The 246,782-nt window shown below is 40.4% G+C and overlaps 6 protein-coding genes and 1 long non-coding RNA gene across 11 annotated transcripts; 4 read left to right on the top strand and 3 right to left on the bottom strand.

Moving 5' to 3' along the window:
* The first annotated feature begins 34,613 nt into the window (after positions 1-34,613).
* On the top strand, positions 34,614-40,981 carry pi15a (peptidase inhibitor 15a). Its single transcript, XM_051410362.1, has 6 exons — positions 34,614-34,790; positions 34,945-35,257; positions 36,270-36,388; positions 37,796-37,928; positions 38,020-38,135; positions 39,274-40,981. The coding sequence occupies exons 2-6, from the start codon at positions 34,994-34,996 to the stop codon at positions 39,407-39,409; spliced, it is 768 nt and encodes a 255-aa protein (XP_051266322.1). The 5' UTR covers positions 34,614-34,790; positions 34,945-34,993; the 3' UTR covers positions 39,410-40,981.
* Positions 40,982-51,691: 10,710 nt separating this feature from the next.
* On the top strand, positions 51,692-67,506 carry crispld1a (cysteine-rich secretory protein LCCL domain containing 1a). Its single transcript, XM_051410342.1, has 15 exons — positions 51,692-51,974; positions 52,516-52,879; positions 59,521-59,639; positions 61,077-61,209; positions 61,295-61,410; positions 61,615-61,715; positions 61,806-61,997; positions 62,688-62,748; positions 62,828-62,894; positions 63,074-63,204; positions 63,306-63,349; positions 63,453-63,525; positions 63,617-63,692; positions 63,817-63,950; positions 66,445-67,506. Exons 2-15 carry the CDS (start codon positions 52,619-52,621, stop codon positions 66,494-66,496), a joined length of 1,560 nt encoding a protein of 519 aa, XP_051266302.1. The 5' UTR covers positions 51,692-51,974; positions 52,516-52,618; the 3' UTR covers positions 66,497-67,506.
* A 1,314-nt stretch (positions 67,507-68,820) lies between these two features.
* Positions 68,821-78,973, bottom strand: LOC127369238 (uncharacterized). The gene is made up of 2 exons (XR_007886040.1): positions 78,882-78,973; positions 68,821-69,192 (listed from the first exon to the last, which is right to left on the bottom strand). It is a non-coding gene; the product is annotated as an uncharacterized LOC127369238 (long non-coding RNA).
* On the top strand, positions 78,962-123,385 carry dok6 (docking protein 6). The gene is made up of 8 exons (XM_051410355.1): positions 78,962-79,267; positions 103,022-103,129; positions 106,783-106,897; positions 110,451-110,570; positions 112,276-112,465; positions 112,848-112,986; positions 114,080-114,185; positions 120,579-123,385. Exons 1-8 carry the CDS (start codon positions 79,202-79,204, stop codon positions 120,731-120,733), a joined length of 999 nt encoding a protein of 332 aa, XP_051266315.1. The 5' UTR covers positions 78,962-79,201; the 3' UTR covers positions 120,734-123,385.
* A 785-nt stretch (positions 123,386-124,170) lies between these two features.
* Positions 124,171-130,082, bottom strand: cd226 (CD226 molecule). Of its 4 annotated transcripts, none has more exons than XM_051410350.1 (6): positions 129,930-130,081; positions 128,846-129,169; positions 128,312-128,692; positions 127,835-127,937; positions 126,146-126,200; positions 124,171-125,429 (listed from the first exon to the last, which is right to left on the bottom strand). In XM_051410350.1, the coding sequence occupies exons 1-6, from the start codon at positions 129,991-129,993 to the stop codon at positions 125,301-125,303; spliced, it is 1,056 nt and encodes a 351-aa protein (XP_051266310.1). In that variant the 5' UTR covers positions 129,994-130,081; the 3' UTR covers positions 124,171-125,300. The 4 variants fall into 4 exon arrangements, with proteins under 4 accessions (XP_051266310.1, XP_051266311.1, XP_051266312.1 ...); XM_051410351.1 differs by having other exon boundaries at positions 124,171-124,456; positions 129,930-130,080; XM_051410352.1 differs by lacking the exon at positions 124,171-125,429 and adding an exon at positions 127,698-127,743 and having other exon boundaries at positions 129,930-130,082.
* An 824-nt stretch (positions 130,083-130,906) lies between these two features.
* Positions 130,907-164,467, bottom strand: rttn (rotatin). Its single transcript, XM_051410299.1, has 49 exons — positions 164,276-164,467; positions 163,726-163,913; positions 163,196-163,385; positions 162,894-162,992; positions 162,712-162,802; positions 162,419-162,533; positions 160,707-160,857; positions 160,118-160,283; positions 159,282-159,469; positions 158,975-159,090; positions 157,894-158,061; positions 157,545-157,757; positions 157,239-157,351; positions 157,022-157,148; positions 156,559-156,684; positions 156,127-156,243; positions 155,426-155,565; positions 154,629-154,800; positions 154,443-154,542; positions 153,682-153,767; positions 152,933-153,050; positions 151,912-152,008; positions 151,744-151,809; positions 151,460-151,651; positions 150,300-150,542; positions 149,447-149,603; positions 148,163-148,329; positions 147,240-147,459; positions 146,088-146,216; positions 145,877-145,987; positions 145,205-145,363; positions 144,784-144,861; positions 143,980-144,172; positions 143,783-143,880; positions 143,599-143,686; positions 143,030-143,231; positions 142,522-142,612; positions 142,003-142,153; positions 141,619-141,756; positions 140,589-140,791; positions 140,303-140,408; positions 139,924-140,021; positions 139,588-139,665; positions 138,937-139,063; positions 135,980-136,173; positions 132,938-133,211; positions 131,566-131,669; positions 131,210-131,279; positions 130,907-131,072 (listed from the first exon to the last, which is right to left on the bottom strand). Exons 1-49 carry the CDS (start codon positions 164,304-164,306, stop codon positions 130,993-130,995), a joined length of 6,729 nt encoding a protein of 2,242 aa, XP_051266259.1. The 5' UTR covers positions 164,307-164,467; the 3' UTR covers positions 130,907-130,992.
* A 5,492-nt stretch (positions 164,468-169,959) lies between these two features.
* Positions 169,960-177,252, top strand: LOC127369216 (suppressor of cytokine signaling 6). 2 transcript variants are annotated; one of them, XM_051410336.1, is made up of 3 exons: positions 169,960-170,451; positions 170,915-170,984; positions 172,056-177,252. In XM_051410336.1, exon 3 carries the CDS (start codon positions 172,182-172,184, stop codon positions 173,790-173,792), a length of 1,611 nt encoding a protein of 536 aa, XP_051266296.1. In that variant the 5' UTR covers positions 169,960-170,451; positions 170,915-170,984; positions 172,056-172,181; the 3' UTR covers positions 173,793-177,252. The 2 variants fall into 2 exon arrangements, with proteins under 2 accessions (XP_051266296.1, XP_051266297.1); XM_051410337.1 differs by lacking the exon at positions 170,915-170,984.
* Positions 177,253-246,782: the final 69,530 nt, after the last annotated feature.

Raw genomic sequence — 246,782 nt, 5'->3', positions numbered from 1 at the left:
GGTCAGCTGTTTATATGAGCTGCTGACAGGTTTGTTAAATTAGCTAAGACATTTAAAGGACACGTTTCTAATGTTTATAATAAATGCTCACTTCTTCGGCTTTGCTAATATGTGAGTCACAGACCTTTCGCAGTTTGACTAAAACCCTAACTGTGAGACAATTTGGAGAGACATGGCAGTTTCCTGATGAACCGTCAATCAAATTAATTTACCTGCCAAAAGAAGGTTTATGAATTTTAGAACTGTGACATCCCCAAATTGCAATGTGCAGAACTAAGATCAGTTTGGGAATTGGAAAACACCTCTGTCAAGTAGTAGCAGTAGCAACTTATCTTAAGGTTGGAGGGCGTTTACTGTCATCACCCACAACCTGAAGGGCATCACAGTGTTTAGGCCCATCTACAGCTTGTTGAGGGTCCGTTTGAGGGTATTAGGAGAGAGTCTTCTGCTTGTGTTTTTTTTAGATGAAAACATCCAAGACTGGATTAGGGAGGAGTTCTCAACAGCCAAACTCCCATAAAAAGGGCTGAGATAGATGAAACGTAAAAATGGAGATCTATACACTTTCACACACTCGACTATGGTCAAAGGCATCCCTAGTGTTGAATTGGAATGAACACAAACAAAGTGAGTGAGGTTGTTGCTTGAAGAATTAAAAAAGGGAGTTTGAGATTCTCAACTCTGTATACTTTTCCAACTCTACACACTATGACTAAAACCTTATGACTGGCTGCATAAGGTGAAGGGCAGGGGTTGCGTTGGCAGCTTTCAGGTACATGCACAGAAGATTCATCAGATCCCCGAAATTTGCCCATTTATACCTACATACAGTTTGCCCAGCCAGGCCTAAGTACGGTCAAAGGCTTTGCGGTGAACGCTACTGCGAATTATGAGAAACCAACCAGTGTTCTTGATGATGTGGCATTGGAGTTAAGTCACATCTGTACCAAAGCTCCTGTTGTACTGGAACACGTAGTCCAACTGGTGGATTATTTGTATTCCCATTTAGAGCGCCTTTAAACCCCCCTGGTGTACATTAGAGATGGTGACTGGCGTCAGGTCAGACCACTAAGGGAGAGTTGTATGCAGTCTCTTTTCTGCCCTTCAAATAAACAAAATCAACTGCGTCTCAAGGCATCACAGACTCCCTCTATTTCTTTCTCTCTTTCTCTCCCTTTAATTCCCTTTTACTCTGAACACAGTTCTTCTCTTTTGCTTTTCCAAGTAGGCAGCGTCTACGTCAGAAGGGATGGGTGGGGTAGTGCAGGTGTCTGTTTTGGGAAAGGGAGAGTTGCATGGAAACCCCCAGCAGACATGCATGCCCACAGACAGACAAACAGAGAGCTGAGAGGGAGAAGAAGAGGCTTGTGGTAGAGTGTGGTATGGATGGCTGGGAGTGATGGATGGAAATATGCATGGTGATACAAGCGAAAAGGGAGGAGTCAAGGTCAAACATTAAATGATTTAGATGAAAACTGTACTGCAAGGTGGTGAATTACCTTCAACAATAGCTTTTACAACCGTAAAGTAAAATAAAAGCATGTGTCTTTCTCGATATAAATTAGTATGTGACCCTTGTACATGAGTTAAACTATATAAAAAGATCAAGATAGCTAATTTTCCATAATAACCATTCTTTCAGAGTAGGAATTTCTTACTGGATTGAAACTCACTGCTTTAAGTGAGCAAGGCAGGTGAACGGTGGGGTGATTGATGTGTGAGCTGTGTTGGATGTCCACAGACAGGCAGGCTGGGTAAACAGAAACCCACGCAGCAGTAGCTGACAGCTATGCCTGCTTGATGTGGCTCTTGCCCCGGCGACTGAGTGAGTAGGATCATGGAAACTTCCATAGATACTTCTAGCCATCAGAAGCTGTGTGAGCTGCAAGGGAAGCCATAGATTTTGGGGAAGATGGGATACTGCTGGGGATGTCCTGGGCAGAAGGGAAACTATACTTATAAACCAGAGGGACAATGAAGCAATCAGAAAAGAGGAACAATGCTGTAGTCATGCATAATCTAATATTCTCCATCACATCTGCAAAACCAATAGCAGACAATTCTTCTTGCCCTCTGACTGGTCAAAATAAATGGAAAAGATGTTGGAGAAGATAAAGAGCGTCATTTGTTCCTGTGTCTACAGTGGCATTACGTAATGACACTGTAGACACAGGAATGGCACGACAAGACCGACTACCTCAGTGAATGGTGCAGCAGCTGTTTTGCTCTTTGTGCAATGTCAACAGCAGTTTTATACCAATGTCCAATGAGCAATTTGTTGCATCAGTCCCCAATCCTACTCTGTTATATCTCAATCTGTTAGTTTTCCCCTCATGGTTACTTTGGACCCACTACTCAGAATCAATGAGGGAACATGTCCAAAGCTGTTGGCACCATCAAAGGTGTTCTGAGAAAACCACCGGGTCTTTCCAGAAAGCAGCCGTCACCGCCTTTCAGAGCGTCTGCAATATACTGTTTGCTGAGTCGACAAGAGGTAGGATCTCATGATGTTGACACTACTGTTAAAATGACCCCCCGCCGGCTTGCCCTTCACAGCTTTATGATGAGATCCTGTGCCACCATTCATCCCCACATGTGCTCCTCAAATATTTAAACTCGGCCTACATAAACACCGCTGCACAGGAGAGATGATACCCAACGCTGTTTGGAGTGAACCTGCTCCATTATAAATCTCTGTTCAATTGGCCAGATGCGGCCAAGTCAAACATACCGTCAGCTTTTTATTGTGTTAATGAATTGTCTGTGTATGATAGGTTTGCCATTACCATGCAAATTAGCCACAGTGATCTCAGTGGGGATCTACTTTTTCAACTTTGTCAGCTCTTGTGCCTGTGTAGAAAGTGTAGAGATTTGACAGGTGATGTTCACAAATGTTGCTTCATTGAGGAGATACTGTTAAATTGAAGGAAAACCGAGTCACGTTTGATCAAATAAATGTTAAAAGTGAATTAATAAAAAATAAAACATTGAAAAAGAAGACTACAAATAAGGAGGTGTGTGTATATGTGTGTGCATTCTTGCATGCATTCATCAGCTTGACACAGATTAATGTCGCTGTTGCTCTTTTGTATCATCGGTCTTGTCCCAGAGGTCAGTGAAGGTTGCTCCACCTGCTGTGACTGTCATAGTGAACAAACCCTGCGAGGGGGCTTGGACACAGCTGAGGCCATACAAACGGATATCCTAATGTAAATACTGAGCTCACCTCTGGCTTTGAGAACACTTCCTCTCCCAGGACCCCCTAAGGCAATAAGGCCTGAGCTTTAAACATGTTAAACGTAACACCTGTCATCTGCCAAAACAGGGGGATGCTCTGAAAAATAACTAGGAAAAATGAATTGATCATGAATTTGAACTCTGCTTGGATGTTGATCGGCATATAAGAAGATACATGTACCTTTGGGTCCACCTGCCATTGCAGTGCAGTATATTTGATCAATTAAGATCCAGATGTGTGATCATTGTTAAACAAGTTATGTAATCAATTTAATCAGCTACTCATTACTTGTTACTATTACTATTACTTGGCAAATGGCAAAAGTAATTACCTACATTACTTGTTACTGGCATTGTGCAGCTTGGCTGCATTAAAGCTTCCACAGAACATTCAAGGGCGACCACTGATGAATATCTGGCACCATATCTTATTTTGATAATATGATTCAGGATTAATAACATTGTCTTGCTGGTATCAATTGAAAGCCTTCTGTGAAAACATACCATTTTGAGTTGGTGTTACAGTGCTGATCTGCCTAGCTTTTAAAGCATGTAAAGTCTGAATTTTAATCACAGCCCAATAAAATCAATCGTTAATGCTAACTTTTAAAAAACTAACTTTTTGCCATATTTTCTGAAACTTTCACTAGATTCTGACAGTAGTGGATGAAACAGAGAAAAAATAGAAAAAACAGGTTCTTCTGGCTCCTCGTAGTGCTCCTAATGGCATTTGCAAGAATCCACAGTTGAGTCTCAATTCCAGGTCGTCAAATACTGATGCTTTGGGACCTGGGACTGTGACTCAACAATCAACTATCTTTCTTTGCTCTGATTGGTTGTTTTCTTTCAGACATGGTGGATTCTTGCAAATGCCATTAGGAGCACTAGGACGAGCCAGAAGCATATGTGTTTTTCAGATGATCTGTCTCATGTACTACTGACAGGAAATAGGGAACATTTCAGTAAATATGAAAAAAGTAATTTTTATTAATGTTACCTACTGTAGTACCTCACTGGGGTACCTGATTGCTGCAACTCAGGGAAAAGGAAGTTGGCCGCCACTGCAGAGACCTGGGTTCAATCAATCCCCAGATGCAGCTGGTGAGAAGCCGGTAAGGGATCATTTTTGGTTGAGGTTGTAGAGAGGTAGCGTTGTGCCTCCAGGCATGCTATGTTGGTTTGCAAAGCATGTTGCTATCAGGTAAAAAGAAGCTACAGGCGTCTCCAGTGTGTTGAAGGATACACAAAAGGATTTACACTTTCCCCACACTGACTATGAGTTACCGGCAAAAGCCCCTAAAAATATCTGCATCTTCCTGAGTTTCTCATATATTTAGGTGCAATTTATAGGTCCACTTTGTCCAATCCAGTTAGTGTAGCTATTTTGTGCTTGGCTTGCAACTAGGAACATTGTGAAGTAGCATTTCAAAGCGTATCGAACCGGAAGAGCAGAAGGAAGAGAGAATTAATGATTCTGTAGTGGCTAAACGGAGATATCAAATATAAAGTGAGACATAAACTGTCTAGCTTGTCGTTCTGTTTGGCACAGGCTAAGTGGTAACATTATTTTCCCAGGTATTTTCTTTGATTGTCAGCAAACAGAGGAAACATAAGCAACATGGTCCAACTTCCTATGAGATATCCAGGACAATGAACTCTCAGTGAATGGTCATTGCAAGCATGCAATGACACATGCGAAATACCATGAGAGAGATCATCTAAATGGAGCAATGGATGATTTGTAGGCATATTCAAAACTCTAAATCTTACACACTATCAGTATGAATTTCTATACGCCCAGTTATGAGCATATCATAACATTGTCAATAGCAAAATAGCATTGTTTGAAAAACATCAGACATCTGCAATAATCAATGTAAATGAAGTTGTTGCTGACAGTTCATTTTTGATGAAACCACACAATGTTTTGATTTTCATTTCTTAGAAAGAGGCTGTGTTGCAATTTACTGAAGGAAAAACATGAATCTGGAATAGTGTAATTGTAAGTGGTGTACTTTGTTTCAATCCATTGTGGCCAATCTGATACACTATTGCTGAATATGCAAGATGGACACAAACATAGTACAATGACTGATTAATATGGTTTGGTTCTGCAAAGGAGAAATTCTCTTCAGTCAGTGAGCTAAGGCCCATCATAACATCAGCTAACTTTTTTATTAATGCCAGTCCGCATGCTGCCTAATGTTTCATAGTTTACTGGTGTGTCAATCTATGTTAGAATTAACTTTATTCTTGAAACATATCAATAAAAACATTGTACAAATGTAGTAATTCGAGATCAAGGCTGTAAAGGAAACTCATGTCAGGAATTAAATTGATCAAAATCGGTTGAGTCATACTGTTAGCGCTCAACCAAACAGATCTGTCCTCTGTGACCTTTTAAAGGCAATGACTGAACACAACAATACAATCTGTCTATTAGTTGCAAAAATGTTTTCCTGAGGGGATTTGTGTATATTTGAAAGCAAATATACTTTGAGGAGGGTAGTGCATTGCAGGTATGATGACATCTAATCCTTCCTGTGTTGTTGCCTGTGCTTATACTTTAAAAAATGTAGATTTTTGTTCAGTTTGCAACCATTGAACTGGTGGTGGTACAGTTCTTTAAATATCCACATACATTGGGTACGGAAAGTATTCAGACCCCTTTAAATTTTTCACTCTTCTCATTAATGTACACTCAGCACCCCATCTTGACAGAAAAAAACAGAAATGTAGAAATTTTTGCAAATTTATTAAAAAAGAAAAACTGAAATATCACATGGTCATAAGTATTCAGACCCTTTGCTGTGACACTCATATTTAACTCACATGCTGTCCATTTCTTCTGATCCTCCTTGAGATGGTTCTGCTCCTTCATTGGAGTCTAGCTGTGTTTAATTAAACTGATTGGACTTGTTTAGGAAAGGCACACACCTGTCTATATAAGACCATACAGCTCACAGTGCATGTCAGAGCAAATGAGAATCATGAGGTCGAAGGAACTGCCCAAGGAGCTCAGAGACAGAATTGTGGCAAGGCACAGATCTGGCCAAGGTTACAAAAGAATTTCTGCAGCACTCAAGGTTCCTAAGAGCACAGTGGCCTCCATAATCCTTAAATGGAAGAAGTTTTGGACGACCAGAACTCTTCCTAGACCTGGCCGTCCAGCCAAACTGAGCAATCGTGGGAGAAGATCCTTGGTGAGAGAGGTAAAGAAGAACCCAAAGATCACTGTGGCTGAGCTCCAGAGATGCAGTAGGGAGATGGGAGAAAGTTCCACAAAGTCAACTATCACTGCAGCCCTCCACCAGTCGGGGCTTTATGGCAGAGTGGCCCGACGGAAGCGTGCATAGAGTTTGCCAAAAAACACATGAAGGACTCCCAGACTATGAGAAATAAGATTCTCTGGTCTGATGAGACCAAGATTGAACTTTTTGGTGTTAATTCTAAGCGGTATGTGTGGAGAAAACCAGGCACTGCTCATCACCTGCCCAATACAATCCCAACAGTGAAACATGGTGGTGGCAGCATCATGCTATGGGGATGTTTTTCAGCTGCAGGGACAGGACGACTGGTTGCAATTGAAGGAAAGATGAATGCGACCAAGTACAGAGATATCCTGGAAGAAAACCTCTTCCAGAGTGCTCCAGACTGGGCCGAAGGTTCACCTTCCAACAAGACAATAACCCTAAGCACACAGCTAAAATAACAAAGGAGTGGCTTCAGAACCTCTGTGACCATTCTTGACTGGCCCAGCCAGAGCCCTGACCTAAACCCAATTGAGCATCTCTGGAGAGATCTGAAAATGGCTGTCCACCAACGTTCACCATCCAACCTGACAGAGCTGGAGAGGATCTGCAAGGAAGAATGGCAGAGGATCCCCAAATCAAGGTGTGAAAAACTTGTTGCATCATTCCTAAGAAGACTCATGGCTGTACTAGCTCAAAAGGGTGCTTCTACTCAATACTGAGCAAAGGGTCTGAATACTTATGACCATGTGATATTTCAGTTTTTCTTTTTTAATAAATTTGCAGAAATTTCTACATTTCTGTTTTTTTTCTGTCAAGATGGGGTGCTGAGTGTACATTAATGAGAAATAAAATTAACTTTTTTGATTTTAGCAAATGGCTGCAATGAAACAAAGAGTGAAAAATTTAAAGGGGTCTGAATACTTTCCGTACCCACTGTATCTTCAAAGAGACATCTAATTTACAGAGATGGGTCTAAGCTGGAATACTCTCATCGGTGTGTCACAAATTCCACGTCTCTGTTACAAACCAACATGCTATTTTCAAGATGGCGGCCAGAAAAGAAGCTGAATACATTTCAATCCCAACTTCAGGCTTGCAGCGTGATTTTTAAAGACCGTTAACACTGAATGGACACTCTGATGCTGCAGTTGGGAGTAAAATATGTTTTTTTTTCCTTTTGAAACACGATAACTGGAATAACTTTAATGCTACAATAACTGAACTTGTTACTGATAATCAGGGCCTGCTACCTGGTGTTCCCTCCACAGATCTTTTGCCTCCAAAGTGCAAAATAAGGTGAAGTACCTGTACTACCAGCAAACTGCAGAGGTCACTGGGGACAAACCAAGTCAGAGGAGCATGCTCTGACCCTAAGCCTTAAAAAACAAAAAGAACACTTGAAATTAAATTAACTGTACATGCATGAACCTGTTTTTTTTCACAGGATATCAGCCATAACATCTAAAAACTTAACAAAGACATGAAAACATGCTGACTGTGTGGATTATCTCTGAGAATTGGGCAGGATAACAGGTGAAACTATATATGGTATTCTAAGCAGGCACTGGAAAGCAGATTTTGTATTGGCAGGATTTCTGTGGCCTCCGTGCCAAGCACAATACTCGACATAATGAGAAACACTTGTTTCAAAATGAACAATCCACCAAGCCTCACAACATTCAAAAGCAACCAAGGGAGCTCATATTTTACTGTATATCATTAACATTGATTATGTTTGGTGGCCTTGGTTCACAGCCATAGAAACTTTCCCATACAAGATCACCCATAAAGATTAAAGGTCTGTCTGCTTTATGGGTGTCTGAGAGGTGTAGATCATGACTGAAGAACATGAGGTGTGCAGAGGACAGTTAAACAACTCACATTAAAATCTGCCTCCTGGGAAACCTGCCTTTCTCTTAACTGCTGTCTTATTGTGGACACTTTGTCTTTTGGACCCTTCTGTAGGCCAGCAGACAAGCCCAAAATGACATACTATTGTGGAAAGAAGAAATGAATTAAGTTTCTGTGTGACCGAATGTCGTCCAAGAACAAATGGAACATAAATCAATCGAAATATCAAAATCATAACTGTATCTCTTTGAGCATAATGGCCTCTGCATGTATGTTGGTGGCAAAAGGATGGCATAAGCACAGTCACTCTGTCAATGGGTTTGTGTGATGCCAAAGGTCAATGTTACGCTTACCATCCCTGAAACAGTTCTCTAATTACAACAATGAGCTTTTAAAGTTAATGCATCTGTGGAAAAGAGATGAGGAAAATTGCATGGTAATATCCCTTCGACCAGAAACAAAGAGATCCATACACAGCCCCTCTGTGTTTGTTTATATGATGCCAATTTCAATTCTGTTGACTTGAAAAAAAAGAAGATAGAAATGCTGTCTCAACTGAAAATAAAATGGCCTTTTAAAGTTTCTCGTTTGGCTGTGTATCTCAGCAGTATTTCACTGTTACAAAGAGAGGCATTAAATGGCAGAGGGTTTTATTGACACGGCTGTATCCATGGAGGATTAGAGAGGTCTGTTTTCTCTGAGTAGCCTGAACCCATTAACACCAGCCAAGAGGAGAGAGACATTTTTTCCACTGCTTGGAGTTCTCAATTGTGAGGCTATGGCCAAGGATATTAAGTGCTAACTATGAGCCTGTGAGGGCAAGGGAAGTGATAGTAATGATTTTGCACTTAAATTCTTCCTGTAAGGTGCTTTCAGGGAGACTTTACTTTTGTTTGACATTTTATAACTTCCTTGGATCGATGGACAAGACATGAATGCTACAAGTCTTTTTATTGGTTAATTGTAAGTGAGAACTCAAATAACACTGTCAGGTTAATCTAACTGGGTTTTGGGATCCATGTGCAGGAACCTGTGGTATACTGGCCACACTCTAGGGGAGAGAGTGTATAAGCCAAACTAAATTTTTTCTGGACTGAAGCCTGCTGTTTCTGATTTCAACCAAAGAAGCTGATGTGTATTTATTTATGGTTGCTAATAGATCACTCGAGATTAGAACCACTACTGTGGCCTCAAGAGAGCATGCATCTTTGAGCTGTCAAGTTAACATCATCAGGTTCTCATTCGAAATGAAAAGGTGACGTGCTGACAAACATCACACTTGCCTCTCATTTTGCACATCCCTGGCTCCAAAAGGCAGTGAGTGCTAACTGAGAATTTTGAACTTTGGTAAGTCAGTGAAGTCCACACAGAAAGCTTATTTTCTCCAACCAAGCTATTGGTTTACACCAAAGGATAGCAGAGGCTTGAAGAGATGGTGTGATGATGGTACAGCTTCCAGCAAGGAGCAACTGCTACTGTGTAGAACTTGATCTAGACTGAATCACACTGCTGCTGCACTGCCCTCCACTGGTTGAAACATGTCAGCATGTTGCACTTTGGCCTGAGCACAGTTAGTGATGTCACAGGCTTGCAGCAAGTGTTATCCATCAGTTTTCAAAGACAAGGCATATGCTGTGATGGCTGAACTTTCAACTGCATGCCACAGTCATCATCAGCAAATAGAACTGGCTCTCACGTGATAAAAACTGGTCGTTATTTGGTATGGCAGGGATCGTAACCCCAGCCTTGGTTCAAAGGTGGTCTTTGGTGTGCTGTGTCCAGGGTTCTTGCTGTTTCATACAGGATTATGATCCCCCCCTTAGGAACAGACACTTGTAGTCATGTCACCGATGCTCTATACGTAGGTCATGTGGTGACAGTTCAACGAGATTATTTTGTTACACATACTGAGGGCAAGAAAAAATGAAATTTTCAAACTAAGTTTTGATCTTTGATCATTTTACTTAATTTACTAGTTCTGTATATTATGACCTATATTTCTATAACCCATCTTGCTTGATGAGTCCACACTGTCAGTGGTGGGCTCAGGCTGTTTGAGGGTCAGAGGCAAAAATAAATAAATAAATAAAAAGGGCACCAAAACACAGAAAGTTGTGATGCATTGATGATCAAACATGTTAGGAGGCACATTACCACCTTTTGTCCACTGGAAGAACACCCTGGAGGGTACTTAATAAAATTTTCTCTGCTGGAAGGTCACCCTAAAGATGGTACTTAAGCGTGTTTTGTCCACTGAAAGGGCACCCTGGAGGGCACACAGAAGGTACTGCTTTTGAAGCACAACTTAACATCTGCCTAAAATCGCTTGCTGACCTCCAGTGGTTTAACTTCTTGCCTTGCAACAGTATGTCAGGTAGGTGAGCAGCAGGGATAGGACCCAAATGCAGAAAATCCAGGCAGACAGGAACAGTTTAGTAATTTATTGAAAAAGTTAAGATGCAAAAGCTTACAGGCATGGGTTGCAAGTCCGAACAGAATGAAGTGAGAATCCACAGATGAAAAAGAAGGGGGAAACGCAGATAGGCGGGCAGGTGTGTACAGATTAAGGTTCAGGTAAAAGTTTCCCGGTTTGAGGGTAAAGGGTTCAGGTTGCAGGGTTGCAGTAGCTGGAAAGCAAAAGCATGAAGCAACATTGACGATCTGGCAGTTGACTGGAGAAAAGGGGCTTGATTATGTACTGAAATGGTGAATGGGGAATAAGACACAGGTGACCGGGAGGATGTGGGTATCAGGTGACCACAAAGTGCTTTTAATTTCCCATTCATATTTGACATTGTGAAACATAACACTCACAACACTAAACTCTTTATAGATCTTCCACTTTTTATAGCTCTCGTTTGTATTCCTCCAGAGAAAGTGAGCTGGGCTTTGTCTCCTTTCCACTCTTATCTGCCAGAGGGAAGCATGGGATCCTGATGGGGAGGGTGGTGGCAAGGCTGTGTAAGAGGCACAAACAGGATTGTGTCACATGATTTGTAAATTGAGAGGATTTTTTTATTTACGATGGATATGAACTGCAGCCCTGGAAAGAAATGAAGTTGCAGTGTTTCCAGTTGAATCTGACTGTTTAGCTTAGTGCCTCAGAATGAACAAAAAGAAGATTAAAAAGTTGAAATGGCAGCTTAATGTCTCACAGAAATCAGAGTTCTGTGAAACGGATTTGCCACGTGTTCTTCTGTTTTATTACCATGGTATTCAAGGTGAGAAAGAGAAGGCCACATCAGGGGCTTTATGCTTTTGGAGGTTTGGTGTGAGGGCTCCATTTCTGGATGGCAGTACTGTACTAACAAACATTTACACTCATATGGAATTGCACTCAAACCAATAAACTGTAAATGCTGTGTTTCAGTCGTCTGAGTCAGACCTCTCAGAAAATGATACACCGCTGACATCTAAGTCATGTCTCCACACTGCAGTATTATTCTGTGTGCATTTGGCAAGATCAACTAAAACCTAAACACTGATGGAAACTGAAACTCACTATGAGATGATATTATGTATGAAAACGAATGCTCTGGGATTTATGTGGTTCATAACCAGAACACAACTGTTAAAAGTAAAAGGAAAAGATGAAACTAATATTGTCCTTCAACAACACACATTTGAGCATACATAATGCTGAAATGTTTGTGTTTAAGTAGGAAAAGGAGCTCATTCTTTAGAAGTAATAGGATTAAGGTTAGATGGGACAAAAACACACTTTTTGTTGTTCTTCTCATCAATCAGTCCTCTCTCTACACTCACCTTGGGACAGAGAAGAAGGAGAAAAGGCAAAGAAATAGCGTTAAATATTAGCGTGAATAAGATATCGAAGCAGTGAAATATACAGTAATGTCCTTCCCTTTACCAAACTCAGAGGCCATCTCATTTGGTGATTTAAAAGGGAGTGGGCGATGCCTTGGGATATGTAAAAATGATGGTATTCTAGAAATTATAGGGTTTAGCACAATTAAACAGAATAATTTAAGTGATATATTTGTACACATATGAATCATAGTTGAACACATTGCTACACTTACACCTACCTAATTATAAAAAGCCAGTGGTACTAAATGAAGAGCCATTTGGGATCCGAAAGAGCCGACTCTTATTGCTGAGCTGAGCCAGATGATCTGGCTCACTAAAAAGAGCTGGAATTCCCATTACTATTTCAGACTTACTATTCATTTCATTTTCTCTCTCTATTTTTTGAAAATATTTTGGCTCAATATATATGAGGGGCCAAGAAGAGATGACTACTGTTCTGACTGGCAGCATCGGAAGAATGGGCAGACTGGGAGGTGCAAAGAAATAGGAACTGTCCACCATAATGCCACTCTCACCCACACCTCATGCTCTAGCTTTTAAGTTCAGCCATGTGGAGAGATCCAGTGTCTGACCACTGCCTGTTCCAGCTCTGCCCTCCCGTGTCCATCCCAGGCCAATCCTGACTAGACTCAGCCCAACATAGACTGTGACCGCTGTCCCCCAGCCAGCCATCACAGGCCTCGTGTCCTGCAGCTCACCTAGACTGTAGCGACAGGCTAACCAGCAGCAGGATCTGTGCCCATGGCAGTGGGCCATGGTACAGGCAAAAGCAAAATAAATCCAACTGAACGATTATGGAACCTAAATCCTCCACATACAGTATACAAAAGGAAACACCTACACAGTTGGACAACATTTCTGTCTTGGAGGGTCAATCTGCATCTTATTGAGAAAAGTAAAACTGGACATCCGAAGGGTAACATGAGGTAAAGGAGGGATTGCATATCAGGCAATTCAATTTGTCTTTGGCTTTATTTGGCCTAAAATGTGGGTAACCATTATTTTGATTTTGGGCTGGATGATGTATTGTGCTGGATAATTTTATTTCCATTCCTCTCAAGCATACTGGCTTACTCAATGGATTATTTCTGTACAAATACAACCATGTCCTCAGCAACAACCCTCTTCCTTTCTCTCGAAGAAGAGTTCCAAGAGCCTGCCAAATTATAAGTATTATATGTTTCAAAGAAAACTTTGTAACACATGACTGAACTGTTGCCAAAAAGGCTGTATAAGACCAAATCCAAATATTTTCCCGAACAATAAATGTCTTGATGTGAATACTTTCACTTTTGGATTGCATTGCCTCCAAGTGTCATAAATATGCAATAAACTGGATTGAACTGTAAACAAAACCATGATGAAAATTATTTTGGTTTATAGACTGAAACGAATTCTTTAAACAAGAAATTATTCTGACAATGAGGTGAGATGATGTCAACGAACCTCTCCAAATAATGAGTCATAAGACAAAGTGTTTGCAACAAATGAATGGGATTGTGATTTAGAAACAGTCACTATGGCCTTTATATGTATGTACTGCATATGTATGTATATATATATATATGTTCTTTATAGAGTTTTAATATATATTTTTTGAAAATGTATTTACTGGTAAAGGGTTAAACTGAGAATTATTTTAACCCCTTCAAATGTTTAATTTCACATTTCATCCCTTATCAATTGTGATCTAAAGATTTTAAGGTAAAGTGTTTGTAGCAAGCAAGCCTTCCATCATCTCCAGTGACCATTAATTGTTAACAGTGCAAACAAAAACACACAATTTCACAGTCATGCAGTACTGAGAACAAGTTTCCACTAATAAATGACCCCTTTTTCTCAGTGTACAACATGAAATCTAACTTATGAAATATATTAATTTTGCCAACAACAATGACAGAACAAACAGTCAGACTCTGTGGTAAAACTGGGAGGACTCCAGTCACTAGCTAACATGGCGAGTGACTTAGCCAAGAACTCTACACAAGAAACAAAACACACATCTGTCACAAATACTGAACAACAATGACATAAAAAGATTTAAAAATTACCTATATGTGTTTTTATAGGTTTGTTGTGCTATTGTGCAAGATAATTAGCTTAACAGGGGAAATAGTGAAGGGGAAGTGATTCAGAAGACCAGCACACAGCAAAGGAAGGGAGAGGAGAGCATAGTGGATACACCAATATAAGCATGTGCCACACACACACACACACACACACACACACACACACACACACACACACACACTCACCTATCCATCCGCCATGTGATTCATTTTTTACTCTCCTGCTTGAGGGAGTTCTGCTAACAATCCCCACAGGCCCATTTAACAATCTCTCTTTCTCCCTGTACACGATATGCACTGGTGTGTGTGTGTGTGTGTGTGTGTGTGAACTCCTCTGTGAACTGCATGTATTTTACTACACCAGCCTTTGTGCCAGGCTGCGTCATCTCTCTAATGGCTCTCTGCAACAACACTGGCAGAGTTACGTCAGTTACATCCATAGGGAATTGCAGAGATTTGGGAAAAGAACAACTCATGGGTTCAATAAAAGCTCACGAACCAGACGTTGTGAAGCAGTTGTTGTAGTGAACATTCAAGAACATTTAATGTATCAGTTTTCAAAATATTATTCTTACGGAAAAATTACAAAAACTAAATGATGGTCAGGACTGAGTGCAGCATTCCTCTTGTTGACCAATGAAATATGCGATGTGGCACACAAAGTGACAGTGAGCTGAGGTGAGCACAGTTTCTCCACCCGTGACGTCCATCCTGTTTAGCTTCTCTGAGCCATTTCCCAGAAGCAGATGCAGAAACATAGGAACAGCCAACACATCTAGCATTGAGCAGAAAGGATACAAATCTTCATGCACTAATATTCTTCACGTCAACTAACCCAAACATGCGTAAGCCATCTTTTATCGCCATTCAGAGGTACTTGCAAATATTCTATGCTTCAAATGTCTCATTATATGTCCAACCATGTGAGCCTGGGATGAGACGGAAAGCAGAGAAGAAGGGAATGTTGTTTGGGGGTCTTAATAGTATGTTCTTTGAGCATGTTTTACGTCACTACCACCCACTGCTTTTCCTCCACATATGGTTGAGTTCCAGGAATGTGTTTCCTTAGCCTGTTCTTGATGACATGGGTCACCTCACTGACACTGCACATGCTGGGCAGAGATGGACCGACAAGTCAGGCTTAGAGCACTTGAAGGATGAATACTGTTTTCAGTGCTGTTGGACGATAACCTTGAATTTCTGAAAAGTCACGTTTTCTGATTCATGACTATGAACTTTTGCTTTGGTTTTAGTGTTAGAAATGGTAACAGTTTCAGTAAGAGAAGGTCTAGAGGACATTACTGATAAAAAACAACACCTTACATACTGTATTTGAGCTAATGCATTATATTTATTTGCTGCCTAAACCAGAGTTATTTTTTTTGTGTCAAGGTGAAAGAGCCATTTAAAGGAATAGTTTAACATTTTGGGAAATATGCTTGAGAACTTTTTTGTACGGCTGTTCATATTTACAAATGTTGTGTGTAAGTAAATATTGCTTTAATCCAGAAAAAAAATTCAAGTGTAAAACTAAAGGTCTTAAAGTCTACATCACATTGAGGCCAGGCAACAAGCAGAGTCCCTGGTCAGGGAAATTGTTCAGCACATAACCGCGCACAAAAATACAACTAGTCATTTTTACACATGGTTTATTGTACAAATATATTTATGGATATAGATATAACACATTGATTAGTGAGCTTATAGTGCTGATAGGTGGATTTTGTTATTCAGACAGAGCCAGAGGGTAGCTGTTTCCCTGTGTCCAGTCTTTATGTTTAAGCTCACTGTCTCCTGGCTCCAGCTTCATAATTTAACATCCAAAGGGAGAGGGACATCAATGGTAAACTGAGTGCACTTAGAGCCCCTTTGTTGTTTTCTGACCACAAAGAGCTTTACACTACATGGCACATTTATCCAGATTCATATTGATGGCAGAGGCTGCCATGCAAAGGTGCCCCTGCTCATCAAAAGCAGAAATGAAGCGCATTCACCCACTGATGGCACAGCATCAGAAGCTCTGTGGGTTTAGTATCAAACCACCAACCTTCTGATTAGTGGACGACCCGCCCTCCTGAGCCACAGCCAGTCATCGATCTTATCTAATTCTCTGTAAAAAAGTATTCCTTTAAATTCTGTATTCAAGATGAAAAAATTAAACACAGCCAAACTGGAATTTCATTCATTTTTTTTTATCTAAGAGCAGTAGCAGTATGGTGGTTCCTGGGTTGGAGCACATTCACCATTTCAGGTTTTTTCCATGACAATTAAATCAATGCCAGTGATGGAAGAGGACCAGCCCAGATCGCAGAAGGCATGCTTTTGTTGGCTACACATTTAATGTTTCTTCACTCCATATGATGAATATGTTACATTCTGTAAAAATTACCGAAAGTCCCAGAATGAAGGACACTTGCACAATAAAACTCACAAATTTCAGAAGGCTGGAAATCCCCAAATTAGTGTACTTTTAACCAAATCCAAACACACCATTAGACAGCATCTGACTCTTTCCCATACTACTGCATTATCTCTGAGCCTGGAAGAATATTGAATAGAGAGCATATGTTAAGAAAGTAAAGAAAGCTTTATTAAATTATACATTTCACACCCGGTTGTGCTTGGTGTAAAGGCTGCCTGTGTGTCCAGCTGGAGGGGATTTCAGGCAAATCTGGAGCTCAAAGTCTTCCAGTTAAAACAGCCTGTGGCAGCTCATGGATTCCCACTTAGATGCCACTTGGATGCCGTTGAATGCTAAATTGAGATATTTATGTACAGTTGGCCTGTGTTTACGTTGTGGTGTCTGAACTTTCCAGATTTTGCACCACATTTGTAGGATCAACTAATATGAGGAGTAAGTGTTCAAAAAATAGCTTCTTGCTGGTAGCAAATAGACAATTTGGAAAATGTGTTTACAGTGATATATATCTGTATCGTCTAGCTAATTGCAGAAACTAGGGCCTACTGTGAGCAATAAAATAATTAAGCAGTGGTTTATGGTGGTTTTAAGTAATCTAAACTTCAAAACTAAGATCAGTATATCAAAGATTTGGGCTGGTGTTCAATTAATTAATTTCCATTTTTAGCAACGCTAGTAATCTGGCTATAAGGATGGATGATGTAGCTCAGTTGGTTGATTGGTCGATCCACCAACAGGCTGAAATATATCGACAACTACTGAATGGATAAACTTTGACATTTGTGGTCCTCAGAGGATGAATCCTAATTACTTTGCTGATCCCTTGACCTTATCTCTGGCTCCACCATAACATTTATGTTCTTTCAAAACATCTCAGCAACAATAGGATGGATTGCCATTAAATTTGGTAAATATATTCATGGTGTCCAGAGGATGAGTCATAATGACTTCAGTGATACCCTGACTCTCATCTAGTGCCGCCAGCAGGTCAAACTTTTTACTTATGTTGTGAAATATCTGAACGTCAAGATGGATTGGCACACAATTTGATAGACATTTATGGTTTCCAGTCCATATCCGAATGATGTTGTTTCCCTGGACTCTACCACTAGCAGATTGATATTCGTGGTATTTGAGTGAGATGTCTCAAAAACACTGGATGGATTGCCATGAAATTTAGTTCAGACATTCATAATAATGATGAGATTCACATTGGCAGCAAAACAAGATGATCTTTGCCTCTATTTATGTGCTTTGATTTTGGGAAAGCCTAATCACTTTCAAGTCAAGATCAGAACATCCATACCATTCTTTATATAGTAAATATGAAGCAACAGCCAGTAGCTGATTAGTTTAGCATCAAAACTGGGGTAAACAGCTAATCTGGATCTGCCCAGAGATGACAGAAATCCGCCTACCAACACGTCCAAAACTGATACATGAACCAAACTGTAAAAATGACATGCAGTTTTACAGGCTAAGCTAAGTTAAGTGGTTGCTGGCTGTAGCTGTGTATGTAGAGACATGAGATTCATAATGACGCTTTTCAACTCTTAACTCAAATATATACCCTAATCTAGCTGACTCAGCCCGCACAGAAGCGAAAGGTAATCCAGCTGGAGTCTGATTCATGGAAAGGTTGGTGACTCAGAGTCTTACCATGCATTAAGTAAAGCCATTGAAAAAGAAAAAAGATATTTTACCAACTGATCTCATTGACAAATTTTAAGAGTAGGTAATATTACATAATTTGTTGAGCATATGCGTCCTCACAGTAGTTGACACCATCTGGATCTGTGTCCAAAAAAGAAAAGGCCAAACAAGAGAGCAAGGGAAAGGGACTGCTCCAGATTGAATGATTAGTGTTTTGACTGTTCTTTGATTTTTATAGTGACTACAGTTTTTTTTGGATATGGTTCTTCCTCCCAAAGGTCACCAGGGTTGGGACCACCTCTTTCTCCAAGCAACCGCAATCATGGCAGCTGAAGTGTATCCTGACATGTGAGTGGAGTGCGTTTGAGAGCGCACCTGTTTTTCTTATTGATGGGCTTGTTTATACCATTAGCGTATCCACACTTGTTGGACTAGATTTTGAGGAAAGTTCACAGACTGTGTTATTGGCTTGGGGGAAATGTAACTGGGTGAGAAGTCATTTGATAGTGTGGACTCACTAGCCGTCCTCAAACACACACTGCCTTGCACATTGATTGGAATGACTTTCACAGAAGCTATAAAGCTTTGAGAGAGGAAAAGAAAAATCATCTTTCTTACATAAAACACCTGGTACTCTTTTAGGTAATGGATTTGATTGTCTGCAAGTCTGCATCAATCAAACAGGTCACAATGAAATAAGGAATTGCCTCTTAAATAGAAACTGTTAAAGGCGAATTGGAGCATCACACTAAATAATCTGAATCCATACTCTTTGGTCACTGGTTTTACTGGGATGGGCCAACCCTGGAATGTGATGTGATGAAATTGTGGTGATGAAGCTCTAACAGCAACGCCTTTCCTACCAGACTCCCTCCATCTGGAATCACTCTGCTACTGTGTGTCTGGGGACTGAGCTCTGTGGGTCAGAGGGCAGGGAAAGGTTTGTCATTACAACAGTGCTGAGAAATACCTTGGAAGGACACTGCTACTCTGCTGAACCATGGTCCATCCAACAATAACAATAGACATAGGAAGAGGTGTAATGCTAGTTGATGGGAATGGCAGTCAGTGTGAACAGTGTACTAGAATAAAAACATGACCTTCCTTAAGATAATTTTTGAACAGTGAAAGAATTATTGTGAAGGAGACAAAAACAGGTAGTCTCAAAGAGGAATAGCGTGCTTACTTTTACTCACCAAAACATAATGTGTTTGTCCTTGAGGTTGAATGCATTTCCTTCCTCGTAAAACATCTGCATAGCTCATTCTTAAATATCCTAAATCCTACATTGTACATCCATGTTTTCTTGCTAACAGTCTTCTGTCTTTAGTGGCACATTGCAGGATATCGTGGCATGTTAGTTCACCTGTAGTGGTGGAATAGTGTGAAACCATTGGCAGGAATGTGTATCATGTCACCTGCATGCCTTTGCATCCTTTAGGTTGTAAGATTTATGCAGAGTGGTTTATTTTTAGCTTTTTACCCTTTGCATTTTTTAAATTAAGTCACTTTTTTTCTTTTTTTTCTTAGTTTAGTTTAAGGAATTGTTTGACATTTTGGAAAGTCATTTAGGAAGTGGCTGGCTGGCTGAACATGATGCAATGAAAATGGTGAGAGAAACTTTGGATATAATGAACAGGCAGCAAGTAAGGGATCTATTCCTACTATTGCTATGTGGAGGAATAAAATGCTCAATCATGTAATTTTGTCTACCTTTTAAGTCAAGTAAAGCCATGTTTATTTGCAGCCCAACATTACATGCAAAGTGGACTTTATAGGCCTACAAAAGTGACAGTTCGCAACCCAGCACAAGCTATCTAAGAAAACAATTTAGCATGTGACGAAAGCATGCACTGTAAAGCTGTGTTAACTGAAACTGACTGAACGCATACGGTAAAAAAGGGAAGAAATCTTCAGAGAGGAAATTCAAAAACAGATCCTGTAAAGTCCAATAAAATACATCCAAGGGACAGTCAATTCTTCACAATGTATCAAGTCCAAGGTGCCAGGTAGGGGGAAGGGTCAGTGCACTGGGAAGATTGGAGTCAGGGGGGGCAGGGAAACTTGAATCAACTCTTCCAGACACATAGAGAGGAGCAGCACAAGGTCCTCTAACCTGAGGAGCAGGAGCCAGCAGGGCACATAGCAGACAGCGGTAGACCAGCAGACCGCACCTCAGGCCAAGGCTGAACTTCACTACCTTGATACACACTTTATGACAGCTGGTATCCTGCAGTGATTTCTGGTGTGTACCAGGTAGAGATAAGGCATAGATAAACTCAAAATTAAAGATAATACAAAACCCAGCTTCTCGAATGGTAGCTGGGAGTTTATTCCAAAGAAAAAGCGCACTGTTCAGGGTTCATTATGTATAGCAGAGTAAGATCATGTAATATTTTTATATTCAGGCTCACTTTGACAATGTAAATTAGTTGTAGTTGGTGTGTGTTTGTATGGGTTGCAGGGTGGGGCAAGGGCAGTCACAGCATTAGACTCCTTGATGAGCTGTGAGGACAGTTGTGGATATTTTGGCTGGAAGGAAAGGAAATCACTGTTTCACATCTGTCAATGAAATCACCATAAGTTTTTTTCTTCTTTTTTGTCATTTTTGGACAAATATCAGCTTATAAAATGTCAGACAGGGTTTGATTTAGTGCAGTGAAAAATGAGCATGGCTTTGAATTCTCTGCCTTTTCATATTTTATTGAATCCTACCACTGTGAATTTGCTTTCATCGAACTGACAGCTGTAGGTTTTTCAATACATTCACAATGCTGTTCCAAGGACTACAAATTATTTGGTTTCCTTCGCCAGCAATCCCAGAGAGCGAAGTATCTGCAGTTTACGTTTGCTCTATTTTCATTCCTCTTGCGGCCTCAATTTCAGTCTTATATTCTGAGATGATGCTCATCTTGTTAAAGGCAATAAAAGCAGACAATAAGACGAGAAAAGACCTTGCACTAATTGTAACCATGTGCAACTCGTGGGAACATTGACCACTTGTGCAGCAGCAGTGTTTCTTGATGAGTCTCTATAGCACTTTGATATTCAGCAGGAAACAGGGACAGGAAATGTGCATTGGCTTGGGGATGCTGGGATACATCTTATGCACTCACTGTCGAACAAACCAGAGCAGAAATCCAGCAGCTGGTCGGATTTGTTTTGGCCCAGGGCTGACCAATCCAGGGCCTAGCAAGACCCAGACAAATTTCCTGGTTGATAACAAGCAATTTCTGTCACAACAAGCAGCACAGCTTTGGGAAGATAGACTGTGAACGCTATTTAAACGTTTCAGAAAGGTGTGTGAAGGAAAAGTCCACACTTAATCACTAACAGTTATGAAACGTAAAGAAATGTATGTGACTATTTCCAGAAACCAGCCTTCATAAAGTTTTTTGGGCATAAGCTTCTATGTTCTAATCAATTTCATAATAACATGGATCAATTAGTCATTTGATCGCGTCGTGCCTAACAGTGCCCCTTCTAAAATCACTGTAAACCACAACCACTTGGGTCTTATTACTTAAATAACCAGTTTTAAATGATAATTAATTATGTTTAATTTTACATCAGTCTGTGCGTTTCACAGAAATGAAAATTAAATGTCATACCTATACCAAACATCTACATGTCTACAGCTATAATGTTTCAATGTGACAGTGAGATAGTGAAACTGAATTCTGGGAAAAGTAGGTTGCCGATAACTATTGAAGAGAAGACACGTTAAAGGGAAGTAGGTAGAACATAAATGCGAAATTACACCACTTGTTCATAAAATAACACCTGGAATAAATGGGGCATCACGTATTGAGGACATATAAAAGTTTAAGACAAACAGAGTCTGAAACTTTCCTTTAACAATGATAACACACACATACACACACAAACTTGAACACACTTGCCAAGCACATCAAAGACAAAAGCTGATACGTTAAGCATTATTGAATACACTGCTTGGGTCAGGTACAGGGCTAAATTCTAGGAGCAGTTTTCAGTTATATAACAATGATGAGAAAAATAAAGATGACCTTTGGATGATGCTCATAGTAATCTGGCTTAGTTTTGCTCTCATCTGATATGATGAACTTTGGATGTTCAGTACTACTGCAAAGAAACATGTGAATATCTGCCGCCAGTCTAATAAATAGGTCAAAAACTGGGAAGGCTTGATAGGAAGTGAAGTAATAGTGTATTGGTTTCTAGAAACTAAAAGATCTTTTGCATACACCGCAGACTGTATGCCAGTGGAAGGGTCAATCATTAGATAAACTATACATGTGCAGGCACAGGACAAGTTAAGATTGGCCTTGTGTTTACCGTAAGAACCAAGGGCAGTAGAAAGTAACGAATGGGAACGCCTCCAAGCGGCAGAGAAGAGTCAAAACACTTGCTGATGCAAAGCAGGTTAAACCACCACAACAATCCACAACAGCCAGACACACACTCCCATATTTACGCCACATGGGTCAAAGGTTTATGGAAACAAAGAGAAAGTTTACTATGTGGAAAGATTCAACAGGATAGACTTACAAAACATTCTTCATATGATGTAAGGTTTTGAATGAAAGTTTGACAGAGCTCATTAATACAAGAAATTTTAACCCGGGTTCAAGATGATGTTGATTATATTCTACTCTAGTTCATATTCATGTAAACAGCAGAAGCGGGAAGAGGGAAAGAACCTATCTACACAAACATGACAAATGACAGGGTGATTGATGTTTTATGAGGCAGGGAAAATACAGTACACTATGAACTCCCATCACTCTCGACTTTCAACATTCTCAGCTCTCTCGTTAATGGAGTAGCTTATTCCTCTGTGCCAGAGCTCCACTGTTGGCCAAAAAAGATTAAGAATACAGTGAGGCACACCTTTTCACTGAATGGCTCTGCCATTACAAGGCCACTGTAATCTATTTAATTAATTTCGGATAGACCTTAAATGTATGTAAGGCATTAAATACACAAGAGTGCACCAAATGTGTATTAATCCACAGCAGAAAATAGTCCCAAATGCACTATTTTCTCCCATTTGAGTAATGTTTTCTGAAAACAAACCAGCTGTTTTAGGAAATTACGTACATGTATCCTTGTTGGAAATTAAATGGATACAATTTGTCATCAGTAGGGACCAGTATTTTTTGGGCTGCCGCCACAGAAAGGAAAGTTGGAGGGAATTGATGGACAGCAGCACTGTTAACTTTAGTCTTTTCCGGGGATTTGTTGAAGTAAAACATAAAATATTGCCTGCTCTCTCCTAAAAAACAGCAATAAAAAACGTGGCTAAAATATTCGAATGGTCATAAGGTGTCAGTATGATTTATTTTTGTCACACAGTGCATTTGTACAAGTCACAGAAGAATGTTTTGATGTTAATTTTCTTTGGGTGTGAGAATGGATAAAGAGTCAAAACAGCCATGATTGCTGACGATAGCCTTAAGGGCTGTGAGGCTGCACAGCGGTGCTTTGAGCTAAATGCAAATGTGAGCATGTTAACATGCTCAAAACGACAATGCTAACAAGCTATTGTCTTGTGATGTTTACCGTGTTCAGTCTCTTATTTACGAGTCTTAACCTGGTAAAGCTATAAGGCTAATGGGAATGTTATTAGTTTTGTAGAGATTTGGTTCAAAGTATTAAAATAAAGATTTTGACTTGATGATGTCTCTAGATGTAAAGGATCAACAAAGAAGATGAATGTGTGTGAGAGGTGTGCATCCCTCCCATCTAAGATAATCCAAACCGTATCTAGATACGATTCAGGAACGATGCATTTCAATGTGGAACAATTTGGTTCACTTCGATGCGATACGATTCAATGCAATACGATGCAATAGGATACAGTTCAACATTTGTTTATATGCAGAAGCATATGCAAAGATATATTTTCCATTCTAAAGTAAGCCAATTTTATAAAAGTGACATTGCTTACCTTCAAATACATATAAATTATAAAATATATATAAATATAATCATTTCTTTATAGCTAGGAAAAAAATGAAAGACAAATGTATCATTTCAGAATTACATGTCATTGTGTTTATTGCTTTTCCATTAGACACAGACAAAAAAGACTTTCTGCCTTGATTACCTGGTCCGTGTATGTTTTGGTCATTGGATTTTCTTTCAGAAACGGATATTAAAAAACAGAAAACGAGTGCTTATTTGATTTTCGTTTTAAAATACAAAAATTAAAATTGAAATACAAGGCGTTTTTCTTTTTCATGGTCAGAAAGGGATGAGCGAACTTAAAAAATTATTCGATTTTCATTTTCTATTTCATATAACAAAAAATAAAATCACTAGAAAACAGAAACAGAAAAAAGGCCTGTTTTTTCATATTCTGAGACCGGATGTTGTCATTTACAGGACGGTGCTGTGTAGAAGAAACAGTAGGCTAGTAGACTGCGGTCAATCCAGCCGTGAGTCCGATCTCCGTGGTCAAATCAGCCGCACCTAAATGTCCAGTGTACAAGTATTCTCAGCATTATGGTAAATGCGGAGAAACAGCGTATATAGGTTTTCAAAATAAAGGTATTTAGAACAGTAAGCTATAATTAAAATATGTTACATTAAAGTGTTTTATGCGCCCCTGATGAATAAAAAAACACTTTATATCAAGTATCTTTACTGCACCAGTGTGGAGAAATGCCAAAATAAAAGTCTCATATTTATGCCTCCAGAGATTGCATATTTGACCATATTTGAGGTACTGTAAAAACATATTGCTCAGTGATTCCTGGCTACTGATGGTGTATTTGACTTTTACACATATGAGACTACAAACATACTTAATATCAAGCATTTTTACTGTACCAATTTGGAGAAATTGAAGAATAAAAGTCCCATATTTATACTTCCAGATTCCATATTTTCTTATATTTGAGCTACTGTAAAAAAAAACTGTATGTGGAACCACCTGCAACAGCTGTCACACTGAATAATATAAAAAATAATATGTGAGGAAGAGACAGTAGGTACAATGGTGTTTTGAAGTTAAAACTAATTCTTTTTCCCTTTTACCTACAAATGGACACAGCAGAGCAGCAAAATAAGAAGAATGTGGACTGGCATTGCATTTTGTGTGAAAAGTAAACAAATTAGAATTGTGTAGGATTTTGTGTTTAGTGTTTATATTATCAAGATGTTATTAAACATTAGTGTGAAATTTTGTCATGATTACTGCAGCATTATTGAAGTATAATGAAAATGCTTCACCCATAGCCTGGAAATATTGAGCAATATGTTTTTACAGTAGCTCAAAAATATAAGAAAATATGGAATCTGGAAGTATAAATATGGGACTTTTATTCTTCAATTTCTCCAAATTGGTACAGTAAAAATGCTTGATATTAAGTATGTTTGTAGTCTCATATGTGTAAAAGTCAAATACACCATCAGTAGCCAGGAATCACTGAGCAATATGTTTTTACAGTACCTCAAATATGGTCAAATATGCAATCTCTGGAGGCATAAATATGAGACTTTTATTTTGGCATTTCTCCACACTGGTGCAGTAAAGATACTTGATATAAAGTGTTTTTTTATTCATCAGGGGCGCATAAAACACTTTAATGTAACATATTTTAATTATAGCTTACTGTTCTAAATACCTTTATTTTGAAAACCGGAAGTAAATACGCTGTTTCTCCGCATTTACCATAATGCTGAGAATACTTGTACACTCTAAATTTAAGTGCGGCTGATTTGACCACGGAGATCGGACTCACGGCTGGATTGACCGCAGTCTACTAGCCTACTGTTTCTTCTACACAGCACCGTCCTGTAAATGACAACATCCGGTCTCAGAATATGAAACAACAGGCCTTTTTTCTGTTTCTGTTTTCTAGTGATTTTATTTTTTGTTATATGAAATAGAAAATGAAAATCGAATAATTTTTTAATTTCGCTCATCCCTTTCTGACAATGAAAAAGAAAAACGCCTTGTATTTCAATTTTAATTTTTGTATTTTAAAACGAAAATCAAATAAGCACTCGTTTTCTGTTTTTTAATACCCGTTTCTGAAAGGAAAATCCAATGACCAAAACATACACGGACCTTACCTTAGACCTCACCGAGTTGTAGCCAAGTTGTGGCTGGAAAGTGTTCAATATCCGTGTCGATTTGTCAAAGAGTCGTTCCCAATTGGTGTGTTGGTCCAGTCCAGTTATAATAAACTGCCAGTTTACGGAAAGGCTAAACGTGAGATGATGTGACGCTTTACCTTATGCATTTATTGCTCATTACTGCCCAATTTAAACCAAAGCATGCCCATACAGCCATAATCACAGCCAAAGTTATGCCATTTTATGGCTATTGTTATAATGACAGTTATAACCTGTACCGAGTAGCAATCAACAAGAGAGCTGTAACTTTATAGCTATACAGCTATAACTAGTTCCACAAGTTATTCATCTAGCTGCAATGATACAGATTTGTCAGCCTTTCTCTATGGATCAGAGGTAATGCAGAAGAATTTAAGGAAACAAATCCTTTCCAGGGCTCCATAGCAATCACTTATATTGGCTTTGGCTTTACATTATGTCTTTTTAACATTAAATATAATAGATGGATTGGAAAATATGTGAATGGACATTATTTTTTTTCATGATGTCATAAAGATAAAATTGTAAAACTGTAGTCAGATTTTTCTGAAAACATCTCATAGGTACCACAGGATAAATGAAGCCATGTTTCTCTGTCATGGTACAATCAAACTGTAGGGACCATGACCTCTCAGTATTTGCTCCATAAAACTTGGTTTGTTTGCATTGAACCAGAAGAACCTAGCCATAAATTCTTACGAGGGATGCCACCTGCCGCAGTGGGTTCAAGTCTCACAAAGGGGGTGCAGTGCAAAACATTGTTCGGACCAAAACAGTCTGAGAGAGAGGAAGACTCTGTGAATATGCTGTCTTAAGCCACCCCTAAACCCTTAAATGGTTATTTTCAAAAACTTAGACCGATCAAATAAATGTTTGTGACAACCATGTCTCCAGCCTTGACCCCAAGCAACCACTGGGTTCTGGCCCAGTATTTGGGAAATATTTAATAAACGCATGAGACACTTTCACTAGTCCCATCAACTGCAGTTCGAGAAACTTGGGAAAACCTAGAGACTGCACAAAGCCAACTGCTAGGATGATGAAAACAAGGGGCCAAAAGGGGACTCCCAGAAACCCATAGAGACTTTGCTTCAACTTAAAATCCATCACTTCCATGGAACACAGAGCACATGAAAGCTCTGGCTTTTCTGATAAGCTAGATTCAACAAAAACACTGATGTCATCATAAATACGGCCTGGGCAAGAGCCTGTCAGTGACAGATTGCTGATTATTCATTCAACGTCATTGACCCAAACACAAGTGAGATAAATACTCAATAAGCCTGTGATTCGGAACATCGTAAGTTTCTTTTATGGTATCATTTTACTCACAAATCAAATGTGAGAAGCTGAGAGACTGTCTTAATTCCAGTGTTATTGCTGTTCTAGTACACACAGCCTTATGAACTCTCCTTGGACTTTAAAGGCTTGATTCCCAGATTTCGGTCATCCTCAAGGCCAAAATCAAAAGAGCTAACAACTATGGAAGAATGGTGGAATGGTTATTCCTGTTTCAGGTCTAGTTGTTTGTGGCCTTACAAAAGATTAGGACACAAACTCACCCCCAACAATACTGTATATTGGAAAGAAATATTTATTTCCATCACTCTGCACAATATTTTCAAACATATTTAGCTGGAAAATGTCCCAGCCGAATTTGGCATGTCCGATCAACTTACAACATACCTAACACAATAAAGTCCAGGCTTCTGTAACATCTTGTTAAATATACTATACCAAATCCATAGTGCAGAAATCCACCTTTAAACCTAACTACTGTAAGATGAAGGTTTCTGTAACAATGGTGTCTAATTAGATCATGAAAGGAGCAACCATGAGTGTAACAATGGTATCACTTGTGTTATTGTACTTTGTTGCATGGTTTTCTGGCAGGTAGCTACTTGAACGGGCTCTAATAGGATCAAGGAAGGAAATCTGACATAAAAAATAATCCAACATAACAATTTGCATATTCTTTAACGATGAATGGTACAGTTCACCAGATGTCACCGCTGCACTCTGGACGCAAATTCTGCAAGCTGCAGCCCTCGCCTGTGCTTTCCAGCCACACAAAAGCTCTTACCAGGTGCCAAGTAAGCAAGGATCAAGTCTTAAACCACCCACGTAGGGCTCGGGACTGAAGCTTTTCTTTCACTTTGTGATCACGACCACTTCTCCGGGAGTAGTGGTGAAAACTTGAGTTGTAATCATAAATGCTGGGCAACATTTTGATCATAGGACAAACTCGTATTATCCGTCATCAATTAGAAGCATTAGAATTACAAAGGGCAGGGTCAATCTCAGAATAGTCCTGTGCATGTACTGTTTCTGTCAGGGACAGAAGTCCCAAAGGCCCTGCCCTGCCCAAGAGAGTCCTAGCCACAGGACCTGTTTGCCAGGGCCTAGATCATTGCTCATCTGCTGTCTAGACTGCCTCCAGGGCTACCCAGCCACAGCCTGATCCAGCCGGCCGGCCAGCCAGCATACATCTGACCATCTCTTTTGCTCCCAACTGGCTGATGCAGGTCAAAAGAAATCCACCTTTATCAGAAGAATAAGCAGCCAATCTGCCTTCAGTGGACAGATTCCACTAGTTTGCGAGAGTGCTAAATATAAGCCTGCTAGAGCAGACTGCAGCAGAAAGAATGCTGCTTACATTTTGGGAACGGCACTCAGGAGACTGTTAGCTTAGCTTAGCATAAAGTCTGGGAGCAGGGGGAAAGAACTTACTAGGCTCTGTTTTTGTACAGATAAAACAAAGGAGATACAAAGTGTTAATTGGCGAGCTGTTTTAGATTTTTTACCTTTGAGCAGAGCCAAGTTAGCGGTTTCCTCCCTCTTCTAGTTTTGTTAATGTTTAGCTAAACTAACCATCTCTCTGGCTCTAGCTTCATATCGAGCGTACAGATGTGCAGTATAAATCTTCTCTACTAACTCTCTGCAAGAAAGTGGATAAGCGTATTTGCCAAAATGTCAAACCATTCCTTTAAGAATTCAAACGTAATCTTAATCTGTAGAGGCTGGAACAGAGGCAAAACTGTGCTCTCTGTTTTGGAGATTTTGCCTCTTTCAACAGTATGTGCAGTCAGATAATGATGCATAATCTCCTGGCATAGAATTAAAAGCATATCACAGCTTTTCAGAAAGCTCTGTATAGGTTGTTTTGGCTCTGGCAGCTCACTCCTGAGTCCCAGGTGATATTTTTTGTTACCTGCTGTCACGAAGATACATCATAAAACGTCTCAGCTCTAACTTTAGGTCGTGCTGGATTTTTCATGTTTGCCTGTCTTTCTCTCAGCTGACATCTGAACCTCTTGAGAAATGTCTGTGTGTGACCACAGCCCCGTCTCTGTCCAGTCTTACAAGGTCCAAGCATCAAAGATGGTTGTAAATGTCTTATAGATGGGTGAGAATATCTGGGAGCAAAGGAATGTAACATGTCAAAAATAGATACACAAGCTGAGCGACTTATTTCTGTAGAAAAGGCCCCTCCTCTATAATCCCTCAGGTTTTTCCCACACTCTAAACAGTGTTTCGGGAAAGCGGGTGTTTAATTGTGTATGTTCTGCTGACTTAATGTTTGTCAAGATTGTTTGAAGCACTTTACAGGCCATTGCACAAAGCTAATGGTGCAGCAACTTGCAAGTTTTTCTATTTTCTCTAATGTCTCCTTTTGTCATCTTCTTCTAGGAATTATCCACTTCATCTGGAGGGGAAATCGTTCTTCGAATTACGCTGAATCTGAACCTCAGTGGCTCTCACTGTCATTTGCCTTTTACCCTTTATGTTGCCTTAATGGTTTTTATAGTTTCCTTCCTGTGACCGAGGTTGAGGACAAAGTCACCTTAGATTCCACTGAGCAGCCCAAACAACAGCCACACTTGTCTCTAGACAACAACAGGGGAAAAACATCCAGTCTGGAAGAGATTCTCTATGGTGTTTGTGAAGGTCGCAATTTGGTAAATACGGGGCCATGTGCCTTTGGGTTATATTGGGTGATCTTTCAACAATAAGTACTGTAGTTACAGTACCAGCTGGCAGTCAGCTGGTCAGTCTCTTACCAGTTGGATTCTATTAAAATGTTACTTTATCAGTGATGTTATATTAGCACCTTGTGTATGTACAGTCTAAACACAGCAGGAATTTAATTTTGAATAGAATTGAAGCTCAGCAAGGACCCTCTTTGATCAGAGGACTCGGATATTTATTGACTTAATTACTGTGCTTGTTACTTTTTGGACAAGGGAGGAGTAATAATCCACTCCTGAACTTCTGACGGGGACACAGGGTTGAAGTTTTCTCACCCGCAGGTTTTCTCTTTGTCAACAGGCCTTCGCCCTGTTGTAAGTTATCAGACTGTGTGAAACATACAGTATTTGCTATGTAACTGCATATTCCACTGATACAATGTTTAGCAGCTGTGTGTGGAAGAAAGCAGCCTGGACAGCTTGAAGTTAGAGACTGGGCTTCTTACCAATGTAAACCACTCTTGAAATGTCACTATTTCTTTTTGCCCCCCTGCCAACAAAAACCAACTCATGACATCACAACTTCCCAACCCCAAAGCTGCCCCAATACATTTGCCTTTCAAAAAGCCAAGATATAGCCTAAAAGTTATTGTTGTAGTAATAAGTGCTCTCTTTTATCCAACTTCTTATATTTGCATTACTTGGCATGGCTGATTTAGGGAAATCGGTCAGTTTGGGAAACACGATTTGCTTTCTTGCTGAGAGCTGGATGAAAAGATTGATATTGGAAACGGGGGAAGGAGCTAGCCTATCTCTGTCCAATGGTAAACCACCTCCTACCAGCTGACTAATTAATACATTACACGTCATTTGTTTACTCTCTACAAAAAGCAAAGTGTAAAAACAATATTTTTGGGGGTTATGTGCCAGACTTTTTCCCAGAATCTTGACTTTGAGGTTGCCAGGGAATTAGAAGATATTCCAGGTCGGCTGCTGGCAGTAGCTTCATCTTTACCATACCAGCTCTCATATCTGTACACAAAATATTGAGCTAGAGCTAGAGTTATATATCATTTGTTTAATCGCCATAAAACCAAAGTGAAAAACTTTATGTTGTGGTTTTACTGGGGTTGTCACCGTGAGAATGCTGGATGCCAAATTACTCCAGATTACCATTACCACAACTTGTCATTTTTACACTTTTGTACAGTTTGAATAAATGTTTTTCTTCCCTTTGGACAGAGCTAAGCTTGCTGTTTCACCCTGCTTACAGTCCTACAAAGCTAACCGTCTCCTGGCTTTAGTTTAATACCGACCTGAGAGTGGCATCAATCTTCTCAGCAAGAACGCAAATAAGTGTTTCCCAGATTATTAAACTATTCTTTTACATCAAATTTATAAAGACACAGAAGCAAATCTCATCCTAATACAAACAATCACAACATCCCTGTGAACAACACAATATCTCATCTTACAAACTGCTTCTAAAAGATTTGGTCTTTTGCTCTTTTTCATCCATTCACATGCTGCCGATCTCTTACTGACTTTCCCATGCATGGTGGATTCTGCCAGCGCAGTAACAATAGCCTTGGGTGGAGTGCACAGCTGAGCTGGAGTCTACAGCATGTGCTTTGATTGCTGGAATGGCGAACAGAGTGAGGAGCCATCCTTAGGAGCTTTTGTTACTTATTGAATTGTCCAGGTCAGTACGCTATGCTCCAGACCTGGGTCAAAACTGTCTAATAACACTTATTTGCCTCAAGCTGGATGTGGATTCTCTGTTTTGGATATTTATTGCACAAGGTTCATGATGCTCCATAGCAGTCAAAACTATGCAAATTCTGTTTACTAAAAATCTTTCTTCGCTTTAGTATTGAATTCTTCTGCCTTGATTGGATGCATCTAGAAACATAACCAATGCAACACTTGTTGAGTCTGTCTATGGTCTGTAGGCTATTCCTCTTACTTGCTTTCCCCTCTTGCTCACCACTGCACCTCATTCTCTCTGCTGTACTGGCATCAACACTGGGCTCCGAGAGGCCTCCGGAGAGGGGGAAAGCATGGGGGAAACTTGGAACAATATATTGTAGGTAAATAAATGCTCTGTCTGAATAAGAATGCCTTTCCAAAACAGACCCAAGGCCCCTCAGAGCAGCCTGTGCCCCCAAAAATGCCCTAATTACTCCTCTGATAATATGATAATAATGCTTCGACCTCTTTCGAAGTCACTGGGTTCACTGCACAAACAAGGACCAGCACTCTGAGACTGAGGGAATATCATCTGGGGCCTTGAGGAGACTGCACGTGAAGAAACTTTGTGTGTGTTTGTGTGTGGGGGAGAGAGAGGGAGGGAGGGAGAGAGACATACAGTGGAAGTACAGTATTCTACTCAACCCTGGTTCCAGATTTTCCACGATGAAACTAAACTTTTGACTCCATTGTTTAGTTTTGGATCAGAAGCCTCAAATCAAATCAAAGATCAAATAAACATGAAGATAGTGTGAAATGCTGGGAAGCAGGTGTATGTTAAGCTAATCTGATGATATGGCCGATAATATGGCTATAAACCAAAGGATAGGATCTCAGCACTGTGTCGATCAGAACCTTTGGCTGGCGGGCTGTGCTGGCTGGAGAGTGGCCTGATTATTGATACCAGATGAGAGGACGAGTCAAAATACTCAGCAGATGTGACGGTGCATAGTCATAACAGAAAAATAGGAAACAAAATCACATCATAAACCAACTTAGATTGAATGGGTTAAATTAATATAGAGATTGTTGTGGAAATGGCTGGAAAATATTTTGCATAAAATTCATGTTTTTTCTAAAATGTACGCCCAGTAGTAGCTCTGTTTGACTCTTTTACTACACTATTCAGAGTTCACTCAAAGGTAGCTGATGGTCTATTTGTGTTTAAAATTAAGGCTGAAGTGCTATGCTTCCTCATTGTGCACCAGCCTTCCCTCTCTGGCTCCCTTCTATGGTGTCAGCTGTGTTATTTAAAGGTAAAAGCAAATAAAGCTAACTTCACATCTCCAATTCTCTTGCGTGCGGACCTTTAAATATTTGAAGATTTTGCTGTTAAATTCAACAGGGAAAAATTAATTTCTGCTTAGTGTCCTGGCGTTACGCAGGGCACTGGATCAGGTCTAGGAAGTAAAAGTATTCAACTAATCTGTCATGATTTATCCTCTAACTCTGACAACTTTCCATCCCAGTGGAACCTTCGTTATCCCGAGGAAGAGCAGCAGTGGGGAGTAGGAGCCGAAATGTATGGATGGAGTGAAACGGAGGAGAAAATGCTGCACACCACTCTTGAGTGATATATCCCCTTCCAGCCATTCCAGCACCTGAAAAGTCCATCCCTTCCAAGACGATTTTTGGGAAAGCACCAGTTGTCTGCAACAAGAGCGGAGGAGAGTAAGAGTGAGAGAAAGGAAAAAGGGGGAGGAAAATTGTTCCTGCGTCACGTTTCTTTAATTTGTCCACCAGCTGCCAATGAAAATGATGACCTGCAGTAGTTTTTTTTTTTTTTTTTTTTTTTTCTCCTGGCTCTGCATCTGCCCTAGCAAACCACACAGCTGGAGCCACACACTGAACAAGTGTAATCTTTATAGTATAATGAATACGACAAAGAAGACTGATAGGACACATGGACCCAGCTCACACTGATTTGACTCATAAAACTGCTGGCTTCCTCCCACCCATGAGTTTATGTGGATGTCCTAACCAGAGACAAGTGGAGCATCTGAAGTGCAGATTTGTATCACCTGCATATGGAGCTGATGTGACAACTTGATGGATAAGAGTGATTAATTAATTTAATTAAGACAATATTGTGACATTGAGGGTCCATATTTAAAAAAATAAAATGTCAAATATGAACATAAATCACATCCATATTAGATCCAACACACACCACACAAACAACATAGATGATAAACACTTGTATCATAATTGTTTTTTGCTTTTGAGAATCCAGAATATAAGTAATTAATAGTCATTTAATATGCTCCATCCTCCTTGGTGTACTTTATCAATCAAATTGTCCTTTCACATCCTGCAGCTGTGCAAACCTAAAGCAGATGTCATGATGAAATTGGGGAAGATTTGACGGGAAAGGGTTAGGAGAAACCAAACATATTGTCTCCAAATCAAATCATGCAGTGTTTCAGGTGACAAGGAGGGGCTGTGCGTCTACCTCCGAGGCAGGCGCACTTCCTGCATCGTCTACAGCAATATATAAACCCGCAAAGACGGACTTCTCCCGAAGCACTCACAAAGTTTGCAAAGCGCTAAAAACTCCTCTACTTGCAGACCTCCCTCTCTGTAACCCATTACTGAGGCTTTAGAGGTGATACAGCCCTTGGCAACGCAGGCACAGCGTACCGCTGCGCAAGAAAAGGTAGGACCAAAGATTGTGTAAAGGAATGTCCCCCGGTGCTGTATTGTAAAGCACCGGGGTTTGAAGCTTGGTTTACGCATATCTGAATTGTAATACACCCAATGTGTGCGCACCACTGCAACACTTTAAGTTTGTCTTCTTGCTTTCTTTTCAGGTCAGTACAACGCGCGGGATATTCTGTCTGCAGTTTCCTCAAACCAAACATGAAACCTCAGTTATTTGCCATAGACCTAATACTTTTGTGCCTATCTTGCGGAGCAAGTGCATTGGCAACGAGTATTCCTGCCGTGTCCACGTCCAATTTCACCAATCTTGGCGCAGCGCACAACTATGGAACAGACACCACAACCATTTCTAAAGTCAGGAGGAAGCGTTATATTACTCAGAACGACATGCTTGCCATTCTTGATTACCATAACAAAGTAAGAGGGAAGGTGTTTCCCCCAGCATCCAACATGGAATACATGGTAAGTGAAAGCTTTCATTCATACTTAATTTGTCTTTATCAAGGTGTACGTATTTCCACTCAATGCATGATATTCCTGGATCCATATACTCCATACCTACCTATAGTGATTTTTTATGATCATGTATATGTTCTCCTAGTGACCTAACTGCATGCATAAAGTAAAATAATTGATGTCTTAAGAAGTGAAGGAGAATAATGATCTGATTTCAAAAGATGTAGTTTTTTTAAGGAAGTAATGTGACAAATGTCTTTACATTTCTTGGCACCTTCAGCTGTTGAGCAGATTGCACTGCAGTAGACCACCAAAGTAGTCACTTCCAGAGGAAGAGGGGTCATGTATGGTACCAGTAGCCTGCTGGCAGTGTCATATGGACAGAGCAGTAGTGGTCACTTGTAGACCTGTTAGAAGTGATGGCGAACTGTTGTAAAGGTTGCAAGTCCAAACATTTAAAAATAAGACTTCTGTTCAAATCTATTATCATGGAGTAAAGCAGTGTAATTATAATTTAAGTGTTTTGAAAGGCTGTTCCAAGATCAGCAACTGAGCTGACGTATTTCCATTTAAAATTGGCGGCATCTCCGTTCTCTGTAGTTATACTGGTAATAAGATGCAATGAAGGTGTCTCCTCCCTCGACAAATCTATTACAGAATGAAGTAATCGGAGGAAGTCTCTCCTCATTCCTTCAGTCACAGTCCATTCCAAATGAAACCATACACGTGTGGCTGTTGACAAGTTTGGATATCTGGTATTCTTCAGGCTATCCAACCCCCTCTCTGCTCAGTGCAAGAGTTACACGAGACACTGGGCAACTAACTTTCTCCGCTTATGTAACTGATTTGATGGATGACTTTTGCGACTTGCCATGGTAACACCTGTAACAGTGCTAAGAGCTCAGAAAGCACCAACCCTTATCTCACATCTCGCTGCAGAAAGGAAAGTCTGGTGTTGATATTTTCCCTCAGTTATGTAATGTGTTTCTATGCTCCCACCATGTTTCTGTGTGTCTAGGTGTGGGACGACTCTCTGGCCAAGACGGCCGAGGACTGGGCTCATGCCTGCCTGTGGGAGCACGGGCCACCTAACCTCCTCAGGTTCCTGGGTCAAAACCTCTCCGTCAGGACAGGACGGTGAGTGACCTTTGACTCCCCTCCCCCTCCCCAACATCTGCTGCTCCTCTCAGGGATGACTCTCTTGTGGCAGTCATGGCCGTTGCCTTACAGCCCCCTTCGTCTTTCTCCTAAAGGTTTTTGCACTGTGACCCGGTGACTGCTTGAGGAATGCTCCTGTGACCCTCCAAATAAACAAAAGTTGTGTTTTCAGCCATGACCCATGAGGACAAAGGCGCATCCCTTTAGTGGGTCTTGACTTTCCATTTGGAAACACAGGGCACCTTCACGTGTTTCTACACTTTTAGGTTTTATTGAGGAACAACATGACACTCAAGGGAATACAGCTCATTCTGACTATTCCTTGAGACTCACTGAGAGAGTACTATAGTGAGGTTATTTTCAGGAAAAAAAACCCATAGTAGTAAGACCATTGTGCTGACTTGCAGAAAATAATGCTAAAAAAAAAACCCTTTAGATTTCTTTAATAAGAAATAGTTTATCCAATTTCCAATTTAGCTTACTAACCTTTCAGTTAATTGGAGTTCACTCGCTGGAGTTCAGATCAAGTATTATTCTGTGAAATACTCATATGCCAAAGAAAATGAATAATGTGCACAGATGGCTGTAGTTATTCAAAGGGCCTGTGCCATGACACAACCAAATGATCTAATAATCCCTGAATTAGACAGGTGCAGAAAACATCATGTACATGTTTTGTTCCTACTTATTCACATTCAGGGTCATGGAGCCATTGGGCTCTGTCAGACCAAATGTTTGGATATCTTACAAATAAACCTGGCCATTGTGGAAGCAATCATGAGAATTCAATCTTTGCTAATTATTAAAATTGTTGCTATCTGGCTGCAAAAAATGCTTTGGCCCATCTTCAAAGTGCCTGTGTCGATTTCCTGAATTGTGGCCAGTTTGTCAATCGTGAACGTGGTTTTGAGTCTGTGTGTATTGTATTTCAGAACCTCAGGTCTTTTCATTGTTATTGTGGTTAGAGTAACCACCCCCGAAACACCACAAATGACTTTTCTAATTAAATTCACATAGAATATAAAAAAAGTTGGTGGCAGTGCACTGGAGGAAACCGGAGCACCTGCAGGGAACATACACAAACAAAGAAATAACTGAAAACTGCAAATGCTACACACATAGTGACAGGGCTGAGGTTTAATCCCAGGAGCTTCTTGCTGGGAACCGACAGAGCTAACCACTAAGCCTATATTCTGCCCCATAGATGCTATTGTTAGGTGATTGTGCTTTTTTCAAATCACAGATCCAAGTCATTGTCTTAAAAGTTTCTGTGCTTCCTAAACCCTGAATACACCTGCAGCCAAACTGCACAAGTGCCTCTTCATTGCTCATCATCAGTTGTGATACGTACTGTGTTTACTGAGCATGTCTGTCTTCTGTTCACAGCTATCGATCCATTCTTCAGTTGGTAAAGCCATGGTACGATGAGGTCAAAGATTACTCGTTTCCATACCCACGCGACTGCAACCCTCGATGCCCTCTCAGATGTTATGGACCCATGTGCACCCATTATACACAGGTACACAAATCAGTCAATCAGTACTGATTTTAACACTGTTGAAATGGTTTAACAATGGCATCAATTGGCTGCTGATGTGTCTTTTTTGCAGATGGTGTGGGCAACATCCAGCAAAGTAGGCTGTGCTGTTCACACGTGCCATAATATGAACGTATGGGGTTCAGTGTGGAAGCGGGCAACGTATTTAGTTTGCAACTACTCACCTAAGTAAGTATAATTGGTCCATTTCCTTTAGACCATCTTGTATAGTGTTAATTACATACTAGTAAGGAAGCCTGTTAATTCTAGCGAACCCATTAACCTGATGACGACAGGGTGACGACAGGCTTAATCCTGACACAGACCGCTCTGTGTGCTGAGTTGTGAAATGCCACCCATGTTGCTGGGAGATTCAGATAACCTCGATACAAGGCTGTGAACCGGTACTGCATTACCAAAGCCCCGGAGACCCACGAAACAGAAAGAAAAAAAATCTAAAACAAACAAATTCCAAGAATCAAAGCCAGTTTGGACTTGTGACTGACTTGTGACCTTGGTTCTTTAATCCCACTGGTTTGAGACATATGTAAGAGTAACATGCTCAGGACGTTGATGACCTATTTTAGAATGCTCATTGAAAACGTGGCCTCCATTTTTAAAGCCACAAGACTTTCTAGACATCCAGACACCTTATAGTACAACGCATCTCTGGTAGACATGTTTGAATTCTCATTTGCTCACAACGTACAGATTGCTAAGTAAGTCACATTCTGCTCTGGACAATACATATAACATTATGACATTGTTTTAATCTTATCTCAAGGTCTATTTGTTAGATGTTCTGGAGCTTTTGATCATATCACATGGTATTCATCAGCACATCTAATAGCGTCAGTGAATTTTTCTTCAGCAATGTAAAATGAAATAGTGATATGATTGAGAACTCCAGAACAGCTACTTAGACATTAGGATAATATCGTTTTGTCAGCAGCGGTTTCCAATGTCAAGAATGAACTTTTAACCTCAATATTTTCTTCTTTGAAATTGACAATAAACTGTTTCGCCAATATTCCTTCTGCACAAGTATCTTGATTAATCTATTTTCAGTCAGTAGGTTTTTCTATCGCCCTATTCTATCGTTTGAGTTGTTATTTAGATCTTTGGAAGAAAGACAAGAGGATTAGGGGCACATTATATGCCCAATTTGTTGTTTATGTTATGTAATAGATATCTGACCACATTAAACCCAATACCTGATTATTAGCTAATCTTTTACTCCTGCAATTTAGGATTTTTTAGACAGTAAAGATATATTGGATAAAGTTTAAGTACCTTGATTGACTCTGTACATGTTTCTGTCTTGTAGAGGTAACTGGATCGGAGAGGCTCCTTACAAAGTAGGCGTACCCTGCTCCGCCTGCCCTCCCAGCTATGGGGGCTCCTGCAGCAACAACATGTGCTTCCCCGCTCTCAAGACAAACTACCTGCACTGGTTCAAATAAACACAGGTTTCCTCTCGACATAAGCTGACATCCTACAGTACCACAGAGACATTATTTTAATCCCGTAAGGATTTGCACAACACTTGTGGACCACACTATTTTGTATATATGGGCTTATTTAAAGACTCAAACATACATTTGAAGGCAGCAGACAATTTAGCATTGATTACTTGTAAATAAACTGTAAATTAATTTCATTTGTACCAGACTTGCTATTGAAATATAATTTATGTGTAGAGTGGGTCCTTAAACACAGTATATACTGAATGTGGTGCCGCATACACTTGAGTTTTCACTACATTTGTTTACCATTAACAAAGGGGTAATTATGGACATAACAAGATCGTAGCTGCTCATACCTGCTCACATTGGTGCTATAGGCATCACACCTTCATGTTGTGTGCTCTGCCTTCACAGGAATGTTGTGATATAAAGATCAAAGCTTTTGACCTCAGAGGGTAAAACCTACACTGGCAGTGTCAGCTTGGTAACTTCCGTACAACAAACTACATTCTCAAGTCTATTGCAATTTTTATATGTGTCCTGCAACACATTTGTTGACAAAAGTGCACTTACTGTAAAGTGAAATTACATGACAAAAGCAACATACATCAGTCAGATTGGAAGGTCTTCATTCGAGGGTCTGATGACGCCTCTGTTGTCAAAAGCCTCTGTTGTTTGTTTCAACATTTACACAGTGCATTTGCAGTTTTAATCTGCACTGATTAGGTTGTGTTTCATTACAGATGTTTCATTTCAGGCATTTCACAGGTTTCATTCATATTTCATGTAATATTTATGCTAAAGAGAGCACGTACAATAAATCTGACCCACATATGTGTTTATAATCATATTTGTTTATTATATACCAATATATTGCTATATTGGACAAATCAATTGTTTGTATTTTGTTATGATCACTGATCTAGTTTGTTTTTTTTTGAGTTAGGCACTCAAGTGCACCTTAATTGTTTGCAAATTTCCGAAATACCAGGAAATTATAATTTTTTTTACATGTAGATAATCATAATACCTTGACTATCATAAAACAAGTATACTGTAAGTTATTCATTTTTATATGGGAAAAAATATTTAATGATAGTAATTTTTTTTATTGTTTTGTAAAAGGATTGTAAATATATCTAAACGATGAAAAAGTAGCGAATATGGTTCATTTGCATGTCAACTTTTATAATGTTGAGGAAGATTAACTATAATGTAAATTAACTTGGTACATTTCTATGAACAAAGCACTATTTGCAAGTGGATACATCAACACTTTTAGCGTGGCAAATGTATCAGAAATTATTTTCAAATCAGGACAGTTTCTCAGTATTACACCGAGAGGGACATATCATCAGCATAATGGAGACAAAAACAAAACAAGAAGAAAAAATGGGGCGAAAAAAGTTGCCATTGATACAAACTTTACTGGGAAATAATGCATTACATAATAGGAAAAAATGTTCCGCACTGACTGTATTTAAATCCACATTAACAACAAGCTATTTATGCAATAAACTGCGCTTTTCCTATTGTGTTTTGTATTTGTAATAAAATGGTTTATTTTGATTGTGTCCTTTTTTTATTTTGTACAATTCAACATGTCCTACCTCAGGCCAAATCATTATCATTGTTCATTGTCTGTGCTGTTGTGGTAGATGAATGTTTTAGGTGGGGGAGTTAATGTATACAGATTGGTTAGGGGGCTGTGTTTTATGGTAGGAAACGACCGGTCAGCAGTTGGTCACACACAGTCACAGGGTCAGTCACAGGACCACTGTGAAAGACCTAAACTGCCCATGTGTAAATTAGATTAGGAATGTAGCTAGGACAACAGCTGTATCCTGTTTAATGATGTGTTGGGTATATAAGGCAGAGCATTCTAGAAGTCTAGAGGGAATGTCTATGCTGTGGTCTTCCCTCCATGCTGCATGAGTAAAGGAATTTGATTCATCACACTGGGTTTGTAATTCTTCAGTGAACTAGCACCTCTCCAGATTATGGAAGAATTTCCCTGACACTGTGTTGTCTGAGCTCTTCTTCGAGTCTGATATTGATTAGATTCTCTGCCCAAAGCATCAATCTGGCTCTTTGATTCTCAGTTTTCACTTTCAATTAAAACAGTGCCATTTGCAAAGTCCAACATCCTGCGTATCAAAGGCTGAGAGGGAGAAGAGAAAACATGCTGGGGCTACATCTGAATCCTAATAAGAGAAGGTTGACTTTGGCCCTGTCTGTCCATGTCTACACAAATGAACAGACAACTGATAGGGTTTCAGGGGACCCTCTTGTTTGAGTTTGTCCAGTGAAACCGTTGACCTTACTGAGAGGGAGAGACAGGGAGCAGACTGGAATGCTAGAAGCAGAAAGAGAGAGAATGTGTGTCACCACCAGACATACAGGCTAAATCTAAAGAGTTGGCAAGGAAAAAGAGACAATCTGAAGAAAATGACATTCTCTTGCTCTACAGTTGTAAGATTTTGTGTAGTTGATGATGGAGAAAGAAGGAGAGAGTGGGTAAGAGATAGGGACAAACATAGAGGGGGAGCCATGAATGTTCTAATGTGTTGGGCAGATGCTTCACTTTTTGCTTTTTTTCTCCTGCTGGGATTGCAGACTACTTTTCTAGACTAGCATGCATCAAAGGTATATGAAGAGGATCGACAGGCTATCAAACAAATAAGACTATAACATGTTTTCTAGATAAGTTAAACATATGCGGTAGTCAAGTGTAAACTGGGCTGAAGAAAGAATCTGTCCAGGCTGAAACGTTTCATGCACTTTGGCAGGTAGAAACATAATGCCTTACATTTTTAGGCTAAACTAGTGTGAGATTTTCAAACCACTTCCTGTACTTTATTAAGAAGCTTCATCAACTCAGCCAGCCTTAACAGACCAGCACACTCCCTGGAACCAACCAGCAGAGCGTTTTCGAGGAACACATTAGTATGCATGGGAAAAATCCTTCTGTCTGAGCAGATGCTGGACATGGAGCCAAACAGATGATTGGTGGATGTTTAAAAGGTACATCAGCGGAATGAGGAGCACGATGCTATGATGAGTTAGACAACCTGCTGCTGACATTTATCTGGCTTATCAATCAGTGGCAGAGGCTGAGCAAAGGTTATGGCTTGGGTTAGGATGGAAGCAGGCTTTGATGGTTCAGGGATGAAGACAAAAAGGCACTGAGTGTAAATAAAACTATAATTCCAGTATTCTATTATTAGTTTGCTCACCTTCCACACATACACTACTCATATTCTTGTATAGCTTTACTATCATTCTTATGGAGGCTTCTTTGGAACATCATTCAAACTTTCAAATGTTCAGAGTGCACTTATTTTTAAAAATATTATTAAATGATTCATCATTTTGGGAACATTTTTTCAGCATTTTCACATTCAAATGAATTGACGGGGCATTCAAACCTTAATCATTGCCTGACACTTCAACTGCTTTCACCCATAGCAAATAACACTTAAACTTATTCTTATTCTTCAACTGACACTTTGACTATTTTCAGATTTTAAACCTAAATTCTACCTACCCAAACTCACTCAACTGCTGCTGTTATACACAACTTACTTTAACTACTTTCACTGCAGACTTGAGATGTCTTTAACACTTCCACTTCAAGTGGCTTTAAGTTTTACTTAAATTTTAAGTATACCACTTACACATAAGCTGACATTTAAACTGCTTTCATTTTTCACTCTTCAACTGACATCTCAACTTCAAATACTTACACAAAGACTGACTTCAAACCCTTTCTGGTCTGGACAACAAAAAAAGCTCCTGTAACTTCCTCAACACAATTTACTTTAAAAGCTTTCAGTGCGTGCCATTTAGCTAACACTTCAACTGACATTGTCGTTCAGTTTATACACTTGAACTGGCACTAATTTCTTTCAGGACTTCCACTTTAAACTGAATTTATCGCTTACATATCAACTGACGTTTCACTTCCTTCACACTGAATCTTCAACTTCTTTCAGCACTTTCAGTGTAGGTTTGTTTTATTCATTATTCATTGGTCATCAATTTCAATTGGTCTGATGGTATTCTTTTATTTCATGAATTCCTCGCCCAACCAAGCAAGAAGGCTACAATATTTGATGAGCTCAGTTGAAGAGGAGGCAAAGAGAAGGAACAGGGTTTTTTAGTCTCCAGTTGCTACAGCAATAAATCCTGTTCAACAGGCTTATGCTATCAGCCAGTGCCAACATCTACTGAGGCCATGATGACGCATCTGTAAGCTCATCCGATGGTGCACCACTTTTCCTAATAACACACGTGAATTACTGACCTGTCAGATAAACTGTTATTGCTAAAACAGTTTTGTCTCCCTCAAGTGTGAAGGTGGTGAAACATTTATTTGGAAAGAAGATGGAGACTTCACAGGGACCACAGCAGGGTGATAGATTATTTCTGTAATATGAAGAGCGCGAGGTTTGGGGAGTCAGTTTCCAAAATTTGCAAGCAGCCATCCAACTACCATAATGGGGAGAAGTATGAGAAAGACTTTGAGTGAGTACAATACTGAAAAGGGGAGGATAAATCTTGTAGGGTTGCTGATGTTTGTTGTGCAGCTGCAGAAAATCTCCTCTCCTTCCTTTATCGTCTCTGTACTCTACAACCTCTTTGCCCTCCCTGACTTCAAGCGCTGAATGGTGGAAAACTTGGCCTCTCTGTGCCTCGAGGGGGATATTGGGAGAGGATTTTTTATAATCTATTGTATTTTTTCTTTTTATTCTGTCCCTGTTGGAAGCACAACAACTATGTTTATTTTGCTCCCCTTGCAGCTCAACCATCGGAAATGCAGCCTGTGCCCGGTCCAAACCTCGCTCTGTCCTCAAACCTCAAACCTCCCTAAAATCCACCACTGCCAGGGCAGCGAGGACACCTCAATGGTGCTTGAGTTAATGCCCAATGTGGAAAATGATACTGTAAATTTGCTTCAGGACAATATCATTATTCAACTCGTCATCCAAGCATACAGTTTAGTTGAAAGTGACTGTGGGTAGGTCTGGCCAGACAGAGGGTCCCGGTGCCCAGTTTTCACTCCCTGTGCTTGTCTAGTGAGGAGAAATTAAATGAGACAGTCAACAGAGTTCGCTCATTGCCAAACATCTCTATTCCACAGGAACTGGGATGTATGGTTGCAAATGGCTTTAATAGATAGATCATTGTCAATACTGTACACAGCTCACAATATTACGCTGACAAAGCAATCTCAAATCAAGGTCCACTTTCTAGCTGCCTTTCTCTGGAGCTTTTTACCATATTACACACTCTTCATTAGCAGAGTTTGCTCAGTTGTCACAAAACTATAGATATTAAAAGATCTCATTATTCTTTGAAGACTTAAAGTTGACACTGATTTTTGATCTTGGAAACCACAGATGACAATACAATCCCAACTCAAGGTCCACTTACTTGCTTGTTCCAGAGCTTTCGACCATTTTGACACAGTATTGCATGTTCTAAAACTGTTTTCAAATTTCAAAGTCATTGGATGTTAGAACATTCACAGTTCAATGACAGGGGCAAATTCCATCGGTTGATGAAGACTAAGTAATACTGTCGAAAGCTTCAGAACCAGCCAGGAAGTAGAATAAACTCCAGCTATACAAAGAATATAACTTTTAAACTAATGCAGTCTTGCTGTATTCGCATCTCTGCATCTCTGACATGTGCATAGGTCAGGCGGGAGTATGTTGACATATGTGTTTCCCAGAGACTGATGTCAGCTAGTTGAAGCATGTTTTGGGATCTCCTCAAATGTTGACATGTACATGTTAAAACCCTTTTGCTACCATAAATCTCTCGGGGTAGCAGATTTAACTGCAGGGCACAGTTTTGCACTCCTTGAGTTGGGTGCCCTTACTTCAAACAAGGAGTAAAAAATAAAGCGGTTTAGGTACACAAATCATTTGTGGTGTCTCAGGTGTCTATTTTGGTCTATAATACTATTTATTTAGGATGGTGACGCCATAACATGTGGGAGAATGTTTCATTTCTCCCAGGCTTTTCATGGTTGAATTTACACATACTCCCTACGCTAGCAACACAAGCAAGCAGTGCTGACGTTTCACGTAATCAGCCACAATGAAATAAGACACCTTTTCAGTTTGAGCTGAATGGCTTATGTTATGGTCACTTTTCTCGTCTAGTGACTTTTCCTTGGCAAAGTAAGCTCCTCACATGGTCTAGTAAAATATAAATAAAGCATATCTGGCATACCTCAGCATAGATTTTCCACTTTATGACGAAGGACATAAGCTGGTCTTATGTCATAAAACTGTATAGTCTATATTTGCCTCATATGTGACATTTAAAAGTAATCACATGTTGTGGACCCAACATGTCAGACCCAGGTGCTGTTATCCTCCGCCACAGTGGCTATTAGAATAAATCTACAGTATCTCCAGCCCTGAGACAGACTAGACTTGACCCTTCTGGTTCAGTCTGAGAACATAAACTGAGGCAAAGGTGGCCCGTGTTCTATGTTTGCCCTCCGTATCCTACTGTAGTCTTTGTCTTGGACGGGGCCACGGTAGCCTCCTTGCAGGGCCTAGCAGGGACTTCAGACGAGCGACATCCTGCAGCTGCAAGATGTGGGCCAAAATCAATGTCCTCTCAGAAGCAGAGCGCTGGGAAAGCGCTGCATAATCAGATGGGCTTCCCTTCTTTGCTCTAAACTCTCTTTTATACCTGTAGTGAAAAAGCTCACAGAGGCTTTGATGCTTACACTGGCTGATACAGAACATTGACCTCTATGCACTAATGATGTGTTTTAACCGTCCTTCTAATGGGATATTCTGTACAAACACAAGCATTTCACAAAGTCTCATTTTTTTATTACCCCAACTCATAAAAACAACTCTAGCAGTTCATTTTCATATCTCAATCAAAGTGAAAAAAACATCCTACTATATGTGGCGAACCAATCCACATATCAAATCCAAGGAAATGCATGATTATTGCATTCTTTCAAGAAGATGATATTAGATGACATTAAACTAAACTGTGTTTGGCTTTATTGTGAAATTTCTTGGTTTCAACTGGTTTGCACCACAATCAGCAGTTCATGAAACATTCAGCACAGAGAGGCAAAACACACTTTGAGACAGTGTAATAGGAGTTTCTGGTAGAATTACTGGATGCACCATCAAATTTGACATAAAGCTAAGGGAATTCAGGCACCCACAATTCCCTAGCTCTCTATTTCTCTTCATGATCAGGTTACCAAAATTTCAGTCTTTTTGCTTGCTCAAGATCTTACTGTAATACTCTAGAAGATGGATGAGTGCCTCAGTCTTGCAACAAATTGCAAAGATTTGCCTTTGTGGTACAAAAGTGGGAAGTTGAAATATTTTGGTTTGACATCATGAACTTTTTTTTGGGTTTTCTTTTGTTTTCTTTTCCAACCTGATCCTTGAAGAGATGCACGTTGTCTGAAAGTCAAACACTGACACCTGGTGGTTAACTGCTGTATGTAACATGCTTTTTTTAAAGACTTTTATCCACTATGCAATGATAAACTACTGATATTTCATAGATCACAAATTAAAGATTAATGAATGCTGTCTGTATATTGTTAGTTCATGTTACATATGTATGTATATCACTAAGTATTTAATATAAAAGACTATAATATTTAAGACTTATGCCTCATGTTTCAGCATATGGGTGACCATATGGAAGATGTTGTGGAGGTTTTCTTCAAGTTGTGACAGACAACACTGTGGAAAACAGAACTATACATGCTAAAACAATTTGTGGGAGACAATGGGTTGAAAGAAAAACACATAAAGTAATTCCACCTTACCAACTAAAAGAGTAAAATGCTCAGTAATTATAATCCAGTAATATAATCTAACACTTACGAATATTATAAAGGACCAGCATGTAGGAATTAGTGGCACCTTGTGGTGAAGGTTACAGATTGCATTCATTTGTATATAGCGCAGCTAATCGTGTAGGAGAAACTACGGTGGCTGCAAAACTTTCTAGAGTTTGGTATGTCCGTTCTGGGCTACTGTAGAAACATGGCAGTTCAAAATGACTGCCTCTGTAGATAAAAACAGCTCATTCTAAGGTAATGAAAAGAAAACAATTATTATTTTCAGTAGATTATACACTAATGAAAACATACCTATGAATATTATATTCCACTTCTGCCAATAGATCCTGCTAAATGTTTCACACTGGCCAATTATGAACGTATAACTTGTAATGTGGTATTTTTTACATTGTGGTATTTGTACTTTTACTCAAATAAAGGATCATAATACTTCTTTGTGTGGTTTGAACATAAACACAATGTGCTTTTCATGGAAATGGAAAGTGAAAGGGTGGGTGTAATAACTGCTTTCAGGCCTTCATTTGTAATCACAGAAGCTTACAAGTTACCAATATTGTGCTGTTTTCAAAGATGCATTGGCATCCCTTCACCACAAGGGGGTAGAGGCAGACAGTCAAGTCAAACTGACCTGAAGTAGATATCTGAGGCAGCCTTCTGCTGAACACTGCTGATAATGTCACAAAAGCAATGATGTAGAACGTCTGCCAAATGACCTTGATGCTCTTTACTCCCATTCTCACCCCGACGCCGGTTCCAACGCTCTGACCTCAATTCAGCTCAACCAGAACCATTAGGGAGCAATGTGCCAGATAACATGGGCCAACAAAAAGCGTTCTTCGAGAGTGTTTGTGTGGTTTTCTGTTGTGTCCAGAGGCTACTGTTGTGTGGATGCGGGGTCTGGCACGACTGACGCATTCTGCTAGGTTCATGGGATTTCTCGCAAGACCACATGCTGAATGGAGGAGGTACCGAAAGGAGCATCTGGACCCGTGGCTTAACAATGCCTGTGTGGGTGAGATAGAAAAAGCAAAGGGGAGAAACAACAAGAAGAGAGAGCGAGAGAGAGAGAGAGAGAGAGAGAGAGAGAGAGAGAGAGAGAAGGAGAGAAAGACAAGCAGAGAAATGGAAAGTGAATGTGTGCATGAGAGGAGAGAGGGAAAGTGTGTGTGCACATGTCAGACAGAAACACACATGTAGAGAGGAGGTCAGATAGGAAAGAAGGGAGGAATGTGAAATATTAAGACAGACAGCACAGAAGGAACCAGTAGAAAACAATAGATGCAATAAAAAAGAAGGGATGATAGAGCTGCTAACAGAAGAAGCCCAGGCATGAAATCATTTATATTGCTCCACCGCAGGCGCAAATAGTGTATATTTACTGGCAGGCATTGTACTAAACATTAATCAGAGAATGTCTCGTCTGTTATAGATGGCTTGACCTAAATTACCACATTGTAAATCATAAAAATCCCTGAGCAGTTGGTAAATATTTCCTTCATCCACACAATTTCATTTTCATAGTCGGGGTCAGAGACATGCTCTTACAGTCAGTCTTTGTGTATCTCAGCCATAACCTTAATGTAATGTAAGTCATTTCATATACCAAGCCCATAAAACTTATTTTGAGTGTTTAAAATGATTGCATGTTTTATGTATTCACTCATACATAAATGTTATGAAGGCACCAACACAACAAACACACACACACACACATGCACCCTCTCACTCCTTCGCTGCCTCACCTCTCACTCTCTTACTGTCAAACAGAGACACATGTGCACTCTCTTCCTCCCTGTCAAACACACACACACACACACACACACACACACACACACACACACACACACACACACACACACACACACACACACACACTCACCCAAATCTGAATGTAGAGCAACATTAATTCTATAGCAGATGAATGAGTGTTTTTGGCGGTGCTTCCCTCTTGGGAGTTGTGGGCAAAGCAACAGCGTTGCTATTTCAGCTGCGGTGTAAGAGGGAGGGGAGGGGGTGGGGGCTGCCGGGCCTGACCGCAGAGAGAGGGCCACTGCTGGAGCTGTGGCCGAGGCCCCTGCTACTGACCCAGGGAGCAGACAGTAAACCCTGGGTTTATGGAAGTTCAGAATGCGGTGGGTCCCCAATGTGAGAGCTCTTGTATCACATGTACATATACAAAAGTAGGTTAGACAGCAGAGGTACCCTGGAAGAGATGGTTTTATACACATCTATGGTCTTCTGATCATCTTAACTTGTACTTGTACTTAAGTACAATTCTGAAGTACTTTACTTGAGTTACGTTACTTTATACTTCCACTTTACTACATGTCAGCGGCTCATATTTGACTTTTTTCCCCTCATTTATCTATTTAACAGTCACTAAAATACAACTTTTTTTTTTTTTTTAAACATAATAGTTTAAAGCCCAAACTGGTCTAATGATCTAATATTTTATTTTTAAAAGTAAACATCAGAGAAATTTCCATGTTTCAGAGTCTAGCTTTTCCTTCTTCCATACCCCATTAATCATCTCAGGACCCCTCACATTGATCTTGTTAAACAGCAGTGGGGCCCCAACTTCTAAATTGGGAACCACTGTAAACTAACTGTAACTAACTCAACCAGCTACATCAGTTAAAGGCTATTTATGTATTGATGAATTATATTATTAACAGTTTAGTATTAGTATTAGTATTAACAACCTGCCTATAATATCAGTCACACACATTGATCTGTGGAATGAGTATGTCAACTTTTGATACTTTAAGTATGTTTTTTTATATTTTTGTTTACTTTATGGGATTTTGAAGGCATATCACTTATATATGGAGCATTTTTACATTGTGGAATCCAAGCCCTAACGTACAGTGACCATGTTTAATCTGAAACCTGACACAGAGTATGAATCTTACAAAGCTCAAATACATCCATAACTAAGCATCAAGACTGCCCATCCAGTCCCTGAATCTGATGGGTAAGGGCTAAGGGCATAAAAAAAACATGAAAACATTAGGGAGTCATGGAAACAAGGGGATTTACGGACAAAGACAGAGAAAATCACTGCCAGCACATGGTCAGCTTGGCCAGCGTTGGGTTTATTATGTTTGTCAGGTAAAACACAAGAAGATTGTGTCTCCCCCTGTGGAAAGTAAGTCTGTACAGGGGGCAAACACACAGAGACCTGGTGATTAGCTACTGTTTCCACATGTGCCACAGCTACCAGTGAAAATGACCAGATGACAAAAGACAAAACCTGCCTGTTTCCATTATGGAATTTGCACTGTGTTGCGGCGCGAGGGGAAACGGTGACGACAAGTTCAGGGTTTGGAATTAACAGAGAGTTGGTTTGTGTTTTAATCCCCCCAAGGAGTCACCTGTGAACAGTTAGACTCGGGAGAATGGGGCCACTTTTGCTGCCAGGCCCCACAGAGGAGGCAGATCTGGTTTAAATTAATGTATTTTTGACCAAAGCCAGTTACCAGGTAAGAGGGCAACAGTCAGCCATCAACCTTTAAGTCTATATTCTGAGGATGCAGCTATGGAATGTAACTAAGTACGTTTGCTCAAGTACTGTCCTAAAGAGGAAATTGAGGTGTTTGTAATTCACTTTAACTCTTTATTTGGACTAAATCTCAGAGGGAAATCTTGTGCTATTTAGTTTACTACAGACAAAATAATCAGATCAATCTATAATGACACTGATCAGTCCAATACAAAATAGTTCAAAATGAGCTACAATAATATCCTGCTTTTACATTAATACATGAGTAATAATCTATATAATATATAGCCTAATAGTGTCACAGTCACTTTTAATACTTTAAGTACATTTTCCTGATTATACTTGCACACTTTTTACTTTTTTGTTGCAATTTTCAATCACGGATTTTTACTTTTCAGTGTGGTATTAGCACTTTTACTTAAGTAAAGGATGTGAATACTTCCTCAACCATTGTGAGTATGAACCATTACCAAAGGAATAACCTAAATTATATATAAGATGCAAATATCATTGGAAAAGTCTTATAATACTTGAGATAAACGAAAATCTGGAGTGTCTTTTGGAAGACTGTAGAGGCATATTAAATATCTAGTACCATAACCAATATGTGCAATAATATCATAACGTAGCACAGCAAACAATAAAAGTCTCTGCAGGAATATTTTAACATAGAGTTGTCTGGTTTTGCTGTGGAATAGAGACTTTCTGTGACTTTTAAAAACTTGCTGAGCATAACATGGGAGAAAGAAAAGCTCCTGCTTACATTATAGGCTACTGTATACACGCACGACCCCGGACGCGCACAGAGGTCTTGGCATGAACCGAGGGGGCCGTTTCCAACCTTTTTGGGGAGGCGGGGACAGGGGCGGCTCTCTCTAAGCGCAGCCAAGTTGAGGATAAAATGTGGATAAGTGATGCTTTAGCGGCTTTGGCGCAAGAATCCCGCAAGAAGAAAGAGCCACTCTCCTTTTTTCCAACCTGATGAGATCGGAGTGAAGCCGCCGCATCTTCACGTCTTTGATTTATGTCATATGGCAGCCAGCGACAGCCATCACCGCTCCACCTGAGCTCTGCAACTTTACTCTGAAGGCGGATTTTCTTCCTTCTTCTTCTTCTTGCTGCTCAAGTTTTTCCTCACAGCCAGATCTGTCAGGGAGCGCAAGGAGGCAGGGCTGCGTTCCAATTCATTAAAGGTAAATTATTTCCAAAAAGTCGACATTAAATCACAACACTCCATTTCTATTTCAACATGCATTACTCTTCACATTTTTCCATTAGGTATTGGCACGTTTAATCAGCCTCTGTCAGCATTGTAGCATGCATACCAAAGAGTTCAACTCAAAGTATATGTATACGTGCAGAATCGTGAATGCATTAGTTAACATTATGCATCATTCTGTGCACTTAACTACATTTATTGCAGCCGCACTGCTTATGTGATTTGGAATGCAGTGTATATTTTGAACAGTTCCCAATCTGTCTTTCCCTTTTTTTTTTATTAGGAAAAAAGTTGTAAAATAATCTACACTTTCACTAGTCATCCCCAGTCTGCCTGCTTACCCCCAGTGAACCCCATTAGGTTACCATGCAGCAGACAGAAGTGTCTGGGAGCCAGTGCACTGTCCTCACCAAGTTCAATATTGACTCAAGTTATTCAGCAAATTTGATACAGAGCACCAGTTCCAGTCCTTCCAATAATCCTGTTTTGCTCTCTGCTCTCGGCTCCTCTGCCAGCTCTCATTGTAGACAGAGAAGAGTGTCTTTCTGTACTGGCCCGGACCTCATTTCAACCCCTAAACGCCTTGCCTGAGTTTGTGAGGGTCTCCACTTTACCAGGATGAGGCATGTATCTCCGCACTGGCTGAGGGATGTGTCCCTGCTCCTACTGCTCCAGACCGCAACCTCCATGGTGATGCTTTCAAACTCCACAGGCTGGGAGCGGATCCTGGACAAGTATCTGGATGAGAAGGGGGATTGGTGGGAGGCCAAGCAGAGGGGGAAGAGGGCCATTACAGACAGTGACGCTCAGCTCATCCTGGACCTTCACAACAAGCTCAGAGGCCAGGTTTATCCTCCCGCTTCCAACATGGAGTACATGGTAGGTGGACTGAGGATTCCCATGAAGAAGTGCCTTTACACTTCACACAGTTTATATTTGTTAAAACGGTTTGACCCCATTCTGAACTCCCTAAGAGTCTTGTACACTTGCGGACCATATAGCTTAGTCAACTGACCCAGTCACCAGACCAGCTGGCATTTGTCCCACTTGGCTCATGCACGAGCAGCATGCCAGCATCTAAGCACCTTCACACCCCTCCCACCTCCACACAAACACACAAGTCTGTACCCATGTGACTTTGATTGTTTTGCCAGAAGAGAAGAATTCCACCAACTTGCCAATGATCACATTACTACTGCGTTTTTTTTTTACTTGCGCTAAGAGATTTGTTTGACTTTATCCCTTGGCCATCACATGTGTGTACAGTGCCAGATCACTTTTCACAGTGCAATTAGAATCAGAGCACGGCACCAGGGCTTGTTTTACCAGCTGTCTACCCCCCACTGAACACACACATACACACACACACACACACACACACACACCACACCTTCTGAAAGCCTTGCGCTCCACAGATCTGGAACTTTTCCAAGCACACTACATATGTAGGCACTGCTTGACCGCCACAGAGCATTGCCACCAACAGCACTTAGGAAGGTTAAAAATCAATACAGTGTGCAGGAGGTAATGAGGTTTTATCATCCTTTCATCTCCACTTAAAGAGCTACAGAACAAAAGGCAGTATTATTCTGTGGTAAAGGCAAATAAACAGTTCCTGCTGGGGGCAATTGCTGGACTGTGTAATTGTATAATTGAGAGGTTGGACTTGAGGACCCCTTGTGTGTGTGTACATGTACGTGTGTGAAAGCACCACTCTGCCTGGCAGGCTTCTGGTTGAGGCACACTCTAGTGGAGAAATGCTGAGCCAGCAGCGCACAGCTCCTTTCTACTGTCTCCTGTTACAGTTGGCTGGTTTTTTTAGCTTCAGGGGCACCCAGGGGTGAAATATGGAGAGGCATGCAACAAGAGGATGTGAGGTGAGAGGAAGAGTGCAAAAGCTAGCAAGGAATAAAAATAAAAAAAAAATAGAGGTGCAAGCTGTGATAAAGGAGATTTGCACACAGAAAGGAGAGCCAATGAGAGGCACATGGAAAGACAGAAAAAAGCAGAAGAGGTGTCAAAATAATTGAAAAGAAAATAAGACTGAGGCAAGAGGAAATGAGAAAAGAGAGATGGACACATTTGGAAAGGGCACAAAGTAAAAAGACAATGACTTGTAAGGATATGCACTGACATTTTATTGCAGTTCCGTAGATCTCAATGTCTTCCAGTCAAGAAACTGATCAGGTCACATGTAAAAGTGGATTTTCAGTGATTTTTCTGTGCTTTATTTTGAAAAGGGCTCCATATTTCTCAGATTTTCCTGCTGTCTGTGTTGAACTGCTGTCACCTTTCAGAAACCTCACAGCTTCACTGTACTGGAAAACTTCATAGACATGCTCCCCTGCTCTCTCTACACATTCATGCATGCAGATGCACACACACACAGACTCAGGCAGATATCCATGCGCCCATACATAGCCATTTGCCCATCAGCTCTGTTATTGTCTGCCATTGTATTAAACCACAACCCGGCTGACCCTCTGTGGCAATCATCACAGAAACTCGCCGATAACATCAATTCAAATCCCTCTCTTTCCTCCCCCTTCATCTGTTTCCTTTTCTTGCCCTCTCTCTCTTTGCCTACCTCTCTCTTATCCCTGTGGCTCCGTTCCCATTCTGTCATTATCTGACACAGAGGCCCAAAAAATTCCCCGGATAAGCATTCACACTCCATAGCGATCCACAAAGCTTCAATGCACCTTCAGTAGGGCGACAGCAGTTCTGCCTCTCACTCAAATGTTGACCCACAGGTATAAACAGAGGAGTGTCAGTATTTGAAGCGCTGCAAGACAAACAGATGGCATCATGGTAGAAAGGGCCCCACCTGCCTTGATGTTTAACTTGGCTTTGCTGGGCTGCACTCAGGTCTGAGGTGGTGGTGATGTTAGTGGTTTAAGATAAAGCCGTATTGACAAACGTCTGTTCGGGACGCGTCAGAGTTGTGCTGCAGGCGTCAGCCATTTTAAGTCATTGTCGAAATATGTGGCCCTGCCAGTAAGACAATAATTAAGGTCTAGACTAATACATTTGCCTTGAATTTTTCAACTTTACCCAAGATATTTAATCATGATATTGTAGATAAGCATGTGGGACAGTATTTAGACAGCTTCAATGTTACCATAAACTGATTTAGATGAAAACAATAGCCAAATACATGAAATTAAGTCAATTCAATTAAAGTCAGACTCCAGTGCCTCTCCTGTAGATTACCTCAGAGTTCACAGGACACTGTCTTGGGGTTTTCCTCCAGGTCTGGTTAGCTGGTCATGTCCAGCAAACCTTTAAAGGGAAAGAAAGTTCACTAGCTTCTCTACAAGTAAAGAGCAGCAGATGAATACCATAGTATGAAAAAAAAAAGGTGACTCTCCCAAATCACTTACTGTAGCTAAGAGTGTTCCAATCAAGGTCACGCTCCAGTGAAGCCAGGAACATTATCCCAAAATAGCAGAGATGTCACCGTAATGTCACAAAGCTGGAGACTTTCTGGGCCTCACCTGCACAGGCTGTATCCTGTCCGCGAATATCACAAATACAAGAGGCAACAAGGCGTACCCTTGTGGGAGTCCACAACCTGCTTGATGTAAAGCCAAGAATGCATACATAACTCTTCGCAATAGCACCTTCACGAATACTTCAGGAAACATGGTTATAAAACTTTGTACGACACAAAACATATGTAGATCGAATTAGCAAATTCCAATGATCCCACAAAAGCTTAATGAGGACGATTCCCTCAACCTGAGGCTTAACGCTATTTTCTTCTTTACTTGTCTTTCTCTACCGGAAAACACCTTCTGATTCCAGAAGTCAAGGTGTGCCAAGGACATACCCTTGTTTGCCATATATAAAATTAGTCCTGTCCAGATGGAAATGTCTTTTAGATTTAGAAGTTCCTTAAAGTTTGTCTTCCATTACTGACTCACCAACTTTCTCTAAAACCTCTGTAGGGACACTCGAAAGTCATCCTTTGTAGCAAGCTCTCTCATACCTGCGTTTTCACTGCTGTGATTACTGTACTGCAGCTGCAGCCCTTTGGTCTGTTGATGATTCTGTGCTGACTCTGGAGTTGCCTGTGCCAACAAGGCTCAGAAAAGGCCTTCTTCTTCTGCTACTTATTGCCAGTGTCCAGACTGCTTTAGTGCAGCTGTGCTCTGGAGGAGGTTATATTTTGGTAGCTGATATTTACTGGTTGTATATTATTGATAATAGAAATGTGACAGTTGTTATTACAGACCCTCCAGGAAGTTGCACTGTTGCGACTGCAACAATTAACACAAATTCAACCAATCCCCGCAAATTCTGCTTGAACAATCATTGTAGTTGCCCACGAGTTTCACCAACAATAGCAGTCCCCCAAATAAAACATTGAGCCACACGTCACCAAACTACTAGTGATTAATTATTTTTGCAATTTTTGCTTTTTCCCATTATTTCCTTTCAAAACTATGCCTAAAAACATTGCAACACGCATCGCAATCTTTTTGAAAAGCTGCTGTGAAATCAGACATTTTAGGCCGCAACAATCCCTCCCCTAAAGAAACCTGCAGAATACTGGACTATACTGTTATTATATCCAAGATATAAAACCCAATATTAGACCAAATCAAAATATCAGTCTGACCACTTGTGTGGCTCACTTATGATGCCCATTAAGTGAGACAGCTTCCTGTTCACGTCAAGCCTAATTGGCTATGCTGTTCTATGTTCCTGTTATAACATGATAATGGTAGATAATGGTATTCACTGGTTGACAAAATCCAGACAATGGTCAGCCCCAGGACCTCTGATGTGAGTTGATATGAGCTGGAATGCACTGCATGAAACACTCTATACTTTATATTGCTATGGGAAATTAAAGTAGTTGTTTGGGCAGACAATTTGACATACACACACATTTTTTTTCACTATTGATCACTCTTCCTACCTACCTGCTGCTCTCATACCATCTTATCGCCTCTTCTCCTCTATTGTCTGACAGGTTTTTTATTTAACTTCTCTACTTTTTTCTCCAACTTCACTTTCTCCAATACCCATATCTTCTAGGTTTTTTTTTTGTATTTCTCTGCATGCACCATTGATTATGAACAGGAAAGCCAAACTTGCAAAGGAAGTACCCTCTGGAATGCAACCAGATGACCAAGGAAGAGAGAGAGCGAAAAAAAAAAAAACCCGGCCGCAAATGAAGTGTTAAATGAAATACACAATGCCGTGTGCACAGCGGTGAAAGACTTTAGCAGGGGAGGTGTTTTTCTTTACGGGCCCCAGCAGAAGTGCGGCCAGGGTGGGTGGTGGGTGAGAGGCGGGGGTCTTGGTAACGAGCCCTCCCCTGCTGGGCTAACTGTGCAAACAACGGCATCTTGACAAGCCGGCTGCACTCTGTACCAGATTCAACAGCTGAAAAATATGTGTCTCTTCGACAATTTCTGAGCCTGCTTTCTCTGCAGCACTTTCTCTGCAAGTTTGGGGATGATGGAACGAGGTCCTCAGCTGGAAGTTGCTGCTTATATATATTAATATATAGGACTTGCTTGAAGAGCATCGCAAATCATGTCTTTGTGATAGAAACCATGAAGAGTTTTGGTCATTTTAGGCTTGGAAGCTACAGTAGTTGTGGCCACAGCTAAACGTTTTGTGACCCATAACCATTCATTAATGGTCAAAAACATTATGTTGACCCCGCTCGAGTACAGAACATCCTATGTGCTGTGGCTTGCAAATCGTTTGGCAGTTACCACAGCTCAATGCAATGTGTTTCAGTCTGCTTATCAGTGTACACATTGATTATTTTTTCGTGCAAGGAGGTCACTTGTCAAGAAAAATCGAAGGGGAAAATGACGTTGATGGAAAACAAGTTTGAGCCGCTTCTTTCTGGACCTTTCCACTGCTGAGAATGACCAGGCTAAAATCTCCTCAGTGTTTCTGTTTGTAGCCTATTATACTGGCAAAAGGGGATAACCAGGCATTACAAAACAGATATGACAATACTGACATTTATTTGCAGCTCACTGCCAACAGAGGTAATTTGTGAGCAGAGATAGAGTTTCAGGTAAACAAATTCTCATTCCTGTTTTAGCCCTAGCTCTGTCAGTCATCAATTGGCCCTTTTGTGCAAGACAGACCACAGGCAACTACAGATGAGGTTGCTATAACACTGCTACGCTTTCCCTCTTTGCAGGTGTAGAGATGAATGAAACACATACTCCACACCTCCAACCATTTATTTGTTCTATATGCCAGTTATGTAACATTTCTACAAGGCTTTGTGTCAAAATCTGACATAACACGTGTGCAATCACATAAGAGCTAGCCAATATTACCATACATTGCGGTGTTGATTTAAACAAATACGTCCTCTCAACAGCCGCTAGGACTTCCCAGAAAGAGCTGAAGAAAACTGCTTAGAGTTAATTTGCAGCGCTGCCAGACATCCTGTTGTTAGGTAGGTGTGTGTTTCGAGAGTAATGCAGAGAGCAGCAGTGGTTTCTGGTGGGACTGAAAGTGGGTGACGGACGATTGCGGAGGAAGGTGGTGGAAGTGGGGGGGGAGTTATTTTAGTGTCTGTTATTGGATGAGATTTCAGTGAGCGTAAGCTATGACTTCCAGGGCCCAACGTGTGAAATGTGAAAACTTCTGACACCTCTGCTGTTATATTAATGCATGTGCACACACACAAACAGACACACATGTATGCACGCACACACACACACACACACACACACACACACACACGTAAACTAATTGACTTTCTCGAAGAAACCTGTTACTTTAGATATCCCACGCTGAAGGTGAAAGTGAAGGTGTGCAATTAAAGGAACATACAGTGTCCTTCAGAGGAATTACAGCTGGTGTTATTCTAACTTTTTTTATGGTAGAATCTAGGTCAGCAGAGAGGAAGGACACTCTTTGCATTCCCAGAAAACCCCAGAATGGGAATATGATCCCTTAGTATCCAACCAGAGCCAAACTTAACTGAGGGCAATTCAGAGAGAGGTAAAGTGAAACAAAAGCTTTCACCCAGACATCTCACTAGAGACATATGGAAGGTATTACTTAAGGAAAAACAGCTTTTGCATTTTTTGAATAACACCCAATCTTACGGGAAAACCCATCTAGGGAAAGTCAGCTGAGCAACAGTAAGAAAGTCTAAATGATCTTTATACAGCAGCAGCAACACGCCAACATAGTCCTGCATTTAGTGTAGAGATTAATGCACTTACACAGTCATATCAGCTCCTAGTCCTTATGACTTATCATAACATATGATAACTAATCCTCATTCCGTGTGGGTTTGAATACCACCTCACATCACATCATTGACAGCTGAACAAACCCTGTAACGCAGTGAATATCTCCAGTAAGTCACTAGCTGTTCTATGACCTGACATTGCTACATATTACGGCTCATTAGTAGCAATATAAGCGGCTTTGTGTTGCACTGGATTGGTTTATTTCCACTTCTTATAACATATAATCCAGAAAATTACTTCATGCTGGTTTCCATCTCATCTCCTGTGCAGGCTTGGGACACAGAGTTGGAGCGTACGGCAGAGGAGTGGGCAGAAACCTGTCTGTGGGAGCACGGCCCTGCAGGTTTACTGCCACAAATTGGACAGAACCTGGGAGCACACTGGGGAAGGTAAACAATAAATGAGTACACACAGTTTCTGCATACATAGGCTTATTTAATTAAAGGTTTAGGGTAAAAACAGAGCTGCTGAAAACATTTAAGATCTCAGCATCTGACAGGATGATTGCGGCCTTTTCTTTAATGCAGTTGGAGGAAAGAAAAAGTACATTTACTCAAGTACTGTACTTAAAATTGCACTGTAAAAGTTTTCTATGTACAATTTTGAGGTACTTGTACTTATACTTTATACATCTACTCCACCACATTTAGCACCATGAGTATTGTACTTTGTATTTCATTACATGTATTTGACAGTTAGTTATTTTTCAGATTCAGATTTTACATTAAAAAAACTGAAGTTAGAATTGTCTTAAAGATTAAACCCCTTTTAAAAAACAGTGTCTGGTTGGGGTCTCACATGTCCGATTTGTGAGTTGTTCTCCTCTGAAGTTGTTCAGCAGAATTGGGTTTTTCTTCTTTCCTGTCCCTGTAATCATCTCTTTATCTTATTATTTTAGTGAACTTTAGTTTAGCACAACTGCTAGCTGTACTGCTTCCCTCATAAGACCAATTTAGCACCGTAAAATGCAACACATTTTGAAGTAGCATTTCAATAAGTCCCAACACTAACATGTTCAAACAGAGGACATGTATACATGAATTTGCTACATTGGTGCAGACATACCTCGGGCATACTTCTCTCTCTGCTTTACCTAACACCACGAGCCAACAAACCTGCAAACTACTGGATGTATGGCAAGTGAAATCACACACAATACAGATAGCACACATGTTAATTTGCTTTTTCATTTATTCACTCAGTCCCCCATGGAGCGCCTGAAAACCGCACTGCTTTACATAAGAGACTCTTGTTCCACATCTAATCAGATCACTCCACAGTCAAGATGTCCGTTTGATTCTAATCAGATTAACTAGGGACACCTGGTGCCAAATCAGTGTCAAACCTTGGTTTACTGCAGTTTAGTCAGAGAGCACAAATGTTTGATTAATAGCAGTCTTAACAGATGTGTTTATGTTGCTGGGGTTACCAATGGGTGCTAGCTACAGATGGTAACTTGTTTGTTGTATAGCTGAGTGTCATTTTTTATCTTTGGATTCCTATTTATATTTTTCAGCATTCAACAAATGATTACTTGGTTTCTAGTCTTACGATAATCATGTTAGTGTACAGCGCCGTAAGCAGAGGTAAAGAATAGAGCTGCTTTGTATTGCAAGAATAAAAGGACAATTAGTTAAATATCTTCTAACACTTAAAGGTCACCTACTATATGGGTATTGTGTGTGCATATGGGTTCTTGAAAAAGGACTTATAGTAAGAAGAGAACAGCCTTGATGCATAATACCAACTCCTACACAGACAGAGACACAAGGTAATAGAAATGTTATTTGGATGGTCATCACTGATATGCTTACTCATCTCCACAGGTATCGTCCACCCACGTTCCACGTGCAGGCCTGGTATGATGAAGTGAAAGACTACTCCTTCCCTTACCCTCAGGAGTGTAACCCCTATTGCCCCTTCAGATGCTCCGGCCCAGTTTGTACTCATTATACGCAGGTAGCTAGATCTGGATCACACCATTTTGGATGACTTAAGACTTAATATTCAGTTTTTCACAGTCTGTCTTGTGATCCTTTTGCAGCTGGTTTGGGCCACCAGCAGCCGGATAGGCTGTGCCATCAACATGTGTTACAACATGAATGTGTGGGGACAGATTTGGGCCAAAGCTGTCTATCTTGTCTGCAACTATTCACCAAAGTAAGCACATTTGTTGTGATGTTCTTTCACAGCTGCATAGCTGATATACAGGCTATTGAGCTCTTGTGTCATTTTAATGTAACAGTGTCATTTGCTGCTGATTTTGAAAGTTTAGTTGAAGTTCAGAATGATCAAACACATCCATTTTGCTTAAGTAGTACATGTTACGTTTAGTAAGCCTTGCTTGTTATGTGACTTGAACAGGGGAAACTGGTGGGGCCATGCGCCTTACAAACATGGGACTCCGTGCTCTGCCTGTCCTCCCAGCTATGGAGGAGGTTGCAAGGACAACCTCTGCTATAAAGGTAAGTGTGGGGGAAATAGAGAAAGCCAGAGTAAGAAAGCCTGAGGAAAAATGTGCTTACTATGTCCTGTTTTTGTGAATTTACTTGAAGATGACAGCTCCTACCCTCCACAAGAGGAAACGGAAGAAAACAACTTCATCGAGCCGGAGGCCCCCCGTACTCCGCAAAAGCCCCGGTCTCGGGCCCCTAAGCCTGAGCCTCCCAGTTTCCCCACCCCAGCCCCCACCAAGCCCCCCACGGTGGACCTGCAGAAGAATGAAGTGGTGAACACACATCAGATGTGTAAGCTGCCATTTAACTGTTTATTCTGGATCTAGTTTCAACTTAAAATGGGAGGTGTAGGATCTGGTTTTGGGTTGGGAGGTGCAAGTGGCAAGCAGTATAGAACTTTGTTTTTAAAAAATTGGGTCAAAACCAGATCATTTGTGAATAGCTGCCTGCTTAGTGTTGAGCAAGCAATAATGGATAACAAGCGCAAAACATAGGCCTTGACCGGAAATGTTTTTCTTTCAATTTATCTAAAATTGCCTTGATGTTCTGTAGCCTTTATCTGTCATCTCCCTGATTAACCCTGACAGTTTCTGAAGTGTACTTAATATTGCAAGTCACTCTTTAGAGCAGGGAGGGGAGGTCTATTTTAGCACGATCCCCAGAGTGTATGTTTGCTTTTGGCCGGCTGAGAGGGGTTGAGGGGTGAGAGGGGCTCACTGTGGTTTTTAAATGGCTTCCTCTCTGCAGTGCAAGGGGCCTGCGCTTGTAAGCTGAGACACTTCCTTCAGTATTGCTGACCACCCTGAACCTTGTTGCAGGAATTCTTCTCTTTGGTCCTTGAAGCATCACAACAATAGTCTTCACTTGGTTTCACTCAACTCAGGCTTTTAGAAACTGGTCGTCTGCATCAGAGCAGCCAGTTCATGCATGTTGGTTCCTGCACGAGCACTGAAAGGCCTTTTTATGTTTTATGTTTTTCAGCTCAGCTTGTGACCTGTGATACTAAGCTTCGAGATCAGTGTAAAGGAACACCATGTAATAGGTACAGTTAGGATAACATATAATAAAAACAACACGAAATGGGCTGTACATTTTCACATTATTCCTGTATTAATTTACAGATATGAGTGCCCAGCTGGGTGCATAGATGCTACTGGAAAAGTAGTTGGGACAGTATACTATGAAATGGTAAGTACACAAGTTGATATACAAGTCTTCAGGCTGAATAATCCAAAGTATGTAGTTTGGCTGGGTGGGTTTATTCTTACATTGCTCAATTAAGTGTCCTTGAGTAAGATATCAAAGTGCTACCTGCTTACAACGCCTTCAAAGTAAATAAAGTTGTAAATAAAATGATCTTTTTGCAGCAATCCAGTGTGTGCAGAGCTGGTTTACATGCTGGTGTCATAGATAATGATGGAGGATGGATGGATGTAACAAGACAAGGCAGAAAGGACTTTTTCATCAAATCCAACAAGAACGGAGTCCAGTCTGTAGGGTGAGACAATATATTAGAAGCAATATCACAATGAGTTGATTCTGATATTTGATAACAAAATATACATGTCTCATGTGAATATTGTGCTTTTTCCTCGACAGAAAATATCAAAGTGCTAATTCATTCACAGTTTCCAGAGTAGCAGGTTAGTCTGACACTAATTATTGACATGTCACATTTTGTATTAAATTACTCATTATAAGCTGTGCTGCAACAGTGTTTGTTGACACTGCAATTATTTCTCGCAGTCAAAGCCATCACATGTGAAACCACAGTTGCACTGCTCTGTCCATACCAAAAGCCTGCAAAACATTGCCCAAGGTATGAACCTGGCTTCATGTCAGTCTTTTTCTTAAGTTAGGTAATGTAAGTTCAAATCCTTAACCATGTTCAACTGCTCTGCTTTTTTTAGGTTATATTGCCCGAAACACTGTTTAGAAGAGAATCCTCACATATCCAGAGTAATTGGTACCAGAATATACTCTGATGTAAGTCCCTCTTTTGTGTTCAAACCTGACTCACCACCAGGGTCATCAGTGTTTTTCATGTCTTTAGAGGCTGAAATGAATCAACATTTATTACATTACCTTTTTCTCTTGCATGCCTCTGTAGAAGTCCAGTATATGCCGAGCAGCGGTCCACGCTGGAGTAATCAAGAATGATGTGGGTGGTTACATTGATGTGATGCCGGTGGACAAGCGGAAACACTACATTGCTTCATACCAAAATGGCATTTTCTCAGAGAGGTATGGCGTGCCCTAATCTTCAAATAACCAGGCTGACCTAAGTGGCTAGTATGTGTGTGCAAATTACTAAATGTGATTTTCATGGATAATTGTACATTTACAGTAAAACCAATCACCCCTATTGCAGCACTGAAGATAGTGGACCCTTATATTGGTTGAAACAACAGTTATTATACCAACAAAATTGCAATAAAATAGAACAAAAAGGTTAAGGTGTCTAGTGTACTGTTATGGAATAAATTGCTTAGGTAGATTACTGGTCCTAGTCAGGATCCTGTCTGACAATTTAGTTGGAAAGTGAAGGGGTAAATTTGTTGTGGCTCAGAGAGGAGGAACGAGAAATCAATGACTGCTCTCCCATGTGGTGGAGCTAATCTTTTCAAGATTCAGGAAGTTTGTTACATCTCTCATGCAGTGCACATGGGAGGGTGATTAGTATGTGTCTAATTTAAAATAATGAATTGCTTGGCAATTAGTGTGGAGAAGATGAGCGCATCTTAATGTAGTTCTGGGAGGAGTTTGTTTTTTGGTTGTAAGTCAAAAAGGGCAATCAGTGGACAACGGCCTAAAGTTTAATGTAGTGGCTCAGGTAAAGGAAATAACAAACAAGAACTTAGAGCAGAGAAAAGCCGAAGCATATGCGTCGAGGAAGAGGGATCCTGCTGGAACCTGACAAATAGGGATCAATATAAGGTTAGATTTTAGACAGTTTTAGCTTAGTCCAACCAATATGGTGTCTAACCTTAAGCTGGATAAGTTCTTTTTGTGTAAACATGCATTTAAATTACTCTCCTTTACTACTGTCTCACCAAACTGGAGAATGCATAGAAGTGATACTCAGGTGATGCAGAATAGAGGCACCCTTTTTGCATGGGAAGTCTGAACATTGTCTAATTAGGTTTAGGTGGAAGATTAGTAAATTGTAATAAAAGTTATTCTCTCACTCAAAAGGTATTCTGTCACTATCATTCTACATCTCACAAGCTCTGTTCAGGTTTATATTATTCAAAAAGATTGTTACCTTAAACTTGTTAAGAACAAATGATTAGGTTACGCTTTAACAGAAGGCATTGCTTATAACATAAAAAGACCTCTAAATTGTCAGGTACAGAGTGTTTAATTGTAGAGTGAGACTTAGTCAACCATAGTGGAAAACAGGCATCTTCTGCATCTGACCACGATAAAAAATATAAAATATGTAACCAACTTCACATAATAGGAAAAAATAGAGCACTGTATTATTGGCATAGAGATATGTTTCTGCTTACGTCATCCTGCCTTCTTTCCATTTCTACTTCGAAGAGGAGGGGTGAAGGTAGACAACCCTGTTCGGTGCCACCCACTAACGCGGTGTAGGAAATGAGAGACATCATTGGTTTGTACGGTGGCTATTGGAATGTTAAGAAGCTTAAGCCAGGCAATTAAATACCCAATTCAAATTTATACAGCGTAAAAGCTACCTCTCTAGGAGGTCATATAGCCCCTCTGCATCAAGAAGACTGAGAAGGTATGACTTTTTGAATTAGGAGACGTAATAATAATGTTTAATGCCTCTTTCTGATGATAATAATATAATAACCCTTCGTTCTGCGTGAATTGTTTCTGGCAGGATGGTATTAAACTTATGAGTCAAGATTTTAGTGACGACTCTGACATTATTGGGGCAAAGACTAGAGGGCCTATTTTTCTCACTGTCAGGATGATGTTTGCCAGCATCTTCCTACATAATGAGTCCTCTGTGACTGAAAGAGAACATTTAACTGTTGATAAAGAAAGGGGCTTGTCATCGCTTAGGTAAGACTCTGTTTATTCTAATAAAGTGAGAGTGTGTGTTGAATCCATGTTGCACTGCTTTACAACAGCATTAAGGTTACAGGTCCAAGCCAGCCTCTGCGTAAAGCTGAAGTGACCCACATACTGTATAGCCTGTTCTAGTTTTTTAGAAATATTAAACTGCACCAACATTGGATTGTTCTGTTGTTTGTAACATGACCGGGGAAGAGGACAAACACACACACACACACACACACACACACACACACACACACACACACACAGTCTTATTTATTCTATGCCTTTCCCTCTCTCGTTCTGTCCTCTCCCTCTCTTGCCTTGTCTCTCTTCACCACATTTATCTTTGTCACAATGTTGAGATGCTTGACGTCTGTTAGTATCTGCCCATCATTTATCTGTCTCCTTTAACTTCACAACATGTCTGTCTTTGTTGGATTAACACATGAAGTCCCATGTGTTTGTGTAAAAATGGGTGGTTTATCTGTTTTCTCAGGGAGCTTTAAGCTCTATCTGTTTGTGTCCTATCTGTCATCAGAGTGTCAGACAACACACTGACGTGGACATTTCTCCGTAAGACCTGAAGTCTATCTGTTTGTGTTTGTATGTCATCCATGTCTCTCTGCAAAAGGCTGGGACAAGTTCTATCTGACTCATGCCGCACATAGACTGACTCTCCCTCTTGTTTCTTTCTCCCCTGCAGCCTTCAAAACCCTCCTGGAGGGAAGGCGTTCCGGGTGTTCGCTGTGATTTGAGTGACCCATAGGGGCGGCTTCACCAAACAGAAAGCGCACTTGGGCTGTTGAATAGGCGGTAATCAAGCCCTGTTGTCAAATTCAATGACTGAAATGTTTCTGGCTTTGCTACACTTCAGGGGTTAGAGGTCATCTCCATGACAGCGTAAAACCCAGCAACAAAAACGTAACACATACACAATGAGCAACTGTCTGTCTCACTCGCATGGAGGTTTCATTTTGTCATCTTTAGCGGGACATTTTCTGTACTGTAAATATCTCTGAATATTTTGTTGTACATATTTGTTAATAGTATTACACTTGTTTTGTCTTCGTGCCATTGCCTTGCCTTTCTAACAAATAGCTGTGTATGAATACTGATAATAGAAATTCCATGATATAACATTATAATGGCACTTAAGGATGAATATCATTTTTATTGTATTATGTCTGGCACATTTTAGTGGTGCTCTGGAGAGGTTTCTTTTCATATTTTGTACTTTTGTAATGAGTGGGGAACAAATTGTTAAGCATTTATTTTTATATGATTATGCTTTATATCAATATGATTTATAAAGGATGCTGCTATATATTTTTTGTATTGTTATTGTAATTGCCAGTGTGATGGGTTTTGTTTGTTTGGTTATTTTTCCAGATAATATGGTTTAGTTAAAACTCCCTGCAGGTCGGGAAGTACACTCATTCTTTCAACAAAACCTATGTTCCCGACTTTATCATGCATCACATTTTACTGGATGTCGCGACCCCAAAGATGTTTTCAGGTCATATTAATTTCCCTTTATGGACATTGATAAACAATACTATACAACAGTTTTATTTCATACAGTGATTTTAAATCAACAGATATAATTGTTCATATTTTTTCCAGCTCTCAGCTTTCTTTCAAGCTGCAATCAGTATAATGAGCAATTCATTTTATTTTTTTCATTGTTTCTCTATGCGTTATATGTATTTTCCTACCTCAAGTTGTTAGGAAAAGTCCCTTTTGCAATAAAATATTACAAACACCACAGCTGTCTCTCGCTCAAAGTCAATGTGATATTTCTCAGATGCTTTTGCAAAGGCATTTTTACATGTCATCTGTATACACTACTATATGCTACTAATTTGACTACTATACACTGTAACTGCGTATAACTGAATATATTATTATTGTGTTTTATTATCATATTCAATATCTAATTCTTCAGAATTCAAAATGCTTTTAAAATTAAAACATTAATAGTGCTACAGTACAGTAAATGCACTGTGAACACACTTGGAGCCATTGCTCCAAATTTGCTTAGAAATTGACAAGTCTCCTGATGTTAGTATTGGATTTCCTGCTGTAAATCTGTGGTGGCTGTGGTGATAGGGTGGTGCTGTATTCCTATTCTTGAAGATTTCTGTAAGTAGCTCAGACCCATGTTGGCTTGTGCTGATTTATCCCAGCTCCCAACACCACGCTGCCTCAGATTCATTTCACCTCAAGCATAGTCAGAGATAAATCTGGGATGAGTATATTGAAGTTGCAGACTTTGACAGGAAATGTTCCCTGAATAGTCTACAAATGAAAAAGCTGTACATAACATATCCTAAAATGATCAAATATTATCTCTCTCAAACTGGGAAACCATGTTCACAGATGGCTGTCAGTGGTCCTTGAACAGTTCATCTGATATGGGTCATAATACCCGCATATTAAAGCTGACAATTTGCTGTAAAACCTCATTGGCAATGAGTCATTTCACATTTGCTCTAACCCAGTGGATAAGCATGCAGAGCCAAAACAGCAAAGATCAAAGTACCTCAGGGAGTCACTGAAGTGGTAGGTTTTGTGGGTTGGATGAAGACTGAACCCAATCCCCCAGACTTCCAGATCCATTGCTCTACTTGAGGAAGAAGCCTACACTATTGATTTGAAAGTCTCTCAGGATGTGGTGCCCCCCTCCCAAATAAGCATACCGGTTATTCATTCAAACCTTGGAGAGCGGAAGCATTTGATTTTAACTGTCCCAGCTTTCCTCCTAGAGTTCGTCACCAGGGAGCAGAGTCGTCACTCCTCATTTGCTTCTGAGCAGCAATGGGGCGAAATGACCAATCCGTAATGGGTTCCAGCGTATCTATGTCCGACAGTGTTATGATGTCTGGAGGGCTGCAATAGGTTGTGACTTCAGCTGCCAGTCTTTGTTATTCCCCAGACAAGCGCTACTAAATCTTACATGATGGGTTGAATATACAACTACTGGTCCGGCGACACCAATGTGACACATTATGCTATGTTGTCAAATGAATTTTCAATGGGTTTTACAGGTGTACGTGTGTGGGAAAAGAAAACACATATCTATCCGCAATAGAAGATTTAATTGCACGTGTGGGAGACTACATGCTACATGCACACTGACCCTCACAACATGTGGAAAACAACTTATTGGTCATAAACCGTAAAGAAAAGGTAGATAACTGTGTGTGTGTGTGTGTGTGTGTCTGTGTCTGCAGGAGGCCGACAACATCTATTACCTCATTCAGACCAAACAGCTCCCCGAAAACACACACAAATGCGTACATGTGCATATGCATGCTAACACATTAATGCACACACTCATTCGTGCTCTGACACATCATGTTAGATTAAACCCAATCACTTGTGATTGGCTGAGCTCTGCCGGAGAAGGAGCCGCAGAGTGATTGATAGGCCGTCCATGTGCAACCAGGTCCTGTGAGAGAAAAGAAAGGCATACATCAGACAGGTGTCAAAATTCACAGCGGGGTGTGGTGATGGGTGGCGTTCAGGGGCTCTGAAGAATGAAAGGAAAGAGGACGAGGAGGATAGTGAAAGGGAGAAAGTGGGGGACAGAGGAAAAAGGCAGAGAGATAACCTGAAGGCGAGAAAAAAAACAGCATGAAGTTTTGATTCTCTGACAACTTCAAGTATATGACATTGGGATACCATCTGCAGAATTTCTCATCTTTTCCTAACTTTTAGTCTATAAACACAAGTTTTCCAAGAGCACTTTTATAACATAGTTGGACGACTTCAAATAATTAAGGAAGAGGTGCACACATCAGTTGATGGTGATAGATTGTTGTGTGCCTTCATATGCGACCCACCAGACAGACAAGGGTGCATTAGGAGCAAACTGACAGAGCGGCAGCCATAGGCCCATTAGGACCAAGGAGACTGAGGGCCGTGAAGACAGATGGGATGAAAGACAAGCTTGCAGCTAGCAGGGTCTGCATGGTGCCACCAGTGTTTTCAGACTGTCGTTTAAAATAAGGAAGGCCATTAATAACCTCCTCACTGTGCTCTGCTCAGCTGCAGTCTGGCGCTTCTTGCAGAGCTAAATGTGGCGCTGCATGGCAGCAGACTGGCAGACTGTGTCAAAGAGACTATATACACCTGAGGAGAGGGAAAGAGAGAGAAGCAGACAGTTTGTATGTGCTTCTGCATTTTTTTGTGCTGTGTGTGTGTGTGTGTGTGTGTGTGTGTGTGTGTGTGTGCATGCACTGTATATATGGGTTTAATTGTATTTTTTCACTTGCTCACCTGTTTGTTTATGTGCTATGTCTGTGCCGCCTATCCTACTATGGTTGGATGGGAATCAGATAACAGTGATGCAGTCAGGGGAGCCGTCAGCACCGAGGTGAAAAGTTATGGTTGCCAGTGGTAATGACTGTGTTCCTTCTTGTCAAACCTTTACTTTGGCAGATGAACAAAACATAAAATTTGACAGGGAGTGGGTTTTTTTCCCCTCATGATCCAAAAATATTACATGTACACTGTGAATGTGTTTTTGCAAAGATGGAGTGGGTACTTTGGTGGAGAAAAAATAAGCTTTTCCTGAGTGGCAAGGTGACTCATATAATTATTGAGTTATTTTAGGCCTCTGTGCTTTTAAAACAACCCTCTGACAAATCTTGGACATTTGATTTATAATAACCATTCATTACTAACTGGCTCTCCTGTGACCAACCCACTCAACTACTTGACTGAAATTGAAAATCTTATAGCATGCAAAGCAAATTAATGCTCAAGTCCACTCAGTTGGTGAATTCTAGTGGAATTCAAGATATTTAAATTGACGCTTAACGTATACCAATCGGGGGCCAAGAATAGATGCCTGTATAGTTCTTCCTCAAAAGGCGAATCATCCCACCATGAAACAATTAAACCTCAGTGAAAAGGATTGCCTTCAAAGGGTGGTCCAGTATTTGTATCCAGACCTCTCAAAATACAAAGAAATATGGTAAAAAGGTTCCCTTATTGGACTGTTCTATTGAGGTGTGAGGAGTGTGACCTAATACTGTCAAAGAAATGGTTACCTTCACGTGAATGCTTATGGTATGCTGGCATAATCTGTAATGTGAACCTTAGTGGTGCACATTGGAGAGTGCTGAAGTTAAAGCAGCTACACAACGTCAACAACTCAGACTCGGCCAATGTGTTGTACCAGGTTGACTGTAGAAGGCTTTAACAGATCAAATACTCTCTCTTTTTCCTGTCCAACACAAATAAATGAGGCTTTCCAAGAGAAAAGGTTCCTTTGTTTGAGAGAAAATTAAGAAACTTGAGTTTTTGGTCTTGTGAGATTTCTACTCAGATGAGTACAAAACCCAATTAAGAACATCTGGCAAAGCTACTCCTTACACGTTATGCCGAACACAATAATGTGCATAATCTATATATTTACATCGTAACTGTTGAGCGGTCTCTCGCTGTCTCCCTTCCTCTTGTGCACAGACATCTCTGTATGCACAAAATGATGAAAGCACATTCATCTTCCTTCTGTCATGACAGACAGGACTATAGCCTTATTTTAAAATGCTTTTATTACCAAGGAAAATAACTGCACATCAGATGATTTATCGTCAACAATTTGCACACATAAAACACTGACACTGACGTTTGTTCTTGTGTACATGGGTGTCAGAGAGGCAGTTTCATGCTCTGCATGCAGATGTGGGCCACATGTAAAACGCCTTTCCTAAAACAAGCACTGGAATAGGGGAGGTTGTGCTTATGGTACCTCTCCAGGAGGGTGCTGGCTGCCTCCCAGACTGCCCTTCTCTTAGAGCTACCCCTTCAGAATAAATAATGACAAGTCCACATCATCTGGACACTTACAGAAACCAATTCAAATCTGTAAGTCTTATTGCCTGGACCAAATTTTAAGCCCACCGGCTATCTCTGGGCACCCGATCAATGTTTCATAGCAGGCTTACTTACTTACTGTGCTGTCTAAATGGGCAGAGGTTGCCTGTTTATCCTCCAGATGTTGGTCAGTTGATATTGCATTAATGATAACAATAATAACAAAACTATAGCTAAGGAATATGGCATCAATCTTTATACACAAAGCCAGGGATAACAGAGGAAATGGATTGAGTTTCAAAGAACCCTGCCTATCCAAGGCGCAATCAGACAACCTGCATGTAAAGCAAACACTTGTTTGCAAAGGAAAGGAAAATAAATGTCGAGAAAGAGCTGGAACAGAGTATAAGATGGCTGGCAAGACAACAAGGAACAGGCTGAAAAGCTACATACAGCACAGTCGAGTGTCGGGGCCAAACAATAAGGCCATGCATGGCAGATGGGCGCACACACTCCTTTGCAGTCAGTCATAATACAAGAAAAAGGAAGTAGAGTCTTGGGCCAAGGCCTAGAGGGCCCAGGGGTAATGGAAGAAGAGCACAGCATGAAAAATGAAAAATGAAAAAAAAAAAAAAAAAACTCATGAAAAACTACAGTTCATAGTAAACTACATCAAAAGGAATCCCAGAATAAGTTTGTTTTCAAGTTTTTGTACGAGTCAGCAAAAATTATTCCTTTTGTAGCAGCCTGCAGCACATGGTACAGTAGACAGACTTATGAGCAGTGGGCGATATACCAAACACAATTTTATGACAGAAGTGTACTAGTGTATTTATATTGGGATTATGGTCAGGGAGCACAGAGTGCAAAATATAAAGAGCTGCAACGAATCAGGCGCCGGCGATGGGCCGCAAAATCATGGAGAAGGCCGTCCCTGGACTCTGACGTCATCACTGACCTTTCGTGTATTTACAGAGAGGTTTGATTTCCACTCTTTTTCCATGCTCACACATAAGCCGTTGTGAAGCGGGCCCTGGAAGTAAAAGAGTAGCTTTGTCCAGACCTGGACGACTAGCACTGGAGTCATGTGCTTCTGCCAATCCCGAAGAAGGGCCCACAAGCCACAGCCATTGAGAAAAGCACAAGCATCACCTGTTTTATATTAAATCTGTCAGATTAAATAAGGAAAGCCAATAAGCTGCAGCTTTCGAGGTGCAGTTTTAGCCAGATTTGACCCTTTGCTATTCTGATCATACTTGTTAAAACTGTTTTCAAACTGAGTTGAGGGACAAGACAGAGACCCTTTGCAAATAAATCCATGCATCTGCACCTGCCCATTTGTCGTATTAACTGGTATGCACAGTGATAAAGATGTCTTTTCCTGTATTTCAAGGAACAAACCAAAAAGCATATTGGTTTCTAGTTCATTTTAAGTCCACACAAGTTGCATTAACCCAACTTGTGTAGACTTAAAATGAACATGACAAATCACACACGACTGTCTGATCTTTGTTTTTGTGCAGCAAGGATGAAGCTCCTGTTACACAACCTATATGTTGCTCATTCACCACCTTGAACAAGTATAGAGATCTAATTACCATAGACTAGAAACATGAAGACATTTAAACATCCCTTTCAAAGTACTCCTCCTATCGCTGCAGACAATATTGCCCTCTACAGGGCATACACATTAGTCACGCTTGTCTGTCTCCACTCTTTTTTTTCTGTGGCTGGGATGAGTTAAAGAGACACAGCGCCACATGTGTTGATGAATGTATAATTACACAGTATTCAGAGCCCCTACCAGCTTCATGTCTCTGCAGTCGACCCTGACTTTTGACCTCATTGTGGAGGGTGCAAGAGAAAGAGAAATAAATCCAAAATAGTATTTAAAAGAGGTGACAAAGACTAAGGACATCTACGACAAACATGGTGCCAGTCTTATAACTTCAAATTAATGTGTTGATGAAAAAAATAATGTTTTAATAATGTGAAATTGAATGAATTAAGGGATGAATTAATCCCAGGAGCATGGGATCTAATTTATCAAATGCCTCTGAGTATTAAAGAGAATTAAAATGAATGAGATGGTCACATGAAGGACCTGGTCAGTGATCCAAGACCAGCCACTCCTTCACTTAGAAAGCTGACGAATTTAGCCTCTGCTCTCCAAATTAGCTGCGTGGCATGAAAAAGAAATGAAGACAAAAAAACAGGCGTCTCATCACTCTTGTGGGAGTGGAGGGAGACACCTATTTTATTCCTCTATCTTCCACGAGGAGATGAATGTGATGAACTGTGGATTCAGCCTCCCCCAGTCGTGTTCTATGAGAAATGCCAGCAGCAGCAGAAAGCTTCGTCTCCAGAGATCCAGCTCAGGGTTCAGCCTCACTGTGACACAAGATGGACCCCAATTTTGGACACAAAGACTGGGTCAGACCAGCAGGAGGTATAGCCTTTCCTTGAGCATGATCCATTCCTTTTCTGTTCATTGTGACCAAAATCTTGCTTGTCTTCTTCCTATTTTTTGTATTTTCCCCTCTGCTTCACCCTCATCTGTGTGCAATGTCTTTCCTCCAACCGCCCCCACTCACTCACTTTCCTCACTGTTCATCCTCCCCCATTAGCATAATGATCATTAGTGTACCTACATAGTTAACTTCTAAAGTTCTCTTTCTGACTCATGCGCCCATTTACAATTGTAAATCTTCTCCGAATGCAAATACACACATTATCTCACTTTAGATGGCCAGAATTTAAAGCGGACCATCATGAAAGGTGTATCTGCTGGATTGCCTGAAAAATGAATTTGCACGAGCAGACACACTGCAGCAAATTAAATCTTATCCTCAGCTCTTCTGATAACATTTTTTGGTTAATTCAGTTATGCGAGTAGCCCTTGTAATAGGCTTATACACTCTTCTCATACACTCATCTGTGATTGAAGTAAAGGACCCTCTCGAATCTCACGACTCACCTTCTAGAGAAGGACAGAGAGGCCCTCCAACCACTTCTACTTCTAACTGTTATGGAGTAAATCACAAACATGTCAAGGCCTGATCCTCTGGGACTGCACATAACCTTAGCTGTCCTATATTGTGTGACTAACCAATGTCCTCCTTGGACCCACTGAGCTCAGAACAGCCCACATCTCTTATTCTGAGAAATGGGCTTTTTTTCTCTCTCTCTCTTTCCACACTAGCCTTTTTTTCCTCCAGGCATTGACATTTAATCAAACCCAAATCCCATTGTGCCTATTAACATATCAGGCTGATACGGGTTGCTGTAAAAAGCTTGAGTACAGGAACCCAGAGCAGAACATTACCATAACTCTGCCTGTGTGATCTCTTATTTTCTCTCCTCCGCCCCCACATGTAAAAATGCTTACCTGGCAAACAACTAAGCATGGAGAGGCATTTCTGTCTCTCGCTCAAACCCCCTACCCCCCTTCCACTCATTCACCCCTGCTTATCTTTTAAGAAGGTGTTAATTATTTAGCCGTTTGTGCTTGTAAATGTTTGGCAAATAGCACCGAGACAAACTAAGCACCTAATGCAAAGGCAGTTTTAATATTTCACCCGACCGTCAAAACCACCTAAAGTTTGCTTTCCGCCTTGTCTATGGCTAAATAAACAATTCAGAGGCACTTAAAAAAAAAAAAAGCGCCTTAATGGATGGCATGGTTTCCCTGTGAGCGGCTCAGTCTTCCCAGTATTAATCATCATAGACGTGATGGGACTTGAATAAGTGATGCGGTGATGATTATGAGGTCAATACTTGATAAATTGCCATTTTGGACATTGTTGTTTTCTACAGCTCAGCCGATATTGGCTGTTTTGCTTGTGACCTTGATGAAGGTCTCTCTGCTCTTGAGTGACTCTCAACATGTCTGACCCTGTTGGCAGCCATTCATGTATGTCAGGGCCATATGCTGGATTGTGTGGCGGGCCTGCACGCTGCACAGGCTGAGCCTCTCTACCTGCGAACAACTGAGGCCAAACTGGTTGTCGGTCTTGTATCACGGCAGGCAATTACTTCCCCAAAACTAGGACAGTTCTCGGTAATAACAGACACCAGAGCACAATATTTAGTGCAATGAAAAGACATTGTTGCTGTCAGCATTGTTTTCTTAGAGAGAGGATGATGAGGCAGTGGGAATGGAACAGGGCCATGTCGAACAAAGAGGATTATAAAGACAAAACAACTTTGACAAGTCTGAAATTTGAGGACACTTCCAGGGAGACATGAAGACTATCAAAGTCAAGCTGTTTGTTGGAGGGGTGGCAGCTTGCTGTTTTGTGTGCCCTTGTGGATGTGATCAACGGGAAAGAAAATCCAGACATTGAGTTTTACCTCTGGACTCAAAAGCTGACACTTGACAGAAAAGCACTTCTCAAAGTGGCAGCCATCTATACGCACAGAACAAAGCCACCCCCCCCCCCTCTTTTTCAGCAGAAGACATTTTCTTTCAGTGCAACACAACAAATAAATAAATTAGTGTGAGCGATAGGATAATTGTACAGAACTAGAAAATCCTGGCTGCGCTGGTATATTTGTGTCCTCATTTATAAATCTGTTTTCTGATACTGCCACATTAATCTATGGTTCCTTCTTATTGTTAGATGGAAGAATAAAGGAGTCTATGAAGTATTCTGGAAGTGAAAGACTCTGATCTTCACTTAATCATATAGTTGTTTATATAACTCTGTTACATAAGCCATCCCTCTTCCCTACATTTTAATCAACATAAGTAATGGCAGCCCCTCATATCAATATACCTGAGCCATCTGCTCCCTAATACCAAGGATTTCACTCTCTGCGATTGCACAACGCCTCTCACTACATCCCGATCAGGATTATAGCTTTGGCAGGGATCAAAATTTGCTTCTGTGCTTTTATTTTGAGAGCTTTTTGATTGCCAATCTGCAGCATTGTATGTAGGCTATACAGGCTGCAGGCGGTGGTTGTATGCTTTGTATAGTCTGGTTTGCTTACAGTTTATTTGATCCTTTAACAGGGCACTGGACTATCTGGTTTTATTATTCACCGAATCAAACAACATCAATTCAAGGCCGCCTAATAATGACAAAACATGGTGCTCACACACTGGCAAACTCAAATTGTATTTCCTTATTAGCGGGCTGTCTGGTGAAAAATATGGAAATGATATTCATATTCAGACAGGTAATAACCAAAAGGCATGGTACAAAGTGTGTTGCAAATTAGTCTGAACACTAAGCTCTGTTGTACATTTGCATAGTTTCTTTGAACGTATTGTTGGGAGAAAAAGGGAAAAAGGGAGTAGGCCAGAATTTGAAAGGTTTCAAAAGTTAGATCAGAATTACTTATTACTGAAAGTAGTCTTATTAAACAAACTGAGTGTTATAAATGATCAAGGGGAGAACCTTGATCTTGACCTTGAGCACTTGCTTATACATGATTTTAGTGATCTAAAAGATGAATGATCCCAAGTGCCTAGAATCATTTGTCGCTTGATTAATCTATTAATTCAGTGCTTTTCAAACTGAGGGCCAGGGACTGACAGAGGTCCTTCAGTGGGTTGTATGGGGGCCCCATCATAAGGAGGATTTAAAACTTTTGGAAGTTGGAAGAACAAGGGAAGAAGTAAGGTTAGTCGTTTTGATAGATTGTAATTTATAGTAATCCTAGTTGGATCATTGATATTATATATTGACTATGAAGACTTCATTTTCTTCAAACCTAAAATAAAAAATTACACAGAGGGAATTCTTCAAGACAAAATCGTCTCAAATTTGGGGTCCGTGGTCTGATAAGTATCTATGTGGGGGTCCTTAACATGACAACATGGGAACTCCTGTATTAATTGACTAATTGTTTCAGCTCAAGAAATATGAACATACGACTATTAGAAGAATATTACAATAACACTCTCACTGTGGCTTCATGTAAGATAAAAAAATACAATGTGGTCGTGTCAGTAATTCTCTCCTAATAAACTAACCTCTTTTAGGACTGTAACATTATTCTCTGCTATTTAAAACTAATGGCTAAGCAAGTTCTTCAGTGGCTGATAACCATGGATTTCTCCAACTAATTTGCCTAAACCCCTAAATTTATATAATTTCTGTATTAAGTTGGTATTATGGTCACACAGATGAATGCATTCAGTTAAATTAAGCATTTAAAGTCAGCCAAACCTTTCCTGAACAGTAACCGCTGCAGCCACTATATAGCCTAGTGGCCATTATGGGATAATGCTAAATGCTAACGTCACAACAGCACAGGTGGAGACGAGTCATAAAATCAGCAAACTTAAACATGTAAAACCAGAAACTGTGAAGCATCCAGTGGTGAAATGTAACTAAGTTCATCCATGACTTAAGTAACCTATACATTTAAGGAACTTTTACTGGAGTATTTACATTTTATGCAACTATTATCTCAGAGGCAAATATTGTCTGACAGCTTCAGTAGCTACTTTCTGATTAAAATTGTTTTATTCCTGTCCAGTGAAAACCACGTATCTCCAAATTGTGTGATTTTTGAATCACTTCTGATAAACTGAAGGATATATATCTTTATGGGTTGAAAAATGTCAAATAATTAAAACATTTTTCATACAGGTTTTGAGGGATGCGTGGTTCTCAAAGCACAACGATGCTACAAATGATGATCTTATTCCTGGCGATGAAAGTACCCCAACTTTAAACTAAAGTCAGCCTGTGACCTTATATACCATAAAACAGGAACCAATCCTCTGCATTATGAGTAGCCAACTTAAGTAGGCTATGTTAACGGTTATGCTACAAATATTTACTTGAAGTATTTCACAGTGTGGTATTGCTACTTTTATTTAAGTAAAGTATCAAAATACTTCTTCCCACCACTGACAACATCTGTCTAAACTTGCTCGGTCATACCAGACCAAGTATAAGGCTAAAAAAAACCCAAAAGGGTATTCATTCAGCAGGGACATATTTTTGCTTATGAACCCAACTTTTCACCTATAAGAGGAATCATTTGTTATTTATTCATGAAAAGGTTAAACAGTTTTTAAATTGGTAACTGTTATATGTCGACAAATCCACTAGGAAACCGTAATTAGAGTTATCCACTAATTCTCGAGGGGGGGTAATGAGTCGTTTTCACCTCAGCTACACCGCTGACAATTTAAAAAAAATAACAATAGCAAAAAGTATCCAGGTTAGAGGAGTATTTATGTTTTAAATGGTGGCTTGATATTAGAAAAGAAAAAAAAAATCCAGGTATTCCTTTATGAAAGAAAGATACCCCCTCCCACCCTCCGCCGCAGTTATCCCCCACCCCCCTCACCGTTTCGGGGATGGTGTGGTCCAGGAAGCGCGCCTCTTCTCTTCTCTCCTCCTCTCCGGCTCCAGTGAATCAGCTGACGAATGGTCTCTCCCTCCTCTCCCTCCTCTCCTCTCCTCTCCTCTCCCGGATGGATCGCGCCGCTGAAGCCGGGCAGCCTGAGCGCTGACACAGGAGCAGGTTGCCCACCGCCCGCTCTCCTGCCGCTGGATGTCACACCGACCGACCCTCGAGAAAAGATTCCGCCACCCCCTCCCAAAAAAAAGAGGTTACTTTATTGAATTTTCCCTCCTCGGGCAGGAAGCTACCCGCTTCCCCTCACCATGGCTTCCAACTTCAACGACATAGTCAAACAGGGATACGTGAGGATACGGAGTAAGAAACTGGGGGTGAGTACTGTTGCACTTGCTGTCTAGCGCGGTGGAGGAGACGGGGGGAGGAGGAGGAGGAGGAGGAGGTGGTGGTGGTGGTGTAGGAGGATGAGGAGGAGGAGGAGGAGGAGGAGGAAGAGGAGTTCCAGTTGTTTCAGGGGGCGGCTGGATTAAGAAAGAGGCTTTAATTGCTCCATAGGCAGCCGTCCTGCTGCGAGCTCTTCAAGAGGAAAAACAGATTAGAGCAGCACGAACAGCGGCCAAGTTTCTCTCAGTGCATTGTGCAAAACTACTTACTGCACATGCTGAGATGTCGGGAAAGTCTAGATGATTGACAGCTGGTGTCTAGTGGATGTAGTTGTGGATCACATCCGCCTTTGTTTTTTTTTTTTTTAGTTTCATTGAGAAAGTTAGGCTACATCTGATATCTGACTTTGTTAGGCTGCAAAAACTCTAGACAGATGAGACACTTTTGGAACCAGAACTGTGATATAAGAGGAAAAAAAGGAAAGGGTAAATCGCCCATTAAGACATAAAAATGCTATAGTAAAAAGCTAATAATATCACCTTTCAATAACCACACCATAATTTAAGTCTAATAAGGTCAGGACACCACAGGCTGTAAATGTCCTTATCATAGCGCGTGGTGCAAATTAACTCCATGTTTTATGGATTCTAGGATGGACAACATAATAGGAATACTGGGAATAATGTTTATCACTATACAAATTGTCATCAACTTATTAGTGCTGTAACTCTCTTTCAAGTCATGATGAATTATCCCCACTGAAGTCTCATTGAAATCCAGCTGATTCGGTGCAATGGCAGCTCTTCACTGCCTTGATAATGGATTTCCATTGAGATACAGCAAAGGGGGGAAAAATGGCTTGACTGCTTAAATGGAAATAAATGATATATATTCAATTATGAGCGCCTTATTGTCTGAGTCATAAAGCCATCTGCTTTTGTTCATACTTCCAGCCCATTACGCTAACAGAGCGGGCACACTCCCTCTCCTCTGATGAAGTGTGATGATGGAGGCTAATGATGTCTGCCTCCTCACATCATCACCTGGCTTCATCAACAGTATTTCGACAGTTGTTTGCCGCCATTGAGGCCATCTTTGATCACACTTTAAGAGTAACTGTTGATCAAGAGAAACCTTTACTGCTCCTATTAAGGACTTTCACCACACAAGCCTGATATAACAGATGAAAGCGCAACACATTTGTTGTTAACATGCAAATAAGCTTGTTCACATATAGTTGGCTCAGTTTGTTTACGTCTTGCATATGCTATTTGCAAGATGCATTCAAGAAAAGAGGATGCGTGTGTGTGTGTGTGTTGAGAGCCCATGACTTTGCAAAGCAAGTGAGGACGCACGCTGTGTTGGCTGTGCTCGAGGTATGGATGCCATATCTCTGCCAGCTCCACATCTCATCCTGCTGTTTGTGGAGAAAAACAGTTTGTGTCCTGATCGCCCACTCCCTCAGCCCTCCACTGCTCGCTGCTGTTTCATCATAGAAAAGCCATGCTGCGATGGCCTCAGAGGACCCTGGTGTGGGTAGATAGAAAGTATTTATCTGTCCACGCTGGGGTTAGTTATTCCAGGCTAATTCTCATTCTGAATCAGTTGGAGAAGAAAAAACAACATTGAAATGGAGCAGGAATAGGTATCTGTATGCCCGAATCAACAGGCACTGATATGGTGCATCCCTGTGATCTTTTTCTGTGGGGAAAAAAATCAGTGCTAAATGGCGTAATTTCAAGTGTGTTTGTGTTGTGTTTTTGGAAGAGATGAAAATACGAATGTGTGACAGATACACACATGCATGGGCTGACTGGAGGGATACACATCTGGGTGGAGGGGGAATGTATTTAAAGTTGGCGAAAATCCAGAAAAGTGTTATTTTGCAGCCCGATCTCAAACATTTTATTTCATTTTTGTCTAATGTTTTACAGATTTTGATGAATCAACAGCTCGGTGTTTATTGGTGTCAAGAGAGACTTGAGGCATCATTATCCTGATATGCTGCACAGAGAGTCAAACAGATACAAACATGCTGGATACATTCAGACCCAGAGTCAGACTTAGTAACGTGGACAGGGAGATGCACTGGCCTCTTTGGATTCCTCATCATTAAAATGCAGCCAACAAAGTGCATCAAACCTCCTTCAAATGGTCCCTCCTTGTACTGGCTCTCTTAGAGATTTCTATTTAATCTAAACCAAACAGGGTTGCATTAATCTATTAATTACTTTTTTAAAATTAATTGATTAAATGTTTGGTCTATAAAATGTAAGAAAAAGAAGAGATCACAAGTTCCCAAAGCCGAGGGCAACATCTTTAAACTATAAGTTTGGTCCAAACACCCCAAATAATAAAAATGTAATCGTATACAAGGCAAAGCCTTACATTTGATAAGTTGGAACCAGTGTATTTTGGTTTGTTTTGCTTAAGAAATGACTAATTGATCATCAAAATTGATGCAGATCATTTTTCCCTCAATCTAATGAACTTACTGATTAGTCTGTTCATCTCTAAAACCGAAGTTCTTGTTAAACACAAACAGCCTAAATCAAATAATAATATATATAAAGATATAATAATCTCCTCAAAGAATGAGTAAACAACATCAGAAACCTGTCCAAACGTTTGATGCCAGTAGAGCTGCAACTGACGATTACTTTCATTAACGACGATTCATGATTGATCAATTTATTTATTGCTTTATAAAATTTTCTAAAGCCTAATAATGTGACATCTTCAAATGACTCGTTATGAGTGTAACAGTCTAAATGCAGACATATTCACAAGAGATAAATAAAAGCACCCACAATGGAGAAGCAGGACCCAGACATTGGCATTTTGCTAATAAATTAACTGATAATCAAAAGAACTGCAGATTCATTTTATGTTATATGTTTAATTGTTTCAGCTTTAGATGCCAGCTTCTAGTCTCTTGTCAGTTTTTGGTATTCAGTGCTAAAAACGTTTCAGTCTGTACCAAAAAAGTACTTAAGTTTTGATCCCAGCCCTGTCTGTCAGAGCGACTGGATGTACCTTTTTAGTTGGAGTTTCTAGGCCAGAAAGGTCCTGAGTGTTTTCCTCCTCATGTGATGGTTTTTTAATGTTTTTTTTCTTAGCGCTTTAAAGGTCTCTCAAATATCACACATCAAGACTTTGCATCACAGTTGACCTTCTAATGCTCCCGCCTCGGTCTCTATTGTAATGCTGTGCCTTTTTTAAAATGTATTATACATTATTTTTCATTGGAAAGTAGTACAGTCGGAACGGTTCTCTTTATGCGATATGTATTAAAGTGGCCACGCCAACACCAACAGCTTCGGCTAAGCTCATCAGCATCCGTCAGTATGATTGGCTCATTTCCAAACCCCATCATGTGTGAAGGTTGAGGCCATGAGGTCAGGTCTGTGTTTTGCCGAGTGATCAAAATTACCAACCAGGGCACTTTCTCTTCACTTTTTTTTTCTCTTTCTCCCGGGACATTTGTTTTCTTCCTCCACTGACATGAATGGCAACGATTTCCTACGTTAGCCAACTTCTTTGTCTCTTTGTTGGCTGCGGAGACAACGGTGCAGTGTTCTTGAATGCACAAGTAGTCTCTCCTTTCCTTTTCTCACATTCCCCTCCTCTTCCTCACCTCTCCACCTATTCTCTCACCTCACGTTCCCCCCCCCTCCTACATCTCACCTGTATTCCCCACACTTCACAGTGTCTCTCTCTCATTTCCTCTCCCCTTTTCTTTTATCTCTGTTCCTCTTTTCTTCCCCTTTGTCTGGGCTATCTCCCTCACCTCATGCCCCTTTCTCTCTCACCTTTCTCTCCTTCGCTGGTTCGCAGACAGCTGAGAGACTGAGCACAAAAGCATCCTATTCATCACCCCACACTGCACCCTCCATAACCCCAACAGGCTATTCCCCCTGACACCGTGCAAAGGCGCACACACACACACACACACACACACACACACACACACACACACACACACACACACACACACAAATTTGCTTGGTTCAACATTGAAGAATTGGCACAGACGTGCACCAGACAAACAAGTAAACAATCTGCTGCCAGAGAACAGTGTGTGAATTCTCAATTAATTTTAATCCTGTGGCTTTGTAGCATACAGTAATTTTTCTTCTTTTGTTTGCTACATGAAGACAAACTAAGTGGTCAGAAAAGCCAAAAACAAGTGAAGTGTCACACAGACACCAAATATCTTGCAGTGTCTAAGAAACAGCCGTAGCGATATTGCAATCGTCCATGCGGTTTGTTCTTTCTCCCTTTCAGTGAAAAACGTCTGATGGGCTCCTCTTCGACGAGCAGAATATCATGACCTTTGAGTAATTTGTGTGTCAGTCTCAGTCCAGGTACATGTTTCCCAGGTTAAGGATCGCTGTGGTAAATAGAAAAGGTCAGCTGTTGAGTACCCCCCAACCCCTTACACCCCCCCCAAACAAAAATGGTCAATTTAAGTTTGCTGTGGTGTGAGTCAGTATGCTATTCAGTCCCTCCATTCACAAACATGTTTTGACACTTCAAAAGGAGCTGTAGATCAGAAGTTGGCTCAGCGGTAGATATGTAATATTTTAAGAGAACGCAGAGCACTTCACACGTAGACTTCACACTTAGATAAAATGTTGTTTCCCACCACAGTAACACCACAGTATTATCACCAAAAGAAGTAGCACCAACAATAACCTCAACATTAACTTGTTTTACATACAAACAAATGCGCCGTGAGAATAGGACCAGAAGATTATGATTTTACTTTGTTCCAGTTATTTAAAGTGGTGATAATTCACATTTGTATATTAACAATGGATCATATTAATACAGGGGTTGTATGCAGTGACAAACCCACAAATAATTATCACCTAACGCTCGCAATTATTGTGTTAACGCTTGTCTTGGTTTAATTACCTGTAACTTTACTGTTTCAGGTCACTCTCACTGCTTTCATAGTGCTGTAGCCCAACATGCATCTGTCCGGCACCAAAGAGCAGAGAGACAGTGTTGGTATGAGATCTCATTTCATCGATGAAAGTGAAGGATTTAGCAGCTTAAGATCCAGGTCTTTCCCTCAGGAGAGAGTGTCTATTATACTAGAATTCATCAGGTGGACACAAACATGACTCCAAATGAATGCTACTGTTGCTGATACAGTGTTGGCATACAGTTGACTTTTTTACACATCCAGCAGATATGGAGAAACATTAACATTCGTTTGGAGTCATATTTCTGTTCGCCTAGCACATGTAAGTACAATATTCACTCTCCTTTTAAGTCTGCTTTTGGTCCACTAACTCATCTTTTGTGGCTAAATGCAGCAATATGTTCCCCAGCTAGTCGCTAACTTTGTCTGTCTGCTGTTTGGTGCTGAGCAGGTGTTTTACAGTGGGTTTATTGAGGGTTTTTTTTGCTGAAAACAGCTGCCTGTGACTGAAACACTAAAGGCTGGACCTGGAAATGAGCTGAAATATGCTATTAAGCTCTGTAGAGCTGAGGACAATCGAAGAATTGGATTTTTAATTATTTTTTGTGTATCTGACAACATAGACGTTCAGATAACACACAGTCATTTGATCAATTGTTATTATAAAGATATTGGTTATAGCTGCTTTCAAAATATGATGACAGTCATATATTTCAAGGCTAGACCACCTTGTATGCTACCGGATTTTGTTTTGGTGCCCAATAGCAGATCATATCCCCAAATTCCCCTTCCAGCTTACTTTTTGATATCTTGAAACTTGCCAGTGAGCTGTGTTGATTTTTTAAAACATCAACAGTGAGCTGGAATACATTTTTGAGATCCAAAGTTGCAGTTAGGTATCTTCAAATAAGGGAGTATGTCTTCATTGTGCTGGATTGCACAGTTCGTCTAACGTTTGCCTGATCTCCTTTAAATCCAATCCCAAATAAAATTAAAACCAACAAACTGACTTAGCTCTTAAAAGACATACTTATTATAATATGCAATACACTGCTGATTCAATTCATAATAGCGAGGATAGAACTGAAAGGACAAAGTTGTGTTCTGCTGCCGTCTAAGTGCAGTTACTGTACGAGAGCGCCTTGGTCAAACCTGAAATGTCAAAGCAGAAAACACATTAAAAATGCATTATGTCTGGTCCAGAATGAGGAGGAGTGAAAATACAATCAGCTGAAAGTATGGATGTAAACAAATAATCAGTAAACCAATAATCGTGGCTGCAGACTGAGAGTTAAACTTATTCATCATCCAAACACAAGGATATCATTTGCAAAAAGATGGGCTACTCTCCTGTTTATAGATTTACAGAAGTGATTTGGGGTTTTAAAATTACTTTTTTTTTTTTTTTTTTTACCATTTCACAATCTTGGGCATACATACAGTTTGTTTTGGGGCAAATAACCGTCTGTAATTTAAGGACTGAAAAAACAAGTGACAACTACTGTAGCTCAGTACTTATTGGATTTTTTCGACTTTAGCTCTTATAGTAAGGACTATTTTTGTTATAGTGGTCCATACCACACTACAGCAGACATTAAGGAGTACTGGTAATTTGTTATGTCTGTTTGAGCAGATCAAATTACATCGTGTAGTACTCCTACCAGCTACACTGGCTCTGTGGTTAGTCACTAATTATGAATGTTTATTACGAGATAAATGTGAAATTCATGTATCTTCCCATCTTTGCTCTATTGGGGAAGAAATGAAGTATGTAAATACTACAGTTGAAGAACCAATCCATCAGTCTTATAGTATTTTTAGCAAACCTGCAACTATAACCAGCTTCTTAAATGCAAGAATTTGCTCTTTTCCTGTTTTTATATCATTGTAAACTGAATATGTTTGTGTGTGTTTGAGTGTTAGACGAAAAAAGCTATTTGAAAATGTCACCTTGGACTCTATTAAATTGTGATTGTGAGCATTTTGTTACTATTACCACAATTTGACTTTTAACAGACTAAACAATTAGTTGATTAATGAGAAAATAATCTGCAGATTAATCAATATTGAAATAAATTGCAGCCCTAATTTCATTGCAATGTCAATTTCCTTTTGACTTTTTCAATTTAAATTGTTGTTGCATGTGTACCACTACACAAAACTTTGAGGTTTCTCCACTTGCAACCAGTTTCAAGCAACAATAGTAAATAACTTTCAAGACTTTTAATTCTATTTAGGCACCACTGAACAAAAGACAGTATTTCACAAACTTGGTCACGCTTCAACTTGGACTCAACAACAATTTAGAAATGTTTCATTTATAGAAAAAAAAAAAAAAAAAGGCTTTTGGAGACCTTTGATTGAGTCTGATGCTAAGCTTGCAGTTTACACTGGACACCGGTTAAGACATTAATGGTGCAAATAAAGCATTTTCTAGCCATTAAGTATGAGAACAAAATCGAGAGTTATTAGTCTTAAAGTACTTTTCTGGACCAGATGGTGCTCCCCTCCAATCTCTGTCTACAAATATAACAGTTATTAATTGTTTTATCCCACTTTTGTCTCACTCAGCTGTTTTTGACCTACTAGTGGGTATTTGTGTTCTGTGACCAGTGGCCTTTACGTGGACAGAGTGTATTGTACTGGTGTGTGGGTATGTTCCCCCTTGTTGGGCGCACAAGCACCCACCAAAGCAGAGGCAAAGGAGTGGAGAACAATGTGTCTATTGTCCAAGATGGCACAGCCATTTAAGATAGGATCTTGCCACTTCCATGCACTCACTATTAACAATGACAGGCCGTCCAGAATGCTGGATGTCAGGATATTTTTCACCCCAGAAACTGTACTCCTCAGTGGAGCGTAGAAAAGACACAGCCAGCTATGTTAGACTTGTAGTAATTGATACTTCCAAACAACATGGATAAATGTGACTCTGGTTGTGCAAAGAAATCAGATTATATCAATAAGGAAATCATTACATTGTTACATCCAGTGGCCACAATTAGCTGTGTTCTCCACTCCATCCCTCTGATTGCCAGATAGAAACCGAAACTGTAGCAGATTTGAGGATTTCTAATATGCCTAGTTTTGCTTATAATTTTATTTGTGCCTTGTGGGTGCATGAAGCCTACTTTCAGCTCTTCGCGTGATATATGTTTTTGGACTCGGTGCATTAATTCACAGATCTGCAGGGCTGTACATTGTGTGGTCATTTCCTTTTGGTTTTCATCAGCTGCCTCCATCAGACAAAGACCTGAAGACAAATTACCAGCTCTTATTGGCCCTGATGAATTGCATCTCTAGCAGGATATGGGAACAACAGCCCAACAGTCGTTATTCATGGTGAAAAATGTGCCTCTATTATAAAGTCGCTTTCATAAATAAATCTCTGCCCGGACCCCACTTGAACATTTCAAATCATTGATTCCTGTTGCTCCTAATTATCAAAAAAGCTTTTTGTTGTGAACAGGGACAAATGTTGTTATTAGTAGTTAGTAATGTCTAAAACTCATTTGATTAAGTAATGCACCATAAAAAGACCAGTGGCTAATAATGCCCCCTTGTATCAACACTCTCCTTTCTTGCCCTCACTCAGTGTCACGCTCTCAAAATACCAATACTCTCTTTTAGCCCTCTCTTCTGTCTTGCTCTCTCTGCCTCAAATCCGTCCACTAACACATGTTACACCAAGCTGGCACTGTCCATAACAGCTTTGTGTTCCCAATGTTTTCTGATGAGCTGCTTTGTAAAGTGCAAAGTTCTCTAATCCCATTGGGGAAGAAGTCACAGCTCAGTAGAAGAGGACTCTCTTCATGGCTATTTAATCTTTCCAATCCCCTGCAGACCTTTCCCCCCCGACAACAGACTAGATTCAACAACATAAATTTAAGCAAAAGTAGAGAGAGCAACGATATTATCCAACCGCATTTAAATTTTTCCTTTTTGTTTCAGTTTTCTGGCTTTCAGGTCTTGTATTGTATATCAAGTGTAGAAAACATAACAGAACATATACTTTGAAGCAGTTATTGCAATATGTTTATAATAATGATGAATCATATGAGGATTTGTATGCGAAAGCGGTCGCTCGTAGCAATGAACCCACAGAGAATTATTACCCAACTCCGTAGGTCGTCTCAGCTCTATGTGGCTTTATTGCGACTCTCAGCTCATTGTTTTAGTTTAACGGCTCACAACTGCCTTACTGTTTTGGTTCACTTTCGCTCTAATAAGCAATGTTTTTGGCCACAGACAGCTGCTGATTTCAGCAAAAAAACAAAAAAACCCAGTTGGTTTGAGCTACAACTGAAGAATTCCCTACAGGGGTTGATGGAAACCAAAAATACAGCTAAAAGGAAAATATTGGATGTACATTCACCAGGTGGCAAGCAACAGGACTCCAAAGAAATGCTCATGTTGCTCTGTACAAAATGTGCAAATAGGCAACTATGTATGCTAACAAGTCTGCTGTATTAATTTGACATTTGATAATATGTTAACATGGTGTTTAGAGCTTCTTCTGCCCCCAAGTGGCCTAAAACATCATTGCAGATTTAATGAACACGTATTGCGTATTACAGAATTTAACCAAAAAAAGCCAACATATCAACATCAATTATATCAAACAAAAGTCAGACTTTAAATTTTTCTGATTGAACTTCATGTTTTTTGTTTTGTAGGTTCATCTCTAATTAATCTGGTAGTTAAATGAAAATGCAACAGTGAGCTGGTTCAAGATCAGACACAATTCTAGAAAATGTTTCTACATATTTAGTCTATTTTAGCCTAGATTTAAATTAATTAATTTTAGCTGTTACTCCCTTTCATGTCATTGAGTAGTTATTTGGAAAGACTAAGACTGTTTCTATTTACTACTGTCTGTAATGTGATGTTACTGAGAGATTTTCCTCCACCTGCTTCCCGAACAATGAACTGAGAACAGAGTGTTGACTCAGAATATTTATTCAAGCTGTTAAATATTAAATTTCGGTGATGTGACAGTCATGAACAAATTGGATGTTATGCACAATCGCTCTGAGTGCTGTCACTGTTGTCACAAAGTTTGTTAGCCCAGGATTTGTCTCTCAGTAGTGTTTTACAAGAGAATGCTTGCTCATTTTTTGAGTTTTGGAAAAAAGGTTTTCAATAAAATTCATGAAATTAATTATATTTCGAAGTTGAGTTGAGTTCATTCCTCTAATAACGTTAGCTGTGGGATTTTGAAAGGTGAACGTATTTTGCTCCAAATTCAAGTTCATCTGATCGACATATTTCACCTCCCACGCAGGGCTTGGCTCAGGCTTTACAGTTCTCTGTGGTACGGTATTGCTACATTGTGCAGATACACTGGAGACTCACCTATAAAACACCAGGCCTAGAGGAATCTATCATAGCTCCATTAACACTTCTGCTTCATCCTCCTCTCCTCGCCTTCCTCCCCTCATTAATCAACAGACCAGCCCTCGGGGCTCTACTCTGCAGCTAAGCTCACTTTCAGTTTGTGTGTCTCTGTTTTGTGTGCGCACACGGGCATTGTGTTTATGTGCATATGTATACATGCATGGGAGCTTTCACAAGTGCTTGTGTGCACGCGGCTATGTGCAAATGTCATGTTTCCAGAGTTATTTCTTTTCTGAATAAACCTGTTCCATTAAATCCAGGATAGATTCCCACAGATGTTATCAGAATAATAGTCCTATAATAAACCTCAGTGGTTTCTTTTAAACTGTTTCCAAATCCAATTCAGTCATTATGTGATCATTCAGATTTGTAAATACTGTTTCAAAAGCACACCAGATGAAGTTATTCTTAGAGAAAAAAAACCCGTCCCACCTACCTTTTTATATTTGAATCAGGATCTATAATGAGTTCCTCTCCTGCTGTTACCTTTCATCAGCCTGCTTGCCAAGCACATTCAGTACAGTGTGCAGCCAAAGATAGTCTTAGCTGTGTGTGTTAAGGGGCTTGTCTTTGTGTCTGTGTTCTTAATTTACTCAATGCGGCGCATAGGTAAACATTATTACGGCCTTGCTAAAAAAAAAATCAAAAATGATTACACCTGATCTGCTTTAAATGCAAGCAAATAGCCTTGTTGAATAATGTAAATTTGCTCAGGCTGTCGACTAAACAAGGCTGTTTAATGTGGCGCTAATTGTTAGGCCCTGTATTATTAATGCATTGTTAAAAAAAAACCTTGACCTTGAGTTTTTGTTGTTGACTAAGTAGGGGGGGAAAAAGCAGGCAGTTCATGTCACCTGTCTGTGTGGGAGCTCTGTTTGTTTCTGTTTGTTTGGAGATGAGTTTGTACACTCCACTCTCCTCTCCTCCCTCTTTCTTTCTCAGGGGAGTTCTTTTAATAGTAAGGAGGTGACAGTTTACCCCTCACTGAGCACCGGGGTGACAGTTTGGTTTCTGCCCAGCTCGGGATGAGACGCTCCAGCCGACTCGCTCACGTTGCATGTGAAGCTGCCCGCTTTTTAAATTCGCACTTCGCTCTAATGAGCCAAAATGACCTCAAGTGTAGGCCAATGCAATCTGATCCCCTTTCTATTAAACAGCTTTTTAATATTTCCCCAAGAATTATTGTTCGGGGAATGAATTTTGGATAAGGTCTGCCAAGGGAAATGGAGCACACAAAAGTAGCCTTGGCAGTGGCACTTTGAGCGGATCATTTAAAGGTCATAATGGGAAAAATAATGGCTCTTAAGAGTCATAAAACAATTGAAAACATGAGGTTATTGGACAAAGTTTTAGAGTGAAATTTATAATAGAAGAAAGAGGAGTTAATATGGCAAACTTTTGACCCATCATGAATCGTAAGTATGCCAGCAGATTAGGATTTAGCTAATTTAACAAAAGGAAGTTTGAAGTTGAGAGCACACATTAGGGTCAACATTAACTGGTGTTACACCGCTCACACACACACACACACACACACACACGCACACCTCCCTCCCTCTTGCTCCCCACTTATGTTCCCAGTTGTTCGCTTACATTTCAGAGAAATGTCTGTTGGGCAAAGTGATAATTGCATTCCTCAATGATTTCATGCTGAGACACACAGTGACACCGAATCACAGCCCACTTACTCCAAGGGAGTGTGTTCTTTGGGAGGAAATGAGACAAAAACAATATGACCAACTCCATCGGACCCTGTTCTTTGATGTAGCAGTAGACTTCCGCATTTCCTCTCTTTCGCACACACACACACACACACACACACGTGTTTATTCCCCAGCGTCCTCTTTGATTTGCAGACCAAATGTGGCTGAGTCAAGTTAGTTCCAGCAAGCACAAATCTCTGCTTTCTGGTTGTGAGGGAATAGTTGTTGCAGACACAGAGCCTGCCTGCTAACCGTATCAGAGAAACAGCCCGAACATCAGTGAGCGAGTACCTCTTTAGAATTAATCCTCAGGGAGGGGGGTGGGGGGTGAGGGGGGGTGACTGCACCAATGCACGAGGATTACTTCTTTTAGGGCTTCTGATGAAATTCAAATAACAAACCCTTTGCACAAAGTGTCCTGGAAAACACTCTGCGTTTCGTAATATCCTGTAAAAACATTCAAATATTTGCTGGAACACCGCACAGTGGTGTGTGCCTCATTCGGTTTCACAGTCTTTATTGATATGATAATCAAGTGGTCAGCTAATGGTAATTAAGCTAGTCAATTGGTGGAGTTGCATCACGGTTCTTTGGGCCAAAGCCCCTTTCATCCTCTTACTTTGTATTCTCTTCCCACAGGAGCTTGTCGGGCCACTTCTGAGGCACTGTATTTGGTTTCCATGTAACGGCCCCTCACCTGTTGGCCTAGATGCTAATTTAGCTGGAAGCCGCCGGCCCGAGCACTCACATGCTAAAGTGAAAAATAAGGCTTTGCCTACATTACCGCTAGACCTAAATGGAGTTGTGCGCATTCAGACTGTATCCCTCTTCATTTATGGATTTAGTTCAGTTTAACATTCAGCCTGGTTAGAGGATACACAGTGGTGGACAACTAATTCCAGTCTCATAAAGAAAATAACACTGCTCCGTATTGTTGCTTTCTGTCTATGGTGGTCTCAGTGTGCTTGTCGGCGAGGGTATTCTGCCATAGTCAAATCCCTCTTTGTCTGTGTGTTATTGTCTGTGAACGCTTCAGCCTTGTACATGGCTTAAATGGAAATTGCAGTGCGTGTGTGTGTGTGTATGTGTGTGTGTGTGTGTGTGTGTGTGTATATGCAGAGGATTGCTGACTAAAGCTGTAGTACATAAAGAGGTTTGGGTGAGGGATGGTTTAAAGAGCGGGCAATTGTCATAATGATGACTTAAAGCAAAATTGCCCCACCGTAAAAAATGTTTTACACATGCATGCAAGTCCACCGCTGCCTTGTAGCCAGCAGTGCTTGCCAACCTCAGTGTCACTAGAATCAATAGTGGCTAAAATATACGACGGAATAACTTTGCCAAACTGAAGTAAGCAACATTATACAACTGCATTGGTAGATTATGGGATTATGATTGCCGCGTAATCCTTTTGTCCTCTCCTCTCTCCTTTAAAAACAGTGTTTTCTCTTCCAGCCTTTCTCAGTGTGACTCTGTCCCTGCCCCAATACCCCAGGGTGGATGTTGGTGAAGCCGACACAAGCAAAATACTGCCCTGTTTACACCCTAAAAAAGAAAAAAAATCCCCATCTCCTCTTTGCTCCTTCTCACCTGAGAGAGAAACTTCAATATTGACCTACATCTCCTTCAGAATAATTTGGCTGCTATTTTTGTGCTGTGCTTAAAAAAAATTGCACTGCTACAGTAGCCGCGATGGCTAGATCCACATTGTGGGTGACATTTTAACTAATGTTTCCCTGCTCAAGGCTACGCTTCCCGGCATGGGTCAAACATCTCCCTTGTCTCCCCCACAGTAATAAGAAACAACAGTAGAAAATACTTTCCCCTGCACACAACAATGTTATTTGCATGAGAATTAGAAGCGGGGATGGCACGAAAACTCTCGTCTTGGAGCTTTCCGGGGTTTGAAAAATAGCAGTGTATATGTTGCCTCAAATTTGGGCTAAGGGGACGAGGGATTCTCATGAATGATACAGCAAAAAAGTGGTCATCGTGATCTGCCCCCAATGTTCTGGCCACAAGTCCTATTTAAGAGCATCATTTATCATGAATCCTAACTGAGGGATGCAGCCAGTTCCCTCTATGACTCTGGCCTTTTCCGAAACCCTTCAGCTTCTCTCACAACCTCATGATCAGTTTCACTCCTCCAAGCTTTCTCTTAAACCAGCTTTCTTTCTTTTGGCCTATTATTTCAGTTTCTTTCTTTCATGCTCTATTTCACTTTTCATTCTTCCTGGCTTCCTCTCAATCTCTCGATGGCCCTCTCTTCAGATTTTCTGTCTGTTACATGATCATTTTAATACCACCTACCCTTGCAGTCATATCGGCTCTGGGGGGGGGAGTGAGGAATCAGCTGGAACCTGTTGTCCTTCATATTTCATGGCACATTGTGACTGGGATTCAGTTCAGCTATGAATACTCCGTGTGTATTGCCACCCAGTCACAGCCGAGGCCATAACAAGTGAAAATAAGGGTTACTAATACTATGATATTACATTTCGGGACCAGTTTGGCTCATGAATGTTTGATGAGAATGTCCAATCATGCATAGACACAAGAAAGAGATGAGGAATGGGAGAGGAGAAATTTAGAAGAGAGAGGGTGACGACAGAAGGGCAGGAGGAGAGACAGAGACGAATCAGGCTTGGAGAGAAAGTGAGGAGGGGGAGTGTGTGTGTGTGTGTGTGTGTGTGCGTGTGTGTTTTTGGGATGGAGTGGGGGGCAGTGATTACTTGCTGCTGAGGTAGCACTGCATTACACATGAGGATTTGGAATGGCCCAGATAAAGTAATCTATGATTAACTGGGGCGAGGCTGGCTCGCCACCCTGCCAACAGCTGTAGTCAGGGGCGAATTATAAAATTATGGGATGTCCAAACATTTTAGATGCGGCGGGAAATATATTTCAGTACACAGCGGGGTGGGGGTGAGATGAGAGTTATGTATCAAGTCAAAGGTGACAGCCGGCGGCTAGGGAAGAGAGTGACAGAGGGGGCAATGGTGCAATTAAGAATAACTTTTGTAGTTGTCGCATTTGGCAGAGAATTGTTGAAATGCTAGAACAGTCCTTGGAGGATTTGGGGAGGGGGAGGCTGGGGTCATGGCTGGCGGAGTGATCGCTGCAATGATTGCTGTAACAACTGTCCGACCTGATAACAAATCAAATTATAAAGATGGACACCATGGCACAGACCCCGCCGCCGTCTGAAATTGATTGCCAGCACCAGGAGCTGATATTGCCGGGCCTGGTCTGTCATAGTCCATCAGGCGTCATTATCACCAGGGGAACACTAAACCTTATGCAGAGCTGAATGGGGAGGAAGACTTCACCCGCACTACCTCTAGAGTTTGACAGAAGAAAAAGCAAACACAGATAGAACCATGCTGTGTCAGATGGTCTTTAAAAAAATGCTTTCTTTGTGATTACAAGGTTAAAAATGTTTTTCTTTTGTTCAAAATCCTGTTAAAAATAGCTCAGTATTCTACATGCTAAGTACCAGCTAAATCCGGTCTGTTATCATCATGTCTGAGTATTGCGGGGCTACCTTGATTGAAGTGCTCTCATGTCTTGTATTGCCAGTAAGTGCAGCAGTAATCATCTTTAAATCATACTTTGTAGGACACATGAATCATCGAGAGGGTACAAACCCGTCCCACATGTGTCCGTTTTTTATGAAATATCTGAGGAATGATAAATGCATTTGCGCCTCTGAGGTATTACGATTGTGTTTCAATATTCACTAGTGCTCCTGAGAGTCTAACAGGCAGCTATTTTTATTCTGCCATGTGATTAGTCATTTACCTGAAGCAGGCTGTCATTGGAAATCATTTTCATGTCTTTAGACAGTTCCTCAGTTCATCCAAATGACAAGTGATTTTGCCTGTGGGGGAAATAGGGCCCATATTTTATTGAGAGGCAAGACAGTTCTTTAATAATGCCAGGAGTCTGATAATGCTCCGTGAAGTGAATGGCCTTTGTGTTTGAGGCCACTTACAGAAAATGACTAAGGCTTCAAAGATGGCTCATTACTGAGACCCATGAGGTGTCAGACTACCTAAATTCTCCACCAGACCTCTCAGTCACGGTTTTACACACTCTTTCGTCTGACAATACTACCTGTTAGGAACCGAAGTTAAACTTTTAAGGCATTTACTGTTATAGTAAATGTCACTACACCATAAAGTAAAGTTATTTTATGTGTATACAGATGTGTTCTCAGTTTCCTTTTGAGCATTTTATTGGAGCCCAACAGGCATTCTGCTTCCATCTGTCTGTCTGGGATCATACTTTGGCTCTAATCCTTCTTCCGGTCCCCTCCAACAACAGTCTCAGTGTGGTTGTCGTAGTAGAGCTGGTGTTGATGAACTGGCTGCACCTTGCCAAGTGCCTCCTGAAGTGTTTTCCTTGCCACAGTCAGACCTCCCTAAAAGTGAAGGGATTGCCCTTGAAATATTCTCTCCAGCTCGTTGCTTTTGCTGCTGCCTATTTTACACAATGCCTTTGCTATGTGTGGTGATGTACTCATTGTTTTTTGATAGTGTAGAATCATACAGAGATTCATTTCAGAGTATGGTATCTTATTCATATCTTGCACATTGTTATTCACAATGTATTCAACCCTTTTCTCAATTTTTTGTGGCTCAGGTTGTATACAAAATTGATTACTTACATTTTTTTAGTAACTGTCTACAGGATGATATATGATAACTTGTTTTGTTTTTTTACCATTCAAATTTACGCATTTGCATAAGGCCAGTCAAACTGAATGGGTAGTGCTAGTAAAAAAGCAATTTTCATTATACATATTTTCAGTGGAATTCAAATTTTGACTTTGGCTGGGCCACTCAACAGTCATTTCATTGTTGATTTCACTTGATGCTGGGAGTCATCCTAATTAAAAATGTGAAGCACTTTGAAGCAGGTTCTCATCAACAGTTTGCAATCCACTTCATTCATTCTTTCCTGTATCTTGCAAGTCCTCCAGTTTCTGATGTCACCACTACTGTTCTGCATGGAAGAGAGCTTACATGGATTATGAGCTTAGCCTTGCTTTTTCTAGATACAGTTTTGCATGAGAACCAAAGTGTTAGATCTTTGTTTTATCTGATCTAAGAATATTTTGCTTTACCAATCCTTCACATGCCTTTCATGCAAACTCTTGGCATGTTGTCATGTGTGTGTCATGACCACTTCTGGAAAAAGGGCATATACCAGCCTGGATTTGGCCAGTATATAGACTGTTGTGCTACTACCAACTTGACCCACTGCAGCAACATAGATTAAATAAATAAAGTTAACAAATACAAATAAAAAAGGTTAAGGCTATAATTGTCTGCAGTTTTCCCCCTTTATTAGACAAAAGGACAGTACACAGCGACCCCACCCAGACTCACATTAGGGAAATTGCGATTACATGGTCAGCGTCTCAAACCCCTTGGCCACCCGGATGCGATTGGTTTTTTGTTCTTTAAGGTATAATTTGCTTATAAACCAACTAACTATGAATTTATTTTATGTCGTTCCAGGGGACTGCCAGAGTTCTATTTTTAAACAATGTAAAATGTACATTTTTATTGTAAAACCTACACTCATAATCTGCTATTGAAAAATGTAGGTTCTGCTTGTCACGCCTGTCCTGGTTGCTAATGCGATTACAATTTTGTGGATCTCTTACAAAACATGTCATACACATGCACTGTCATGATTAATAAAAATATGTCCAATCAGTTGAATAAGTCTTAAGTTAAATCCAAATCATAGAGATAACACAAAGACATTTCAATGGTTTTTGATATGCCTTTACTAGGGTTGGGCAATATGTTGAAATCCGGCCACCATCAGTCCAACAATCGGTGATTGCCAATATGTTTGCCCATATGTGAGTATGAATGCCCCCGTCACCACCCCAGTAGTTGCAACTGGGAGATCATCAAGCTCTCATAGCTTAAATAACCAAAATAAACCAAATGTCAAGAAAAGAAAAGTCTTGATCTTGGTTGGAGCCTCTGTGAATCACTGTGTTACTGTATTCCCTGACGTAGAACTAGTCGAAATAAGCCCTTAATTCACCGCAGTTAGATGTGAAAATATTCTGGCTCTACAGCTGTTTTTCCTCTTATTCGTTTGGCTCAGTGTGTGTCCTGTGCCACTGAGCTGCGGCTCTCATTCTTCAGAGGCAGACCATTAAATAAGCAAAATAAAATGACAAAAATCTCCCCAAAATTGGCCGAAAAACACGACACAACAAACAGCCAATTCGTCCAATCACCCGACCCTTCCCTTGACTCTCATCACTGAAAGGTCTCTGCCATGCAAGCTAAATACTTCTTGGGTAAATTCAAGGTTTTTAAATTTAATTGATTTATCATATTTGTCAATGAAAATAGGAATAGTGGTACATATGTGTTAATAATCTCCACTGTATTGATGCAGTAGTTCACATACAAACATACTTACACATGGAGGCCATTTTAAACCGTAAAGAGAAATCAAAGGAGTTTTAATTTGTTTTCCTTACATTCATATCTGTTTTTGGTCTGTTTACTTATTAATGAAGAGGACAGAGACACACATGCACACCCACACCACCCACGACCATGGTTGGCAAGTTTGTGTTGAAAAAATAATTTTCTTTAATAAATCATTTTAAGATTGTGTTAATGAAGTGTTAAATTTTAATGACCCAATCTTGTTTGGATTCCAGTGGCCCTGTGGGTTCATCCCACCTCCCAGAATTTAAATTAATACACAATAATATTACTTATTTAAATCTTGATGTAAGTCTTCTCATTTTTGTGATCCCTGTGACCTGCTGAATTTTTCTGTTCACTGAAAGCACAATTTCAACCACTGGATCTAATGAATAATTTTGTCTTCAAGAGACTTGCATATCGAGGCTATATTTGACCTGCTATGAGGAGAAGTGCTGGTATGGTAGTAATCGTGTGTGTTTCTAAGCAGGTACGTGTTGTGTGTGTGTGTGCAGATGAGACAGCCTTCTCTCACTAACTTTTAATGGCAAGCCTTTCACTCAATAATCACACTTTGAGCCTGAGACCTGCCAGTCAGGCCAATGGGAAAGGTACAGACTTTGGAGTTCATATTAAAGCTGCATTTCCACCAAGCAGTCCAGTCCAGTTAAGTTTGTTACACATTAGAATGGATGGTACCAATAGAACCCCTCTATTCCGTCATGTTTTTTGTTACACCTCTGTTAATCTATAGCTGTACGTACCGATAGACTCATCAGGAGACATGGAATCTCTGTCCATATGCTGATGATACACTTTATCTGGCTTTGTTCTTCTGATGACACAGGACCAATTGATGCTCTTTTAGGTGTATTTTAATATCACCAAATAAGCTTTTTTTCATAAAAAACACCTAAAATCTCTCCCCGAGTGACAAAAAGAGACACATTCACTCAATTGATTTAATTTCTAGCAGACTTGACTATTGTAATGCTCTACTACCCTCTACCCTACAAAATAAATACAAATTAAGCTGTTAGTGTAAGTTCACGGAGGAAGACAATTCTAATTCTAATTTCCTCATCACTCTAGGTCTAAATCTCTGTTATCAGCCACTAATTTAATTGGGACCAATGAGTAACTTATGTGAAGAGTATTTAAAACACTGTACCTTTTTTACTTACTCTGCTGTTATTGCAGTCTTGTTGTTTTGTTGCTTTGCTGCTTCGCCCTTAACCATCCTACCACCACCATTGTCAATGCCTGGTCTACAATTACCCAGGGGGCTCTCCAATTGGATATAGGATTCTCCTTCTAAAAGTCAATTTAATTGATGGGGTCAACACCAAAGTCTCTTAGTTTATCTGCATTCTTGTCTGCTTGTGGTGTGATTGAAATAAAGTTGGATTGATTAATTGGGAGTAATGGTTAGAGTAGACATGACTTTTGAAAACAAGAAACAAACAAGAAGTAGTATAACTTGATGGAAGTAAATCAAAGATTCAAGGCTCAAAGATACTAATATAAAAAATGCAACCAATCACATCTCATTGTTGATGAGTTGCAGGGGCAACAGAACTAAGTGGCTGTGGAAACAAGGTTGGCTGGCAAGCCTCTGCACAATGCAACAATCAAAGCCACAGGAAGTATTGCTTTTTGGTCATAATCCTTCCATTTTGCCTACGTAAACATGCCAAATTCAATTTTGTTTGTAGTTTACTTTATGCGTGCAATTTGTTCTCTCCAAATTCTCTGTACTAAAAGCTTTGCCATGCCTACTTTGTGTAATTGACCAAAGGTATACCACAGGGTAGGTGGAAGTGGAATTGCTTTCTCACAATAGTGTGAAAAAGACAACTGAAAGAAAAAACTAGGATAATTTTATTTGTAACAGAACGGTCCTCTTCATTATTACTTTGTTTTGTTTTTTTCTGGAACTGATGAGTTGGTTTCCAGTGCCAAACAGTGTATCCTGCACTGTTCTGGCATCAAATGAGTTGCACCAAACCAGCAGAGAGTCTCATTCACGTCTGTGTAATTACAATCAGTGTAAGAGTGTCTCTGAATAAGAACCACCAGCAGCTCGAGAATAGGACTGCCTTGACAAAGCATTGACAACTGTGGAACAGGCAAAATTAAGCCCTCTCCATTCATACCCCCTAGTTCTTATTATACACAAGCTATCTCACTGAGCTTGCCTTTGTGCCGGTATAATTACTTAATCTGAGCACTCCTAGGGTGAATTACTTTGTGTGCTGCAAGCAGGCAACATTGCTTTGACTCCATCTCCCAAAGGGGAATTGAGGCTAGCTTTAATTTTACTGTTTAAAAATCACAAATATGATAATGGCCTATGTCAAAAGGGATCCACATCTATGCTTGTGTTTCTGTCAAAGCAGCAGTTTATTTTTTATTTTTACAGGCATCATTATGGAAATAAATACAGTATGTTCAATTTTGAGCAAGATTTTATCACCCCTTTGTTTCCTTACTTCTTTAAAGCATTTTATGGACGGTGTAATGATCCACAGTGCATTAGAGAATGTGTATTGCCTGATTTTGTGTTGTTTGCTGTTTATAATGGGCCTGGGCAACACTTAACTAGAATGGAGGCCCATCAAGGCAGACCGATAAGGACCTAGGGATCCACTCTAGTCAATTACTACAAAGTGCCAAGTTCAACTCAGTGGGCCTTTTATGAAGTACACCAGCTGAGTAAACAAATTAATCGTACATCCATGGTTCCCCAACACAACCATGCGGCCCAGGGCAATCATACATCAGGCAGAGTGATAGCGGCTGTCTCCACCAGGAAATAGAAGGGTTCCACTATTAAAGATAGGCAACCACATAGGACTCATAAGCTTCTGGCCATCACACTTATTCTGCCTCTCAACTGCACTGTTATTTCTGTATTGGCTTTTTACACCTTGACACTGGTTTTATAAAGAGCAAGGATATGTTTTGAGATTCTGGCATTTCTAAATGCTACCTATTGTGGGATGATCCAGATCACACAGAACAGTTATTTTTATTGATCCTCGGAGACATGGCTGTCCAAAGAAAATAGTGTATTTCCAGATTTGGAGGGATCAAGTGTTTCTTTAGGGGTTGAGAAAATTCTCCTACTTTCAAGCTAAGTTAACTGTTTTAAAATTCCTTGGATTTGATGAAAAAGAAAGACTGCCAAAATATATGGGGTTACAATGACAGATGTACATGTTCAAATGTGTTTGTTTTGTGTGCAGTCTGTGATAAGAACTGAAAAATCTTGTATTTTGTAGAGGATTGGTGGGTTCGCATAAGTATGTGTGTGTGTACTGTATTTGTATGCGTCCCTTTTCATGATTTGACCTTGAAGTAATCCGATATACAGCACCCATGTCATCTTCAGCTGGTAGATGGGCCAGTAATCAATACAATGTACAGTAATCTGCTGCACCAGAGAGAGAGAGATACAGAGTCTGTGTGTGTGTGAGTGTACATTTACATTGTGTGGCAAAAAAAGGGAAACGGACTGTGTGCTCCACAGCCTTTCATAAATGGAAGCACATTACTCCATGTTAAAACTGAGTTAGAAAGTTGTTAAGCTTGTACAGCAGAGTGCAGTTTGTCTAAAACAAGTTGTTTGGTGAATTTGGAATGTGCTCTAATTTCAATTCTGGAAAGATATGTGCGTGTAAACACATATATTCTGAAATGCAGTTTATTGCCTGAAACTAGTAAACTCAGGAACTAGGAAATAAATGAATCACTGAATAAATAATATACACAGAATTTTGGATATTAATAGGCAATAAAGAAATCATTGAATAAATCAAATTAATTTTTTAGGTACCTACATTCCTTTCCATATAAAATTAAATATCCATTTCTCTGTTATTTGAATTTATATTTTTAATATTATAGCATTTGCTGGGCAGGCAGTTTTGGTGGGCGTAGTTTTAAGATGCTGGTGAGGACATTTACACACTTTTAGGAAATCAAACCCAATTTTTTGCCAACAAAAACATAACAAATAACTGCTGAGAGACTGCATCTGCTTTATTTGGATCCAGTGTAAGGAATTCTAGCTCGCTTGATGATATTGCTTTAACTTGTGTATGAGATATTCACTTGTCCTTCTGTCAAACGTAACTGCTTGAATCTTCCTTAAATTCCCAGTCCATGATCACTCTCAGTATTGGTACTTGGCTATTAAAATTGAACCTCTAGTTTAGGCAGTGGTGCTGTACATTGTTGAATTAAGTACTTGGATGTGCAGTTTCTGAATTTTGCTTTTTTTGTGATATTTAAATTTGTCTATATCCATTCATTCATACAGCTAGCTAGGCAGACCTATTAGGGCCCTATTCATATTGAGATTGCCGTGTGCCACAGCTTAAGCTTGCTCAACTTTTGTCCTTGTCCTAATCCTTCATCTCATCAAAGTAATTTGTTAGAGAATAACAGATTCTTTAATGTACTGTAGTAGATGCCCGAATGTCTAAATGACCTGTCTGCTCATAATACTTCCATGAACTCCATGCATGCAATCAGAGGAAGAGTAATTGTAGTTGGCATTGACCAAATTGAAAGCATTTACTAAAGTCCTAAAACTCACATAATACACAGTCAGCTCACAGACAGACCAGTGTATTATCTAAATGCATTAATAATGAGATTATAACATTTGAATGAGATACATTCCAAAGCTTTATTTTCAGAGGCATTTGATTCATGGGGCATAATGGTTTCATTTCCTCTCCAGAGTCTTGTGTTGGGTGCTTTTACTATCATCTTGATATCAGCTTGCTTAAGTATATAATCAGGGTGAGAAACAATTTTATGGACATACCGTCAGTGCTTTCCAATGGTTAACGACATGATTGAACCCTAAGGCCAATCTATATTTTGATGAATTGAAAAACATTCACAGCTACTTTAAATTGTTCAGTTGCTTTGATGTTTGGAGATTTTGCCAAGGTGGGCCGTGATTGTTAATAGTAAGCTTGAATTTTAGGGTGTCGGCTGACATTGATTTCTCTGCTCTCTGCCTTGGTATATCAAGAGATGATTTCTCTGTGCTGTTAATATGATGTCAGGTTGAGTTCTCCTAGTCTGTTATCTTGTGGTTTGTGGGAATCGACTTCTCTGGACAGTCAGTTTGTGTTTTGCTGTAGTCTGTTACCTACCTTAATGTATTTCTTTCTGAGAGAGCTGTGTTTCGGTAACAGGTCTGCCATCGTTCTCTGTTGTCAGATCTTCCGGAGGTGTTGGCTGGTGTTCAAGAAGGCCTCCAGTAAAGGACCCCGACGGTTAGAGAAGTACCCAGATGAGAAGGCAGCGTACTTCAGGAGCTTCCACAAGGTAAACACACGACTGAAACACCTTATAAATTACATTCTGATCAGTCGGATTTTAAATCAATTTGTCTTCATCTATTGATCTATCTTTTTTTAAATACTGCACAGCAAAAGAGTCATAAGAATATTAGAGCTGAAAAGATTATTCGATTGATTTTATGAGTAAATATCCCAATTATTTTCTCTATTTATAGATTTACCAATTTTTAAAATGTCAGAACATTTTGAGAAATTACATCTTAAATAAGAAAAAAAAGTTTTAAAGAACCTCAAAAACATCTCTCAAGGCTTTAAAAAATTAAGATCGTAATTTTCTCTGTTTTCTGACATCTTGGACCAAAGATTAATCGATTATTCAAGAAAGTAATTGGCATCATGAAATTTGTCATTTGTTGCAACCCTGTAATGTAAAGCAGTTTCCTCAAATCAAAGTTTACACAGTGCTTTACAATACAAGTAAATAAAATCACAAAATATATGGGGGTATCTGAAGCTTTATGCATCTTTATGGCTATAAACAAGCCCTGTTTTAATAATCAAGGGGTTTAAATTTACATTTTTGTTGCTAACAGTGATACAGATATGGTTGATCAAGATGTAGCGACCAGATTGACATGAAATTAGGATTCGCAATCTCCGGAATATGATTACTGATGATTTGGTAACACTGGCCTTTTGTCTAACGCCACCATCAGACAACCATTCTCAATTGACAGCACTAAAGTCTGATCTCCTGCAGATAGTCATGGTCTCCAGAGGATCACAAATGGTAAAGTGTGTCGCTGTCTTCTTGAATACCAAAAGGAGATTAAACCTGGTGTGCCTCTCCCACGGGAACCGTCTCTGGCTGAGTCTAAATGCTACTGCTACATCGGCATGCAGAGCACATTCATCGGACAACAGCCAAGGGTTTCATTTTGCAATTTGGCCAACTGGTGGAATTAATTAGCTTTAGCTGATAAAATCTGACGCCAGTGGTCGCCCACCAAAAATGAGGAGCCGGGCATAGTATTTAGGCACAAGATATTTTCTCCTAAAACAGCAAGGAAAATGTTTTATAAAACGGTATAAGATTAAGTTATTGAAGTTGGGTGTTTTTACATTCTATGAAAATAAGAAAGAATATTAAACCTTTGAAATAAAGGCAGTCACTGAGCACACAGCTGTATTACACACTCCTACCGAGAACCTTGTTTTCATCTTCATATAAAAAGTTCTGTCCATTGGCCACAGATGATGGAGTTAAGGATCCATTAAGAGACATTTTGCAACTTTATCTTCTCCTCTGGGGCCTTTTCCCTCCCTTTGGAAAGTAATAATCTGCAGTATAATATATCTCTCTCCCCGCCTCTTAAGCCCTTTGAAATAGTCCAATTATGGCTCATTATCATAGTGAGGGGAGATGATGTTAAAGGAGTAGCACAGTGAACAGTGTTTTATAGTAATGAGAGGAGATAACAGCAGATGATAGGGGACTTTGACACCAGGTTTCCTACATGGCTGCAGTTTGAGAGCTGATTTATTAGTCCCTCAAATACAGTGTAAATTATACATTTTTGTAATTTCCTCAATTTTCCCCGAAAGCAGCAAGCACAAGCTAGGTACATGGTTTGATCCACTTTGTTAGAATCCCTCGTCGCTACAATATCAGCCATGTATTGTGAATGAAGCGTCTCTCTGCCCACTGCATCATGCTGTCACACGGGGCGTCCTGTGCGGCTTTAAACCCCCTCCCACAGGCATCTCATACACCCAGCGCTGGAGTGAGCGATGAGTGCACGCATGCACCAGTGCACCTGGTAATGCATCGCCACAAAGATCAAGAAAGGTCCCGTCTGAGGGCTTCATTCAACGCTGCAGTGCTTTGGGAGGAAATAGGCTGCACTGGTGGCTGATTTACAGAATCAACACAAAGGGGATTGGCTTTCTTTCCCACTTTCTCGCTTCTCCATATCCCCCCCTACTCCCATCTCTCTCTCTCTCCCCCTGTGCCTTTGTCAGAGAAGTGCTGGTCCACACAGTAAAACAATCCCTAAATATTTTTTGCAATATTTTTAGCCCTCTGAAATGTTGTTTTTCTGTGTGCTACATTTCTAGAGCTCTCCTGAGCTCCTGACAAAGGCAGCTAAAGTGGAAAGATGGAGCTGTATTTAAATGCCTAAATACTGTATGTGCATTTGGAAGTAGAAATAACCAGTAAAGCAAAGAGGGGGGGGGATTGGTTTTAGCCACAAAGTGCCGGTCGGTCAGTTGGTCCACAACTGTTGGATTTATTGCCATGACATTTTGTGCATTGATGGTCTCCAGAGGATGAACCCTAATGACTTTGGTGATTCCCTGACTCCTCCTCTAGCTACCGTGGCTGTAGACTCTTCTTTACATGAGATTTAACTTGCACCTTTGAATAAATGAGAAGAAAGAAGAGGAGAGGAGATGAGGAATAGGTCTCATCACAAATGATTCACTTTGCTCGGACTCTGGCGCCTTAGGCTGGGAATGCACCCAAACCTCTCCCTTAGAAACACAGCTTCACACACACACACGCACATGAAGAGAGACTAAAACATGCAGTGTTACTCACTGAACACAAACAGAGAAAGAGATGAGAGGCTGGCGGAATTCACGGCTCAGAAATTCCCACTGTTGCTTCGTGGCAGTTATATGTATGAATAGCCTGCCCAAGGACAAATACATACAGTATCTGCAAAGGGGGAATAAAATCACCTCATCTCATATAAAATATTTAGATACTATCTTTAAGGGGGATAAGAAATAACAAATGAAAAATATCTGCTATCTTTCAATATCCATAGCCTCCTCTTCTTTTTTTCTATTTCCTTGTTTCATTTGTTGAAACACTTTTTTAAAATCTGCTGAGCAGAGGATGTCTGACATAAGGGGGAATTTATTATATGCAGTGTTATCGAGCAAAGAAATCTGTAGTCCACATATGTTGTGTGTGTTATTAGGTCTGGTCTTTTAACCTTAAACAGTTTAAGTCAAGCTTTACTATATGGGCGGAGAGCCCAGCTAATTCATTCTCAACAGTCTGGCAAAGGGCCCACAGTTAGCACACAATGGACTACAATAATGTAATGGGCCTTATCTCCCAGGCAGAGTGAACACAGCGAAGACTGTTGAGCAAAATGGCCTGTAAATGCGGGTGATATTCAATTAAATGTAATCTTCTCTTCTTTTTTCATTCACGATCAATCTCCTGGTAAAGTGATTTAGATGCCTTTGATCGCACTCCTCCCTATTGACTGAAAAAGCAGTTACAAGGCACCGGAACAGTGGATGCACATAGAGACCGAGCATCAGGTCGCATTTTATTCACAAAGTGCTTTTAAAATAAATAGCAGTATATGACATACTACACTACAGCAACCACCAGAGAGCTGACACTGTGGATGATTTCTTACGTTTTGAAAAGAGCTCTTTCTAATCAGCGGGAAAATGACTATTATTTATCTATCCCTTAAGATCACCCACATTTCTGTTTTACTTTGCCATCCTTTATATGCTAAGCCGCTAACTACTATTGCACTTTCAGCGAAGCAGTGCAAGATTAAGACAATTAAGCCTTGCCGCTGCCTCTGCTGCTGGCTGTGCTCATTCAAGGTAATGTGCTGCTGCCACTCTCCCCTTCCTCTTTAGATCACTGAGCTCCATAACATCAAGAACATTACCCGGATGCCGCGGGAGACAAAAAAGCATGCTGTGGCGATCATCTTCTGTGACGACACATCCAAGACATTTTCCTGTGAATCAGGTAAGTGCCTTTTTTCCGTCCCCCTATTCCAAAATCTAATTAGTCTTTTTTGCAACTACAGTAGGGCATGGGAGAGAGGAAAGCATTCATCACTGGGGTGTTTTAAATTTTGGTGGTGCAAAAAAGTTTGGCAGGAAGCAGAGGAAGGATCAGAAGTGAGAGGCAGAAAGAGAGAGGCGAGGGAGAATTGGAGTTGAGCCAAGTGATGCTCATTTGCCACTATATTAAGAAGTGGGAGGATCTGTTCCGAAATATTGATTTTCATACTGCAGGTATGAAATACGATATTGGGCATCGTTTGCAGTGTGTTTCAACCCAATTATGGAGTGTAACAATAGAGATTGCCTCTAAGACGTGGACAGGAAGCCAAAGAGGCACATGATCTGCACATGCTCCGTCTGCTCTTTAGTTGCAAATAAATGGAGCCGGATGAAAAGGGAGCCAGGGGCTAGATAATGCTCTTTAATGTGCCACAACTAAACAGACAAAGACGAACATTTCAATTTGAACTGCAGCCACGTGGACGTGCGTGCACATGTGTGTAATGATCAGATATCTTGTTGATGTAGCAGTGAACCTCAGGGGAAATATCATTGAACTTAGAGCGGTGAACTCTCGCTTGCCTTACACCCATGATCACTCATTTTCTCTCTCTCTCTCTCTCTCGGCTCATTTCCATGCCCAGAGCCTTCCCCCCATCGCATCACCATATGGATGTCTCTATCACCGTGTGTCCACTGACCTCCCATAGTCCTTCACTTCCTGGAAGCCCCTCACATTTACACCCCTCACTCACATCCACATTATAACCACACGTTAAGAATGAAGAAATAATGATTTATACGTTTATGATTTTTAAGTCCAGAAGGAAAATTGCCAATTTAGTAGTTATGTATTTTTTCTGTTTTTTGGGGCGATGTGTGATTAAAAACTAAATTAAGATGCATTCCAGAATTTGCCAGGTCCAGCTGGGTCAGGTTACATGAGAGCTTGCCTACATCGGATGCTAATTTGGCATACAGCCTTTCCACTACAGTGCCATGTCAATGGGAGTTTGGATCTGAAAACTGAACCTGGCAGTTGGAAAGCAACCATCAAACTTATTTGAGGGCCGCCATCCAAAGAAAGAAAATCATTTTGATGCGCAGACTCGTTTTTAAAAGGGGGAAAAAAAGTAATTAGGCCTCATGATGATCGCCTGATATTTTATTTTTAAAAAATAACCTTTTGATGCCTCCACCCAAGCAGTGCCATGTTGTTTTGCGAGCTGTCAATGAAACGAGGCGCTAAACAAAAGACGGTAATAGATCTTACACGTTTTGACAGTTGTGTGTGCTTTGAGTGCATGTGTCAAATATGCACCATAAAGAGATAAGTGTGACCTGCAGATTGGATAATGTGATGCAGTGATAATACAGTATTATCAGTTGTATTTGTCTGTATAACCACAGCCCGCTGCAGAAATCAGGGAAGACAAAGGATCCTGACTGTCTCTTGATTGGATTCTCACATATTCTCTCACTTTCATTTTTTTTTTTGCTTCCTCACACACTCTTCGCTAACACAAAATGCTACCCCATCCTACTCTATCACACACCTACACCTCCACACAGGCACAGACATCCTCCTACCAAAATTCTTCATGCGTGGCACATAGACCAGCAAGGCTGCCTCTGTGCTGATGAAGTGTTTGTTTAGCCGATTTTCCACTCAGTGGCCTTAGAAGTGTGGGAGTTTAGAGGCACTTAAAGGCCATAGTAACTCTGAATGAGAAAAGCTGAATCTGGGGAGGCATGAGCAAGAAGCTAAAGAGCAGACCTGCTGCCTGTGATGAGTGTATATGTGAGTGTGTGCGTCTATATTTCTACTTTCTCTTGTGTGTGAATGAAGTGCTTCAGGCAGCAGCAGACCTTTCCTTCACCCTGCAAAGTTGTGCAGATCTGTGCCATTGGACACCAGAGTTGATCTGACAAACAGGCTGTCAGACACACACACACACACACGCACACGCACACACACACAAATGCACACACACACACACGCATACACACACAGGCATATACACACATACACACACACACACACATATTACACCAGCACATGTTGACTTTTGATTAACAGACAGAAACATTGTGACGTTCCCGCACTTCCACATGTTTTAGTACACATCACTGGCCATAGTCACATATCCCAGAATTCCACAGGGCCTGAGTTTCGGAGCTTCAGAAAGATAACCAACTCCAGCATTTGCTCATTTCATACTTCGGTAACTCTAACCAAAAGCTCACATAAGACAACTGGAAATCTTCTGCATTGTAAACACAATTTTTTTTCTGACTTAACAGGAAGGAAAATTGGTATTCACAGACAACAGACTGCAACGCAGACTCCCAGATTTGTTTTGTGAAATCATTTGTCTCCACTTAGCCTCCAATTAAAAAAATTCAGTCATTCAGTCTTACAATGAATGCCCTTCCCCCTTTTAGTGCCAGCTGTCACATGTTGTAGATACAACTTGCTACACAGAGCTCTGCAGTCCCAACCAGGACTGCTGCTCAATAATCACAATTCTCCTTCTTCTTTTGTCTACTAAAATGTATATTTATAATATTATAATGAACCCTTAAAGGAATAGTTCAAAATTTATTTTGTTGCTTTCTTGCCGATACTTTGATGAGAAGATTAACACCATTTTCGTGTCTGTACGCTACATACATAGCACAAACAGCCGGCTAAGATAAAACTCCAATGACTCATTCGTTGGTGTATTGATTAAAAAAATAAGATATAACAGGTTAGTCAGTGAGCTGGTAGGCAGATTTGTTATCATTGGAAAGAGCCATGCTTGCCATTCCACCCTAGTCTTTGTGCTAAGCTAAGCTAACTGGCTGGTGGTGCTAGCTTCATATTTAACGTACTGACACGAGAGGGGTATCAATTTTCTCATCTAACTTTCGACATGTAAGCAAATAAGCATACTCATTCCTCTAACAATCTCATTCTGTTATCCCTTTCAAATTAACAACCTTGAGGTTAAAGCACCCCGTCCATTTGGAAAAATAACTTATTGATCATCTGAATAGATGAACCACCAGTTTCAGCTGCGACCATGGCCATATTGTTCTAGCACAGCTACTTTTATTATACAGACTTGGAGCTGAGTATTGGCAAAGGATGGAGGAGAAATCTAGCATTCATCTGTCATTGGCTGTTGCTGCACTCGCCTCCTCTTTTAATCTGCACCGAATCGATCACATAGATTTTTCTCCTCCCTGGTTACTGTTAGCTGTACTCATGTCCTGTACATGCAGCGTTTTATTCTTAAAATCCTTGGGGGATTTATGGGTACGTGCATGTGTAAACACACTAAAGGCAGCGCAGTTGTGGCAGTATAATCTGGGCAGCATGTTTTATTATGTATGGAGGAAGTGTGTGTGTGTGTGTGTGTGTGTGTGTGTGTGTGTGTGTGTGTGTGTGTGTGTGTGTGTGTGTGTTTGTGTGTGTTTGATGGTTGACATGCCTTAACGCTGTGCTGCTGTGTGGCTGTGTGCAGAGCTCGATGCAGAGGAATGGTGTAAGCTGCTGTGCGTGGAGTGCCTGGGCAGCCGACTCAACGACATCAGCCTGGGAGAGCCAGACCTGTTAGCAGCGGGGGTGCAGCGGGAGCAGAACGGTGAGTGCCCAATTAGTCCCTGCTAACACAGACAGCCATTCAGGGTCAATCTCTCTCACTTTGCCCGCCACCAAGCAGTTACTGGTTGCGGTCCGGGCCCATATGTGTTAATGCAACAGAGCCCTCAGAGGGTTAGGGGAGCAGAACAGCCACTGTCCAATTAGACCTGGCTAATAAGGGCCATTTTTTTTGTCAATACCTGATCCTACGTCCCCCTGTAACAGTCTTTGGTTACATTAGCACATGTTGGTTCAACTTCAGAAGTACGTTTGGTTGTGTGTGTTGAAGGAAACCTGTGTGTGTGTGTGAGTTAGAGCACAGGTCACAGGCTGTGGTCGAGGCTCTGTTCCAGGCCTAATGAGAAGTGCTGTGCATCACTGGCTTCCCTCATAATGAAGCTTGTCACAGAGATGGATGAGATTATGGCTCCTAAAGCCATGTGAAATAAATGTGCTTCCCCCACATATTCCACTCACAGGAAATGGAAATGGAAAAGAGAGGAGACAACAGGGCGCTGCTATCACAGTGGAGCTCATTCTCTGTGTAATTTGTAAACTCGTGGAGGAAATTGAAAAGGCAACAGGCAAAGAAGAGCAGTTTAAAGTTGTAAAAGGGCGAGTAATTGAAAAGAATCTGCCGTCATTTCAGCCCATTTCATTTCACTGCAGCCGTAAAAGTGAAATTGTATTCTTCAACATAACTTGGCCCCATTTATTAAAGATATCAATACACAAGTTTTTGACTGTGCTGCGATGAGCCAACTGAAGTGTAACAACACAATTCCTCTCCCTTCTCTTGTGGCAGAAGTCCTGCCATCGGGTGCTCATACAAAAGTTTGCGACAGTGTGTTATGCAGATGAGCCGAGGCCAGAGCCTCTCCGCTGCCTGTGTGTATGAACGAAACAAGGGGCCTGGGCCTGCAACCATGTTTCAATTAGTAGCCCTCCCCAAACAGCAGGGGCCGATAATTAGATCAGAGTTCATTTTCACTGTCCCTAAAAATACACCACGCTATGACATTGCCATTTTCTATCCACTGCAGACACATGGCTTATTTTGAATCATTAAGCGTAATTAGTGAGAACTAATTTAGATTATGGAGAACTCTCCCTCTGTCTCTGTCTGCCTCGGAGAGTTAGTTTAATGTGAACGGGCAGATTTGGCTCCTTGATCCCAGTGCAACTCACTGGATGGCTAGTTAGACCTACCGGAGTCAGGTGAAATGCCATTTAAAGGTTTGTTTTACTATACTTTTGCCACATCGGATACAAAACACAAATTAAAAGTAAGTCAGGGGTAAGCATGGCAGGTGAAATTCAATCTAGTGTATTGCTACTACGTATTAGCTTGCCTGGCTTTGTGCAAAGATACAAGGTTACAAAATCTGCCTGCCAGCACTCTAAAGCTCAATTAAACAAGTGAGATATGATGTAAGTGTTAATTTGTGAGCTTTAGAGGTGCTGGTAGGGAGATTTTATTACCTTCGGACAGAGTCAGGCTAGCGTTTTCCAGTCTCTGTGTGACGCTAAGATCACTGGCTGCTGGCTGTAGCTTATAGAAGACAGAATATGTGTTTTTTCATCATTTAAATGAGCCATCCCTTTAACACTAGATGTTAATAGTCAGAATAAAAGTGTCCCATCTCAGATATCTTCACGTTTGTACGATTGTTGTTAAAAAAAAAGTTTTTTGTGAATCTCTCCAGAACGTTTCAATGTGTACTTAATGCCGACCCCTAACCTGGACATCTACGGGGAGTGCACCATGCAGATCACCCATGAAAACATCTACCTGTGGGACATCCACAACGCCCGCCTCAAACTCGTCATGTGGCCTCTCAGCTCCTTGCGCAGATATGGACGAGACTCCACCTGGTTCACTTTCGAGTCTGGAAGGTAAAGATTAAATGCTTGTGTTGTCTTGTGCGTGTGTGATTGTGATTGAAATGTTGGCCGTTGGGAAGGAAGAAAATGTTTGGAAGTGTCATAAAAACTTCAACAAAGCAACTTTGGATATCCAAAGCATCCCTGGATATCTACATTTGCCACGGAGCCCTTCAGGCATTGATGTGACAGGTGTCTGTGTGAATGCGTGTCTTTGTTTGTGTACTGTATCTCCTCACGCGAGTGTGTTTGACTTCAGTGGGCTTATTGTATCAATGCACCTCTCTGTAAGTGCACATTCAACCATGCATATTTGTAAATCAGCAATCTAAGAGTGAGCACGATCAAAGTGTGTGCACTTCTCTCTGTCTCTGTGTGTGTGTTCCTGGCGCAGGATGTGTGACACAGGAGAGGGTTTGTTCACGTTCCAGACGCGGGAGGGGGAGATGATCTACCAGCGGGTCCACTCGGCTACGCTGGCCATTGCCCAGCAGCATGAGAGGATGATGGAAGAGATGGAGAAGAGCTCCCAGGTACATTTTTACATTTATCTGATACCAACAGCAGCTCACAACGGTTTTTATTCTAGTGCTGCCAACATTACAAACAGCTAATAATGAGTGCAAGTGTCAGGAGTGCTTATTTAATGCACACATAGTGTGCGTCACTTTCATACAGTCGCTAATATATCCTGTTGCACCTACTGCTACAAGAAACACCGAGCAATAATCATTTGTACACAGACTGCATCTGCACACACGGACATATATTTAAAAAAAATATGTGTTTTATGTTAAAAAAATGCCCTGTTCCTCTATTTCAATGGTTCCTTTGCTGCCTGTTTGATTTAGGCTGATCAATTGAGGCTGTGCACAGGATTATTTTTAGAAACAAGAGACCGCAAAAGCAATAAATCATGATTTTCACACAAGATGTTCGCACACACAAGAATACACATTTCTCTCTAGGTATTGCTGCTTTGGACCAGGAGCCCTCTGACACCCCATGGACTTGGCCTCCGCTCCCTCCTTCCATCACAACACCCGTCCATGCCTTCCTTCCTTCCTCCTTCCTCCCTTCCTTCCTCCCCTCCTCCTCCCCACTATCATCTGCATTCTTTATTTATGTAGGCCTGCCTAGTGTTTGATGAGCCTTGGCCATATGGCCATGCTCTTGGACCCCACTATTTTGGAACATTTCCAAATGCAGCATTTAGCCTCAGCTCTATAAATCACACGGATAGCTACACAAAACTGACCACTCGCAGTTGCAGAATGGGTGAAATAGCATGTATACTGCTGAGTAAATGCAGAGTTTTTTCAGTAAAGTATTGACGTATTTCATATATTTCAAGCCAGTCTGACTAAAATGAAGCCTTTAGTCTCACACTTCAAATAAAAATCTAAAACGCATCATCCAGTGGCACAACAACATCATAATCCCAAATGAATCCTCATCTTGCCCGCCAAACAGCCCTTCAGAGTGGAAACATGCCATTCAACCTGCAATATACCGTACTATGCAGGATCTTTGTTTACTGACATACCCAGAGCAATTTCCCCCGCTGTGAGTGACTGAGAGTGACAGAAAGTGAGAGACATTGTAAGCTTTCTCTGTCTTTTTCAGATCCACTCCAGAGAGACGCTAACCAAGTCCATCTCCCTGCCACGCAGCGCCTACTGGCAGCACATCACGCGTCAGAACAGCGTGGGAGATCTCTACAGTTACCAAGGTGCAGGCATGAAGTTACTAATTATCATACGCACGGTGTTGCTATTTCTTTACCTGCCTGGGTCAGTGGTAATGTGTGTTGGAAGAGGTGACAGAAAGAAAGGCAGAGACATAGGGATGTTCTGTCCAACGACGGAGGAACTGTCACTTTATACATTTATTCATCTCGTCAGAATCAAGTTTGAATTCCTAATTTTTTTTTTTATTTGTACAAAATATATACAGTATTATTTAGGACATAACATAAACAATACTTTCACTATCATCTAAGTTGCCCATTACTCCATCAAAGAGATAAAAACAAACCATAACAGAGCTGTAGTAAAAATTATTTCAATGTCAGGGACTCATTTTCCATAAATAACAATGACTTTTAGTACAAATCACTGATTTTACAGACATAAGCTGAGCTCATAGTGTCTATTTTTCCTTTTTAAAACAAACAACATTTTTTCCAAGCAGAGCAGTAGGAAAGGTCTCTTGTAGTCACTGACTAATGGGGCTTTTTTATGTTTTGCCTGCAAACCAAGTGTGATGCACACAAGACAGGCGCCTAGGAAAATTAACTCATGCAGAAGACACTGTCAGCACAGAGTCCAACAAAGAGAAACTGAGGAAAAGCTTCTTTACTCAGGTTGTCAGGATGGTGACTTCTGTCCTCAGCCTTGCGTCGTACATGTCTTCAGCAGCTGCCCTGCACATTTGCATATATGCACTTGTAAATGTACAGTTTTCCATTTTTTATCTTGGAGTTTTTGTCCTTTTATATTTCTTTTTTCGAATCCTTATTTTTCACACTGTACTTCAAAGCACGCCACTTTGAAATTCACAACACAAATTATATGTCTATGTAGCAAATAAACCTATGTTTCAGTGGACCGTAAAATAACTTGCTGTAGAGTCAGAGTTGTTCTTCCTGTCTACCATTTTTTCTGTGATGAAAAGGCACAAATGGACAATAATTTCAATGAGATTATGAGCGACGAAAACCATTTATGTGTGTTCTTGAAAAGTAAAGTTCATGCCTCTGTGTGTGTTATGTGAGTGCGGGAGGGAGATAAATGTCACCCCCAAAAACAATAATATTGCAGCAGGAGCTCTGTATGTCCCCTGTGTGCTCCTAATACACACATATAGACGGGGCGTATGTTTGTGTGTGTTAATGTCTAGATGTAAACCAGAGGCAGAAAGGTGATTAGTGAGCTGATGAGATTACGCTCTGTCTATGGTATTAGTTGATTAGTAGACTTATGTGAGGATTATGGGCCTTTTGGCTTTCACTGATAGAGCAAAACAGAAAGCTAGGCGAAGATGAAAGTCGCTCTGACGTCATCATTTTCTTTTGAAAAGCTGAGGCTGGATTTGGTTTTTTTTGTTTTTTCATTATCATTTAATTGTTGCCCGATAAGCTTAAACGCAAAATGTGAGTCTTCCATTCCAAACATCGACATGTTCTTTTGTTGTTGTTTTTTTAACTCACATACAATAAACAGAGAAGCTCCCACCTCGGGGTCATTATTTATAGGCCCAGTCTCTGTAAACTCTCCTTCTTAAACTCTTCCTCTCCAAACTTTGGTGAGCAGTGAAGCTTCTCTCTCATCCATCACCCTGGCACCTCCACTGGTCCTCCCACTCTTTCCTCCGCGAGTCTGTCCGATTCAGAACAAGCCTCCACCTTCTCCCGCTCATACACATTCGGCGCCGCCATTATCTCCCCCTCCTTTCCCCCATGAATAAATTGAATGCATCAGTGTGTTTGAGGTCTCGTCAGACAAGGAGGACGACAAGGTGATTCCAGGGAGTGACAGGAGTTTAACTCCGGCTGTGGCACAGGATGTTTGGACTGTAAAAGGCATGTCAGGTGCTGGTGCTGTTTTTTAACGTGGCTGCAAGCTATCTTAGATGAGGGTAGCCACACGCAGTAATTGCATTGATTCCTCATTGGCAGAAGGTCTCAACCTCCCTGGAGCTCTTTAACATCCTCTGTTCTTTGTGTTGTCAGAGGAACGTCTATAAATGGGTTTAGAAATAAGAAACAACAGCACTCAATCACATCATATCAATATCAAAGGTGATTGTTGTCTGAACATGTGCGACAGGAAGTAGCCAAAGCAGCATTACGTTCATGAGGCACGTTTGCTAAAATGTAAATAGATAGGCTATAGAAAACAGAGGTGGAAGTTCAATATTCAGACATTGATTGAGGTTCATCTTCCGTAACTTCCCTCCATATTTGTTGTGCAGTGCAGGATAAAGCTGACTGATGTTGCACAGGTGTTATTCTTACCTCATTAACCAATGCTGAAGCCTTAGTGCGACTCGACAGGTGGACAAGCACCAACAAGCTGAAGTTAGGGACCGTCTCAAAACTGCATGCAAAATGACAAGAGAGCTGTGCACATTGTCAGCTTTCTCATTGCTTTCATAGACACTTCAGACCTCCCTGTGTTATATACAAAACTACCTTGTGTTTAAGAATTACGCAGTAAGTGCAATTCAGACTATTTTTAATTTTCAACTGCAAAAAACACCTATTTACACCATTCATTAACAGTGGCACAGCTTTTATTTAGACCCAGCAGTTTAACTTATAGAAATACCTATGAAGAAATAAATTACATTAGGGGGAAAAAAAGAGTATTTAGAGCATAGAGGATTTCCAGCACACCATCCATACTCAATTAAACCAATATAGTGTGAAATAAGCAGATATAGATAGCTGTGCATCACACTCTTAGTCTTTAGACACATGTTTAGTATACAGGGGTCATAGCTGCAGGTTAGCTGTGTGAAATAGCCAACGGTTCTTGCACATCTCTTCAAGGAATTACAACTTGAATGAACACCTCAAAATATGTTTCCAGTTTATAGAGGCATCAATTTATTTTCCTGTAATAGTGATAATATTAGCAAAAAATGATATGGCATAAGTAGGGAATCAGGAGTTTGGACCACGATGGCTGGCTGCGTTTGCTTCTTGGCTGTATCATTGCATTCATGATGAATATCCAATCAGCACAGTCAATTTGCTGAGTCATGCTCGGGTTGCTTTCAAATACCCTGTGGGTCCGGGGGAATAATTAAGGAACACAGTTTCCTGTCCCGTTGAGGTTTATTCACCTATTTGTTTATTTCTTTGCCTCAGTTAACGGGAGACCTGGCAGTGAACTACAGTAACTGTATTATTTTAATAGATTTCACATCTGCTTTTATCATTTAGCTGGAAATGTCTCAAAAATACATCCCAACAGCCTTGTTTGCCGTAATTGAAACTAATAATCGTCAAATGTGTTGCATTTAAAACAAACCGAGGGATGTGGTTTAGGAAGAAGAATGGCCTTGATCATATCACACTGCGATACACAATAAGAAGCAACATTCAGCCCCCGAAGGATTCACATTTTTAAGTAAAACCTAAGACAGATGTTTTAATCTCCAGAAACTATACACTAAGACAATGTATCTACTTTCTACTGCATTCCACCTCTACTCTCCTAATGTTATTCACTCTTTTGCATTTCAGTGAAACTGCTGTGTTCTCCGGGTTTGCTGATGCATACAAATAAGTGCACTTTAAAGTTTTCGAGTTGAAGAAGCAAGGCGCCATGCCTGTCGGAAATGGTTCAATTACCAACTCTAATAGTGGAAAGGAAAAGGGACAAGAATGCTTGTATTTTTTTTCTTGGACCAATTTTTATGTATTTCTTTTTCCTTTTTTTTCTGCCATTTTACACACCCACTCTCGTTCTCTTTCTCTTTCTGCATTTCATTGTGCTCCACAGTGTAGTGCCATAGCATTAGCAATTCTAATGGAATGGAGCGATGTTCTTAGTTTGATCGGCTGGGAGTGATACGAGGGGATTTTACAGAGAGGGAGCAAGTATCAAAGGCACAGGGACAAGATGATAGCAGAACAGGATGATAACGCTATCTTATCTGCAACAGGCGACAAGAAATATAGTAGATGTAGATACAAAACAAAAAACTGAATCTCATGAAAAATTCATTACAACCAGGTAAAACTGAGTTCAACTGTTTAGGTCTCCTTCTGGCGGAAGTTTTTTTTTTTAAATCTCAGTCATCAGCGTGCGTTATTCGAATCCAAACTGAAATTAACCGACCCGGTCTTCAGGCTGCGTTGGATTGAGCTCTTATCAGTTTTCAGTGTATTGTCGCCTTCTGTGGCTGGTTTACTACACAAAAAAAGACACAAAGCCGGATGTCAGCAGCCTTGCATAATCCAGAGTCCGCGGTACACGCAGTCTCTCTTTCTCTGGTTACAGCTGTTACTAGGATGCCATCTGGGTCATCGCACTGTGAAGGGGAAGGAAGGTGCGGACAGGTGTATGTGTACGCGTCTACATGCATGCATGAATAGCTGCTTGTGTGTCGGGGTCTGCCATTGTACCTGTCAGTGTGTGTATGTGTGTGCCCTCCTTGCCTGTCCTGTCTGCTCCGGCCCAGCAGCTGCCACCCCAGGCCAGATAGGATGACATGACCTTCCCTGGTAATGAAAAGGCACTGACAAATCACTGTCTGCTTCTCATAGGGATAGGAGGAGGAGGAGGGATGCTGACTCCATCTTCTCTCTGTGTTTTTATGACTTTTTTTTGTGTGTGTGTGTGTGTGCGAGTGGTGTCTACATTCATGTCTCCTGTCCAAAAAGCACGGCTCTCGTCGGGGGTCTGGCATCACACAACAAACGCTGCTGTTTATGACCGAGGAGATGATGAGATCTGCTTCGCCCTCTCTGTCTGCACTGGGCTCCCTGCCTCTTTTTTTTTCCTAGCCCAAATTGGCCTTGGTTGAGGGTAGGGATTGTCTTGGCATAGATGTGAAAAGGATATGCCTGGTTGCGCACCAGTCGTTTCAGCAATCTATTAAGTACAGCGTGGAAGGGAGAGAAAGTGCCCCCCCCTCTTTTTTAACCTGCAGTGTTTTTTTCTAGAACACGGACTGAGCTGCATTTAAAACCTTAAGATGGAACCTTATCTCATTTTTCTTTATTGCAGGGAGTGGTGGAAGGGAAAGACTAGTTAGTGGACAGAGGTGTGTATGTGTGTATGACTCACCTGTTACGGCTGGTACTGTTTCTGGTCTCATCCTCACACCCACACCAGCCCCTCTGTGCTTCTTCCTGCAAGCTGTTCCCCTCGAGCTCGCGCAGGAAAAGCGTTTTTTTTTTCTTTCTTGTGTTCCTCCCTCTCGTTGTCTTCCACCACTTGCTCATCAATTTCTCTTCACACACACACATTTCTGTTTTTAACTAGACTCGTTCGTGTCTCTCTCTCTCTCTGTGGCTCTGACACTCAGACACAGCCACTTGACATTGATTGCCAGGATGGCTGGGTCATGTTTTATATTCTGTGTCGTGGTGAGTTGGCAGCGCATCTCGCGGTCTGAGCCCGATTCCCCTTTGGTGGCAAAATGACTGCCGCTGCTGGCTACACAAACCGAAAAGGCTGTGTGTGTGTGTGTGCTATATTATGAATGATTTGCACAACTTGAACCCCCATTTTGCAATAAGCACTTCAGCAGCACCAGCAGAAGAGAAAATGATCTCTTTGTCGATTTTTGTCAGCGTGGCCGTGGTAGCTTATAGAAAGTAAAATTTTAATTTGTTAATCAAATTCCAATTAACCTCTGGAGGTAAATTGATTTACCTCCAAATGTATTGACTTGAAGCAACTGCTCCTTGCCAGCTGTATTAGTAGGTACAATACACGCTATAGGTTAGAGTTGATTACAGTGTTGCACGGTGTTGAAATATTCATCAGCGGCCACTTCCTCCTTGTTCGGGTGCATGATCAGCATGATACGAGCCACTTTATCCTCAACCTGCCTCGCCGTGCACATCTCCAAACAGCATTCTAATATATTATTAATGGTCTCACAGTTGCACAGAACGGCCCTCCACCCACAAGTGTCCATTACTCCCTCTCCGTGCAGTTAACCAATATGAACTGCAGAACAAATTGGTCCAATTAATTTAAATTAAGGTGGAGAGGGAGAGAGCGCGAGGAGGGGGGGGCACAGGGGGGGCAGACAGTCCAAAAAAAATAAAAAATGAGACAGATCACTCTGGAATGACGTTGCTCATTTGAGGTGAAAGGTTGATTTTTTATCACATCTTGTTGGATTTATATTTTTTGGTGTGTTATGTGAGCACCACCTACATGAGGGCTTTAAGAAATGCCAGGATTATTCTTGTAATCTGTATTTGTATATAAAGATATCAGCATGTACAGTAGCTAAGCAACAGTTGTACCATGAATGTATTGTCTAAGAAAACAGGACATACTGTTTTGGACGTAAGGGCGACTTAAATGAAACTTATTTCATTTGGCTTAAAAAGAAACGCTCCACTGACTCTTTTCCTGCTCGTTTTCCACAGGAAGTGGCCTGACAATGACTTTCATCCCTCGAGCACAGACGTTCCCCAGCTTTCTGTCTGATGAGCCAGAACGGGAGGAGAGCCAGCACCAGGAAGAGGCGCCATCGCCCTCTAGTGGCTGTGAATCCAGCTGCAGCCTGAGACCCCTTCAATGACAGAGAATTGCTGCACCGAAACTGGACACTCTCCCCCCCACTATTGTAGAAAGGATGTAGAAATATGTATAGTGACATGTGTAATATATCATTTCCTGGTGAACAATAGTGTCAACTGTAGAGCGAGTGGTACATAAAAAAAAAAGGATCCTTAAAAGGGTGATTGGTTTTTTCCTATGTTTTGTGACAGCAGCAGTAGCTTCAAAGATTGCACCAAAAATCCTGTAAGTGTAGTTTTACAGTATTTTATGTTGTCATTTTGCTGTTAAAGGCAGCAAGATCCCCCCCCCCTTTTTTTTATTTTTTAAATCACTACACCGTACAAGAAGTTAGAGGTACTAACACACCAAAATTCCACTGTAAAACAATGTTTAAAAAAAGTCTTTTGTTCTGAAACTGATGAAATCGCACCAGGCTCACTCTAACAATGTGCCGCTTCAGCAGCTATTTCCAGAGAAATTCCACCTTTTTTTTTTTTTTTTTGACACATAATCCTCCCATACTTACTGTACTTCTCTCCCTCTCAAGAATGTGAAATTGATCGATGCCTTACACAAAAAAACGCTCGACTTTGATGGCAGTGATGAATCAGCTAAAGCCCTTAATCGGTTACAACCGGCAAAAGGGAAAAAGTCATTCAGAAATGTGCTTCAAGGATATAGGAGTGGACCGTCGTGTCAGAAATGATAGAATGCAACCTTCTCTCAGCCTCTGCTTTAAACTGCCAGCCCTACATTACACTGCTAGAGCAATTTGGTTTTAATAGCTTCCTCGCTCTTCTCCAGCCCCATATGTGTTATATGATAACTGGTTCATTAGCAAAAAGGAGAGAAGGTTAGTGACCTGATTTGGGGGGGGGTGTTATGCAAGGCAGGAGTAAAGTAAGTAAAGTTTTATGTTCATATTCAAGTAAAATTTAGGGGAAGAAAATATAGCTTCAGTATATTTCACTGAGAAAACTCGGTTAAATACACAAAAACAGGTAAAAGTCATTAAGGAATAGTTTAATATTTTGGGGAAATCATTTACTTTTTTACTTACTTACTTTTTTTTTTTTTGCCAAGAGTTACATGAGAAAGTCGATAACATTCTGTATGATGTCTATACGTCAAATATGATGCTACAGTCAGGCGTTCACTTGCACAAAGCCTGGAAATGTGGCCCGGCTCTGTAAATCTGCCTACCTGCACCTCTTAAAACCACAATTTGTTGTTTTTACACTTCAGTTTTTGTACGGAATAAACAGATGAGATATATATCGTGTTAACCGGTGAGCTTTAGAGGTGCTGGATTGGTTCCTTTCGTTTCGAGGCTTTGTGCTAAGCTAATCAAACTAACCCAGCTGTTGGGAGTAGCTTCATATTTAGCATACATACATATTAACTCTTGGCAAAAAAAAGACAAAAATGTATTTCCAATCTTTTTCCAAAATGTCAAACTATTCCTTTATAAACTGATTAAATGGCTGATCATAAGGATACATATGGCCTGACAGCTACTTTATTTTAAGTGTCAGATACCCTATACGGCTTTGTTTTCCATCCGTTAGCAACAGTATGAACTAGGAAGAAATATTAGTGATCAAAATCAGCAGAAAACCTGTCAGTCATCCTTTCTGTAGCATGCAAGTTTTTAAATTTGAGTACACGGCCGCTGTGACGATGATGTTCTCTGCATTGTCCTCCTTGAGTATGAAGTGCCTTCTGACACAGACCGCAGAGTGTGAGACCTTACCAAAGCAACGTCTTTGGGCTTCGAGTTTACCATTGTGGATATAGAATTTAGCTGTGTACCTTCAAAACATTTAGAAAAGTCTTAAGTTTCTCTCAAATACTGTCGACCCAGCTGTGAAATGCCATGTTACACCTGAACTGCTCCTAAACCTTAACCCAACCAGAGCTCTTTGAAAGCAGCAGACACTTATTTATCTCTTTAAATATTTGTGGTTAAAGTGGTTTTGCGCTTTTAGTTCCATGTTTGCATTAAAAGAAAAAAAAGACACGGATCTCTCCAATCTAGAAATTACAGCAACGACTGAAAACTGAAAGGATTCCAATGACAATCAGTTTGAGGTAGCAAAGCAGTCCTTTAATGTCAAACTTGATCACTTATTTTGTGTAGAAACCCTGTGGAACTGAAGTACAGGCACTTCTTTGTGTTAGGTTTTGCAGTCAGGCACCTTAATTTTATTTATTATATTTAAAAAGAGTTCAACCTTCATATTAATTTGAGCCTCAAACAAAGTGCAAAATCTGCACGTGTCACAGAGACAGTTTGTTGACTGGCCACTATCGATCCCTATAGTTTTCTTGAGTCTTAGCTCAAGTGTATAATAGTTCCACCACATCTGGACCATTGGAGCCGTACTAAGTGAGAAGACTGGAGAACGTTCAAGTTCACTGTGTTTGTCATTTTCTGCAGTTTTTGTTGTTTATTGTAGCCATTCGCTCGTTTGTAGGTATGACGTGTCGTCATGATTTCTGTTTTTGTTACTCTGATGATTGTTTGTGTCCGCCATGTTTTGTGTTCTGTCAGATTATATGTTAATAGCACTTTGAATACATTGAGTGTAGGACTACAGTTTTCACTAAATGTACATATGTAATGTTTTTGATGATAAAAAGGGTAATAAATTGAATGTTCTACCACGTATACCAGCATTTTTCTTAATGCCAATGTGAGGTAAGTAAAAGTCAGGTAAACGAATTGTTTGACATTTTGGGAAATGCGCTTCACGTACTTGCCGAGGGTTACGTAAGACTAATGCCAGTCTCATGTATGAAGCTAGAGCCTTTCCAAAGGTAACAAAACCCACCTACCAGCGCCTGAAGGTAACTTTCCAAAAAACATGTTAAAAAAAAGAAGTGCAAAAATGCGTGGTGTGATGGAGGATTATGTGCCGGACTATTTCTTGGCTCGCGTTTGCATGGCAACCTCGCCATGGTGAGAAGATTCCAGGTTGCTGCTTCCAGCCATGACAGTCTGGCACAAAACCCTCCATAACACCACAAACTGCAATCTTTTTCACACTTTGTTTAATCTGTTTTTGCAAAGATTAAACAAATAACCTATGTTAATTAGCAGGCTTTGGTGCTTTTACCTTTAAAACAAAGCCAAGCGAGCTGCGCCCCCCGCGCCCCCCTTCCCAGTCTTTGTGTTAAGCTAAGATAGCTAGTAGTAGTAGCTTCATATTTGCTACATGAGGGGTATCAGTCTTTGCATCTAATGCTGCAAAAGCTTGCAAGCATATTTCACAAAATGTCAAACTATTCCCATATGAAGCCGAGCACTGACTCAGTGATAGGGGGCCTTCCATTTAACAGCGAGGGGGGGGGTTGGGGGTTCTAGAGTGTTCCCTAGAAATAATTAACAGTCAGTGGTTCTTTCAGTTCCTGTATGCTCTTATTGCACTCCCACATCACAGGAAATCTACAAGGTTGTGGTTATGACATTGTTTTTATTTGTACCACGTACAGCCATTGACAGTCACACACATCAGTTTCAGTACTGTGGATCACTCACACAGTATCACAGTCAAATGTACAGTTTCTACTATTTAACCAGGAACAGCCAAGATGAGAGAATGAAGGCAAAGACTTCCAAACTGTATATTGTCCCTTTCTGTTCCACATTTATTTATTTTTTTAAGCTTGTCCACATTTGTCTTGTTTCCTAGCAGGATAGCCTGCATATCCATTACTGCCTCTGCCACTGCCTCCATTTCTATGGAGATAAATGAATGAGATTACACATAAACAATAAACAGCTTAACAGCACTAACATAAAACCTAGAATATTGATTCATAAAAGCATACAGGTAAGGTTAGAAATCATAAAAAAATATATATATTTGGGGAAACTTAGTCAATCAACAGCAGATAGACAAAGTATAAGGAGTTATAAACGAAAGCACAGGATTAGCTAATTAGAGTTTAGCTTTCATAATAAGAGCGCACTGTAACTAGAATGCAGCCATCCTAGACGGAGAGCTCTTTGGGGGAAAGGAACGGTCTCAAGTGATGGTACAGTGCTGAGTGACTGCTTTTCTTTTTCCGTTAGATGATTAGACGCCATTGTCAAGCTTTGAATGGAAACCAGGAGGGATGAAAGTAAAAGGAGAGCAATTACACAGGCTTTTGTCAATCGTTTTACTCGGGGGGTGAGTGAAAAGAATGATTATACAGGCCTTTGTCTGCTCTCCGTGCATGACGGTTACTGTCAAATATTGTTTTGCCCAATACAAATATTTCCTCAACAGTAATTATGAAGTACATACTACATTTAATTAGCGAGAGCAAGGCTCGACTCAAACAGCTTCCTGAGACTTAAATGAGCACCAGCTTGTCAACTCGTTTCAAACCCCCAGTATGAATATTAATGAGTGTCAGCGTGATCCCCGCATCTTATTAAAAAGCTCAAATAAAATAATTACGATCAGCATTTGTCAATATAAGTTTATTTCAGCTCATGTAGAAATGAATCCGAAAAAAGGCTGAAGGCACGCTGACAGCTGCGACAGATAAAAACTACACATCCACATTATGCAGTACATCATATTTATGCCCGCTCATTTATCACGAGGCCGACATTTGCTTTTGTGTGTCTGTACAGACTGTAGGTTGGCATAGACCGGGCAATTTCTTATCTGCCTGGACTTCTTCTTGGGACACACAGAGATGTTCTCATAGAAGTTTGGCTGTGAATATGCGGTAGATTTGATTAGTGTATGAGGTGTTAGACAAGGACATGTGACAGATGATAATTTAATGACTGATAGAGCAGTAGCTTGGCAAAAAGTAATAAAATGTCCCTCTAGATGGGCTCAATCTGAAATATGCTTTTTATGATGACATAAAATGACATTATTACATTACAAAGCTGTTATTACATCAAAAAGGGGGTAGCACATTTTGTTCAATAAAGTTAGATTAAGTAAAACTGTAAAATGATGCTTACAATTTCAATTCAATTTGGCTACACTTTGACAAGCTGCTCTTATGCATTATCCAAAAGCCATGAGGCCGTCAGTTACTGTAACACAGCATTAGCTAAGTCAGCAAGCATACACGTGCTGCCTTCAAATTGAACTCGTGAGTTTGTGGTCACGACACAGAAGGTCACGTACACAAGTTGAACCCTGAGCTTGCATTTCCACATTGGGGTTGTGAACACCACAGGAGTGGAGCGTACACATGGGCTCTTCTTGTGAACACGGTAAACACGACGTCATTTGAAGGCAGCAGTGCAATGTATCAAGGTACATGATGAGAGGATGTGCTGTGTCGAACAAGATTAATGGTAAAGTGTAACAGTTTTATAATGAAGTGCATGTCTGAAGAGAAGGTAAGGGAGCGCTGTGAAAGTGTCGAGTGCAAAGACAAGAGTGGAGATGATGAATAATGGGAGGCTCACCTGTCTCTGAGATGGGTGCAGTTTGACTCTGTACTCCTCTCTCTTGTTCTTCTTCCTGTGATGATTATTGGAAAAGAGTAAACAAAACAACTTTTTTTTTTTTTTTTTTAAGTAGAAAGGTATTTCAGTTGCAGCCTTTCACTTTTCTGATATTTCCTTCTGAAAGCACTAATAATCCAAGAATAGAGTCACGTTTTTTCCCAGACATTGATGGTCCCCAGTGACCTGACTGTGCCGGATAGTTTGTAACACAAAACCACCTGGGAAGTTGTTGATGGATACGGTTTAGAAAAAGGGCAGGCACTTAAAATACTTGGGCAGGTGACTGGATGAACCATCCGTCTATCACCATCTATCATGGGGGAATTTCGACCAATCAGATCAGCGAATCATAAAACGGAGTCAAACTGTTACTGAAGCCAGTCGGGAGAAGAGCAAAACGCCGTCAGTGTCGTTCTTTGCTCTTCTTTCAATGAAGAAATACTCTCCAGTACTGATACAACTGATGCTAGCAGCATCTACGCTAACCTCTTTAGCAGCCGCCATTGTTGTTTTCAAGCGAACAGTCACTCCTCACACACGTCGTCACACATACCTAGTGTTAGGCCAAGCCTGTAGCTCATGCCATAGCTGCTGGTAGTTCCTCATAGCGGATTGGTCCAAACCACTATGGTTTGGACACTAGGGCGTAGCTTGAAGCAAGATAGATTCTCATGTGGTCTTGTGATTTTGTGATATTGTAAGTCAAGCTGCTGGGTAAGGTCAGGTCCCCAGAGGATGAATCGTAATGACTCTGGTGATTCCCTGACTAGTCATTTAGTGCAGTGGTTCCAAACGTGGGGTTCAAAACCCCCACAAAGGGGTTATAAGAAAAAAAAGATACTTTTCTCTAATCTTTCTTGTGAATTACTTTTAACTTTTAAGGTGTCTTGAACTTATTCAAATGAAACAAGAAACATAAAGCTCTTTGGTGCATCAGTAGACCACATACGGTTTTGGAACCGCTGCTCTAACACCACCATGAGGCTGACATTTTTGTTTTTATAGTAAAATGTCTTGAGAACTATTGAAGGGATTGCCAGTATATTTTGTACAGATATCCAAATGACTTTGGTGATGCCCTCACTTTTCATCCAGCACCACCAGGAGGTCAGTTTTCACTCATCCACTGAAATATCTCAACGTCTACTTGATAGATTGGCACAAACTTTTGTTCAGACATTCGTGTGTCCCAGATGATAAATCCTAAAACTCTGTCGAACGCCTGAAACTTTCCTCTAGCTCTACCATCAGGTCAGCGTTTAAATTTGTCAAATACTTTGGTTTATGACCAAATAATTGCAAAACTAATGACATTCCCATCAGCCTCAGTTGTACATTGTGGTTGCTGCTAAGTAGCCAATATTAACACTCTAGCATGCTAAATTAAGATGGTGAACATCAGCACATAAGCTACCATTGTGAGCATGTTAGCTTGCCACCGCATTTAGTTAAAAGCAGAGCCGCTTGAGTGGCCGTAGACTCTTAGTTTTGTCGATATTAAGATACTTACTCAAATATATCCTATTTGATTATGTAACTCAATCCTTTGTCTCAAACTGCAAAGATCCAAGCAGTTTGTGTCAATGTACAAACAGACCCATATTTCACAGTCAGTCAGTTAGTTGGAAACACACCGTGGGATCTTACCTGTGCCTCACCGCTAGTATGATGATGGCAATGAGTAGAATTAGCCCAGCAGCTCCAGCCCCGATGTAAATATACATCATGTACATGGATAGGCTGAATCCACCTGGGTATGAAATTAGAGGAAATAATGAAGAGTCTGAAAGCAGTGGGTTTCAGTTTAGCAGAACAGTGCAGTGCTAAGTGTTTGTGCTGATTAGCACACAGTATAGGTTTCAGACTCACTCACAGATACATCTTTACAGCATTGACAATATTCAGAGACCTGACACAGGATGTTGTGGTTTTAGCAGAAGTGTGTCGGGGGGGCTGCTAAAGTCACAAGCTTTGTTTTTCTGTATTCATTATGTGTCACCAATCACTGCACTCACTAAGATACACCTGCATTCATAAGTATGAGAAAAGATGTATCGTCCAGGCATAAGGCTGTATATTTACAGTATGCGTATGTTAACTACCGCATGATGTCTTTCTTTGTACCTGGAGGGGGAACAGTGAGCAGCACCGTGGTGGTCTTCACCCCTGCATCTGTGCTGAAGGTACAGCGGTAGAAACCACCGTCTTCCGGCACAACACCTGTCAGGTGCAGACTGACATCCAGGCTGTCTGTACAGCTGACCCTGCCACTGTCACTGTAATCTTCGCCCACCAGGCCCCCTTCCACCTTCTTACACACTCCGATAATGCCCCAGGGCTCGGCATGCGGCATCTTCTCCAAAATGACCTGGTAAACGGTGCCATTGTGCTCGTGGTTACAGGTGATGGTGAGGTTGGTGTCCTGTTCCGCCAGCAACTCTGCATCTGTCTCGATTACCTCTGGGGTCGGGGGCCCCGTGCCGTTATCTTCTCCCGGGGGCTCATCTGTAAACGCAGGAAATAGCTCGTCAAAGAAACAAATCTACAGCAAATGCGTGATGGAAATGAAAGAATGGTATTAAGTTTCATTTCCAACACCAGTTCTTAGTCATTCATCGGAGGGCACAGTGATCAGAATTTCCACCTCATATCTTTTACCTAAATCTTCCACCTGAATGTTCCTTGTCCAGGGGCCTTGAGGGAAGGTCTGAACAGAGCAGTGGTAAAGCCCAATATCCCGGTGTGTGACATTCCTCATGGAAATACTTCCATCCATAGGCGTGGTCCTCAGGAACTCTATCCTCTCACGGTAATGGTAAGAAAATGCCACTCCGTACTCCGGATGGAAAACTGCTACCGGATCCTTGTCTGGTATTTTGGTCCAGGACACCATGCTGAGGTTGCCGTACCAGGGGCACAAACATTCGAGAACCATCCCTTCCTCCAGACGAACTGTAACAACTTCTTTCTGCTGGACAGCAACTGGAGAAGAGTGCGATTTTCTGTTTATACAACTTTTTATTCATCAGAATCTTGACAAAATCTAGAAATCGTGACTTTTATAAAAAGGTGGAAAACTGAGAAATCCTTATATATATTCAGTAAATACAAATTACATAAAACAGTAAATAATTGTTTAAAGGGTTATAATTTATTATATTTTAAGATTTTACATGTATCAGTATCATAAACTTATAAGAAATTATGTTTACACCTATGCAATGAAAGGAAGTCACGTGTTTTCCCTCAAGTCTCCTCTACTTGAAGATTACCACAGCTATTTCACAGCTTTGAGGCCATCCCTCGGGTAATGGTAATTAGGCTAATTTGAGCCAGTACACATATACACAACTGACAATAGTTGGTGATCAAGCTTCCAAGTTTTCAAAGCCTTTTATCCGAGCTGAATGACAACTGATTTCAAGTCCAGTGATGCCCCTGGGAGAGCTCTGGCAGGTTTAGAATAATAATGTCTCGCAAAACTGACAATAACAAGCTTGCGTACCATCTTCCCAACCAATTTAACTAAAGAAAGACACTGTGGAATAATAGTATTTTTGGTTTTAATTACTGACTATAAATGAAAGATTATTAACACACCAAAACTATCTAGGTAAAGAAGACTCAGACAACAGTGAATGCAAGCAGCACTGTCAATAAAAGTGTTGTCATATGACACATTACCATCCATGAAAAATAAACTCTTCTAAAAACTTACATAAAATATAAATCAACTCCATACCTTTAAGAAAAGGAAGAAAGATGAGTACCACGAAGTACCAGTGATCCTTTTGTACAGCTTCCATCTTGCCCCACTGAGGGAGAATGAAAGCTGCATTGATGAGACGAGTGGAGAGGCACCCGAGTTGCACTTCCTGCTAGCTCTCTGGCTACAGAGGCACACTTGAGCTACTGGGATACACTTCATGGTAGCCCACTGTTAGCTCATTCCACACAGAGGGGCACTTTATCTCCAGGGCTGGGAATGGGAGGAAAGCTTATGGCATAACGCAGATTGGGACGATCCATACTGAAGTTTTCTAAATTGCATAGAGTTTGCCCTCAGCTATAAAAGATTTGGCATTTCAAACCATAAATTCATGATTAAAGGATGCAAGTCTTGAATTGAAATTCAATAAAATAGTATTTAAATTAGTTTTAGCCATAGTGGAAGCAACTTTGGTCTAAACTGAAATATTTTAATAACAATGTCATGGATTGGCAAGCGATTTAATGCAGACATTAATGGCTCCCAGATGATGAATCCTACTAACTTTGGTAATCCCCCAATGTTCTCTCTAGCGCCACCATGAGGTTGACCCTGACAACTACAGATTGCTATGAAATTTGGTAGTGCTTTTATTCCCAGACCTTTCATCTATCACCATCATCGGGTCAAAATCTTCTGTTTATCTATCATGACCTGTGAAACCTCAACAGCCGCAGCTGTGCTTTGTGTTTCGTGCTAACTAGCAAATGTTAGCATGCTAAGTTTGTGACAAGGTTAATGTTACACCTGCTAAACATCAGCATGCTAGCATTTATATTACCGTTAACACAAGGTTTTCAGTGTCGCTGAATAAGTTCTGTCGGTTGACCAGCTAACCCAAAGTGATATGGTGTGAAAAAAAAAAAGCCACAACTGCTGCACTTCCTTCAGACTCAGAGTAAGATTAGTTAGTTTGTTTGAGTGAAACAGATCACACAAGACAGTATAGCTAATATTTGCCACTTGACATTTTAATATCAAAATCAATTCATATTAGATAAGTATAAAACATGATAGAAAAACGATATAAATACAATCAGTTATTTAGCAACTGGGAAAGGTTTTCAAGGCACTTCAGCAGGTAGGTACTCATAGGCTCCCCAGTGTTCTCTGCATCTGTGGTTTATATAAAAGAAAAAAAGAAAAAAAAGGCACAACGGTAAACAATGTGACATGCAAAACCTAATGTTCAGATGTCCAGTGCAATAACAGGTGCTGATACGCGTTCGTCATCAAAGTGAATAAATGCATACCCTTCTTAGAGATAGTATGTGCCTCCTCAATTCTCAGTCGAACAGAGGGACACTTCAAAGTAGTCTTGGCCTTTGAGGGGAAATTAGAAAAGACAGATTAGGATGAGTTCTTTTGATGAGCCAGACACCAAGAGGTTTTTTTTTTCCTTTCTTCCAATTTATAGTCAGGAGATAAAAAGGTTGATAATCTATTCTATATGTGACAAGACAATAAAGCTTTCAAGCTGATTCATATTGGACAGAATGAAGACATCCTAGGATTTAATTTTGACGTATACCACCAATAAACACTAACACAAGCCAGTAAATGCGCTAAAATAAAGTTTCAATGCGTGGATGCATGTGTGTGTTTGTACCCTCTGATTGTTATGAAGCAACGCCCAAAGTGCAGAAGCTCCCATACACCGGATTTCCATATCTTTACTGTCCAGGCAGCATAGCAATACCTTCATGGCTTTGTCTGAAATAAGGATATGCAGATGATCAGGAGGTGTGCAATGTGGTCATATCACCCACAACCACTGACTGAGATCATATTTTTTTGCACACAGATACACAGGAAATGTGATTGTTCCACAGGAAACACAAATACTGTCACCCACCTGGTCCTACAACTCCCACCTACAGCGTGCACTGCATGTGTCTGTCTTTCAGTCGTCTCTGCTGCTTCCTCTCCTTTCTTCATCTATGTGTCTATAATGTAATTTATCTTCATACACCTGCTGCATTCCTCCTACTTTTTCTAAATGTGTTGTTCTAAAGTTGCTCTAAAATAAAGTAGATTCTAAACTTAAACTGAATGTTTTTAATTGTGTTAGCAAACATTTTCACAGTTCACACTCTTCCAGCGGGCGCAGAGACACGTGGGCATTCCCATTGCACTCGTTTTGCTGGATAACTGATTAATTTTAGTCCAATATTCACTCTCCCCGGCTCTGGTTTATTGCTCCTGATAAAAAAAATATCGGACTCTTAGCTTGCTAGATACTCGACTTTCTTCACCAGCCACTTGTTTACTTTACTCACTTACATACTTCTGCCATTTCATGCTCGGCGGACAGGGCTTGTCGGAGCCTATATACTGGAAAAGACTGGCTACAGATTTATATGGAAGGATTTTTGAGAGCCAATGGAAAGAAACCACATATTTTACTCCAAACCAAAATGTTCTGTTCGCGAAAATACGCGAACATTGATACCATTCTCACGTCTGTGCGTTAAGCATGGAGCTGGAAATAGGAGGTGGTTAGCTTAGCATAAAAACTGGAAGCAGGGAGAAAGAGCTAACCTGGCTCTCTGCCTGCTTCCTGTCTTCATGCAAAGCTAACTCATCACCTCCTGGTTCATGAGGGCAGTATCCTATCTATCTATCTATCTATCTATCTATCTATCTATCTATCTATCTATCTATCTATCTATCCATCCATCTATCCATCTATCCATCTACACACACACACACGTGTGTCTATCTATCTATCTATCTATCTATCTATCTATCTATCTATCTATCTATATATATATGAGTTATATATACACACACACCGTGTGTGAGAGAGAGAGAGAGAGAGAGAGAGAGAGACAGAGAGAGAGAGAGAGAGAGAGAGGTGAGTGAGGGGGAGTGTGAGTGTGTGTGTGTGTGTGTGTGTGTGTGTGTGTGTCTGTGTGTGTGAAGAAAAAACATTTCCTATCCCTGTGTGAAGAAATGTAACCCCTGCGTCCCTTCCATACCATTTGTAATGACATGTGGCTTGTTGGCAGGGCAGAAGCAGAGGTTGTGAAGGGTGAGCAGTGCATGGCGTCGGTGCTGTGCCAGGTCTGCCAGCAGTTCCAGGGCTCCGGTCACTCTAAGGATACTCTGCTGGCCGTCCTCCGCAAACGAGAGATTGACCAGCAGTCTCAGCCACAGGCCAAGTAGGCTCCCGCCGCTGCAACGCATGGACGTGGCCTTAACACTGCCCGCCTTGGGCACTGGCACTGACAGGAAGGCTTGCACGAAGTTATTCTGAGAATGACAGCGAAAGGAAGTAACACAAAAGTTTTAGAGTCACATGAAAAGATCATTAAGAGCTGCTCTGCCAGTTCAGAAAGTCTCTCCAAACAGCATATTGTAAGTGTGAGGGCGAGATTTTGGACATGCTTAGTGCGAGAGAACCTAATGTCATTTATAACCGGTGGTGTGAAGTATTTAAAATTCTGTCACACTGCATATCTCACTTAAGTTAAATTTACTCAACTTGTAAATTTGTTTTTCACAGCCAGGTTTATTCTAAAACATTCTCATTAAGTGATCAAACTGATACTCACGCATTCTGAATAAAATTCTCAGTATTTATTTATTTACCTGGGACAATGCACATTAGTCAACATTGCAGTTTACACCTCAATGTAAATGTGCCAGAACAATTTACATCCACAGTCCCCGGGCAAGTTATAACAAATTCGTGCCTAATGTCATCAGTACAGCGCTAATCTCAAGTTTGGTTTCCCCTAATCCATTTCTTATGTTTATTTTTAAAGGTTAGGTAATTAGGTCCGTGTATGTTCTGGTCATTGGATTGTCCTTTCAGAAACGGATATTAAAGAACAGAAAACGAGTGGTTATTTGATTTTCGTTTTAAAATACAAAAATTAAAATTGAAATACAAGGCGTTTTTCTTTTTCATGGTCAGAAAGGGATGAGCGAAATTTAAAAAAATGATTCGATTTTCATTTTCTATTTCATATAACAAAAAATAAAATCACTAGAAAACAGAAACGGAAAAAAGGCCTGTTTTTTCATATTCTGAGACCGGATGTTGTCATTTACAGGACGGTGCTGTGTAGAAGAAACAGTAGGCTAGTAGACTGCGGTCAATCCAGCCGTGAGTCTGATCTCCGTGGTCAAATCAGCCGCACTTAAATTTAGAGTGTACAAGTATTCTCAGCATTATGGTAAATGCGGAGAAACAGCATATTTACTTCCGGTTTTCAAAATAAAGGTTTAGAACAGTAAGCTATAAATAAAATATGTTACATTAAAGTGTTTAATGCGCCCCTGATGAATAAAAAAACACTTTATATCAAGTATACTGCAACATTGTGGAGAAATGCCAAAATAAAAGTCTCATATTTATGCCTCCAGAGATTGCATATTTGACCACATTTGAGGTACTGTAAAAACATATTGCTCAGTGTCTCCTGGCTACTGATTGTATATTTGACTTTTACACATATGAGACTACAAACATACTTAATATCAAGCATTTTTACTGTACAAATTTGGAGAAATTCAACAATAAAAGTCCCATATTTGTACCTCCATGTGGCATATTTTCATATATTTGAGCTACTGTAAAAACACTTTGCTCAATAATTCCTGGCTATGGATGGTGTATTTGACTTCTACACATCTAAGACTACAAGTATACTTAATATCAAGCATTTTTACTGTACCAATGTGGAGAAATTGAAGAATAAAAGTCCCATATTTATACTTCCAGATTCCATATTTTCTTATATTTGAGCGACTGTAAAAATGTAAACTGTATGTGGAACCACCTGCAACAACTGTCACACTGAATAATATAAAAAATAATATGTGAGGAAGAGACAGTAGGTACAATGGTGTTTTGAAGTTAAAACTAATTATTTTTCCCTTTTACCTACAAATGGACACAGCAGAGCTGCAAAATAAGAAGAATGTGGACTGGCATTGCATTTTGTGTGAAAAGTAAACAAATTAGAATTGTGTAGGATTTTGTGTTTAGTGTTTATATTATCAAGATGTTATTAAACATTTGTGTGAAATTTTGTCATGATTACTGCAGCATTATTGAAGTATAATGAAAATGCTTCAAATATTGAGCAATATGTTTTTACAGTAGCTCAAAAATATAAGAAAATATGGAATCTGGAAGTATAAATATGGGACTTTTATTCTTCAATTTCTCCAGATTGGTACAGTAAAAATGCTTGATATTAAGCATACTTGTAGTCTTAGATGTGTAGACGTAAGATATACCATCCATAGCCAGGAATTATTGAGCAAAATGTTTTTACAGTAGCTCAAATATGGTCAAATATGCAATCTCTGGAGGCATAAATATGAGACTTTTATTTTGGCATTTCTCCACACTGGTGCAGTAAAGATACTTGATATAAAGTGTTTTTTTATTCATCAGGGGCACAACACTTTAATGTAACATATTTTATTTTAAATGTAGGTTTGAATTATAGCTTACTGTTCTAAATACCTTTATTTTAGCATTTACCATAATGCTGAGAATACTCGTACACTCTAAATTTAAGTGCGGCTGATTTGACCACGGAGATCAGACTCACGGCTGGATTGACCGCAGTCTACTAGCCTACTGTTTCTTCTACACAGCACCGTCCTGTAAATGACAACATCCGGTCTCAGAATATGAAAAAACAGGCCTTTTTTCCGTTTCTGTTTTCTAGTGATTTTATTTTTTGTTATATGAAATAGAAAATGAAAATCGAATCATTTTTTTAAATTTCGCTCATCCCTTTCTGACCATGAAAAAGAAAAACGCCTTGTATTTCAATTTTCATTTTTGTATTTTAAAACGAAAATCAAATAACCACTCGTTTTCTGTTCTTTAATATCCGTTTCTGAAAGGAAAATCCAATGACCAAAACATACACGGACCTAATTAGTAATTAGTGATATCATATCTCACTCTGAGTCTGTGTATTAATGTCTTCCCTTTTTCTTTGACTTTTTTTCACAGTGTTGTTGTATTGTGTACTGTTTATCAGTGCTCGTACCTTTTGCAGCAGGCCTCTGCACTCGCGGGACATGGCGAGGTTAGCCAATAGAGAGAAGGCGAGCTTCTGGATAGGACTGTTATCTGGGGCGATTCCTGAGGCCAGCTTCATGACAGAGTGCATCAGAGAGTTGCTAAGGGTGCATTTTGATCCTGGTGCAGCACCAGGGCCGCTGCCACAGAGAGAACTGCATGCTGAAAAAAACAAAACCGATTTTATCAACATTGCAGGTGTTTGTAACTCATTAACCCGTCTACATAGGTCATATGTGCTATATGCTGAAATGTGTATAGCGAAGGAGCACATTATGCATAGTAATTAAAAAGTCAAGCAGACCAAGGCTGGCAGTCTAGTTTAAAAGAACATTATTTTCCAACCTTAACCCTGTGTCTTAAATGGTCAGAGCAATAATCGATGCATGATGGAAAGTCCACAAGCTTGCTCCCTGTCCCTGAGGCAGTCAATCAGAGTAATGCTGATTGACATGGTTGTGCTGACATCAAAAACAACAACTATTCCATCCTCTTCCACTGAAGGCTATGGTCATACTCAGAGCGCTGGATTGTGAGAGCAGCTAATATCATTTCCAACTTAATAATATACAATTCTAATGTTTGGGCAAATCATGAAAAACACAGTATTACATGAAGTCTGCAGCTGCAGTTACCAACAACCAAACAGTGGCTTCATTCTGTTTGGTTCAAAAGCATCAACATAACATTCTTTTAACTGCTCTGTGGTGGACTGTAGTTTTCTGTTCCATTAGCAGCTATGGTAGCCACTTTTATCACAGAGAAAAGTCCAATACTAACACAGTGTAACACTCAGCAGAATGCTCTCTTCTTCTTGTTGTTGGAACTGGTTGCTTCGGTCTGTTTATATTAGAGCTAGCTAGCTGTCCAGCCAGCTGCACCAGTAGCCGCAAAAATAAAGACTGACCAGTCGGGCTGCACGGCTGTCTGCCCACTATACCAAAACATCTGCACGCCTGCAATGCATACGCAGGTTGTTTTGCTGAGAGAGACTGACAGAAACCCAGTCATCTTTAAACACTGAATACAGAAATCTGAAGAAACGAGGTGTCACATGTAGAATCAGATAGCTTTGAAACACATCTGAAAGTGTGTATTTTTAAATCTTTCTTTTAATCTTCATTCACCATGAAAGCACTTTGACTAATGATGAAAAGCATCATCTTCTGACTCTGGGAGGGAGGGAAATTATTTAGCCCTAGGCTATGGCTACAATTTATTCTACCACAAGGCCATTTAGAAATGTAAACACAAATAGATAACAAACAAGTAAGTGATGCGAATGAAAATATATCTCTTTTTGGCACCTCATTCACATCAGTATAACAGGCATGACTAATTGCGGCAGTTCTAGATTACATATAAAATAAAAAAATTAACAAGCTTAAGACAGACAGCACTGACAAGACGTAGGCTGACACTGATTGATGTTTCTTATTGGAGAACATGACAGCTTGTTGGTTATACTAATCCTGGAATGGTAACATACAGCAACAAGCGTATGCTGATGTTAGCCTGAGGTTATCGCAATACCTGTCAAGAAAGCTGGTCTATCACAGAATTGACAAGGGAGCTCTGCTTTATAATGGATCTACTTTACTGATGTGTGGCAAAGGCGTTCCCCACTACTGCTACAAATCTCATTAATATTTTTTGCAACAACATAGGATTGATCACAGCGTAGAAAAATATATGTTTGTTTTTTTTAACTTTCTGTTTGTTTGTGGGAGCCAAAATTTTGCGGCTGCTACAAAAATATCTGTGGAAATATGTGTGGCACGGATGAAAACAACAATCTGACTTGAACTAGCAGTGCAAACAAAGCCTTGGATGAAGGAGGTAGACTGGAGATGAAACATTCAGTAGAAATGTAGCAGTCTCAGGAGACCAAATGGTAGCCTGAGGGTGGATGGTGTAATACTAAGCCTGGCTGCATGCAGCCTGAACACAACCTGCTGTTCAGTTAACCTTTAGGGAAATACTGTGCCTGACTTCACTGATTTCTGCCGCTTCACAGCTTGAGCATATGAGGGGTCTAAAGCGAGCGAGTATAGATCAGAGCACACACACCCACTGAGGAACAGGTGCCAATCATACAGAAAAACACACAAAGACGCGCACACACGTACGCACATATTCAGAAACGTTCTTAAGTGTTGCGCATGAAACTTCCTTTCCTTCACTGATGAAACTGATTTCGATTGCACAACTGCACCAGTCAGACACACGAAACACATCAAAGGTACCACGAGCCGTTTATCAAAGTAAAATTTCCTGCTGTTTCCTCTCCATGAATCTTGCCTTTCCTCTACTCAAAAAGCATTTTTACTGTTCTGATTTCCACATACACAATTCTTACATTTGCATGATGGAATACCAATAACTCAGGCAACACAGAGATGCTCTGTGCTTCCCCACATCATCTCCTACTGGTCTGAAACCCGTTGCCATACATACAGTGAGACAGCCATGCAGCCTGACCCCTGGATCCTGACACTGTGCCCATTGTAACTGGCAGGCAAGCAGGCACTGGTCTTATACAGTGAGACACAATGTTGTTCAGTGGTCACTGGAGAGGACAATGGGGTTCTTAGTGCTAAGTGTGTGTGACTCAGTCAGATTGCTAACCACAGACAGAGGCGATGGGTAGGCACGGGCCAGGCACAGTGCCTGCCCAAACACATAAGACATACAGACAGACAGACAGACAGACAGACAGACAGACAGACAGACAGACAGACAGACAGACAGACAGACAGACAGACAGACAGACAGACAGACAGACAGACAGACAGACAGACATACAGACATACATACATACATACATACATACATACATACATACAGACAGACAGACAGACAGACAGACAGACAGACAGACAGACAGACAGACAGACAGACAGACAGACAGACAGACAGACCGACCTGTGGTGCAGTCGGCAGTATAGACACACAGAAGCTCCAGCACCGCCTCCATGGTGGGGTCGTCCAATAGGAGCCAAGGCCAAAGAGCATAGAGTGCCAGTGTTAGGCGGGCATCTGTGGCCACTACCTACACACACAAACAAAAATGGATTATAACACACAGACACAGACACACAGACACAGACACAGACAGACACAGACACAGACACAGACACAGACACACAGACACAGACACAGACACACACACACACACAACAGATGCATAGGAAAAGGCCCACATACAGGCATGAGCGCAATTTATACAACACAGATGGCAGTAATCAACAGAAAATGCTTCAATATTTTCCTAAATGTGCAGAAAAAACACACGGGGAGAAGAATAATGGCAGGGTAAGCGCTGCAGTAGAGCCTCCCTGGCTGTTTAGTCCAAGGTAACCACCAGTGACAGAAAGACCACTTAGAAAATGAAAACCAGCTAATATGCCCCATAAGTAATGCCATTACAGGGTTTAAGAAGCTAAACTTGCTGAGATGTTAGCAGGACCATGCGCATTTAGGCGAATCTCATTTACAGGCTCAGCATTGGTACTCTGAGGTTCCATTAAAAACCAATTAGCAGTGGGGAATTAAAAGGCAGACACAGAGGCTCACTTTGCATTCATCGTTGCGGTAAAGAGCACTCCGCAGGATCTCCACAGTCAGTTTTACTTCTTTTAAACAGCCATCTTCCTGATAAAATAGAAAGACAAAACAAAGACCAATATGTTTAAATGAGCAAGTTGAAAACACCCTTTACTGCATCTTTACTGCTCCATAACAGCAAAAGGGATCAACTGCTGAGGACTACAACAGATATTCATAATATTTATCCAAAAGATCATTCATGTTGGATCCAGATTGTTATTATATCCAATGGAAAAAAAAACACAGGCAGCACTGAACAACAACAATGCTGAGACGGGAAATTTCCAGCCAGTCTCTGCTCACTTTTTTGCGGTGAGAAGCCTTGCCGGGTCGGACTGACTCCAGGTGGAGCTGGGAGTGAGTTTGCTTCATTTGCTCCACACAGCTGTCAATTAGACCAGCTGGGGAAAAAAACAAACAGTTCACAATGAGAACATGACATTAAATGAAGAGTAAGATATCCACCATAAGCAACCTAAAATAGCTTTCAGTGAATGAACTTCTAACAATAGTTTGACCTTTTTCAGTCAATGATGACATTTAAATGTTTAGAAACTGGTTTACATGTCTGTGGAGAACCAAGCCAACCACAAGAAAACAAGCTAGTGACCCATTTTGCATTTTCATAGAGTGCGGAACAGGTGACAGGTGTCTAAATCTAGCCTGAGGTTTGGGGAATTACCTTTGGCTGCGTGATTTTGAGCTGTGGGACTGCAGGATAGCAGTGTCATCAGAGCTTTGGCTGTCAGCTTCTTTAAAAGGTCCTGAAAGGTCCTCTTCTCAAAACTCTGGAATCAAGTCAAAGAGGAACGCATAATCACACACTCTCGGATGATGGCATCAATTTTTTTTTATCCTTGAAACTTTGCCATGAGCACACACATCATTGTATATTAAAAAAAATCTAATATCCACTGTGTACTAAGGTCTACACAGACTACTATGTTCCCTCCATCACCTCCACGTACCTGCAGTAACAGTTCACACAGCTGGCTAGCTGAGGGACCATTCACAACGTCTGACAAAGCAGTAGCGTGTTTAGACTTTGAGGTTGTGACCTCCACACCCTGACGCTTCGTCTCCTCTGTGAAAATTGTACAGAGAAACTGCAGAGCCACTGACTGAAGGAGAGGGTCTGCGAGCTTCTCATTCACACACACCGACAACGTTCCTGCACACACACACACACAGGGAAAATAAAGAGTTGGTAGGAGAATAGCTTTCTTTTAATGAATGATGCAGCAATACACACACTGAATCATGGCGAGAGACAAAATGGCAAATCCATTGTTCAAATCCCTTGACAGTGAGATATTTGTACATGACTGCGGCAGTATGCACCAGTGGAGAAGACACTCATCATCTGAATGTGTATGCAGACACCCAGATACCATAAACATGTACACACAGACATAAATACACGCACAAAGGCTCAGCATTCATCTTTTACTGGACTCATCAGATTTTCCCTCTGTGCCATTAATCACAGAGAAAGACAAGTAGGAGGAGTAGAGGTAGTGTAAGGACATGATGCAATTATCCCATCCTAGCATCTGTTCAGGGAAGGAAATACACAGTAATGAGGCAATGAATGTGTTAATATGATAGAATTTCTTTTGTGTACCAGAATTAAAGCTGCACAATTATACCTAAAACGCTAATGCTGATTATTTAGTGAGTTACTGCAATCAGCATAATTACCTTAAATCGTGATTATAAGTCTTAATCATTATGAAAAAAAAAAAAGATTTCACAGCCTGATTTCCTCATGTATCAAGAGCTTGACACTTGAACCGCAGAGGGCCATTTAAATCAAATGAAACATCTAAATGTTTCCAAAAAGAAAATAATCTATTGTTATGAATTGCGAGAAACGATCCATAATAGATGATTATAAAACTAATTCTGCCGCCTAGAATAATTAATTCTGTCAAATTTACTCACTTTAACACATGCACGCCCACACGCACACACAAACAGAGCAGAGAATCTGTGTACCTGCAAATGTCCGCCAGCGTCTCCCCAGCGCAGCAGAGACAGATGGGTACGCTGCTGAGCTGTCCCTCCTCACCAGAGTAGCCAGGAGCATAAACACGTCTGCCCAGCACACACAAACCGCGTCCCGGGTACCTGCATCTGAAGAGGGAAAGAGTGAGTCACAAATTTTATGACACGAGACAGCCACAAAGCCACACACAGATCACACTATAGAACACACTGCAGGGAAAGTTGGATAAATGTATGAATAGGATTTGCTGCAGTTGGAGCGTTGTTGATGGGTTTTCATAACAGATCAATAATGGTGGGGTACGAGGTAGTATATACAGAATGTGGAAAACAGTTTGAAATTTATTTCATCTGAATTCAATATACGTTTCTGACCTATTCCTTTGGTATCCAGCATGAGCATTGCCACCAGAGTAGTTAACAGATGTTTCAGGAAGTCCATCTGGCCAATCAGCTCCTGGCTCACCATGACACATGACTGAAGCAGTTTGGAGAAGCCGGACAGGAAATGAAGTAGGGTGCCAAACTAGAAAGACGCACATATATATATATACACACACACAGGAAGACAGATTAACAGCAATCCGACTGCACGAATATCTTGAGCAGCTAAGGTTAGGAAAAAACACAAAATAAATAATAATAAAGTAAGTTATTCTTGTTTAAAAACTAATTTTCCAAACTGCAAAAACAATGATGTGCTTTGAGTTTAAGCTTGTTGAGTATTCCACCCACACTAAAAGTCTGGAGGTGCCCTCAGACAACCCAGCGCTGCACTGAAGCTGGCACAGTACTGAACCAACCCACGTTTGTTTATTTTCATGGTAAGTCACAATAACAAAACAAAAAAAAGTTGAAAAACTCTTCAGAACTGTCGATCACAGTGTTCCTTACCTGGCCCTTGATGTCTTCTCTTTCTCCTGGTAGGACGTTGGGTGTCTTCAGCTCAGTCAGACATTTCTCGATGAGCCCAATATCCACCAGACTGAGGAAGAAAAGAAAAATTAAGGGAAATGAGTTTTTGCAAGAAACTAGCTAGAGGGGAAAAGGGCTACAATTAACATGAATTATCTACGGGATAAAATACACACATATTTATTTAGATCATCTTCAATCATGATTAAAAATGACAAAAATAATTATTTTATTATTTATTTACACGGCAACCAGAAAATGTTTTTACTGACAACTAAAACAGTAAATCAGTCATCAAAGCTATAATTACCAAATATTAAACATTACAGGCCAAGTCTCAATATAACAAGCAAGGAATATATACTGATAAAACTGTTATACTGTATGTACATTTTAATATTTAAAAAATATCAAACCAATTCTGAGTTTTATTCATGATTAATACATTAGAGGGGAGGGCGGGCTCATGCGGCACACAACCTCTTACCCGGCCAGTGCTTGGAGGAGCTGGTTGTGTCGGATGGCAGTGAGGGTGAAATCTGGCAGGATGGCCAGCAGGTTAGTCAGCAGGCCACAGTGGGCCATCATGAGGTCGGGAGTAACCATGACAACGGGTTCCACTGCTGAGGGCTCACCCTGTCGGGAGTCTTGGGAGGTAACTGACTCGCTGGTGTCTGTGTCACTCTGGCCTGTGAAACACATCAATAGACAGCTAATAGAGGCGCCTCCCCCACGGTTCACACACTGTGTGAATCACGTCTGTCTGGAACTAAAGATGCTGTGACCACAAAATCAAAAACATCTAACTAAGGTAAAACACCAGAGAACAATGTTCTACTTCTTAAATTGTGTTAGCTAGAAACATAAATATACAAATGTGGGGAATGGTTTTGGTTTATGATTATCACTGACCACAATGAGGTTCACTGCTTCAAAAGGAAAATAATGTTAAAGTTTATATGGTATGAAGAACTAAACCATGATGTGTAAACCCATTACTGTGAATGCACGTGTGCACACACACACAGACGCACACACTATGGCTCTCTGTAGTACCTTGAGCCATCAGTCTGCTGGCAGGAGTATCTTCTGTGATGTTCAATGGGGAGGGACCCTGAGGAGTGTGTAACCCTGAACCTCTTATCTGTAACAGACAACATGAGGATGAGAGCTGCAGCTGTTTATTTCCGACATGTTAAGCGTGTGTGTGCATGTCCGAGGGTACAGGAACATTGCTGACCACTGTGCTGGACGTGGAGAGGGAGCTGGAAGGTCTGCTAGAGTTGATAGCGGGTGCTAGTGGGTCGCTTCTCCAAAACCACAGAGAGTTCTCAGAATCTAGTCAAGCACATACACATAATGACACAAACTTACACAGTGCTAAAATGCACTCAATTCAGACCTATATGATCAAATTTAAATCAAAATAAAACCTACCCAGTGAATTGCTCTCCTGAGGACTAGGTCCGCTGGTGACAGGAGATTGCAGGTGGAAAGTGTATCTGCCTTGGTAGCAGTTGGAGGCAGAGAGCGCAACATGTTGAAAGTACTGACAGTGGTAAAGCAGTGCCTGGAGCGCTGGAAGACCCACCAAAGACACACCAGACACCTCATCATGGACACATGGGTGCTGGAAGAGGAGAGAGTTAATGTGGGAAAGATGCAGAGAGATGAGTGCATGTCAAATAGTTATTTGACCTTTTACTGATAAGAACAGGGCAAAGGGAAAATAAATAACGGTAAAATGCAGCTTAGCTCAACTTTTCTCTAAAAGCTGCTAGTCTAACAACTCTAACAGTTCTATTTTTTTTTTTTACATGGGCTGGTTTGTGCTTTGTATATCTGTCTTATAACTTTCTTCTGGCAATAACAACTAGATCAGATTTTGTACACAACAAGCCTTGCTTTTAAAAGATAATATTTATCGTTTTCATCTCTGACATACAGCTCCCTTCACCAATCATGACATCCCAAATTAAGATGCTGTTGGTGTTTTGACAGAGATTTAAACTTAATTAGTTTAGATGTGAGTGCTGGAGGCCTGCACCCCAGTAGAGCTTCAATTCTAGCAACACCCCTGGTCTAAACCCTGCAGGGCTCAACAAGAGGGGAGAAGAGAGAGGTAGGAATGGGAGGTAGGAACAGAGAGGGAGTAGAGACAAAGAGAAACTGAAAGAGAGGGAGAGAGAAAACAGTTCATGGTCTGTAAAAGCGTTTTAACTGGCTGGCAGAGCTGCTGACCTGCCAGTGGGAGTCCTTGGCCTCCTCTGCGTTGGCAGGCATGGGCATCACCAGCAAATTCTGCAGGATAAATGCAGCCTGGACACACAAGAAAAAAAAAGAAAAAAAAAAAAAAAGAGACATGCACACTCCGGGTTAAGTTAGACTGCATCAGCAACAGTGCCATCTGCCTGTATTTGGCTGCTAATACATAGTCCAGGCACATATTCTGACCATAGATACAATATAAGTGGAATTTGCCTTGCTCTTAGTAGTTTTGATAAGTGTGTGGAGGTGATTTTAGGACAAAGCAACAACTGTTCTATATTTTGACCCAGGACTCCTTTAGAGGGAAGCTATTCATTTTCAGTGTAGCAATATAGAAAACCACATTTCTGGGTTGAACAGACAGTAGTGCAGAGCTGCAGTTCTAACATCGTACCTCTCTGCGGACCATGCTGCTCTCCTGCTGATCCAGGAGGATGTTGAGCAACGTGCCCCACAGACCTCCGCTGATGTTCTGACAGCTGGCACACAGAGCCTGGCACCCGCTGGGCACAGAGGACAGAGCTGCACCTAAACCCAAACTGGCAAACCTCACCTGACATGAGAGGGGATTGGGTGGATGTTTGAGGAAAGAGGAATATGAAAAGAAAGATGTTGTAGGGGTATAAACATCCACAGACTAAAAGCAAAAGGATGCTGCTAATGCTATGTATAGCAATGTTAAATGTGAATTTGGCCGTGCCGACTAGCATTTAAATTGATGATGGCAAAGACGCAGTCTACCTTGTCAAGGGAGTCTCTTAGACTGACTTGTGTGTGGGAACTTATTTTTGGAGACAGACAGAGAAATTGGTGCGACTAGCTGTCATGTGCTTCTTTTTGTCTGCGAGTTCTTGTGCAACTCTTATGGGTTTCATTTTGTCCCAAAAGTCAAGCATCTAGAAAATTCATTTTTATGACAGAAAGAGTTTATAAAGTGTGAGCTGAAGACTGAATAGTGAACAGCTACATTTTGACTGTCATGCACTGTATATAGTTTACATATGTTGGAGTGTATGTTTAAATGATCACAAATTCAAGAAAATTAGCAGCTGGGGACTGTCTGTACCTCTTGATCTCTGTCCACCCATAGCGGGATGAGCCAAGCCAAACCAAGCTGAGAGGCACTAGCCTCCTCTGCAGCTGCCTCACTCCCCAAAGACCACTGGGATATGAAGTCCTGACGCAGACAAAAATAGAAAGAAAATCATGTTTTTGGTTGCATTCAAAATGTTTCAGTACAGCACCATCACAGCAGCATAAACAATGTAGACAATTACCTTGTCCTTGTTCTCGGCCATCATCTCATGGGACAGGTGAAGCAAAGAGATGACAGCATTCTTGGTCACACCTTTCCCCATGAATGACAGGGAGTTGCCTCCCCACTCAACATAAAAAGAGGAGATCACCTGCGTAGAGGACATACTGGGTTTACTGAATTAAAGAGCACTCCGCTGCAATCGTGGGATTTATGGTTTCCCATCCAGAATTTTTCATCCTACAAAGATAAAGCTGACAGAACTGCATGTTATTAAGTAAGTGGTGTTATCACATACTGCTGCTGGCTTCTGCTTGTTTGTCATTTAAACACCAAAGGCAAAGAAGACTGAACAAAGAGCACTTGTTTCCCAGTTAGTGATTACTGTATGCTTGTCATGCAACTCACTGCATCCAAAGCTAAATACAGCTGAGACTAATTATTTTGCCTTGATGTGCCATCAGGATGTGGGACTGCACTGAAGAGCAGATGAGGAGAGAGAGGTGCCCAAGGCCTGCTGAGCTTTAGGGCCCTACAGTGCCAGGAGTATCAAGTGAGAGGTGGGTCAGAGGGGTAGAGAGGACAGGGGTGAAAGAGTTAGGTATCTGACTGGTTCCAGTGAGATGGAAGTAGCCACCAGAGATCAAGCCTGAAAAGGAAATTAACCTTCAATCTTTATCTAATCTTAATTCATGTCTATGAAAGCAACGCATTTAAACAAACCAAATGAACAAGAATAGGTATTGTGTATACAGGATGGTCTATTCCACAGGGGTCTTCATTCCTAATCAAAAATAAAAGTTTGGACACCTCTGTGCTGAGGACTGCTGCGCAAGCTGGTCCACACTGTGTTACACTATTGTTTTATGGACTGCTGAACAACTGAACAGATGGAATAGGCAAGGTTGATTAATCTCATCAGCATCTTCACAGTGTGGCATATCTAATCAATGAGATTTTTTTACCTATTGCAATTCATGTCCCGTAACCATATTCTGCTTAATTTTAATTAATTCCTCAGAAAGTACTGCGCTTTTCCTTTTATTCATTTCTGTAGGCAGTCTCAATTCTGATTAGAGGGTAGGAGGCTTGCATATGCCCGTGCAACACGAGCATATGCACACATGCTATGCAGACTCAGAACATTACACACATGCCACATACAAACACACACCTCTAATAGCCCACTGAGATACTTGGAGCAGAGGGAGACGGGTTCCAGGTCAGGGCAGTGGGAGCTCCAGCCAGGCTGGGCAGTCAGGCTGACCATGCCCTGCAGTGTCCTCTCCAGGCTGGGAAGGCCATAGAAACGCGGGGCGTCAGACACCCGGAGGCTCTGAAGCAAACGGACTGCCAGCTGGCTCTTGAAGGGGCCTGCTAATGCCAGACATAGCCTAGACAGACAGTAAAGGACAGAGTGAGAAAGAGCGAGAAACAAGCAAACGAGACAGACAGGAGGGTAGACACGAGGCAGACAAGAGGAGGGAAAAAAGCGATATTGTTGACCATTAACATTCCAATTCTTTATTATAAGCCAGTGGCTTTTTATGTGTTTGCCGTTTCAATTTCATGTTCTAAATGATTAAACTAGCAGGATTTCCATCACAAATTAAAACAAACACTGCCCCTATAGTGGATGAACACTTCAGTATCTTTTTTCCTTTTATTATTAATCAATTTTCTAAACCCACAGGAAGGATGAATAGCATTACATGAGAGTGCACTCACCTTTCCCATACGCAACCAGAGTAATAATTACAGTTTTTTAATTTATTTTTCATTAACAATTAATTCGAAAATATTGTGGCATATCGCTAGCAGAAAAGCGGTCTTGGAAGGTCAGCTGTGCCTCTGTGGCCTTGAGTAATACTGTATCAGTAGGCAATGCATAATGGCGTCCTTTACTATCTGTATGATTACACCAAATTCCTACCTATTCTAGTATTATAATGTAAGAAATCAAATATACCTTCTATAATAATAACGTATGACACAATTGTTAGAACAAATAATTTAAATTACAATTAAAGACATGACATATTCTGTTTCGAGACTTCCTTGAGGAGAGCCACAGGTTTTTGTGTGAAATCATCCTACCTGTCAGTTGTGGTTGAAAGTCGGAGGAGTAAGAGGTTAAAGAAGCTGGTGAGTTCTCTCTGTAGTTTCTGGCTGACATGGTTCTTCAGCTCCTCCGGCTCCCCTGGGCTCTGAGTTGAGGTCTGGGTCTCCACACCGAGCAGCAAATTAAGAAGGGACTCGGTCTCCTGGATTATTGACGGATGAATTTTTATTGGTTTGCTTTTTGACTTTATGTCATTATTTGGGATTTATCCCATTTTAATGCAATAATACGTCTTAGATTGTCTCTTTTTACGTTCCCTTTCTTTTAAATGAATGATGAATGTCTTTTTCTTGTTTTTCTTTTCATGCCTTCTTGTAATCTGCATACACAGCTTAAAAGTGCATTCCCTTGCTCAGATATGATTAACTTAAATGGATTATGTAGTATTAATAGTAAAAACTAAATCTATCTAACCTTTCTGAATTCAAACAAACTGGCCCATGTAGGGGTGATATAGAGGAGGCTGACAGGCGTATTTGAGCAAGCGCCTCCTTCATCTCAACACCACCCATCCCTCCCTGCAAAACTCATATCTAGAAGCGGCATGGAAAATTTCTTACCGAGCAGCGTGCACTGAGTAGATAGTTAATGAAAGTGTAGAGAGCGACAGATGTTCCTGAAACAGCTCAGTAATTACAGAAAAGTCGGAGCAGAGCGGAGCTGCTCACCCCTACCAGGCATTCAATCTGAGTCTGCTTTAGCTGCCAGGGGAGGCCTTATTGTTTACACACACATTAATGAGAAAGCCAAGGTGAGACTGATTAAATCCTAAAAGTAGCTCTCGCCGCTAAAACAGTGTGGTTATTCTTCTCCTCAGGCAAAAATATGACTCCAACTTTGTGTTAAGAGCTCAGAAAATAATCTCTGCCGCAGGTCTGTGGTGGTACGCTGTGATACTATTTTTCTGTCGTTATGAGGGAGTAATTTGTTTGGCTTGTCTGACGGTGTGTGATTTATTTAAGCTTTGATTACAGGTATATAAAATGCTCTGTGTTGGAGAGGAGAGAGCTTAAAAAGATTACTAGTTAACAGAGATGTACACACGCATATTTTTCTATTACATCCACAGACACACAAAAAGGAAAGCCACAGTGCAGCAGTACATAGTAGTCCATGCATGTAGTCTAAACCACACTGTAACTTATACCAGTTTGTGTAGAAAAAAAGATCTCAATAATCTCTTTAAGCCGAAACTCTAAAGGACTATTCTAGTGAGGTTTTACCTTGTTGCTTGTCCAGAAAGTGTCAATTATTTGTACCTGGTTGAGAAGCAGCTCCAGTATCCAGCGCAGGTCCTCGTCCTCTGGGTCAGATGCAGACTCAGTGTGCATCTGTTTGAAGTAGGCATTCAAAAACGCAACAATGCCCACTAGCAACCTCTCATCCTCCACACAGGCTGGACGCACCTGGAGAAACCTGCAGGGAGGAAGAGAAAGAAAACAGAAGAACAGGAGGAAGAGAGCGTGGTTGAAGGGAAAATACTCTGATAATTTAATATTCATTACTGTATTTGTCTAATTACTAAAGAAAATATAGTTGTGCAGTGCATATATTAACAACACAAATTAATTGCAAGTAGTAGACATATGCTGCCACAGCAGATGTAAAAAACCTGGACTCTGACAATGGGGTAGTGATAAAGTGATGGAATCAACAGAAATAACTGACATACTTCCAAAATCTTCCGGCTAAAAAAATAATTACTTAAATAAGGATGATTCCAAGCAGAAAAACAAAACAAACTCGCTCAAACTTTTTGTCAAAGATATCACAAGTTCATCATACTTCCTCAGGGAATCTTTAATACTCATATCAGGCACTGTAAACAGAAACAGCATTCAAAGCTCTTAATTCAGGTCAATTCTTCAAAACAGGACAATAAGACAAAGCCACACTGTGCTCACTGAGCCACGGAAAAAACATTTGATTCATTCAAGTGATGTTTTGTTCAACGGCAGCAGTAATAATAATGGCATACATTTGGGGAATATCATAAAACCCTTCCATCATTTGCTTAATTTATAAACCTTAACAAAACACATTTTTAGACTTGGAAATATGCATGCGTACCTGAAGTACATGAATCTTTAACTGAACTTGTCTGCACTGTACCTGGTCACTGCTGCCTGCCAGCTGAGGGAGTTTAGAGTGTCTCTGCAGCTGTAGGTGGGGAGGTGAGGGAGGGCCAGTCTGTCAGTCAGTAAATAGAGGCTGAGCCTGGAGAGGGCAGAGGTCACCGAACTGTGTCCTGCTGCTGTGACGATGGCCTGGATGCAGTCCTGCAGCGCGGTGGGAAGGTGCACCGCCCGCAGCGAAAGAACCTGCGCTTCTGACAGCTTTAAGTCAGGATGAAATCTTTGGGGAACAGATGTAAAAAAATATATATATATATTCGAAATCAAATTACACAACTATTGATGTGCTGACAAGTGTGTTACATAAGTAGCATCCTCAGAAGCATACTAATGACTGCATTAACAAACATATTTGATCGCCAATCTGGAGGGATGAGGCATTTATGAGTCATCCAAAGAGACATGTTTTCTGAGAATTACTTGCAACTGAATCAAGCAGAAGCAGAGGCAGGCATCATACTCGCAATATTCATGAAAACTGTCAAAACAATATGGGAGAAAAATGTAGACGTAGCAATATCATCAGAGGTCAAGGACTTTGATTGAGATACCTCTCAATTTTCATTGACTAATCCATCTTAAAACAAGTACTCTCCTCCCAATAAAAGCCCTGTATGAAATTTAGTTTCTGGTGGATTGATCTATCTAAGGTGTGCTTTAAACGTCTTTGCTGTAATCAAGCTGGTTAAAACTGTGTGAGAGACATTCTCATCTGTTTGAATCAGGTCAAATTAGAACTAAATGAAGACAGATGAAACACAAGATGCCAAGCCTCTGAAACTAATTCTTTACTGCAATTCTCCACTAGAGAGAACATGTAGAAGAGTGATGTGTAGTGGGATTTTTTTTTTTTATTAAAACATCCTGCTGGAATTATTGTTCTGGTCAGTTTCTCCAACATCCAACATTTAACATTTTCAAATTTAACAGATAAATGAATATACTTTATATGACAAATAACTACAAAGCGTTACCCTTGGACAACTTATATTCTCTCGATACAGAAATGCTGGCCAACCTTAGTTCCCAGTCTTTTGTTATTACACAAGAACAAATTACAATAGACTCCTGTAGTAATTTAAGACTATGCTAACACCCCACTGGATGCATAACATTAAGAAATATTAAAGATCTTACTCAGTAACATTGGTAGAGATGCCATGCAGCTCTTCAAGGAGGTTGTCTATCCCAGAATGCCATGCAGTGTTCCAGGCCACCTGCAGAGCTTGGCGGGCGGGAGCCAGGGTCAGTAGGTCAGAGGAAGGGGGCAGAACACAGCAGTATGGACTGACAGCGTGATGAGTCGCTGCCTGGAATGGGATGTTGTACCTGGGAGGAAATTTGGCAGAGGAGTAAAGAGTTATTAATACTGGTTAGGAAGAAACCATGACCCAAGTAATAATGTTTACAGATCAGTTTACCTGCGTATTACTGACAGTGGTAGGGAGAACGGCGTCAGGGTCACATCTGTGTTAGGTTTGTCCAACCTGATGTGACACCAAAAAAAAAGGTAGTACAATAAAGCACTGATCGGACGCACGTTTATTGTAGAGGCATGGAAAGCTCAAAGAGAGGAGAAATAAACTCACCATATTTCAATGCAGGCAATCTCATCAAATAGTAGTAAACTCATCAGGACAGCAATATCACCCCCATTGCCTTTGTTCTCCTTTAATATCAAGGATGCTACAATGCAGACACAACATAGACAATTTACATAATGACCACACCCTAAACTGCACTCGACCTCATGAATATATTCATAAGTTTAAATTTTTAATTCCATGAGAGTGACAAACACTTAAAGACTCAAAACTGAAGTTTGGAACCTCTCAGTGAGACTGTCACCCCACATCAGGCTTTGCTTATATTATGTCATTATGATAAAATTTGGTGCCTAAGCTGCTTTAAACTGAGTTTTATATGCATTATATTTGAAATGTATAAAAATCTGGCACATATTTTTTTACAGAGAAGCTTCCAAAAAGTATATTTCTCTCTATATCAGAATGCAATAACAATCTACAACATATAGATTTTAAAAAGTGATTGACAACTTAGCTACAATTTATGAAACAAAAATGCAAAAGCACCACAAATAAAGCTCTTACATTGTGCAACTACCTCCTAGTGTAATCTTGTGCAATTTCATTCACCTTTCAAGGCAATATATACATATATATATAGAATAATGCTACACAACATGTGTGTATTAATAATAATCTGTGCAATGTTCCATCAAATATATTTGTATAGGAAAAATGTATACATAGTGCATATAACTCCTATTTTCTATTTCTATTACATCTTCTATTTTAGTTTTTATTTTATGTGTATTTTTCTTATCTACCACTCTTTTTGTGCTATACTGTATCTGGAGCTGCTGTAACAAGCATGTGGGATCAATAAAGTCTTATCTTATTTTATCTCATCACGCTCCATAGCAACAAGTTGCATCATACTAATATGCCACTTACTACAGTGTGACAACATAGTTAAAAGCTATGCACCAACGGATGACTTGTCATCTTTTTTTTGAAAATGTGCCCCCGAGCTACACAACACAACGCGTGTATAGCTGTTACTTAATGAGTTGTCTTGTGAACGTACCCCTGAGCAGTGTGAGGAGCAGGAGGTTGCGCTGTGCCAGGCTGTGCCTCAGAGATGGATCTGCATATACCAGCTTCCTCAAGATACATACACAAGGCTCCAGCAGGCAATCTAAGCTCTGGGGAGAACAGCAACACATGAACGCAGTGTTTAATTGCAGGAAAAACACAAACACTTTCTGTCTACTCCTACTTCTGTGTCTCTCACATAGAAATGCTTTTTTCACTGTGCTACTGAGGCTTCTTACTGTCTCTTCACATAAGCTAAACCACAATTTTGTGATTGCGCAGGTCGCAGGCAATGGAGGGTTGGGACAAATACAACCTACAGGCATCCCTCTTATACACACTTGTTAACTGAGACAAGTAATTCTCTGTGGCCGTGTTCCTTCACCTCCGTGTAGCCAGACACGCTGGACGATTACCCCTGTTAGCAGCTTCTGATTCAAGGCCTGGGAAGGATCAGCAGACTGCAGTAACTAGAGGGCAAAACTCACTGCTGACCAGGGCCTGTCTGACACTATTAACACAGGCCATTTCATCTTTCTATCATGCACGCCTCAGTGGGTTTCCTTCACATCCGCTGGCAACACATGTACTCACATGAGCACATACAAAAGAGGACATGTACACAAATGGGAGCACATGAAAGTGCAATTATGGGATACAGGGTTTGTTTTGTTCGGCTTCAACTGCAAGTCATTCAGCACACATCTATTTATCGCTTTGCCAAAGCAGGTTTGTTTTTACCTTGTTGCGGTTTACACTCTCCATAATGAAAGAAATGACTTTGTCGGTTATTCCGAGATTCTTCAGCACTGGGTGCATTGTTGTGTCTGCAGGGAAGTAAGAGAACAATTCAATATACTGACAATAAACATTTGCATAATACTCAAGTATTTACTTTTCGTGCTTGTCTAAAACATATGGTGGTGGGAAGGCAAAAACCCGGCTGCACTCATTTCAAATTTAGTTTTCACAAGGAGAGCGCTCTGACTTATCACACAAACTTAGCTGTTTTTTCATTTTTATCAAGTGCTGAACATTTTCTCTCAAACTCTGTTTTGACCTTTCAACCCTCTTTTTATGTGCTTGATAATTCAGGCAGTACACTTCATGATGGAATATCAAGCTCAATATCATTCTCCAATCAACAATTACAGGGATGTGAATTCTTAGTGACTGCATTCTGCTTGTACACCCACAGGAATTGTGGGGAACAGTGAAAAAGAAAGAGGTTTGGTGGGGACAATTCAAAAATAAAGGAGTTTAAAGGCTTGCAAAGTATAACAAGTCAGTGTGTTTCCCATTAAAATTGTCTCTACATAAGCACTCTGATCTGAAAGGACTCAACCATTACACAGAGGTAGACTTAAAGGATGGTTTAAAAGTTATTAGCCTGCCAGAGCTAGCGGGCTCTATTTCCAGAGAGTAAATTGATTAATAGCTGAGTTTATAAGTTTATATGAATCACTATATAATGTCATTAGGATCTTTTACAAACAACTTACCTTGTAGCACAACAGATAGCTGCTCTGCAGCCGATCTTTTCAGGGAGATGTCAACAGTGTCTGAAGACATGATAGAAAACAGCTTCTCCACCGACTCCACCTAGCCACCATGAAACACCTTCAGTTAGCACATAAGTCTTAAGGGCGTATCTGTGTGTGGGTCTTTCTGTGTATGTGGATTTATACCTTAAGGACAGACTTGTTGCTGGTGTCCAGCGTGATGTCTAAAGGGTTTCTGAGGCAGTAGAGATTGGGGAGTGAGGAGATCACTGGTTGATCCAGGTGTGGTCTGGCCGAGTTAGCATCATCATCGCTGGTTATGTGGGGCAGGATTTGTTGCACTGCTGCTATTCTCACACTGTTAAGAATGAGCACAATTTATGCAAAACTTGGATTTAAAATTTCACTTCAAAATCACAGTTTTAGACAGAGATTATAAATTCAGGTAATAAAGCCAGTCCTGCATTGGAGCACTAATACAGGGTTGAATGTTATCTGCCTTTTAAGTTTTTTTAGTTTTTGACACCTAAATAGTGATGGCTGTAAAAAATACATTCAAAAAAAGTGTCTGGCAGGACAGACAAATCTATTAGCTGTTGCCAAAATTTACCAGGGCTTGTCTCCTGGCCAGTGTCTGGTTTTAATTTCCATCTCTATCAATATTCATAGACTGGGACTGGATAGCTGAGGCCTCATGGAGCATTTAGATGACTTGATGAGCACATCAGCTGACAGCAACAGAAAGTGGTAATATGTTCATCATGCACATGGTGTAAAGGAGAATATTTTAAACTCTCTGGAGCTTGTCTGGTTCACAAAAAACTCTGAGACCCAACATCTAACAGCTTACAAGCAGAGACAGAAGAAACCTACCATCACATACATACACACAAACACACATCTCTGATATGCGCACATATCTGGGCAGGAACATAACGCAGAAACAAACACTGACAAAAGAAAGACCCAGAGCCCAAACTCACGTGGGTTGTTTAGTGAAAAGGAGTCGGAGCGCTGCTTTTAGCTTGGCTGTGCTCGGAAACATGTTGTCTCTTGCCACGTCCGACATGTCACTTATCAGCAGGACACAGTTTCCCAGTGACTCTTCTGTGCCGGCGTAACCCTGCCACACACAGAGAAGCACAAGCGCGCACACAATTCTCAGACTGCCTTGGCAGACAATGGAGTGAACAACGGGGAATTCCAGCTAAGCAACACAACAGTAAATAAAATATGCATCGCTTTGATTACGGGTGGTTTCATTTCTTCTCTTGTTGACATGGCGGGCCCATCTCTGAATGGCCTGCTTGAATTAAATCACACTTGACAGCCTAGTCAAAATCTCATGTATATTCATGAAGAATTTCCAGGCTTTCTGTTGCCTGAAACTGAACAATTAATAAAAGCTTGTTTTTTTTTTTCCACCCAAAAAGGAAACAATATAGCACAGAATATGTAAATGAGAGAATAACTAAATTTTTCTCACTGGCAGCTCAATATGCAGTCTTTTGTGGTCCAAGAATGCTAAAATTGCACTTTTGATCATAGTTGTTTTGATTGTGGAGAACATACACCACTTCCCCACACTCCATAAATATAATGCAATAAGTTCCAAACATGATGCTGCTTTATGAGCTCTGCAGTACAAATACAACATCTACAGTCTCTACAGACAGCACACCACCTGTAATATGGGCATGACCGGGTAAAGTGCCTCATTGAATCTGTCCCAAGTCGATGCTGTCATCATCAATCGTCCCTTGAGCAGGAATAGCAGAATATCCTTGGCAGCAACATTCACCTATAGATCACAGGTAAACTGCTGAGTTCACAAAGACATTTACAAGCAAGCACAGTAAGTGAGTTTTTAACGTATAAATTTCATGACACCGTTGAACCCTGACAGTTTAGCCTATCCTTAAAGTAATGTACAATAACAGACACAACACACATAAACCCCTGTACTTTTACTCTCATGAGTAACTGTGTTAATTCCATTTATTCATTTCAACCCTGATCTAAGCTAATACATTAAAGAAGAGGCCAGAAAGACCTCGCTCCAAAGGTCTAAACTGGTTCTAATATAAATACCAGAAACACGTTAATCTTTTCCTACCTTCTCTGCAGAATCCTGGAGTCCAAAAGCACTTATTTCATAGAGCACCCTGTGGTGCAGAAGGAAGTTGACTCCACCGCAGGCTCCTGGTTCCTGACGTGACACATTCTGGATGCCAAGGCAGTCCTAGGGGTGTGTGTAATCACACCGAAGCACATCATAAATTATCACTAGCCTCTCACTTGCGCTCGCATACGAGAGTTCCAATTCACTTTAAATGTAGCCATGTACTCTTGACGGTGGTTAGTAAAAATGAAAAGGAAGACTGATTTCAAATGTCAAGTGGGTTTTTAATAGCACACTGTCAAAGATCTATGATTCATCCATCTTTATCCTACTTATTTACATACGGGTGCCCCACCAAACAGATCCACGTTATGGCTTTAGTAGCCATAATTTTAGCCATGAACCTGCACACTCTCATTTAAACACAGAGTGTCTATACAAGATGGCTTGCTCTCACCTTGACCAGGTTTAAAGAGCATTCGTATGTTTCTGTCTTGACAGGCAGTAAGGGATGGGACAGCAGCTTGAGGAGAAGTTTCTGGCTCTCGGTTTGAAGGAGGGGACTGGGCTGGTTGAATTTCCACCTGGTGATAGACAACAAAAAATATTTTGATTTAACTTGCAGAAAAATACTTTATGTAAAACTAAATTGCAAGAAACTATGATTATCTTACAGGTAGGAGCAGATGTGAACACATTCCTTGATGATGGGTAAGTGCTGGTGAAACGGGAGGCCGTCTATAGCTTGGTCTGCCAGCTCCAGTAATTCCAACCAGTTCTTTTCTCCCTTGATGAACATAAATGGATCAATGAATGAACTAAAAAATTACATCATCCACAGCTAGTGACAGTTACATTTGTGTCAGAGGGGTTTTTAATATAAGAAATGTGGGTTATATATCTGTAAACGTTGACTTGTCTCTCTGTAGACTGCAGAGCTACTACTGACTTGCTGTAATTATGTGACATGCAGCTCATACCTCCGCTTGTGCTTCCTTGAGGAAGTTGCACGTGGATTCCATCCAGAAGGCAGCGCGGGTCACCCTCCTGTAGAGATCATGGCTGTCTGAGTTCACCTGCTCCAAGTAGGCCACTGCTGTCTCTTGCATGCTGGGTAAAACATTTCCCAATGACGTGTCCAAGCAAAGGTGGAAAATAGCTGTTGCTGTGCTTTCTGGGAGATTGTCACTTGCCTGTGTGAGGTTAAAAAACCTTAATAATCTACTATTTTTCAACAAAGTATTGTGATTTGGTTACACAAGCACACACACACACACACACACACACACACACACACACACACACACACACACACACACACACACACACCTTCTCAGGAGGGAGGATGGTCTGTAGGAGTTTTATGGTGAATATAGCAGTGCCTGTGTAAGCCATTCTGTGATGAACCTGAGAGCTGTGGGGAATGTCTGCTGAATAGCTCTGGTGGTAGCTCAGGATATCCCCCAGTTGTTCCATGCAGGCTTGCAGCTTCTCCTTCTAAAATACACACAGGCAGAAATGTAGACAAAGGCACACATGCCACACAAACACAGCAACACATGTGCATATTCACAGACAGACACACACACACCGACGCACAGCTACTGGCTGGAAGCCAAGAGAAAAATTGTTCGTTCCAGGGGTTAGGAATTGAATGTAATCAGATTTCAGGGTTATTTTTGGACGAGATACAGATCCTCCCTATCTCAGTATGAATAAATTGGAACAATCTATTCTCAGCCACTTTGTTCTGGGAGTAGAAATTGAACAATAGTAGATAAGTACCAGCAGGGGGCAGTAGATGCCCTGTGCATTGCCGTGGCTGGCATGAACAGTTCGGCCCATTCCCATAGGAAAAACCTAGAGGTCTGGCACACAAAAGCTGCTCTCCACATAAAGATGACAAAACAGTTCTCAGGCTGCGAGGCTCTGGGCATGTATTAAACAGCAGAGGGCCAGAGGGGCCTGAGCTTGACAAGTGTATAAGTCCCCCTGCATAGGAACATAACCTTTAAACAGTCAGGAGGATAACAAATGATTCTGCATGGTAAAACCCCCCCCCCAAAAAAACACGTTGGCTTAACACAATCCATTGTATGGACTTTAAACACATAATAAATGAAGACATTTACTAACCCAACAATTCTGTGCTTGGATAAACCCAGGGGTACAGACGAGAGGTGTGACTGTGTGTGTGTCAGAAGTTCTTTGTAAGATACAGAAAGCCTTTGTAACCTTATATAATTCATTCAACTCTATCACATGGCTACAGTTCTCCTTGACAGTTGAGTACCGTGTGTGCCTGTGTGTCTGTGGCAAATTGTCTGGTGGCCAACCCAGTTCCCTCTTTTCAGTGAAGTGTATCCATTCATCTACATAAGAGGCTGTCATGAGTTGTGTTTTGACTTGCCAGCTCCATCCCCACCAGGCTGCGATCGTCCCAGACCAGTTCACAAACACTGTCCCCGAGCAGGAGGACGGCGTCGCACAGCAGCTCCAGAACACGGTGGAACACATGCGAACCCTCTGAGAAAGAGTAGGGGACGAGAGAAACCGAGCAAGAGTGAGGTGAGATTTTTTTTGACAAGATCAAATGATGTTGGAATACGGTCCATATAGTGAAACAAATGTGGGGATATTTGCACTGATCTTTACTCAAGCAAAACACAGATGCAGATACTGATTTTACTTAAAAAAGACTTGATAATGACTCCTACCTGTCTTAAGCAGTGGTATGGCATGCTCCATGGTGGCAACAGTGAACTGAGCCAAAGTGAGCTGTTGTAACTGCAGCTCCAGGACATCTTCTGCACCCATGTCAGGAAGTGCCAAATGGGTCACATCTGCAGGCGACTGGGGCTGCCTGGGGGCCTGAACTACTGCTCCACCTCTGTGCGAGCTGCCACTGGATGAATCACACACAAAGAGAGGAAGACAACTGTAAATTCATGATCTGTATTTGGACCACTCAAATACAAGGAGTGACATATGAGCTATATTTGGGTGGATCACAAAAACTGAATATGTCATCACAGGAGTCAGAAAGTGATTATTAAACAGTAAAGCAGCCGCTAGAGGGCTCCCAGTGTTATTCATATTTAAGAAGAAGAATAAAAATCCTCCACAGTCGTTCTCACGTCGCTTTATCTTCGTGTGCGGGTTGCTGGTGTCACTAGCAATTTTGTTAGTATGAAAGCCACAAACATTCCTACTGTGCACAAATTTCTAAAAAGGTATGACACTCTCTTGTTCAGTGTAAGGTCTGATGAATTGACAACAATGTTGAATCATACCAATGTTATTTCTACAAGCAAGGTAGACAGATTAACATAATACCATTTATGCCTTAGAAGTGTGACAGAAGCCAAAACTGAATGAATCTCTGCTCTCGCTGCCAACATCCTTGCTAAAGACATGCAAAGAAACAATACCTTAGACAGCGAGTAACTGACGTACCGAATGTGATGCAGTTTTTATCCATAATCTCCTTCAGCCTTTGTGTGAAATACACAGTTACACATAAATGCATAGTTGCCTACACGCAGGCACACACCTGTTGGAAGCGGCATCTCCGTCTTGGCCATCTCCCCTGGCTCTCTGGCCTGTGCGTCCAACCACAGAGGGCCGAGGGGAGCACTCTGCCCCCGGGGATGAGGCCTGGGAACGCTGGGTCCGCACCTCCTGGGAGTAGGAAAAGGACGAGTTCTGGGAGACTTGATCTGCACAGCCACAAAAAGAACAAAAGAGGATATACTTGCATATTAGTTGCACAAAGACCTGTGTGATAAAGCAAAGAGAAGATTAAGGTAGTGGTGGTACAAATTCCATATTGTAAGATATTTATCTGTAACTTTAGAATTTGAAGAAAATTTAAAACTGAGTCGTAAATAGTTCCAAATGTTTCAGTTCTATACTGGAAAAATATATGTATCCTTTCGGAATTTGGTCTTGGAAAGTATATGATTCAAAATTGAGCGCCTCATTGCAATCAGATAATAAGTACAGTTGTTTAAAATGTACTTCATAATGAAGGAACAAACAAAAAATTTATTAATCACCACCTGAAACCCCTTCTGTCAACATTTAAACATTTAAAAATGTAAAAATATCTGCACATCATGCTGACTTGTAAGGTGTGCTACCTTGCTTTGTAGAGTAGAAGCTTGGATCTTGATGAAAGCGGAGTCTCCTCCTCAGCCCCACACAAAGCTGCCTTAGGCAGGAAAGAGCCTGCAAGTGGAGGTAGCTGGCCTCACCTTTACCTGAACCCAGCCTCAACAGGGACAGAAGGTTCTGAAAACAGAAGTGGGATACCAGAGCAGTGTTGTTACTGTGAAATTGAGTTATGGAAAGGTTTTCTACAGACATAATTAACAACCAAGTAATATTCCAATAAGGATATTATTGTAATTGGACAAATATATTGGTTTATGGCTGTGTTTACAGAACAAAGAGCTGAGAGAGCTGAGATAAAAAATGTACAAAGACTGTGTAAAAAGGGGACCTGACCTCAGACAGTGATAGAAAAGTCGTAATAAAGTTTGCTAAATAAAAAGGGCAAGCGGAATTGAATTATTGAAGCAGCAATTTGTTCCAAGTTCAGATTCCCTGCCCTCTGTCACTAATGATGTCATGTCTCTAAATCCAAGTCTTTTAATTTAGCTTAATAGCTCTAGTAACTCAGAGGGCCAAGTAAAGCCACAAGAAGAAAAGTACTTTCCCATAATGATTTCTTTTTGATGATGAGACTGCTGGGTGACAGTATGCTAATACTGCCTTGAGACCGATGTAATATAATACACCACTTTATTAACAAAATAGTAATGTTCACAGTGGCTCATCAGGGCAAAATGATGTCTGTAACACTCCGTCTATGCCAGTGAAATGAAGAGCTTGGCTAACAGATGCACTTTGGTGCTGACATGATACTAGTAGATGTGTCAAAAAGTTTACAAAGATGGGGAGAGAGTATATCACTTGGATGTTTGAAAAAAAAAAAAAAAAAGATGGTTCACTCTAGATTTCAGGGTTATGGCTGACCCTGTGCATCAGGCGGCCCCCATATGAATTCAGTTACAGTACACTCTAACTTGATGTACATTTCCCATTTGCACAGGTGAGATTCTTCCATTGCTCAGTTTTACAGAAATCCCTGATATTCAAGCAGACTTTAAGATTTCACCAAGGACTTGCAAGAAGTACATCATGAACAAACTCTATCCTCACAACAATCTAGTGCCTGCTGAAGCAAAGTAAGCCTCCAGAGGCCTCCACAGCCTCCTCCAAGATCAGGGACACAGAATTATAAATTGCCATTTTGTTCAAGGACGCTATTTGACAGGTTATTATTTTGACAGTGGCTACAGTGACCATCCCATAAATTCCATAATGGGAGGGTCACTCAATACAATACATACCATTTAACTGATGTGAATAAACAAGAATACTAAGCATTATGAACAACAGCTGGAGTCCAAGAACGAGCAGACAATAAACAAGCCCTGGAATCCTTCAACAACATTTTTCATTTTTGTCTCTTTGGACACCCATAATGAATCAAGCATTGAGAGATTTTAGGGTCCACAATAAGCCACAATTTTTAAGTTAAGATATCAAATACAGGCTTTTGTCTTGAATATAATCACTGAGAATGACAAAAACCATACAACCTTTAAAGTAACATGACACACTTTTCTTTATGTATTAAGTTAACTATGAAGCAACTATTAACACGTCTATGACAAATTTGAGATCAGTATACCTTTACAGTCGACACTGAAACCCACTGTACCTGAAGATGACAAGAAATGGACATCTCCCGTTATAGCATGGGATCACGCTTATGTAATGTTACCTTTACAATACTGGGCCTTTGCAGGAAGATCTCAGCAGGAAAGTCTTGCATAATGACATCACACAATAGTTCACATGTGGTCCGTACCAGGTTGGGGTTGCTGCTCCTTAGAGAACTGTTTGAAAATAATTAAAGTAGATTTATTAAATACTTAGCTTACGTCACTATTAGTCAAATTCTTAGACTAGTTAAGTTGTTCTGTTATGAATTGTTTCCTGAAATTAAATCACAATTTTGTTTAGTTTACACTGTATTTTAATTATGCATATATTATCATATGTGTTGTCTCTCACCTTTCATTGGATGAAAGTATGTGTCGGTCTGTGTTTGTCAAAGTCAACCATGGAAACACAGAAAACTTCAGACATCTCACAGATTCATGCACTGTACACACAAGAGGAATACAATGTGTAAAAATGAGTCATTTATAGAAAATGAATAGTGTATAGTATGTATAGTATCAAAATACTGGTACCTGCTATCTTCTGAGGTGGTGCATCTGTATGGCTTGGCACGCTCTTGTGGAAATAACCTTTTTTAGGAAAATGCTCTTCAGGTGGAACAACTGTAGGTGCTACCACAGAGACACCAGATCTGTTAAAACATCTTTTCACATACTGCAAGCATTTGATAAAACTGTTGCAAGACGTGTGTATAGTAAGAGGACAACCCACACAATTCTCGCCCACCTCCCCTCTACATGAGGACTACGAACATTTAGTAGTTTGCGGAAGACAGAATCATAACAAACAATGATTTGGCTTTGACTTGCAACACCTGTTGGAGTTGTTGTACGCTGTCCATGCGAGTAGACCATTGCATGACTAGGGAGTAGCTCAGGTAGCTCGAACAGCTGGTCCAGGGTTCCGTCGATGACAGCTCGCAGTCTGGGTTCCACGTTAGGAGACAGTTGGGTGAGGAAGTCCACCGCGCCAACGTCTCTTAGCATCTGGGCTGCACTAGGATGCTTGGAAGACAAAATGACAAAATAAATAGTCATGAAATTAAAAACAAAAAAAAAAATAAAATGTTTGGTTCAGTGTTGGGTGTAGTGCTGTAAAAGTACTTTTATAAAAAAGTACATTGTGTATGTGAGGTGGTGGGAACTTAAACTTGCCTTGGTACTTTATCATATCATAGACTGGCCAAGGCGAATATTAATTCTGCTTCAATTAACAGGTGTAAGTCTGGTTAAAGATATTACATTTAAGGTTTATCTTTATATTCTGACAACTCCTTTCTAGCCACTGTCCTCCAGAGGACTCACCTAGTAATGCATCCATCATCTAACTCTACAGTACATCTACCTTTGATAGGGTTGAGAGCAACTCAAGGACCTCTTCCTGCATCGGCACCTCGGGGAAATTGAACCATTCAAGAAGATACACAAACAGCATCTTTTCTTGGACAATGTCGGAGACGGAAACAAGGGAATGGTCCAGCTTGCATAGGATGCTCTTCAGTGCTCGGACTCGTATCTCCACCAAAGAGTGGCCTATGGTTTGCAGGAACAACAAAGCGTTAAGTTGAGAAGAGGCATTGTAGCAGAGGTTTTTTGTTGGTAGCTAGCGGTTAGTCAACGGCGAGTTAACGTGAGCTAACTAACGCTAGGTGGAAGTTTAGAAAAGTTTTACTGACTTATATTACTAAGCTAACGTTAGCTTTGACATTAATTTACGTCTGAAGTTACAATCCCGTTATACCAACAGATAAAGGTATAGTCCAACTAGAGAGGGTTTCTGGCTAACGTTAGCATCCAAGCGGCTAATTATAAGCAAAGTGATACAGGGTTTGTTTAGCATCAGTTCAGGTAAATTCAACCTCCTACGCTACATTTGCTTAGCTAAGTTAGCCTACCTATTTTCTTTATCAGTGGAGATAACTCCATGTTCAACTTGTTGCGTCAAAAACAGGTAAAAAAAAAAAAAAAAAAAAGCTTAATAAAAGATCGAGGCTTGTCACTTTCGGTGACTGTTGTCTGCCAGTGTCATGTCAACAACGTCTGCCCGGGTCTGTTTTCAACAACCGCGCCAGCGTCACTCCACTTCCTGTAGAGGACCAGGGTGCGTTCAAGGGTCTAAAGTGTGTAGGATAATAGGAGTGGAGAGACAAAACATTTAACATAGTGAGGATGAAATCATGTAAGCACCTACAGGAACAATATTATTATATGCCTTAATCATATTTATAAAGGGTGCAGATTTTTTTTCAGAGAGATCTGCTTATCTGCACTTTGAAGTGAATGTACAGCAATAAAGATCTAAAGATATACGTAAATGATATATATAATAAAAAAAAAAAAAACTGCCACACAACACAAAGTGCATTGACAAAGCTGGACAGCAGTTACAAAACCAGCTAAAGGGATATGATAGTTCTAAGTAACTGACAACCGAATCTTGGTACATCAATCCACCTTTGTGGCACTATAATGTATAAAACTTGAGGTGTGTTATTTTGTATTAGTTTGTTCTTTTGTCTGCCACCTTTACCCCACCATGACACAGGAAGTAATCAATCTGTAAATCACCGTAGATCACAATTGATCAGATTATGTCCCTAGAAATCCTGTCTGCGTGGCTCTTTCTGTCAACAGTGTTTGTGACATGAGACATATGATGTTCCAATTTGTGGCATATCTCTCCCGTTTGATCTTTTGAAATGTTAAGTAAACACGCAAAGCAATTTTTCTTGCCAGGATCATCAGTGTTTCAAGGCATATTTCAAAATCATTGCATTGCTTCAATATTGAATGTAGTTTTGACAGCAGCCACATTATCCTGTCATTAAATTAATCTCCTCAAACACTGACGTTGTCAAATATCAAAGATGATGTGCATAGCCTCTTAACACGAGTGCAGGCATAAGTTATTTTCTGTGTGTAAGTTAATCCAATTGCATGAGATCTCACACTTGAGATGTGATGTGGATATGATCAGCTGACAGGGTGATAATTAACAAACTTAGCAAATGATAATTTGATATGATAATAATGTAATCACACAGCTTTTGAGAATTCCAGAGGGATTTAAGCCCATAATTAATTTGGCTGCCTACTGTATATTCTAATGTCACCTTCGAAGAGTTTGAGGGGGTAGAAGGAAAATGATAATTTCTGCTTTCATAATCCATTACTGTTTTACTTCAGCACATTTTCTTTCAAACCAATATTCCTCTCCACTTTCTAAAATTATTTTAAATTCAGATACATTTTTCTCATAGGCAACCATCCACATTCCAGAGCTTCATATATCATATTTACTGCACAGTGAATCAAATATCCAATTCAAGATGCTGTTTTCATATGGTTGCACCATCACACTACATGGGAAATTATTTTATCCACACATCCCTGTAATTTTATGTGACATATTTGTTATGTCTGGAAACCTTTGCATGTTGACCAGAATTTAAAACAAAATCTGTTGTGTTTTGGACTGGAGTTGGCTGCACAACATGAGTCATATTGATGGACCTGCCAAAGGGTCCATTGACCTGTGGAGGATAAAAAATGTATTCCAGTTCCCCCAGCCTCTGATACAATTTATAGGACTGGGTTTGACTTTCTGCAAATGTAACAGAGTGAGAGACATCCAAACAGCTGAGGAAGCCTTCTTTACCTAGTGGAAAAATACATCGCCCAGGGTCAGACTAGGAGTTCTCAAAAGCTGTTGAGTCTGCTCCAAACAGTACATCACATAATTTCTGTTTGACAACCACTGTGTGTCTTGGATCTTTTGTTAGCATAGGCTGCAGGCAGGAAGCAAAACTTCACTTTAAATAAATGAAAACATGGGTAATGTGTATGTCATTCAGCCCTGTATTTTTGACCATCACACAGCTATGCTTTTTTCCCAGATGTCTTTTCAGACGTTTTTGTCCTCAAAACAGCAGTTGTCCTTTCATTCATGTTCACTGTATTATTTATTTTTATTTATTTATTATTATTACTGTATATATTTTTTGTATGACTCTAATACAGCTTATATAAGTGCATATTTGGTCTGAAAAGTATATTCTATGTTTTGTACTTTCAACCTCTAATTTCCTGTGTTTTCAAATGCAATATGATTCCTTACATTGTAAATCATACACAAAATCTGTCATTTATTTTATATCAAGCTAAATTACTCATATGCCAGAAACTACCTCAGGCTGTTAATGAATGTAAGCTTCGTCTCTGAATGGAAATCTTGCCAATTGAAACACTTTGAAGCCAGATTTCGGAGCATCTCAGTCTCTGGACTCTCACCATGGTTAAAGCTGATAATGAGTCATCATGTGCCTGACCATACTGGCCAACCTGGACAGAAGTCATGGAGCACTGCACTGCTGATTTCATTTTGGAGATATCTGGTAGAGACTACATACTGTATATAGCTGGAAAGAAGTACAAATGTATAGCTTAATTGTAGCTATACATATAGCTATAGCTATGTATATTTAAGTATAAGGAGATACTAAATTAAAGGCTAGACTTGATTATAATATTACAATATTGGCCAGCTTTATAAAACATATAACTTTCTGTCATAATGCAGACAAATGTGCGAGAGAACATTTAATCACAAAAACCCATAAAAATAGCAAATGTATTGGGTTTCTACTAATTGGCCCCATTAGCGACTGTGGAGAGAAGAATTAAGCCCTAGAACATTTAAAGAATGTAAATTTGGGGTAACTCTCCTGTGCTCTCCCAAAAAGTCAAACTACCAGCAAAAAGAAAGAATACATAACCCTCTCTTCCCCTAATCATTTTTTTACAGTCCCTTTTAGCACATTCAAGCACCTTAAAGTGACTGTAAACAGGGATGTGAGAAAGCTGAAGTAAACTAAATCACCAAATGTTTCAGGAGGGCTGCTGGACCTGTAGCTCTTAATGCATTTCATGCATAAAACAAGGTCAAATCAGCTATGTAGTCATATAATTACTGTAATTGTCCAAAATTCAGCACACCATATGGCAAAAAAAATATGAGGAGTTATTTCAGGAATTAACAATGTGAAATCAAGGGTGACGTTATTACAGAGCTGAAGCATGAAAGCAAATAATTCATTGTTTTAACCAGGAAGCCAATTGGACTGAGCTCAAGTCTCTATAGATGAGTCATTACATTGTGGACACAGCTGCTGTAACAGTAGTCATTGTATAAGGGAAAAAGTCATATGATGAACTGATTCAACCACTCTTTGATTTATATTGCTAACCAGAAAAAAAAAGGAAGGAAAATGAATCTGTCGAAATGAGCATGAGACACAGTGAGAAGGAGGTGTGGACATCATCCTTACCATAAATTCTCAGACTGTATTTGGAGGCTACTGTCTTCTCCCACAGTCATTCCTGAAACAAAACCCAAGTGGTCCCACTGGCCCTGTCACTGTTTGACATGCCTGCTGTACCCGTCTTCCGCTCCACTGCAAGTGTTGAGGATATGAGGGTGGGCACCGATGGGGCCCCCCGACAATCCCCCATTGGCAAAGGAGTCGAGTCAAAGGACTGAATGAAACTGAAGCGAGCGAAAGACATTTTTGTGCAAATAATTTATGGCTGATACAGCGTTCATTTGAAATTAAGATGAAACCTGAGGAGCTTCCCTAACATGTAGAGGTGTCTCATTAATCAGTTTGGCCTGATCCATGTGTACAGTGTTCCACCCTGACTTGAGGTTCAGTGCTTTTGAGTCGTGCTTATACATAAATTCAAATTCTTTTGGAAATATTGATCGTGAGAGAGAGAGAGAGACAGAGATGCCCTCACATGTTGTGCTCTGTGGTGTTTGGCAACATCGTGCAGATACTCTCCATTCCTATCAAACTATTAGAGTAAGATTTAATTTATCTAAAATATAAACAGCCTGCTATTAGGAACTTTTTTGATCTGTTTATCCTGTCATGACAAAACAGACTGGGTTATGGCCACAACTAAGTATTTAATTGTTTTTACTGTCTGGCAACAAATATCAACCACACTAAAGTTTGTTTGTCACGGCTAATTTATCTTGTAGAAACATCGCATCCTCGCTTCCCAGTGTCCTTGGTGCTATATCTAAGAGCTGCCACCCCTCCTTCCTCCCCCACCACCAGCCCTCCCCTCCTGTGCCAACACATCAAGTGAAGGCAGCCTGATCAACCCTAATAGGGCCTGGTAATTAGAGTCTTTGCTCAGAGCCTGTCTGCACACAGCTGCCCTAAGCAGGTTGTTGAAGGACTGCCATACACTTGACAGTGTGGAAAAAACAATGTAATGTTCAGTATATGGACCAAATTAGCCTGGCAGTGGTAAACACAATCTACTTTAAAACAATACTGACACTAATTAGGCGACCAATGTATCATTTCAGAGTTCAAGTTTTAGTTGCTGTATCAAATACATGAAAATACTTGGAGGGCCAACTTGATGTTGCTGGAATACAAATTAGAAAGACCTTCCTGCATAAAGGCTAAGCAGAGCCAGCTTTAGGGGGAAAAAATGTAGTGGTTGATATTTCTACAGTTATCTGATATCTGTAGTGGAAAATGGAATCCTGATTATTGCACTGGGGGAAAGTTATATACTGTATTTAAACTGTATTATAATGGCATGGTGTGAAGTGCAAGCAAACAAGCAGAAAAACAGAGAGAAACAAAACACTAAATTATTTGCTATGAGCTACAAATAAGCTTTCGTTTTTTAGTATCTTCATAAGCAGCTTCTGTATTAATTATCACAGCAATCGACTATTTGTCACATTTCTCCAAAAGCATTGAAGGCATGACTTGATTTAGCACAATTAAGAAAAAAACACACACTCTTTATTAGGCATGTCACACTACCTATCCTTATGAAAAGTCCAAATACTGGTAAGTATGATCATGCATTTTAAAACCACTGTCTGGGGGAGTTTAGCAGAGCACACTAACAAAAATAATCTTCAGTCATTTGTACAAGTGAAAAATTATTTCAGGGACTGCATATCTAAAAATGTTCATAGTTTATGTCTCTGTTATGAGTGGACTGAATAGGCGACTTCCTTCCAGCAGCTGCTCCCTGTTCCAAGTTTTGCTGTTTGCTGAATTTTCTTTGACAAGACAATTAATGCAGTAATATTGATTAAGGCCACATGGCTTATTTATTTCTTTATTTTTAAAACATAATGTTTTTCCCAGCAGAAGTTCACAGAGCATGCATGGGTTTTTGCAACACCTTACTCCATACAAGGGAGCTGCCCAAGTCAACCACATCCTTCTACTTTAAGCAACTGAGCATCCCCATTAGAGCAGTTATAGTAAAATGCTTTGCTCAATAACATTAGGTGGTGGGTTGTTTAAGGACGGACAACATATTACTTCACTGCCCCAACATTTTGTCGGATAATAAATTCCTCTTTTCTAACCTAAACACATTTCCAACCATAAATATGTTCAAATAATAACATTAAATGTAACATATTAGTTTTATATATGATTATTTTAATTGATTTAGAGAAGATAAATCAATTAATCTCTAAGTGTTTGGGTTGTGTCTGTCTCTGGGATGTAGAAATGTGCTGTAGCTGCTCTCCCTCTCTCTCTGTGTGTGTGTGTGTGTGTGTGTGTGTGTGTGTGTGTGTGTGTGTGTGTGTGTGTGTGTGTGTGTGTGATTCGCTGCATCTGAATCTACTCCCACAATTCAACAGGCAACAAAGGAAGAAAGGAAGAGGCCGTAAGCTACAAAGTGTTAGCCCAACCTAGAAAGAAAGATGTCACCTTATTGTGTCATCCTAGACGGCAGTGTAAACCCGCACGTTTAGAGAAGAGCCCAAATCCGGCCACATAAACGCTTTGTACCTTCGTCTGTGTGCAGAAGGTGACGAAAGGCAAGCTGACGGTGATGTTTTCGACTGCAAACGTTAACAAAGCTAGCTGATTGGCTTTTAGGTAGTAAGCTAACATTAGTGAAGCTAACATTAGCCAACAGTCGTCAAGGAGCGAACCCTTTTTATGAACGCGTTGTACAGGACAAATGTCAACACCTCGGGGTTGTTTTGCCTACTAAGACCAACAGAAGTGACCGGGTAAGAGACACTATTATGTGCACCCTTTTAAAAATGTTGATAGATCGCATGTTTACTTTGAAAGTAGATGTGCTAACAAACTAACTGGTGGTTAGCTGTTAGATGTTAGCATACAAGCAAAGCAGCGTCTTGTTAAATTGACAAGCTATATCGGTTCATCATAGTTTGTTTCTCGTGGTCTTAATATTTAAAGTGTACCGGTTTAATGGTATTTGGAGCATATACTTTCAGAAGTGTTGCCATTAAAGTCTTAAAGTAAGAAGCGTTGCTAAGCTAAAGGCATGGTGTTGTGTCCGAAGGCCTTAACAGGTCAGGACAAACCATGCTAACGTTGGCTTTATCAACACACAGTTTGTTTTATGTGAGTGTGTAGTTACAAAAAATATGTGTGATTCCCTTAGAAAATCATGTACGAACCAGAAGAGTGCAACTTTTTCAAATGAGCTGGCTTTGTTTTCCATAGCATCAAATGAAAGGTAGTGGAAGTGGAACTTGACCCATCCAACTGAGTCACCATTTTCCTGCACATAATGGTGAGTAATCAGATTGCAGCTGTCTTTATTATCAAGCAGCTTTATTTATGTGCTTTAAGTGGCACATGTGTTGAGATATCATTTGAGTCTGGGTTTGCCTGTTTAACTGTCATAGTTTTTTTTTTTTTTTTTTGACAGATGGAAAGGCAGTGATTGTTATTCATCAATAAAATCACTTTAATACTGTGCAGTCAGTGAATATTTGTGGTGTGACACATTTTCTATTGTTTGGCACTACAATCTAGCACATTGCAGTTAAATTGAAAGAAAAAAGTAGCTGTGAGGTGAAAGTGCTTGCTTTCAGTTATGTGGCTTTTTGACATCTATATTGGGGGCAGCAGTATAGGAACTGTTCATAGTAAACAATGCAGCAGGGAAGTGATCCTAAACACACTGCCAAAACAAGCAAAGAGTTTAAAGGGAAAACAGTAGCAGCAGCACAGGACCAACAGAGCATGACTAGGGAAAATACCAAGCATCTGTTCATGTATATGGATCATAGACTTTAAGCTGTCAATTAATTTAATCAGATATTAAACACAATGAATTTGTATATATTTGTGTAATTTGTCTGATTAAAAATGGCCCCTTTTTAAATTTAGGGCTGTTTATAATAAGTAAACAGTAGAGCCGTGAACCCATTACATTAAACCTGAAAGTCAGCACTTTAATCTGATAGGCATTGTTTTATTTCCAAAAATACCAAACATCACTGGGTTCCAGCTTCTCAGCTATGAGGATTTGCTTTTTGTTGTCTTGTGTGATGATGAACTGAACATTTCTCAAAGGGCTTTTGACTCTTGGTCAGAGAAATCAAGACATTTAATGACATTAGATTAAGACGTTATAATTTGCTTTTATCACTAATGTAATTTCATAGATCAAATCATTAATTGAGAAATACTTGTAGTCATTAATCCACTGCTATAGTAATCGGTAGTTGCAACCTTAACAGAGTTAAAACACACAAAAAAACCCACGGCACTAATTGGCTGTAATGTGTTTAATGCTGATAAGTATTTTTAGGACTGAACAGAATATCTATAATCGTGTGTGTTTTTCTTTCTGCAGGGTTTGATGGGTCCACTGTATGCATGACTTGTTTCGTGTGGCCTGATGGGAGGACACTGTGGATAGTACTTTCATCGGGATACCAGGAGAGCCATCCCATGCCCCCAATTTGGCGGGCCTGTCAGAATGAAGAAGATAAGCCTTAAGACCATCCGCAAGTCCCTCAGCATAAAGGGCAAAGAGGAGGGTGACTTTGTCATGCTCCAGCAGCCCTCAGTGACTACAGAGTTTTCTAAGGAAGAGTCACTTTTTGGGGGCTGCTACACCAAAGAGCTTTCTGGCTGTGACCTTGGTGGTGAAGAGGACAAAGGGGGCCAGAATAAGGGCCGCTCAAAGAGTGAGGGCCTGATGGGATCACTAAAGAGGAGGCTGTCTGCCAAGCAGAAGGCGAAAGTGAAAGGCAGCTCCTCTGCTATAGGCTCAGTTGATGACGATGACACCTTCTCCTCTTCGTCTGTGCCCATCAGCTTCAACGAGGTGAAAGCCCAGAGACCCCTTAGATCCGCGTCCCTACGGAGTCACCACTACAGCCCCTCACCGTGGCCTCTGCGCTCAGTCAACTCTGATGAGGCCTGCATCAAGATGGAGGTAAAAGTTAAAGCCATGGTTCACTCTCCCAGCCCAAGTCCCAACTTAAATGGTGTCCGGAAAGAATTTCATGATTTCCAGATGGAAGGGCTCTTTCAGGACCAAGCAGAATCCTTAAAGAATCTCCAGCAGCCGCAAAATGGTGAGCTGCATCTAAATATTGATGAAAATGACGTGCCTGTGGTGCTGGGGTTAACTCCCCAGGACTACATCCAGTACACAATGCCTTTAGATGAGGGAATGTACCCGGAAGGGTCCCACTCCTTCTGCCTGGACAGCTCCTCTCCTATGGAGGTGGGGACTGAAGCGGACAATGGGTCCCTCCACACAGAACAGGGACAGGAGGAACATGAACTGGTTAGTGGGATGCCTCCGGATCTCTTCATGGAAACCTCAGTTAATAGTCTTCTCATCGGTTCTGCTGGTGTGATGCTCCAAAGCTCTAGAGTAGAGGTCCCACCTCCCCTCTCTCCACTCCTGCCACCCATAACAAGTAATGGACATATTTCCAGGACATTTTCAGGGTTCAGCTCTTCAGACAGCCAGGTAGCTGAGAGGGTAAGACACCACCTCAACTTTGACCCAAACTCAGCTCCTGGGGTCAGTCGGGTTTACGACTCGGTCCAGAGCAGCGGGCCCATGGTCGTCACCAGTCTGACAGAGGAGCTGAAGAAGCTGGCGAGGCAGGGCTGGTACTGGGGTCCCATCACACGCTGGGAGGCGGAGGAAAAACTGGTCAACTTGGCCGACGGCTCATTCCTGGTCAGAGACAGTTCGGACGACAGGTACCTGCTCAGCCTGAGTTTCAGGTCACAGGGCAAAACCCTCCACACCCGCATCGAACACTCCAATGGACGCTTCAGCTTCTATGAGCAGCCTGATGTGGAGGGACACACGTCCATTGTCGACTTAATCGAACACTCTATCAAAGACTCAGAGAATGGAGCTTTTTGCTATTCCAGGTCTCGCTTACCAGGGTCTGCAACCTACCCTGTCAGACTAACCAACCCAGTATCTCGGTTTATGCAAGTGCGCTCCCTGCAGTACCTTTGTCGCTTCGTCATTAGACAATATACAAGGATAGACCTGATCCAGAAACTGCCCTTACCTAACAAGATGAAAGATTATCTGCAGGAGAAGCACTACTGAGGACACAGAGACAGGACAGTGGTAGCAATTTGCACTTTTGTGTTCAGTTAAGAGATTTAAACAAGGTTTACAGACAACCACAGTTTTGAGATGATTGGTTTTGGTGGCTCTTGATTTGTGTCCAGGTGACTCTGTCACTGTTAAGTCCTCCATTCCACTGTTCTGGGTTTTTTTTCACTGGTCTTAGGAGGCTCCACTTCCCGAAACACAGGCCAGCACATAATCTACTTCAAAAAAATAAACAACAAAAATTAAAAAAAGAACAGGGGTATACAGCCTAGTTATCTTAGTTGCATACATTGAGTGCAGATGTTTGATGCGCATTGATGTATGGTGAAGTGTAACATCCAGCTGTGCAAGTAAAGCAGATTTTCATAAATTTGCCATCTGGGTTTAAGAAAAATAGAATTCCACTCTGAATTTGAAAGTTCATTGAATTGTTATCCACTAAATTGTACATTTCAAAGGACGGAAAAGTACTGTTATAATGAAGTTTTTAAATCAAATTTTAAGCTTTCTGCTGACTGACCAATTTTGATCATCTTTTGCATTTTATTACTCGTAAGACTGTGCAATGTTATCCTTTTTCGGCATGATCAGACTGCAAATGAGAACATCATTCTGCATTTACACTATGCAATTAGTCCAATAGCAAGGCTTTATCGTATGTCAAGGGATGATGGGCATTGCTAATTTACAAACCTAACTACTTTATTCAGTGGATGGTGTTTCTTTCTCTAGTATTTGACTCTATTATGGCATGGTACTAGCTGACATACTACAGACACATTTGTGTTCCAGTATGCTTAGACTGGTGCAGGCTTTATTTATGAGTTTGTCATGTTTGTACACTAGTACATGGAAATCCCTTTCAAAGTCACAAGGATTTTCCAGGTGTACAACATGAACAATATTTTGTTGCAAAAGATGCCCAAAATTTGCCAGTCTGTGAGAGGGTTTAAACAGTTAGGTCAGAAAAGTAGCCTTAAATTGTATGGCTGCATGTAGCCATTATATAATGTGCAAGCCTGAAGGTACTGACGATGCTGGATCTTAATGTGCTGTTTTTGTAGAAACAGCATCAAGTTGATGTATTAACCTTTTTAGAAATATGTTAAGTAAAATTTTTCTGCATTAGGAATGTTACAAAAACTGCACCGCAGCTCAGGCCTAACAACTTTGTCACTATCTGTAATGCTTGTATCTGCATGTAGTAAAGGCTTTAAGACTGTCAATTAATGGCACTGTAGAGTTCCTCTAAATGAGAGAAGATGTCACGGTAAAAGGGTGGAAGTTTTTCGGCTGTGTGGTTTAACGGCAACTCTGTTTAATGCACAATTGCATTTACCGTAGGCAGTTCAGAAGTAAAGAAAATTGCCCTGGATTGACCTACAACTGAAAAACAGACCTCTAGTCAATTGATTTGAATCTGTATGTAGCGATGGCCGTTTCTTAGTCTCTTAACGCCAGCAATGAGCTGGACCCAGATCAAAGGAATCCCAGAAATGGTGTGAGCTTAGGTAAAAAGGACTTGGTAAAGCCAGGGTTAAGTCCTCCTCGCCATCTTGGAGTGATGCCAGGGTTTCAGCATATGAAAAAAAAGTTCCATCATGGCTGCATCATTAATGTCATATGGGTTTCAAGGACGTTTAAAAAAAAAAAGAAAAGAAGGAAAAAAAAAAGCATACATTTTTTGCCATTGCTTATTCACATTGTCCCCACAGAGCTGCACTACCCCACAGATTGTCTCTACTTGGCTGTTCGTGCCAGAGTAAAGGGAAGAGCACACAGTATGCTACGCAAGTGCTTTATATGGATACTTTGACAGGGAATTGTGTTTTCACATTATGAATGAGCATCTTTTTTGACATCAGTGTCCTTAAAAGTATTTGAAAAATGGTCTCACGGACAACTTTGGTAGGTCGTTAGGGCATAGTTCTAGTTTTAGTTAGCTGGAAGTGTTGGTGTCTGAGGAAGTTACCATGAGTCTAGCACAGCAGAAATTAGATAGGAACTTTGGATGGTGTTGCATGTTTAAAGACTTAGCATTTTAAAGCTTTGAGTTGTATAAGAATGAAGGATCTAGGTTGTGTGTTTGGCTGTGTAGAGAGATGTTTTTTTTTTTTTTTTCTGTCACAAACATTGGCTGGAAATCTGTGTACAAGAAATGTATTTTTCTTTTTAGAATCCTTTTATGAGTTTTTTTTTTGTGACATTTGACATCTGGGGAATGGGGCTGTACAAAAGGAATGTACGCTTGTTTGAGGTTTCCATTTTATCTGCCTGCAGACCAGTTTCAGAAAGCATGAGAATCATAAAAACTACATTGACACATTTTTGCACTTGAATATTCTCCATTGACGTGCTTGGATCCTCTCCTGCCTAGAGTTGTCCTTCAGATGGTGTTTTTTTAAACAGAAATATAGTCACACATTTGTCCTTCTGTGTTCATATAACTGTTTAGATTAAATTGAGATTGTTTTGTTTATCATGTCATATTCGTGGGATATAAAGGGTAAGGCACCAGCATCATATCAAAGCCTCTGCTAATGCTCACGGGCTGTCAAGGAATGGGATCATGGCAAGAATGTGGATGTAAATTAGATTTTACTTTTTGGGTGTGTGTATGTGTTACAGTCGAAATGTGAAAGTAAAATGCTAGTCTTTTTTTTTTTTTTTTTTTTCAATACATTGTTCCTTTAATTGTATTTCCATTTTAATTTGCAATTTTGTCATCAAACTTTGACGAGCAGAAACCAGTTTCATATTGTGTTGCTGCTGTGAGTTTTCTAAATACGTATTCAGTTTATTATTAAGCATTATTGCCTTCGATGTTTGATTCCAGAGGTTGATGCTTGTTCAGACTGCTGAAGCATTTTGAATTTATAACAGCTGTTTAGCACTTAACAAGCTCCAACGTGTTTTTTTTTGTACATCTCGGTGAGTGAAGGTGATTGTTTACAACATTATGTTTGGAAATGCCTCCCCCTCCTCCCTTCTCCCCCATTTTTTTGTTTAACCTCTCTCACATGAACATCTTGGTACAATTTTGAAAACTATTTCATTTTAATGTGTTATACACATTTGTGCTGCTTATGGATATGATTGCCTTTCTTGTATTTAACAATGGGGAAATAGAATGTCACCAATGTAGATGTATGTACACATAATGACTTTGGTTATCATCTTGGGAGAGCAAAGCAGATTTGCAATTTGTTAACAACTGTAGTCAGTTAAAAGAGCATTAGTAGCGATTAGTAAAACCCTCTGTAGAATTACCAGTTCACTCCAGTTTACATTGGTTGTCAACTGTCAACTTTCCAAAGTAGATGGTCTTTTTGTATTTTTCTTTTGGAAAAAATCAACAGTGATTTTATTGCACACTTTGGATACAGTTCAAGAGTTTTTTGTATCTGCCAATTATAAATTATAAATAAAAAAAAAACTATATTCTAAAAAATCTTCTCATCATCTCTTGTGACATTCTCGTTTGAAATGATGCTGAAACGAGCCATTGGCCGCATTAGACTCATGGCTATTTTATGCAGAGTGCGAGTCGTACCATAGCTTGGAGCCAGGGATGCACCCGATAAGAGCCTGATTGTGCTTGAAGTTGTGTTAATAGATAAAATCATGGAGGTCTTAAGGAGTTTCTTTCCACAGTGGGTACAAATTGGCAGCTAATCCCAGAGCTCCGGTTGCCTAATTTACAAAGACAATCCGGGCGGTCTTTAAATACAACCAAGTGAAGCAGAGACTCTGGGGAAAGATTAGCAGCACTGCTACAATCCTCGCTTTAACTTCACTTTAAGTTGACTCTGTAGAAACACTGAGTGAGTTTTTGCGTTGTGTACCGGGGAGGAGAAGATGGGGGGTTTTCGGGTAATGGTGTCAGGTTTGGACTTGGATGTGCTGAAACACCGTCCGCATGATGATGAGGAGGTAGGCTTTGTTAACTGCTGTGTCTGACAGGCCTCTCTAGGCATCTGAGGTGAAGATACACAACTGTTTACTCTCTCTGCCCGGTTCAGGATGATTTATTCATGGCACACACTGGTGGTCACATGTCATATGGAGATGCCTCCATCATAAAAGGACTCATCTCTGCTTTCCACTGTTACTTTTTTTTTTATTTTGCAGCTTTTTATATTCAGAATTTAGTGGGAGAGGTTTTACTTTGCTTGGAGAGTGCAACCTGTCATGATGTGACACGGCATCTCAGCGGGTTTGGGTTTGTCTGCAAACATTGTGATATTCAGTCTGCGCACTTTGCCACCTCATACCCAGGATGTTGCCTACTTACCCAGAGTGCTTCTCTTGTCTTTGAAGGGAAGCTGTCAGTTGACAAAACGTCAAATCTGTTGCTGTTTCAGCAAACAAAATGTAAAAAAAAAAAGAAAGAAGAAAAAAGATAATCTTGACAAAGTCAACAGAAATTTCAGCATATTTTGTCTCTACAGTTAAAGTCTTATTAACAATTCAGGTGCATTAAATTCAACATGCGCGGTTTGGCCTGGTATACTGGAATATGTCCCTTGGGGAAGTTTTTGGACCATAGCACTTATACAGATAAATACCATGTACATTATTAACTATATACAGAAGTATGTACACAAGGATTTGTTTTGAATGCAGTGCAATTCCTTTATGAAATGTGGTAATATAGGGACTTGTTAGACTACTACTTTTAATTTAAAGGAACAGTTCAACAGTTTGGGAAACAGACTTTCTTGCAAAGAGTTGAAGATTTATTGCATTTATTGCACCCAGCGAAGAAATTGTTTGGCTCATAACTCACTGTAAAACCACAACGTGTCCAGTTTACACATCATTTTTTATCCAAATTAATCAATCAAGATATATTAGTGTTAATTAGTTAGATGGTATGGGAATTTTGTTTCCTTTGGACAGAGCCAGGCTAGCTCTTTTTAAGCTTACTGTGCTAAACTAAGCTTCAAATTTTCTGTACAAACCTGAAAGGGTTATCGATCTTCTCATCTTACTCTCAGCAAGACAGCCACTGAGACTTTTTTCCATAATGGCGAACTGTTTATTTACACCTCCAACTGGCAATTGCCACGTTACTATGATAAAAATAACGATTACAGCCGGTGGCATTGGACCTGCTTGTTTACTAGTATTAGTCCTTATATTAAACACTTTAGATGATAGCAGATTTTAGTCCTGCCTTTTTAAAAATTTTGGTAGTGGGACTGCTTTGTATTTCCATATGGATCATGCATTGTGCCCGTAAATGTTAAGTCACAAACATGAATAGCCTTAGACGCCGTTTGCGGTTCTTTCAATGCATAATGTCGACACAAAAGTGCTCATTTGTGAGCAAATTTCTTCTCAGTGTGGTTCTTAGTTTGAAACTGTTTACTCTGGAGAATCCATCCATCACATGTCTGCTGTTTCAGATTGATGATCCATTCCTGCCATCTGGTGCTCTGCGTGGTGCACCCATTTTTCACCTACAAACAGGGATGATGTTGACAGCTTGAATTAGCCAGAAAACATATATATCGCTTTAAATTGTCATGCCAGGAAAACATCGGTGGGTCTAGCTGGTAATGATAAAGCCGAGGTTACCTGCTGGCAACAGATGTCTTTCAGCCCAGAGTGAAAGGTTCAGCTCTATTAATGCTTGTGATCTCGTGCCAGCAGTGCCGTACACCACTGAGACCTTCTCCTTTTCCATCTATCATGCATTAGATGTCTCTGAACCCCAATTAGCCCTGTTAGAGGAGGGACTGCCTTCATCATTATCAAGTCCCCACTGAAACAACAGTTCATCGTGGTATTCATTGTGATCATTCTTCACAGTTTCCTATGTATCCGTGGAGTGTATGTTTGTTGAAGTTCAGCTTGGTAGCTACCACTTTGTGTGTCTCACACTGTTGTGCTGTATGCCTCCAGATCAAAATGCCTTTCATCACGCTTCTCTTCCAAAAGCAATATCTCTGCTGCACCAAGCAAAGATAGAATTTAGCAAGCAAAGTGGCTCAAACTGTGAACGCAGAGTTGCCAGCCTCAGTCACTCTATCAGGAAAGAGCAAGTACTTCAAGATTCTTAAGGGCCGAGCATGGTTAATGACCAGAAAATGCCTGATCCAGATGGCCTCAGCTCCAGGGTGTCGGCAAAGAAGAAGCTGGCCAGTTTGATATTTGATTGATAATCTGTCAAGAAAATAATTCCTTTTGTGGGGATCATTTATGCTTGACATTTTACATGATTAAAATATGATTTTCTTTCAACTATTATGCTTTTCTTTGTTCTATCAGGAGGAAATCTAAATCAGCTACCTAAGCTACCTGTAAACTATCTTTCAGAAAGATGTCTTTATAATTAGAAATGGCATAGGCACACAGGCTTTGAATAATAATATGCAGCAATTATGTGTGTTTATGTGTGTGTGTGTGTGCTTGTGCAGCGTGCACAGCTTCCAGTACAGACTGAAGGCCAAGGGGAGTCATAAGACGGTCATAATTATGTCATTAAAAACAGTGACATCTGGAACTTGGGGGCCATCAAGTAACGCAGAGTACCCACCTCCTTTCCTCCCTTGCCCCCTGTGACAGTAACAATCCACTCTCATCCCCCAACAATCTGCCCATCCCTCGCGCCAGAGCAAGGTGTGTGTAGATGTGGCCGTGGTGGTGGAAAGAGAAGAGGTGGAGGGGGGAGGGAACAGGTGGCGGCCATCAGGAAATGGATGGGGAATGTTTTGAATGGGAAACTTGCCTTCATTCCTCACGGAGTACCTGGGTGTCTGCCCTTCACCAGTGGTCCAAGAGGCACAGCGAGGACGGGAGAGATGAAATGAGAACAGGTGGTGGTTTGTCGTTTAACGAGGAATGGAGTTCCCCTGTAGATCTGCGAAAGCACAGCCAATAGAGTGGTGTGGGCTACGCCTTCACAACAGGAACCCCACCCTACTGCTCACAGTTCTCAACAGGCGTCACACTGTATCCACAACAAGAGAGCCTTACACAGACACTCACACTCTACAGTGCTGGTTTAAATTATTTTGGCAGTTGCAAATGGAAAATCTCTGTCCATATTACCGAAGAACAAAAAGTGCACGGACAGAAGGAAGTGAACAGAGTGTAATTAATGACATACCTGCCTCCAATCTGTTTTTGGTCAAGGGCCAAACTGACATCATTTTATACTTTGATTGAATTGCAGTCACACTCCCCACTCTTTGAACTGTCACTGTCCCACAAGTGCTCCCTCAGCTGAGATGTAGCATGGCAATTAACAGCCCCCCCCACCATCCACTGAGTGTGCATTACTCAGCGGGGCCCTGCCCCCTCCTCTGCAGCCATATCCTGCTAATACTCTTCCCCCCCACCCTTTCTCCTGCAGCCCTAATGTGTTGGATACAGAAGCTCAGGGCCCTTTGAGCCTCCGGTGCAATGATGAGCTCAGTCTCTCAGTCCAATACACCTCTGGTACATGACACCTGTCTGCCACACAGCAAGCGTGGTGGCGTGCTTTGTGACTTTCAAATTGAGCCTCAGTCCATTTTTGCGGTAAGAAAGGCATCCTAATTCCCTTTGCATGCTGCCATCCGTTTTTTTATTTAAGAACATTTACCAGACAATTAAGCCAGTGTTGTAATTTATCCTGCTAGATATGATATTTTTCTCAAGTAAAATGGGTATCCATCATTCTTTACTCCTCATTTTTAGTCTCCTTAGTCACAGCTTCAGTATGGCTGCATTTAGTCTAATCACTGAGATGTATGCTAATTGTGCCGCTTTACATCAGTGGTCGATATTCATCAAAATATCAAAGGCAGAATAAATTCAACTTATAAATGCAACTTTTAGGGAAGAACTTCAATGTTTTTTTGTTGTTTCCTTTTAATTAGAACATTCTCTATTGTATGCGGTCCCAAACTATTCATAATCTATGTTTTATACTTGTGTAAAGCATATTAAAGTGTAATTTTCTTATCTTTATGGTTAGATGCCCTCCTGTCTTGTGTCTCATTTGCACATACACGAGACACAAGCTATTCTCACACCTTGCCAAACGTGAAAGGCTTGAAATTTGAAGAAGCTTGTTAGCCGTAAACTTGATTACACTATCTCTGGTACCATGCATGGCGACATCAGAGTACATTAAAAGCAACATCTCTAGAAATAGTAAACGATTATATTAGGTGAGAAACTGACTTTTTGTTGCAGCCTCGGCTCCCTCCTCAGTACTACAATCTATTTAAGAATTTTTTCAACAATTTTGAACACAATGCTTGTGACCCCAGTGCAGGTGATTTACAGTTTTCCTACATGATGCTGTTATAAAATGTAAGTTGATATTAAAAAGTTGCATGACACATATTTACAAGGTGGTACCTTACCATTTCTTTAATTGATTCAGCTTGTTTCAAATAATATGTTTAGGTCCCTGTGGTTTTTAGCAAAGATAGCCTGGTGGCATATCATTGTTCCTATGACACGGTATTCCCGAAAACCCCAAAATCACGAGCTTTTCCTAAACCTAAACCCAAGTAGTTTTGAAACCTAATCAAACTATTACCATTTCACATCAATCACATGCTTATTATTGTTACAATGATGACAAAGGTCACCTGACTTTGTCCTTTTCTTGCACATCCAAACAATACAAAGGGTAAAACACTCAATTGAGAGTGTGTATTTTTGGAAAAATGGGCCTTTGGAGCAGTTGGCGTTTGGTTTTTCTTTGTTTCTGACAATTGGTATTTTGGAATAATTGGCCATCACAACAATGGTCAGTCCCCTATAGCTCTAAAAATGGCAAATTGGTTTGTTGGTCGGTCGAAAGGTCCACCACCTCAGTCAAGACTGAACCATCTCAACAACTAATGCATTGATGAATTGCTATGCCATTTAATACAGACATTCAGGAATCCAGGAGGTTGATATGGAGTGAAATATCTTGACGACTATTGGGTGGATTGTCCTGAAATTGCACTAAATACAGGTAGGCTACAGCCTCACAGAGTGCTAGCATGGCTTTAGACTCTTTGTTATAATAGCTATTTAGATACAATGAAAGCTGTCCACAGTGAGGTCTATTATCCTCTAGACACCACTAGAAGTAAGAGAGAAAAATGTGTTTTTTTCTGATTTGGGTGCACAAGACCTTTAAAATATAGTGTTTATCCTCTGTACACAGTCTTCCCCTCTGATGGGGAAGATCAGAGAAGGGGCCTCTATCTCTAACATTGATGTAAATCTGAACCAGCACACACTTGAAAGTGGACCTGGAGGGAAGTCTTTTGAAATTAGATCCAAACTGAAGGAATTGTGAGGAATACTGGCCAGTGCTTACCACTTGTAGATATACGGCATGAGCGCATCTCTTCACCAGCTGATTTATTGTTATTCCAATCTTACATGTGGTTATTAATTATACCAGATACCAGCATGATGCAGATTCAAACAAAACCTAATTGGAGTTAATTAAGTATGATTCATTTTTATTTATTGTACTTCATCAAATTGTTGAAGGAAGTCTCATTTATTACCTCGATGCTAACCATGACTCAGGTCATTTGAGTTGGGTTACCCCGATCTCTTCACTGGTTGTATCAGCTAATCTTACTGACGTTGTCTCCAGCCAGCCATTCTCTGTGTCCGTCTATCTGTCAGCCCGTGCCTGCTTCTTGGAGTTTCCTGCAGCCATGTAGACTCTGGTTGAAATCCTTCAGTCCCATTAGGCTTTATAAGTATTTCTTTGCCCGATGTCTGCCCAGAACAAGTCAAATAGAGAATTATTGTCCTGAATCTGTCCCCTTGTCTTCTTCCAAAAACAAACAGCAGCCCGACAGAAGGACAAGTCCCTTAAATACACCTTCACCATAAAAATGTGCTTAATGTAACATGGCATACTAAATGAAATACTTATTTATAATTCAGGATTAGGTTTTAATGGCTGACTCCCAGTCCTGTAATACAGTGCTCCTTCAATTGTTTCCAGTTTGTAAATAATGTAATGCTGTCTTGATGAGTAAAAGTGGCCACGGGCCATGCAATAGTAATGAAGACTGGGAGTGGGCTCAAGCAGAACCGAGAAAATTCTTTTTGAGGAGGACAGTTAAATATCCACAGCTGTCATTAGACAGATCTACAGGGATGTGCTTGTATAAAAGAATGTGTTCCTTTATTTATTCATCTCACAAACTGTCAAGTGCTCTAAAGACTTTGTAGTTTGTTTAACGTCAGTGTACAAATTAGGAGAAAATGCTTCAAAAGAGGGTTGATAGGAAACATCATTTGCTAATGGCAAGCTCACTGAATTTGTTTATGTATGTAATTGTGCAAAAAGGGAAAACTGACTGTGATTTTTATATTTTTTTTTGCATTTATGACTCAGCACTAACAAGCCTCAGGATACAATTCTTTCATTAAAATACACATAAAGAGTCAAAAATTAGAGAGTTTTCCATGGCATAACTGCAAATAGTTAAAGCTTTTTAAATGCAACTTTTAATATTGTTATCTTAAGGAGCCCTTCACCTTTCTTTGCTCAGGTCTCAAAGGTCAAAGCAGCCTCTTGAATCAAAATCAAAACCGCTAAATGTTGTACTGATTGAACATGATGAGGAAAATGAGTGTTCCTGAAAAGGGTGCCTAGTGTTTCCTGTCTGAGTGAGAGCCTTAAGAGACATGAAGTGGTCTTTGTGGTGTGTGATGTAATTTCCGAGGAGAAAAGAAAAAAACAACAACAAACACAAAGAAAAGCACATTCATAACCATTTAGCTATTTATGCGACTTAACTCCATGAAAGACATCAAAAAAACCTCTTTCAGTTTAGCGTGTCAGTTTGACTAAGAAGCTTTAGCCCATGCATGTCCTCTCCTCCTACTGAAGTGTGCCATTCAATTTTAAGTAATAAAATCCTTCCAAATCCCCTCGAGAAAAACAGCAGCTTAAGTAAGGTTAATGTTCACTATCCTTGCTTCCTCCACTCCGTGCAAGATTATATTGGAGGATGTGAATCATTTCACCATACAAGCCGTGAGACACGAGGACATGAGTGGAAGGGACAGTCGGACATGACCTATATGCATGTAAGCTTTTATCCTTACAGGTACTGTTTGATATACATATCCTGAATTTGCTTTATCAGACAAACGCAGCCAGATCATTAATGTGATAATAGCATAGCATTAAATGGCTTCACAAGTGTGACATGGTGTATTATTGAAAACAAATGTATTGGTCAAATTTACTGTGATTTATCAAGCACAATCAGCCTGTCATGAGTTTTGCATTATCCTCTATGACCCATAGATGTCCTTGTTCAGTAAGTCTTTGTGCTCAGATCCTGTTCTAAAAATAAGTTACTTCTGTTTCAGAGAATAAAATGAAAATAATAAATCAATCTTCTTCAGTAGAGACTACACCAACACAATATCACATGCATGTCTACAAGAAAGACTTCAGCACATGCTTCTCTTTTTCCTTCTCCTCATGTCTCTTTTTCCTTCTCCAAAATGAAAGATTTTTTTTATAAATATAGATGAATATGATTTGTGAGCATTTGGATATATATGTTAGGTATAATTTAAATGGACAGCTTCTCGCCCATGTTGTGTGTATTTCTTGCAGTTCTAAATAAGGATGTGTTGCAGAGGGAAGCCTTTTTGGAAGCTGCAGTGCAGACTCATCTCCTCCATAGCCTCTACAGAGGTTTGAGATACAAGTTGATCCAAGAAAGCACAGACAACGTCTCACTCTGATTCACACATTATGAACAAAAAATGTTTAATCATAATCCCTGGTTTCTGTGTTTTAGATGAATCAACCCTGACTGTCTGTAACAGACTTAACTTGCAGGTATTATTAACTATCATGATTATTCATGATTTTCACTGCAGCAGAGTGCCGTTAAGGTCTTTTTAAATAGGACTTTCTCAACAGTTTCAAACTATTATTGCGTGTGAATAAATGTAAATGCCTCACCAAATGTAAAAGCCTCTTAACAGTTTTAATTGCCCAAAGTCATTATGAAAATACTAAAAACATATTTTTAATGACAAAAGTTAAATGACAAAATTGAGTTTTTAAGCTGGTACTGATCACAAAATCACAACCTGTGGCATCAAACTGTTTGTCACTGCAGATGTCTTTTTTTCAGAAGTCAAGAAATCATTTTTCACCCTCAAATATTCACATTGTATACATATAAAACCTCCGTCAGGGCTAAAATGTTTATAAACCCACATTTAGAGGAGTAAATATGCAGTATGTAAGGCTTTTTGGATCTATGAATCACAAAGGTAAAAGACTGTCAGCTCCGGTGCTGCAGTGCCTAGATCTTAACGAGTGAGGAGACAAGAGGAATGTGGAGCAGACGTGGGTGGTATTTAAAACTACATATAAATAAATAAAAGGTGAAAATAAATAAATAAATCCTACCTACATCACTGAGCTGATAGCTATCTCTTGCGAGATGAATCCAAATGGAGCAAATGGAGGACAAGCTGCTTAATTTTCTTGGTTTAGCCTTGAATCGGTATGTGCCTCTACTCAGCACTGATAGATTGTTATTCCACATATGTTTACGTGTTTTTAACCTGGTAGAATTATCACTGCGCTGAGTGTGATTGCACCTCTGACTCATATGGGTGCATGTTTATGTACAGTGTGTCTCATTCATGCAAAAAAAGTGGTTTTAAGTGGTATCACCCTCAAAGACATTTAAGTTTCCTTCCCTTCATCACTTGAGAGAGAATGGATACTATAAATGTCAGCCATAAAAGAGCACTTTTCATCTTATTATTCAAATTGAGCTTTCAAAAATATAAAAGGACCGAAAAAGTATGGATTGCAAAGCTGCTTTTGCCCGCCACTCCTACAAGGACAGGAAAGAGCCAATTCATTGTTCGTTTCGCAGCAGTTACAGAGATTTTCTCCCTCAGAAGTGGCTAACATCACCTACTACTTCACATGTACAGTTCAAATGAATGTGCAGTCCTGAAAGGCAGTAGTTACAGAAGCTGGTGAAAGAATAACATCCTCCTCATCACTGGGTGGAGAGAGAAGGTTTCATATGAAGTTTCACAGTGACACAACAGAGCAACAATGAGGATCATTTAATAACTTAATACTTCTTCAACTCTTGTCTGCTCCCAGTTCTGATAGTAGGGAAAGTGAATAAATGACTGTTTCTGTTTCTACCTTCCCCTATTTTTTCTTCCCTCTTCCTCCTCCCATTTGTCTTCCCTATATGCAGCCATGATGGACAGGGAGGAGCAGCGAAGGCCCGCTCCACAGACATCGCCCATCCAATGTCTTGACCAGCCTTTCTCCTTTCGTCCACCACCACCCTTCACCCCTCCATCTTGTTTCAGCCAATCCACTCAGTGCGCCATCGTGCCTCTCAATTTCACTCACATCCTTCACTGAGTCACCAATAAATCATTCACCCAACTGGAAGAGATGCAGTCTTATGGAGAACAAGAGAAAACAGAGGATACTGTTGCATTGTTGGCTTTAACAACCATAGAATAATGTCTACTGCAATTAATGCAACTTTTAAAGCAGCTATAATTAATATATCTGTATTAAGAATGGATCACAGGACTATGTGTATGTTAAAGGTGTTGCTCGTAGTGATGAACTATGAATCATTATCTCTTTCTGTTTTAGCATCTTTTAGCTCAGTGTTTTGGTCCCCCAGTCCGAAACTTTACTGTTTTAGATCACTCTCACTGTTCTCATCAGTGTAGTTTAGGCATTTTTTTAAAGCAAAGATACTCTAAAAAAAACCCCAAACAGCAGACAGACAAAATTGGTGACTAGCTCGTGAACATAAAGGAGGATTTAACAGCTAAAGAACCAGACATTCTCCCCAGAATTTGGAGAACAAAAACAGAGCTAAAGTAGAGTGAATACTGGACTTACTACACATATATCAAGTGGCCAGAAACACAAATGAATACTAATGTGCTCTATTGCAGCTGGATGGTAAAACGGGCACCTTTATGCAAGCGAGGTTACCAATTCAGCATGTTTCTGCTGCCCCCAAGTGGCCAATCAGTTATTGCAAGCTTATAGATCTAGGCCTGCACAATCACAATTATGTGAGCTATTGCCAAATACAGAATTTTACTCTCAAAACCAAACCTACTACTGGATAGAACTGTATAAGATAGTTGATGGGGAGTGATGTAGCATTAAGACAGAATTAAGTTCCTGACACTAACACTGACTTCAAGAACAGCATAATGTCACAGAGATGCACTGAGTGAAATCAAGGCCAAATGTATCCAGTGCAGTTATTGATTTAACTGAGATAAATCATTTAATCTTAACTCAAATAATATATCTCCTCAGAAATTTTACTTTCTTTCCTCAAAATGCGTGCCTGTTTATCTCTCTATACTTTTTTGTCTCTGTGTGGCCAACGTAGAACTTTGCCTGCGAGCTTGAGAAGAAAGCGGGCATGTGAAATATTGATCTCACCACCATCATTCGTTCCTGACTGGTCAAACTGACAGCACTACAACCATCCGCGGTCTCCTCTGTCTCAGATAAGGAGCTTCTCTTTTTGGTTGCCTACTTCCTCAGCAGGACAGAATGCAGGGTCAGCAACACAGCAGTGCCCATGGAGTTGGCAGAGACTCAAAGCCTTGCTCAGGGACACTTCTACAGCACTTGGGCTACAGCGGCACATGAACCTTGGTTCTCTAGCCTAAGGACATTTCTCTGTTCACTGTCAATGGGACAAATGGTGTTAGGGTTGCTTTTACTTACAGCAAAGGAGAGCAAACTTACATATTAGAAACATTACAAGGTTCTGTGTATGTAAATCCAGTCAGTGCTCACAATGAACACCGGAGGACCAATCAGGTTCCACCTCTTTACAGTGTTGCCTCACTCCTCTGTGACTGTGGCTAAAAGAAATGTGTTTAATTATCAATGGAAACCTTCAAATGTGTGACTTAATCAGACACATTGCGAATGGCACTGTTACACGCCAACTTTCTTTTCCTTCCTTCTCCCTTTATGTGGATTTGATTGTTTTTAATGGATTATTCATGTCTAGTTGGTTTGTTTTTCTGCTCATTTTGTCGCCTCCTATTTATAAATGTATTTTTGGTTGTAAATTATGTTAGCTCAGTTTTTATTCTTTTTTCTTTACACATGTTGTTATAGTCTCATACATGTGCAAGAAATCAAAACAAAGTTAAAGACCATCTTTTCAATCTTGTTTAGTTTTTGGAGAAAAAAAAAAATTTGAATTGAATCATCATCATTAGCTACCATGCTAGGCAGCTAGCTTGCTAATGTTTGTTAGTAAGAATTATTGTTATTGTTGAAACTCAGTTACTGTGACTACTTCAGAGATGAAGACAACAAACTTTTTTTTAATTAAATAAAGAAAGTACCTTTAGGGAGCTTATTATTTTGACCAATTAAAGAGAACTTCACCAACCAACCACGGATATTGCACATGGAACCTCATAAGTACAAGGTCATAATATAGAAAACACATCAAAAACCCTTTAAACATATAATATCTTAATGAACTGTGTTAATAAAAAATCTTAATGAACCACGTTTTTGTATACTCAGAATTACAGTTTGGAGCAGTCCTGGTGACACTGAATTTAAAATTTCATTGGATTTTTCATAGTAGATTCAATTTTAAACTGGGGCTTAAGGAGAATCCAGACCAACTGACTGTGTCTTTGTGCCAGTGTAAGTTTCCCGGAGTGATATGCACGGAGCTATGCTCTTATTTGTTCAGGTGTGGTGATAGACATCCAGTGAGACGAGAGCAGAACAGGAGAATAATAAACCTTATTCATCCAACTGACACTGGGCTTCTTGGGGATGGGAAATAGTAACCTAAATATAGGAGATGTAGCATGTCATGCTGTTATTCTGTGTAAGCTTACTGAATCATGATTCAGCCACGCTCATTTATGTAGAAAAGTATATTTAGGACAGAGGTCTTCCAAGCAAGTACATAAATATGTTTTGACATTTTTTTAATGAATATTAACTGCTTATACTTTTAATTTGGTTGGAAAATCCTTCCGTAAATATACTTAATGCTCATTCAACAATGCGGTAAAATAAACTAAACCGGATATTTCAGTTATTTAAGCAGCTAAAAGCACCTCAAACAAAAGAAGCCACTTTCTACCTTCCTCTTCCTTCCTGTTACTCATCTTTGTCACTAACAAACCTGCTAATCCTTTGACCTGTGCAGAGCTACGTCAGTCGCTGTGCCGCAGGAATCCAAGGTATTCTCCACGGTACCAGCTGGTGCACCACTTGTGCCTGTTTGATCCTTTGGCAGACTCCCCATCCTGTTTAAAGTGTATTTTTAGGATATTAGAAAAATGTAGAAGTGATGTTGCCCACAGTAATGTTGGATAGATGTGTCATCATGCTTCTGCTAGTTGTCATGTCACTTCTCATTAGTCTCTCCTTAACTGTTTGCAGAGTAAAACAAATGCTTTGGGGGTCAAGGAAAGGATTCGCTTGGTCAAGCTGTGTTGTTTATTTGTGTGGCATGTTCCTGGTTACACCTATGTGGGTGGCCAATATTAGGAAGCTGCAAGCTGAGATAGTTGGTCCCCTAAATATGGAAGAATTTTCTCTCACTTGATTTAGCTGCACGGTTGGTGTTTCAGTTGGTCGGTAAGTGCACCACTTGGCTGAAATATCTCAACAACTGCTGCCACGAAATGGCATCATGGTCCCAGATGATGAAGCCTAATGACTTCAATAATGCCTTGACTTTTCTTCTAGTGCCATCATCATCACCATCAGCATCATCTTCCAAATTTGTCCAATATTTTTGTTTTTAAAACTAAATAAGTTGTACTAAATGTTGTATGTTGTAGGTGTATGCATTCAGTGATTCCTGTAACAAAATGAAAAGTGTACTGCAGTAAATGAAACAACAGGTGAAAGGTTATTGTTCTAACTGAAAGGAAGGAAAAAGAACAATAATACACTAGGGTTAAACATTAAGTTGTTGGTGTGAGTTATTAAGAGAAGCATTACATTTCATTTTGTACTTTACTACTTATATTTATATACTTGGTGTATATATATATATATATATATATATATATATATACATAACTTGGTGACACATGCACCAAACACGCTGAGCTAAAATGATGAACATGCTAAACATTATACCTGCTTGACATCAGCATGTTAGCATTTAGCTCATAGCACCACTGAGCCTAAATTTGGCCTCACAGAACTGCAAGCATGGCTGTAGGCTCTTGTTCAGTACTTTGATTCAAAATCAGCAATGATTTAGTTTTCCAAGTGTGATGTGTTTTTTCCTCGATAGATCCAGCGTCATGTAAATGCTAAATAGTACACATACAGAACAGTCGTGAGGATTATTCCTGACAGGCTGACAACATCAGGTGAAAAATGCTGGAAACCTGCTAAGGTACTAACTATTGGCCATAGTGCGGTGAGTTAGTCAAAACCAAATGCAGATGCGAGGTAATAAAATGGAGACGAGTTGAGTTGAATAGAGTTGAGGCTATCAAAAAGGAATTTGGCTTTTAAAATCCATGAATGTTAAATTATTTTGTGTGAGCTACCCCTGAAACCTTACACAATTGTCACGTCTTTGCACTTCATATGAAATTTGAAAAGTTTGTTATTCAGGAACTACTATTCAATACCAATCTGATCTGGATTGAAACAGGTCTGCAATAATACCTGGCAATCTTATCTGTATCTATCTGCTAATTTTGTACAGTATTGGCGAATGCATGACATCAAGCAGCCTTTCTGTATTCTGTTAGGAAGGATTTGGCAGTGAAGATTAATAGCGAGGTATATCAGTGTCTCTGTATTTTTCTGCTTTCTCTTTCTCTCTCTCCTTCTCAGTATTTCTTTTCTCTTTGTTTTTCTTTGCTCTCTCTCTCTCTCTCTCTCTCTCTCTCTCTCTCTCTCTCTCTCTCTCTCTCTCTCTCTCTCTCTCACACTTGCTGCTTTGCAATTCTTCCTGTGTTCCTGCTGTGGTATTGTGGCACCTCATTCCCGTTACCTGGTGTCACAGTCTTGACTTCCCTTCCCTTTGTTAATCGGCAGTAAACAACATGGCTGTCTGGGGACTCTGCATGGCGTAGGGACATATTTTTACCCTAACAAAAAAAGAGGGGGAAAAAAAAACAAAAAAACAACAACAATACATGATTAAAGATGATGCCGCTCACGCTCCACACTGTGCACAATGATAAAAGGTGCTCAGATATCCCAGTGACAGGTCAAAGCAATGCACACAGCTAATTGATGCTGCCTCAGAATCTCACCGCAGTATAGAAACATTTGGCAGTTTCACACCGTTAGCGTGCATATTTATTCTCCTGGGAGTAATAGAATTCTATTCTGTTACAATACTTATAGTCAAGCCATCACTTCCATTTAGTACCTGCCTTAAAACAATGACAACAAGGTTTGGTATTATGTTTTAATTTCCATGTATTATTGTCATAACCATTCAGTTCAGCAACTATTTTGATTTGCTGGAGGCAATGTGTGTTGTCTAAATCAGCCCCTCTTTTCCAGTTATGTCGACCTCATTTGCAAAACCTGCTATCTGATTTCATGAGATTTTGACATTTGTTATCTTTATTCTGTGTCAATTCAAGGGCAACATCATTTATAAACCCCACAGACACACACACCCGTTGCAGACACAGATTAATAACTTGAGAGAAAAAGGTATTGGTAGTTGAGATTCTAATGGTTTCTCTAATGATTCATGAAAATGGCAGGATCATTCGATACTATCTGCTGAGGTAACACTTCGAATGGAGAAAAGATCTGCAGTTGTCTTGCCACTGTAAAGATGAACATGTTACAGAACAAAATAGAAATATTATCATTCATGGCAAATATACTTTCAGTGTTGTGCATATTGCAGAAAATTATGTTTACATGATGAAATGAAAAGCTGCTCAGGCAAAGATCAACAAAACTCTAATAGTAGACAAAATCTCATAAATCACACAATCATAAGGCGTAATCACAATATAAATATTTTCCTTGCGAGCAAACCCTGCAGCACATCCTTCCCATGAAGCTGACTTACCAGTGTAAAGTGTGCCCATGCAAGCGTGTGCATGTACAGTTTTTTGTGAGAGCCCTTTCAGCTGATTAAATATGTGAATATTTAAAAATGACAATTCTCAGCACAGCTGCAGATAGTCGGCAGGTCTGTTCCTGGGGGACTCGCCAAGCTGTTCCTCCTGCATTCAGCACCACGCGCTGTGCTGCACGAGGAGTCTCCAGCGCCATTGGAGGGGACTCCATTTGTAGAATCTGATATTTCCCTACAAATACAGAGCACTCAGCACGTCCCATGTACCAAAAAGACGATCCCAGAGGGCTGTGGAGTGTTTGGCTTTCAATTAGCTTTGCCCTCCCTCCTCTGGTGCTACCATTTGCCTCTGTTTGATTGCGGCGATCGTGGTGAAGCGGCCTTGGCTAGCTCTGCTGTGATCAAGGCAAACTGGTGACACAGTTAGTCTGAGTTAGTCTACACACAAACATGTAGTTCTTATCAGATCTATTTGAGTGAAATACAAGAGATAATTATTTGTAGAGCATAGGAAGGGTGCACCACATCGACCTGAGAGGTCAGGGACATCCTCTTTCTTCTGAAAGTACACATTTATTTGGCAATATAAAGATGAGTCTATTCCTTTGGAGACAATTTATGTGCTATTCAAACACCTCTGAGCTTACATGACTTCATTTTTTTTTCTATTTAAGTGCTCATCTCTTTCCCTTTTTGCCACTTATTTGCTTGAGCCATAGCAGATACAAGGCATCGTGCCAAGCAGACCTTTGCTGTCTCTTATTATTACTCGTAGAAAAGAAGGGGACCTAGCCCTGAGCACTTCTTTTGTATCTCCAAAGGAAGGAAACAGACAGATGTCATTTACATTACAGCAAATACCATCTGGATGTTTTCTGGTTGAGGATGGCATGGAGAAAGGCTAACCATGTCAGAGCATACATTTTCCACTTCTACACACTGATGTTACCCCACGTGTACTGTAAGCAAAGTGCTACACAGACACAGTAATGCACATAAACAAACATGGACGTGCACAATGAGAGCAATAGATTAGTTAAATTATACTATAGGATTAATTTAAGCACTTTAAATTTGCTAATTTGCTAATGACAGTGTACATGTGTGTCTCTGCAGACAACATTTTTTATTAATAACTGTATTCTGATTCAATATGAAAAGTATTTGTATCGCTTATTTACAACGAATATTAAAATAATATTTTGACATTTTGGGAAATATGCTAATTCACTTTCTTGTTGAGCATCGGTTGAGAAGATCAATACCACACTAATGTCAGTCCAATAAGAAGATGGTTAGCTCAGCACAAAGACTGGAAACAGGGGCAAACAGCAAGCCTGACTCTGTATTAAGGTAACACTATCTGCCTAGCAATAAAACACATTATATTATACAGAATTGTGGTTTATGTGAGGGTTACGTTCTGGACCTACTATTTTTGCATAACAGGAAAGTGTAAGTGAGATTGTTTTCCACCTTCTCATCTAACTTGGGAAGAAAACCAATAAGCTTAATACCCCAAATGTTAAAAAAATGATGAAAATCTTTACCTACACTTCTACACGATGGTGGCCTGATACCCTAACCCCGACTGCTCCACATGGTTTGTTACACAGAAACTGAAACAAGCCCTTAAAATACTTGACAGGTGATTGGATGAACCTATCACCTATCCTGTGCCTATCACCGTCTGTCAAGGGCGAACTCAGATCCCAATCAGATCAAAAAAACATATAATGTTCTCTTACCGGAGAGCAAAAACATGTTTTCCAGTCTTTCAGTGAAGAAATACTCTCCAGTTCTGATATAACTGATGCCAGCAGCATCCATGTGAACCTCTTTATCAGCCGCCATTGTTGTTTTTGAGTCACTTCTCCCACACGTCATCACACATACTTAGCATTAAACCATGAACCCGTAGCTCTTGCTGTAGCTGGCACTAGTTCCTCACAGTGGTTCAGACACAAGCGCATAGCTCAGAGCCTGGCAGGATGGATTCACGGGCAATCTCGTGATTTTGGGATCTCCCAAGTCCAGCTGCCAAGCAAGGTTACTTATACCCCATATCACCTGCTCACTAAAGCTCATTTGCACATGGAGCCTTGATATTTCAGCTAGTGAGTCGGCCCCCTACCTTTGAGGCACACTGGAGCCGTGCTTCAGAGTGCTCGGCTCTCCCACCGCTCACACACACACACACACACACACACACACACACACACACACACACACACACACTCCCTATCTGCAAGCTGACACCCACTCCCCGCACCCCCACACATCGGCCCCTCCACATCAGGCGTGCCCCTGAATCGCCCCACTCACTCACTCCTTGAGTGTATCTTAGAACTCTGCCAACCCCCTGCATCACACTTCAAAACACACACATCCAGGCTGCCGTATCCCCGCACACACACACACACACACACACACACACACACACACACACACACACACACACACACACACACACACACACACACACACAGGGGAGACAAGAGAGAGGAAAGAGGTCAGTGGGTCTCCTCAAACACAAAGAACCTCTTGAGGAGCACTGACTAGTTTACACTGCACTCAATTATCTGTATTTGATTATTGGCTTCTCTGGTGATTGACTTGTAGAGGTGCTGTTGCAGTGCGTTAAGATACTGTACCCTCAGACTCTTTCTTTCAACTCATCTGTTTATATTTTCTTTTGTCTTTGCCAGTATCCATATTATTTCATTTCAGTTTGGGTTTGTCTTATCTTTTCCTGTTTTTCATCTGTTAGCATGTCATTATTACCTAGCAACAACCATCCATTTCACCCCCCCCTCTCTCTAGCTTTACTTCTTTTCATCTGCTTTTTACTGCTTCTTTCTATTTTCCTCCCTCCCTTGCCACCTCTAATATCTGGCACATAATCAGGCACACACTCAAGGAGCTAGTTCTATGTAGAAATATGAAAAGAAAATACATCATAGATAAGGCGTAAGCAGCCTCTGAAATATTCCCCGCACTTACCCACATATATTTCTTTGTCAGTGCATAGTAAAGTGACTCACATAGCACAGTATTGTATAGAATAAGTAAGCTCTTCTTAAACCACACTTATCCAAAAGGATGAATGCACCAAAGAACCTTTTAGTATTAGGGTTTTCATCACCAAGCTATATAACTTTTCATAATGAGCAGGCTGAGCAACATTTAGTCCATCGCTAGGTTGCTATTCTCAAGAGTTTACCCAGGAGTTCCATAGATGACTGATTTTTTCGTTTGTCAGCCTGAGAATAAATGGTGAAAGGGGGATAAAACACTGGGGTAAAAATTTACAGTTCGGAAAACACTATGGTACTATATCTTTATGAAAGCCTATAATGCTTTACCAGCTGCCAGTGCCTAATAGTCTGTAAATCCTGGCCCAACTTAAATTAACTTCAAATCTTCAGTGGGAGGCTGCTTTTTTAATTTGGAATTAAAATATTTAAAAAAAAAGACATATCTTTTTTATTAAACATTGGTTCAAGTTACCATTCAATTATTTTTAGAAAACGTAAAACACTGTAAATGATATGATCAAATTTTAATTATTGAAAGACAATGAATTGAGAACAACACTATGTTTGTATGCTGCAGACATAATAAATGATTGGCAACCCCAGTCAGACATAAATATAATTGAAAATGGAACCCAGAGGCTCATTCACATAAATCCAGCAAATTTCATTCTTCTTACAATGCTATTCTATGATAAGTAAGGGCTAGGCAAAGTGTAGCACATCTTCCTTCTCATGAATTATAATCTATTTGACAGCTAGACACTAACACAGAAAATGGTGTGAATCTGCCAGGTCCTCAGAATATATTCATACCAAATGAAACTGTATTGCTGAAGCATTAGATGGCAGTTAGTGGCCCATGCTTTATTAAAATCCTGCAAAAATGCTGGTAAAAAAATAAATAGAATAAAATTATGCATCTTGCAAGGGAAGAAGTAAAGCTCAACACTCTTTATCTATTATTCATCAACACATAAGGTGTATTTATTTAAATGATTTCTTGAGTTTTGTTTTTCCCATCCATCCATATTTCTGTCCACGCATCCGTCCTGATATCAGTCTGATGCTGTACTGTATGTGCACATATATACTTTTGCTTCACCTTAGTGAGGAGCAAAGTTCATCTAATTAGCTTCAAACCCAGCTGAGCTCCCCTTTGACGGGGGTGTGGCACCATCACAGACACAATATCATCCTCGCTATATTCTGGGGTGGGAAAAAAAAGAGCCACATCACATGCCTGACAGACCAGGCACCCATAGGCTTCCACCCCTACCCCCGTTTTTTCTTGTCTTCTCCACCCTCTGTATGTCTCCGCGTCTGTCACTCTGTCGCTTCCCTTTCTCCCCTCCAAGTCCCTTCTTCCTTCCTTTTCCTCCCTCTCTTCTTGTCACCTGCCTTCACCGCCTACACAGCAGTCGGCTGTACATAGCAGCACCAAGATAACACCGAGGCCCGGACAGTCAGACACCTCATTTATCAGCTCATAGTTATTCGCTGTAAAGCCACAGCAATCCTGCAACAGGCTTTTGACAACAGGCTACTTGATCAGCTTGCACAAATTAGGATATGAAATCTGCTGGAAAGTCATCACGACTTAGAAAAAGTGTTTTGGCTTTTAAATAAATGTACAGAAACAAAGATATTTACACCCCCACTCATAAGTGTGACTCAGCTGCAAGATACATGTGATATGTTTTAGAGAAAGGACAAATATGCTGTTCTTTGATGCCTTTCTATGCATGCATATCAGTATTCAAAGTAATTTACCAATGCATCACGTCCATACTGCTGCAGTAAAGAAATGTTAATGCATCTCTTTGCTTTTGATATTAGGATTCGAAAGCAAGAGGAATGGTGGAAAACATACGTGGAAAACAAAGGATGTTGGAAAATCAAACAATCGAATTTCTGTTCCTCCATCACAATATTCTCTTGATATTCAAATAAAGCTATTAGTTATTAGGGAGATGTTACCATCCACTCCTCACTAGAGATGTACATGCTGCAATCTATCAGTATGCAAATATTTCAGTTCAGAGGACCCATAGTGTCATTACTGTAACCTCTTATGTAAAGAGTGTTACCTGTGTGAAGAAGAGTTCGTTTCTGATATTCTACTCCATGGAATAATGAAGTTGGGCGGCTGTGCAATTACTGGTAATAATATGTGTAGGGATAATGTATGCTGTTTCAAATCAACCTCTCTAATATGTTGCTAAATTGATCCAAATTCACACAACATTATTAAAATTTGTGCTGCACTTGCTGTCTTCAAAATGCTTTTATTTTTCTAGAGGGATGGATGCAGGACTACATCTTTATCTTTTTTGATGAGTTGAGTTTGTCTCTGATGATCTTTCATAAAGAAAACATTATATAAAGATCACTTATCCAGTCATACTTAAATACACACTACAACTACCACAGCAATATTATCTTATATGACCTGTTTTCAGACATGATGGTATGGTATGGTACACATTAAAGGGCCATTTCAACCAAATTAAAGAGTATGTGTGCTGAGGTTTCAGTTCCAATTAATTACAGTTGTTTTCTGCAGATTCTGCAAGTTATTCACAGTAACAGGGACCTTGTTTCTGAAAAGACAATTTGCTGCGAGATGAAATATTATTTTTACATTTTTTGAACACCACAAATGTAATTTTTCAAGTGTAAAATGTCCTGCTTAGTATATCTCTTAAAAAATATATATCTCTAAAAATGTTATGCTTTTATTATCAATATTGTTATTGGATATAAAACTCAGAAATATACATATAAAAAATTGATTTTCAGGATACTTGGAAAACAACAGGTAACGTATATTCACATATGCACATGCATTTACGTACCAGGAGATAAACATAACTTTTATTTGTTTACAAGATCACTCAATGGGGCACCTTTGAATTACATATCAAGTCGTGAAGATTTGGTTTTGTGCAGAATTTTCAAACTGTCCAGTGAAACCCATGTATCCAAACTATCTACTTTTGATGGAATAAGAAAAACATCTGGGCTTTAAACTAAATGACAATGCATTTTTTAGACAATTAAGCACAGTAATGGCAGACTGGCCAGTAATGAATACAAATATGGATATAAATGAATGTAAATACAGTGAATGGCTATCATAAATGGTATCAAAATGGGGTTTGATTTCATGAAATACTTAAGGAGTATAACTTTAAGATATGTGATAAGCTTTAAGTTCCACAACCGGGCATTTAATCTTTAATCTTCACTGTATCGGCAAAATTAAAAATGACCAATTTCTGACAGCTACTTCCAGCAGGAGGTACATTTAATGTGAGTGAATTACTCTTTCATTTATGTGGATTTGATGTAGCTGCTGAGTTTCTAATTCCCTGAAGACTTGGTTTGAATGTTTGAATGCGGTTACACTTTTTATGTTTGGTTCTATTGAGAATTAATGTTATTGTCAGGTGTAACTGTGTTGAATTGGCCTTAATGCAGCATCAAGCCAACCTCAAACAGCCCCAAATAAACCAGGACACATTTAGTCCTCTATGTTTGGTGACAGATTGGTTAAAGAGGAGGTACCTGCACCCAACACAGACTCAGGGTGGTTCCGCAGAGCCACCCTGACGCCCTCAGTCATCTGAGTCGACTTCTCCCACATTCACAGTCCCACCCTCTGCCTCACCGCCTTGTCCATCCATCCATCTGATTGACAGGTTATGAGCCAATCCCTACATAAATGACTCTGACACACTAGGAATCTAGACCAGCTGGGTTCAATCAATCTCACTTAAACTATTCTCCATCGCAACCACACGCTCTAATACTGAGACAGCAGAGAGGGCAGTTCCACGGTAATATTATCAAATCTTTTCTGGGGGGATGGGGTGATCACTCTCCTGTAGAATAAAGGGGAAGTGGATGGGAGGGAGGATTTATACGTGAGGAGGAAAGAGAAGAGAAAGGTAATGGTGCCTTTTTATTTTTGTGTTTGGATAGTGAAAGCAATCATGGACAAGTTAGGAAAAAAAGGGGGATACAGTAGGTACAGTGTCAGACATCAGTTAGGTATGAGGAAAAACTCATAACAGCAGCTATGATTCTGTTAATAGGGGTGATAAAACTGAGCGGACACAACAATCTGTGTTTGGGCTGAGCAATCTGGCATTGTGATACCCCTAAGGCTGCTGTCATAACAAACATTGTGAGGACAAACACTTGTAAAGAGTCACTCAGATTGTATTGACATTGCTTCCTCTGTGGAGGGTTGGCTCCCTTTGTTCCAGGTCTGGTGTCATGGGGAAAGTAAATTTACCCACAAACCCTCAGTGGTGAACAAGTGAACTTTCATTATTGCCGATTCTGTCGACCCACAAATAACTTCACACAAGAGACAGAATGATTGATACTCTTCATCATCTCTGCCTCCCTCCCCAACCCCCCTAATTCAATTCCAAATAACTGCGAAGCTGTGTCACCCATACCAAGGAACTCACCAATGGAGCAACACTATTGATCCACAAACACCACAGAACCTTGTGCATTTTTTTCAGACCAAATGAAAGAGAGAGAGAGAAAAAAAAAACAGACCTCCATCCTTGCAATCGTTTCGCGAAGCTAAAAAACAGAACGGGATCGGGAGTACAGTGTTAACATCTGAGTAGGGAATTGGCACACATGTATCTTGCGTTTCACGTTTCATGAAGGAAACATCATTCCAGATAAATGTTTTTAATTTCAGCCTCTCATTATAATGAATCTGACCGCCCCCTTCACGGCACACACACACGCACAACTTCCCAGCCTTCATTGCACTGTCCTTTTCCTGAGGTTACTACCAGTCAGCATCCTTCTCCACTCCTGAATAGTCATCATTTTTGTAGCCACAGTGGTATAATCGGCCCCGATCAGGAAGCCCCCGGACTCTGAACGAAGCACTTTTATGCAAAGAAGCCCGACAGCAACAGTCTCATCTTTCTGTTTTCAGGACGGAAGGGGAGGGGGGGGAGGGGGGCACAACAGCATTGATGGTTGCTCACAGACCCTCTAGTCTGTGTACATTTCAGTAGGGCTTCAAATTTATCACATCAAAGACCCAGCAAATTGCTACATAATTCAGTTTAGAAAGATTCTGCCAAGGCTGCACAAAAAAAGGTGAGAGGAAAAAAAATACTTTCTTAATTTTGCGAGAAAATGAAGCATTTATCACATAAGAATATTCAAGGCGTTTTTTTTTTTTTGTTCATGAGAACAAAAGTTTTTAGTGTTTAGGGCAATTTCTGATTCAGTTTTGCCTCCCCTCGGCGTGTTGACCAACTGATTTCATTTGCTGCTCAGTGGAGATGACAGTTCCCACGATGCTTTGCTCAAACAGCTTAGCTCAGCAACCAGGAAAAAACGAGCCGCGACTCCAAGGACACACCCAGGAATACAACATCTGGCTTAGTCTCGGTTTCCTTATCTGTCCCATCGTATTCATCCACACAGACATTCACCCTGCAATTTAGACTTTGTTTTTGAATTCAATCTCCCCTGACATTTGGGTACAAACTTAGTTTATGATGGAGCCGTATGTGATTTAATATTACCGGATGATATAATGCATTTAACAATGCACCCGGGTAAATATTATCAGTGAGGAATGGCTCATAAAGTGTCATCAGTCTGCGGTAGGGACGCACAAGTGTGAGATTAGGTGACGTCAGAGATGAGTAACTGACCTGATTAGACCACTCTGATAAACACTGAGAGGATTGTCTCTCATACTCACCTCCTCTCTCTACCTTGCATCTCCTCGCTTGTTAGCTGCCTGAATGGCACTGCATGAGAACATTTGCTTACATTTGAAATCATCCCCACCTTCACACAGATTGAATTAGTGCCAGAAGAAAAAAATAGCTTGACAGAAACAACAGATGCACTGCATTTTCACACAGCCCTTCTGGATTCATCTAATTTCTAACCTCTGTGTTTGTACATCCCACCATCTCTTAATGCCCCTAACATACTGTAGGATGAGGGTGAATGTTAATGAAAAATACATTATTCATATTCCCACAAAGCCATCTAAGAGTGCGGTTCCTGTGCCAGGATGCCTCACCCGTGCACAGAAAGCCAAAGAAAGACAAAGCACGCCTACACAATTTATTATCAGTTTTATTGATTTTCTCTTTTTTGGGTTGGGTGAGGATGTCTGCAACTATATTGTACCCAGAATCTATTTTTTCCACTTCCAAAATAAGTTATGTGTAGCAAGTCAAAAGCCTGACTTAGGCAGCCAATGTTTTTCCACCTTTTTTTTTTTTTTTATAAAAAGGATGCACTTGAATAACAATGAGGAAGAAATGACGACAGCGAGGATTCAAATTTAAAAATGTAGCGCAGAGAAACAAAAGAGAAAAAAAAAATTACCTGCTTCCATCTCAATATGATTTATGACTTAGCTGGAGAATTACATGTAATGATTCAGCATGTTGATCAAGGGTTTGTACAACAGTACGTGATCCAGAAATATTGCAGTGAAACTGAGAATAGACAGCAATGCAGATCAATTACTCCACAGCTCCACATTGTGCATTCTGGCATTCTACCTGCGGCTACGGACTTTACCCTCACTACATCACAGTAAAATCACCCCATCGCTCTTGACAACAAGCAACAAAAATATGCATTCCAGTCAGATACACTTTACCCACTCTTACTGTCTTAAAAAATAAAAAATAAAATCAATTCTGCGCATTTTCAAAGACATCACAGAAGGAGAGGGGAGTTTTTCAGCCTCTGTCAAGGCCCACCAAGACATATAAATAATTAAGCAGTGACTTGGTCACAAGGTGCTGTATCTACAAAATGAGCAATTACTTTCTTCCTCCTGGGATGGGGGCCCATTTATGGCGTTGGGTCAAAGGGGAAGACAAGCTCCACAGGGCAAACTAGCATCAAATCTCTCCATTACTGATTTATCATATACAGCTCGGGCTGATATGAGACTGGGAAACCTTTGTATGGACAATGTGATGTTATTACACATAGCCATGGGCATCCATCATAAGACTATACAGACAAGTCCACAGACATATAATGTTCTTCATGATATATCCAAGAATTGTTTTCTGGTTATGGACCTAAAACATAGTTGATCCTTGATGTCAAGTAATCTTTAATTTTTGGGGTTTTTTTTGAGGCAGTTACTCTAAAAGGGGACTGGTCAACAATGTGGGCCAATGACTGTTCACCGCCCTCTTTTTTTTCCCCCATCTCTTTTATTTTGACACTCAACACAACTGATTACAGGTAGGGGCTGGAAAAGGTCACTTGTTTGTCTCTGGTGAGCAGAGTTGATGGAGAGGAATGACATTTACATTTGGACAGGTCAAAGCAATAGAGGCGAGGCTGATTTTAGATCACCAAAACCCACTCATTAACAAGTGTGTTAAAGGTTTTCAGTGGATAATTCTTTAATTCACCAGGATTATGGTGTTTGCTTTGAGTAAAGGGAGTTAAGTGAGTAAAAGGATAGCGTTGGAAAAAGTGTCACTCAGTTCCCACTGTCGCCAAAACAAGCCCAGAAAACAAAGATAACCTCTTTCTAAGTGGGTTAGACCTGGAAATGCAAACACAGCTATAATGTTACATAAATGTTTGCACGAATCCAGCGCCTAAAATGGGGGAAAAGTAATCCAGACATATGGTGCTATTTAATCCATCTTGTTATAGCAAACCTTGTAAAATCTGGCATCTGTTTCTTTAATAGGCTTAAGGAGGAAAGACCTTGCCCCAACCATATCCACCCACCTCCCTCTACTAACCTCAGGTGTTTTGTGCATGTCAATGTGTCTGCAGCGACAACGATCTGCTCCCTTAATCAGAAGCAAATCTTGTTTTCAATAATTAGCTGACAGACAAAAAGGAGAGAAACCTCATTTTCCTACGAGACTCAACGCTGCTGCACGATCAATATAATGAATGTCTAATGGCAAGCCTGTTTGGCTCTGCCAGGAAGACGTTAATGTGGAATTAAAAACATGTCAGACCTATCACATGTTCTGGTCCCCCCCCCTTTAAATCCATATCAGCTGTCAGGAATCGCATTAATAAACATACTCGGCAGAGATGTTAAGTGATGTGCGCTAAACAATTCAAAGGGGAGTTTTATAAATCATATTTCTTGTGAATATTCTTATATGTCAAATCACATAAATGCCAACTGAAGAAGAATGAAACCACTGCAGGCTAAATTTTGGGATAATTTAGCTTTATAGTTCCAAAGAATTTATATAAAAGGAAACATGATGCCTACTGACGATCATCTTTTGCACACCAAAAAATATGTTCACTGACTTTTATTGACATTGAGTTCTTATGATATTCAGTGCTTGTTCTCTCACTGTTGTTGTTTGGATCTTTATTCCATTCAATGCCACACTATCTATTGCACTTTTGCCCGTGATGACAATGCTGAGTGTAGATAACCCACAGTGACAGAAAGCCCTGGAATCCAGTGTGTGCGACAGATTGTAAATGCTTATGCATCTTTGGGGGATATCAGCTTCTGATTAATGCAGTCGTCTCACAGCGTGCTGACAGGAGTATATTGGGCCCGGAGTCGACATCCAGGAAAAGCAGTAGTGATAAAGAACTAATTAAAGGTGGTAAAAGGTGAATATGATTTTGGGGATCTGTCAGTAATTGGGCACATGAAAGATACTGGCAGGGTGCAGAAGCCGGCGCTGCTCTCCCTTATTAAGCTCTAATGTGAAAGTTAATGTATTTCAAGCTGGTGCCCAGACGCCTGGAGGAGGGCTGTGGCATGGCCTCCTATGCCCCTCACAGGGTGGGAGCCCCACAGGGCTGTTTGTAAGTGCTACGAACATTGCTTCCCCTCCTTAGTTTTAATTCAGAGCAACAGCTCAGAGAGACAAAGACCAAGTTCACAGGAAATCGATTGCAGTGAAGTGTTCTGCAACAAAGAGCTGAAAACACTCAGGATATTTTTGGAAATACGCTTATTTACTTTAAAATACTCATACTTTCATTTGGCTAGAGCTGGCAGGTGGTTACTGTAGCTTAGAACAAAGAAGCAAAGGAAACAGATATTCTCTGTCCAGAGGTAAAATAATCTTTCCACCAGCGTCTCTAATATCTTGTTTTTCCATTACACAAAAATAACCAACAAAACAGCCTAAATAGAGAAAGAAAACATAAGTCAAAATATATAATAATATGTAAGCCTATAACCCTGAGAGTAATGATACTGGCTTCTATAACATGTGATTAGTGATTCAAGTCAAAGATCTGACTTTAAAACCCCCCAAAACAAATATTTCATTCCTTTATTAGACAACACCAGCAGAGAGATGACCAGAAAGGTCGGAGGGAGAGATGAAACAAAGGTCCCCAGCCAGATTCGAAACCATGGTTAGTATCTTAAAAGCACTTGGCCATGGGGGCATCCCAGGACTGACTTATCTCACTGAAAATGTTCTCATATCACATAATCATCCACAACTAATTGGAAGTAGTGGGAATACACTGACTGCATGTACCACTTGTTTACCACCTGGGTTGAACTACTATACTGACACCTTCTGTCCCATTGGCTGCATCTTCCATTCCCATTGGGGAAGTCTGTATTGGAGGTGCCATGAGGTTTGATGTAAGGGTTCTGTAAATATCGCATATACTATATACCATCTAGGCTTACAGTATTCCAATTGTAATAAAAACAGCTGCATTGTAGCTGATTAAAATTCACCAGTGATAGCAGAATATTTGTGCATCATGCTGCAGCAGCACGAAAGTCTCTAATATAAAAATCTATTGCCTAATTAACTGTCGTGCTTGAATTAATGAAGTGAGCTGAAAAAATATCTTTAAAGAGGCAACGCACCATTCAGACTTTAAAGGGAAATAACATGTATGGTAACCTTTTATCAGACATACTTTGCTCCGATTTACTATGTTTTATTGCTCCTGTCCATCAGAGAACCAGGTGTAGTGCTTGTTAAAGCTATGAAAAGTGGACTGTTATTCTCTGTTGAGTTTCAGTGAATCTTTCTCTATATAATTTGTGCTGCAGTGACTATCTTTCTTTACTAAAAACAGCAGAATTGTGGCCCAGGTTAATGCATAGAGGCAGGGCTGTGTTTGCCTTAATTGAAGCTGAGACTATTGAGGCTAATGGCAGCTTTTATGGGTTCTGGAAATGCCCTCAAGTCTTTTTAGCGTTTTCTCTTTTTTCCCCATTGTGGTTTATTTTTACTATTCACTTACCCAGACACAGATAGTAAGTTTACAAAGTTTCAGAGGATTCATTTATTGTTTAATCGCTCCCTGAGGAGAAAGGTGCCACCATGGATCTTATCGGCTCTTGCATAATGAGTAAAAATGATGGAGCTGGGCTGGATCCTGCAAAGGTCACACAATCACACCCTTTTACAGAAACAAATGGAATTAATGAAAGCAGTTTGTCTGGAACCCCTTGACTCCCATTCCTATCCTTTATGTTGCACTCCTTTAACCCATCTCTCTGTCTTTGTGACACGCTGCATTCACTGTCAAAGTCTCTCTTCACCAGGTCCTCTAACTGTGCAACTTTAAGATCACAGTGAGCACATTGCCACATTTAGAAGCTGTTTCAGCAGTGTCTCTGTCCCTCTTTCACAGCTTAGTTTCATAAAATCATTTTAATAAAGCCAGACATCATCTTGGGAGGGAGAAAAAAATGAAATTAATGGTTTTTGTATACAAGGAAACAAAAGATAACAATAAAACGTACCACGGAAATGGAACATGATTGGATTATTTCTTGCAAATGTATTCTCAGAGTGGGGTAAGATATTGCAGCCTCTAATATAAACAAGAATTCAGCAAAGTTTGAACTGCTGCGTGTCTCACTGCAGATGGTAAAGAACAAAAGGTAGCAAACTGCTTTGAGGCAGTGGAGAGGGCACAACAGCTTAAACATTGTCTTTCCTGCCCAAAGTTTTTTATCTTTATGTACTGCATTCTTAAAGGTGGAGAAAACAAGGCCCAGGGAGGTGTCTGACATGGATAGTGAGCACATCAGGGTCGCACAGAGACTCACAATTCAGTGCTTATCAAATTTCCCTCTGGTCCAGCATGAAAAGAATGTACACCTAGCGTAGCGTGAGTTTTTCTTAGCATGCGGTAGCCTTCCTCTGCAGATCAAAAGACTTTCTCCAAGCCCGGACAGAGGGACAGAGGGAAGCCTCGAGGCCATGCCACCCTCAAGCTGTTTGCTAGATGGGAATCAGATACTGAGGTTTTCTCAATGGACTCTGCACTGTTATCATCCATGCACAATGAATATGTGCTGTCATAGAGAGGATTATTTCAACTGAGAAAGGGAGGATATCTGAGTGAAGGTTTTTCACTGGGTGTTTACAAAAGATATGAAAAAAAGAGAAAGCCTAACGACTCTAAAGAGTTGAATCATCCAGTCGATATTCTGGGATTTCACCTGGGGGTCCTCCGCCGTTGTGTTTTGCACTACTGACTCACAGTATGTGTATGGAACACTGCTAAGTTTAGACTTGTGTATGTTTTCTCCACAAACGAATCTACTTCGTAATTGGCAGATGCAAGGGGTGAAATATTGACTGTGTTTGTGTGCGTGTGTGTGTTTGCGGGTGTGCAAATGTATTTTGTGTGCGAGTGTCTATGTGTGTGCCTCTGTGTGTTTAGTTTTGGCTGCCATCCTGGTTTCATCTCAGTGTGCTACCAAGGAGACATAAGCCACTTCCATCTGCCTCGTGTTCCAAGTTTCTTTGTGTTCCTAATAAAAGACAGGAAGTTGAATTTGAATCAAATTTTTATCACCACACCGGTCTCTAATTAAAGGATAAAGGCGGCATAAGAAGAGAACTTTTTCTCAACTTCACTGACTGACATTGATCATGCTAGAACAGAACTGGAAAACATTGACATACTGTATTAGCATACAGATGTGAGTCAAATAAGACACGACATAAATAAGATTTGACATCTTATTTTGTAGTGTTTATGTCCTGTGCAAGATTTTTGCACAAGATTTGTGTTGCTGTTATAATCTTAGTGTTTGTGTCATAGATACATCTGTCCTGCAAAAGTGGTGAAACTGATTGTAACTGCAAGTATGTGCGGTCCATGAACCTGAGGGTAGGATAGGATGGCACGAGATGAGATTGACAGATGAGGAGTGAAGCACAGCAGCCATTGTGTAAACATCTAGCTGATCTATACATATCCTGTGCTTAAAGGGGAACTCCAGTGATTTTACATATCAAAGTCTGTTTACGGGTCTAGTACTATTGCATTTGTGAAAATAGTTGTATAAAGCCCTTTGTGTCTCCAGAAGAGGCTGCGCATAATCTCATAAACTGCCCACTCGAGGTAACGGCAGTTGGGGCTGAAAACCACAGATTTAAAGAAAAAAATTATCTGGGGGTGTTGATTTAGAAAGAAAGGATCTTACCAAACCTCTGTAGCCCGCTCCTCATCCCCTTGAGGCTAGCAGCTTGAGGCTACATTAGCTGCTACTAACACACTCGAGTCTCCGACTGAACTGTCGGCAGTTGAATGGCATTGTGGGTAATGTAGCCTCCAGGTTTTGACAAGCAAGAAAAATGCACGAAATGAAAAAAAAGATTTCTATGGTTCCCACAACACCATAGCTGTCATCAGATTTTGATTGACATGCTGCAAAACTCTGATTTGTGCACTGAAGCTCATAACACCAGCCTTTAAGACAATAAACCAAATCACACAGACAAAAACTCAGATATAGAAATCTCTCATGTTAGATTACCAAAACTACAGTAGCTTGGGCAAAAACCTTTGTGTTAACATAGGATCCCATTGCTCATAATGATAAGTTGATTGAGGTATTTTTTGGTGGTTAACAAGAAACAAGGCAGCTGTGAGACGTGTTAATATTAAAAATGTAAGGGTATGAACCCCTGGTGGTGATGGTGTGTTTCCTATAACTCAGATAACTTCACTTCTGGCCAGTTGCTGTAAACCGACTTACTGTTACTAGAATGGCTGTAGGTGGAGCTGTCTCCCAGAACAGGGTTTAGTCAAAATATGCAGTCACCATTCTGTGGTTATTTCCCTCTCAAAGCACTGAAGGAACAGAATGGGTCACTGATCAGATAAACAAACAAAAATAAAATGGATAAAGTCAAGGTTCAGGTTTGGGTCTGTCTAATTAAGAGCCTTGTCGGCGTGACGATGTACGACTACTTGGGCATTGAAAAATATGCTCAAGAAAGTGATTTCTGCACTTACATTTCAGTTCTGATATTGCTTGATGGAATCTTATCTTAGTATGCTATAATGTTCTTATCATTTTATATACCTGGCTGAGCAAACAACTAAACCATCACTGGCGTCATCAACATTAAGACAACTTTCCTCACTGTCTGTCTACACCAATATTCAACAGTCACACTGGGAGAAATCTATTTGAAAAAATGACTGAGAGCAGGAATATTCAAAATCAAAGCGAAGTAAATGAGACAGGTGCACTGGCTGTTACAGAGTGCTATCTAACAGTGTAATGGTATTTTAGGGTGGAAGAAGTGGGGCAGTGATCACTACAGTAAAAGAGGCCTATTATAAAAAAAGATTGCTGATAAAATCCCTATATCCACTGGGAATATTGGGATAAGGGGAGGTGAAAGCATTTATTGAATTTAACAGCAAGCAGCAAAAAAGGGGTTTAAGGCTGTAAAGGGCCATTTGTAGCACTGATAAATATTTTTAAAGCTGAAGTGATTGACGGCTACAGTTTTGGACCGTTACAGACGACTGCAAATATAGAAATACTTGGCTGACTGTTTTGTTGGCCAGGTATCATGTGGCAAGTATGGTACATATTGACTTTAGAAAAAAAGAAGTGCTAATTGGACTTAAATCCATCTCAAATATGGCCTTTGAAATTTTTGGAAATGTCACCACAGTTCCTCACTCAGTCCAAATTTCACAAAATTTGGCAGGCACGTCTGAAATGCTTTCCAAGACGCTATTGCCATGTTTGGTGCTGATTTTCAAAAAGCATGCATGTCATTTTACAATCAACATTGGTAAGGATCAAAATTGGTTTGAGTGTTCTGGCATCTTGGGGGCCCCCTGCTGTTGTGAAGATATCACTGCAGGCTCACTCTTTCACCTGAACTGAATAGGCACCAACTTCTGGCCAGTTTTGTGTTAGGCCATAACCATTCCCACACAACGTTTTGATGTATACGCCAACCAAGTCACAGTCTGTCCCATATGCAAGAAATTGTCTTTTAAGAAATTTCTGAGCAGCTAATTGGTGCTTCACTTGGGAAATGTTACCAAATGTGCACTTAGCTGGTTCTGGGAGGCTACTTTAACCGGTTGGCAACAACAGAAGGAGGCACCACGCAGTGGCCCTGGGTGTGGATTTACATGTGAAACATTCTACCTTACAATGCAATGCATTCGGTGTGAGTTTAGTATAAAGCACATGCATTTCACTTGGATGACGCTATTGAATGTTGTTAGCATGTTCAATTAGCATTAGCATATTTCCGTTCACATACCCTACAGTGGCGGAGCAACACTGACACACATTTTTGTTAATTAACACTAAACACAAAGTAGAGCTGAGTCTGGAATGCCATTAGTTTTTTATAGGTATCTGGCCATAAACTGAAGTACTGGGCTACAAGGCATCACCAAAGATATTACAATTTATTCTCAGACATTACAATGTCCGTACAAAATTTCACCGCAATCCATCAAAAAGTTGTCTTTTGACATTTCACTAAAGCAAAAAATGTCAACTTGCTGGTGGCACATGGGTAAAGTCATGAGGTCACATAAGTCAGTAGGATTCATCCTTCAGGGATCATGAATGTCTGCACAAAATTTCACCAAATTCCTTTCAGTCATTCTTGAGATATTTCAGTCTGGACAAAAGTGGTGGACTGACTAACACTGCAAACACTAGGGCAATGCCACTAGTATGGCTAAAACTCAACTGACTAGTATAAGACAATGTGGAAGATTGATACTAAATAAGCAATGTGACTGGGTTTCAGTAGAATACTGTTGTTTTTCAGTTTTCAGGTAATCATCTTTATTCCAACTATGTATTTATGTTTTGTGGCAAGGTTAATATAAATGAAACAAAAGTTATCTTATGTGGTCACTGGTGAGTAAATATCTGAAACAAAAGGCAAACAATATAACAAATATGCCCTGTAAGTGGCCAATAGTGGCCAAAACCCATGGAGCAATTGATTTGACAGTCGTAATACAAACTGTATTATAGAAAATGCTACATGTCAATGATAGAACAGCACAGTGATAGACCTGCAGCTGCAGATGAAATGGTGCCTGACATATTGCCATTTGAAAAATTGCCAATTTTCCCTGGTGGTGGTGTTACTCAGTGTGACCAAATGTGGTCTGACAGACTTCGAGGGCCAGAAGGTCTTTTGTTGTCTCAGTAAAGCCAGTAGGGAAGTGAGCTCTTGTGAGTCTTTGTACAATCAGCTGATGATGAGCACACTGTTCCACACAATGGCCCTGTTAGCACAATAGCCATCCAACTCATTAAAATGTTGGAGAAATGGTGCCTTTCAGGTTTGGATGTTTCAACAGTATAAGGTGATTCTGTTAGTCAGGGAGACAGTTTATATAACTTCAAATCTATTCAAACCCAGACTTCAGAAAGAAAACAAAAGCTCTTATATGGAGGAATTGTAATTACACCAAAGTGAAATTAAATATATGGCAAAGGAGGCCCAACTGGTTTATATAAAATAATTAGACAACATCGCAAAGACAAGAGACATTTTACTTTGCACTTCAACATGGTTAATGCTATTATGGGGGAGTAGCTTTATCACAGATCCCATAACACCACAGGGAGTGTTTCCATGTTTTAATCAGGTGCTAAGTGGCTACAGCTCAACAGTGCATGCCTGTACCTGGAAAGAGACTTGGCTGCTGTCTAATGAGGAATCACATTTAGCTCTGCCTCCGAGTGTGAATATCAAACACAACTCAAAGAATCTCTCTTTACTTCTTCTTCTTCTCCTTCTTCTCATCACCCGTTCCATGTTCAAGCCCGAAGGTTTTAATTTCTGATGATGGTAGAAGACAGACAGGGATGGAGCCTGGTAAAGACTCGTGTGTACTGTTAAGTGTGTGTGTGTGTGTGTGTGTGTGTGTGTGTGTGTATAACAGCTTCAGCAACATCTTCGCTCATCATGTAAATGTTCCGATTAGCCGTTTGCGGTTGTTTTGACAGTTTGAAAATGAGAGCAGCAACCAAACAATTATTCCATGCTTGTGTTGGAGAAATGAAATTAGATTGGTGTTAAAAGGGGTTTTTCCCCCTCAGCAAGTACAAGTATATGTAGCCTCTTCCATTAATCATCATTAATCATGGATCTTAACACAGCCCATTTACAAGTCTGTATTTGTGTCAGTGTCCACATTAGAAATTATGAACTGGGGAACATCTTGGAAAATATGGACATTGGAAAAAAGTATGGTTAAATTAGGTTTGGTGTGATGATGCAAATGAAATTTAAATTGACAGGATAAATGTTAATGTGTAATGTTAAATGTTTTTGGAAAAAATATAAGCTACTAATGCATTAATGTGTTGCTTTTGTATTTCAATTAATTTAAAGCATATGGGTGGTTTAGAAATATATCATACATATGCAAAAACTGAAATAAAATGTAAAAATATAACATTTCTTGTAGAATATGGAACACAATGCTTGTATTAATACACCACAAAAACCTCTTACATAATATTGAACACATTAAAATGGGATTTTCAGTACTCTATTACTAAAATATCAAAATAACTGGGTGCTTTCCGTCAGTGATATCTCCATTTCATAATCTTGTTTTTTCTACCTGTGTTGCAACAGATAATTGTGCAGATTCCGGGTAACCTTTACTAAACAGCTATGTGTTCAGTAATGATGATGTCGACACAATAACCTCTGCTGATACGCAGGCCAGATGGCCAGCCAAGTTGCCCTTTCAGAACCCTGCTATGCTCAGTGAGGGATGGTGACAGCCTGTGTGTGTATGTGTGTGTGTGTGTGTGTGTGTGTGTGTGTGTGTGTGTGTGTGTGTGTGTGTATTTGCATGTGCAACTGCATATGTATGAGTTTACACTACAAATGCAATTAAGTCATTCTTTTAAAATCTACAGTAGAATAATGCAATGCCTCATCATATTGCTATTTAAAGGATAAGCTTGGTGTTATTGTATATTTTAAGGTTTGTCAACAAATCCTATGAAAATACCAAAATCAACAATGAGGTCTGTTCCTCACTAACCAATCTGTAGTCTGTAGCACTCAGCTCCAAGCCCATTTATGCCTGCTTAAGGTGTAAGTATTTACAAATTGGACACTGATATATATAGTTTCAGTTTTTTTTAAATGCCAAGAAATTTCCTAAAACATGTGGGCAGTTTTTGGCAAGCTTTACTTGAACAGGATTACACTCAAACAGGTTCAATAATCTGCATTTGTTGGAATTAATTAATTAAAGGAATAGAAAATATTTTTATGATACCACTTTGCTGTCACCAGTTGGACAAGACTGCAGAAACTGGCAACTCTTGCCACAGTGCAATGTCATTAAACAATCGCCACAAATATTTGATTAGCCAACACGCATTGTGGTGATTGCTGCAATTAAAACCAAAATTATTGTGACTGTGATAGCGCTCCAATACGTTCCGATATGCCTTTTAAACTAATGGATCTGTTCAAACTATTCAAACTCAAACTGGATTGCATTTCATGTCTCAATGGCACCTTAAACAACACATCCACACCAACGCGGCCCCTTGCAGTGTTTTAACAAAGCGTTGTTTTAGTCCAATAATAGTGAGCACTGTGTATGTAGAATTGACTCACAATAAACTACAGTGTCCTTTGTCATTGTGATGAAAGTGTTGTTAATGTGTTTATAATAGTTTTTGGACAACAGTAGCAAGACACAGAGACACAGAGCAATATATTACAGTAGCCTATATCAGACAGTACTTGACAAAAGGGTCAGTTCATCTAAAAGATTTAATGTGGATATAATGGAATGATCCAATTCTGTGGTGAACATACACTGAAAAAAATTATAAACGCAACACTTTTGTTTTTGCCCCCATTCATCATGAGCTGAACTCAAAGATCTTCGAGTGGCCTTTTATTGTGGCCAGCCTAAGGCACACCTGTGCAATACCCATGCTGTCTGATCAGCATCTTGATATGCCACACCTGTGAGGTGGATGGATTATCTCGGCAAAGGAGAAGTGCTCACTAACACAGGTTTTTACAGATTTGTCAACAATATTTGAGAGAAATAGGCCTTTTGTGTACATAGAGAAAGTCTTCGATCTTTGAGTTCAGCTCATGATAAATGGGGGCAATAACAAAAGTGTTGCGTTTATAATTTTTTTCAGTGTACAATATAGGACATTATTAAGACAATGACAAAATGAGAGAGAAGAAGAAATCCTCAATTTCTGTGGGATTCATAGGAAACATCCAAGCTGTGTAAGCAGGTGAGGAGAGCTCTGGAAAGCTCGTTGGGTTCTTAACTTGTCAGAGTAATCCAGGTCCACCCCTAAGGGGGAGCTGGCTACCGGCATTTTCTCTGCAATTTGTTATAAGAGCGAGTTTACATTTTGATTTAATAAGGCCCATAGGCATGGCCCCAAACAAGAATCAATCATCAGGCTGGAGCAAACGAGGCTCTGGCCAGCGGAGAACAAGTTGACTGGCTGGGATCAGTGCAGCCAGAACTAACTCACTCACTCTCTTCACCTTTCTCTTCTGTCTTTCTTCTTTTACACACACACACGCACGCACGCACACACACACACACACACACACACACACACACACACACACACACACACACAGACACACACATAGCTAACGTGCGGCACAACTGTGCCAGTCCATATCAGTCATAAAAGGGACGGTTTTCATCTAACTAAGAATCAAAGGCTTTGTCTACCCGCATGATTGTTAGAGGCACATGAAGGAAGGCGTTTCACTTTAATAAAATATGGCCTTCTTGCGAATTGAATGAATGCAAATGTATTTAAACCACTGAATCACATGCTGCCTGGAGACATCAGAGCCTGCAGGGCCATACTTCTCTGTGTTCCATTTCTCATTACTGTCTAATACCTGGCTCCCTTGATATGGCCCCAAAGCCTCCTGATGGAACATTCATAATTGATTCTGATTTGAGTCTCTCATTACCAACAAGTGACTCTGTATTGGTGTGCGCACATTCAGCTCCAGAGGGCAAGTCCTTTGGAGTGTGAGTTTTAGCTTCACTTTCACCCTCATCTGTCTGCATGTCTGCCTCCCTGCATACACACAAGGAAAGAGTCTGTGAAAGTGAGGAAGGCTTGACGTCCTTTGGAGTGTGTATTTTAGTTTCTTTCGTTCCTCCACCCCGTCCCATTTTCTTTGGCGCACACATGCACACACATGCCCTGACGCACACACAGGCACCTGTCTTATACTCTGTTCCTTTTGTGCACGTCTTTTTTTCTGCATCTCACACAAAACAGAAGCAGCGGGAAGGTCTGTTTTGCAGATGGAGGCAAAACGGTAATGATATCAAAACTGCCAGGGTGACATTTACAGAGGCAAAGTATTTGCACTCTTTTACAAAAAAATACAACGAATAAACAGCCAAAAAAGGGACTAGTAGTAAAATAAACAATGTTCCTTGTGTAATTTTCTCTCTTCAAGGGTGTAATGATTAAGACACAACATCTCCTCAGGAGTGGTCTATCTTGAAAATAAATTGTTATTGTTCCTTTAACAGGTGAAGGGGCCAGGGACTGGCGCACTCAACACTGAAAACACTACACCCATGCGATGAGATAACAAGCTTAGTGGCCCTGACCTTGTCTAATGGCACCTCCGTCATATTTACCAAATGGTATTTGGAGCAATCACCACCGAGATGGATAGATTGACAACAAAGCAATCAGATCCACAAGGGTGTGTGCTCTCATAGCAGCTTACCCCGACTACAACCTGTTCGTAATGCAGGGCAAACAAGAAGGATTTCATCACTGACACACCAAGCTCCCCCTCTCCTTTGTCAGAGCAAGGGCACCGCCAGCGCTTTGTTCTACACTCTGATTTAACCACACGTGATCAAGTCAGAGAGTGAATGTTTAAACAACAGGTTGCACCCTCTGCAGCTTTTTCTCTTTCCTCTTCCTCCTCCCTCCTTCCCTCCCCTTCCTTGCTTTTGTTAAATGCATGAATGCCTGTATGGGAATGAAGTCTTTGGGCAACATTTTCATCTCCATCTCTGATGGTTCCCCCCTCCTACGCCGAAAAAGGGAAGGGGGTGTCAGCAGAAGCAGCAGCAAGGAGAGCCCATCAAAATTCTGCACGAATCGTCCATGACAGTCCCTCATGGACTACCCTCCTTGGTGAACGGCCTGGAAATGGCTCCTGGTCTTGTCAGCCATGGTAATACAGTGCAAGACACTGCAGGGATAAATACCTGGGTGACAAATAAATGCGTTGTAAAAGAGGCATTAATCGCCAGCTTTGTGAGACGTGTGTCCTTATGACAAAGGAGGGAGACATTTGTCAGTCTGTTCCACAGATGGCCCCACGGAGCCCTTGATGAATCACCTCCACCTTGCTTTAACTGGCCGCAGAGGCAGCGGCACCACAGCCGCTCAATCTGCACGAGCCTGGCATCCAATCTACTAGTAGCAAAACACACACACACACACACACACACACACACACACACACACACACACACACACACACACACACTTTCCTCAGCCAGTCTATCTCTGCTTTTATCATAAAGGAATCATTTTTTTGGGGGAAAATATGCTTTTTCAGTTTCCTGCCAAGAATTACACGAGGAGATCAATATCAATCTCGTATCTGTCCATTAAATAAGCTAGAGCCAAGAGGCTAGTTAGGCATGAGGACTGGAGGCAACCAGCCTGGCTCTGTCCACCTTCCGGCATATCTAAAGCTCACTAATTAACATGTATCTTGTTTGTTTAAGATAAAACGACAAGTTGTGGTTTTACTGGGTTATGTAACCAAGTTAATTTTTTTGGCTTGCAGTGAACATGTGTAGTGACTTCCTGGAGTCTGGCAAACTTCAGATGACAACACTCCAGAAGTCAAAAGTACTGTTGTTAATATTAATTAGTTAGCCTTAGAGAGATTTCAACCTTTAGACAGAGTCATTTTAGCTGCTTCCAATCTTTATAGTAAGCTAAGGTAATAGCCTCCTAACTTTTGCTTCATACTTGGAGCACAGACAGACAGAGCCAGCTCTCGGCAAGAAAGTCAAGTTCATTCCCCAAAATGTTAAACAATGTCCTGAAAGGATAAATCCTTTTCATTACAACTTGGGTCTTAGGGTTAGCTTATCTTAGTGCCAGAAAATTTGTTTAAAGTTGCTATAATTTGCATGTTTTATAACAACAATGTATCCATTCATATCTTATTCATATCCAGGTCCTTGGCAAGTGTTTTGACCCTAATAACAAATAAAACATTACATTGCTGCCCATTGGTTTGCCTGTGTGTGAATATTTTATGCTCAATCAAAGCGTGTGAGTGTTTTACATAATGTACCGTAGCCCTAACAGGAATGTTCCATCTGAGCAAGTCTGATGTTGTGTACTCTCACTCTACTCCTTCTCAGGTCACAAGCACTATTTTCTACAACAGAATGAGCGACAGTCTGACAACTCCACCTGATGTTTTTTGTGGTCTGAGACATTTCGTTGATGGGACCGGGAAGTGAACCACACTCACACTTAGGGAGCAGAATGGCCCTGGCTCCCTTAATTGGTCATGCAGTTCACAGTGGATGTGATTAATCACTGGCCAATTAGCCACTGGCACCTGTGCCAACACTGGACGAGGCTGGGAGTGCAGGCAACTCAAGTGAGAGTCAGTACCACTCTGCTCACTACTTCGTAAAAACTGTTTTAATGACTTTCCCACTTCATGTTTTATTTTTATGTCTTCAGTGCTCAGCGTATACTGCAGAGGACTCCCTGCAAGCAAAAACGATCAATTATGCATGCCATTAAATATGTATATCTGTGCCTTTGTTTATTCGATTGGAGTACACTGATATTTCTTTTTCTCCTCCCAATGATTTACAAAGAAAATTAGAGCAGCCCCTCTTCTTTGCTTGTAACCGATGCTGTTGAGCTTGGATGATGTTGACTAACATGACCCACAGATGACTTCCTGTGTGACATCACCGCAAATCTCCTTTCCGCCCCTGTCTGTCAGCCAATCAATATGTCTGCCTCTCCCTACCAAGCCTACAGGGACACTTCCTTTGGCACCTCAGAGTATCTAAATCCTTTTACAGTGAAGCCTTCTGGCCGTCTCACAGCTGACTGATGATCCTGTATTACACGTTGAACTGACACAGAGAATAGGCACTGGAAATCCTCCATCCTGAGAGAGAGGGAGTAGGAGGGAGGGAGAGAGAGAGAGAGAGAGAGAGAGAGAGAGAGAGAGAGAGAGGAGAATCTAAATGCTGGCTTGGGACGGACGCAGTCTACTCATGACTCAAAGACATGTGTTGGGGCTGGAGGTTGGAGGGATTAGAGTGCATAATAGATTTCAGAGCAAGGGAGCACTGATGCAGCCCCAATTCAAACACTGCCTGGGGCCTGTAAGCTTTCCTCACCAAAGATTTCAGGAGAAATAATGGTAAGTTCTTTTTTGCGGGTGGGGAGGCACTAATAGCCTCTTAAGAAAATCCCAGACTAGTGTCAGACAGCCCAGCTTCATTTCAGTGGCAAAGCTGCACTGAAACGTTCAAAGGGCTCTCCTCGACCATCGTGGCCTCGCCAGCGTCTCATTTTTCAGATCTCCTAGAGTTCCCTCTCGAAGATGACTGTGAGAGAATGTCGAGTGTTTCTCTGCAGCCTTAAAAAAAGACACCCATCTGTTCTGAGCTCGTATCCAAACTAAAAGTAAAGTAATAGATAAGAGAAGCCTACTGTTACTTTTTAATGATGCAAATTAAAGTGATACAATGTTGTTGCTGCTCTTGTTGTTTAAAAGACCTTTTGTTTATCTCAATGTTGAGTATCTGCGGTGTGTTAATGTGATCTGAGCAGAAAGATTAGGACCTGACCACTGACCCTAAACACCGCTGAGCCACATGGAGACAGATAGGGCTATTAAAGTACCATAATGGAGGGAGAAAAGTGACACCAATTAGATTAAATGTGCTAGATATTCACCAGGCCTTTTTCCCCTTCTAATTTCTCTTGGCAGAGAACCAGAGAGCAACTCCGACTGGATAACAGAAGATAATGATCTCATTACAGTACACACTTCTTCTAGTCTGTGTAGGACCTGAAAGAGGAGGGGGGCATCGGCCATGACTGACACACAAACACGCACACACATTGGTCAAACAGTACACTCAGCAGAGGTAACAAAAAAAGCCATCCTTGACGGCCTTCGTGATATCTGAGTGAATATTTAATCCAAGGCCAGACAGACTATCTGAAGAAAGCCAGAACATGCTACAGCTTGTGCTCCTTGAATTATTAAGCATTTTAAAATCCTCTCCATCCCCAAAAGTTCCCACTGCATTAATTAAAGTAGTTCAGTTAGAAAAGCTATGTAACATCCCCCTTGATGAAGGTAGACAAGGTACAACCATTACATTGCACTCTGGAGAGCATTTATACTTGCCAGAACTCTGCACGGCTGTGTTGCCTTGCCTATATACTTGAATATGAGAGGAAAAAAGACTTGAAGCAGGACTAAGTAAAAGACTCTGTTGCCAAAGTCACTCACTGGCAGGTGTAGCCATTATTGTGAAAAGTACTATTGCAGTAGTTTTTACATTTTAGCTGATCAATTTTGTAGGCTGCACAGGAAATGTGTGTCATAAACACCTTGTGTGCAATGATTACTAATCATGAAAAAAGTCTTGGCTCACCCTCTGATATCATTATGATTTTCAATATGAAGCTACTACCTGGAGTTAGTTAGCTTAGCATAGCATATCATTAAGAGCGCACTATGTGTCATATTTACACTTTGGTTTCAGCATGAAACAGCAACAGACAATGTGCTAAACTGTGGCCAAATTGTTACAGGGATAGTCAGTGGTCGTGTCAGTAATGTGAATTCCTGGACATTAAATAATAATCTTCTGTAGAAGTCCCAGTAATATTATATAATATTAAATATATAATAATTGTACTTAAGTAGTATATCACATGACAAGGTTATATTTGAGTCAAATATCATTATAAATGCAGTGACAAGAATCATACTTTCCTCTCATATCTGAAGATGTTTGATTTGAAAGAGAACTTATAATGAAGAAAATGACACTCAGAGTTTATTAATTAGTCAGTATATTGTAGAGTGTATAAGGTGAAAGGTAGAAACATGACAAATAAGAAAAGTGTTTTTCTGCCTTTTATTGGAGCATGTGTATTAAAAGAATGCATGATGTAATTGTTTGTAACAATATACACGCACACATGGTAGGATGATTAATAAGGATGTAGTTTAATGATACACCAAAGGCAATGGGGGTCACATAGAACATGAAGTCAGGCGTATTTTCGTTTAAATATGTTGATGAGTTTAGATTACAATGTTGCTTGGCTTCTACCTGCAGTTTGTTATAATATTGTTGTGTATCTAAAGCCTTTCAACATCTATCTATGATATGCTCCTCCAAATACAACATGGGGATCACCATTCCGGCATAAACCCTGGGTCACTTGATTTGATCACTTAGATTTCCTTGCACACATTAGGTGAAGACGTTTTAATTAAGCCCCTTTCACCCCGAACAAAAAACCCCACGTACTGCCACTTACATCTGGCTTTTGTCTTCAGTGGGAATAAGTACAATTGACATTTATTTCCAGGTCAAACACTGCTGTGTGATGCCGGTTTTTTTTTTTTTTTTACAGTCTTGGGCACCTGCACACATTTTGTTCTTGTTGACCTGACAAGTCAGGGAGGTGTGAGAGCTTGAAAGAAAGTATGAAGTAAAAGATAAAAACGTAACATTGTTACCGGCCTTCACGCTGCTCTCTATTCACTAACCCTGTTTTCCGGCACGTCCTGTGACGTAGAATATGACGCATCAGAAAAAAGACTTGTCTACTGCAATGGGAAAGGAGTAAATCACCTGTTTTTAGTGGGTTAACCTGCATTTAAAAAACCTGCTCATACTCTGTAATTTTGGTGTAAAAAGGGTATTAATGATAGGGTATTAATCATAACTTAATTATTTACATATTGTATATACATAAAGTATAGTTTCAAAATGCTTTTCATGTCATACAGACAGTGGAACTGAAGTATAATGAATAGAGAGACATTGGGATACAATTAAAAAAACTTAATTTAGAACAAAACCAAAGGAGAAGGAGCTCCTTGGACAAACGTTGTTAGATTTGCACATTCACAGCTCATTTATGTTTTTTTTTGTCTGGCTGATGTTTGGTCGATTAAACATGCCAATCCTTTCCTCTTCTCAGAGTCCACAGAGCCACATGAGAGCACAGGTTGCTAAGTTGGAAACCTTGAGCTGTTTCCTGCCTTTATTGCTCAATTTACAAGAGAATGGTATCAGTGTTTTCATCTAACTCTAGGTAAGAAAGCAAACATGTGTACTTCCAAATGTGGAACTATTCCTTTAAAAGATGAAAAATACAAATCAGAATAAAACCTTCTGCCTTGACTCGCAGCCACTTGGTGCGACATAATGTGTAACAACTCAGATCCAGCCTTTTATGAAAGTTCCATCTTGAAAAACAAATGTTTAACTTCCTGGGTCAGACACTGTGGTGGGACCTTTGTGTTCACAGTCCAAACTTTGAATAGTTCAGACTTTGAAGCAGATGCCACAAGTTAAAAGGCAGAAGTCATGAGTCACATTTGGTCTGATGAGTTAGTGGGGCACTGTGGTCCATCTGCTCTCATAAGACACTGGCACTCTGGTTGCCAGCCTCCCACCAGTCCGACCACACTCTGTTGTAGTGTTGTTTGGAGTGCACTCATTAGGGTTGAGGGGAGCACATGACAATAACTCAAGACAATCTTGAGCAATGAAATTCACTATTTCCATTCCAGCCAACTCTGTTTCAATATTATGATCATAATGCGATGACTACGCCATTTATTCCAATGGGAAATATTACATACTGCACATTTTACACTGAAATTAGACTTTAAAAACCATTAGCAGAGGAAAGGACAAGACAAAATATTGCATTCTCATAGGAAGCAGCTCCAAAGGGGTATATCATGCAGCAGCAAAGATAAATAGATTTATAGAAAATCCTGAGCTAGCTTTTTTGTGTTTCTTGCTGAATATGAGCTTAATAAAGAATGTTCTATCAAATTCTTAATACTTGTGTCAATAAATTCTGGTTGGAATATAACATAAACTCGCAAAGCTGACAAGTGATTGCCTGAATTTGAATGATGCCGTCTAATGAAAGTGACAGGAAAGCCATTCAGCTTCTGCTATGTGAAAGATTTCTATATATTTTGGTTTGTTAAAATCTTGCTGGACATCTCAGTCAGTCTGTATTTTTTAATTTGTTTTGTGCCCAACTTTCACTTGAGTTGCCTCAATTATGATGCAAGGAGCTAAATATCTGAACCCTTAAAAATCCTAATGTACCAAACTTCAAAAATCAAGCCTATAAATACAAATGTCATTGTACAAGCACACAGTTTTGACAGATTGAAAATTCTATATATTAAGACATTACAGAAAAGCTATTAGTCTTCAGTTCTGATAATAAAATACCCAACAAAACGTCTTTGATATAACAGTTGGATTGTAAAAAGAAGCATTCATTAGATCTTATTTTTTGTTCAGAAGCTGGCTTTGTGTAATTGTAGATATATTCAACTCTACAATTCTCTCTGATGTCAGGTCTTAGATAAGCGCAGCCATCCACATAAAACACAAAGCCATGACTTTGACGTGCACGTCGGTAGGATGCAAAATACAGATACAAAGTTTTCATATCTTTAAGGGGCTCAATTCTTGGAAATGTTGCCATCAGTTGTTCTTTCTTTCCTTCCCTCAATCACATAAAGTGGTCCTATCATTAAGAAGTCCCTGCTTCACTCATTTGCTTTAGACTTTCTCCCTTTCAATACCTTATTACCTTTCTTCTGCGCTCACTTGCTGCTTTTCTCTTTCTCTCGTTCTGCCTTCATAATGGCAGCGAGAAAGGGGTTAAGTACAAAGCTGCAGTTGGTTTCAGTCCTCCAACATCATGCTAATCATGGCAGGGGAAAAATGATGGTCGGGAAAAAAAATATGATTCAGACCTAATCTAGAGACTTGCTGTGGCAGCTTACCGGTGAGTTATTGTGCCCCACAGGCGGATTTGGCTTCCAGTTCTTTCCCTCTCCTTCATCTTCATCACAGTCAACAGTGTGTGTGTGTGTGTGTGTGTGTGTGTGTGTGTGTGTCTGTGTGTGTGTGTGTGTGTGTTTGTGCGCATGTTTGTGATCGTATTGACACCAATGTCAGTGTGTCAGTCACATCTTTACACTCCTGTGCGTGTGTACAGTAGCGTCTCTTCATTCACACAGTCATGTCCCTCACTCCGTTCTCAGCTCCTTGCACACACAAATAACACGATTTTCAACAGGATTTTGGTGACATTCATGTTAGGACAGAAGGTCAACTGTAAACTGTGGCCTCCGTCACAATAAAAGCCCATTCCCACAACAGCAGGAAACTTGAGAAGTTTCATTCCATTTGATAAAAGGTGACACATACCCTCAAGAATGATTGATGCCACAAAATTAAAAGAACATAAACAGAAAGTTCTTCCATTGGTAGGTTCAGTTTTACAGGCTGAATCATCCAAATTTTGTTGATATTGAATGATAAACCCCAGGTAATCTGAACACTTCATCTTTCGCTGTCCTTGCCACGGGGAATGGAGTGAATGCAGTAGCTACAAATAATAATGACTTTCTCTAACAAAGACTGAAAGGGGCACAGAAAAAAGAAGAAACCCTGGCTTTCCCGGGCTATAATCAAAGGAGAAAATATAACCTCTGTGTTTCACTGAACTCTTAGGTCTTCACATCATGTACGATGGGAAGGAGGGCAGAAGGAGCGGCTACATGATAGCCATTCACTGGGTTTGCTTCTCAGCGAGGCCAGATGGCATCAACCTCCTCCTCTCTCGATTGTGTGCAAACAACTGTTCACAGCTTGGACCTGCTAACCGAAACTCAATTCTGCCGGGCAATAGCAAGTGTGCAAAGATTCCTGTAATCACGTCTTTTCCCCTGCAATTGAAACCCACAGGGCAAAGGGCAACGTGGGATTGAACTGGGAGAAAAGGCAGAATAAAGAACCGGATTGTTGTGGGGCATGAGTGCAATTTGAATCGTCTGGGTTCTGGGCTTTTTTTTGTTTTTGTCATGTTCTTCCTCAACTGCATTGTGGTTAGGAGAGCTTGTAATCCCAAGGAAATAGGACTCACCAATACAGACAAAGGTCATACAGTTGATCCAGAGTTACTCTAGTCAGTGACAATCATCCTCAGCATCCTACCTTCTCCTTTTTTTTGTTTTCAGTGTCTTTATCTCTAGACACCAGCTTTCCAAATGGAAAAGGGGGCCTTAGTCTCCGAGTTGGAGCCAAATACCGAGGGAAGGTAAAATAGAGTGAGAGCATATTACTGTGAAGTGTTCCATGGATACATAAAAACGGGGGGAAAAAAAATCATCCATCTCATTTCCCTGTTGAGGGCCTCTATGAATTTTCTGAATGATGCTGGAAGCAGATTCACTCCCTTCAATCGTCCCACTGTGAATGTGCTCTGAGGATGACCATAATAAGAGGGGTGGGATCTGAAAGCCATCAAATCCTCTGGAGTGCATTGATAAGGAGCTGACAGTGTGTGTGTGTGTGTGTGTGTGTAGGTGTGTGTGTGTGTGTGTGTGTGTGTGTGTGTGTGTGCTGAGGTCAGTGCATGAACTCATATGGGTATTGGTGATGGTATGGGCTGACTGGGATTGGGGGATGCCAGCAGGGGAATAATCAAAATAACGTCACCACCGCCTTTTACTTTCCCACTTCAACTTCTTTCTTAATTTTTATTTTATCCGTCTTATTTTGTGAAGACGTTCATGGTTTCCTGGAGGATGAATCCTTCTGACTTTTGCAATCCCTGACCTTTCCTCCAGCATCACTATGACGTTCACATTTGTGTTTATTTTTTCAAATATCTCGACAGCTATTGGATGGATTCATCTAAAATGTGGTACGGACATTCCTGTCCTCCATAGGATGAATTGTAAGAGGTATCAATCATGTGGTCATTGAGTTGTATGGTGTTTCTATTTTATCATTGTTTGTAAATTGTTTGTCTTTTATGCATTGTTTGTGTCTTTTGCTGTGTTGTGTGCATTTTCTTATATATATGTATTTTTATATTTATATATTTTATATATTATATTATATTACATTTATGACTGAATACCTACATAATGAATGATATTACCATTCACCTCAGTTGTATTTTGTGTTATTAGCAAATGTTAGCATGCTAACATCATATTCATCAATCATCAAATTAAGATGGTGAACATGGTAAACATAAGACCTGCTTAACTTCCACATTTTAGCATTGTCATTGTTAGCATGTTAGCATTCTGACATCGACATTTAGCTCAAAACACCACTGTGCATAAGTACAGCCTAACAGGACTCACAGACCTGTTTTCTTTTTGTCTTTCTCTTCTCATTCCCTCACACAGCCTTCACTGTACTGAAGTTATACCGCTGTGCGATAACAGTGTCTTGCCATCGGCCAATCAAAAATTTGAAGAAACTCATACAAAAAACGTTATTGCCTGCATTGATTTGTTGAAGACCATATTATCCCATAGGAAAAATATGCCTTAGTTTAGATTAATACCCATTCATACATCAGAAATGCATTTGGTTCTCTACTTTTCTCTCTTTTCGGATGCAACATCAAGAATCACCGCACACAAAAACAATTTCAACTCCTTGCTGCCAGAAAAGTTGGAAGTGCACTTTGTGATGTGTAGCTCTCGCCCATATTTCAAAATGATGACAATCAGTTTGAGTCTACAGTAATCAGACAAGAACTACATTGTAAATCTAATAAAACCAAAACACAATTAATCACCTCAGACTGTGTGAATCTGAATGAAGTTTTACCTCTATATTGACTTTAGGCTCATTGCAGATCTCAAAATCCTTGGGGATCATTATTCAACTCTCATTTCATTTGTTTTATCTGGTGATATATGACTGTGTACTTGGATCTCTTTACTTTTCAGGCTTTTTTGCACATATTTTCACAATGTTATGTAAAGAAAGGAGGGTAAACTGTGTTGACTAAGTGCACAACTGTACCCCTAAAGCTTTTTAGGTTACTGACCTTTTAACTCATGACTAAAATTGTACCTAACTATTTATTTTCAAACAAATATTTATGCTTGAGGTATTAAACAGTCACTAATTTCTGTTCCACCGCTTTGCAGACCTTCAGCTTTAAATTACTTTCTGCAAGCATTCAGAGTAGCATTCTGAATAAAACGGAGCAATGACATCTATAAAATAGAGTATGGCCTGTGCAGTTTCCTTTGTGGATACTGTGAATTTAGGTATTACTCAGGGGTAAGGCTTAGACCTGTGTTTGCTGGTGTGAAACAAGATTATTTTAAAAATAATTTGTTTTTACCATAATAGATTAGCTGACTCGTGATTCCTCTTTTTCAATAATTATTAATAAGGCTGCGATTGTAATATATCCCTCACAAATCATTCATACCCATTAGATGTGTCGAGTATAATTAATGGTTTTTAATAAAGAAAAAGAGATTCCTCATAAGGCAGCAGGGGCAGGAAAAAGGTGCAGTGCAACACTGTATTAAAACATATTGCAATGCTGAGAAAGGGGAAAATAGTCATTCATCATGCCATGGTAATGTCCATGCTTCAGTATCCACCAGTTCACAGCTATTGCCTGTGTGTGTTTGTGGTTGGGTCTGTGTGTGTGTGTGTGTGTGTGTGTGTGTGTGTGTGTGTGTGTGTGTGCGTGCACATAGATGTGTACACATGCTTTTGTGCTATCTGAGTCACTGGTGTGTGGTTATCTACAATGTAGCTCCTCATTACCACATAATTGGCCTGGTGATAAAATGATCATGGTTAGGCTAAATCACTCTGTCCATACACACCGAGATAGACTGTGCTCCGTAGAGCTATTACTGTCAGCAACTGCAGGCTCTTCATGCTGAAACAGACAGACTGAAGTCATGCATGTGGTGCTCAAGGAAATGTCTGAAAAGAGATTGCATCCAGGATGCTTTGATTTTCATACCTTTAGCTGGTTTAGAATCTGGGATTTTTTTCCTCAAATGCATTAATTAAAAGGCCCTATCTCAAAAGTTCTGGAGCCATCTGGCAACTACAGAAAAGTAGACTAGATTTAGATAGAGAGTCTCCAGTCTAAATCAATACATCTTCATTGATGCAGCAATATGAAACATTTTGCTCTGACAAAGAAAGTTTATTTCTAGACCTAACCTCCTCATTCTCAGTTGCTGAGTTTTCCAACCCAAATACTTGACACTTGTCTTGGTGAGCTGCAAAAACATCTACTATGTGGCATCTGTGAAGCGCACAACAAACATTTCTCAAGCATATGCCGGATGCAGCTATTCTGCAATACAAAATTCTGCATATAAAACTGTGATTGTTTTTCTCTGTCTTTTGCTGCAGTATGTTACTGTTTTGTTGCTGATACGCCGTGACCATTGTTGAGGCATTACCTAAACAGCATGGAAATGTCTTAAAGCAAGCTCATATAACGTGCTGAACGGAGGCTACTGTGAGTATTCAAGATGTTGCAAAAGTGGAAGAGAAGACACCTGCGCTCTGTGCACAGTTTAATTTTGGCCTGCCATCAAGTTGCTCACAGAATTAACATTAATTAGCGACAGCTGATATGACCTGCTGCCGCCACCGCCGTTTGTCATTTTAACGGGTGAAAGTGACAATCTGCGCCAGCTAAAAATGAGAAGCTGAAAGCTGAATGTTTTGTACATGCTCTTTGCTAATAAGAGGGAAGGAATAACAGATTCTTTACCAGCGGAGCTCAGCAAATTTTGCCAATTACCTGGGTGTCCCGACAGAGTCAATCACCAGTGAGAACAAATCATTTTCATTTTACATTCACACACTCACACCCGTGTTGCAACACAGGCAGGTTGAGGAGGACAAAACAGTGAGGATATAATCAGATTTTGATCAACTTTTTTTTGGTTGATACCAATCCATTAAAATATGCCCGGATTGGGTCCAATACTGATACTTAGGATCTGCTCCGGATATCCCCAATCATAAGCAAATGACTATATGCCTGTGATGCAGTAATGTCAGTTACATATCTATAGTCAATACCTTGCTAATATTGCTAACATTAGCCATCAATGGTTATACCAGACCAAATAAGAGTAGGACAAAGGTGCGTTTTATTGATTATGAATCCAACTTTTCATTTATAATAGTAAAAATGAGGTGTTGGTGGAGGGAGTAGAGATCTTTTTTTTATCATCTAGCTCAAAGATTACAGATTTCTAGCTGCGGTAATGGTTTGCATCATAAGACAGAGCTTAAGAACCACTCTTAAACTCTGTTTCTGGTATATCTGGTAAACATGGAAGCATCATGAGCAAACCATAGGTGCTACTGGTCCTTTTAAGTGGCTTCATACTCTTTGAATGTTGTCTTTGCTCCATAAACTGGTTTATGCATCTTTGAACAAGCAAGTCTTTATTTGGCAGCCACACACTTGCCATAAATACCAACTTTGGGAGCTCACAACCCACAATTTAGGACGTGATTGGGTGACAGAGGTGCTAATTAAATTCTGTGACATTTTTCATAAGCTTTTACGTTTAGTGGACTAAAGTTTATTGCCATTACCTCAAAGCATGTTTGAGGTTAAATCATGTCCCCAGAGTTCCTTAGACCACCATGATAATCATGGACATAATGAAATACACATACAATGGCTGTCTACACATGGTGAAGTGGCCTTCCTGAGATCTTTAAATACACTGAAACAGATTGTAATTCAGACACAATGGGTGTGAGTTTCCGGTCATCTTATCCTTCCCTGTCCCTCAATAGGCCTCCCCTCGGTGCTGAACCCCTTGTGAAAGAGCAGACTCCATCTGCAGCAGGTGCAGGTCTAATGATGCTTTGATGCCATATGTCAAATCTCATCACTTGCTGAGTCGACTGACATTTCCGTTGATGGCTCCTAGCAACAGCATTACAAGTGGTTGACGCTCACCTTGCATGCGAAGAAGGAACCCGCTAATTGCTAGCAAAAAAAAAAAAACATTTATTCAGAACCACTTTTCAGTTTGTACACATGACAACACTTCCATTTTCACTTCCATAACAGAGGTGTCTTTTAGGGTATAAATTATTTGGAGAGTGACACAAGTCCTGTGAGAACATATGGGGGTTCACAAATCATTTTCTTTTTAAATTCTGTTGGCATGTTTTACCGTCTTTGTCCCCCTGATTATACATGGTAGTATTTGAACGTGTGTACGTGTACACGCGTGCAATTCATGTACACCCGTGTCTGTCGTCTCATGTCGTCAGCAGACAACTTCTGATTATTGCATCAACAGCAGTCATGTCTTTAATGTCTCCCTAAATTGTGCTTTTTTTTGTCAAATCATAGCTCCACAGCCTGCACTTGGCTGGCTGAGTAACTAGTAATCATTCCACTTCTGTTTGATGTGTGGGGCGCTGTCTAGTCACAGGCAGCCCATCAGAGTCAAGTGGTATGGAGTGATTGCCTGCATTGTGTCAGTGATGGAGATAGAAGACACTGTTTGTCCTTGTGTATAAAAAAAAACAACAGCAACAAAGACAATAAAAAACTCAGGGGACCCATGTGTATATTTGTGTTTGGGAGTATTCAAGGCCATCTTAATCCTGTGTGGTGATATGGTTGCCAGAAAATACATGACGCTACCAGCAGAAATGTCACAACAGCAGGAAAGCTGGGGTTCCTTTTCCTGCAGGGTAAGCTTGTTTTGTATATACCTCATTTTACATTAAATTAAAAAAAGGGAGCTACTACCCTATTTTAATTCACATAAATATTTGAGATTTAATTTAAGGATGAAAAGCAGTGTTTCCCTCCCTAATAAGAGAGATTAAAGTATATTGCTCACAACCAGTGTAAGTGATAGGTAATGTTGGGTGTGGTCTGAGTTTCTGACCATTGGAGTCAGTGGTCCAGTGTGTTACATTTAGGAGGATCTATTGAAAGAAGTGGAATATAATATTCATAGGTACGTTCTCATTAGTGTATAATCATCTGAATATATTAATCGTTGTGTTTTCATTATGCTCTCTATGACTCAAAAGTCTTAGATGATGATAATGAAAGCAGCAATAATACAATGCTAACCACACTAAAGAGCCACTTCAACCATGCTGGAAATTACGGATCACTCTGCTGATTTGAGACATTATTGTCACTTCCGTTCAAACTAGTCACTGACTGTATAGTTTTTTCATCTATTTACTAAGTTAAGTGAATGAATCACCATTGCCCCGAGGCACAGTAGCACGTTTACTATCATGTTCACTTCTGGACATTGACTACATAAAAAGGTGGATGATATGACGGCTCCTCAAAAGTGAAGTTAAAATATCTTGATTGCCTCTTGGAGGCTGGTTGCATTATAGGTCATAAATCTTGCAGACCTCCATATTAGCAGATGGGAAACGGGCCAAACTAAAAAATCTAAGTAAAGTTCAAATAATTTCTCACAAAGAGGATTTCTGACATTTTAGATGAATGTACAAGTGTTCTTTCTCCTATAAGTTTGGTTATTCGATGCTATAAAAAGGGGGCTTCACATTATGATTGACAGCTGAGCCCTGTTGGCCAGGGGCAGGACCTTGATACCGCTCCTCCAATCCCAAAACTACACAGACTCTGGCTCCAAATGATGTCATCAGCGCAAGATGACAGTGTCTCTATCTGGGATATTTTGGCGTCATTTTTGTACATTTGTACAGGAATCACTGGTTCTGTACAGAAGTGTTTATAAGGCTGATAGCTCAGCAGCCAGCTATATGCAACAGAGTTATCACTTCATGAGTTTTTTATGACAAAGGTGATTCAAAATGTCCGTTTTATTGAACAATGTGTTGCTAAATATTTCTTTATTAATGTATGAACACCTTTTGCTCGATAACTTCAAATTTGTTTTATTTTAATGTTATGTCTTTGTGTCTTAGCTGACTAACCACTGATAAGCATTCAGGAAACTTTCAGGAGACTAGATTTTTTCGGACCACTGATGGTCCGTAAAAATCTAGGATTAGTCCTTGTTAAACCATATTGTCTAATTATTGTCTCTACATGTGTTAAATACAGAATATGTGACCTGTGGGTGTGGAGGATTTGGAATTGTTTAAGGGCACCTTTGATTAAACTTTTTTCTTTTTTTTTTATCAACGAGTAATATGTAATGGGTACTTGATTTTGCATTTGAAGTGACTTTCCCAGCACTGATCAATACTGATCCTGGTTTAAATATAGCTGCTAGCAGTACAGCAAAGCTGCAATAATTAGGCAGTCATGCACACCAGGGATTAGACCTGAAACAACAAGAAATGGGCTAACTAGCATATTGTCAATACTCCATTATAACACTTAATATTTTCTCAGTTTCCAATCAAGTTGACTCAGTTTACATTAAGTTACTTATGAATAACTTGAACAAGCCATTTACTGCTACAGTTCAGTTATGTCATAAAGTTGGTGTTTTAGTGCTGAAATAGCTTATTGCTGTTGTTTTGTTTTGTTTTTTGTTTTTTTTTACAGTGCAGGGACTTTTAATCTTCCACAAGTGTTACAGTGGTCTTCTTTGTTTATCCGCTTGTAATTCATAATTAGGACTGTCAAGGTGAGGTTCCATTTATCAAAGGCAGGAGGAATTTGTGATATCAAAGAAGCAAGAGAGTAACAATATTTTCCTAACTGTTTCTGTATAATTGACTGCTAAACTGTTTCCCTCAAACAAATACAGTGATCTACATGGCCCATAGCTTAGATGTATGCTAATAAAGCTCCTCTCAGAGCTGGGGCATCAATGTTGTTAAAGGTGTATTCTCTCCTCTGATTGCCTCTAATCAGCTCCGCTCAGCCAAGCTTACTCCACCTGGAGGACCGGCTACTGATTTTCTGTCAGAAGGAAAAGCACACCATAATTATGCTGCCATTTGAAATTCCATCACTCTCCTTTTGCAACAGAAATAAGATGCATCTCATTGAAATGTATGTGGAATGCTGGAGGGATATATTCTCGGGTAAACCTTGTCTTTTTAATTAAACACACGGTGGCCTTGGTGGATTGCTTGTGACACAGGGAATGATCGGGGCACTTAGAGGGCTGCAGTTCAGGTAAATATGCCTTTAATGTCCCAGAGGGCAGCTGGAGGGGCATGACTTGGCATGTTTATGGAACTTTGGAGTTTGGAAAGCATATTTAAATACACACAGAGTACAATAAAACGGTAACCTTTTCACCCTGAAGTTAAACTGCAAAATGCAACTAAATGAAAAATAAGCACGGTTAAAAGCCTGTGCTGATATTTTTCTCAGTATTCACATCTTCACGAGAAATATCTTGTCTAAAAAATGGACTGCATGAGGCTGCTCACACATATCCATCACATATTAAACCTGTGGGTAGATGATGAGAGACCCATTCTTTATGATGTATGCAGATTATGAAGAATGATACAGGATCACGTTCTCCCAGGTCCCATTGCTGTCATCCCACCAGCATTTACAAATCCCAAACAAAGCCTACTCCCAGACATGACTCTGCTGTTTCTCTGTCTGTTCAGAACAATACAGACACATTCATCTGGATCATTTCATTAATCTTTACTTTTTATGAGTAAAAAAAAAAAGAGACAAAAACGGACACAGTCTCTCACAAGCGGAGAGAGGAGATGACACCCAGATCAGTAATTCTAGAGAGACAAAGTCGAATGACCTTGACATTTCACTTTGCCGAAATGCCAGTAGATTATTCAGTCAACTGAAGAACGAGAGAGACAGACAGAAGGAGAGAGGAAAAACAAAAATAGAGTTATTCTGAGGGGAACCAGACATTTGAATTCCCGGTGATATGCCAAATATATATTTAGCTGCATTTACTGACAAGTTTTTGCTGCCACAGCTGGGAGAAGCTACAGTGTGTGATTCACTTTACAATTACTTTTCATTATATGAGTGATGGACAGCAATTCTGGGTCATCTTTAAAAAACATACTGTTTTCATATAATGCGTGAATACAGTACGTGTGTATTTGCTGGAGGGATGTGGAGAGGGGAGGTGGATGCCATGGGCTCTCTGAGTCAGCTGTTACCCCCTCACTCTCCTCTCGCTCCACTGCTCCTCACCTCTCACCTGCCCTGTGGCCTGCCGCCTGCAGACAGGCGCTGGCTAATCTTACCCTCCTTCCTCTTCTGCCTCTTTTTTTTCCCTCTTTCTCCTTCACTTTCTCCTCAGTAGCCTCGCGCCAACAGGACAACAAGGTCTGACTACTAACCTCACACTCTGACCACATCATTCACCTTATGGAGCCTCGGAAAACCTGTTTATTCCACGTTCATTGTGTCAGTTGATGGCATTAAACAACCTTAAACACTCGCTAGGGTAAAACATCGCAGGAGAAACAACCTAAAATATAGATTTCTGCTCATTTTTATTATAGATGAGGCAGGAAATGAGATGAGTGCACCCTTTTGTAAGCTGCGCACTTGTGATTTCACACTGCACAGCCAGGCTTTAAATAACATTACATGCTGTATGTTGTGTGTCAGTGTTGTGGATGCCACGGTACCATGTTGAACTGATGTCTGCTCATTGTGGTCCGTGTCCCTGTCTTGTTTAATAAATGCAGTGTGCGGCCCCGCTTCCCTCCTGTCCGCATTGTTTTGCCAGCAGTGCTGTGTCGCTCTGTCTCATCTCTCTGAAATGTGCATCTGCATCACCTGTCACTCACAGGGAGGCATGCCATGTGCTGTTTGATTGACGTCTGGATCTGCTTGAGGAGAAGGGGACTGTCTCTCACATGGTTCAGTGCGCCAAAATATGTGTGAACAGAAATGAGGACATTTAGGGAGAATGAGAAACTGTGAAGAAAAAGTAGAAGAAGAAGAAGAAGAAGAAGACGATAAAAAATAACGATAGAACGATATGACCGTGTTTTAGACGAATTCTGGTCCCCTGTGTGTGTTGTGTGTTTATTTAACAGAGCGTGAGTGGCTGCTTGTGTGTGTCTCTGCGTGTATTCCTGAGTGTATTCCTGTATGCATAGCTGTGTGTGAAGGCGAGACTGTGAGATCTTTCTCTTTTGTGCCTCATCTGATGTTTCCCAGCCAAGCCAAGCGCCCCGGCAGAAAGTGACAGGTACACAGGTGTGGTTTGACAGGGCTCATCTGCAGGCCGTACATGCTGTACGGGACCATAGGGTGCATTTACACCCTGAGGTCAGACTGAGGAGCACCAGACACACACCCACACATGCACATACACCCACACGCACATCTTCTCTCTACAGAAGGGTAGTATGTGCTAGGCTTTGATGTTCTTCAATCCTTCAGTGTCCTCTTTGGTCACATTTAACTTCTGGCAGGGCAATGGCTTTTAAACCAGAACACAAATCAAAGCATGCCCTACTGATGTCAGGGAAGGTCGGCACAGCAATTTTAAAATTCTTTAAAAAATCTAAATTTCAGGCCAGTGGTGGTTCCTTTGTTGCATTAAGACTGAACTCAAAAAATATGTTTATTGTGATTTAATTCATAAAGAAGTGCCACTTAATGCCAGAATAGCTCTATTCAAACTCTAATGGTTTGTGTTTTCCCCTCTAAGATCATTTACCAGTCACATTATGTACTCTAAGCCATAGAAAGCTTTGCAGAAAGCCATCAGTGGCTCAGCTGCTTATGTGTTTTATTTATTCAACAATAGGTGTGTTGGCATTCTTCGACACAATGTGGCTGTGTGTTTTGATAAAAAGATTCACAAACTGGCTGAATTCACCAAAAAATGAAAGGTTCACCTTTGAAAGAAACGATGTGCTGTTTGAAAAACGTGTCTCTGACAGTTGCAGAACACCCCCCACAAGATTTTTGAAAGAGTGGAAACTTGACAGTTTTGTGACTGTCTCCATGGAAACGGTGAGAGGGTCTCATTAGGGTAGTACCAGAAAAATCTGTTTTGGAGGAACAAAACCCCTGACAAAAAAAAAAAAGCTGAGACCGGCATGATTTTAAAAAAGAAGCTAAACGACAAAAAATGAAAAAAAAACAACAACAAAGGAGTGATACATTTTGCTTATAAATCTGAAAAAAGTCAAACTTCAAAAAGAGAGGACAGCAGAGGACTGCGATTATTAAACATATTTGCAGAGCTGCGGATTCAAAATGGCTCTTGACACACTATGAGTTTGCTGTTGCATCAGACAAAGCTAGTTTTCAAGGGCAATCTCTTCCATATCTGACAGGGTTTGCCAACTATTTCAATGGCATCACCAACATCTACAGTATTTTGTCTCTCTCCAGCTTCGCAATGTATTTTCTCACACTTAAATTTTACACCTCATAATATTTTTTTCGCCCACATACAGATGTAACTGGCATAGGAATTTTTACAAGACACTTTTTTTCCTGCGTGCATCTAATAGATATCTCTGCACTGCACTTTCCCTCGAAGAAAATTGTTTGGAAATTCATATTCTTCTCAGCTAACACATTCAAATCTAACACGTTCGCTTAAACATTTAAAAGACATTCAGCGACAGTGTGATGTAAGTTTCGCTGTCCACAGCAATATTTAATGCAGAACACACAGAATAAATTCATCTCTACTTGTGATTCAGTGCTGTCATTTATCTTCAGATGATAACAAGACAAAATCAGGAGGAATGAATGGCTGTATTTGTCTGTGGCTTTTGGCTTCTAATAATTAATTTCCTATGATGCCTGTATCTGAAATGCCATCTTATGCAAATCACATCATGTTTTTTATACTTATATCATTATCTCATATATATATATAATAGTATTTTATTTCAGGAATCAATGTTGCTAAATAATGAACTAATACTCAACTTGCATTGCATATTTCTTTTTTATCTCCATGAAATGCCCCCAGGACGCAGCATAATGTAAAATAATGACAAAGCTGTGCCAGAGGAGGATGTCTGGAACAATTTACACTCATCATTATGAAATATTTCACTTATTTCATTTATGAAAGTCAGGGGCAACTTTTCACCCAGTCTGAGTTTTAGTGGAGCAGATGGTCCTAATGAGTTGACAGTGAAATGTATCAGAAGTTATTTGTGCTGTCATGGTGGTGAAAATCCCAGTCAAAACTAAAAGATTATATAAGCGTGTACCTTAATTGAAATGAAATGAATAAAAAATGGAGAAGGTCCAGCTGACTTCTGGGATGTACTGTGTTTATTTCCTGGGAGCAAATAAAAACAGCAGGCTGTTGAGATGCTTCCTGTGTCTCTTTGGAGGTCTTCAGCCTCGTATGCAAATGACCATTGTGTTTGCATTTTGAGCTGGTGCCACTTTTATTTGCTAATGGGGATATAAACAGTGGCAGCATTTATAACCGTTACTATGTTTATCACGTATCATAAAAATTGTGATATCTATGATAAGAAAGTGTTATTGCTGTTTCTCTAATATTCTAAATGAACACAAAGGCCATTTATGAGTATTCATTAAAAGACTACCTTCCACACATCTTTCATCCTCATGCCTGTGTGTGGAACAACATCATTAATGTTAAATTGAAAGTAAGTGAACGGGTGAAACGCTTGCATTTTTTGCATCCGGCGCAGGAAGCTTACGCGCAGAGCTGGCGTAAGGGCCACAGCATGCCTCGTGGAAAGCTGGGAATTAAGATGTATTATGGCAGGAAGAGAAGACTTTATTTATGGGAGCATCCGGAGTAAGCAGAAGGAAATATGATAGCAATACCTGGGGACAGTGCTAAATAGTGTGAGACCATTCCCAGGACAGGGATACTGCAGGAAAACCAGGGGAAGAGCTGGATGTGGCTAATGAGAGCGGCACTGGAACCAACACAACACTTTATGCAAAGGCAGCAAAACATAACTAAAATAAATGAAAAGTTGATGGCTACAGTCGGCTTTGTCACATCATTATCCACCTTTAAGCTGCATGTCAGCTGGCAACATGTGTGTACGCTATGCATATGATATTAATTACAGCTAACACTGAAGCAGTCAAGCTTGCATCTCATTAGCAACACACTATACACACCACAGCTCACTGCAGGAGCTCCGGAAACAGAGAGCGAGGTGTATGTGTTAGTGTATTTTGTGTTTTTGTGTACACACGTATGTCTTTTGTGCATTTAAGAGTGTGTGCGTTTATCACATGTGACTATTTCTGGAAGGGGATGATGCAGTGTGAGTGTTTGGAAAGTAGCCACTCATTTAAGAGAGAAAAGAGAGAGAATGCTGAGAGCCAAGTGGGGGGGGGAGACAGGACTCGTGCTGCACAGTGAAGGCAAAAGCAGGGAAAGGCTATTGTTAAGTCCAAGAAAGCAAGAACCATACCCCAATTTGGCGCCCTGCTCCTGTCTTTTTTCCTTCCCCTTTTTTTTTTTTTTTTTTGCCTTTTGACATGGCCTTCACCCCTGTGTGTTGGCCCTGATGGCCTGCAGTGTGTAGGGAGGAGGCGAGCTTGTTCTCCCCCACCCGCCTCAGCCTTAACCTCTCCTGAGAACACATGACAGAGAGTATCGAGCAAAGCAACTAGCCTTCCTGAGTGAGCCAAATTCCCCTGCCTGCCAGAGCCCGCCGAACCAGCTCCCTACTACCCTCTCCTCTGTCTGCTCCAGACTATTTACAATCAGCAGAGAGACGGACAAAATATTTACTAATCTTCACAGCTAAACTGTAAGGGGGGGGTTAACAAAAAGTATAGTATGAGGCTTGACAGCAAATTAGTGCCCTGCCATGACACATGCGGTGGTGTGGCTCGACAGGTCCCCTCTTTTCCCATTTTTATTATCATCCATGCTTGAATTATTCAGTGGCATCCATTAGCATAACACCAGCCATTTTATATTTAGCTCCCCCTATGTTGACTGCGTCAACATTTCACTCCAAATATTCCGCTAACGTCCCTGACAAGAGGAAAGAGGCAGTGGCTCAGAACCAAGTGCAATTAGTGACCAAGAAAAAGAATAAAAAGCAGATTTTTTTTTCTTGGTCTTTCTGAATTCTGAAATCAGAAGACTAATGTCTTTTCTGTTCATAACAGGCAAAAAAAAAAAGTCCATAATTTTGATTAGCATGGCAAACTGGCAGATTCTAATGGCATTTGCCAAAAAGAAACTGCCACACATTTATAGATGTGCTGTAGCTATCACCCAGTCTCATTTGTCACTATTAGCTGTAATATGAAAGATCCCTCATCTCATCTTGGAGGTCTAATTTGTTGGCTTGCAATGGGAGCCGGACTGAGCAGACTGGAGCTACAATGATGAAAGAGCTCAATGCTCTTCTCCCTTACTGAGTGTGAAATTAAAACCTTTGCATAGCAGTTAAGGTTGATCTGTATGAGCCACTCTGCAATGACATTTTAAAAGTATATTTAATTGAACTGCATTTAATTTCTGGGTATGATATGAGCTGGGAGAGGGTCATATAGAAACACAATTATAAATGTGTGTTTGAGTGTGTGAGTATGTGCGACTGTATGTCCGCAATATGCTTGTGACTGGCATGTGATCCCATCTCTCTGCTGCGTTTTGTGCTCTCCTCATCCCCACCAGCTGTACACTTTGACCTCCCACTCTTCTTTGATCCACTGTCAAAGAGCTCGCTCTCTGCCGTCGCTCAGCTTCACTCTGCAAACCTTCACTTCTTGCTCCAGATTCAGGGCCTGGAGTCACTCAGTGTGAGCTTCTGACAGTCTGTTTGAGGCAGCTCCCTGGTTAAGCCCCTTAGAAGAGAGAAAATCTATTTGTAATTCACTCAAACCAAAAAAAAAAAAACCCCAAAAACAGCTCGTACAGCCAGGGCATCACAATATATGCAGTTTGTTAACTTAATGAAACTGCAAAATGTTATGGAAACAGGGAAATAAAGCCCCCCCCCACACACACACACACCTAGTTTGACAGAACTGGAGCCCATAGTGGAGATTTCTCTTACACCTTAAAGTCAGCATATTGATCAAATATATTTAACTATTATAACTTATTTTTGAAGAGTATTCATCTATAACTAATCACTAATGTTGACCCTGTTTTACATGAATCATAGTGAGATGAAGAGAGCAGAGGAGAAACAGCAGGAGACCATTATAGCTCTTTTCCTCTCTTGGTGGCAGATATAATAGAATTTAGAGACACGTTTACAGATTGTCTTTACTTTGACCAATATGGGAAACTACACGATATACGGATACAGAGGCCAGCATGTGCACAGATGTCATGGAAGTAAAATCCACATGCTGCGGCCCTTTTTTTAATGTTTTTTTTACCATTTAAATAAGCAGTAAGATGATAAACTTCAGTATTTAGGGAAGACAATAGGTATGTTTACCTTTTTTTTTTTTCCATGATCAAAAACCTTTTAAATCTAATGGCTGATTTCCATTTAACTCAACACAATGTAACTCTTTCATAAATAATGATTGTTTTTAAAAAAAAGACTAATCATCAAGGGCTGCAAACATGTTTTGCGTGATGCAAGAGGAGCTGCTCAGGTCCATTATGTCACTGCTATTGTTACTGTTTGATGTGTAAAATGTTTTCTTGAAAATGGTCCAAGATAAATATTTTAAAAAGCCCAACATGAAGCACATTAGCACTGCTCTCTGGTATTACAAATTGAAAAAAAAAATGTGGAAGAGCTTTATGTACCACAATTTAACCTCAGTCAGCAGATCTGCCATTTGCAGGCCGCTTGCCTCTATCATCACAGTAAACGAACAATACAATGAAGCCCTTCTGCTCCTGAGTAAGAATTCAGCGGTGACAGTCGCATTGAGGCCTCTGTGCAAATTTGGACAGCGCCAATACCCAATGATCTCACACTGATCCCCTTATATACGAGCGCATATTTTTCCTTCTCCCTGGGAAAAAAGGCTATGTTTTTTTTATCTTTCTTTGAACTTCCTGAATTTGATTTACAGCACACTCAATACTGGTGCAGGACCCACTTTCCCCTTCCTATCTGAATTAGCATAGGAAACTACTGCATATGGATTCTTCACTCCCTTGCACTCACACTGCATTCTGCACTGAAAAAGTTTCACAAAAAGCACCTTAAACTTTTTAACACCTGTGTCACGCTGCCACAGGTTTGTTTTCTAGGCGTCTGACACAGTAGAAAGCTCTTTGCTGCCGATTGTATGCAGTGCACATATTTGTGTATTGTAAACAGTACATGCGGCTTAATATTGACAGTCACATCCGGAATGTAGTCTGATGAAACCTCGCCTGTGCAGGAGATTGAGGGGACGCATGTCACTGTTCCTCAGGCTGTGACACATGTCTTGTTGGGCCGGCAAAGCTCCTCTCTGTCTCCCCCTCTCACTTTATTTTACAGTGCGGGAGAGGTACATGCTCTCTTTCTATGCGCTCCACAGCCTCCTTGTTCTCTCCTTTCACTGTAACACTGCAGTATTTCAGCATACCAATAACTGGGACTGTGGGGGATCCTCTCCTCCTCACCATGCTGCCAGCCACCCAGGTGTGACTACATGTCAGGGAACAGTCTCACTATGGCCACAATTACACTCTCCTCCTGAGTTTGCTATGCCAGCCCTTCTTATTAATCCATGACCTACACAAACCTTCTGTTGTACATATGTATGCATTTGCTGTCATGTATTAAGCATGGGTGTACCTGCATTTACAGGTGCAGCAGCTGATATATGCATGTGCATGTTTAAGTATACCATTTCTTGCTAGAAAGATAACAGAAGTATGGTTTGTTTGAAGGGCTGGGGTCAGGTAATTGCAGCTGTAGTGGCACACAGCGAGATTAGGTGTGGGTGTGAAGGTGAGGACAGGTTTAATGGACAGAAAAGAATAGGTTTAAATGAGAGTATTGGTGTCATTTACAGTTATGGCCCATTTACAGCCTGCACCTCCTTTCGGCTTCAACAAATGAAATATGTAATTACACTTTTTTCAGCATTCCCTTGCTTCTTATGTCATTTTTTAAAAATGTGATCTTTACAGTCTTAAATATATCCTCACATAACCTGCTAACAAAGACATCCTAAATAATGTTTTTTAAGGGATTATTTCCTGGTGGAGACTTCCATTCTTTCCTGTGGGCGTCAGGTGATTGACAGTAAGCAGAGTGCAATGTAATGTGCGCACTGACATGAAAACACTCATCTCAGTCACAACGGAACAAGACTAAAACAGAGATGAAATGAAATTATGACTTCATACATACTGTGATGGATTATCCCGCTTGGGAAATTTCAAAGTGTGTGTTTTTTTTCCTAATTTTTTTCCCTTCACATGTACAAAAATGTCAGTAAATGGCAGCTTCTATATTTAGGGGAGTGATATCTCCAACTATGCTGAGGGTGGGTAACCTAGATAATTGGGTGGTATGAACTTAAAACAAACACACATACTCACACACACACATAAAGCTACTGTTTTATATTAATGAATTCAGTTAAATATTACACTGGGCCCAAGTGTAAACTCTAAAAAGGGCAATAAAACAAACTGAATTCGACAACAAACGGTGTAAGAAAATATGTGCAAACAACAGTTTTTATGTACTGTAAACAACAAGTCATTAGTGAGTAAATTAACGTGAGTTTTTTTTTCTCTCAACATTTTTCATGATCTTTTCATAATCAAGACACTTTAATAGGCAAAATTAAGTTTTCAAGTTTCCTAAACTTGGTATAAGATAATTATTAAGTAACATTCACTGAATTCCATATGGTCACTGTTCAGTGAAAACCATGTGTCTCCAAAACATCAAAAAGACAGAGGCATCATTTTTTAAGCTTTGTGAAAACGTATTTTTCAGATAATCCAATGGGTTTTTAAATGGTTTATTTAGCTTAAGGCAACTTTCTTGACCCTCGAAAGGGAACACTTCTCTTTCTTGCGACAAACTTAATTATTTTATATGAACAGGAAATGGTACAATATGTGTGCTGTTGGATATCAATCAAACTGGGACTTGTAGTGTCCTGATTAACTCTTTTGAGAATTTTCTTCCAGTGTGAACACACTACATACTCAAAGCCTGCTTAGAATTGGTGAGGAGTATGGAAATAGGGCACAGCAATAGTCTGTCAATACTGAACTGTGTTTCACCTACCTGTACCTGTGCAAGCATCTCCTCCTTTACCCACAGTGCATTTATGTCAGACCGAAGCTGCTGTCATTCTCAACTGTCATTCTAACTGTGAGCATCATGATCTTGCCATGGCCGTGCGCTGCAGGTCAGGGTGATACGATGGGTCAAAACTGCGTGAGATGTGCAGTGTAGAGTGAGCACATGTTTATTTTAACATGAAATGGGTGCAGAAATTCATCTAAAAATATATAATAAATTCTTTCTCCTCTTTGGCTTCCCACTCGGCTGGTTGTGTGCCCAAACGTCGGCCACCTAGGACCACAAGGATTTGATTTGCCACTTGTGAAACATATTTAAAACAAACCCGTGATTTAGATGAATATTATAATGGAGAATTTGTTCACTATCTGTATTTGCTGGCAGAAAAAGAACTAGAAATGTGGTGATGAGCTTCTTCAGTGATGCTGGGAATTTCCCTTGGAGCAGGAGCAGGAGCAGGTATTCACTGGGTGGAGGCTTGTTGACACATGCCTTCTTACTCACTACAGGATGCCTACACCATAAATTGTAAGAGAAATACAGAAGTGACAGCAGGAGGAGGGGGAAAAAAACAATAGGAGGAGGTTAAAATGCAAATGAGAGGGCAGAGATTGCAAAAGTTAAGGTAAATCGGAGAAAGGAGGGAGATAGAAGAAGGGTTGGCTGCTGGGGGGATGAGGATGAGGAGGAGGAGGAAGGGGGTGAGGTGTGGTGGTGGTGATGGGGTGGGGGGGTAGGGTGTCTGACATCGCCCCCACGGTCATAACAGCAAGGTCTGCATATGGGAGCAGCTGCTGTGCCCTCTGCTTCCTCCCTGGAAAATATGGCTGGAATATTAATTGCGCTGCTAATTCTGCTTATCGCAGCTTTTCGTGACGCTCAGAAGGTCCAGTGAGCCCTGTTACATTTGCCTGTTAGCCGTGATGACTGTCTCGCCCGAGCCTGGGTTAGACTACCTGAAAATCAAAGCTCTATCTCTGGAATCAGAATACTTTATTGGACCAGACACTACAACGAGCAACAAAAAGATCAGCTTATTTACGGGAGTATTTAATTGTTTGTTTCTCAGTTGGCTCCTCTGTGAGCAGAAATCATAATAAAAAAAAAGATTTTGCTCACATCACTTTGATGCAATCTGTTTCAGTTTCTACCTTTGGCATCACCTCCGTTTCTGTCTCACATTGTCAGCTCATTGTCTGACATGAGATCAGGTTGATTGGCTGAGATATACTTACACAAGAGTTGGGCTAATTTGAAGTAAACTCTGCTCAAGTGGCTGAGTCGTTGTTTTGTGACCCTGTTTGTGTTGGATGAGCGCACCGTGCCTCTCTTGGGAGCAGCCTACAGGCATCCCACAGATCTGACACGTAGCTCCGCACGCTCACAGAGAAAGAGAGGGGAAGAGAAAAAGGAAAAAAAAAATACAGTTCCCCAAGAATCCTGGCTGAATACATTACAGAGAAATAAAAACTAACTTTAACAAGTTTTTTTCTTCCCAAAGCTGGGGTCAAAATAAGTAAAGATGAAACATGCAATATACCTAAGAGCGTGGCAAAAAACCTACAAGATTTTTGAGATTGTAAATTTACGCCTTCTGTATTTCAAATGCTTTTCACACCCTGTTGCGTATGGATACATAATCTTACCAAGAAAGGGAACCTGAGGAAAACCTACAACGCAGCATTTTGTGATATTCATGCTGGAGTAAAATTCAAACTCCCCTTCTCAGTGACACAGGCGATATATCTGTGCAAAATCTGAATATATTCAGGACCTTTGTAAATGTATACATAAGATCCTGTAGGGGTTTTTGGGCTCCCCCCTTGTGCCACTGAAGCACCTCAGCACCTCAGCACTCAGCGGGACCTCTCAGATGACAGAAGGAGCCGAAATGTCAAAAGAAGGATAGAAGAAGAGGTGTTGGCGAAGAGAGAGGGGGGAGGTAATGTGGACCCTGGGGATCCTGGTGTGGGGTGGTATATGCAGGGAGGGGCAGGGAGGTCAGAATCAGTGAGTGCCAGTTTAATCTGATAGGAGTTCATCCATGCAGAGGAGCTGGAGAACCATGCAGAGAAGCAACAGTGATATGCACAAATTATACACCGGTGAGAGTAGAAGACAGACAGGGGAAAATATATGGACGTGTGTGTGGAATGTAGATGATTTGTGACAGAGGAGGGACGACGGAGAAAAGAGGCATCATGGGGCGCTTTGAAAACATGACAGCTGGAGTCATGCACATTAAATGTGTAAGGTATATCTCAATTGCTTAACACACCTATGCATTATATGCATAGCTCAGTATGTGATGGAAAGTACTATGACAGGTAGGGACAAAGCGGCCTATCATTTGTGATCAATACAGGTGAACATGCAGCTCCTCCCCCTCCCTCCTCCACCCTCTCTGAACAGCGAGGGTCACCCCTACTTTCCTCTCTCCTTCCGCTTCACTGCATCCCCTCGTCATGCACTGTAATTAAAACCACAGGTGGGACCCGTAACACTGCCTGGCTGCTCCCAGCATGCAACAGGCACCATCTGGTTCACAGGAGGGGCTTTTTTTCCCCTCCAAACAGCCAGGGGTTAAAACATCAAAGGCTCAGATCTTTGATCGGACCTCAGCAGGGTCGAGAGCAGAGGGAATAATATCCACTGTCTTTTGAATCTTTCTGCAACACAAAGCGTGAAATGGGAACGCGAGCTCGAGCTTGTAAGCCACCAGGTCAGCTACCTGCCATTCCTACGGGGACCTTTTGCCGTCACCTATACCTCCTTTCCTGGTATCATGTCTTCCCAAAATGTCTGCCTGCTAACCTGTTAGAGAGTATTCTCCAAAGACTCCCGCAGTGCTGATTACTTTTGCTTCGGTGCATGCTTCGCTAAAGCGAACATGCTCACTACTCCTTGAAACGTGGCAGAAGTCATAAGAAAACATGCAGTGTCTAGGTCACGGCACATCACAGAGCTTTGAATATGATGAAATCTCTGGTATATTTGTATGTTTTGCAGTGTTTGTTTTTCTGAGCCTCTTTTTTTCAGCGCCTGTGAAATTTAATATTCATTTTTTTTTCTAAGGTAATACTGCGTGGTAAGCTGTTGTTCAAAGAATTTTGCTTGGCAAGTGGGAAAAATGTCTTTCAAATCAATATCTGAAAATGAAAAGTTATGAGGAAGACAAAATCATCTCTCAAAGCCTTCACTCTCCCCGCCAGTGTAATAGAGCCTTTAAACAAAGCATTATGCAGCTGTCTCTAGACACAAGATGAGAGACCAGTTTTGAATTATTTTCACTGACAGGAAAGTGTTACGGCACAGGATGGGAAAGCTCATTTGAGATCAGCTCAGAGAAGGACACAGTTTTACCTGGGGCGTTGGCAGATTGCAGATGTCTGCTTCTGTTCACTCTTGTATGCATGGTGCAAGTGCTGTTCAAGGAGCAGCCCCCCTGGTGGAGAAATTCACTTAAAGTTGGGTCTCTGAGGAACAATAAGGACCCCAAACAGCGTGCCTAAATTTAAGCTAGCATGAAATCCCCCCACTGCTCCTGGGTGGCTGGTTTGCTTTACCCCCTCCTCTTTCAGTTATCTGACACAGTGTTTCAAATGTCGCAACGCAATTTGTATTTGCATGCTAGTTTTATGTACCGGGAGGTTTCGAGCAACAAAAGCACCAGCCGTGTGTGTGTAAGAGAGAGAGAGAGAGAGAGAGAGAGAGAGAGAGAGAGAGAGAGAGAGAAAGAGAGAGCCCTGAGCATCTTTTGTAGAATATGACCTATAGAGGTGGGTTTAAAGCAGACCAGAAACTGGCTTGCTCTGGTGCATTATATAGCATGTGAAACCTTTACAGTGACCACATCTGTCCTGCTCTTCAGTGGATTTGGAGACGTTATACTCCAGCAACACCAGCTTAACACATTTTCTTGGATAACCTTAGATTCACCACAAACACATTGGTTAGTCCTCATCCTAAAAGCCTTTTCTCCTGTAAAGTGAAATGTATCCTGTCTTGCAAACAGTCTGATCTTACATTACTGTTATTATCACACTTATAATATTAGGACTAAGTAGCTGCACACTGCAAAACAAAAACAAAGCTGTTTCCTTTTTCCATGTCTTCTACATGGATAATTGACTGGTGAGGGTGCTGACTTTATGCCTGTGGCCATGTAGGTTTAACCTCAGTGTTTTTAGCACAATGTAAAGTATTTAAGACCTCTTTACAGGGCTCTTATTTTACCAGCCAGTTTGAAACATTACAAAGTCAGCCACAAATAGCATTTTCATCCGTGAATGTAG

Source organism: Dicentrarchus labrax, unplaced genomic scaffold, assembly GCF_905237075.1.
Source record: "Dicentrarchus labrax unplaced genomic scaffold, dlabrax2021, whole genome shotgun sequence".
Classification (NCBI taxonomy): domain Eukaryota; kingdom Metazoa; phylum Chordata; class Actinopteri; family Moronidae; genus Dicentrarchus; species Dicentrarchus labrax.
The sequence above is the reverse complement of the archived record's forward strand: the minus strand, read 5'-3'. Positions and strand labels throughout refer to the sequence as shown.

Bases quoted from the DNA above. Each gene is read 5' to 3' on its own strand.
- pi15a (XM_051410362.1), top strand. From the start codon at position 34,994: ATGAAACCTCAGTTATTTGCCATAGACCTAATACTTTTGTGCCTATCT. The intron at 36,389-37,795 runs GTGAGTGACCTT...TTCTGTTCACAG, and splicing joins CTCTCCGTCAGGACAGGACG to CTATCGATCCATTCTTCAGT. The intron at 38,136-39,273 runs GTAAGTATAATT...TCTGTCTTGTAG, and splicing joins GTTTGCAACTACTCACCTAA to AGGTAACTGGATCGGAGAGG.
- cd226 (XM_051410350.1), bottom strand. From the start codon at position 129,993: ATGGAAGCTGTACAAAAGGATCACTGGTACTTCGTGGTACTCATCTTT. The intron at 129,170-129,929 runs GTATGGAGTTGA...ACTCTTCTCCAG, and splicing joins CTTTCTTCCTTTTCTTAAAG to TTGCTGTCCAGCAGAAAGAA. The intron at 126,201-127,834 runs GTAAGATCCCAC...TAATCATCACAG, and splicing joins ATACTAGCGGTGAGGCACAG to GAAGAAGAACAAGAGAGAGG.
- crispld1a (XM_051410342.1), top strand. From the start codon at position 52,619: ATGAGGCATGTATCTCCGCACTGGCTGAGGGATGTGTCCCTGCTCCTA. The intron at 61,411-61,614 runs GTAAGCACATTT...TGACTTGAACAG, and splicing joins GTCTGCAACTATTCACCAAA to GGGAAACTGGTGGGGCCATG. The intron at 61,998-62,687 runs GTAAGCTGCCAT...TATGTTTTTCAG, and splicing joins GGTGAACACACATCAGATGT to CTCAGCTTGTGACCTGTGAT.
- rttn (XM_051410299.1), bottom strand. From the start codon at position 164,306: ATGGAGTTATCTCCACTGATAAAGAAAATAG. The intron at 160,284-160,706 runs GTAGCACACCTT...GTGGCTGTGCAG, and splicing joins CTTCTACTCTACAAAGCAAG to ATCAAGTCTCCCAGAACTCG. The intron at 145,988-146,087 runs GTAATTGTCTAC...TGTCTGCGTCAG, and splicing joins TGGCCGAGAACAAGGACAAG to GACTTCATATCCCAGTGGTC.
- dok6 (XM_051410355.1), top strand. From the start codon at position 79,202: ATGGCTTCCAACTTCAACGACATAGTCAAACAGGGATACGTGAGGATA. The intron at 112,466-112,847 runs GTAAAGATTAAA...TTCCTGGCGCAG, and splicing joins TTCACTTTCGAGTCTGGAAG to GATGTGTGACACAGGAGAGG. The intron at 112,987-114,079 runs GTACATTTTTAC...TGTCTTTTTCAG, and splicing joins AGATGGAGAAGAGCTCCCAG to ATCCACTCCAGAGAGACGCT.
- LOC127369216 (XM_051410337.1), top strand. From the start codon at position 172,182: ATGAAGAAGATAAGCCTTAAGACCATCCGCAAGTCCCTCAGCATAAAG.